Genomic DNA, 287638 nt, shown 5'->3' on the forward strand with positions numbered 1-287638 from the left:
TGGACATCATCCTTGATTCACGTAGAGCCAGGAGCTGCTATCAGCTTTAAATCCCAGCCACATACAGGTGTATTTTCACACGTGGTCAATTCTCCTCTCTCATAACTTTCTGCTTCACACCATATACTACAGGAAGTGTTTGAAAGGCTAATTGTTTTCCTGACTCTATATAGATATATATCTATATAATGCCAGATTTTCTACAAAATATGAAAAAGCAGGATAAAAATCTGATGTATTTAAGTAGATATGTCATTTAAAAAAAAAATATATCCAGAAATGTTTTGAGATTGCATGTGTGTTCTAGTTCACTCTAGTAAATAAGTATTTGCCTTTCAAAAAATGCAGGTGGTTACAGTGTGCTTTAAATATTTCTTTCATTCTTTGTGAGTTTAGGTACCAACTACGACTATGTCAGGGAATTCAAGCGCAGCACCGGGACGTGGCAGCGCACGAAGCCGCTGCTGCAGTCGGACCTGCGCCGCACGGGCTGCGCCGCGCTGCGCATCGCTAACTGCAAGCTCTTCCGACTGCAGCTCCAGCAGGGATTGTTCCGCATTCGTGTACATTCTCCATGATCCCGGGGCTGGAAGTGGAGGAGACTGGAAGAACTCTACGCAGTCCACCATAATATAGCTCTATATAAAGGAAAAGCTGAGAAATTGCAACTGAAACTTACTGTATGCTGTGCTTTGGTATGGTAACTGTTTTTGTTTTAAATGCTTAAAAAGCTTGAGTCTCAGTTCATGTTTCGGAGACAAATAGCTCTACGTATACATTAAAAGAAGAGATATACAAACGAGATAAGGAAACACCTTCAGTCCTAACTGTTTGGAGTTTAAACTGTGTTACCGAAGGAGTTTCTTTGTGTCTGAAACTGGTGGAATTTGGTAATCCTTTCACAAAGTTCATTGAGAGCAAAAACGTTTTAAGGTGCATTTCCCCTGCGGGGAATTGATAAGAATAAATGTGCTATCTTGGACTAGATAGCTCTAATGCACAGAAGCTATATGAAAACCAACCTCTCTGGTATACTGCAAAGACTTTCGTTTGACTGTAATGCCATAGGAGATGTTGGTTGTTGCTGCACCATTTATTTCTAGTCCTTTCTCAAAAGCTAAGGTCTGTGCCTAAAAATGGTGGAGGTGTACATATATTTTTCATTCATTTGCAATGTTTTCATTCCTAAGAATATTTTTAATATATTTAAAATGAACTAATGTAAAACAGATACACTACAGATAGGTAAGCGTTTTTTCTACGCTGTCATTTGAATAGCCTGGCGCACTGGTGTACAGATGGGTGGCATGCACTTCTGTGGGGATTTTGGAGGCCATTTCCTTGAAGGAAAGGGGGGAAAAATAGTTGGAGAGGTTTGTGACAATTGCTGTTCTCCATAAAAGATAACAGAACTTGACAAATATAAGAAAATAGGCTGTGTACCTTTTTACTTCAGCTGATCCGATAACCAAGAGTAGGGTTTTCAAGATTGAGGACTGTAGGAAGGTACATTTATCTCCATTAGAACAAAGGTGGCATGTGACAAGTATTTGTTTTGCAGAAAACATGATTTTTTGGACCATCGGTTAAGGAAAATTGTTCAGCAACTTTAAATTGGGATCAAAAGCTTGTTTACTAATGGTTTCTGTGCTGAGGTACAAAGTCTTGTTTACTACTACTGTTTGAAAGCTGGGTTTTATGGTGTGGTTATAGTGAAGAATTTAGTATCTTGCATTTTATTTCTTGTTAAGTCTTGTTCACATCAGTAGTGATATCTGAGTTATTCGTAGTAAAGATCAGCTGGTAGAACATTTTACCTCACTTTCTGATTTTGTTGTTGTTTGTGTTAGGCGGGATATAACATATTTATTTAAAAAGAAAAGAGATGGAAATAGAAATGAAATTTCATGCCCAAAAGAAAAAGACTTTATATTACCAGTATTATAACTAGATATGGTTCTTTCCATTTTGCAACTTTGTGGACCTCAGAAGCCAATCTTTGCCCTCAGTTAGTGTAAACGGATGTCATTGTCATTGACTCATTGTAGATCTGCTGAGATACCATCCCAAGTTAGTGCAAAATAAGTATCTTTATTCCTCAAACAGACATTCTAAAACTTACTCCTGCTCCTAATCCTTCCATAATGCTGATTCCTGGTTGGAATTATTCTGGTTCTGAGTGGGGTGAGGTGGGAAGGGCATAGCAGCTACCCCATTGACCACTATTTATTTATTTTTTATTTTTTTTGTAATGCTGAAGTGCTGCGAGACTTGAATTATATACATCAGTTTTCTGGCCTATATTAGTTGGTATATTATATATATTTATGCATTGCAGTAAACTTGGTGTGTGTGTATATATATATCTTAAGATTTTTAAATTTATATACAATGCTTCACTACAGAAATGTGAACCACGAATTCTATCTTCAGCTGTCTTGTGAAATAAATCTAAGTGCTGTTAGCTTATCTGTAAAACATTCCTTTTTGAAATTTTTGATTGATAGTTTTTTTTCTCCCCTGAGTAAGTGTAGAAATTCCATATTCCAAAAGTGATTGGATTAAATGTTTCCAAGGATCTGTCTCACTTTTGAGCTTAGTTTTCTAAGTGACTTTAGAAATCTTCTGAAAATACTACTTAAAATATTGCAGGCTGCTATCTCAGAGCCCTTGTAGCTCCCCAGTACACTTCAGGGCATTCAGAATCCAGAAAAAAATAATAAATGCACATAGTAACAGATTATGTATACGTTAGCAGTGTTTTGCAGTTAAAGTTAGTGAACTAAATGTTTACACTTTGAGTAGGATTAACAGTAGTGTGGTTTTTTTTTTGTTTGTTTGTTTTTCTCTTTTTAAGGCATAAAGTCAACAAAAATCTGCTGGTAACCGGAGTGCGTTGCTAATACACTCAATTAGACTTGATCAAGAAGCTGAAACTTGGTCACTTCGAATAATTGCAAACTCAGTTTCATAACAATAACAGGCATGTACTCCTATGGTTTGCTTCAAGTTTGGTGACTGGGAGCCAAGTCTCTCTAGAGACACTTGTCAGCTTAAGGTTAAGGCATGTAAATTAAAGATTTGGCACTCAATCATCTTCCTTGCTCCATCTTCAAGCAAGGAATTGAACAGATTTCCAGTATGGATTAATCAGTGATTCTAAAATCCAGGTTGCCTGACTACCTGTCTGACTCTCCTTGGGCTTAGTTACACATCTGGGGACTTGATGTAGTGTGTTTTTCTGTTTTGCTTTTCTATTTTCTTTTTTTTTTCTTCATCTGACCAAGCGAGCTGGATCAGCTCGCAGAGGACTGGAGCAAGGATGGGGACGTGGGGCTCAAGGCAGAACATGAAGCAGCAGAGCAGGACGGGGCTGGAGCTGCCCCTGTGGGTGGCAGCCGCGGATCAGCCCGCGCTGTGGCCGAGGAGCCAGGAGGAAGCTCTGTGTCTCTGTGCTGTGGGGTTGCCCCAACACCTTTCTGTGGTGCTGCCTAGGGTAGGGGATGAGGATGGTCCTCGGGCTGCTCTTTCTATGGGGCTGATCCGTAGATGGTCCAGCCTGGCTTGTGTTGTGTGTAGGAGAGTGTGTTGGGGTCTAGCAAGCGCGTGCCCCTCTGCCTACCCTGCTCATAATCCATGAACCCAGTCATGAGCAAGTTAGGGGGGAAAGCATGAAATAATCTAGTGTCTCCTCCCAGCCTGGAGCAGGACTTGGAAACCAAGGTTCTCCTTTCCTTAGGAAGTGCTTGGTGTTTTGGGAGGTTGTGTACAGCCATATGGGTAGTTACCTCTGTGATCTCCTTTGGGAAGGAGATGACCCACCTCAGCAGTGGAGGAAGGGTTTCATAGGGGTCCTGGGTGTAGGGGGGCAGCTGGGGTGTCTCCAGTGAACAGATCCAGGCGGAATTGGCTCTGTCTCCAGCCTGGCTATCCGGGCTCTTCTTGACAACTGCCTAGCCCTTAGGAAGGCTGAGCCATGTGTGAAGGACCTCATGCGTTTTCCCAATTTGCAATTCAGGTTGAGGTGTTTGGACACCTAAAAGAACTTGTTTAGAAACTTGAGGTGTCCTTGCTATGCACAGGAGTCTTGACAGCCATCCCACCTTAATTCGTTGCTGTTCATGGATCACCACTCTCAAATCCAGCCAGGTTCCTCAGAGACTTTTTTTTAATTTATTTTTTAAACAATTTTCCTAGTGAACTCTGGTGGTTTCTGAGGATCAGGTTTTCAAGCTCCTCATCTTCCCTGCTGGTATCCTGACCTCGATGCCTGGTTGGACTGTGGGTTTGCTGTCACACTGAAAGAAATTCTTGAGGCCAATGTGTGTGAGCGCTGCTCGCCTCACACATGTGGGGCCTATGGAGGATAGCAGTAGGGGAGCCTTGCTTCCGCTCACTCCTGCTCTTACCATAACTCTCCCCAAATGTTATTTTTTTCTTCCTTCCTACATGTGCCACAGATTTATTCCTGGAAAGGCAAAATGGGGATTTAATGATAAATAGAAAAAGTTTGACTTTACAAATATGGAGGAAAAGTCATACATACACAAGTGTTCTGTTTTTCACATGTGTCCTCTGTGGCTCCTTTGCTCTTGTTGCTCCTTGTTCCCCTCAAAATGGGAGTACAGGAATAATGCATAAAAGCGCTCACAAAACAAAACTCCTAGTTTTCGTTCCAGGAGTCTTACCAGAAGTGGAAGAGGCACCAGCAGCCTACGTGTCCCTGCCCTGACCAACCTGCTTTGTGAGACCCTCGTGCTCCTGACAGCCGAGTGCTGGTCTGGACTTCAGACTCACATCCACTTTGTTTCCCTAGCCTGGAGGAAGGGACATCCTGCAGCACGTGCTGTCTCTTTGACCACAGTGAGGTGTCTCTGCCTGTTGGCTGTTCCATCAGCCATTTCTCAAGTTTTAGTTATTGTAGAAACTTGGCTGTTCCTCATCAATGACTTGCAATATCTGTGAAGGTACCTTGCCTTTGAACTGAACCCAAGTTAATATGAGATTACATGAGATGAAAGTAGTGAATCTGAAAAATAAGGTAAATTTACAAAATCAGCTTGCTGGTCACTGCGGGCAAACTGAATCCCTTTTGCACGAAAATCAGCATTTTGCCTGCTGATTCAAAATTCTTGCTGAAAATAGGTGTTCACGTTGAAGCCACTGAAATGCCTGTTTTTCTCCATAGATTCCCCTTCCAGAAAAGCCAGGTGGTTTAATTTCCTTTTTGTAATATTTTCTGGTGCCTGCATGACTTGGTAAATGCACAAGTGAGGGGCTTAGGTGCCTTTTTTTTGTTTTGTTTTGGTGCCCATTTTGACTGCAGCTTCTTTAGTCAGCTACATAAATACTGTCTTTGTACAGTCTGAGGTTTTTTTTTTGAATACACATTTGCCATGCAAAGTGCAGGGTGTAATAACAAACAAATTTTGTTGAAAGTGCCAAACTTCTGTTTTCCTTTATATGTAACAATTTAAGTCTTCTGTTAAAATAGAGGTGCTTAAAATTCACTGTGTTTCAAAAAGAGTAGTAGTGGTTCTTCAAATGAATGCTGCTTAAATCACTGTAAGTTCTTCCATATCAGTTTTGATTTTGTTTTGTCTTTGATTTTCGTTTTAATACTCTTCTGTGGGTTTATATTAGTTTTTAGAGCTGCCTTGAAACATCACTACCTGTGATGCATATGGACATTAGTGCCATGCAAGAATATAATAAATGGCAGCTGATAATAGGTTTTCATATTAAAATTTATAAATGTTTATCTGAAGTGCAATTCATTGGAATTAATCATATCTGCACAAGGAAGGCTGTGTCCCAGGAAATGTGAATAGGACCAGGGACATGGGCGTAGTTAAGACAGTAACTTTGATATATTTTTGTGCCCCTCAAGGGATGCTTTCCAGGAGTTGTGTTTAATCTAGGGTATGGATCCTTTCTGCCTCTGATGTAAGCACCAGGGCTTTGTTTCTCATAACTCTTTGGAGTGTTTAAACAACTCTTTCTAGGCTGTTCATTAGGTAGGGGTTTGTTTTGCAGTTAAAAGCTACCGATTCTAGGTTAGTTTAGATTTTTTCTTTTAATGTGGAGGAGATGGAGTGGGTTACAGCCCGTATGTCACTCATGGCCACTGCAGCCTTTTGACGTTTGCCATTTTCTGTTATTCTTCAGGATTTGCTGCTGCAGTTACCAGCTGCCCCAGTGGGATGTGTGTTTTGTGGCATGCTGCTGCCTTTGGAAGGAGATGGGAGCTCTCTGATCCCGTCAGAGGTGGAAGCTGAGCCAGTAAAAGTCAGTGCTGCTGCCGAGCCAGGAGGATTTGGGGGAAGCCCCACTCTTTCTGCAGAGGTCACTCAGGTGCCTGGAGGGTATGGACAGGGCGAGCGGAGCGTGTTGAGCGCCCGTCCCGGTGCGCTCTGCGCTCGGGAGAGCTTGGTGGGAATGTCCTTCCATGAGGGGTTGCAGCCAGGCATGAAGTGGCAGCGCCGTGTCCTGCAGGACTCCCCAGTTCAGCTGCTGTTGTACTTCAGGAATCAATTCCTTTAAGTTTTTCATTACAGATAAGCTAAAAGAACAGATAAAACGGTTCTAAGTGCCTAACTAAATAAACATCTGCTAAAATAGATTAAATGGAGGAATTAAATTTTAAGCTGCTACTAACAGATGATATATTATAAATTTGCTGGCAATACAAAACTATAAAGAGTTTTCAGAATATCTTAAAATAGCTCATTTTAGGTGGCTGCTTGTTACAAAAAGAAAACATAAGTCCAGGATCAAGTTTATTTAGGAATAATATTTAAAGGTTATGTGAAATAATTTATTGAACTGTCTAAAAAAGTGAGCTTGAAGATTGGAACCTTTCACTGTAATAGGTTGTCTTATTGCCAAGTATTTTTGCAGGGTTTCATGTGAATGACATGTGCCTGCCAGAGCGCTTCAGTAACTGAACATGCTCCATGCAATGGGCCACTAGACTTTCATTGTGAAATTGGAATATACTGAGCCCTTGTAAAAGCTGATGGATTTTATTGCGATAACGAGGTAGGAAGAAGCATCCCAGGTGTAAGTAACGTCTATTATTTTATTGATAAAACATGAAAAGGGCCTTTTTTAAAAATCAAAAACAAGAACAGTTGCTTCTGAATCACCTCCTTTAATTTCTTTTCCTTGCCTTTCCTCAGAGCTTGTTAGATATTGTTCCAGCAGGCTCTGCAGTGGGCTATTTTTGCAAGTATAACTTTGTGAATTCTGTTAGCATACTAGCGCCTGCACCTAAATTCAAGATAGGGAAAAAACAATTTTAGAAGAATATTGCACCTGACACAGGTGCAATAGGCTACATTGGAAAGGCTACGTTTCTGTACATGATAGGCAGCATGTTACAAAAAATCATTGTCAGTTCTTGGATTTGTCTCTTAATGTTCTTGTGTGTTAAAGCTTCGGCTAACATGCGTCTGCTTTATTAATCTACTCGTATTCAAGGCAAAGCGTGTTAGTTTGCTGCTTGTTTCACTCCTTAGTTCTTCAGAAAGCAGTGTGTGTTCAATTACTAGAACACGAACGTGCAAAGCTGTGCAGGAGGGAGTCTGGCCAGGTGGTCATGTTGGAGAGAGCTGCCTTTCTTAAAGCTCTTGTTAACGTTTTGTTCTGAAGGGGAGCCCAGGAGGGCCCTCTTGAGAAATACCTTCCCAGACCGTTCTAGATTTGGTCTTAAATTTTTGTTGGTGGCTTTTAAGACTCTTGGGTTGCTTATGGAAACTGGGGATTGGTTCTAGCTTTTGCCTGCTTGTGGGAGGAGAGGGAATGCTTAAGTCAATTTTGAGCTAAGATTCTAGCTTTTGCTTTTTATTCTTTGCTTTTTTTCTCCTCTCCATAAATTCCTAAACCTCAAGACTGATCTTGTAGGTGAAACATAAAGCATCTCCATCAATATTTTGCAGTATATTATGTGATACCCTAGTTCAGTTTAAGCAGATTCTGTGTTCTGGTGGACTTGTAAAAGGCTGTGTTAATATTGTCTTGGTAACAGAGGAGGACAATTATCTGTAAAAGGACAAGATTCTCCTTGTGCTGTGCACAGCCTCGCTGTGTGATCTGACAGGGCAGGAGGCCGTTCACCTGGGCACGGGGCTGCTGGAAATTCCTGCTGCTCTCGCTGTTTGGAAAAGTGCTGGGGACGCAGCCCAGACATCCTGCTGCCTCCGGGCCTCCCTTGTTTTGTCTCCTGTTTTTATTACTGTCCCCAAGTCACACACTGGTTGTGGTTGGCGGGGACATCTGGAGACCATCTGGTTGGATAAGCCAACCATCATTCCGTGCATGGAGACTCCACTACCTCTCTGGGCAACCTGTTCCAGCGTTCAAAACAGCACAGTTTAAAAAACAAAAAAACTTATTTTCAGATAAGATTTCTTGTATTTTGGTGTTAGCCTTTTGCCCCTCATTCCGTCTCTGGGCGCTGCTGAGAAGAATCTGGCCCCGTCCTCCTTAGTGCCCCATCCCTATGCACTGACAAGACCCCCCTGAGGCTTCTCTTCTCTGAGCTGAACAACCCCAGCTCCTCCAGCCTCTATTACTTTCTAGCAGTTCTGTTAACACAACTCCTGTCCCAGATTTATTTCTTAATCCATAGCTTTCTACATGTGATGGGATCCATGGAAGAACTTCTGTGGCTCTAAGGAAACATGCCTCAAACATGAGCTCCCTGTGCGCTGGCTCCTGCATGGCTTTGCATCCTTCGCTGCACTCCACGTGTGTGAGGAGAGTGCTCAATCGATGATGAAATGACTTTTCATCAAGCTAAAAACGGTGAGGTGGCAGGTCAGAGCTCACCAGAGCAGCTGTAGGCAGTCCTGTAGCTACAACACACGTGGCACCCCTTGCTGCGTGCGTTTCATTTGTGCCTGGAAGTCTTTGCCTTTTTGTCTATAGAGGAAAGCCTTTTTTTTTCCCCCTCAACCATTCTTTTCCTCCTCATTTTAACTGCATTTTGTCCTTCAGTAAAACACCAAAACCAGACAAGAAGCAAGGCAGAGTGACGCCATTCTCCAAGGACGCTTTTCTTCAATTTCATTTTAAATGCATGTTTCAGGAGGAAAAGACCAAGGCTGACCTGCAGCTGCTGTAGAAAAAATAAAATAAAATAAAATTATATGTTGCTCGAAAGTGACTACTAGGCTTGTAAATGAGAAAATCAATTGAAAGACTGTCCTGATGGTTTTTGAATTGGAAAACACGTCTTAAAGAAAGTAGGGGGAGGGAAAAGGAATTCCCTTTGCTTGGATTATTCCTCTGCTCTGCGCTGCTGTTTCCTGGGGAGCTGCTGCATGATCCCGATAGAGCCTGGCTGATCCTTGCGTGCTGCCTAATCGGGACTCCTCTGCATGGAGCTCCCTGTTTACACATCCACGCAGCAGAACTATCCCAATACTCACTTCCATACCAGCAGTCAGACCTCAGTCACTTTCTTTGGGACCTTCAAGCCTGCAGGTTTTGCACAGCTTGAAGAATAATAAAGCAAACTGCTTGTTTTTTTATTTCCCCTGCTCCTAAAGGTGCTATTCTGAGATATTCGAGTTCCTTGATTGCTGTGCTTGAATTCTTACAGTGTCAGTGCAAGCTGATAATCAGCTTTTTTTTTTTTTTTTTTTTTTTTTTTTTTTTTTTTAAGTCTTCAGTGCTTTAGGAATAAAAAATTGTATTTTTAAAACAGCTTCCAAACTGTAAAAGGCCTTAATGATCCAGAATGAAATGGGAAACTCTTTCCTATTTCAATTTGTAAAGGCAAAACAAGAAATACTGCATGGGGAAATGTTTGTCTAAAGCTGTTAAGTAGCAGCTCACATTAAGTATAGCAAGTGCTATACCAACCATGCACAAATATTAGGCATAAGACAGGGGGCCAAACCATCTAGCTGATTGCAGAGCTTTCACCTGGCATCATGGCAGTTATTTAGTATATAGTAATTTCCTTTGAAATTTCGCAATTTTAGGGAAAAAAAAAAAGTATTTTTTTAATGTTGGATGCTCTGCCTTAAGCGTTTTCCCTCTAAACCATGTTTCTCGAGCGCCAGCATCTCCTCGGCTTGGCTGCAGAGCTGAGGAACCTTCCGGCAGCGTCTCCCAAAACCCGTCGGCACCTTTTCTGCGGGAATCGGGCGGCGCGGCGGGCGGGAAGGCCGGGCCCATGGGGACACGGATCTGTGCTGGAATGAGGCTGCTCCCTGTAAGCGTGACTCAGAGTGTCTGTGTGCCGCTTGGACAGCGGGTTTGGGAGTCGTTCTGGGAACGCTCTGCCCGGCCTGCGCGTGCAGTTACTGCTGCTGAAACCGGGGGGAAAAGGGGAAGTAAGTGCCGGTCGGCCTCGCTCAAACTATGCAATAAAGACCACCAGAGAGCTGCATTTTTACGATACCGAAGATGTGCGACTCGTGTCCTTCCAAGGCCAGGCCTTGCTCCAAGGTTGGGAGAACGCGGGCAAAGTTGCTGCCCGAGACTCTCGCATCCCAACGAGTCTTGTCCGCAGGCCACCCTCCCTTCCCCTCGCGGGGCCGTTTGGACTCGCTCTCCGAACATCCTGCTCTTGGGTCCGTGTGGTGCAGAGGGCACCCAGCAACTTGGTTTTCGTGGGGCGCCTCCAGGCAGCTGCAGGGCTCGTGTGTCCGTCGACTGTGCCCGGTGCCGGCGCGAAGGAGGATCCTCGGTGTCCGCGCGGCCGCACACACGCGTGCGCTGCCGTCCCGGGTCGTGGTGAAACCCCCGTGCGGTCAGGACTGCTGTCAAAGGCTCTTGGTTTCCCCGTTGGTTGGTTGGTGGTGAAGCCTGTTGTGTCTTTGCGTTCGTGGTCTCTCCCCTGCTCGTTGGAGCCCGTGCGTCGTGTTCCCTCGCTCCGCGTCCCGCTCTTCTCTACCCGTCCGCCACGACTTGCCGCCTTCGTCCCCATCCCTTCGAGTGGTTTCCTTATACTGCCCTTCACACCCCTGCTTTTGTACCTTCCGCTGTTTCTCCATCCTCAATCCGTTTACTCTTTTGCCTTTCTTAATTCAGGTTAACGTTGACTTGAAAAGGGATTTCAGTGCGTAACACAGGAAAAACTGCAGATCTCCCTGGGTCTCCTTGTGGATCCCTGCCTCGCTCACGCAGCGCAGGGTCAGACACCCCCTTCCTCGGGCAGAACAAAGTCTGAAGGTGTCTTTCGTTTCCTTTGGTTTATTAAGAATACTTGGAAATTTCCTTCTTTGGAAGCACCTAACCCAGCTGAGTCGTTGGCACGTGGGAAGTTTGTTCTGCTTCCATGTTCAGTATTTTTAATTGAGAAACAGATTATTTATTTTGGAAAAAGATGTAAATTTTTTTGTATCTGTATGTCAAAGTGGCCTTTATAGAAAAAGCACATAAAATATTTAGATTAAAATTGCTTAGTTCTGTAATTTTAGTGGGGATTTTTGTATTGACAGGGTTTCTATGCATTTTGCAAAATATACTTGTTGCTTTGTGTTACAAATTATCGGTGGTAATTTTAAAATGTATAGTACCCCATTTTCCATGGTTGATCTGTCATTCCTCTTGCATAGTACAAAGATTTTAATTAACCCTGTAAATTAATTTTTCCCCACAAATGTATGCATAAAGGCAATATAGGGAGTTTTAGCCTGGGTATGTAGCTTTAAGGGACTAATCTCAGTAGTGTAGCTTAATTATGGACAGATTTTTTAATTTTATTTTGTTTTTTGAGAAGGGCGGTATGCAGTTAAGTATTGCACTTAAAGGACTAAATTAGCAAACTAAGTTTTTGCTGTACCTCACTAGGGTGTTTTTAAATTTATTTTTTCCATCCTACATTGTTTACACTCGAGCATCACTTAAGTATGTGCTATTTGTGCAGTATGCAATTTCTCCTTCAGTTTATCAGGATAGTGCTAATGTTAGTAGATAAGAAGAAAATCCAGATTAGGTTTGGGATTGTAATGGGTACAACACGAGCTTGGGGGAGGGAGGGGAGAGAAGCTGGAGCTATTAGTGTGTTTTTTCATTTAATAACGTGCTCATTTTCACGCTAGCGCAAACTGAAGTAGTTGGACGGGCAGTTGAGCTGTAAGAAGGGCTGATGTTTTGGGAAGAGCTTCCCGGGAACGTTTCCTGCTCCGAGCGGGTTTGGGTTGTCCGCGGGCTCTGCCCTCGCCCAGGGAACACGTGCGACTGGGCCGGCCCTTTGGGGCCTGCTGCTGAGCACTGGGGTTTGCAGGGGAACAAGCTCTGACAACTAAAAACACTCCGTGACTCCACGAGATGCCTTGAGCGTAAAGAGAAGGGAGATGTTCAGATTGTACCCACAGGGGGGAAAAAGAGAGAGCTTTGTGATCTATACTCGTAGGAAAACACATGTTTCTTTAGTCAACTTGAGTTGCCATAAATCGCCCAGTGCAGAGTCTGGTCCACCTCCATCCATTTGTTTTCATGGAGTAATCCACCACAAAATGGTAACAGCGACGCAGCAAAGGGATGGTTACCGCTTGGTAACTCGCCTTGCAGAGTCGTTTTGTGGCTCACACCTGGTACAAGAAGGGACATGAGACTTCTCCTGGATCAAGTAGCACTTGCTGTGTTTACATGCTCAGTATAGCGTCGGGTGAGTAAAGGGAGGTTCCCTTTTTCAAGTATTCGAATTGTGCTTTGGGGACTTAGTTGCCACTGTGCAAATTGTGCTGTAATATTGTACCAAGGATCAGTGAAAGTGTTTTACCTTTTTTAATGTCGTTTGTATTTGACCGGGTTTTATAAGTGTAAGAAAACAGAGTGTTGTATTTTGATCTGAAATTTGCGTATGGTAAAGTAACTTTGCTTTCTGTATTGGAGGTTTGTTGAGAACTTGAATTATTTTATAGAAGGGTACAGACCAAAATTAATTGTCCTAAAGGTGTTTAATAAACTAACCAAATAAAACACTGATGGTTTAAAAACTTGTTAACTGCTTCTTATGACTTTATGTTTAAAAAAAAAAAAAAAAAAGAAAAAAAGGGAGGAACGTAGCTCAAGACTTTTTTTCTCAAGGTCTTATTACGAACGAAAAAAGGTAGTAGCTTGTGTAAATACCATATCCCACGTGTTTTCTGTTTTATTATTAAACATCTCTCCATGCCAAAGGGGTGCACAGGAGGAAGGAAGGGCTGGAGGCTGCCCCGTGTGCTCGGTCTGCAGGAAAGTGCCGCGTTTCCCGAGACCTCTCTGCTTTCTCCTCGATGCAAAGGCGTTGAGGCAGGGCCGAGCGCGACGCAGGAGCCGAGGAAAGCAGAGGGTCGAGCTGATTTTGGTGAGGAGGGCGAGAAGGCAGCTTCAAAAACGGGGTGTATAAACTCAGCGGGCAGATTCCGATCCCTCCTTGGCAGCAGGAGGGGACGGGGTGTTTGCTCAGTAAAACCCTGGGACTCAGCAGGGCAGCCCAGGCCGTGGCTGCCGCCCGCTCCGTGCAGGGAGCCCATGGGCTGATCCACCCTGGCTCCGCTGAGCGCGGGGACCAACGAGGTGGCACTCGGCTTCGCCTTGGCTCCACAGCCTGGAGCTGTTACAGGGGAAAGGCTGCTTTGTGGTTTCATCTACTTTTTGTGTGCAGAGGAGGTAGAACTTGAAATTTTCTTCCCCCCTTTCTCCTTAAAATTTCTTCTCTAAAATGCCACAGAAACATCCAGGAGCAGTTCCTGAAGCCAGCAGCACTTTCAGGTGGTGCGTGCGGGCCTGGTACGGAGCAGCCGGGTGTCCTGCTCGGCAGCGCTGCTGTCGGGGCCTCCCCTGCGCTCAGGACAGGCTGGTTTTTTCCAGGTGAAGAAGGGGAGGAAAGAAGGTCATGTGGAAAAGCGGAGAATCCAGGCAGCAGGTAAATGGTCCTGAGCCCCAAATCCAGCCATGAGCCCTTCTTTCCACTCCACTGCAAATTCTGCCCTTGGGCAGAGCGATGACTGGAAATGAGGGGGGTGGCTGGAGCGATGTTGCTGGGCAGAATTCAGTACAATCCTCTATTTTTCCTTTGGAGGCTGCTGTAAAGCTGGAGTGAGAATGCAGAGTCTGGGGGTGCTGGGGAGGGAGCAAAGGGACTCGAGACGGGCAGTGATGCTGCCCTGAGCAGATCTCGGCTGCTCTTCCAGGTGGAGCCCATGGATCAGTGGATCAGCAGGATCAGTGCTGGGTTTTTTTGCTTTTCCTCCAGTGTATTTGGACTCGGGCAGGCCAAGCTCTGAGGAATCGCGAACCCCAACGCCGTGGGCTGGGCTGGAGGAGCTGCTTAATGAAGAGTTTACGGTAAGAGCAAATGTATTTTTAACCGCCAGGATATGCTTATCGCCAGGAAAGGGCAGCACTGCTCCTATCTCTCCAGGGAAGGGGAAGTGTTGAGCGTGACTTTTAGTTTTCTCCAACTTCGCAAACTCTGAAAGAGTTTTTCTTGCTGAGACATGTTGTTGGATTAACAGGGAGTTGAACAGGCATCAGTCCTGGGTCACAGGTGAAAAATACTAAATGCCAGAAGTACAGTGTTTTTCCACTGCATATGGTGCGTGTTTGTCCCTTTTGTGTTCAGGAAAGACCTTTGGAAAGAGCACTTTGAAACTGATCCATGTTTTGCTTTTTATTAATACATTAAAACTCTGTCCAGAAGCTCCTACTATTTCAGGGCAACTCTGATGTCTCCCGTCCTGAAGAGGAAAGCGGATTCCCTTGCAGTCCTGCTCCCCACCCTGCCACCCCTGGAAGAGGCAGCACCTCCCTCAGGTGGCTGCAACTATTTGGCAGTATTTGCAATATTCCTCGGTTGCTTTGATGGGACAGGGGCTGGATATAAAGCGCCGGCTCCGGAGGGGAGGCCCGTGGAGCTGCTGCGATGGGGCCGAGGGCTCTGCCCGAGCTCGGCAGCCCCGTCGTGCTCCCACCTTCCTCAGTCCTGCCCCGGAGCGCAGAGCTGGATCCAGACCTGACACACCGCGTGGTTTACTTGCAAAATGTGAGTAAATTCTCCCTCCCGGGGCAGGAGGGTTTCTGCTGATTCTCTAAATACCCGCTTGCCTATTTTAGTAAGCTGTAGGAGTCACAAAGCAAAGAAAATACTTTGACATGCTAAAAGCTGCCTGACCCAAGCGCCGCGCTCGGGGTGCCGCTCGGGTCATACTGATCCCATCACCTGCCCTTGTCTCAGCTACATCTGCGCTGCTCCTTCTGCTGTCACAGAGTGAAATATTTAGGGAGAAATGTAAAATTCCCTCCTCTGACAGTCCCAGACCACATCTTAGAGCTTGCCAAGAGGCACGGGAGTGTTTCTGGCCCTACCTGCTTTGAAGAGCCCACAGAAGAGCTGCGAGCGCAATGCTGTCTGGTCCTGGCAAATGCTTTGGAGACGGGCCTGTTTTCATGGAAATTAGGTTGTTACTCTCTTTGTTTATTTTTGCTGGGACCTCAGCAATTCCAAAATGATTTTTCCATTTTCATGAAGCAATTTGTGAATCACACACATGTAAAACCAAGGAGTTAGCAAATGCTGCCTGCCCTTTGATGTATGGTAATCTAGCCCTCTCATTCTTATAACTGCTCCCTGGAATTTTCCATCAGCACTATCTTATTTCAATGAAACTTTAAGAGAAAAAAAAAAAAAAAAAACACACACACACACACACCAGAAATACCCTACCTAGTGTTCTTTAAAAGAGAACAGGAAGATTGTGCAAGCTTTAAAAAAAAAAAAAAAAAAAAAAAGGAAAACTGGTTTATGGCTGCATAGTTGTGTAATGCACATGCTAAGAAATGAGACCAGGAAGGGGCTGAGGAAGAACATTCTGACCCGAACCCTTTGGGTCCGGCGTGCACCACCCCACTCGGAGCAATGGGCCGTGCTCGCCGCGGTGCCGCTACGACACTACGTGCTGATAAGACTTTGTGTGAGTCATTAACTTGTCTCCGCTCAGAGATGCGGAGTCAGCTTTGGAACCAAGTGTCCCGCTGCTCCGGGCAACATTTAGAGCCTTTCCCTACTTCTCGTCCCATGCCGCATCTCACTTACATCCTGCACACACTAGCTGGTGATGGACACGAGCAGCGCTCTGTTAATATCCTGTTGCAGATGCTTTTTGTTTTTGCTCTTTGCATCACTGTATCGTTATAAAGTCATTGCCCCAAAGATGGACTTTCTTGCCTAATTAGATTCTAAGAGTAAGCTGAGGTAGCAGAGCTATTGCCTACTTTATCCTGGGGTTTTAAAAGGAAGGAATTATAAAATTATTCCACTCTGTGGTCCGTAGAAGAGAGTTTGAACTGGAAGTTTTTGTCGTTTCCACTGTTTAAGCACCATGGCAAGTGTGGTGGAGGGGCAGCTCTGTGGCTGTGCTTCAGGTTGGGGAAAATGCCCCCTCCTTCTTTGTGCTTGTGTTTAACCACGGGGAAAACGCCGTTCTCCGAATCGGAGGGCAGTAGGATAAACTAACTTGGTGTGGGGACAGCCATCGTATTGCCCAGCTATATCCTGTGCTACTTTCCAGAGAAAACTTTCCAGGTTTCTTTGGTGTTCTGCATGTGGAAGCAGCACTGAGGATGCAGATGAAGGCCCCGGTTAAGCACATTTAGGGCTGTGCTTGCTCTGTGCAAAATCCCTGCTCTGCCTTTGCCCGTCGGACCCGGCGCGACGCGGAGCGGGGCAGGAGACCTGGCAGGTTCGGGAGCGCAGCCCCGGCAGGGCTTCTCCTGGATCTTCCCACCACATCCCCAAGGGACCAGCTTATTAAAGACCTGGAAAAAAAAAAAAAAAGAAAAAAAAAAAAAAAAAAAGAGAAAAAACTAGTTCCTGCCAGGCGGGGTGACTCCTATCACAGCTATGACGGGTTTGTTCCATTTGCAAGTCAAAGCAAGTTTCTCTTCTCCTTTGGAGGTACCTAATTATCAAGATCGTCCTTATTGCTACACCCGCTACCCTCGCCTATAATCTTTCGGTATTTGCACTTTCCTGGCATGGTCCTGATTGGCAAAACAAAGCTTGCGTGTGTGATAAGTGTAGTGCAAAGGGCTCTTCTCATAGCACTGGAGGCCGTGAATCATAGAATTATTAAGTGATTTGCCCAAAGCGCTGAGAAGATTTAGTGTTTCTGCCCTGCAGTCCCAGTGAATCATGAGTGCCACCAAAATCACAAATATTACCTAAAAAATAAATCAGATATAGTTATAAATAGCAGGGGTTTACAGCTAACGGTAATGGCTTGAGCTCTACCATGTTTAGTTTTTTTCTTACTTCTGAAAACTTGGTGATGGTTAAAAGGGAGCAGAAATCATCACGTAATGAGAGTCTACGCAGAAATCTGTAAAACGCCTGGACTCTGACAACAAGGCAAGTCGTCAGCGCATGGTCTGTCTTTCTCTCCTTCCTTTCTACCATGCTCATCGCTAACCAGTGACTCAGTTTCAGTACCCAGTGTGGTTGCTGGGGAAGGAGGAAGCGTGAAGAAGATGAGACTGCTCCAGCGCTTGAGCCTTCCTTCCTTTCTGTCATTGCTCTTTGCTCATTGTAATCCTCTTTGCAGAGACTTTGTGCAGTTTTCTGCATGGATCCGAGCTCTGGGGACGCACCCCTGTGCTCCTGCTCCCTTGGTGGAGGCTGCGTCGCTGCTTGGACAAAGTCAAGTGGTGGGATCCCACATCTCGGTTTGCGTTCCCAGGGCTTGTTCCTAGCAAATGCCACCCTGCTGCCCCCGGAGGCTCCTCACCCAACCGTTGTGCAAACTGCTGCTCACCCTGGGACAAGAGCCGTGCCCGGTGCTGCTGGGGTGGCTCGGAGAGCCCTGTTGTGCAGTGACCCCACGACGGGCGACAGTTCTGGAGCGGCCCCAAAGAGCAGAGGCTTCAGGGGCACTGGTGGCTCCGGGGACTTTGCGCATGCACCGTGCTGGGGACAGTGCGAGAGCCCGGACTCGGCCCCAGGAGCCCACACGGCGCAGCCCGGCCCGCGCCGGCCCCTGCCGCGCTCGCAGCGCGGTGCCGCGGTGCCGCGGCCGCACCGTCCCCGTGCCGCGGCGCTCGCAGCCCCGCGGTTTGCGCTGATCCTTCCGTGCAGCTGCCCGCGCCGCGCGCTCTGCCGGCAGATTCGCTGCGGGTTTCGTGCCCCTTTCTGGCAGGGGCAGCCTCACCCGCTGCTCGGAGCAGCGGCTGTTTGCACCGTCCGTGTGGGCAGCTGCAGCCCTCGCGTGTCCTGCGTTCTCCTCCTGCAGCCGCCGGGCCCTGGCCCTCGCGTGTGGGGATGTGGTTTCCCAGCTGGGGCAGCGCTCGGCAGCCGAGCGTGGCCCGGTTATCCCGGCCCTGCCAAGGCCGATCTCTATCTGCGGCGTCTGCGAGGAGAGCTGCGGAATGCAAGTTATTCCGGTGCGTTTGCAGGTCTGTGCTGAGGAGGAGATCCCGGGAGCTTGATACTTCTGCTTCCCAGTGACTCATGATGATTCTGTAGGCTGTGTTGCCCCATCACTTTGAGATATGAAGTGCTGGGGTTTTGCAGGTTGTGTTTCTTTTGTAAAAGAACACAGGGCAGCCACAATGCTTGTGTGTTTGTGTGTATGTGTGTTTGTGTGTGTAGTAGCAATGTGGTGTTCCAGCGGTGATCACACCCTGCTTGTAATACAATTTTTCTTCCCAAAATCTCACCCCGGGTCTGTCCCTAGGCAAACGGGGCGTCCCCTCCGGTGTGTCACGCTGCTCATGGGCTTGCACAAGGAACTCGTGACTGCAGACAGCCCTCTTAGCACAGCGAGCTAATGGATCTCGAGCTGCTTTCTGCGTGCGTTTATCTCAGGTGTTCAGCGTAATCCTCAGCTTTCACTCAATAACCCAACAGCCAAGGAAAGGCGGGGGAATCGCTGGATAATTATACGTTCCTTTGATGGAGTACACATAAGTGACTGCAAATGCTTGCAAATTGTAATAACTCTTGAAGTTGCGTTCCCGTCGTTCTGGTTAGATGTCCTTTCTGCTCTGCTGCTGAACAAAGGAGGCAGTTCCATCAGTCACCTAAGTGCAAGGGATTCGGTGGCTTCCTTGAGCAAAAGCTGTAAAAAACTGGCTGAAAAATCTCCCTGTCGCTTCCTCCTTTTCCAAGCCAGCTCCGTGCTGGCTGTGGGCAGGGTGGGGGCCTGGGGATGGCCCTCGATTTGCCCTGGAACAGGGGTGACCCCGGAGGCTGGGAAGGGCCCAGGGAGAGCTCGGTGCCAGGAGGCTCTTCTGCCTCAGGAGTGAATTAAAACGTGTTTGACTATGGCTGGATCCCGGGCGTCGCAGCAGAGCTCAGCCCTGCGCCTTGTCTCACACGTAAAGGGTGTCTGCGTTTGGACATCTCTGCCTGCCTCCTCCTGGCTTGCACTGCAGAAACCTTTGCTCACAGAACTAGCTTTAGAAAACACGGTGCTTCCTTTAGCCAGTCATCTCAGACTCTTTCATTTTCTGCATTTTTGTACTCAGTTTGACCATGGTGTCTGACTGATTTCCAGTTAGGCAGCAGCCAACCTGACTAATATTTCTAATATTTGTCACCTCCTGTGAGCTAAATATAGCTTGACTTTTGTTTACCCCATAGTATTTCTTTTCCTCTCTGATGTGACTTCTTCCAGGAGGAGGAGGAGAGGGGGGAGTCCCTTTGTCCTAGGCAGAATAAATAAGATGTGTGTTCTTGCCATGTTTGGGTCTATATATATCTCTGGTACACAGAGGAGTTATCAGCTTGGGACTTGGCATGCTGAGGGTAAATAAATGAATTTACAGTAAAGCCTGGTTATTGTTTTTGAAGACCTATTGAAAGGAGCAGCCTGTTGTTAATTTTCTCTCGTAATCTCATTTCAAGCTGTGTAGCTCGGAAAGGGCTGCCGGGGCGAGGGCTCGAGTTCTACCTTCCCTCTCCATGCTGAAAGGGGGAGGACGGGCAGGTCCTTGGCCCTGGGCCACGGCAGGAGGAGACGCTCTAGAACAGGGGCCGGCGGCCGCGTTCGCTCCGTGCCCCGGCCCTGCTCCTCGCAGCCATCGGGAGCATCGAGGCGGCCGCAGCGGCTTCCTCCTGAGCACAATAGCCCAGCACGGGGGCTGCAGGGACCGCGGTTGGGGGCCACAGCTCTGGGAGCTGTCCTGGGAAGGAGGAGCCTGGCATGACCATCGAGGGGTAACATGGGTTTCTACGGGGAGCTGGTTTGGGAATCTCCAGCTGTCCCCGGGTTTGGGTCATGCTCTGTCCACTCGTACCCAGCGGGTATTATTTTGTTGCAGTGAGTGCAGCATCTAGGACCTCAGCTCTTGGGTTTCTCTTCCCTCACCTAGGACATGCGGGTGAGGGCCGTGGCTGGCGTTACCGGTGTGTAACGGGGCGGGCGGCAGGAGCCCTGTCTGGTTACGCAGCGCCGGGGCGAGCGGCAGGGCTGTCCTTTGGAGACCCGGCTGCCAGTGACACACGCTGCTTTCTGGTCTAGACACGTCCATTGAATGGCACCTATTTGGATTTTAACGTCTTTTCGTTCTGTTTTCTGGCTAAGAATAACACCTACTCCCTGCAAACTGGTGCTACAGCTGGAAGAATATTCCTACCTCATTGATACAGGTTAGGAATATTTGTCTTTAGCTCCACTTAAGGTTTCTAAGGGAATCTCAGGCATACCTTGGGAAGGTTCTCCCTCCCCGCTTTCATCCTTCAGGATCAGATTCCATCTGGCTCCATTGCTTTGTCAGCCTTTAGATAATTTACTGTTTCCATCTCTTCCAGCATGATCTATATGATCCTCTCCAGGGATGTTTTAATGTGCGGAATAAACTCCCTCATCTCCCACAGTGAGGCAGATCGTTAACTGTAGCCAAGTCTACCCCTTTTTCTCAGTAAATTATCCCTTTCTGTCTCCTCCTTCCTTTCCTTGGTTTTAACTAACAACCTCATGAAATGCCTGACTCCTTGCTTTTTCTAGGGAAAATTTTTAAACAAAACCACATTGAGAGACCCAGAGAGGCACAGACTCACCCCCCCGGCACGCTCGCTCCCAGGCACAGCAGCAAGCTCGCAGAGACAGGCTTAGGGAGAGCACAATGACGTAAATCAACACCCAGCAGCATTTATTAAATTACCCAGATATATACAGAGAGACAGGCAGATGGGCTAAGGCTGCAGTTTTGCTGGTGGATGAACGAAAACAACACTCGGGTGCCCACGGGAGAGGGTTTGGGAAAAGCAGTGGCAGAAGCAGTGCCAGATGTTAAAGGTGATGCCTCTATCTTTTTTTTATTATTATTATTAAACTAACTGGCCTAACCTAAGAAATGGCAAATGCTGCTGCAACCCAAATGTTAACTCATCTGCTCCCATAATTAAAATTGGTGCAAAAACAGTGCAGCAGCCCTTCCTGAAATCATTCTCTGTTCCCCAGCGATGAGTGATTCCAGGGATTGCATTCCTAAACTCCTGCTTTTGATTGCCCTGGGTAGCCCCTGCCTTCCCTTTTGCTTTCTGAACAATATGAGAACAGTCTAATGAGCCTGCCGTGATTGCCCTGCCTCTGCTTTGGAGAGCCCCGTTTACAGGTGCTCAGATCTGCGAGCGCAGCGCCGCTTCCTTCCCCGAGCCTGGATCCTGTGCGGCGTAGGAAATGGATCGTTGCCTTTCTTGTGCGCATCCATGTGAGGATTTGTTCCCAGAACTGCGGGCGTGCAGCTCCTGCTGTACTGAGCACGCTTCTCCCTGAGGCCCACGGTCCTCGGGGTGGGGGCATTGGGAATGCTGCAGGTCCGTCAGGACTGGTCCTTGGTTCCCCCTCACCGCCTGTAATCTGCATAGATGATGCTCAACAGTGGGGTTCACCTAGATCTTCAGCATGCTTATACCAAGTTGTTATTTGTGTGATATGATGCCCTGATTAACCAATTCTGTCACCTGCACTTGCCCTTTCCTACGTGGTACAGCAGGGTAACTTCACCCAACAGCTCCTTCATTTCTCATCCTGCAGTTAAAATTCGGATATTCTTGGGAACTGCTCCAATCTTCGGTCCTGACTGCAGAGCAGCTGAGAGGCCCCATCCCTGCTGTGCCCTCTGGCAAGACCTGGCACGACCTGGCACAGGCAGCAGCTCCCTGCTGCCCCACGGACCAGGACAACCCAGACGGACCCACAGGCCTTGTGGTGACCAGCACCCGGGTGGTCCCTTCAGCCCCGTCACCCACGTGGCCGTGGTGACAAGTGTCAGCCGATACCTGCGCCCGAGCGATCTGCTACCGGAGCCAACGACTCCCTGCTTGCTTTCCTCCGGCAGCCGCACCGTCCTGGGGACTGGGAAGGTCTTCCTGAAGGCCTCGAGAGCTTGTGCTGGATGGGTCATGCCTTCTCTATGATCCTGCATCCTCCTGTGCTGTATCTTCATGATTTCCACAGCTTCAGTGCAGAGCTCGATCAGGACATGCTCCTCTGGGCCTACTGCTTTCATGTTATGTAAAATAGCCATATATACTGGAAGGCAAATGGATACACCATAAAAAATGTCTCTATTTTGCAATCTTGTGGTAGCCCAGAAACTCTGATTTTTGTGGTCAGCCACAGCCTTGGGCACTACCAAAACTATCTGTATTTGTATTTCTTTGTCTGCCTTTTTTTTTTTCCTGGTTATGATGTTTGAGGCATTTATTCTAGGTACAGAGACCCACCTGTCTGTGTGGGTGAAAGCCACTGTCACTGACCATCTGCTCTCTTCACAGAATTTGCCAACGTCATCTTCATGCTCTGGGGACTGTCACCTGGGGCCTGTCCTAAGCAAATCACTGTGCTTCCCTTATTTGCTGTTTCCTCTTGGTCTGCAGAGCCTTCAAGGGCGTTGTTTCCAATAAATCAGCTGTGCTTAGCTGAGGGACAGGTGGAAATTGTTAGTATAATAAGGAGTGTAATTACCCAAGCACACCCCAAGAGCCATTTTTTAAATTGCTATCTGAGAGATAGCATGAGAGATAACAGCGTACTAAACTGATGCAAACTATGCTAACTCCTCACCAGCAAATTTGCGGATATTAAACCTGCCAATAGTCCTGATGCTCTTTCCCATTCTGTATTTTTTCCTGATCTTTTAAATAATAATCTAAGTCCTTCAGCATTTCTTCTATTTCTACTTTCACTTCCCTGCTGCGTTGTTTCAGTGAGCGAAAATACACTTCCCTGATTTCAAACTACCTTTTTCTTTCTTAGTGTTAAGCCCTAATTGTGCACTCTGAATGGAAGAAAACTCACTGCCTAGGTTGTTACCCACTCATGAAACAGCAACTACTAGCTGGGGATGGGAGGATGAGGTAGCAGTAATGTACAGTTTAACAGAAATGATGCCTTTTCACCAAGTGACAGCTTTTTACATACATCTTGTTGGAAGGAAGTGCTAAAGGATGGGAGCCTGACAGGGTTTTTTGGCAGCTCTTTATTTTTCCAGGAGGAGAGGAGAGGGAGATGGAGATGCTTCCCTCCTCGCTTCGTTTCTTCTGCTTGCTTCCTTCCTATCCACTTGCTGTTTATTTTAGATGCCTCTGTGTCTCTGTGTGTCCAGATTAGACTTCAGATCATAAACTTCAGATTTCCTCTTGCCGCTCACTGGAATTCCTTCACCCCAGCAAGTCTGTTAACACTCCTTACATTGAGACGTGCTTCACGTCCTTCGTGCAGCGCTCCGTCCTCACAAAACGCGCTCGTGTCGGCGGAGGGAGAAGCCGGCCTGGAGTGCTGTGCACATCAGCAGATGGCAGGCTCCTTCTAGCAATGGATCCAGCAGCCCCGTCCTGCATACGGCCCCCTGCACCGGAACGTGAAGGCAGGTGGGGGAAGATGTGTAATTTCTGCATCCGTACAAGGGTGCGTTATGCTGGCAAGGAATCCCAATGCCTTTGTCACCCGTTTGCCTGGAGTGCAGTTAGCCCCTTAATGTAACGTGTATCAGATGGGAAACGGGACATGGTGACCGTGTGCTGCTGATAACAGGAGAAACGGGAATGTCAGAGATGAGATTTATGAGTTCCCATCCAAGCCTGATTTCCATCTTACTGTCCCACTGGTGAAGATTTTCTCCAAAATGAGATAGATTAGGCTCAGGCAGGGAGGTGATGAGAAATTTGGGGAAAAGGACGTGATGCTGGTAAATGCAGTCTTAGTTTCATGTGAATATCTATGGTCAAATGGTGCCCTAAAGAAGCGCTTCCTTCCCATAAAATGTCTATGAAACTGCTCCTTATATGGTGGGAGTTTCTTTGGTTTGCTTTTCCTGCTTTTGCTTTTGGTTTTTAGAGCCTTTATCTAGCTAGGCTTTCAATGCCCATCACTCCTTTTGGGAAACAATCCTGTTTCCCAAGGTTTTACATATCCTCCTGACAATGGCAACGAACAATCTGGGCCCTCTGAGCACTATTGATGCAGCATCTCTTTTATGTTTCATATGTTTGCTCGAATTTGCTGTATTCCCCAGTTTCCCCACAGAATAGTTTTAAAGTATTTTTAACAATGCTGCATTGTTATGAAAATGAGCTGACTAGTGAGTCTGATAGCAGGAATTTGCTCTGAGTCAACAGTGGCAATTTGCAAGCATTGACTAATGAATCCCATAATGCGCCCGGCACCTCGGTGAGTAAGGGAAGAAAGCTCCATTAGCTCCAATATGCAGCAAGGGTTCAAACATCAGAGGCACAAATACTGTATATGAATCCAAATGGCCAATAGCAACTTTTTTTTTCTTTTTAATTTTCTTTTTTATTTTTTGATCTCTCCCTCCTGTAGTTGAGGTATCTCAATTATTCATAGCTGGTCCTTGTCACAGCTGCTTCTGATCCCTTGTCATTTAGAGTGTCATATAATGCATGGATTTATTCTCATGCAAGGTGCCTTTAACACTTCTCTCCTGTGCAGGTTCTGGCATCTCAAATGCTTTCCCAGAGGCTTTTCAAGCCCCCTCTCCTATACAAGCCATGTTATGGGCATTAAAAAGCACCCATTAATTAATTTTCCTTCATAATATTATTTTGGTTTTGTTTTAACACACGGTTATTGACAGGTGATAGCAGGTTTAAGTGCCAGTGCTTCTGCTTCGGCACTCAGGAGGGACCTCCTGCAGAACAGGCGATGGCCTTGAGTGTGGACAGGCAAGAGACCATGCACTGGAAAGGCAGGAAAAGCAGGAATTTTGAGATGAGATTCCCAGCTGGAATTTGCACATGGCTGTGTTTATGGGCCTTCCTCATTTTCAGGCTTATAATAGAGCAGATGAATTTCCTTGATTCTCCAGAAGCCCCTGAGAATCACTTTGAAATATAGCCAAGCATGTCTGCCTGCAGTGGCCACGACACTGCATGGAGCCAGAAGGGGACGTTTGGAAGAGCACAAAGGCAGACAGGCTTTGGTGTAATTCCTTGGGATATGAGAAGGGGTACAAGTGCCAATGTGGTCAGCCTTGGGTCACATTTCCTGCAAACACCGTGTTTCAATTTCACTTGCCTGGATAGGGTTTTTGGTTGCCCCAGTCTGGCCGGCAGTGTGAAGTTTCCTACCTTGATTATGTGCTGAGTTGACTTCGGGGAACACTTGCAGCCTTCGGAGAGTAAATTCAGTGAGAGCTGCAAACACACAGCCCCTCTGAGGACTGGGACTGCTCCCCTTGGCAAGGGTTGCAGGTGACAGCGCTGCCTGGTGCAGAATCTCCCTGGATTTCAACACTTCCACACTGTGGGTGTCCATAGGAGGTATGGATCCTCTCAGGTAAGACGTGTGGGTTGATGGTTGTGTTCCATACACCGCTTTGGTTTTTGTTACCTTCTTTTGTTACCTTCAGCACAAGGTGCATTGAAAACATCTGTACTAAATTGCAGGGAAATTCACGTGAAATCACTTTTTACATTAATCCTCCCATTAGCAACCAGCTGCCCAGAATGACAATTGCAGTGGATATAAAGTAATGCTTTGAAAGGTGGCCAGTTTGTATAGATTTTCACCCAAATAATGACATGGGTAGCAATTCACAGCACATCACACTTCTGAACTGTTGGTACAGGTCCCTTGTGTGTGAATACTCCTGCTGCTGTCACTATTATTTGTACCAGAGTGGTGCCTCGGGCCAAACAAGAACAGGTCTCCCTTGTACCAGGCATCCCAGGGACTTGCTGAAACAGCCAGTTCCTGCAGAAAAAAAGCTTACATCAAAGCAAAGATGTCCTTTTAAATTTTAGTTTAGACATCAGATTGTTTTTCATTGCAGGTCCACATTTATTTACAGGTATGAGTAGATCTGATTTTATTTCAGTGTAACGTGAGTTTCTGTCATTCATCCCCAGCAGTAATATGGGATACGAAGCTTAGTGGGAACTGCCTCTAAGGTTTAATGCATAATGACCAGACAGTTTTTTTTTAAGATCAGAGGGTAAGTCATTACCAGTGTTACGAGAGAGTGACATTTTATACAAAGGAATTTTGTCTTACTGTTGGCTGTATCACTCGTGTCATTAAATGAGTATATTCTAACCTTAGCCAAACTGCGTAATTCTGTGCATCATGCGATAAACTGACACTTGTGAGTACTCCCTGGGTCTTTATGGGTAATTCTGATGCTAACGTTCAACGAAGGTATCCATAGAGCTTGAAAAGCACTTGATGTGTTACTAACATCTGCCTTCCTGACAGTGTCTAAATAGCAATTCCCGTGCCAGCTGCACGCCTGTTTCAGCACCCCAGCTGTGTAAGGCGTCAGGCAGCGCGATCCGTCCCGTCGTGTATCCTCCTTGCACACTCAGCACTAAAGGTTTTGTGGCAAAGACTCCCCAGCCCTGGCAGTGACAGCTCGCCGCTCCAACAGGCAATTCGTGTGACTCCAAGCACGCCCGTGGCCGTCAGGTGAAAGCGTTTCTGTTGGGCAGGCTCACGACTCTGAGCTGCTGGCACCGCAATCTCCCCCTCAAGAACTATTGCACTGAGTGGAGCTGCCAGGGCTCAGTTGCAAGAATACTCTGGGAATAAAAATCTACTTGTCACAGGCACCACCTCTAAATTAGAGATGGGATTAACTTTGAAGTACGATGTTCTGTGCTTTCTCCAAATGTGCTATCATCAGGTAAAACCACCATGTAAATGTCTTGACCTTAGCAATAGCCAGTGAAATGAGTTCCACGGTTTAGCGACATGTTATGTGTTTTATTAATTTGGTCCTTCTTGTTCAAATCAAGAAATCAGAACTGAGATCTGAGTTCCACCACTACCGTTGTCTGCTGAGGTGAAAAGAGAACAACCACCACGGGTCAGCAGTATCGTTTCTCTCCGTATGGCATCCATATTGCGCGGGGCCGGCCGGAGCTGCTGCGCGGCTCGAAGGTCTCACGGGGAGCTCCCTTTTCCGCGGCTTCTGGGCGGTACCGAGCGCCGGTCGCTCCCGCTTCCCGGGGCCGCGCGCTCCCGCAGGGCGCTGAGGTAACCGGGAGGGGGAGGGCGCCGCCTGCGCGGGCGCGCAGGTGCGCGCGCCTCCGCCCTCCCCGGGGCCGCCTCGCCTGCAGCCTCCCTGCCGCCCTGCGTCCTGCGCGGGCACGGGGGGACAAAGGGAGATAAGGGGGGATAAGGAGGACCGGGCCCCGCAACGGCCGCAGCGCTTCCCGCGCGCCTCGCGCCGCGGCCCCTACGGCGGCTCCGCGGCCATTGACGTCAGGGAGGGCGGCACGTGACCGAGCGCGAACCAATGGGCTGAGGCCGGAGCGAGAGGCCGCGCTCGCTCCGCGCCTCCTCCCCCTCCTCCTCCCGCGGCGGCGGCGGCGGCGCGCGCGGGCGGGCGCGCTCGCGCGCACTCACACTCACGCACGCACTCACACTCACACGCCCCACGCGCGCGCAGCCCCACGCAGGCACCCGCCGGCGCGCACACGCACCCACCTACATGCCCACGCGCGCGCCCGCCGCTCGCACTCGCGCACACGCCCCGGGGGGAAGGAAGGAGCCGCGGCCGGACGCCCCGCAGCCCCCGCCGCCGCCTTTTGTCTGCTGCCCCCGCCGCCCGCCCGCCCTCGGCTCCGCTCCGCTCCGCGCGCAGCCGCCCGGCTCCATGGATGCGGCGCGCTGAGAGCCGCCGCGGCGCGGGGCGCCCGCCCGAGGACACATCTGAAGTTTGAATAAGGATTTTTTAAATCGCTTCCCCTTCCCTCCTCCCTTATTTTTTTTTTCATTTTTTTTCTTCTCTGTGGCTGAATCCCTTCCCCCCTCTTCATTTCTTTTTTTTTTTTTTGCCTGCAGCGTTTTTTAATCTGCTGTGTGGGGTTGGATTATATTTTTTTATGTATATATCTATCTATACCTAGCTAGCTAGCTCTCCCACCTATAGGAACCTTCCTCCGCGAGGCGGCTCGCGCCGAGCACGATACAGCCCCGCAGGCTGCTATGGATTTTAACGGCAGCTCCGGCGGGGGCAGCGATCACAGACAGCTCGAGGAGAGCAAGCCGCTGCTGGGGGAAATGTCTGCGACGGAGGGGAATAAAATGGGTGCTGCTCCGTGCCGGCGGGCGCTGCTGCACTGCAACGGCATGAGGTACAAGCTGCTGCAGGAGGGGGACATCCAGGTGTGCGTCATCCGGCACCCCCGGACATTTCTCAGCAAAATCCTCACCTCCAAGTTCCTGCGGCGGTGGGAGCCGCACCACTTGACCCTGGCGGACAACAGCGTCGCCTCGGCCACGGTAAGAGGCGCCGCGGGCCCGCCGGCCGCCGCCGCGGGGGCTGAGGGGCCGCCGCGGCCGTTGGTTGTGTCGCCCGCGGCCGTTGGCGCGGAGGGGGCGCGCGGCGGCCGCGCTGACCGCAGTGTCTTTGCGAACATACGTGTAGATGTGTCCGTGTATTCCTGTGTGTGGGGGGGGGTGTAATAACTTGGGGGAAATGCGGGCACTTTGTGTCAATTTCTGCCGCGCTCCCCAAGCGCCTCCCTCGCCCTGAGGTGTGTGGGGATGTGCGGTGGGGGGGCTGCCGTTGGGTGAATCCTGAACCGCCCTGTGGCGTTTCGCCGTCTTTATGATCCTGCCGATGCTGAATCTTGAAATTACAGCGTTTTTATTTTTTATTTTGACCAAATCCATTTATTTTTACTCCCTCCCCCCCACACTAACACTGACATGAATCCAGGCTCGAGCGGTTCCTTCCCGAAACCGAAGCCTGCGGATGCCCACTGACATCTTGGCAAAGTTGGAGGTGGGGAAGGTGGAGGATGCTTTCAATTTGAAAGCAAATGCTTGGGTTTGCACGGCAGCTGCCCCGCTGTGTTTCAGGCCTTGTTTTGGGTTCGGATTTGGCGGTTGTGTATCCTGCCCAGACACTGACGATGTGGTCTTAAAACATGGAGATTCCTTCAGGGTTTTCCTCCTAGTGGAAAATAACGCAAGAGGAGAATGTACGGCCGTAATATCAACAGCAGTTGGAATGTGCAGAGGCGAATGCAGTCTTTAAAAATGTGATTTATATTTACGGGTATAACTTAAAATTTCACTGGGCAGTATTGTTGGAACATTTATACTATGTGATGTGGCTACGTCCAGGTTTTGTCTGGTAGCAATTAACAGCTCACAAAACATGTTTTACACCGATTTATAACCATACCGAACTTCAGTTACGCTCTTTCTTTTTTTGATTTATATGCAAATATCTGATTTTTTTTCTGAATGGTTTTGTCCCGGCCTTCCTATAGGACGCTGCTGACATGAGAGTGTGAATTGGCTTTTATGTAGGTTTCTATTAATGGTGGATTTAAATGGGTCTCAGCCAGCCTGTGATGTGCTCCGAGTCTTCTTTTTTTTTTTTTCTTAAGCGCTTTGATATGGAGACACGTAGTGAGTGTCTCTTCTGCATCACGCTCTGCTACAGACTATTCAAAGCAGGTTTCAATGGGAGCTGCTTTAACCTTCAGGTAGGCCGGCTGCCTGAGTTCCTCTTTTGGAGCTGCCACAGTGAGATCTTCACCTATTGTTTCCACCAGACTGTTGAAAATGTTTCGAAGGGAATATCCTCCTCCTTTGAAGGAACAGCTGTAAAAAGAGAGGAGGATGAGTCAGTGAAGCATTGCTGGAGAATACATGAAAAGACACGGGCACGAGTAGCATTGCAGTTCGTGGTTCTGGTAGGACACCATCTGTGCACAGGGGAAGTTGAGTGTTGGTGGAGATGAGGCATTTTCCTGACTGTAGCCATAACTGATTATTGCGAAAAAGAGGGGGAAAAAAATGATACTGTTGGAGAGAAGCGGCATTCTGCTACGGACATTAATCTCTGTAATGTAGCAATGCTAGACATGAAGCTGTATTTGTACAGGAGACGTCAAAGTCTGCGCCTGGCAAAGTGTCACCAAAGAAACAGTCACCGAAAAGATGTCAAGAGTCCTGTATGGTAGTGCTTTAATCAAAATGTGTTTTCGTTCCTCATTATTTTGAGTATGTAAGTGGTGAGAAGATACCAAAGCACTGTGTGTACCACTGTAGGCTCCATTTTTCGACCAGTGCTCTTCGTGCTTGGTCTTGCGCCTTATCATTTTTTTCCAGCAGTAACTCACCAAGTAAATACAGTGTTCACAGAAATATCTGTTCTCTATCATTTCAAGTACTGTCTTTGATTTCTAGGGAGTAACCAGGGGACAAGGATAAGATCCATGTTCACTTGTTGCCGGAATGTGCGGATATGTTAAACTGTTGTCTTTCCGACGTCATACCGAGCTTTTGCTCTCTCATAGCTGAAAAAGTGTGATTTAAGCAGAACATATAGAATATAGAATATTTATAATTAAAAAAAGTTAAAGTGGAAGATGGACACAATGCCAAAAATGCCTGGAAACCTCCCATAGATATTTAAATATAACTAGCTTGGTTTTCAAGAGCTGTAGAAAAATATCCATACCTTCCAAGTCTGAGCATTGGGAATATTCAGCAGCTCTGATAACAAGGTCATTTTTATACCGAGTGCTTTCCACAATCAGGGTGCTTTATGAACAGCCACTAATTAATCTTCACATCATCCCTTTGCAAATCCTCCGGCATGACGAGTTTTACTGCATTCTGTAGAACATGAATAAAATTGAACAGGAAAATAACATCGCTTTGTTTTGCATTTGAAAGCAAAAGTTGTAATGACAGCTAAATCCAGATCTGGAGAATTATGCCCATGAATACTGTGGATAAATTATTTGTTGATTCTAGATACTTGCCATTCTTTCTATGACACTTGATACATACTTGAATTAGAGTCTTTCCACGCAAGCTCTTTCTTATCATACCTGGGCTGCAAAATAGCAATTAGCATTAGTTAGTATGTTGATTATTCATAGGTATTTCTTTCCACTGATAGATATTGTGTATGCCCGCATATAAATAACATTAATGAGCCTATACCTGCAGTTTCTTTTGCAAGAGGTAACAACTTCCGTTGCTTAATTAGGCCGTTATATTTTGTGTCTGGTAAGGTGGTGATTCTTAGCAGGAACACTGCACCGGAGTGTAGAGGGAGAAGTGTTTAGGCCATCTTGTTCCTAAAGAAATGTAAGGAGGAAAAATAATTTTCCCTGCAATAGGCTTTCCTAAAAAAAGGATACGGTTTCCTAACCGTATCAGAAATGACTCTAAATTAAAATAACCCCACATGAATCAAAAAGATTAATAACTAATAATGGAAATGTATTAGCTCTTAGAGAACCCCTTAATTTAGGTGTTTGGACTTGATTTACATGTTATTTTCATTGTTCGCTTCACTTTCCTCATCTCTCAAAGACTGAGTCACTTGGGCATCGTACGATTTCACCACTACGGTTTCACCAGTGCTCATACATCTTGTATAGCTTTTGTTCTGGTGCTGGTAAAGATTTTTTTTTTTAATTAAATGTCAAAGTCCCAGTAGGAAGTTTTGATATTTACAAACTCTGTTTGCCAGACAACAGCTTGCTTGGGGAGGAACCTGACTTTCTTCCCCATGGGAAGAATAATGTTTGTTTTTATAAACACTTACCAAATCCAAATATAGTGCCCTTGCTATGTTTTTTTTTTTTTTTTTTTTTTTTAAGTAGGATCTATCCTGGCACAGTTTGAAGGGCGGTGATAGTAAAAACAAAGACAGAAATAAAATCCCATTAAATACTGCTTTTTTTCTGAGTTTTTGTGTGGAGAAGCTGTCTCTGTCTTCAGCAAAAATGCTAAAATTCAGTTGTAAATACCAGAAAGGTGGCAGCCATAGCTAAACTTCTGTGCTTTTAATATCTTTTTGCCTCATCCCTTTCATGTCTCTGCTCTTTTCTGTTTCATTCTGTTCATTGCAGCAGTTGGGAGTACGTGCTTGGGACGGTGGTTTTTAAACTACTGACTTACAAGGAAGACTTGTGCTATGGATGTGCAGCAGGAAAAGAATAAATAATTTTTGCTAGCTCAGGATAACCTCTCTAATTCCCATCTGGGAAGACAGGACATAATTGAGACCATGAAGTTACTCATTAATATCCCTGAAGGAGGTGGAAACTTTGGCTTTTTATGTCTGTTTCGCATTTCTTGGCTTCGTATTTATGGGTAAGGTTAATATAATGTAACATTATAGTCAAAGCTGATGACAGCCTTGAAAAGCTTGGGGTATCTTTTGAATCTTGTTCTGTGCAAAAATGCTGTGTGAAGAAAATATTTTATTGACAAAATAGCTTATGAGAAATATTTGAAAAATAAGAATGTATGTAAATAATGCAGGGACCTGCATTTGTGTTTTTCTAGGAAAAAAATCATGCAGAATATTAAATGAAACAGGGAAAAATCTGTTTTAAATAAGAGAAGTATAATAGGAAATTGTCTGAGAATTGCTTTTTCAAAATTTCAGTAAATCTGCTAGTGCTTTATTTCGGCACGCTATTACATGTTCTTTTCCTTCCTTCTTGTGGTACAGACGGAGCAAAAATTCCTATCAAATAAGACCTTTGTTTACTTTAGCGCAGGTTCCTATTAGTTAGAAAAACACTCTTTTAAAAATTAAATTTCCCTTGGAAAACAATTAGCTCAAGGGGGAAACATTATGCAGAACTAAGAGGTTTCAAAACAATTTATAAAGAGATTTTTTTAAAGCCTCTCTGAAAAAGGAATGCCATACCATTACGCGGATTCTAAATAACATGGTAATGTTTTTACCTCCGGTAGTAGTGGTAGTAATAGTAAAATAAACAGTCTGTTCAACAAACCAAATGCTGGCTCTTTGGTCCCGTGCTATTGATTGAACTCTACGATTATGAATTAAAACTGTCTTAATTGGCCCCCTTCATTGCACCTAACAAATAAATATGAACATATAAATAACCCACCAGTTTAAGATAATTTCTTTTCAATCCACTGTAAAAATGGAGTGCTAAATTACAATAATATTTGTTTTCTTTTTTTGTAGTTAAACCGATTGTTCTTATTTGATAAGAAGTAGCACATGTAGATTTTGGTTGTACATCTTTTTGTCTGTTCTGAATATCATGTAACCCTGTTGCTGTCTGAGATATTTTCTTCAAGCACATCAGAAAAAGCATTTAATTTTTTTTTTAATTTGTGTATTTAATATTTCTACGCGACCCCTGATATTTTAGATGTCTCTGCAAATTGAGGCGAAATTTACTCCCTGTAATTTATGTTCTTGAAATTTACATTGTCATTTCAACATTAAAGGATGGCATACATCCATACTAACAAAACCCATATTTTCCTGATAACTCATGAATTTAATGGGTTATTCTGTTATGACAAACTATTGCTGTATTAATTCATAGATAGATGTTAGAAAAAAAAGAAAAGCTAAAATGATATTTCTTGAAAGCTTTTTTAATGCCTGAGTGTTTAGTTGCTAAAGTGGTCAAAAAACACAGCTTATTTATAAGTCAGCAGTGTTAAGGTATGTGTTTATATGTCACAGAGGTTATATAAAATATGAAAACAGAAGCTATATTCATTGATAGAGTGTGAGCTCTTAAGGCCATTAGTGTTAACACCCAGCCAGTAAATTTCACATGTTTAGGACCCTAAATAAAAAGGATTCTCAGAAATACTTGTGCTTCATTATTCTTGTTGGCCACAGAGCAGCCAATTTTGTGGTAGCCACTGTGTGGTGGTCATAGTCCCCCTGAGACTTGTAATTGCCTTTGGCACTCGATGGGCACCTGATTCTGTGTCAGAGCAGGCACTGAGGAGCTCAGCATCCTCCCAGGATTTGCTCTTTGGGGACCTCTGAGACCAGCTTTACTTATTTTTATATATATATATATTTACACTGAAAGAGCTAGCTGGCGATGGAAAGAGTTTGCTACGTCATCTAGGATGGGGTATGGGCCTGTTTGGGCCTTTTAGGAAAGGTTGTATCCAACATGAAAAGAATGTTTAGTTTTTCCAGAGGTAAAAATCTAAGGTGATAGTCCCAAATGTGTTGATGCTTGGATTTACAGACTTAAGTTTGAATTATTAGGAAATGTGGAAAAAACAGAGGTTGAAGCCTTGGTCCCACCAAAGTCACTGGCAGAATTGTGTGTGTTGGGGAAGGTTTCGGAGGAAAGAGATGATAGGTTAGTATGTTGGGGAGGAATGATTTTTTTGAAGTGTTTAGTTTGTTGTGTGTAATTCGATAATATTTTTGAAGGTTGTAAATAGTACGTGAGGTTTAACACAGTGCAACAAAATGGCTTCTCATTTCCTTGTATCTTCTGCATTAGTGAGCAGAACCGACCTACCTAGGTGTTTGCTTATCTACCCACATAGGATTTATGAAAGACGAGATCTACCTCAAGCAGTTCAAGCATTCTGGAGTGTTTAGAAGTAATTACATTGTGGGTACCATGGGTAGACTGTGACATGTTTATTAGTGTTTTGAGCATTGCTAGTTGCATTAGTTCTGTTCTGTGTCTGTAGATGATTATAGAAACATAGTGTTTAATTCCGTATGTAAGCGTATGGTGGATGATTAATATATTGCCGTGGGTAATCCATAGAGAGCACTTGTGCACATACATGCACCGAGTGAAAACGTGTTTGCGCTGTCTGATGGTGCAGCGTTGTTGGCAGCAAGGCTGTCTTAGGTAGTGCTGCCCCGTGCCCTTCTTCTCTGCATCTGTGCTCACACTGCATTGCCCTCTTTTGTACTACAGCAACTTTACGGGGCGGAATCCTTGTCAGCTGCTTTGGGCCACACTGTCTCTGTTTGAGCCTTTTCATATTTTGTCTTAAATGGATCGAGAAGCTGATCAGTCCCATTGCACAGTCCACTCAACTGTGGAGGAAGAAGAGGGAGGGCAACACAGTATTGCTGCCCAAACCAATGTATTTTTAAATCATTACCTAAAATTGTCCTGTTTTGCACAATATTTTATAATGCCAGGGCAATGCCAGGAAAGGGAAAAGGCACTTGAAAAGCATGTGTTATAATTGAACATGGCAAAGCTGAGTGAAGTTTTTGCTTTGATTGTTTCAGAAAAAACATGAAAAAGTCAGAATCAGATGCCAAATTAAAAGGTTGTCACTTTATAGGCTTAAAAATTATTAGAATTTAAAATTATTCTTTTGCGGATATTGCAGCTAGTACTTGCAGTAGTTGCACTTTGAACATTTGCAGTGATTTCCTTGACTTTCTGTCTTGGGCCATCACGTGACTGACGGGATAGGGGCAATAAGGTGAGAAATACAAAAGCAAATAAACCGCAGCAAAGCATAACGTACAAAGCAAAAAATAAAAAAGCACAGGCTGTGTAGTCCAGAGTTCGAGTATGTGGTGAAAACTACCTTTTTTTTTTTTTTTTTTGAATTTTCTATATAATTTTAAACAACTTTGTACCTTTCTCCTTTTTTTGAGGACCTTGGTAGACAGGGTTCTGTTGTTCTGGATATATCTAGTAGGATAGATGTGTGCCTGTTACTAAATGGGCTTAAGAAACTCGTCAGGTTGCGGTGACGAAAATACGGTGTAGAACACGTGGCCGTGGCTCGCGGGAAGCAGCCTAGTACCCTGAGCAGGGGGGTTGCCGTTCACTGTTCGCAGTGAATGGCACAATATACTGCTCAGGGAGCCAAAAAGGTTCCCTTAAAAGTTAACTGGGCAGATTTCAGATTGGTCACTGCTTGGTAGAGGTGACAGCCTCTACCATTGCTCTTGTACAGCTCTATGCAAAATGCAGTCCTATTTTAATTTGGTTGGCAGATCTCTAGCTGTAGAGTAACCTTTACTAGCATGAATTGTCTTTTTTAGGGGAGAGAGGCTTGATGGAAGTCTCCCTGCTAGACAGCAGAACCTATATACTAATTCTGGTGCACCCATTTTATGCTAACATTTAACCATCATTAAAAGTTAAATTTTGGTGTGGTTTCTATGTAGAAAATTAGCAGCAAAAAAATTTGTGAATGAAGGTGATAGCCCTGGCAAGGAGAGCATTTAAAATCTTCAAGGTGTGGGAGATCCTTGGAGCCTGCACCTCTCCTGGAATTCATATTGAGTGAAGCTGGAAAAAACGTAGGCATGGTTTGTTGCAGTGCATTAACATTTAATTATTGAGAAAGATTGTGGTAGGTCAGCAAATTGAATTACTGATAGAGGAAGGTTTTTTTTTTTTTAAATTTATGACCCCACACAGCTAAAAAGTCAAGGTACCATGGGGCAAAAGGGAGGCAAACTGAGAACGGCAGCTTGTGCGGATGGATGTCAGGGATTTGGTGCAAGGCGATCCGCCTTCCGGAGCGGCCCTGGGTCAGGCTGCACCAGGGTGCGCACCCGGCTCATTGAGAATTCCCGGAAAGGTCCTGCCAGCTGCTGCTGCTCTGCCGGCGCTGCTACCGCCTTCTCCTCCCCACACAATAGAGGTTTATTCAGGGAAAAACGCTCCTTGCTGCCGTCCCAGTTTGATAGAAACATCTGCCCTGCCTCTGCACTTACTGCTTTATAGAGGGAAGGTGATTTTGATGCTGAAATTAGCTGGAACTCCGCTGCGATGCGTTGTTCTGGCCGAGCCGTGCGCGGGAATCCGCCGGAATCCTCCCAGTCCTCTTCACAAGACCCGAGAAGCACAGGAAGATGCTGCTGCTTTTGCTTTCTGTCTTGATTCTCCCTTATGTAGGCATTTCCAGTTGGGAGGCAGCTGCAAAGTGGGAGGTCGGAGGCCATGCAAGCCGTGTATGGACCCTTTTTGTGTCTTTTTCCCTTTTCTGCACAGAAATGTCAATTATTTCAGAGACTAAAGCTTTTGCCCTTTTCAGAGTATCTTATGGTTTTTTTGAAGCTCTAGTTCCTGTAGCTGAGCGATTGCATGATTTTATTATTTGAGTGAAAAATATAAAAGGAAAATTGCTTTGCTCTTGTTAAGAAGAATAAGCCAATGCTTCAAAAAAGAGAAAAAAAAAGTCTGCTATATCAAACTCCTGACCTCTAAGCTATCTTAATGATTTTAAGATGGGCATTTGGAATGCTTGTAACTATCAGAACAGGACTTTTGCTTCTCAGATTTCTGATGTTTAAAGAAATGTTGAATATATATATTCTCCTTTAAAAATATAAAATTCAAATGTTGGATCACACAGGAATGGATATAGGTTTTGTAAAATTCATTTACAAAGATATCACACATGGTGCAATACATGTTTTATCGAGAAAGCTGGGACCAAGTTGAATTAGAGACTGTAAATTTTTAAGAATACATAATTTCGTATATTTTTCTTAGGCCTAAAGAGAAACTGAGTTTGCAAGGGGAATTCAGAAATAATGTTTGTTTTTTTTTTTCTTTATAAATCCATGATATGCTGGGAACATGCCATATTTTTAGCTATGTAGAACAGAGTTGTCTCGGTGGTCAAGTTGTGATATTACGGTGTTTTATGTTGCAATGTTCCTTTCTCCTGGTCTCTGTCTGTTTTGCGTATTTTGTTTATAAGCTTTTGGGATCAGCAGATGTCTCGTAACGTGGTTGGTTCCCGTTATAACGGGGCCCTATTGTACCACAGGGTTTTCTTTGCTGTTGTAATGCAGTTAGTGCACGTTGTGGGCAGGCTATATCTTGGCTATATCTATGCGAGCATCTAAAATAAGACTAGAATGACCATTTTCATGGAAGCTGTGTTCAGGGAAGGATATTATTAATAGTAAAGTAGAAACTGCTTTTAAAACAAACATTTCTGAAACATGCCAAGTGGAATCAACCTGTTGCATCAAAATAAAAAGGGTTTTTTATATACATATTTTATTTTCAAAAAATATAAATGTTTATTTAACTGTCTCTGAAGAAAACACAGGCAGTTTTTGCTTTTGTCTTTTAAAGCAACCAGAAAACATGATTGTTGGATGACAGGTTAATTATTTAACAAATTTTGGGCATTCAACTTGACTATGGTTCAACAGTCTCAAAGTGCCTTATGGTCACTGTTTTATTGGGGAAAAATGAGAGACTAAGAAGTGGAGATCAGACTTTTCAGCTGTGTCTGCTGCTGTTGGAAGGCTTCACTTCCAGGTCTGTTTTGGAAGTAGTGCTCATCTGTAGTTCCCAAGGGTGTCTTGGGGAACCCCAAAATCAGTTGAATCTCTTGATTGTGTTAACTCAGGTGCCTTGCCATCTCATAGTAAGATTCATAGTAAGTCAGTAGTAAGGTTGATGCAGAAACAGTTTCGTTGCTCTGAGCAGCTTCCAGGCCACATTGTCCTTTTAAGGGTTTATTTGAAATTAGGGAAATGATGACTGATAGCAGAGTGCGGCCTGTGGTGCCATTCTCTTCTTACTACCTTCCAGTCTTCTTTCAATGTTTTGCAGATGGCCCCTTAAATTTAGGAAAAATGTAATTACAGGGGTATCTCAAAATATCACACTGCCGTTTATAGTGATACATACTGTAGAAAAGATAGAAACCTGAAAGCAGAAGGTCATGTGGACACCTAACTAGCTCATCTGTGAGCCGGTCTCATATAGCACAAACAGATGCAGCCTTTTTTCCTAGAGTTACGCGGTTATTCTAGTTGGGTATCCGCGAGCAGAGCTGCTCTTGGCAGTTGAAAGCACTGTTGTGCAAAGGCAGGTTTCTTTGCGCTGGTTGTTCCAGTGCCAGGCTGGGCATTTGATGTCAGGGACTGCGAGCTGTGGCTGGACAGTTTCCTGGGATGCTCTGGCTTCAGGATGTTCTCGGGGGAGGTATGTGAGCTATGTGCTCAGTGAAAGAGCCGTGTCCTTTAGCTCAGAGTGACATATGGGAATTATTTATGTGTATGGATAAACAGAGGAAACTATCATATGATGAATGAGGAAAATCTATACAATTATTGTCAATTGCTACCATTACTAAACAGGTTATGGTAGCATGATTACATGATTGGAAAAGGAGCTTCAGCTTATTCAGTTCAGGAAGAATGCTTCCTCGCATGTTCTTAAAAAGAAAATACTGATAGTGTAGTAACAGCCTAAAGTAATGTTGTTCCTTGTCCTTTTTATTATGAAAATATAGTTCAGCCATTTTTCCCCCCAGTATATGGAAGTAAGGAGCATTGATGAAAGCTATTAGGAAAGCACCAATTATCAATCATCATATTGTTTGTTTTTTCTTTCAACTCTTTGTGGTTCTGTTGCATCTGGTTTATTTGGGTCTAGTTTATTTGTTGGTGTTTTTGTGGTGGCTTTGGAGGAAAATTTTTGCGTATTTAACCGAAGAGGAGCCTGGTAGCTCCTCTTCAGATAGCTAGTTCTTTAGAGCTACCTCTTCTAGACTGTTCTAGAAACACTGACCAGCCTCTTCCTCTTCTCCTAAAAGAGTAAATAGCTTGAGCAAAGTCCTGGCGCTAAAAATTGCATCTACCTTGCAACAAAGTAATGTGGACACTGAGGAAAACGGTGAATGAAACAGGAAATAAAGCTGGAAAATTTGAAATTAAATGTGCAGGACCAGACATGCACTTTTGTACTGCATATTAACATAGCCTTTCTAAGTAACCACTTTGCTTTTGGAGTTGAGCATTTCCCTAAAGACTCTAATGTCTTCTCCCTCGATGTTATGGCAGAAGAAATTATTGACATTGAGAAATGCTACTTAAGCTTTTTTTTTTTTTTTTTTTTGGTGCTATGTCACTGTCTCACTTGAAATTAATCTTTTCTGATCTCTTGTAAGTTGCATCAAATGCCCCCAGTGACTGGGGTTGCCTAATGTACTTTAAATCTGGTGAAATCAAATCTGTCGTGGGAGCTGACCATGTATAAAACTGTTCCCTCGTGGAGATAGATGACACGGGAAAGTACTGAACTCTCCTTCGTGCTTGCCAAATATAGGACAGATTCTCTGTTGGCTTTAACCTGCAGTGAGCTTGGTTGATTTTAAACCCGTGGGGAGTCTGGATTGAGGCAACACTGACTGTTACTCATTTTGTACATGTTGTGCTTGCTCTATGTATTCACTGGAGTGCAGTAGGGCCTGGGTGGGCTTGCAGGGGGTGGAAAGGGAAGAAAGGAAGCCATGGTTTGAAACGCAAACAAAACAGTTTAAATGAGGGAACACATCCGCGTGCTTCAGCTGAGAGGGGAAGTGCTCGAGTTAGTGGCTGCAGCCTGCTTATAACCAGGGCCTTTTGGCCCTTCTTGTAGGGATATAGTCTACAGTGTAACTTCTTAATACTGTGCAAACGTGTGCTGTCCTTTGGGAGCAACCCACAGTGTTTTTGAAGCTTAGATCATGTAGATTAAGAAAACTCTTAAATTTGATGTGTTACCTGTCTCCTAATGCCTTTTAGTTTCTCCAACCCATTTTAACTGGAATAAAAATGTGATGTTTTGCTCTGTTGCCTAGATTGAATGTCTGGGGTTTTGAATGTTGTGTCTCGTTGCTTTTGAGTTTTCTGATCAGAAATAGGAGAAATGAACTAAATTGTGTATTTTTCTGCCTGTACAGCGTGTACCTGTAGATCTTTCGAGAGCTGTCTTGAGACTCTTGTGAATGATCTAAGACTCCTGCTGTGCTCAGATTTCAGGTTACCAGATTTTTTTTTTCTGCATTTATAAGAAAATCCTGTACAAACAATGCTCTGCTGTTTCCAAACACTGCAAACTTTTCCCCTTTGCTTCCTGTTTTTGTAGCATGTGTTTGTGAAAAGACCTTGTCGTCTTAGTGCTGGAGTTAGCAGTAATGTGAGTGCATTCAGTAACAGCCACTGCGTATTCCAGAACACAGGGAGCCAAGCTGGTCTTTAGCAGGTATCATTACTCTCTATTTGGGATAAGACTAAAAAAGACTTGTGCACGTAAAAGCGAAAGCACACGCAGTGTTAAATTATGCAGTTACGAGCTTGTTATTTCCCCTGCCCCCAAGTAGGCGAGCCAGTTAGTAACCTAGTGATCTATACATGAGGCTTTAATTGGATATATGCCCAGAGTGCAGATTAATATGGAAAAGCTATAAAGGCATGGGTTCACAACCCTTGTTTGACCCCATGAGCACCGTCTGCATGATCCCTTGTGAAGTTTGAGGGATCCTTAAAACAAAGCAGTATCTTCATAGACTTGCTCAGATCCACTTACAAACCAGCGTATACTGAGGTTGGTGTCTCTGTCCTAATGTGAGTACATTTTGATTAAATAGTACTTAATCAGTGTAATATTCATTTCATATTTCTTAGTGCCTTAAATAGGGCAGAGGTGCATCTGTAGCCTCTTTTTAATTTACCTGGCTTAGGTTTTATTTTGAAATTGTTTAAGTTTTCTTTTTATGATTGTGTATAATTTGAGCCTTCTGGGGATAGGAGCTTGGGAGAGTCTCTCATAGCAAGGTGAAAACAAGCAGATGTCTTGACTGCAGCTGGCCAGAGATGAATCATTTCATATAAACTTGCCTGAAGAACATGATCTCTCACTATAAACCCATACTCCAGAGGGAAGGGAGAATCCCCATTACTCAATGACAGCTTCCTGGCCTCAAATTCCAGTGTTTCTAGTTTGGAAACCTTATAAAGCATATACAGACGCCCAGCTGTGTACAGCAGAGGCTTTCTCAAGTTTGAGTACAGTTGTAGAACAGCTTTTGTGCCTCTTCTTGCATTCTTTTTTTAATGAAAATTATACCTAAATGAATAAATAACAGTAATACCTCTAGCCACCCCAAACCAGTTAAATAATCATGAGGTCCCTTCTAAAGTGGGATAATATTGTACTAAAGAGTTTGGCAGCTTAGCTGAGCCCTGGTGCTGACCCTTCTCAACCTTTGTGTGATGGAGAGCAGCAAGATGTGTATCGCACAACTCTCTTCCTCTCCCTTCCACTTCCCCATGACTTTCTGGAAAGGACTTACATGTTAGAAATGGCAGTGGTTCCGCACGGCCTCCCTGTGGGACAGCACAGAGCTTGGTCTTGTGTCTGGGTCCCACAATGACCTATTGATGCTGGTTGCTTCAGCTTTTTCTAGCCCGTTTCTCCCACAGCTGAGGGTTTGTACTCGTGCTGCTTCTGGGCCAGTCAAACTTTGCTGTTGTTTGTAGCTCCAGCATTGGAAATGTGCAGGTCTCCTGCAGTTCAGGACCTGTGGGCTGCTCTGTTGCTGTTTTATTTTCTTTGCCATCTTCCAAGTTGGGTATGGCACATTCTGTAGTTGTTCTCTGATGGTGGAATGGAGATGGTATCTCCTGTGGCATGAAGTCTAATCATTAAGAGGGGAAAGCTGAAGGTGCTTAGATACTTGCAGAAAATAAGATAACCCTGCTTAAACTTTTGTGCAAGTAATTTCAATGTATGGTTCTAACAAGAGCCTGACTCACAATTGCTTGGAATAGCCCTTAACTCTTTCCCTGCATTTAGAATATGGGGGTTGAAATGAGTCATTCTTGGGAACGTGGCAGTGGGGAAAAAGGGACTGTTGTTGCAGATAATTCCCTGGAAGTCACCTTTATTCATGATACGATAAATGAAGGGATACAGGAGCTGCACAGTGTCACATCACTGCATTTCCTCATCAGGAAACTGGAAGTCTTACTCTCCAGAAAAGAACAGGAGCTTTTGGGTTTTAAGTAAATCTTGTCTTCATAAGAAGAGGATGTAAATTACCCAACATATTGTCCTGTTTGAACTTGTTTGCCATGTAGTTTGAATTCATTATTTGCAGTTCTGGCAGCTGTAGGAGCAGGAGCAGCTGTGTATGAAGACATACTACGTTTTTGAGTGCACAGAAGTGAGCAGTGGTGATGAGGAGGGAGCTGTTTGTGGCCTGTTTCTTCTGTGAAGTGCAGCAGAAGGATGGATGCTTCCTGTTTATAACGGATTACCATCTGCGCCGATTACAATGGTCTCAGAAGAAGTGGCACATCTTTATATTCATGGGAGAGTACAAGGCATAGGATACCCCCACAGAGAGCTGGAAATGCAACATGATACTGTGTGGTCCTTGTCTGTTCCGGAGGGGATGGCAGCATATGTATCTCTGGGAAACATGCTCCTGTAGCTGGTGATGTATTCTTAGCAGGCAGATCTGATGTATTCTGTGGGCAGCAGAAAATAAACAGTGTAGCCCACTATTTGCAGATTTAAATTGGAGAAAGGATGTGCTACACTTAGAGAAATCAGCCTTACCTTGTGTCATATCTCACCTCTTGGTATATGTAGTACCTTCATTTTGTTTATCCCTAGATGCCTGTATTTCTCACTTTGCCCATTGCAGATTGAGGTGAGAGCTGAGAGCCAGTAAGTAACGAGTCCCTTGGCATTTGCCACAGTTTATCAGGTGGCATCTTAAGACGCTGCTTCAGCCTGAGCTTTTATCTGTGTGGCATTTTTATGCCATGAGAAACATTGCACAGAGAAATATAGTTTAACACTTCTTTATCTGCTTGTTAGATGAGGTGCACTCATAGTCTGGCTAGAAAATTAGCTCTACATCTTGATGTATTTCTAAGCATGAAGCCTTGGTGAAGCGACTTGTGATCTGCCCCTTGTCCACAGAGCGAGCCAAAGGGAAGAGATGCCCTTTGCTGTGGCTCTGCGTGCGCTGCCAGCCCACGTTCCTGCAGGATCAGGAGAGGCAGTGGAATCTTCGGCCTGTGCTCCGCTACCTTTGAGCTCTCTAGCAGCTCATTCCACAAGGAGGTCTCAGTGGTTTCAATTGCATGACTCAAGATCACGTTTGCTGTGAACAGCCATCATGCACTAGCTACCTTCGTCTGTGGCAAGCTGGTTAACTAACAAGTAGTATCTTTTTAGAGTCACTAATAACTGAGTTTTTCTTTGTCTCTGCCTTTGGGAACACTTCAGTACTTTGCCTGGCAGCATCACTACTCTGAATCGTGTGTGGAAAAACGTCTGAAGCAAATTAAACAAAGTGACTTGTGAGTAAAAGATCAAGTCAAAACACTGTCAGGATGAAAATCATTGAGTTGATGGGTGCAGACTGTGTGTGAATGGGGAACCTTTGGTGATACCAGTTGAAAAAAAAATGACCATAGATAAAGTTGCCCTTGAGGTTTCCATGACTTAAAAAGTCTTTAGTCCTATCAGTTACTATTTTTGTGATCATATAGCACCAGCTATTGCGAACAGGAAGAATGTTAGAGGAAGATCCTTGCATGGTGCCAATTTCAGCAAAGTCTGGGTTAAGACTTAGATCCAGAAAAATAGAGGTAGGGAGATTGGGAGTGGAAAAAAGATTATTCTCCTGGCATTGCTTGTGGCTTGGCACGTGTAGATCCTGGGAGTTCATTCCATTGCTTTTACTCATAGCATCTTTTTTCTTTTGTTGGGAATCACCAAGAGTGATTTGGCATCTGTACCCTACTAGTAAAAACAATTTTAACTACTAATAATGAGTAAATTGTGTAGGCTGGCAGTCCCTGATTCCAGAGGATGGAGTAATAGACATGAGTACAATGTGAATTCTGCATTGACTGACAGGATGGGTCAGAGAAAGCACTGCCCTATTTATCTGGTGCTGAATTACCTTAGCATGTGGACTATTAAGAAGCAGCGCTTTAAGAGAGTGTATCAGAGATCCAGCAAGTGAAAGAATGGTACTTTGTGAAAAAGGCACCTTTGTTTCCAAAGGTCTTTCAATTGTTGTTGTTCTTAATGGAGGGGAAGCAGTGCCTTCACTCTTCCTTATCAAGGGTGAATCTGCAGTAAAGTTACTTAAAAGCAAACAACAAAAAGCTATTTGGATTTGTTTGGAAGGGAGAATTTTTTTGGAGCACTGTTTTGTTCAGCCCCTTGTGGTTTGATTATTATCTTCCTTCGAGTTGTCTCTTGAGGGTATGTATGTGTTTAATTCAATCTAATGCTAGACAGAATGTGCTCCTCTTGCTTGATTTTATTTATATGGAGAATGTTATAGCTCACATGAAAATCCTCCAAAATGCCTCTGTTCCCCTATGGAAAGAGGTCATTTCATGGTGACAGTGCATCTGAGATCTGTAGATACCAGAGGAAGAGCAAGCAGCCTCGGAAACAATGGAGAAGCTTTAAAAAGCTGTTTAATTGGTGCCAAGCTTCTTCTCCCCCCCTTTATTTTCTCTCTCCTCGTTGTCATAGAAATGTGCCAGGCCGTGTCTCTCAGATGAGCTCACTAAATGAATGGCTGTGCAGGATGGGTCTGGTTTCAATGAAGATGTTTATACTTGAGGAACACAGATGGACTTAAACCACAGCCCGGAATCTAAACACTCCTGAGCTCCTGGGGGAGGGGAGCGATAGGAAATGAAATAGGAATTTTATAGCTCAGGCCTTCATCTGTCCTACTTGCTTTGAATTTCTGAGTTGTTATTGGAAAATAGAAAAGGAGGATTATCTGGAGTAAAGAGGGTTATTTGTTGTTGGATTGGAGGTTTGGGGCATGATTATACGTTGACCAACGCCATTGGTTTGGAAGAGCTTTCCTGCCTGGATTTGTTTGCAGGACTGTGTCACAGCTGGAGGTTAATTGGTTGACTTTTCTGGTTCAAATGGCCACACATGACAGAAGCAGCATCAGACCTATGAAATACCAAAGAATTTGTGGACTGTACAACTCACTAGGAGTCTTCAATAAGGTTTTGTCATTCAGCTTTCAGCTGATGTAGTGCAGTCAACAAAAGTAACGCGCTATGGGTGCAGGATGACTTAGTGCAGGCAAAATGCCCTTTCCAGCATTCAGGCTCTGGGCTGTTTGCTTATGAGCATCATTCTGTGAATTATTTTTACTTCCAAGAAGCTCGTCGATTATTTTCCTCTCCCTTTGACATTGTCATTTTACACCTAACCTCCTTTGACACCTTCTGAAATAAGAACTGCGACATCTCTGGGGTTTGCAGGTATCCCAGGATGTGTCGATCTGGCTGTGCTGCTCTCCTGGCTCTTCTATTATTGGAGCTGAGCTCCAGGAAATGATGGCGTGTTGCTGAAGGCAAAACAGTCCTTGCTATTCTGAGGTGTGTTCTTGGAAAAATGAGATACTCTATCCTGTTGATGGGTAAAATTTCTGAAGAACACGGAACACACACTGCCCAAACTAAAATATTCCCAACAAGTGGAAGCTTTTCCAATGAAATCAACCTTACCAGAAGTTTTCACTGTTGAAAAACACTTCTAAGGACTTCCCACTCAGACCCGTTTGGATCTATCTAAGCCTTGACTTGGGGCACAGTGTTAAATACAGCTGTGCAGGCTCTTTGAATATTTTATTTTTCCTTGTTATTCCCTCTTAAGCATTCTGCTTAACTCATGTTGGAAGAGAGGTTTGGGGTAGAATCATGTAGCTTTTTAATGAAAACCTTTATTAGGGTAAGTCTGAGGAGGCAGGAGCTCCCGCGTGCCCAGCTCTGCCACGGACTCGAGTCTGCCAAGTGCACGACAGCACCGCGTGATTTCCTATCGACGCGCGCGGTTACGGGACTTGGTTACTGCATGTCGTTATTTTAAGGGTTAATTAATTACTCACCATCAACTGGAATTTCTTGAGGCCAATCTATTTGTAAGACTGCTTCATTTTCTGGTGGAGTTTGTCCCGTCTTCTAGTTTTGTACTAAATCCTGAAAATGTACAATAATGTACAATGTATGATACCTTTTCCCAAATCTCTCGCTCACTTTTGTAAGAGCCTTTTCAGAAAGGGGCATCATGGCTGGTGATGCTGTATTTGAGGAGCTACCAAAGTGTTCTGCTGCCAAATGCACGGAGTTACAATGGAAGCAATTAAATGGCAGCTTTTGAATAAAAAAATTCAGTTATATTGCAGAACTGAGACTAGAACATTTCCTACAGAAAGATGCTTGTGCTGCTGTTTTCACTTTGCTCTGGTTTGAACCCTGGGTCAGAGCTTAGTTCTAGCATCGCCTGCATTGTGTTCCCTCGGTTCTGATGGCCCAATCCAACATTCACGTCCACTTTACTGGATTTGGGATAAGATCATAGGAGGACAACTCATAATCTATAACTTTAGTATATACTATTATGTGTAGCAATTAAGAAGAATGGTGGATGACTGGAGAGGCAATATTTTTATAGGACACATTTGCTGTTTTTCTTGCCTGATAGCTCTGCAGTGATATGATGTTAATGAAAATTATCACTTTCATAGTAGGAATATTGTAGTGCTGTTGGAAATTACTGCTTCCACTCAAGGAGTGTTCCTTTTTCATCTGAGGTCACGAATATTAACTCATTTTTAATTTTACTTTTGTAATTGGCTTAGGTTGCCCTTCTTGGTGTGGAACGAGGGGGTTTTGGGGGTGTTGGTTCTATTTTTTACTTTTAATCCGAAACACAGTCTCAACATTTGGATGGTTTGAAACAAAAATAAGAGAAGTCCCAACATGAACAGAGAATATTTTTGAGGGACTTTATGGCTCTAGGTTCCTAACACAGTCCAGATGTCTCCTATCTCTGCTCTTTCTGTAGCATTTTCTGGCGCAGCGGAGTTGGATTTTGAACTCAGTCCAATCTGTGTGCCAAGTCCTGAAATAAAGTAAATCAGTGAGTTGTTCTTGGACGTTTCTCCTTAATCCAAACCAACCCAAATCAAACTTTAGCTCTGACCTCAGGACTGCACATTCAAATATTTTCCTTTGCCTCCTCAGTTTCAAAGTAGCAAAAGCAGGAGATTACCACTTTGCAATATTTAAACAGACGGCTTGCGCGACATCCGTGCAGCTGAGGCAGCAGCAACGCTTGGGACCTGGTGCCTGCTAAAACCCCGGTGGTGGCTGCCAGCCCTGGGATCCTGCACTGTGATTCCCGCTGGAGAAGGATGGATTTGGAGGTGCGTATCGTGTCGACAAGCATATAACAACCAACGGAAATAATTCTGCAGTCCTCCTCTTTTGCAAATGGTACTGCCTAGATGTCATAGAAATTATCACTAGGAATAAAAACAGTAACCCCCACCCCAAGATATCAATAGCAAGTGCTAGGATAAACTGACCCTTGTTTATCTTTCCTTATGCAAGCACTTGTTTCCATTGTGTTTAAGCGCTCCATTGAAGTCAGCCTCTCGTGCAAATAAATTGTGACTGAATGGACCACCTCTTGGTGTTTACCATTCTAGCGACAGCATAGCAGCTTACCTGGAAAAAGTAGTATTGAGAAAGTATTTACTTTTCACAGCAGTTTATTTGCTGGAAATAGGAGAACTCCGAGTATGTGTGACACATTCTTTGCAGGATGTAGCAGGTTTGAGATCTGCTCGTTTATTTCTTAGCTTTTAACTTCTGGTTGGTTTTGTTCAGAAATGTTGAATTAAACCCTACCTGTCTTTCGACCCTTTGTTAACACCCAGCCTCCACTTAAATGAATGCAAAGCTTTTCTTTAACTTAGCAGGCTTTGCCCTGGGTTCTCACGTGTGTGATCTGCCAGGGTTTTGGTATATCCTGGTCGCAAATGGACAGGATGCTGAAATCTGGAGGTTTTTCAGACCCGCTGCCTCGCAGTGGGGAGTGAGTTTCCAGCGTGCGCTGGGTTGGCCTAAGTCGTTTCCCAGTCTCTAGTGAGAAGAGAGTCTGTCCTGCGCAAGCTGCTTTAGGAATTCTTGCCATTCTCACACAGATTAACAACCAAAACATGTTTGAATGGCCACAAATACCTTAATTACTCTTACCAAAGTAAACTTGTATGGATCACAGCTTTTGACAAAGGCATAGAATTCGTGTTCTTGGTATTCCCAGAGCAATTGTGTATGGATGTATGACTACTCAGGGAATACTAGTACAGAACTTTTCCACAGAATAAAACAAAGCCCTTTTTAATAAGGGAGTAGTAATCACTCCGTTGTGCAGATTTATGGATAGGAAGGTTGACTTGCTTATAGGACAATATTGCATATTATCTGAGCCATTATTATGACTCCCTGTATTTTTATTAATCATTGTTTTTCCTTCTGGTCTTGAAGCCAGCATGTGTCTTTTTAGCTGGATTCTGTATAAACATGAAATGTGTGACTAACAGATGCTGCGTTGGGGCCAGTGAGCACAAAATCTACCTTTCCAGAAGTAGCAAAAACAGCCAAGTACATAAAAAAAATAAGCCGTATTTTTCATGATGAATTCTCTAAGCTGAGTTAAATACTTACAGGCAGTCTGACTTGCTATGTTGTAGCACTCTGAGATGCAATTGCAAAGTTGTTATGCAACAGTAATACTGGGGAGGGTGGCAAATGAGATTTTTTTTACAGAGAAATACCACAAAACGAATGATTTCAGATCTTGTGTGTCTTGTATTTCTTTCATCCCGTAGCTTTTGTCTACATGCGGCTCTGTGTCCTGTGAAATGCCATGTTTGATGCTGAGCTTGGGAATAGTCAGGACTGTTTTGCTTGTGTTTTCTGAAACCTCAGGCATGGACTGACTAGTCATCCTAAATTTCTTTTCTTTGTGCCTTGTGCAAAGATTTGTCCCATATCTAACCATGGCCTCGTTTCAAATCCACGTTAGAGCTTCTCTTCCCATAGCCCCCTCTGACACTGAACTGCTTATAGACGCTGTATAAGAAACTGCCAGCCTATGTGGAATGGTTGTGCTGTCACCCCAGGAAGGACATAAGGGTGAAGGTGGCCTTTGCTCTGTCCTGGGGGAGCCTCTCTGCCAAAGCGGGGTATGTGCAGGGTTTAGGTTTGTCTGTCACGGAGAAGTTTTTCTCCTTAGGTCCCGCTTTGAACTTCTCCCTGCTGGAAGCAGCTTAACAGAGATGCTGGGAGAAAGGCTGCAGTGGGCACAGCCTCCTCCATACGTGTGTTTGCAAACAGATAAAAACTGCTTAGGAGATCTTATGGGCTTCAGCAAAAGGGGTGGCTGGAGATAAAACTCAGTCAGGGAGCAATGATAAAGGAACTGAGACTGAAAATGAAAGAGCTGCTGGGTGATAAGAGGAAGCTCCTGCTCTCGAGACCAGGACTTCAGCTAGATAAAAATCTTAAGAGCCCTCTGCAGATTGGCAGCATAATGGTCCTGCCTCGGCTTCACGTAATTGTGTTTCTCCTGCCACCCAGGCTGCAGGAAGCAGTTTTCATGCTTCCCTGGCAGCGAGATTTTTTGAATGTGGGAAACCTGATAGTGTGTCTGCTTAACTACCAGACGTTGGCCTGCTGCCCTTCCTGGTTGCCTTACGGAGCGAGTGCAGTGATGGGAGGAATGCGCTTCTTACACGCGCAGTCATCCCGGCGAGAGCGGAGTGTGACGGCGATCCCCTGCCCGGCCTGCAGAGCCATCCTGCACCACGGGGTCACTGTCAGGGGAGCAAGAAAGCTGCTTGGGAGTCCAAATGGAGGAGAGAAACAAAAAGTTATTTAATACTTTTTTTTTTTTTTTTTCCACCTGTCCCATCTTGGAGAAACTGTAAATGGTTGTCTTAACCCGTCAACCTAAGTGCATGTTAATCTAGTTTATTGAGTCTTGCAGTAACTCTTAGTTTGCTTGATTTAGTTCAGTATAAACAAGCTGAGGATCCTGCTTGTTGTGAAGATGCAAACGCAGAAAGCCTGCGCTATATCCTGGCAGCAGTTTTCACAGATCAGTCTTATTTTAACCATGCTTAACACGACCAGTTCAGTTGTGACACTGAAGTGTAAGGAGAGTGTGTCTGAGCATTTAGAAAGCAGTGCTCCAGTCATATGAATGACTTGCAGTAAACCAGTAGGCAAAAAGCCAGGAATTTTGAAGGGAATTTTGAAGGCTTTCCTTAGCAATTTTACACTTGTAAAATTGTTTTAGTATGGTTTTTGCATGATGCTCAGGTCAAATGGAGAGGAATTGAAGCAATAGAAATAGCAAGAGCAACCCGCTAGGAAGCCCCAGTTTGCGTCTTCGTCTGATGGCTTAGTGAGTTTGTACAGCTTGCCAAATAAAAGCAAAATGTTTTGAATTATAGAAATATAAACTGAAAATATGAAGGCGATGAGTTGATAGTGGAGACAAAAGGGCCTTTGGAAATGATGAGAAAATTGTTTTGTTTTATTGGAATGTTAATGGGTGTATTTTGTTTGTTTGTGTTTGGGGTATGTGTTTAGTAAATCAACTTGCTGTAGATGTGTGCTAATTTCAGGCTTGGCTTTCCAGCATTCCCAAGGGGAAACAAACCTTTAGGTGTCAAGTACTTTAAAAATGAATTTAAGATCTTGAAGAATCAACAGCTCAGACACGTAGGGCTTGATATTGCAAAGTTTTGTGTTCTCTCATGTTCCATTGGAAGCTGCTTGTGCTCTGCAGCGCGTGGCACTGGAGCCAAGAGCCATCAAGCAAGGTAGCCGTGTGCTGGGAAGGGATCTGGCAAAGCCTCATTCCATCCTGATGGAGGCTTTTGTGCTGGCAGCCCTGAGCTGCAACTGGGCATAACTGCAGTGCATGGATCTGGTGCAAAACCTGATTAAACTGGGGGGAAGTCTGAACTTGTTCCACTGGCTCTGAGGTTAAATCTTGAGATTTTACTTCTGAGGAAAACCTTTATTTAATATACACGTAAAGTATACTTTTAAAAGTGTCGTTTCTAAGAAGTGTAACTATTGGAGAGTGCACGTTGTATTTCTGTTGGAAAGTATTATTTACAAGGAAGAATATTTCTTTTTTTTTGTGTACAGTACAGGACAAGTGACAAATTGCTCAGTGTTGTGGTGTTACACAAAGAGGTGGTTGTCAGTAGTCATTAAGATTGTCCAACGTAATTCTGCAGCTTCTTAAGAAAGGGACTGTTATCCCAATGAATCCCATAAATCACAACATGGTTAATTACTTCTTAAGACCTGAATAGCCTTCATTAGTGTGGTACGTGGTGGCTCCTAACTTGAAGTACTGAGACCAGACGGCCAGTCCCTTAAGTCTGCAGCACCTTTCCTGGGTGAAGAGGTCAGAAATCCTCTGAAAGGGCCCTTTTCTTTTCATAATCTGCCTCAAATAAGATAGGACAGGTCTGTGACGTAGTTCTGCTCATGATACGCTCCTATGGTTGGGCAAAATTATTTGCATGTCTTTTGAGGAAGTCAAGCCATATACTTCTATCTAAAAAGAAATTCAAAGTCTATGTCAGAGCAAGAAATGAAAGGAACGTTAAACAACTTAGCTAAATGAAGGCTCATCTGTGATAAAAAAGATATTTAGAGTTTAAAGAACAGCAAAAGAAAAGTTTTATTATATGGCTATGCAGGCAGGTTGTCCTGTAAGACTGCAGTCCTGACCGTGGCAGGCCAATCGTCCTCACTGCAGACGCACCTTTGGTGATGAAGATATTTTCAAGTGAAGTTGTGTTCAACTTGTACAAAGATAAAAAGTTGATGATTTGTTCCTGAAAGACCATTTCCTCTTGGAAAAGCCTAAGGAATTTTCCTGAATTGTTCAACCCAGCCTCCCCCATCAAAGCTTTTTTTTTTTGAGAAATAATAATTCTGATACTTGATGACAGATTTATATCTTCAAATCCTTGTACAAGCATGAAGTCACCAAAGTATTTAACTACATAGTAGTGGAAAATAAGGCCCAGTGTTTAACTGAGTGTCTCATTCAGGGTTTTTATTTCTAATCTCATGGACCCAAAGTTTTCTAATACAGGAATGTATTTCCTAGTCATGGGTGACTTTCGTTCTATGGTGGTAGAGTTATTGTGGTCAGCTGTTTCTATCTTACGTGGCAGTACAAAGCTGCTTTTGCAGCCATGTGTATGAATGTACCATAAAGGGCAGGGAAATAGGTCAGCATCTCTCTCTGCAGTAATGAAGACGGTTAAAACACCTCCCTGTCTGTTCCTAATTTATGTAAGTTGTTGCTAGTTTTTCATTTGTTTCTTCATCTCTGGAGGTCAGAGATGCATTTTAGAAAGAAAGTTTTCAGCTTGTCTGATTAATACGTTATTAGTTCTACTGTTAAGTCTGCATTTCTGCTCCTCAGGGAATAAACTGAAAATCCCTTGTAATAGCTGAAGAAGAATTAGTAACAAACCTTGTCACTGCTGAAGCACAATACCAAAGCAAGTGTAGCATATTTACCTGAAATTATATACTTAGGAATAGCAACCAAAAGGAGTGAAAGTGATAGACGGATTCTTTTTTCCAGTTGGAAAAGTTGCTTTAACTCGCAGAATAAACATAACGTCAGTCGTGATGTTTCTTCCATCTCAGTGAGTCAGATTTTTCTTCTGTTTGTCTGGGTCTTTCAAACAGCAGCAGAGGAATGATAAACATCGGGACTGGAACCTTCTGAAAATGAAGCCATTTTTCCTCAGGAGGAATTTTACTACACGTGGGAAACTCGCTGTAGCCAGAACTGCAGACACTGAGTGGTGCTGCGTTATTTAAAGAACTGAGGGTATTCATTCCGTTTCCCTCCAAAATGGGTTTTGCTGCACTTGTGCTCATCCCGAGTAAATCCTTGTTTGTGTTTCTTTACTGTGTTAGGCTGGGAGCATTGAGTAACTTCATGGCTAACTTCATGTGGCTGCTAGATGCACTGACCTTTAGTGTTGGTTTGCACAAGGCCTGCATGGTGTGAGTACCACTGAAATAGCAAGACTGATTTAAGCAAGCTGCTGTGCCGCAATCAAAATATGACACTTCTATTACCGAAAAGATGCTGCATCAGCTCTAGGTCTAGCATTTCCCGGAATTATTTCTGTCTTTTACATCTTCTGATATTTTTCTGTGGTGCAGTTTCTCTTTGGGTCTCAGTTTCTGCACCTGAAAAATCGAAATAAAAATTCTGTGTCCTCAGCAATAAGCAGGTTAATATTTGCTGAGTGTTTTGAAGCTGTATGGTCCCATGATATGCTGTACAGGGTCAACGTGACTATTGCTAAATCACACTCTAGTCAGAATTACAGTCATTAATAGCTCAGAGTCTGGGGAAAGAGTCACTGCAAATACTGTAACAGCTACTTTAACTGTTTCCTTTTAAGCAAACAAAACCTCTTGACATTTCTGCTGAGCGAGTTATAATGGCTTAACTTATTAAAATGCTGCAGTGTATGTTATCCCTTAGTGGCACAGTAGCCTTTTCTCTTTTCATTGAATCAACTGATTAGTGAGATTCCACCAAAAATGGTGGCAGTTCTTTGGCTCAGTGGATCTGGAGAATCAAAATCTTGCTCAAGCAGAGGTCCTGAAGCCGTGCAAGCTTCAGTAATTCAGCAACAGGAGAAAAGAGGAACCTAGAGTCAGTGACGCACGCTCGGTAATTCTACTTCCCATTCCTAGTGTCTTGGCTTTGGGTTTTCAGCACATTAATCAGCTTTACGGAGGGGAATGTCCTGTTCTAGCAAAGCTTAACTCTGTGGTTCCCGGTGGGTTGCTCCTCCTGGACCTTTGGAGAGCTGGGGAGCCGCTGCCAGCTGAGCTGCTGCTCGCGGGGCGCGTAGAGAGGTGCCCTGGGGCCGTTGGCCATGCCGGGCCTTGTGGAAGACGGGTTTGGGCTGAGGCCTCCGTGCGCGGATGCGAGGGAAGTGAGACCGCGCGTGCCCGAGCGGTCGGAATGGGAAGCGGCGGGAAGGGAGCGAGGCAGCCCGGAGGCCGCAAAACCCAACTTCTTTTCGACTACGGATTACTTAACATTAGCTCTCTCAGTATCTTGGTTCTCTCATCTGTAAAATGGAGGCAATTTCCACAATTTCCTCATTTCCTCCCTCCCTCCCCCAAGCTAATAAGGGAAAAGAGAAACAACCAAACAAATAGCAGAGGAAACCGAGACTGAAGAAGCTATCAGGCTTTTTTAGCTACGAACTGGCTAGAGTTTCCTCAGTCAGTCTTTTCCAGCGCTTTTGCAAAACAAAATGTTCCCATAGGGAAAGTGAATAAAATCACTGCAAGTAGAAAACCAGCACTAGAAAGCTGAAATATTTAAATTTAATTAAAATCATGTAAAATGTGGTACTATGTTCTCTTCCTCAGCTAAGAAAACAAGGCCGGTTCTTGAACGCGCAGGAGGCGTGAGCAGGGAGGAAGCGGCTCGTCCTGCTGGTTCTCCTTTTGTAGATCTCAGCCTTCTGCTTTGTGAACTATTGTGCGAGATACGTGAGGTGAAAGGTTTGTTAGTCACAGGAGGCAGGAAGTAGATTCAAATTGAAAGATTAATTCTAGTCTTATTCACAGCCATCTCTTTCCCAGTGTCTAAAAAAAAGAAGAGATCATTAGACTTCATTAGAATGAAGTGTGGTCGGAAGCTCCATTTTGTTTTGCCTCTCCTGTCAGCTGGAGCCCTGATGTAGATCAGGCCTTTAATTAGGAGACCTCCTCTGGGCTGATCGTGGTAGGACCACCAGGAGGGGGTCATCCTGGGCAAAATTTTATCTTGGGTATTCATTGATCAGAACCAGGCCCAAACACATTGTTTTTAGGATTCATGTCACCTTCCCGTTTTATCCTTTTTCATCCTATGTTGGCCCATTGTGGTCATTTTTTTGACACCATAGATAAAAATAATGAAACAAAACATCAAAAGGAGAGTTAATGGTGCTGAGCTGAGCCTCTTGCAGGAAAGGATCTTGTCAGTCCTGCTTTACTCTCAAGCATTGTTTGGGCTCCAAGACTTGACTTCCTAGGGATGCAACTTTATGGGTTAGTCTTAATTCATTTTGGCACCAACAGGGCTTCTCCCCAAAGCTGCTATGTGTTCCCATCCCTCCTGGTCACCCTGCACACCTAGGTGGCTTGTGCAGCTGCTCAGATTTCTTCATAGGCTTTTAGTCTGCATGGGGAGCAGCAGTAAGGGTGTGATCTGTCTGAAGAGTTGTTATTTATCTTTTTTTTTTTTTTTTTTTTTTTTAGAGAGAGATAGAGAGAGAGGTTAGTTCTTAGCCAGATCTGTTCTTAGTCTAAATGTGAAATTTAAGTCTCTCAGATTCCCCCATGGATCAGTAGGAGTTGAGGGTACATGGGCCTTGCAGGGACCCCTCAGTGATTTGCAGAATTAGACCACAAAGTGCTGTGGTGATTTGCCCCATACACAAATATAGATCAGAGTGAGATAATTTAGGTAGATTATATGGGGAAAAAATGGGCGAGTTCCTGCTTTTCTGGTAGAGAAGAAAAAATCTCATAACTTGAGGGTGTGAGGGTTTCGTTTCAGCAGTTTGCATGTGGTGGGTGTAGCCTTGGAGGAAAGAAACAGTGTTTGTCTAAGATGCATGGCCACGAATGGCAGGACAAAGGTTAGGTGTGCGTTGAAAAGGCTGGACGTTGATTTCCCAAAGATGGTTTTGAAAGCTGTGGCCGTCTGGTAGCATGGGAGCTTGTGTACAGAGTTATGCATATTTCGATCAAAAGCCACTGAAAAAAAGGTTTGTTAGTCTCATTCTTAATATCTTGTGCAGAGATGGTAATACTGGCAGTTTTCAGATGCTTTACTGAAATGAGGTGTTGTATGAAAGTCTGGCTCAGTGGTTTTGCATGGACTTCACCCTATGTTAAAGATAATTACTGCAATACATTTCTTCCTGAAACTAGATTGATTTCTGAATGGCATAACTATTTCTTCTGCTTATCAAACTGGTCTCTCCAGGTGGTTTGTTTAAAGATCAGATCCTCTGCACTAACAGGGGGGCCATGGGGAGGTTTGCTGAGGTTGGTAAATAATTAAAAAATCCAAGATCAGAAAATATGAGGCTACATGAAATAGAGCCCGATAGATTTATTTTCCTGACTGTCAGGATTAATTAAGCTTCAAATTCCCTCTCTTTTTAAGAGTATTGCATTGTTGCATGGTAATCTAAGAGTATTTAGCGTATCTTTAGCAGTTCTGTCCTCAGCACCTGTATGAACTAGTTCACTGTACACTGTAGCAAAAACCCCCAGTGCTTTAGTTCCTGCAAAAAAAGCCAGAATCTCTTTGCTCCGTCTGTGCATGTTTCGTTTCAGACTTACTGACTTGCCTTTGGAAAAAAAAAAACACACACACACAACAACACAAAAGCAAGGGAGAAGCAAGAAGTGGATCTGTTGACAGCTATGACAGAGCTCAAATTCCAAGCCAGGCCATGGGATTCCTGAGAGGGGGCTACTTAAACAGAACTCTCCTTTGATTAATTGGAGATAGGGTGACACCTTGGACGTCAGAACTGTATTCGAGCTGGAATCAGATGCAGAGGGTCAAAGAGCTGAGATGCTTAAGGGCTGAAATGTGATCGGTGCCGCTTCCCTCCCTCCCGCTCCCCTCTTGGCTGCTGTACAGACCTGCAGGTCCTGCTCATGTGGCTTCGTTTTACGTTGAACGAACGCGAGCTCTGCTGATCATGGGTTCAGAGCCTGCAGCAGAATTTCTTGCTTTTCTGTATTACCCAATGTTTTCTAGCACTGCCTCTCTCGAAACCACTCTGTTCTTCACAGCTTTGCAACCCCCTTGGTTCAGGCTTTGGAACCTTCTGCCCATTGCCCAACTATCTGCTGAAGACTTAATTATTTTGCCCTAAGCCTACTTCTTATAAAGGGCAATGTTTTTAAGAGCTTAATGACTTTTGCTTATCTCTCCTGATGGCAACTCTTCTGCATGTTTCTTTTCCAAGTAGAGATTACCAGTATATATATATTAAAAAAAAAAAGCCTGTGGAAATCAAGGTGTACTGCCTTTCATGCCATGTTAATGTATGCTATGAGACAATGTAGGGAATTGCCTGCAGTGCCTACAGTGTAAATCTGAATTTATTTTAAAAATTAAAAATGTGCAAGTGTTTTCTTGATATCTCTGGTGGAAGAATATTTGGTCTTTCATTCTCCCCTTCGTTCTCTCCTCAGGCTGTGGACTCATTTGCTTTAGCCAGATCTTTCCTCTAAGATGAAAGACTTAGGGTGGAATTCAGCTTACTTGACGTTAACAATTTAAAGCTAGTCATCTAATTAAACTAGTCTGCTACAATCCTTTTATTGTCAGCTGACTTCAGTCTCTGCTGAGAGCAATTTATCCTCCTTAGATTTAATCCTTTAGTGCCCAAAGGGCAGTCATTTAATAGGGATTCAAATCAGGCCTTTATGGAGCACTGTTTCTCAAGGAACACTTGTTGCAGGAGGCTACCTTTCCGTGGTGCTTTTGTGGGTTCTCCGGAATAGTCCTGATAAGTGTTTGCAACCTATGGATTTGGATACTGCAGGACTTTTGCACCTGCACATGGCATTCGTTTTGCCCCTAATGTATGCAGGGGTCTAGGAGGTTTCAGGTTGGAAAACACCAAATGCCTACAAGTGCTTGGGGGTGTCAACATGTGCAGCCTGTTTGCTCAGTAGCTGCTTGTGCTCGGTGCCTCTCCAGCCAGACAAGCTGCCAGCACTGATGCTTTATACAGTCCAGAAGGCGGTTCACTGTAAGGCAAGTGTGCATTAAAACTCTGTAAAGAGGCAGTTTGAAACAGTAGGAAAACCTCAAGAGATTGGGAAAATACTAATTAACAAAGCTTTGAAACTATAACCCACTTTGAGCCTGGCCTACCTTGGTAGAGACTTTTGACATTTTCAGCTGTTATGTTTTATATGGGAGCTTTTTTCCAGTTTCCAATATTTGGATTATAGAGATGCCACACAAAGGGAAGACAGCAGTGCTTTGGCTGGTGTTTCACTTCTTAGCTGTCTTTGACTCATTTTTGAGTATTGTTTTTCTGAATTCAAATGAATAAAATCTTAAACACCCTATACAAGCTCTCCTGAAACATCCCTCAAGGAAAGCTATTAGGGGAGAGTAACTTGGTATGTGGCTGAGGCATATTTTGGGCTGATGTCTTAAGATTCCTGGCTATATTTTTGTTATTGGAAGAATTGTAAATCCAGTTCTACACTATACTTAACCTTAGCCAAAAAGCAGAGATGCGATTCAATACAGTGAGGGGTTCTGCTCATTTAACTCGGTGTCATGAAATGATGAAGTGGTCCCAGTGAAGTCACAGGACCTTGCCTTCAAGCACCTTAATGGAGGTGAGTCTGGTGGGTGTTGAAAACTGTGTAATTTGAAACAACTCAGAGGAAAAAGGCAAGGAGCATTTAAATTATGGCCAGAAGGCTTGACTGGGTCACATACTCTCTACAGAAGAAACAATTATGCAAAAATACATGCCAAGAACAACATGGGTTAGGAATTTGATTCATTACCTGAGTATAACGACCAAAGTCTTAATCCAACATGCAACCAAGGGGCCATTTAAAACAATTATGTGTTTTAATGGAAAGACATAAATGGCAGCAAAAATGTAACTTGTCTTGAAGTTTACCCTGGGCAAAGGCCTTTTCACCTTTCTGCAAGTCATAAATGAAGAATCCAGGATGTTACACTAGGCTCAACCAATTTTAACCATTCTGAAGCCTGCTCAAAACCTCCGACTTGAGCAGGCGGTTTAGTGGCTTTGTGAAAGTAGGACTTGAATCCTTGCAGGGAAAGCGAAAGGACGAAGCAGGGAGTGCTCCATGGTGCAGCTCTGCTGCTGCCCTCTCCCACCTGCGGCCACCACTGCGGACCCGCAGCAGCAGCAGCCTCTGTTGGGACACGGGGACGGCGGGGAGGGAAGGAGGAATCGGCTCCATAGCTCTTTGTTGCTTCGTTTGGAAGGAGCCCGTCGCAGGTTTCACTGATAATGTTGGACATTGGACAGTTGTCTGGCTCCGTGTTTTTCTTTTTTTCCTCCTTCATGACATTTGGGCCTGGCCTTAAAAATAAGTCTCAAGTGGCTGCCCTTTTTGTGGCTGGATCATTATTTGTAAAAATGAGCAGGACTGCAGAGTTACCATGGTAGCCATGCAGATGGGATTTCTAGAGCACTGGTTACAACGACAGAGAGACTGTTTTGTTCCTCTTTTTTTTTTTTTTCTTAAAAACATCTCTTTTGTAAATGACACAGATATTTTTGTTTACATAAATGAGCTACATATGTAATGTATTTATGTACATGCTGTACCTTGCGTGATCTCTTCTGACAGGCAGTTAGAAGTCTGCTAACCTGTCTGTGAAATGGCTTTTGGGTTGTTGGGAGGATCTCAGAATTGAAATTGTTTCATAATCCCTCAGCCTCCCACAAGCTGATTTTGCTAAGAGTTTGGCTTTCTCTGATGTATATTTTTCAAATTTGGCAATGCACTTGTGATTTTGTTGTTCAACTACTGCAACAACAAATTAATATGAGGCAGACCTGCATGCTAGAAATAACTTCCCTAGTTGTGTCTGAAGCCCTCAAATTTTCCCTATGCTTTTGAGACAGGATTACTTGTCTTTGGAGCAGTACTGTAAATGAGAATGCTTCATCATTTTGTATTTTTATTACCTATATTATGGTGTGTCTTGGGCCCCAATCCGGGAAAAATTCTCTTGTGCAGATAGCTGTAGAAATGCAGAGCACGAGGAGAGCCCTTGTAAGCAGAGAACAAGTGGGAGCTTGCTCCGTTGAGGCAGGGCGTCTTAGGGTTTTTTCCTAATCCTCTGTAACAGCAATCGGTAAGATATAATAGCATCTTTCACTATTATTTTAATCCTCATTCTCCTCCATGTTACACTTTGTGGCTACTTTGAATATAGCTTTTTTTTTTTCTCAGCTGCTCAGATTTGTTTCTGGGCTTTTAGTCTGATTGCTTGCTATTTGTTTCAGGTGTTATGGTAAGATATGAAAAAAAAATAAAAGAAAAAGATGATGATGGGTGATGATAGCAGTGTTGGAAAAATTACGCCTGCTATTTTCTTCCCTTCGTCTTGGAACAGCAATAGGCCTTGGGTGGGTGTCTTCCCGTTTTTAGGTGAGGTATTGTGGTAATTACAGTGTTTAGGTATATCCTAGATAAAAATAATGCATTACATAACACAGAATAGTTTAAGAAACAATATGTTGCTGACACTGCATTTTTCCGCTTCTGTTTTGAGGGTGATTGTTTTCTTCCTGAAGAATAAGTGTGCTTGGATGAGGAAGTGCCACATAAATAATGCAGGATTCAAACTTTGCAGCTAGGTCCCTGATCAAAACGCAAGATAGTCCTGATTATTCCTCTTTTACTGGAAAAGACGCACCATTTTCTACCACTCAAAGGTACAGTGCTTGCTAGCAAACCAGCCTGTAGAATGAAAACAGAACAATTTGGGGGGAAGGAGGAGTGAACTGGAGACTGCTACGTCATTTCCAGGTGTGCCGTGTTCCTGTGCCCTGGGGGTTAGCAGGCAGGTTTTACGTGACGTCCCAGACGTGATTCATAGACATGGAGCAGCGCGGTGGCTTGACAGGTGGTTAAAAAACAATCCTCCCCCTCCGCCCCCCAGCCTCCTGCCTTGGTGCTCGCAGTGAACTCTAGGTGCAGCAAGGACACATGTTCACTGTTTCCTGTTGGATTTAATTTTAGATGAACCAGCAATGGGATATGATTTCAGTGAAAAACAATGCAAGAAAGCTAAAGAAAGAACTGTGGAGATCTGTGAAGAAAACGGTTTTGTTCAAAATCCTCAGTGTGTAAGAAGAATTAATCATGGTTCCTCATAGTGACCCTTTTCACCTAATAAATCAATTACTAACTCTCTTTGACTGTGAAGCTTGTGGATGGGCCTGCAATTGCTCTTTGCTAATACAAAATGCTGTGTGCTAAGCATATTGGCATAATAGAGAAACCTCTGCTCTGTAGACATAGCTAAAGCTTAGATATTATAAAAGTTTCTGTTTATCCGAGTGATAGATTAGGGATTTTTGGTTTGCAGCTGACCCCGAGAACAGTCCTGGATAGGGTATTTTCCCGCTTCAGTTTCTTCCTGTATAAAACAACATTAATCTTGACCTCTTTGCACAACGGGGCTATGGCAGCTGATCAGTGGATGTTCTTGCAGGGCCTTTTTGGGCTTGACATCCGTGCAGTAGTGGCTGAAACGCAAACGTCGCTGCGGTGCTCGAAGGGAGTCCGCGAGCGCCGCGGCAGGAAGCGGTGCAGGAGCCGCCGGCCTAACTGAGCTCAGCCGAAACCCCCGAGACGGCGGGGACTCACGGGGGGGATGAAAGTCTCTGCAGTAAAATTTTAGCATTATTTCTGTTTACTTCACAGAACTTTGCTTGCTCTTCCATTTAAAAACGGAGTCCCAAAATGCAATATTGTAGTCAGCTGTTCCTAGGTTAATTTCAAGGAGGAAAGAGCAATTAATTTTTTTTTAAGTAGCAATTAATAATAGTTTCTATTATGAACAGGTTCTCTCAGTCAAAATGGGTATTTTCATTTGAAACCTACTGCTGCAAATGAACAGCTCCATGCTTGGAATAGAAAGATGAAAGAAAAATGATCATTTTTCATTTCCTGTCTAAGTGCTTTCAATAGCTGTGGCCACTTCCTTTGGCTGTGTGCTATACAGCTTCCCACTTGTGCTGGCTTTTGTAAAGCTGGCTTCGAAGATGATTTTCCTGCTGAAAGACGAATAAAGACCTTACAACTGAAATATGATCAAAATCTGGTCAGCTCTGCAAAGTTGCTTTTTGACCTTGATTTTTATTGTCTACTTGTGATTCTTTGAATTGTTTGCTGACTCTTCGTAGTGGGACGGGCCTACCTAGTTCTTCTTTCTCTCTAGAAATGGCACAGCTTGCTGGAGGCAAGAAAATCATTGTGGGTAATGCCCACAATGTGGGTTGCCTCCTTCTCACATTGCTCGCTTCAGATCCGCTGCTGGGTGGTGCTGCAGACGGGGCCCTGCCGCGGACATCGGTGCCCATCAGTGGGACTCTCGCGTTTCTTCTCAGGTGGTGACATAAAGGGGACAAATGGCAGCCAGGGGTACTGGGCAAGAAGTCATCTAAAAGAGTGCAGCTTGCACAGGGGCTCACTCCTCGACTAAGAGACTGTTTTGGAGCCTCTGTTAGGAGGACGTTGTGTGAAAAACGTGCTGCAGAATAAGCTGAGGTGCGCAGGTGCAATTAATCAGCTCCCTCCTGCATTATCTCATCTGGTCGCTAATGAGGCGGTTATAAAAAGCAGGAAATTGGACAGAGCGTGGCTTGAACTTGCATATCCCAGTTTTTCACCTGGATACTAAGTTACAGAGCTGCCCAGGGCTCACCTTATTTATATATTTTATTTATTTATTTTTTCTCTCTTTCCTTTTTCCCCATCTGAGAAAACGAAACCTAAATTCTGTATTTGCTGAATTAAAATTTCTCATGTGAAATTCTTGCGGGAGATGGGAAGAAGAAATGAAAAGAATATCCTTCACTGAGTGCTGTAGTTGTAGAGGAAGGAGAAAGGAGAATTAAAGCGAGTTCTGGCTCATAACTCAGAATTCAGTTTTAACTTGGAGAATCTTCTTTTAGTAAAGCACTAGCCAAACCTGGGATCCAGATGGAGGCCTAGCAGTAATTACTTACACGGATGGTACATTCATTGCTGCTTCTCACACAGCTATTCTGGAAGGGAGTAGGACGGTTTTGTGTTAGATATCCATGACTGCTGCCTGTTCCCTAGGCCCAGCTTAGCTTTGTGGGAGAACGGAGCTCTGCCGGCGTCGATGCTGCCCGTCCCTGTGAGGGTCTGTCCCCAAGGGCCATCTGAAACCCCAGGCGCATCGTCAGGCAGCGCTGGTTCCGCAGCGACTGCCCGTGTTCTTGTTGGCGGACTTGGAGCGAAGGCCCAGGGGGCCGGGAGGGTGCCAGGAGCACCGCGCTGTCCCCGGACGGGCCGGGGATGTCACCGGGACGGCCGTCCCTTTGCTGGAGTTCACTTGGAGACCACGGCGCCGCGCTGAGGCCCGCTGGGACAACCGCAGCCGCAGCTCTGCTAACGGCTCCGTCTTCCTTCAGCGGGAGGCAAAGCTGCAGCGTGACAAGGTGCACGAGCAGCTCGGTCGCTTAGGAGGCCGGAGACGGTTTAGGCGCCCGCCCATCCTAGTGTTATCAGTGGAGCTTGTGCCGTGGAGAAGGCACCAGTACAGAAAAACAGAATCGCCCATGGAGAGATTTAAAAACAAAAACAAAACTAGTTGTGTTGTTAGGTGTTCAGCTGCTGCCAGAACCCGGCAGCCTGTGCCTGTGCCTGCAGTGCAGCTGGATGGCAGAAGCCTCCTCGAAGTTTCCCTGGCCATCCTGGCGCGTTCACATGCAACATGTGTGTGCACGTGGCTACCAAACAGCTGCACGTTGCCCTGTCCCCATGTTCTGCTTGTTCTCTCCCTCAGGGTACTTCCCTTGCCTGGGGACTCCAAGTTCCCTTGCCACTTTGAACCTGAGACATTATATTCCAGCTCATTTTGCAGCTGGGGCCAAAATGCAGAAAATTCTGCAGCCCGTTGCCAGTTCATCTTAAATCATCATAAGCAGTAAAATGTGTTTGCCCTCCGACAGACCTGTGGTACTTATTACCAAAGCTTATACATGCGAGAGCTGCTCCTGAAGTCAGTCAGTGTAGAACCATCTGCAGGCCTTTAGGTAGGTGGGTGGCCCGTGTGTTTGGGTTGATTTGCTTGGGTTTGGGTAATGATCCGGTGTTGTCGTGTGCTTGTTCTTAACATGGTCACTGGAAAGTTTTGCTCTTTGGTTTCTTTACATTGTAGGTTTGTAAATCATTTCAGTTTTCTAATAGTTGTGTCACATTATGGAGAAACAATTTTCTTCTCATGCTATGTGTTTAATTTTTCATTGTTGGATAGAAAAGTGCAAAAATGATAATTGCAGTAGCAGTTGATCTTATCATTCAGATTTAAAATAACTTTTCCTCTTTGTAACCCATCTTTCTACTGGAAAGATGCCTCAGAGGAAAACATCAGAATCTGATTTATGCCGTGGACAGGATGCTTGTGTTAAATCTGAACACTAATAAAAGAATTCATAGAGTTATGTGCCAGCAGAAACTGAAGCCCTGGTTTGCTGCTGCCTGGTATTTGTAACGAGTTGAATTGTGGACCCTAAGAGAGGAATAGCTTAGCTTGACTTCTTGGCACATATACCTTTTTATCGTAATTAGTAATTTGGAAGGCTTGCTTGCAAACTGTGGTTCAGTGGGTGTGTTCACAACATTGTGTGGGTAATAATGTCAAAAAAAACAAACAAAAAACCAGATTGGATTGCTCCCAAATCTTAAGTCTCCTACCTCAGATACCTCAGAAAGGGAAGGAGAATGGGAACACAAGGAGAATGAGAACCAAAGAGATCTAGGGACCTTGTGAGAATGCCAGTTAGTAGAAACCAAAGGAGATGCTGTTTTTTTTTTTTTTTTTCCTAGCAGAAGGCTAATGGTAGAAAATGGAGTGATTGGGTGTATTTTTAATAGTTCTCTGATTCTTGACCAGTACATTATATCCAATGAAAGGTACATCTGAAATGATTTGGCTTGTCATTAAGTTCTATAAATTTGAGTAAGTGCACTAGTGGTTAGCTGGCACAAATTAGATAGATAATGCAGGGGTATTGGATGATAAAAGCATTGCCAAGAGGAAAAATGGAAGAAAAAGGAAAATTTTGAAGTAAATGTCTTTAAAGGTAGTGGGAGCTATTTTCTTCTAACCTCTGTTCCTTTTCCCCACTATTTGAAAGTATCTTGCCTCAAAGGTAATTTGTTTTGTGCTCATCTAACATTAATGGTATTCATTTTTAATTAATTTAACAGTAGCATTGTCCATCTGTCAGTGCAAACTTAATCTGTTAAACAGATAAAATCAACATGTCTGCAGGTTCACTGCAGGTCAGCAGGCAGCCGTTGTTCATATGCATTCCCGGGTCTCTATTAATAATGCAAAGACTTCTATATGAATACAGAAGTGAAGAGTCTTTGGAACCTCAGTCCCCTGATAGGGAATGACTGCTGAGGTGACCCAGCTAGTGGTTTGAATTTCCCTGCAGCTGGTTAATCTCGCTCACCAAATGTGAAGCTAGTTGCTTTTTGCAGGTGATAATGAAGAATGCTGCGCGATGTTCAGTATTCGGCTCTTCCACAGCTTCCCTAAGGCCAGCAAGAAAAAAAGACAGAAATTTTGTATTGGGAAAAACATTATGAATGGAAACAATTGCTGGATGTGCTTTTCATTTGCACTTCTTTTCAAGGTGGCTGAAAAGAATAGAGGAGCAGAGACGTGCGTCTGTGGGAACACAACCTTTTATGAAAATAAAATTTGTGCTACTAAAGATTGAGAGCCCCTATCTGTTAGCATAGTTTGAAGAAAGATAAGTGCTTTTAAACTATTCTAGTTTCCTGCTTGGATGCTAAACTGTACTAACACTGTTTGTATTTTTGGTTTGGACAGAGATAAGTATCAGCAGCATAAGAAGAACCGTTTCCTTTGCTACACTTTGAAACAATGTCTAAATGATCTGTATGAATTACCAGATAATACATCTGTTTTGTACACAGGTAACAGTGGAAGCCAGAGCAGAACTGTCTTTAAAAAGTGGGCAGGTGATGAGCTCAGATTTCCCTGGAATTTTTATTCACAATAACTGACCCTAAGAGCAGTTGAAATGGGCACTTGTGTCTTTGCGTCATCCTTTTTGAGGTCTGAACTGTGCTGGCTGACCAGGAGATACTTGCTCAGAGAGTTTGCTTGTCTTCATTGCTGGCGTCGCACAGCCCTTGTGCTCCCAGCTGCTGCTGGGCTTGGGAAGGATAAATCACAGAAATAGGTCGTGACGTTTAAGATGCTTTCACAGCCAGGCCTGACCATAGCAGAAACCAATTGCTTTTGTGCTTGGACTCCACAGGCTCCTCGCAGCGTTGGGTTGTGCATGGGCTCTGGGTTCAGCTTTGGTTTGCTTTCCATCATTTCCATTGTTTTTCCATCATTTTTTTATTAAAGCTCTTCAGAATAAAATGAGAAGTGACGTGTTGCTCGTGCTGAATGGTACCGAGTGCTCTGTTAACTGTCCTTCTGCACAGAGCTGAGCTCGGTGCCTTTGCCTTTCTTTTAGAAAGGCACAGTTGAGGGGAAAAGGAATTCAGGTAGAATTGGGGAGTTATTAGGTATTTTGGATAGCAGGACTGTGAAGCTGAAACTATTAATTGACCTCATTGCATCTGAATGTTCGACTGGGATAAGTGGTCAAAAATGTAGTTAACCTTCAGCCAGCTTTCAGTGGAGGCCGTGCAATATGAGGCTGCGTGCAATAAATGTTGTCCAAAGTGCTTGGTTTAATTTATGTCCTTCCAGAGTTGCTAAGCACTTGCGGGAAACCAGTGCACGCTGTGGTAGGTGGCTCTGCTTCCAGAGTGTCTGTGACGCTGTCACTACCGTTGTTGCCGTTGAAGTTGGTGACTGCTCAGCAATTTTCAATATCGGGTTCTCTATCTATAGAGAAATCCAGGATATGTGTGTATTGGGCTGTTTATGCTTTTCTGAATCTGCGTGGGAGGGAAAGTAATCGTGGTCATTCTTGAAACCCTGCAAGGATGGATGTTGCAGGTCCCAGCTCCTGAACGCCTTGGCTGACCAGTCTTGTATGTCTTCCAAAGCCAAATCAAATGCTTGAAAATGAAGTGCTTTGCAAAGCAATATTAGATTATAAATAGATATCTTCTCTGTGTTCATGCAAAGAAATAAAACAGAGCTTCAACTTTTTGGAAGAGCAGTGTGTGAAGGTGGGGATCCCCGTGCCTCGAGGAGGGCCCTGCGGGACGCGCGCGGCAGCGGGAGGGTTGCAGCTCCCTGGTGGGAGGCAGCCGGGGAGCTCTCCGCGTGCGGCGGCGCTCGGGGCCGCGCGGCCGGTCGCTGCCGCCCCCGCGCTCTGCCCTGCCTGGGTGGTCCAGCTGTTTGCAGGCAGGGTGAGCAGGACCAAGAAACTCCTCAGAGCTGAGGGAAAAAAGGGAAGGGAGATTATTTTTAGCCTGGATAAATTCCCGAATCCTATTTTACCTTCCAGGCTCACAAATGGTTGAAGTAACCCAGGGAAGGGGGCAATGACGAAGCAGGAATGGATGCAGAAGGAGGGAATAGTTAGACTACCACTCTGCCTGGAAGAAGTAGTTTATTTCCACTGATAGTGGATTAAAATTACTTCAAGGTTGGATTCTCAGACAGAGGTTTATTTTATGCAATGCTGGCTTGTGTAACCTAGAGAAATGGCTCTACCACCTTCATTTTCCAAGCACCAAATTCCCTTTAAAAACCACTAAAGCCCTGCAGCCTTGCAGCGGGACAGGGCTCTGCTTACCTAGTGTTCGTGCAGCTATGACAGATTCAACCCCATGAACTTCAATATAGCTGTATGTTCTTGCCACACTGTTCTTGTAAAGATTATAGATTAACTAGAGTACTTTGATAACTACAGTTTTATTATCGGGAATTTTTCAAGCTAAAATTTTGCTCGAGACCACCCTCAAATGAAGGAAGAGCAAAGGCTGACGGGGGATGGCTGAGGCCCGCCGGGGCGCAGGGGCTCCGCTTCATCCATCGCTGCCGGACCCCGCATGGGCTGCAGCGCCCGGGCCCGCGTCGCTGGGAAGCGCCTGCTGCCACCGCTGCATGGACGGCGGCGAGCACGAGGGGTTTTCCTTCCTCACGTCGTGCACTGACGTCGAAGCAACACTGCAATTGCAGAGGATTGATTCGTTAGGGCAGGTCAGCTTTCAAGGGTGCCGTTTTGTCAGGTCTTAGGTTGTTACGAAGGTAAAATGGAAAGGTAGGTCTGTGACCTTGCATCCCAGGGGAAGTCTCCTTATTACTCCAGCTTAGCTCACATCAGACTAAGGGTTTCTCTCAGGGCTGCAGCAAAGTCAGATGCTACCCACCCCTCTAGTTACAAATCAAAGCGCCAGCTGTGAATTCATCCTAAAATACCCTGCGTGATGCTTGAGACCATTTTCCATGATGTGCCAGCTTTTAGATGAAAAATTCAAAACTTCGTATTAAAATCTCCATTTCCATTACCAAGTAGGTGCCCGACACTGCTAACTAACTCTGTTTATTTACCCAATGGAGAACATACTTTGAGTTTCTGGAGAGACAGTACTCAGTACAGAGCTAGGGCACATAACCTTGTCAGGATTAATTGGTTTTTACCACTCGTTGTTTGGAAATGAATTACTCATTGTTGCAAACTGCTGTGAGTACCTACACTGAGACCAGCAAAGTTTCACTAATGCGTAAATCTAATACAAATAAGATTGTGTTTGAGCTCATTGGCTCGATAAAGAAGATACCATATGACATTTCTAAGCCCAGGGCCATGTACCACACAAGGGTTTCAAAGTTTACATCATAAATAGGTAAATGATTGGCCAGTAAGTGCAAGTTGAGAAAGATGATTTCCTTCTGGTTGCCTTTCCCCAAATCCTTGTTCTGAGTGAGGTAAGTGGGATCTACCCCAGGTCAGGATCATGCTTGGCAAATAATTGCAGAGTTTGGGTCCAATCTGACCTCTTCTCTTCATCAACCAGTATCAGTTTCTATAGTCACATGCAAGGGACTATGCGCTGGATCTCTCCCTCGTCAAAGGTCTGTGATGAGGCAACGATGTAAAGTTTGGTCCACAGAGATGCAGTTTTGTTTGTTTTTCTAAAAGAACTTTGCCAAGGTGGAATGGTTTACCTGATGTCAAGAAAACTGGGCTGAGGAGAGACCTCACACTGGAATATTCAGAGCAAGACAGCTTAATTTATCTGGCTTTAATCACACCGTCTTTCACTGAGCTGAGAAATTGGCATCTGTATTCTTGCTTTCAGTGCCAGCACCAGCTGCCAGGAACTGCTGCCTCGCTGGGTAGGGCTCTGTGACGAGTGAAAAGCCCAAGGAACGCAGAAGAGCTGTTAATTACTGCAGATAGTCAAAGCGGCCTCCGCAGGACCACCCGCGGCCGCTGGGCAGGGACGGCCTCGCTCTGCCTTTGGTCCTGTCCAGGCAGCTGAACAAACTTCTCAGCCATTTGAACATCACGCTACATATGTTTGATTCCTCTCTTGGGAACTCTGGGGAAATCTTTCCCTTGAAATAAGAGCAGAAAATTGATTTCCCATATTCCAGTATCTGCTGGACCGTAGAAATATCCACGGTCTGTCCAGCACCAGATGAGTTTTCAATTTTCATGAACGAGGGAGGCAAAGAGAAATGGCTTGATGTGAATGCTGCAATGTGGTGCGGCACTCCGGCGTTCTCGTAATACGGCTTTTGATAAACCCCAGGCTGACGAAGGTCAGAACCTGCGTAATTGATCTCCCAGCAAAGTCGTGGCCTGGAACTACTGAACATGTTCATGAGCTACATTGGTAACACCACCCCGCACCATCTCCAGGCCGGTGGTTCTCTCCGTGCTTACTTCATGTCACCTCCTAGCAGCCAGTTCAGGACCCGCAGGAGCTGGATACACGGGGAAAGGTTCTCTCATTTGCTCATAGGTTGCATGCAGACAGCAAATGATACCTTTTCAGGAAGAGTATTCCTGTCTTAGCATCTTTTCTTTTACTCCAACCAATAGTAATGTTTTACTCCAACTAATACTCCTGTGACCTATGTTGTTTGTCAATGAGAAGGAAGAATGGCAAAGGGAGGATGTTCCTGGTGCGTAACTGAGGGCATCTGCGAGCGCCTAAGGCTTCTGGTTGCTCTACATGCTCTAAATGCAACTGTTCTGATTATCTGGCTGACACCTTCTTCCCACAGCAGTTTCTGTTCCAGAACAAAATCTCTTTAATGATGACTTTGCATGGGGTTCACCTTTTGAAAGGAAAAAAACATCGTAGAGAATTTAGAGGGAGAACCAGAGTTCCCTGCCTTTGTACTCGCTACTTAACCACTGGATATGGTGACCGCTATACAGAATGCCCTGGGAATATTGCAGGCTCCTGTCTTGTTTCCCTTGGTCATCACTGTATTTCTCCCGTAGTTACTACAGGAGAATTACACCCTATAGTATAGGGGTACTAGGTTACTAGGTCTGCCAGCTTCTTGACATGTGGGCTCTGTTCAAAGGAGACCATTTAACAAGAGTGACCATGTGGCATGAAGGTCTCTGGGGTTGAGAAGGAAGAGCGTTTGCCAGGACTGCGGAACCCTTTGGAACAGTTTGCCATCTTGTGCAGACTGGAATTTACAGCCTGGCAACCTGTGAAGGTAGCAAGGAAGAGTAGAGAACATGGAAGAGAGGGCGCAGATAATGCGAGTTGCTCAAGACAACATTTACTTCAGTTTTTCATCATTTTCAGCACTTGCTCAATTTGCTCACTGTAATTTTTGTCAGTCATTAAGAGAAAATGTTTTATGAGTAGGCATGTTTTCCAGCAAATACGAGAGAATAGATTTGCCGAGGGGGAAAGAGGTGCTTTTATGATGGTCAGGAACATAGTGAATTCAGTCCTTTGAAGTACAACAAATTGTCATGAGATTTTTTTTAACCATAGTAGATCTACCTAATATTTTCTTTTCTTGTACATTTCCAGCTGTGATTTTTGTAAGCTATACTTTATAAAATGCACAAAAAATGACATGTTTATGCCATTTTTCCTGGCTTTTATCAGGGCCAGAACATTCATTTGGGACTAATGCATTAGAATGTGCAGTTTTTCTTGCACTCCCAGGGTTTGTGTCCTTTATTATGATATGCATATATGACGTGCATAGGAATTGCGTGGAGACTATCATCATTTTACTGTTTGCCGAATAAATAGTAATTACAAGTGGAACTTGACCATCTAGTCATTCCTAATAATATTTGACTAAGAGTGATGTGTACTTTTATGGTTGTAAGGATGAAAATGATGCTGAAGATCCTCTCCTTCGGAAATATTTGCACGTACATATATATATTTATATAAATGCTTAGCCTATATAAATAAACGAGAAAAATCACAGAATGCTTAAGGTTGGAAGGGACCTCTAGAGATCATCTAGTCCAACCCCCTGCTCCAGCAGGGACACCCAGAGCACGTGGCACAGGGTGGCATCCAGGCGGGTTTGAAGATCTCCAGAGAAGGAGACTCCACAGCCTCTCTGGGCAGCCTGTGCCAGGGCTCTGGCACCCTCACAGGAAAGAAGTTCTTCCTCACATGGAGGTGGAACTGCCTGGGTTTCAACTTACACCCATTACCCCTCGTCCTGTCACCAGCCACCACGGAGAAGAGCCTGGCCCCATCCTCCCTACAATCACCCCTCAGATACTTGAACATATTGATCAAATCTCCTCTCAGCCTTCTTTTCTCCAGACTAAGCAGGTCCAGCTCTCTTAGTCTTTCTTCGTATGACAAATGCTCCAGTCCCTTAATCATCTTGGTGGCTCTCCGCGGGACCCTCTCTAGAAGCTCAAAACCCTCTCTAGAATCTCAGGACCCTCTCTAGAAGCTCAAAATTGCTTGCTGAGATCTAATCTTATGTTCTTGGTGTCAATATTCTTGTACTCTAGTTTCCTTCATTGTTTTGCTAACATCTGCCATCGTCTAAAAAGGAAGCACTGGAGCATGACGGCAGATAGCACAAAGGGAGGTCTTGCATTCTCTGTGCAAAATGTACCAAAACTGTTTATGTTCGTTTTTTAGGTTGGTTGTGAATGCAAATCTTGTAACTCTTCACATCTGTTTTGTGCATTTTCATCCAAAGATGTGACAAAACTTTAATGAATAGCTCCTTTTACAGTTAAGTTTTAATAGCCTAGTTTAATTGAGGGGAAACTGATCTGCTGAAGATAAGCTCGGAAAGCGACTGCGTGTTTGGTTGCCTCCAGTTCTCAGTGACTGTGTTAAGAAACCTGGGAGCTGTTTTTAAGGGAGCTGGGTATCTGTCACTAAAACTGACTTTGATGGGAACTTGAGGAGTCCAAAGCTGTGTGTTCTGTAGGCTGAAACGAGCACATCTGTCCACTCACCCAGCATTAGCGGGAAATGTTCGGTAATGAGAAACTCAGTCATATCTCAAGTATTGATAGATCAGAGAGCAGAACACAACTCTTGTGTTAAATACAGATAGTTTTTTCTGCTTTCTACTTGGGTTTTTAATCTATGTTTTAGAAGACCGAATGACTTACTAGTGATGCTAATCAATTTAACTAGTGGTTTGCTGTGGTCTATTTTCAATATTCTTTGCAAGTACGTGCATTTCTTTCTTTCCTTTCTTTCCTTTCTTTCCTTTCTTTCCTTTCTTTCCTTTCTTTCCTTTCTTTCCTTTCTTTCCTTTCTTTCCTTTCTTTCCTTTCTTTCCTTTCTTTCCTTTCTTTCCTTTCTTTCCTTTCTTTCCTTTCTTTCCTTTCTTTCCTTTCTTTCCTTTCTTTCCTTTCTTTCCTTTCCAGCCTCAGTCATTTTTTGGAACAAAGTTAGTCCTAGGAGTTGAGATGAGGCTCTGGGTTAGCTGTGGGTCTGGAAACGAGATGTCCTTATACTTCTGTATCTTTTATCTTTCTGTCACACTGGTTGTTCATTTGATTGTTCTTGGTCCATATCTTGGAAGTTTCTGCTGGGGATTTTTAACATATGGAATTTGAACCTGTTTATCTTTAGCCCAGAAAACTTGGTTAACATTTTGCTAAAGGTTGTCAGCAAGGACCACGACAACGATGACAACAACAACAACAACACCTCTCCTATCAACCGCTTTTACAACACACCAAGCAGGAAGCAACACCCATGCTGCGCATTTACCGAGCGGCCCTCAGAGCAGACGCAGGGCCGTTTCCCATCACGAGGCGATCGATGTGTGTCGGAGGCAGCAGCTGCAAGCGGGAGCCCTGCTGCATGTGGTCTGCTCCTGCGGTGGGTCGCTCTGGCTCCGTTCCCTTACGGTTAGCAGTGACCATCAGATCATTTTTCTCCTCTTGATGTTGAGCTCTAAGCATTTTACAGCTTCACAGCATCCCAAAACTCTAAGGCTAGGCATAAGGTGTGTTGCCAGCATTTCAGCCTTGAATCTTTTGCAGGAAGCAGATTGTTTCTTAGGATGGTCAATGGGATTTGATGGCTGTCTTGCAGCAGGAACTTGAGCGCTGCTCATGCCACACTCTCTGTTTTCATAGGTAAAGCAGATTCATTCTTCGTGACTCCTTTAGGTTCAATATATTTATTTATTTGATCTATCTTTGCTGCAGTGCTCTTGCCTGTGGGTACTTTGTACTTTTAAAAACTGAGGTAAACACAGTTAACTCCACTAGATAAAGAAGCTGTGTAAATACCCAGGGACTACACTTTAGAGGCCCTTTATTGGAACAGCCATGTTTATGAATGATTCTTGTGTTCCTCAGCAACCAACCCCGGTCGTGAGGGCTACCTTGTAATTCTTCTCACAAACCGAGCTGTACTTTTGCGCTTGGGTTTCCTGGGAGGGAGGAGAGGAGCCCAGGATCTGCCCTTGTTCCGCTCTTCTCTGTGTTGAGCCTGGGTTAGTCTGTTGTGGGTGATCCTTGTGGGCTTCAGTTTGATGGCAGAGAAGTGCCTTGTCCTGATGGTAGAGTATGTGCTGCTCAATGATGTACTCTTGGTATGCACAATCCACTGATGTGGACTTACTTGTAGATGGTCATTGTTGATCCTTCTCCATAGCCCTAGGCTCATGGGCTGGTCCTAGTTTTGCTTTTTAGTCCTCCTTGTCCCTTAGGCAAAGAAGGAAAACTCAGTGGAAATGCAAGTCCTGAGCGTAGGCTCTCCCGTGAGGATTTGCATGAGCGCAGCCCCTTTTTGTGTTCTTTTTCCTGAACTGAAATCAACGTTTATGGCATTGAGTAACTTTCTTAAGTAACTGAGGGTGTGACTGGAGTGTTCCGGGGAACTTGCGTGGTTCAGCGTACGGGCGCGACTGCTCCCTCCCGGCCCCGCGCTCGCTGGCGTAACCCGCAGCGGCTCCGCGTGTCCCTGCGCCCGCCCTGACTCACAGGGAGGTACCGCGGAGCTCCCTAGGCTTGGGCCAAGTGTCACCTTCACCGAGACGAGCAGCTGGGCCCAGGCTGCTGTGCGGGGAGACCCCGCCGAGCCCCCGCGGGACGGCGGCCGCCGGTCCCGGTGCTGCCCGCGCCGCGCGCGGCCTTGCGCCTTCCCCCCGCTCCAGCAGGAATGCAGAAATGCACCACAGCCGCACGCAGGGTAATGTGTTGGTTGCCTGAGTTTGCAAGAGCTGCAAATTTTTTGTTGTTGTTTCTTATATAAATACTAACAGATGTAACCAGTGGGCTCCATGAAAGAGCAACATGAGAAAGGCAGTATTTGTGTTTAAGACCCATCTAAATATATCAACACAAATAAACATTTTAACAAGAGGCAGGCCAGAACCAGTGTTGGGACGTGGCTCTGTCCTTCAGAGCAAGCTTTGTGTTTTTTCGTTCCTATTCTGTCCTCTGACAGATGCCAAATGTACAAGAAGAGAATTTCAATGGCTGTTTCTGCATGTGGCTGCATCTCTCAGGTTATTTTCCATTTCCCCAGTGCCAGACCTTTGCTCTGTCGTCTTCGTTGTAGTTTAATGTCCTAATGGGGGTCAGTTAAGGAGGAGAAGAGGCAAATGCAGTCTTGAACAGTGATAAAACTTTTTATGGAACAGTAATTATAAAGACAGTGATTCACTTACGTGTACATAAGAGCATAATGCCATTTATATCCTTTAAGATATCTAGGATATGCAGGAGAGGCTGGCACATGTGGCAGCGCACGGCAGAGCGGTGCCTTTCTGCAGAGGTCACCGGGGCCTGTGTGTCTCAAGTGGCACCAGCCGCCTGGGCCTGCAGGAGCCCTGGGGAAAGTTGGGTGGTCGGAGGTGCAGGATGGGCCTGCAGGCCGGGCCCCTTCCTCCCGGTGCTTCTTTTTTACAGGCGTCTGTATCTGCTTCCCAAGTGCTCCACAGGTTCTGCCCATGTAACTGCAGGAGAGAGGCCTGGCTGAGTGGTGCTTCGCGGGTGGCTCTCTGTGCATCCAGCTCACCGACGTGATTAGCTCTGGGGAGAATTCACTGACATTCACTTATTTTCTTCATTGTTATTTTAATTTTTATATAGAAACGCACCTCATACCATGCTGTCAGTGCTAAAATAATAAGAGGGAAAAAAAAAGGTGGCAACGTGGCTCCATTTTATTGTGGCTCCCCTGGCCCCATCCAGCCTGGAGATTTGCAAATAGAGGAGCCGAGGGCCGAGATGAATCAAATGTCAGACCTCTCCGGTCATGGATTTCTTCCCTCGCTCCCTTCCCCTCTTCCAGGAATCAAGGTTGCCTCTGTTTAACTCCACTGAACTTACACACGCTGAGCGAGCCCTGCGCTTCGGTTTCCACTTCAAAGGCAGTGCTGGCTGCTGCGTTAGCGACCGAGCCCGGTAATTTTGGTTGCGAGCGGCGGGTCCGTTCCTAAGGCTGGAATTAGGGCCGGCGAGGGGACGGAGCAGGCGGCCTTGCGGGGTGATGTCAGCCGTGCGGAGCGCGGGGAGGGAATCGAGGCGGCTCCGCGGGGTCCGGCCCTTGCGGCAAGACCACCCCGAAGGGCGGCCGGGCCGGGCCGGGCCCCGCTGCTCGCACTGCGAGCGTGAAAAGGCACCAGCGAGAGCCGAGTGTCTGCCACCAGCTGCATTCAGGAGAAGCTGGAGGATTTAATCCCATGCAAAGAGGAAAAAAGAAATACAGATGTTGCGCTGCACTCCGCTATAAAACCAGGGAGCCAAGCTGCATCTTGCAAGAGGAGCCCTCCGGAGCAGCGCGGCCGGTACGTGCAGCGGTATTTTTAGCTCCGCAGTGAGGTGCTACACTGACAATTTGGGATTTGGGTTTGGGGGTGGCTGCAGTGGCTTGTGCAATAGCGCAGCTAGTTAGAGGATCTCTGTACGCGGAGCTGGGCTTGCTCATTCAGTGGTCAGAGCACAGGAAGTTTGTGTCGTGTTTAAAAAAAAAAAAAAGAAAAAAACAACAAGGGGGAGTTTGGTAAAGTAATAGGTAGGTCATAGGAAATGACGCAAGTGCTAGCTAATCCCCAGATTTGTCCTCTGCCTTCCTTTAAATTGCAGCATTTCCTTAAAAAGGTTGTTGTTTGATTGCTCGAATCAAAGTGTGAATACGTCTCTCTTTTTTGGAATAAAAACCACTCTGTCTTATTTTGAACAGAACCTGTGAGAAAAGTGGTCTCGATTTTTAATTACACTTGCCAGCCATGTAAATTGTTAAGGTAATTGTATATGTTACCAGTGTCTGACCTAGTTCTACTGTCGTGCCTTTCATCTGTAGATCATGAAGTGCTTTGTAAAGAAAATTCCTTCATATTTGAAGATGGGGACCTGGAGCCTAGAGAAATGAGGTGCTGGAAGCACATGTGCGAGCAGGTTCTCCCGAGGCCCTGTGGCCCGAGAGGCATTTGCTGTTTGTCCAAGGGTGCCCAGGACCCCTAGTATGTAGAGCGTAACTGCACGCCCCTCTTTTTCCAGAAAAAAAACTTGAATGAATGAATGTTGTACATTCTTTATCTAAATCTTTATTTAAAGTAATTTGTGCTTCTGCAGATTACTGTTAAATGTAAATTAGTTGTATATTTTGTGATGACTTTTATTTCTCCCTTGATGCCTAGTTTCTGTAGGGTGGGCAGTAGGGTAGTAGGGGAGCAAAGACAGGCAGGTTGCATTTAATTTTCTGCAGCAGTAGCTTATTTGTAAGGCCTTTTATTTTTTTCAGAAAGTGGCTGGTAAAGTAGTGGCTTTGCTGACCTACAGACATGTGACATAGGTAAATAACCCCACGCCTGGTTAGGCAAGGCTCTGCTTGTCTAAGTGGGGAGCAGTTTTTAGCTGCAGCGCTTTTGCAGGGTGTAAGCTGACCTCGTTTTTCAAATTGATTTTTTTTTTGATAGGGATCTGTGCAATTTGCTCATTGGTGTAAAACGTATTTATTTTAGATGCGATGAGGGATGTTTGTTTATCTTCCTGCAGAATCCAGTCTCTCCGTTTACTCATGCCCCTGCTGCCTGTGCCGTGCCCGGCTCGCTGGGCCAGCACGCAGGTCAGCGGTGCCTTAACGCTCCGGAGTGGGGTTTCCCTTTGCTCTTCCTTCTGACTTTGCCACGGGCGATCCACACCGAGCACAGCTGTGCTCCGGAGCACCCGCTGCCAGCCTCTCTCCTCCAAAGGAGAATGCCCAGGGACTTTGTGTTTGCCGTGCGGAGCTTTTAAACACAGGGCGCTTCAGACAGAGCCAGTGGCGTCCCCCATCCTTGGGGATTTATTTCTCCCTGTATTTCCCCTTTCTCCCCCAGCACTGCTGTATGTGGCCTCGTGCTCCCGCAGCGCGGAACCGCAGCGTGTTGTGCTCTTACCACATTCATCTTCTATGTTCCAAGGGCGTAGTATCCTGTACTTAATCAAAAGCTGACACCAGTACAATTTATGGCCTGATTGCAGTTGAATTAGATGAACTGTTAACATTGTTTGAACACATTTGCACTTAGTCCTCTCGCGGCTCGGTCAAAACAAGGGGCTGCCTTCGTTGGCAGGAGGCAGGAAGAGGCCTAGGGAAGCATTGGCAGGACGGCGAGGGAGATCCCATTCGTTCTGCTCATTGCTGCTCTCTGCTCTTTGCCACCCAGACCGCGCTCCAGCAGCATGTGCCCCTGCTGGCACGGGGCTGATCCCTGCAGCCCTCAGTTTTTAAGGAAACGTTTGCTGTGCTGCTCAGCACTTGGACAGTTTTGCTCCGGGGAACACACGGGTTAGGGGATTGCCTTCTAAAAATGCCGTGTAGTTACAGCCGGGTGCGTTTTCGCAGGGCAGTGGTGCTGCCCTGGCTTGGGCAAAGTCACTTCAGCAGAACAGGCTGGCCCCAGCTGTCCCGTGCTGCCCTGTGACAAAGCATCTCCTACCTGAAATGGTCTTATTTTGACACGAGGTTTTTCAAGGTTGGGGCTGTGCCTTTGTCACTATTTTGACTAAAACAAAGCTAAAGCAACTATCTCTGTGTGACAGCAAATGGGTTTGGGTCTTTTTTTTTTTTTTTCCCTCTCCCCTATTGACATATGTGGTTTCCTTTGGCAGAGGATGAGAGAGTTCTGAAGTAAAGACAGACTCCATATCAGAAATGTTTTACAGTGAACCTAAGTAAGAAGTCTGCGGTAGCCAGTGGTGTAGACTATGACCTAAAGGAAAGCTTATGAATCCCAGACACCACCAAGAGCCTGAAAGGTCAAGGCAGCCTGTTCAAATCAGAAGGATGGATTGCTGGAAGCTTGGGAAAAGGTGCCAGAAATGCAGTATCACGCCAGTTCAGATGTAGCAGTTGATCAGCTCCTTCTCCATTGCCATACGTTGAAAAAATGTCTGATTTTACAGGTTTGGTTATTTAAAAAACTGCCTCTTCCATGGGACTGTTTTAGTTGCACATGTTTGTGAGGTTACGGTAGCACTCTCAGTACATCCCCTGACATTGCACTTGCTGAAGTAACCCATGCTGAACCATGCTCAGGAAGCACAGCTTGCTGCCTGCAAGGTCAGTCTTTATCGTATCTGCACAGCCAGCCCAAGCTTGGGCAGCTTTTAACGCAAAACCCGAAAGCAGGGGCTTGCTTTCTGCAAATATCCTCTATTTTCTCGAGGAATGAGGAGCAGAAAGCCCAGTTGCTGCCGTGTGGTCATTTCAGCCCGAGCAGTTAGGCAGGACAAGCTGCAGAGCTGCGAGCTGCAGGGCCGTGCGAGGGAGGCCGCGCTCAGCGCGCCGTGGTTTCCTAATCTCTGGTGGGAAGGAGGCCACGTCACTGCAGAAAGGGCTTCAGCAGCCGCACATCCCAACGCTGATACGGAGCAGTAAATACATTGTCTCCCTCCACACCTGAGTGCTTCAGTGGTGCAAGCAGCCGATATTGCTGGAATGTGAACAGTCGGTGGGTGTGGAAAGCTTGCACGAAAAACTTGCCCGATTTGTCTCCGCGCAGGAACCTGCCTCTCGAGTCAAGCGCTGTACGGAGTTACCTGTGTGTCACCGAGATCTTCTGTTCGATGGCCCTGTTTCTGGGCAGGGTTACCTGGCGGGTGCCATGGGCTTGCTGAGGAAGCAGAGAGCTCGCCGGGCGAGGGGCAGGAGCACTCGTGAGTGCAAACGCCAGCTGGCTTCTGTGTGCCAAGCCAAACAAGAGGGACCTGCTGGGCAGAACAGGAGCGTTGGCCGTGTGGACTCGAGCAAGTGAATGAAAAAAATCTGTGGTGCCTTCAGAGGGCGGTGGACTTTGGCCATAGATAGAAATCATCTGCTTTTGTTTCATTCCTATATGTAAAAATATTGGAAAAAAGGTGTCTCTGTGTATTCATATGTTCTTTATTTCAGCACTTCTCTCTGCAGTTTGGAATCTCCAAAATAACGTACGTCAGGCATCACGACTATCTGAAAGTCAAGTTATGCTCTCTGGTCTTGTATTTGTTGAACACGGCACAAACTACTGAGGATAGCACAAATGGGAGCTGGGGAAGCAAAATGATAAAGGCAGAAATCTGTTGCTAGGTATTACTTTTTTAAAAAAAAACATGCTATTAGAAAAGAGAAGATGATAGAATTCAGGAAAAAATGCCTTTATGTAGCAAAAATAAAGCTACTGTTTAAATGTTAGTTTTAAATGGGAAGCAAAGCATGAAACCACAGGACATTTCTGTGTGCAGTGTTGCAAAAGACACAAGAGAGACTGCCAAGCACAGCAAACCCAGGCTTTAGAAGTGACCATTCAGAAAGACTGTCCAAAAAACTACAGAGAAATGTAAAAAGTTTGCTGTGCTTTTTTTTTTTTTTTGGTCATGTAGAGAGTGGATATTGAACTCCTGTCTGTGTATTCAAGGTCAGTATCTCAAACTCACACCCTTGTGTACAGGCACATACGGCTTGGAAGTGGAATCATTTACTGGAATCTCTTCAGAGAGCTCAGGTCCTGCCTGGGTGTTGCTGAATTTGTGCCTTGCTGATTTGAAGTAGCTGTTCCTCTGCACAGAAGAAGTTACTTGTCTTTGACATTGTAGACATGAAGCTTCAGAGGTTTGTTCTACTGCCAGATGAAGTATTGGCATCCTTTCCTTTCCAATAGTACCCTCAATGAGTGCTGAAGGGTCTGAGCTAGGAGGAGTAAGTTTTGAACAAGTTGAAATACAGCTGAGATACCAAATCTCATTTGCTCTTTGAAAATAAATTGTCTCATATTTGAAAGGGGACTCTGATTGTGCAGACACATAGTTCATGATTTTGCATGATGCAAACATACTGTTTTAAGAGAGGATCAAAACATTTAGCAGGGGCTATTTTCTCCACCTTGTCTGATGATTTTACTCTGATCTGCAGATAGCAGAAAGACTGTTGTCTGGTTTTTGATGAATTCCTGCTAACATCAGTGAGGGTGCAATTTCTGATCTGTCCCGCACGATTTGCAAATGCACCCTTGCACTTGCTTGTGATACGTGTAGCTAGAAAAAATCAACACCAGAGGGAATTTCTGATTTGATTGCCCTTTATTAATAAACACTGACTTCACCATGGTGCTGAACTTCTCTCTAAATATTGTTCCAGATAAATGTAGTCACAGAAGAGATTGGTAAAAAATGCCAGGTTCAATCAATACGTTTTTGGATTTTGAGAACTGCTGAATCCTGATGAGAGCAGCAGAGTGATCTGTAATCACAGACCCCAGCTGTGATTACCATTAGCTTTGGGTCTCCAGTGCATTGCACAGCACTAATTAATATTTCAAAAAAAAAAATCTAAGAAAAAGTTGTAGCATTTCATAGGGTGTTTTGCAGAATTTTGTAACTCACCGGATTCCACAGCATGGAAATAAATTCTAAGGCTTTTGAGTGACTCCCCTTAGGCAAGGGGTAGGACTCCTGTTAACACTGCGTTACTTGCATTGCTCTATCACTTGCCAATTCTGTAAACCTCAGTTTGAATTGCACTAGAAGCACCTTGATCTCAAAACTCCTGCATTTTGTGAGATTTTTCATTTAGGATCAAAATATGTGCATATAGGAATCTAAATATGGGTAACATTAAGGGATGTGCACAAACCTGGCCAACTTGGTAAGTCAGATCAGAAGTGCAGCTTTTGCCCGGTGAATGTCTGTATTTTCTGAGGATTGATGCGGTCAGACTTTCTTCCTGGCTGGCAGGGGAGATGCAGGGATTTTCCTGCATGGTACCATACCCTGTGCAGTGCAGACACCCAGGTACTTGTTTTCTGGGTCTGAGTGAGAGGAAAATCTTTCAGCCCCTTGAATTCTGTTATCTGAATTCACATCCTTGATGCTTTGCCCTGGCGGGAGGGCATTAGTCTTGGTATGTGCTCCAGGCAAAAGTGTCAGCCTCTGATAGTCCCATCTGGCACCACCCATCCTCTCCCTGATTCAATCTGGACTTTCTCAAAGATGTGTTGATAGTTGAGCTGCAGGCACATGCTAATTGCTCTGTCCCCAAATAATGACAGTGCCTGCTAATGAATGTCACTGATTGATAGAAATGGTTCATGAGAAGACTTGAAAGTCTCGAGTTGTTCCAGCCTCAAGTAAAATAGCTCAGAAAACACCTTATCTTCAGTGCGTGACTTGGGTTGCAGCTGGAGTCATCTCCGCATGACCCTGGTCTGCTGGCTTGCAGCAAAGGTTCTTGCAGAACTGCCATTTCAAAGGCCTTTTGATTAGGTGTTTTAGGGAGCATTTGAATGATGTAGATTTTTAGGGAAAAAATCCTTAACTTTAATTTTATTGTTGTTGTTTGTTTCTTTGGTTTTTTTTCTTTTCTCTCTCTCTCTCTCTTCTCCAGAAACTGGGTCAGAATATTCAGAACAGAACTGAAGGCTGTAAGAACCCCCATCCCTCTGAGGTGACTGTTCATGCCGTTGTGTCTCATGCGGCTGACAGGCAGTTCTCCTAAGGTGTCCGAGAAGAGAAACTGTGATTATCTCGTGTGACTTCTTCAGGACCTCATCTAGGGAGGACCTCATTGACTTGTGATTTATAGTTTGCCAGCTTTTCATTCAGCTCAAGGAAATGTGATGGAAGGGATCATCAATTTAAGGCTAATTTTTTTCTTGTTTGATGTAGGTTGTTGCAACCACTGGTTGCTCATGTCAAAAGGCATTTGCAGGATCTGGACTTGGAAGTGCCACAGGCATTAAAGTGCATCAGCAGTTTCCTAGTGACCCACTCGAGCCAGTTGCTGAAGGGCAGATGTATGTCGCACTTTGCTCACATGAGTAAATCCTAGTGTGGGAAAAAAAAATGTTTTTCACAATGTCATCTTCATTCTGGGAAGTGCCAGGGTTGTTATTCATCGTGTAGACCATACTGCATATGCAGCACTGTTTTATATGGTGTGCATATACAGCGAGAAGGTAGAGAGGTGCCTAATACTTCTTGACAGCCCCAAGGTGCTCAGTTTAGTGCCGGTTGCTCCGCGTGTGCATGTGCAGACAGGACTTCAAGGAGCGCCGTTGGAATTGGGTGACCTGTGCGGTGCCCGCGGTGCCACGGCGGCGATCCCGCTGCGGCGCTGCCTCCCCGGAGCTCACGGCGGCAGCCGGAACGGGGTGTTCCCAGCACCCTAAGAACCTCCTCCGTGAAGGATGTGCTGGAAAGGAGCTCGCGAGATGAAAATATTAATGAAACTAAAACAGCAGAGGAGCGGATGGCTGGTGGCATCTTCCTTGTAACCGGGCATGTAGAGACTGCAAACTTGAGATGCAATAAAATGGGAGACGAGACAAGAATTTCAGAGGTGTGGTTAGTCTGGCACTGACTTTTGAGCTCTGCTCATGATGCTCTGATAGGCACCAGATGAGTTTATAGGCAGCTGCACCTTTGAAAATACAGCGTTCTTCATGCCTAAGCCTTGCATCACACGAGTGACTTGCAGAGTGCCCTTTGATCTGTGCTTGGAGAAGGGGCTGGGCAGAAGGTTATTAGAAGTAGCTCCTGGGGTGTTGGGGTACAGATCAAACTAAATCCTGCAATAGGGATCTGAATCCATCTTTTTATTATTTCATTTTGCAAAGGAGAAAAATTAAGGCTAATGAGTGGAACTTCAGAAAAGTATATTTCTAAATTCTCTGTTTTTATGAGTTGGGCTTAGTAATTTTTCAAATTGTTGGACTATTCGGAAATAATCTGCTACAGTGTTTATACTGCAGATGTTGGACTTGGTTGTGGTTTCTCTTTTATCTTTTTGCACTAAGAGTTGGTTATTTTTTGCAAGAAAACAACAAAAAAAGAGTCCGATCTGCAATTCAAAGAGATTTTTAAAAGATTGTATATATTTCCAAACAGCAAGCAAAGGGGCCTTTCTCAGCAGGGTGAAGGCTAAAGGAAAAAGAGGGTACTTTTGTTACGCAAGCTTTACTTCCTTTCCAATAATAATACTTTCCTAAAATGTCTTAATAACTTTACTAGAAGCCTGCCAGTAATTTGGGCCTTTTTCAAAGGATAACCTGGATGCTGGGCCTTATTTTCAGATGCTTTATATTTCACTGGCTTCCTTATCTCTGAGGAAACAATTAGTAAACACTCCATTAAACATTCTGATGAAATTGTATTCAGGAAGGTGGAGGTAAGAAACCAAAAGGCACTCACCGTGCTCCGCTCTTCCCCCTGATTCTGCCCTGATGGATTTTCCGATAAGGCAGCGTTTTCTCCAGAGCTGCAAACACAGCAGGGCTATGGGATTGCAGCAACCTGGGAGTAGCCAAAGCAGCGAGAAGGAAGGAAGCAAGCTGGTGCTGATAGTAAATTCATGTATAGCTTTTGCTTGGCCATGGTTAATCAGGACTGAATTCATCAAATCAGATGTTGCACTTGGGTGGAGAGGCTCTGATTTCTGCAGTGTTGGGATTTTTCCTCTGTTGTGACTGCGATTCCGTTTTGCTCAGTGGCGGCATCACGCAGTGACACGTGGTTCTTGTGGCTCTGAGTTATGGAGAGGACAGGAACAGTTACCCCCTTCCCATCCCTGCCTTGAGGGAAGCCGGTACAAGCAGAAACGGTTAAAAACCACCCGTGTGCTCAGGTGCAGAGCTCAGCTGGACCCCAGATCTGGAAGCCCTTGGATGCTGTTGGAGCACGAGCGCCGCAGAGAGGAAGCGAGCCAGGTTCTCATGGATATGTGGAGTCCACTTTGTAGCGCTCCGAAGTCCATTGTGGTTTGGATTCAGATCTGCTGTTAAATGTTAATGTTCTCCAGAAGTGCTGGCTCTCTGATAGCTTTCTGCTGGAAAATCTGAGGCCAGTTTAACTTCAGGCAAACAATTTGGGCAAACAGTTCACTGAAGGCCATTCAGATTTCCTTGGTAGAAATTTCTTGGACTAATAGTAGTAGCTGTTTGGTCATTGAGGTCAAAGTGTTGAAATGCTACAATTCTCTCACCCTTTCCTCCCTGTGTGGAAAACTGAGTCCCCAAAACTGCGGTTGCAATATTAACTTTTTATAGAAATGAGCTATTTCCTTTAGAGGCAGTAAATAAATGAATAAAATAATCTTGATAGAGGGTAGAGGCGTTGCTTTAGAAATTCATACAGGAAAGCTAACTCGGCATTGGTTTTGCATTTGAAAACCCCAAAAGTAAATGCCAGTGGTGAGAGTCAAGGTTGTCCAAAAGGCTGGGCCTTTTTAAAAGCAAATTTTGATCTGAAATGGGAAGGATGGGGGGAACAGAGGCAAAACCAAAACACAACCTCGAACGGGCAGCACGGACTAGTGTGCAGGGCTGCTTTGCTGGGATCAGCTTCTCCCAAACAAGGGTTCTCCAGAAACCCCGGCGTCATCCTGCTCCCGGGGTAACTCTGCTCTTCCCTGGAATTTTCTTCCACCTTTGAAGAGCCTCCCGGTTGAGAGGGCTGGGCAGCTTCAGAGGACCTGATTGTAGGGTTGTTCTTTTCTTTTTTAAAGTGTGTCTGTTGAGACGATGGTAATGACACCTTTCACAGCGCTCTGCTTGAAGGAGCTCTTATTAAATTATCTTGAAAAATAACTTGCTAGGCTAATATGAATATTGTATGGAAACAAAAAAGTTTGCTGGTTCTGTATGTCACTTCTGTAGCAGTTCATCCTCCACGGGCCTGATGCTTTTATGATTTTAGCTAAGTATTTAATTCTTTATTTTCCTTTTAACCAAAGAGAAAGTGGCACTTTAAATACCCCTGTGTATCCCTTTGCCTAGCAAAGGAGTTTACAGATGTAATTTAGGCTCTCGCTGGTGCTTCACTTCCTCTCCATTACGCGTCTACCAGTCAACTGACACTTTCCTCAAATATTTGCTCTGATATTTTGCTGCAGTCGCCCTCTCCTTTTCCATTCCCTCGCCATCCCTCCTCCGTGGAGGTATGGCACATACTTCAGTTGCCCTCTATTTAAATAGCAGCACTCCCTTGCAGTACAAACAGCCGGGCAGTCGTTAAACAATGAGGAAGACCAAGGGTGCAGCAGATTTTGGGTGGGACCAGGAGCGGGTGAGCAGAAGGCTTCCTGCTTCAAGGAGGAAAGGACGCGCTCCGTGGGTGTCCCGGCATCGGCCCTTAATGCTGGGAGAGCTGCGAGGTCCAGGGGGAATCACTGCTGCAGGCACAGGCCACGTGGAGGTGACCAAAGTACCAAGTTTTAGCCATGTCATCTTTCAGAAGGTGATTCCGAGTGACTATGACTCATTTCTGGGAGGTCCCTGCCTTCCTCCCCTGACAATGGAGTGAGTTTAGTGAGATTACCCTTGAGTATCTATAGCTTTTATAAAGAGTCCGCTGTGGTGTCATTTCTCTTATCTATCCTCTGGCTGCCAAGCTAGCAGAGGGATGTATTGATAATCCGCTGGGAATGCTAGGCCTACCCATCCCTCTGAAAAGGGAACATTGGGGTGTTCTCTGCTGCAAATTGGGAGGCTTAGTTGAGGTCACTGCTGTCCCTCTCCTCTATGTCATCAAACAGTGTTTTGGCTCTGCAGCTGAAATTCACAGAGGCGATAGTGTTGGAAAATGCTTGTTTAAGTGGAGAACATACACTTAATATATATCACATTTATGCAAAGTTTAGTTTTATAGTGATTTATTTTCTAGATATTATAAATAAAATGTCGTAAGAAATGGGCTAGGATGTGCAGTGAAGGCAGTGAGATCTATCAGGATTGCTGAGGTCTGTGAGTCAATTCCTGAATTTGTTATAGGATGTGGGGGATAGGATGTCTTGGCTCCTTCATCATTTTACTGTTTTGTATTTGGGTCACTTTGAGGTTAAAATCACAGAATCACAGGTCATAGAAATGAGTGTGTTGCTTCCTTTGGAGCTGTCTTCAGCTTTTTTCTGGTTTGTGGAACCCTAGATTTTTCCCCAAGAGATGCGGATTCTCACACAGTGAACGTGACCCTATTGATGACAGACTTGGTTTCTTACTTTGCCTTTGGTGCACCAAAGAGAGGTAACGAACCACATCCCTTGGGGGGTCTGTAACCAAATCACTGTTTCTGCAAGGACATCCCACAGTAGAAACATGTTACTGCCATCACCTAAAGCGGCGATTTCTGAAAAACACAACAGAAGCTTTTGTAGTAAAGCTATGCTTAAAAGCATTTAGCAGCCTGATTCTTTTGCAGATGCTAATGTTGTGTTTGAAATCACCTCGTGGTCTTTCGTTATTGGCTCTCAGCGTTGTCCCTGGTCAAAGTTGGCGTTGGCTGGGCAAGGAGGAGGCATTGCAGAGAGGAGCCTGGCTTGGGAGAGTCCCTCCCTACACGAGCCCTGTCTCCCCTCTTTGGTTTGCCAGCGTTTGCTGTGTTCCGTGGCACGTGGCAAGGCTGATTCACCGGCAGGGACTCGCACACGGAGAGCGGCCTCCACTCGAGGACGGGTTGTGGATGCCGTTTTGTTTTCCGTCGCATCCCAGTTGCTATGGTGACCTGGCGATGGTCTCTCCAGCAGTCGTAGGATGCTGCGTGTTCTGGGCAAAAGTGAGGGATGTTCCAATATTCCTGGGAGCTGAGCGGTTCCACAGAAGCCTGTGTGTTTGTGTGTGACCTTCTGCACCTCTTGTTGCTTATTCCTGTTCTGTGCAGAGCTGTGAACCTGCTGTATTGTGGCTGGAAGTGTCCCTCGGCCAAGTAATTTTAGAAGATGAACAAACAACACACCCTTCTGGCCAAGATTATTGAGTATTTCTTCCCCAGAAAGAATAAACAAGCATCGCAGGGCACAACGGCACGCGGAAAGGAATGAGAGACACGAACTCTTCTATGGAATGGTCTTTCTTATGAATCAGTTATGTAATTGTGGAGTGGGAGGATGGGTTTGGAGCCAATTCCCATGCTTAGGCTCAGGAAATCTGAGTTCTTTTCCAGCGTTCGTCAGCCTTCTTGTGTCACTTAAGGCATGATCAAGAGCATGATGCATTTACAACCTTAATTGAGTTTTTCTTCTCCCTTGTTGTTAAGTAGGGGGAAAATGATTAAATGTTCACAAAGTGAAATGAAATGCTCATGTACATGAAATGTTAAAGCCTCCTAAGTTTGTAGGGAGGGTAATATTTGGATGATCAGAGTTTTGCTCTCCTTTGATGGTGGATACTGTGTTATTAAGATGTATTTTAGAATAAGGTCTTGGCAGCCTGCATGGTATAGGCAGACATTCCTAGGTGATGAGCAGTCCCCTTTTGTCACTGTGCCCTTGCAGAGGCTGCTCTGAGCTGCCAAGTGCTCTGCCCTCCCTCTGACCAAGGGAGCATGGAAAACTAGGGATGGGAATTCTGGTGTGCCTTTGTCACGCCAAATGTGCCACGGGGAGATGCCATGGGTTTCTTTGGGACTATTTAGACAGGGTCGTCTTCATGATGGGCATCTGCAGAAGGTGCTCAACTCACCCATCTTACTGCCCAAAATTCAAATGTGGGTGAAATGAGCTGAGTACTCAGAAGTGCTTCTTCAGCTGGGTCTAACAGTGGAAGAGAAGAATCGATTTGTAAAAATATTCTATTGCATTTCAGGTGACATAATTTACAGATTTCTGTCTCACTTACTTGACTCTTCATTTCCCAGTGCATGGACCAAATGTGACTATTTCTTTCTCTCCTAAGGAGAAAGAAAAACATCTTAAACTTACTTCACATCTGACTTAGTTTGAAGTTCTTCCTGATGGTGGTGTCTGCTGCACCGATTTCTCAGATTTTGTAGTTCTTACGGTTGAGACCAGTTTTCTTGTCAGCTCTTGGATGAAGGTTTGTCCTGTGCGTTTTCTGCAGCTCTGCAGAGTTGTTGCTTCCGCCTCACTGTGGACTGGAAAACTTGCTGCTTTGCAGCCTGCGAGAATCTGCTTCTGCCTGGCAGATCCAACATTTTTTATCAGTTTTCTGAGGTTAATCCACAGCCTCCCCTCCTCGTTGTCTTAAAAATTTAGAAGGAAGGAAGAGATTTATGCAACTTTAGCTGCAAAGCTAGATTTGGTTGGATCTCAGATTCCCAGCTGGCGTAAATCAGTGCAGTTCCACTGAACTTTGGATGCTGATCAGCTCAGCCGAGGATGTGGCCTCTCAGTTAACTGGTGTCACGTGCTGAGATTGAGTCTTTTACAACCAACGTACAACAATCTCTATTATGTTTCTGTATACTGCAAAGTAAATAGGATATATTTTTAGCACCTTTTATCTCTGTGTTGCTCTAAAGAGAGGCAGGTGTGTTTGTGTGTGTGTATGTACATATGCAGTCATCCACACACAAATAAATGTGGTAAGAAAAACCCTCCACCTCTTTCCCATGCTTTATTTTGCCTTCACATGCCCTCACCTTCACCAGTGAGCAGAGGCAGGCTAAATATTTGGACTTCTGTGTTCAAATTTGTTTCTTTGTGTCAGAAAACTCCACCAATCACTTGGGAAGAACTTGAAAGCACTGAGAAGAAAATGGCTCTGAGCAGAAATAGTTCAGATTTACCCTGATGAGAGGTCCTTAACATGGTTCCCTAACTAGCCTTGCTTTCCATCTGTTTTTATTTTTCCCTGTCCTGTGATGCACAGTACAAGTGACTTGCTGTGTCCAGCCCATGGAGGTGGTGGAGATGCTGGCCCAGAGAGGGATCCAGAAAATAGATGAGATAGTAGGTTAGATGCAGAGGTTGTTGCAAGGAAGTGTAGGACTCTGCTGGGACAGCGATGCGTGTCTTGCTGCTGTTATTCTGTTTGTTTTCTTATCACGTTAATCTCCATGGGGTTAACACGGGCTACAAGCTCCTAGAAGTCTCTGTGACGAGTGTGCATGGCATCAATTCTTCCACATCGAGAGCGAGACAAATTGTGCTGCGCCGCATATTATGGTGTAGTACTACTAATTGCTTAACTTGATAAATGTCTTCTGGTAGGGTATATAGTTAACGAACAAAGATGTTAATTATCTGAAATAGCTGCATTTGCAGGGGCGTTCTCTGGAGCCATGGATGTCTTCTAAGAGAGATTTATTTCAAATCATCCTTTGTTTCCAGCAGTCTCGGAGCCCATTACCTCTCAGTGCACTGCCTGAACGCTCTCCTCCTCCAGCAGAGCTTTAAGAGCAAGCGGCTCTTCCTACATGTTCTTCAGCAAGAGGGACTCGTACGTGGGCATTGCTGAACTGGCCGTGGCACCGCGTGCTCGTGCCGGGGCTGCGCTGCGTCCTCTGCCCCGCGGAGCCGCCCAGGGAGCCGCGAGCGGCTGGAATAGCCTTCCCCACCCCCAGCCAGGAGATTTAATTGGGAAAATCATTCCTTATTGTTATGACACTGCTGGGAGTTACGGCAGTCTGTCTAAATACATTATAATGCAGATTGCCCTTTATATTTGTAAAATTCATCTTTTCTAGATGCTTTCTTTGGAAAACACGTAGCTGAAAATTTAGTACATTATTGTATGAGTAAGTGCATACAAGCCTCACATTAACAAGGGACTTCATGTTTATTCTTCCCTTTAGAATTTCCCATGGAAACAAGTGGGCAGATTTTTTGCATTATTGAGCAGGCTGCTGCTGCTGACTTTTCCCAGAAATGTGAAGAGAAAACCAGTCTTATGCGTGAGCATAAATGTTCTTCTAGTTTTAGAGGCATTCTATCCCTCTAAAGTTAGATTTAGAGTAGCTTTGGTATGTGCCTATTCTGGAGAAAATAAAGTTGTGTCAAAGCTGTATGATTAATAGATCTTAATGGAGCTGAAAAAAAAGTTAAATTAAAATGAATTAAAACATGCCTGATTCTACAATGGAAAAGTTGTATGTTTAGTTAGGAGGTTAAAGGCTAAGGTGAAGAGAAGTTTCCTTAAGACTCTCTGTTTGTTGCAATAAATTTCATTTTAAAATCTCTTCCAGTTTCTGAAAAGATATTCAGCAGCAAATAGTCAGAAGTTACAACTGGAGCTGTAAAGTTGCAACGTGACACACAGTTTCTTTGCCCAAATTTCCTTAGTTATGATTAATTTTGAAGAGTGAATAAGAGCAGTGCGTTATGCTGCTTCATTTGATAGATTTCAGACCTAGTCAAGTAATATAAATCTCCCTTCAAAAACAATAGCCATAATTATTATTATTATTATTATTTTATTAAATAAAGCAATTTGCAGCTGATGTATTACTGCTCAAAGATGCTGTGGTTTTTGATTATGAAATATCTTGTACTAACATTAGATTGAAGTTTTCTGGTCCTCACTGCTCATTCCCTTCCCTGGGATATGCTGCCCCCTAAATCTTTCTGCAACCATGTTACAAATCAAACTAAAAAATAAGTTGACAAAGGCAAAAAAAAAAATCTTTTTAGGGCTGCATCTGTTCCGGCCCTGCCTGATGCAGGCGTTGGCATCTGAATGCCAGGGTTAGGGGAAGGACAATTTTACGAGGACGAATCTGAATATCCTCAGTGTTGTTGTCTGTGTGGAGCCTCTTTGGTGGCATCTCACCGGCTTAAGCGGTGGCGGCTCGGAAGGAATGAAGACTTTGCTGTTCCTGAAGTGGATGCAGTAGCAGAGCCCCCGTGAGGTCTGGGAAGTCTCACGGCTCCATTGCAGGATTCCTTTAAAGCGTTTTTGCACAACCCTAATGTGGGAATGTGGTCTTTGGTGCTTAACAGCATCTAAAAGCACCATTTTGGGGAGCTTTACACAGTAATAAATCACTCAGAGTTAGCCTCTTTTGGCTGCAGAGTGGAGTGAAACTGTCTGTAATGTGTGTTTCAGACTCAAAAGCACCTGCTCTGAAAATACTTGGTTTTCTAGAACGTGATGTTTTAAATGAAAGCAGAAGTAATACACATTGCTTGGGTTTTAGGGATTAAAATAGATTTGGTCTATTCTCTTTTGGGTAAGATTGAAGAGAATTGTGGTAAAGTTTTGTGCGAGGTGTGGCTGGATAGCTGCTATGGAGCTGGGATCGTCGGCGTGCTCTGTAAGTTGCCTTGTTGAAATACTGCTTTAATTTGGAGAAATTAACCAGCTGCATAGTTTAATGCTGCAATTTAGGTAGTCATCTCAGCTGCTCACAGGAAGGTGGCAGAACTCTGGTACCCTGTTCCCTCTAAAGAAAAAGACTGTTGTGTGAGGACCAGTTTATGTGGAATTTAGTGCCTTTGAATAGGACTACAGAGCTGTGACTGAACTGCTTCGCTTATCTTTAAGGCTGTTTAAATGGGCAGTTTAAGGTATGGAGGAGGCTTCCCTTGGGAACGGAATTGGTGAGAATTCTCCAAATGCTCTTTGAAGTTAATGGCGGGTGTTAAGGGCAGTCAGCATCTTGTTAAGAGAGAAATTTAAATTGCTTTGATTCATTTCATTTTATGCTCGCACCTGCGGGTCCTGGATTTCTCCCTTCTCCAGTCTCTCCGGAGCTTGTTTTTGATAAGTTTGCCCCCTGAGCATACTAGATTTCAGCCTGTCTGTTTTCATATTTTTTCCCCGCGTGTTGTAATGCTGATTACCAAGGGATCTTGGGCCTTTGGCTTCCTGTGAGAACAAGATAATTACTCTCCAGTAGGCAAAGCATGACGTACAGTATCAGCATTAAGCCACTGGGATTCCAGTCACTAGTGGAGAACAATATTGTGGGTAAATGAATAAGCAGAAGTTTATCAGACTTCCTGCCTAACGAGGGTTTTGTTAAAGAGACAGTGAAAATTTTCAGCGGGGCTGCTATAAATGAACACCCCCACAGCAAGCATTGCTTAAAAATATGTTAAGATTCCCCAGCTTCTTGCTGGAAAGACAACTGACTCTTCTGTGCAGCAAATTTGTGTTATAGGACCACAATAACGTTTTGGCAATGGCTGCTTATGGCCTCATGCACACAGAGAGTGTATTATTATTGAAGTGTCTGCTTTGCAGATGCAACACCTACTTAACTGAGGAGAGGCAGAGACGCTGCACACGCCGTCTGCTTGGTTCACACTCGCCCCCGGGAATCCTGTGTTGTGATTCTGGGAGCTGCCCCTGTTTGCCCCGAGGCAGAAGCAGTTTCTCCCTCGTCTTCCTCCTTGCGAGGCTGTCGGTTAAAAATAACTTCTGTACTGGGGACAGTGGGAGTAAGTCTGTGAAGTTTTAGATGCAAACCGTAATAGAAAATAATTCATAAATATACCGAGCGCTCTCCTCCTGCAAGAAATGGCCAGCGTGAGGGCTTATCCATGTAGGATTAATCAGCGTTTTTGAAGAAAAAGAGTTACTCTGCTATGAGGATGCTGATCGCTTTGCTTGTGTTATAACAAAGAGAAATAAATAATAAAGTCTTTGAGGAACCCTGCTAAGTATGGGGATTACGTAAACAGGGTGAAGTATGTGTGTGCCACAAACTGCAGATGCTTTCTCAGTAAATGCACAGCTGTATGGCTGTGTGTATTTGCTGGTGTCTAGAACATGATTTTATGTGTGCTTGCACGTAGGCGTGTGTATTTCAGGGATAACTGTACACAAACCTTTGCAATGCTTTGGGGATACTAGGAAGGAGTTTCACGTTTTCTTGCTACCATCAGTTTACGTGGTGCATGTCACCGCAATGGGCAGTTATTTATGTTTTAACTGTGGCTTTTACTGGAAACTGAGCATCAGCAGCTTCTGCAGGGAGCTGGTGCTTAAGTAGGAGCTGAGCTGAGCAGGTTGGTTGCTCTGTTTTGATTTTGAGTCTGAAAGATGAAGGCTGAATTTTGGAGTCCCAAAACCCATGGTCAAATGTAGCAGTCTAGATCTGATGATGTGCTTGATCCACTTTGGAGGCAGGGAGAACAACAAGAAAGCATGGAATAAAACTGCCTTAATATACTACACGGGTCTTCCATTTGTGTGATGGAGAGGCTGCTTCCCACATGTGATGTGTGCACGGGCAGACACCTTCCTCTCTCACTTCAATTTGGGTTAAGATTCTACTGTGTTTTGGTCCAAAGCAACAGCAAAATCAGCCTGTGACATTTCAGTATTCCAGGCACTGGCATCTCGTTTAATCTTGCTTGCAGATGAGTGATTTTACACTTGAGAAAGTTGGAGGGAAGTGAGTGGATCAATCTGTTGACCATCCTATATAGAAATTTTACATTTTACAATTAGGGATTATGCAACTATTTTCAACACCAAGAATAATTTTGATATTATTGCTTTTCTTTGAAATTGTGAAGCTTCTGATGACCAAGTAAACACCTTTTTCCTCTCCTCTGTTTTCTTGCAGCCAACGGGGTACATGGAAAACTCCATTTCCTACAGTGCTATCGAAGATGTTCAACTGCTCTCCTGGGAGAACGCCCCTAAGTACTGTTTACAGCTCACAATCCCGGGGGGTACTGTCTTACTACAGGTACAGTAAACACAGAAGTACAGTCCTCTTTCTGTCTCCTGAATGAACATCTTGGAATTTGTGTTTGTGGTTCATCAAGTTTCAGTCCTAATTAATTGGACCTAGAAAAGGCAGATAATTTATTGGTGTCAAGTTGCCTCTCTGCCAGCAAATTTGCTCAGGGTGTTACTTTTGAAACTTTTTGTATTGTTTGATAGACAGAATGGGAATTTTGCACCACAGCAATTTCATCTTCGCGCTGATGATGTGATTCTGAATAGTGTTCTGTGAAACAGAGCATTGATTCAGGCCTAGAACAACTGAATTAATATAGTCCGATTCCCACATGAAGCAAGTCAAGAATCTTATGCTCTAACTCTTCCAGACAATCCGTAACTTGCAAGGGAATGGATGTGTATGTATATTTTTTTGAAGATACTTGGTCTTCATTTCATTTGAGGCTGGATATGCATACAGATAGATAGGTAGACCTCTGCGTTCACTTCTGTAGCAATTGTTTTTGAATAGAAGGCATCAGATCTACATTAATCCAGATTTTCTGTGCACCTCTGAGACTATGCAGGTCTGAGATAATTCCAAGTTTAGTGACAGAGGAGTGCTTTGACCACTGAACCTGCTTTATAGTAAGAAAAGGAGCTCAAAATCCATCTGTTTGGCTGTCCCCTAAAAGAATTTTGAATACTCATGACTTGGAAACGTGTGATTTCCTGGGCTCTTCTGGGGCAGAGGGTTTGGGTGCACTTTCAGCTGTCTCTGGAGCCACAAAGAGTTACTGGTTTGAGGCGTTTCCAGGGCTGTTGGGAGTCTGAATTTCAACCAGGCTGCTGCAAGGGCACCTGAGTCCCGGCTCCGTGGTGTGAAAATCCTCCCTGGTGTGTGGACTTGGGGGAAGCAGGAGGGAACTCGGGTTTTCCAACAGCCTGAATAGGGTCCGCAGTATTGTGAAAATCTTCCTTGTCTCATCTGTTGATTGAATTAATACAAGAGAAACTCATTTGTTGAGTTGGACAACTTTGATTTTTTTTCTTGAGATGGTTTTGACCCTGTTTATTTCCTTACTTTTACTTAGTGGTACTAGCATTTACGTTTTTTTTTTTTTTTTTTTTTTTTTTTCCTCCCTTTCAACAGCCAGATAGTTGCATTTGCATTTCTAAATTAGGTGTCTGAGTCTTTTCCATAGTTTATGGGTAGCCACCTTTACCCAACCTGCTTAGCAATAAACAAAGTCTGAACCCATGGCTCCTTGCTGAGTTTAAAGGGAATTTGTTAGGACATACAGATTTTTAAATGGACCTATCTAAATGGACCCAGGCTGCCATTTGCTTTTTTTTTTTTTCCTAAAAAAAAAAAAAAAAGGAAAAAAAAGATTACATTTGCAAGGAATTGACATCTTAACATGGATGCTTTAGATTTTTTCTTTGAAAAATTGCCATTTTTGTGCAACCTCATGAAAACGATAAAGAAATGGAGTGAGCTAGGCTGCTGTTAAGTTTATGTTTGACTGTAATTCAATGTAACTGAAAATATAAACTTTGAAAATGTTTTTAGTATGAGTTGTTAATTGGTAGTATCTGGGTTCATTAAACCTGGCCATGTCAAAGGATGTGTAAAAATAGATTTCCAAAATATACTTTTAATGTGTGTTAATAAAACCAAAATGTTATTGAAAATTATGTAGGGATACACAAGAAATCAAGATACAAAAACTAGGTTTAGCTACTGTTTGAGTTCAGAAGAAATTCTTTGGTATATGTGACAAAGAATTAAGTATGCAAAAGTTACATTCACTGAGGCTCAGAGAAACAGATGCTGAGAAGTTCTGCCTTACATGCTTAAGCATTTTCGTATTTCCAGGAGTCTTCAACACATTTATGGGAAATTGGGGCATCAAATCTTTTACAAAATCCTTCAGACCTGATAGTCATAGCAGCAACATACTGCCCAGTAAAGCAACATAGTGCCTTTGAAACAGGAAGCCTGTGATAGTGGAACAAGTGAGAAGAGTCCAAAACACATTCTCAGTAGTACTGCTTCCAAAGAGCGGTTTTGATGATGATGATTGTCTATAGGAAAATGTTTAACCAAACTGTTTCACTTCTTTTTCTGATTTTGGATTTCTGATTAATTTAAATTTTATATCTGTGATATGTTTTTGCACAAACTTTATCATAAAACCTCTAGCACCGTGTGATATTACTGACACGGTTTGGCATAAACTGAAGCATTTTGGTAGTTCTGAACCACAGCCTTTTCAGAATTCTCAATTTGCAGAAAAGTTTAAAATTTCAGTTGCTTCTGTTTCTCTAATTTGAAACAGAAACGAATTTCAGACTAATGGAACCTCCCTTAGAATGGAAATTCATTTCCAAGCAGTTCTTGTAACAGGATGTCAGCATGTGGTATTGGGATATCTTTCATGTATTTGTCTGGGTTAGGCATGATAAATGCCACAAGTCCCTGTTTGAGTTTCATCCCCTTGCCTGCTGTCACCAAGGTCTATTTCTGGGTTATTACTGCACAGTAATGAGTCAGAGAAGGAAGAGTGCCATTACCTTTCCGCAAATCATCCTCATGTCCTCCCATAGCAATACTGACCCGTCCCAACCTATTTTAACACATGCAATTTGACAGATAGCGCCGGAGGTGATGCAGCATCTCGTAGGAAACCAGATCTGTGATCACAGGATGCATCTCCCGGCATGAGAGGCGGATTTGGTGCTTAGAGAACTTAATCTGGACAGAGATCACATTGAAAAGTCATCTTTGTGGGCGCTTCCCACTTGGTGTTTGTTGTACAAACCCAATGGCCTGAGCAGAGCTGGGTTTCAGAGCACACAGTTTGTTTCAGCAGTTGGAAATCCTCATCATCCCTTGGGGAATCATGGAAAGTCGGTTTTCTAGACGTGCTGGTGCAGTGCAGGGCTTGTGTTTTCCCATTGCCAAATGATTAGATTCCAGGTTGTTCCAGTGAGGAGTGAACTCTATTTCCCCCCGCCTCCCCTTTCACACAACTAGGATAGCAGGTGTCAGCAAGGGTGTTGCTGGAAAAAAGTTCACGGGACACAAGCTCTTTAGGCCAGGAAATAGGAGCTAAATTTAGCTTATGAAAAAGTGCAAGCTCTTTAGCATTGGCAATAACTGGGCTTTTGTGGTGCACTTTGGTGTTGCTGCTTTCTGTTGACAAGCACTGGGCACATTTCTGGATGAGGAGGATGCTGCAGTTGATAACGTTGTTGATAATTTAGTTGATAACTAAGCGTGAATGACAAAATGGAAGAGGAGAATGAAATTTTGCAAACTGCTCAGCATGAAATGTGGAAAGAGTCCCAGGAAGAAGGCTTCAGTATCGCACTCAGGACAAACCTGCTGCATTCCCATGAGGTTTTCTTTCTTTTGGATGGGACCTAAGTGCCTTAAAGCCACCTCTCCCAACCCCAACACTAACATTGTTTTATTCATTTCTTGACATTCGGGTGTAGCCAGAAGGAAATACAAACAAAACAGAAAGCCTGGACAAACACGACGCTCACATTTTCAGCTCCAGGCTTGAGCACGCTGTTTTGCCAGGGAGTCCCAACGGTAAATGTTTCCCTTGGATTTTTGTGGTAAATTTTTATTTTAGCCTACGGTGCAGGTAGCTTTCTCTTTGCAGAACCCAACTTTCATTTGCAAGTCCAGCTACTGCCTAGCACAAGAGTTCTTTGCTCTGTAGACAAGCCCATTCTTGCATTGCTCTTGAGTAGTGTGTACTTTTTAAAAGTATTCCTACTCGTTGGCTAAGAAGTGAAGTAATAGGTTGCAGAGGAAGATACTGCCCTTTTTTGAGCAGCAGATTAAATTTATTCGTATTGACCAAAGCTATGCAGACATTTACTCTCTTGCACATTTTTCCTGCTGTGAGCAGTTTGCTTGAAACTATTGGACCTAATCCCATGAATAAAGTTGGTGCCACATCAAGTCCCAAGTGGCCTTTTTAATGATAATATCACTATTATTAGAAAGTAAATGTAAAATTTGACAGTAAAAACTCAGGATCAGAAAAGAAAGACCATTTAAAGTAGGCACACTGTGGTATTCCTACTTGTTGGAACAATAAATAAATAAAAACGCTACAAGTATATTTGAGTCTTTTAGGATTTCCAAGGGATTTCTTGCCACATTTTCCTGTTCTCTAAAGTACTTTTTTACTATGTGTTATGGTTGTGCAAAACCATTGGGAGGTTTAGGTAGTGCAAAACGCTCCAAGCAGACCTTGGCATCGCCCTCGCTCCAGCTAAAGCCATTTTGATTGAATTTGTCAAAACGCTACCTACAAATGGACCCAAACTATATTTTATTTAGATACAAAATCTCTAATGTACTTCATTCATGTCTTAATGACTGCTTGGAACAGCAGGCAAAACGTTTGCAGACTAAGTCCTGGAAGAACTGCAGGAGTAGAGCAGGACCTGCTCTGCAGACAAGACAGAGTAAAAAAAGGAAACCTTTTCCAGTGCAGCCAAGATCCTTAATCACTGTCTGCTAAAAGTCTTGTGTGTCTCATTCTCTCCTTTTATTGCACGCTGGAGCTGAATAAGTAAGGTGATACCCTCAGCTGAAGTGAAGAGATGTAGGCAGTGCACTGGAAGGGGCAGCTTTAGTGCAGATGTGCTCACCTTAGGTGAGTCTTAAGCCCACAGAACTCTGTATATGTGTGAAATTGGAACAAAATCAACCAGGAGTAAACCCTGAAATACAGGATTTTGCTTTAAGGATCAGGAGAAGGAAACACCTAATGATGGGTGATCTGTTGCATGTTTCAAGGCTTTTTCTCAGCAGTTCAGCAGGGGTCATTTCACAGATCAAGGCTTCCATTTTGTGCATGCCCGTGAGGAGAAATACGTTGCTGTTCCTAGTTACAGAGGAGGAAGTGAAACACAACATAGGCAACACCACGGCATACAGTGCCTGCAAAATTGAAACAGCGAATAGTATTAGTCTATAAGATGTTGTTCTAATTCGGAATGAAGCTTTCAAAGATGAATTCGGGTTCCCTGTGTTGGTACTCTATGCTTTAAACCTCAGAATTTGTACATACATGTAGGTCTGCATGTGCAGAAGGGGCAGGTAGCTGGTCAGCTCTCCGTGTGGGCACCTAAGAGCCATGATGACATTTCTGTCACCCTGTGAAACTCTCTGTTCCTTTGGTAGGATAGAAACCCCCCGATAGTCCCCTTCTCATCGCAAGGCTGGAAAGGAGGAGGGAGTGAAGACGGGGTGTTGTGCGAGGGTGAGGTGTTCGGTGCCCTCTGCGGAAGATCCAGCGTTTCCTGCGCGTTGCTGTGGTTTGCGGCGCGCGGATCCGGCGGCGGAAGGGTGCGCGGGGAGGATTAGCTTCCCGGGAAAGGGGGGAGCGCGGGCCGGGCAGCCCCTCGGAGGGAGCAGCGGTTCGGCTGGGCGCCGCGGCCGTCACAGCCCTCCTGGCGCCGTGGAAAGGGCGCTGCTGAGTGACCGTCGCCTTTCTGGTTCCTGACCGTGGGTAGGACTGCCGGGATTCCCTAAAGGTTGGGTTTTCTCTTCTGTGTTCGCTTGAAACTGCCGTCATCTTCATTTTCCTCGGAACTGGTCTGACAGGTCCTAGTTTTTGAGTGGTTCAGACTCCAACCCTGGATGCCGGGACAGGTGTTTTGGATCTCTCTCCATTCTATACAGCAGCTAACACTGGTACCACACTGAAGCCTGGTCACTTTGCTAGTTTTGTGTGGTAAATGGTATTTGTGTGTCACTGTCTTCAAGTTGCACGAGCCTTTCCTTTGCTGCCTTGGTTTTCACCATTTATCTAAGTCTTCATTTTCTCCTCCAGTCCTTGCAGTCCGCTCACACCTCCACCACAGCCTGATGCTGTTGTCCTTATTATTTTTTCTCTCATCCACCTATATGCAAGTTCCTAATTCTTCCTCTATAGAGACACTAGGAGCGAAGTTAGTCAAAAAATCTATCTGAATAGAGCATTTTTTAGGTATTTATTGTGGTCTTGCAATCTGCAGTTACCTATCACCTGAATAAGGAGAATAATGAAGAGTTCTCAGCAGTTTCCATTTAGTGCTTCAGTGTTTGCTCTCACTTTAGACTGGGGTGGCTTTTGGTTCAAGTCATGTCGTGGTCAGACCAGGGACATAAGGCAGGTATTTGCCTTGGTGGGAGAAGTACTTCATCTCACTGGTTTTAGCTAGAATATGGAATATTCTGCATTTTCTCGGTTTAAAAACAGTATCTTGGGGATCTTAGTTAATAAGTTAGTATAGCTGCTGTATGCTTAATCAGAATTGGATTGCTTTTAAGGAAGCGGTGTATGTACGATGTGTAACTTGGCTGTTGCCATTTCATAATATGATGCTGTGTCCTTGAGAAGCTTTCACAGTTTTACTTGTTTTTTTAGGGCTTTGATAGGACCCTTTGAAAGGAAGAATTCAAATCATTGTGATATGCGTATATTGGGAATCAGGGAATTGCACCAGGATGTGGAACCTCAACTAGAGTCACCTCGAGCGCTCGATGCCGCAGGGCCTTTTGTCCAAAAACCCACGCCAATATTTGTGGCCCCCCCAATGAAGGGCTTTCTGCTCAAAAAGACAGTTTGATTTAAAATTCAGTCTTTCATCAGAAAGTGTGTTTGATTTTCTTTTAAATGCATAAAATATTGTGTAAATAACAGAAAATGTTTAAGTAGTGGCAAGCAGAAATGTCCTGAAGTTCACAATTTCTCATTGCAGGCCAAAAAAATTTTACCGTTGGAATATTCATACTTATTTAATAGGTAAAAAAACTATTAAATATAATCATTTACTTTATTTTTATTTAGTTTCTACATATTCTGATATGCTGGTGTGCTTCATGAAATTTAAAGTCTGTTTTTGATAAACTCTGGTCAGTCCAGATTGATTTTTATGATTTTTTTTGTCTATAGATCTACTGGATAAGTAATTGATTCTCTCATATATATATATATATATAATATGTTGCACATATAACTTTTATAAAACATTCATACAGTATATATTAACATGTTTTGCAATATACAAATATGTGCAGAGTATATTTATATACAATATAAGTATTTTTATATAGATGTAGTATTTTATATACATATATATACATAAATGTATGTATACAGAGGGAGGGAGAGAAGTACCATATTTAATTTACAGAAATCAGTACAAATCATGTCATTGTGAGATCAGGATCTAACCAGGAAGTTAAACAGAATTCTGTAACCCGGTGACATTTTTACTTTTAATATTCTTGCTATTCATGATTTTTGCAAGAAATAACCTTCATTCTGCAATGTGAATTTCGAATCCATAGCTAAAATGTTGTGAGGAAAAAAGCACGAAGGATGTTTTAATTTGCAAGAAGTCTGTCATTTTTAGTCTAATGAAGAACCTCACCATTTGTTTGAACGTGAATGAGGGCTGTCCTTCAGTTTTCACTGGTCACATCAAACATTTTGAATTGTAAGTAAAAATTGCCTGCTGGCCAAGACTAAATGAAATAGAGTTGGAAAAGCCAAAGGGCATGTCTACCCACTCAAATATTTCAAACTGATGTCACCTTGTCAAGGCATGCATATTTACGTCACTGTAGATGCTTTTATATTTTTTGATTCTGAGCCTTTTGACCTTTGGGAGGCTTGAACTATTCCTGCGTTGGCCCTGACCTTGCTTCACACGTTGGGTTTCTGGCAGCCGGGCTTTGCACGGACAAAACCTGGTGATCCCTGGGAACGCCTCTTGCACCGTTCGTGCAGCTACTGCAAACAGTCTCTGCGAGCGTGTGCACGTCCCAGCGCTCGCTGCTCACTCCTTCTTAGTATCGCCAAAAGAGCTGGTGTTTGAACTGCTTTTTGTGGCCAGCTGAGGAATAGGACAAGACAGGAAGCTAATGTATGGGAAAAAAGGCAACCTGCTAGCAAAATGTCAAGCCGTTGTCTTGCTCTGCTCATGGTGATTAATAGAGAAGGCCAATGTCCTGCAGATGTTAAAGGTGTGCTCAAAACCTCACGGAAATCGATGAGGATTTTTCACAGTGTTGGGTTGGACACCACTGTGGAGGAGATGGATGTTTTGGAGAGTTTTGGTTCACAATTTTACACGTGCAGCAAGGTCTTTGCGTCATTGCTTTCTGAGAAAATTAATTTGTTGTAGTGTGGCTTTGAGCAAAGAGCTTCCCTCACGCTGATGAGACGGGTTGAAGTTAGACAGGGACAGGAAGTTCAGATGAACACGAGTGCAGCTTTGCTGGATCTAAAGAACACATGGACAATTTGCTTGGTTTTGGCTCAGTGATAGAAAGTAATGATTCTATTTGTGCCTTTTTTTTTATTGCAGGCTGCAAACAGTTACCTGAGGGATCAGTGGTTCCATTCTTTGCAGTGGAAGGTAAGTCCTGCACTTTTCAGTTTTCCTTGTATTATCATGAGAATACTTTTAACATTCACCATTGCTGCTTTGCAAGGACCCTGAATGAAGTCTTTTCCTTCTAGAAACCCTGATTTAGAATATGTGTGTAATTCCAGCCTGTTTGTGTGGCGAATGAAGGGGACAAATTCACTTGTTTAATAGCCCTGTATTATCAACATGTGGTTGTTTTTGATGAATAAATAGCAACTGCATTGCTAGACAGTGAAGACTGGATTGGTTTGGTTTTGTACTTGTGAAGTGTAATAAATTAGAGAACGACTGCAGCTTAATTATGTGTTCTGAACTCTTGGAGTACCTTCTTATTTTTTATTTTTTTCTGATAAATTAGGAGAAAAAGTGTCCTTTAAAATGACTTATTTGAAGTAGCATCACTGTGTTACGCAGCAGCCTGTTTTTATTCTTTAGAATGATTTGGATTTAAAGGCTGTTTCCATCTGAGAGGTCTCGAGCCGTTTCTCATTTTCAGTGGGAACAATGCGCTGATTGCTCTGAGTAGGGGAAGTGGATCACAGTGACAACATTGTGTCTCAAAAGCAGAACATTCCTCACCAAAAAATGTAGCTCTTGACCTTTGGATGGAATCCGTATGGATCCGAGATGAAGCTGGAAATATGTTTTGGCCAGATCCTGAATATGGTTGTCCTCTCTGTCATGTGGTGCTGAAGCAAAAACAGCAACTTTCCAGCTCCGGACTTTTCTTTGGAAGTGTTTCAGTGAAGTCGGCCAGGTTGGCTCTGTAGTTTATCAAGATTTCGGCCTGCGGACAACCACCACATGTGGAAAATATAAGGAAGTCTCTCCCACTGCACTGGTTTTGCTGTAGGTGTTTTTGATAGTACTACTGTTGCAAAATAATTGTGTGGCAAAACTACAATATTTGTGTGCTTTGTGTAGCTGTCAGCTTTTGGCAGAGTCATGTTTTGAATGGATCCAGGTTCTTATCAGGAAGAGCCAAGTGTTAAGAACTCTGTTTTCCAGCCTGCTGGCGTCTTCTCCGTTATCCTACTCGTCTAAATGACCACGGGAGGGTAGCAGCAGTGGCACAGGGCTGCGGTGTGACACCTCACCTGCCCTCTGATGGCACCAGCAAGGCAGTGCCTGCCTGGTCTTGCTTCCTTGGCAGCTCCTAAGGACACCAAAGAAGTGCTGAGACTTAAAGCTTGCAAAGACAGGGCAGCCCCGACACGGGGCTCCGATTTTCCCTCCCGCCCGTCAAGCAAGGCCAGTGGGAGAGCACACGGACAAGGAATGGATCCAGCTCCTTGCAGTGCAGTGCACTGCTGTGCTGTGGCACGGGCCTCCCTTCCCTGCAGGAGGAGGGAAGAGCAGAGCAGAGCAGAGAGAGCTCTGAAAAGGTGGAACGGAGAGAGACAACCTGCACGTGCCTTCCGCTTAAACTGAGGAACGGCCCGACTTGCTCACATGTCTTTCAGTCATGGTGGGGAACTTGGCTCTGTGGGAGTTGTTTTTAAAGGAGCATTTCTTAAGTTTTCCAGTTCTTCTGACTAAGCCTCTCATTTTAGGAAACTCTGAGTAATTGAGCTTGTTGCAAAGTAGAATTTATTTTTGCTTCTTTGCTTTCCCCCTTCTTCCCTTAAGCTCATTTTTTCAAAACCAAAAGTGAAACATTATCTTCATAAGAAACCTTCCTTCTACCAAAATAGCAAACAGCCTTTTCCCATAAGAGCAATGGCAAAGTTTGTTATCACTCAGGTATTTTGCACCAACAAGTTCTTCTTTGCTCATACAGAAGTAGTTTTGATGGTTTTGTTTTGCTTAGTAGTCCAGAAGAAGAACACCACATAACTTTCAGCTCTTTATTTTGAGAATATTTGTCAGGTTTAAATCAGAGCACAACAGAACTAAGAGTGGCAAGATCAGTGCATCTGATTTATCTTAGTGAAGTTTATCTTTACCAGCACAAAAAGAGGACGGCTTTTCAGAGCCAGGCGCCAAGGTTCACCTCACACTGAGATTTATATGAGGAGCAGGTTTTCTGTGGGAATTCACCAAAAAAAAAAAGAAATGTGCCTGTTCTTCTGGAACGGATCTTTGCAGAGCTCTCTGCGCTGCTGCTTTATTTGGGTGGTTGTGCTGATAAATGATGTATTTGTCCAGTGGGTCTCATATAGGTCAAAACAGTTGTGCGGGGATGCAGAGCGCAGATGAAGAGTGGTGCAGGTAGCCAAGGTGGTTGCTCGAGGGGAATGGATCCTCAGCAGAGAGGAGCTGCCTGTGGTTTGTATTTGTGTGGTGGGAGGCTGGGCCTGGTGAACCCACTGGGGAATTTGGGATTTGGGACTGGGGAAGCTCTTTAAGATCAGGCCCTGACTGGGCATCCTTCGCTCTCATCCGAGGGTGCAACAGGCTGTGAGAGAGCTTTTATGTGGCACAGTTGTAGGGATTAACACACTGTGGGAATTCAGTTTGCCAGCTGGCACCCTGGAAATATTCTTTGCTTCAATATCTATCTGTAGAACAAAAATCAAGAATATTTTTTCTGCAGCTCAGAGAATATTAAAAGAGATGCTACGGATGGACAGAAATAAAAGAAAAGGGAATGTGTAACTGCCCATATTTCAGATGCAGCTCCGAGAGATCTTGTGTGTCAGCCCGCCACGTAGCTGTCAGTTGCTTACATGGCTTTTTGGATGTGACTCTCTCCTTGAATACTGTGTTCGCTGAAGGGAGTCTGGAGGTAGCGGGGCAGACTGTTCCTTATGTACTCATTTCCCTTTGGCTTTTCCATTAGATTCAAGTGTTCCCACTAAGGCTTATTCATAATTCCTCATTTAATCAGAGTATCAGTGTGTATCAGTGTGTAACTCCTAAAGGATTATTGGCTACCTCAGCCTATTTTTAGAAATCCTGATTTCCTTTGGGTTATAGCTAAGCCAGACTGTCTTTGTGCAGAGAATAAGCAGAACAGGCTAACAACTGTCCAGATACTTAAACATAACACAACTCCTTAATACCTGGTGTAGGCAACATTCCTTTCAACCAGGGAGGCTGGATTGCAACCTTGATCTGTAGTCTTTGTATTCTGGTAGCTTCCAGTCATGACAGTTTATCAATAAACATATCAGCACCTTTAATTAATACATGAAAGTGAGTGACATGCAGCTTATTCCTGGTTCCGGATCGAGACTGGATACAGTGAGGGTGGATGCACCGCAGCCTGGCTCGGAGGGATCCATCCGAGCCTGTGTCTGTGTGTTCCTAACGTCTTGCACAACTTAGGAGGATGTCGTACCCCTCTGCTTGGAGCGTTCACAGTATTGGTAATGAAAAGACCCACCTGACTAATTGAATTTGACACTTGACTAATGTTGCACTGAGCTTGAAAAGACACCGGTGGGGTCGGCTCTTCTCCTGTGACACACAGTGTGGACACAGATGCACGTTGGTGGGGGAAGATGTCTGAAGGCTGCACAGTTTAAGTTGCGTTTTTTAACATGCCTGATAATAAACGGTGAGCGCCATGCTCATTATGGGATGTAGCTGCATGGGTTGCTTAGTGAGGTGAGTGATGCAGTGGTGTAAGGTGAAGGGCTTCGGAGGAAATGTCCTCAGTTGGCACCATGAAGGAAGAGCAGACCTAGGTCTTGTGCAGAAAGTGTGGAGCGGGAGCACAGCTGAGCGTTGTCGTGCGCCTCTCGCCTTCTTCCAGAAACGTTTGCCTCTCTCTAGTCCTCCCAGCTGATGCCATCAACCAGCCTTCAACTTTCTTCTTACGAGCAATGCTTTTTGGATTGGGTTTTTACCTCTCTGCTGCCATGCACAGTGAAAACTTGCCAGCTGTAGAATCGTAGAGCCCCTTTGCCTTTTCTTCCTCAGCCTCTGCCCTAGCTGGTGTTACCCTAACGTGGTCTCTCTGCGACTACACGCTGTGCCGGGAAGCCATGGATGGTCTCCCGGTGCCGAACGGGGGGACCGTCACCTCCGTGGAGCCGCGAGCGCGCGGCTGCCCCGGCTCTGCCAGCAAACTGCCTTGGTTTAAAACTTCCTTTTCCAGGCAGACTCCATGTTTTGATTCCCATGAATTGGAAACTGGAACGACGTTGTCATTTGGGATTCGCAAGCCTTCTGCAATGAATTCTAAAATGAGAAATGTTGGCCTTTATTCAACAGCTTTAATTTTGGATTAATATTTCTCTGGCTCCCGGAGGGGTTGTTGTATCTCTGTCTTCAGGAAATAGATTCTTTAATGCCCAGGGAACCTTATTATTGGCAAAGGGATTTCTTGCAAACTTGACCCGAATAGTGATGCTCTCTCTAGCCTTTACTTTATTCAGTTTAGGAATTCACTACCTGCAGATAGAAAATACTTTTCATATAAGTGATTGATGAGCTATGTGAGTGTCTGTACCCACATCTAACAGTGAGAGTTTGGAGGGGTTTATTTTTCTGTACTTTAAAGGTGCAAAAGATTAAGTTGAGAGAAAGTGTTTTTGAAGATGTGGTAAAGCTTCCTTTGATAAAGCACATTTACAGTTTTGTCACCATGGTAATGATTAAAAATAGTGCTGATACAGGAGTGGGGTTTATATAGAATTTAAATGATAACATTAAAGAAATTTATGGCCCTAACCCTCGGTAACTCATGTCTTAAAACCATGAGATCAGGAAGAAATCACATCAGTTATGGTTAAAAAGCTCTGTGTCTGTCATTTGTATTTAATCACCTGATTTATGACCTGCAAGAGGAAAGCTTTGATACCCAAGTGACAATTCAATGAAGAAAAGCCCTGTGCTGCACTTCACAGCAAAAATATTATTTAAAAAGCTCAGCAGCTCTTTGGAATGGCAGTTCCTGGATGTTAGCCCTGCTTTCTGGTGGTTACACAGCACACATGCAACTGTCACAGTCCCAGCCATTTCTTTGCTTTTTTTTTTTTTTTTTACCTGAAACCTGAAGTGTGTTTGTGGAGCACAGAACTTCACTTCTGTGTTTTTCTTTTCCCACTATTATAAAAAGCAGTAAATAATTTCCATACAATGCAGCTGATGATGCTTCCCTCACCCCCCTTTAGTGTCTGAGTCAATGCTGTACTGATGGGCAGCTAAGCTGAGGCCTTAAGTTTTACCTTGTAAAACCTCAGGGTTTTGAAAGCGCTGTGGGCTTTGGCACTTAGGTTTTTGAAGGAGCGAGGTTCTTGCTTTGACAGAATAAATGGTTTTGGCTCCAGGTTTGGCTGGTGGCTTTATTCTCGCAGCAGGACGCAGGGCTCTCCACGCTGGGGCACCAGCAGGTTTTAAAGATTGCTGCAGTGTCTCCTGACCAAGGATGCTTGAACATCCTGACCGAGCTAAAGGCTGGACTTTATATTTTGCAGGAAACAGCTACGGGGAGTAAATGGTGTGTTCACATATGTGACTTGCTAAGAAGAGAAGCTTGAACCACTTAGAACTTTTTAATGAGCATAACGGAACTAAGAGCAGTCAGTGTTTTTCAATTCCTGATGCTCCCTCTCACAGTTAGGCAGCATTTGTTGTCAGGATTTAGCATTTGTTGTTCTTTTCATTGAGGAGGTAATGCGAAATGCAGCCTCCCTCACTCTTCTCGCGGTGGTTAATGAGACAGCCCAGTCCATAGTCTAAGCAATTCCCAAGCAAATCCAGGAGTTACCTCATTGAAAATCTTCTCCTACTTGCAGAGCCTTTTACTTATGATTATTTTTTGTAGTTAAATACTCTCCTCTTTTTTTTTTCTTTTATTGCTTAGGACAGTTTCATGAGCACAGGAGTGTTGTTATTTTTTTTTCTTTTCTTTTCTATATCCATTGGCTGCTTCCTCTTCCCGCACAGGTTTGATCAGTCGGAGGGCAGCTGTTATCAGAAGCCACTTCAAGAGCCTTGGCCCCATCTTCTCTTTCTGAGGTCTTAGTTTGTTAGAAGTAACAGGGCCGTCAGCTGCAGGAAGACATTCATCTCATTTGGGAGGTGGAAGTGAATAGATGAAAAACAGACAAGATGTTGACAGAATTGGATCTAGACAGAAAGTCTTTTCTCGTTTTTATGAATCATTGGTGATGTTTTCAGTGGAACAAGTAGAAGAGTTAATTTTTAACATGGTTTTGAACAAAACCCCTACAGCTGCCTTGGCATCAGGAACGTGCCTTGCTGTGGGTGACCCTAGACCAGGTTGTGCCCATAGGGAGCCGTGGGTCTGTGCTGGGTGCGGGTCAGGGCTGCTCTGGGAGCTGCACGTCTGGGCCAGCCCAGCACTTCTGCCAACCAAAAGAACCTCTGGGCAACGTGCTGAGATACCAGCCTGGAGCGGAGCTGCTGCCTCCTCGTCCTGCCACGTCCACACATGGTTTGGGTACCCTTAGCTGCCTCCTGCATGGCCAGGCCAGGCCCAGAACTCAAGCCAGTTGATAGCTTAGTGGTGAAATCTGACCACAAACTGCCACGAAGTTTCTAGCTAAGTCAGGACCAGCTCTAAATTTCCCCCCTAGACCCATGAAACTGTCCTATTTAGAAAAATATTAGAGGGGTGTCAAAAACAGCTGAAAAACGGGCCAGCTTGTTACTGTGTGCTTAGGTCTCTGCTCTGAAGAGGAGTAAATGCAATTGCTGGAATATGTTGCTTCTTAGGAATGCTGAAGTGCTGGCCAAGAGGGATCCTCGGTTTTTGTGCCGGTGAATTGCTCTTAGGCATTATTCCAAGGCTGACCTGATGACTAACTCCTAACAATTCAAGACTTGGAGGTCATGGTGACCACTAGTTTCACCAAATTACAACTTCTCCTCTATAAATGTCATAACGTAAAATGCACCAAAGCTGCCCTCTCGTTCAGGGGCCCAGCTGCAGAAGAAAGCTAAAAATCTGGGTTTTCTTAGGAGGCCTCTTGCAGGAACAGCCATGGGTGTCTTCGCCAGGAGAATAATTAATCCTTCTCACATGATGCACTGGGTGTGAACGCTGAACTCCAGGAGTTGGTAGGTGCTAAGTGCCTTGTTAAGTCACTGCGTTGGGGACCAGTTCAGCATTATTGACATTATGAGGACACTTGCAAATTACGTTATTGGTGGCAGAGACCTACATGAGATCTAAAGGATCCAAGCAGCAACAGGATCTAGATGCTGCTTTAGACTTCCCTTTCCTGCCTTGCATGTTTCTGTCCTCAGTGTACATTTAATTCTTCCAGTAAAATCTGTTTGTCCAGTGCCTAATATACATAATGTATTATAAAATTATAGAATAACTGGTAATAACCACAAAAAAAAAAAACCCTGAAACAAAATGTTCTAAATGTTGAAGTTTTTATCATCTGTTCTGACTCTTGCGATAAATCACGTTCAGCTTGTCTATCTGTCACACTTTTGTTTCTTTCCCAGAGTAATATTTCTATCAAAAATTGAAAAAATAACAGAAAATAATGCTAGTAAGTGTAATTTATGCCCTTCATTCCACTGCCTTCACAGAGATGCCATTGCACCACAGTTATTTGCCACAGCCCGTTCCCTGGTGCTTTTTACTATCATATTTCAGATGAGAAGACTAAACTGTGTGACCAGAGACCAGATGAATCAAGGACAACAGGGTTGTTACGTGCCATTTGTTTGCATCAGTTTGTCTGTGAAAGTGAGGCCGGCAGCGATTTTAGTAGCACCCCAAAATTCTCAGATGCTCCCAAGGAAGTTTGCCTTGGGGTCAGAAACCCAAGCGTGGTTTGGTCTTGTACACAGAGTAGCATTTATACAAACGAGAAAGCAAACAGGCCAGAGATTTGCAGACATTTTAGTAGCGTAACCATTGCAGCAGGTTTAGGTTTCATGCTGATTTGGTGTGGTAAGACGGCATGTCAAATTGTGGATGTGTTGGGGTTGTTTCTGATGCAAATGCTGCTGTGAAATCTAATGTCTCCCTGTGAAAGAATGGGAAATCCAGAGCTTCAAATCCCAGTGATCTGGCGATGGAAGCGCTTTGCTGAAGTCCCTTGTGAGATGCTTGCAGGCATCGCGTCGGTGCCCGGTGCCTGCGCTCTCCCTAGGGCTCCGCAGCAGCTTTCCGACACAAACGCGTTCCTCGAGCCATGCACATCTCTCTTGCTGACGACATTGATGATGCAGGTGCACATGAGAGAGAAGACAATTTCAAAGCCATTTATGGTGCTGAAGTGCTAGAAACTCATAATACATTTGCTAAAGAGGAGAAAGTGAAACAGGTGGGTAAGTTACTGTCCGTTTTGGAGGTTTTGCTGACTGGAGCATGGGGAGGAGGACAGGAAAGACTTGAGGGGGGGCGCTGCTAGCAGGGCAGAGAGAAAAGGAAAAGGGATGACGTGGCTTTTTAATCTGGTTTGCATATCTGGGAAGAAATAATTGCTTTGTGTGCTACTTAGTGCTATTGGAGCTACTAGGATTTCCCAGAAAACAGAATTGGAATGGATTCCCTTTTGGAGATCAGCGTTTGTTAACGGTTACCGAAACACATAGCCTTAGTAACCGCTTATTCCTAATTTGAGGTCATTTCTCAAGTAGCAGCTTCTTCCCCTCACAGATCCGCACGCCCGAAATGCCCGTGAGCTCCGTGGCCGGGAGGGCGGCCTGCGCCCCCGGCGCCATCAGCCCTCTTGGCAGCGGGGCCCGGGGCGCAGGGGCCGCGCGGGCCGTTGTCCCCGCGGCGGCTCCACGGAGGCCTCGTGCGCTGCCTTTCCTTGGGCAGACCCGCTCCAAGGGCAACGAGGGCAAGGTCGTGCGTGTGTGTTGGGTGTTTTTTTTTCCCCCTACACGCTATCTCTTCCCTGCAGTGGCAAAGTCAGTCACTGCCACTGCACCTGGGGAGCTGGGGGCTGTCAAGGACTGGGCTCCGCAGACACAGCCATCAGGTGTGGAATATAAAGTGCACGAACATGAAGGTGTTGGAAACCTGCATCCGTTTGGGTGCATAAGGTGGTCAGTAATGTTAGTGCTCCACACAGAGAAGCGCATGGCAAGGACCAGACCTGTGTCCCTGTTCATGTCACAGTGCTCTGTGTCCTCTGCTTTCTGTTTCATGTGTGCTAAACTCCCCAGTCAAACAGTGCGTGTTATACCTTACCATTTAGTACTATTTATTTTTTACCCCTGAAGTGCAATGCACTTAGTCTGTTGAGGGTTTTGAAAGAGTGGAGTGCGCATGGTGCACATATCCCTGCTTTTCACCTATTAGTCTGCTTTTTAAAGTTTTTTTTTTTTTTTTTTTTTTTAATACGATGGTTTTGCTGACTTAATCTCATGCTGCATAATCTCAAATATAGGAGCAGCTCAGGCTCACACCCATTCGGAAACCATAGGTTGTGCCAGAGCATTGAGATCATATGTCCAGACAGTGTCTGTGCTGGAAAAAAAGGGCCAAAATCCGGCAGCTGGCAGGTCCTGCAAGAGGAGGAGACAGTTGTGCCTAAACGTGTTTGAAACTCTTTGATGATGAGTAAGAAGCCACTAAAGCGGTTTAGATTAAGCAGGAAGTCTGGCTCCTGCCCTGATTGTTTGAGTGGAGTTTTCTTACTCATTTTGAATGAGCATTTAAAGTGTGTGAGGACCACGAGTCTGCAGTGAGGACTTACCTTCTCTGTGCAATGCAAGGCAACTGCCTGAGATCAGGAGTGCAAGGCATTGGGTGAACTCTGTTTAAAACAACTGCAAAAGATAGTGAACATGGTTTAAAAACACGTTTTCAAGTGTTTCTTGTTCTGAGGAGAGGTGACATGGATTTGCCACCCAAGCCCACAGCTGTGTCTCTGCGAATGTTTCCTTGCAAGCAGGGAGTGGTGGCGCTTCTCCTAGAAGCGTCTCTGCAGTCGTAGTGAAATTCCGCATAGCCAGAGCAACATTAAAAACAAACCCTAGCTTGGCTCCGTTACGAAAAATACGGGACAGCAGTTGCTGTGCGCAGGATGAAAGCTGAGGTTTTGCCAACCTGAAGTGTAAAGCTGGTGCTGGAACTGGGGCCTGAAGAATGGGAGCGTTTGCCAAAAGGAAATGGAAGCAGGGATGGAGGGTTTCGGGGAATGCATCAAAGCCAGCCCTGCCAGAAAAGCCTCTCCCCTGTGGACAGGTCTGATTACGATAGTAACCACATTAGCCCGTGCAAAGAGCAGCTGGAGCCACAGTTGGCCTTTGCATTTTCTAGCTGTTGAGCAGCATCTCGAATGCACAGCTAGGGAGATCTGCTTTTGGAGCTGCCAGCTGCGTTCCTGCGGCCGCATGACCCATGGGCTGTGTGCAGGCATTTGAGGGAAAGAATGGAGATCAGCAAAAACAAAGCCCTGTTTCTTTGCTAACTGTGGGGAAGGTCTAGCAAAGATAACCCATTCCTGCTTCCCTTGGGGGGCTAGAAGGAAGTCACAAGTTTTGAGTTGTCATCAGTTTGTGGAGGCAGACATGCTGTCTTGCATGCAGGTTTCCTCCAGTGCAGCCAATAAATCATAGACCTGTTTGCCCACTGTTAGTTTTTTTCCCTTAGATGTAATATTCCTCCCTTCCCATCCTCGCATCCTATTTTGTTCCTGAAAGATATCTTAGCAGTGAAATGCTGGTGTATACCTGAGGGAACAAGCCCAGGGCAATGGTCAGACTGGTGACAGCGTTAAGCAAAGAAGGTAGTGTGTATATAACCATGCGTGTATATATATATATATATATACATGCATATGCTATATATATATATATATGTGTATATATATGCATGCTTTGGAAGTAAGTTCTTCCGTGCGTTAATCTTGCAGCTGCCCTGTATTACACAGGTGGGTGATTGAGGTGCTGGAGCTGCCCTATGGGACCTCAGTTCACGCTTCCCCTTTGCACCTCTGTCGGTCCAACAGAAATCCGTCCTTTGAAATTCCTGATTATTTCAGCATTCTTGGATCTTCGTGGCAGTGTGGTCCCCCTGGTATCCGAGCAAAGGACAAACTCCGAGCCTGTGGCAAGTGTCTGGTGTGTCATTCCAGCTTGGGTATTAGTGACAGCTGAACTCACAGCACCGCGTGCTGAACCCGCTGAACTCCGGAGGCTTGGAAACGGCTCCAACTCTAATGTTTGGGAATTCCTGAGAGCTGGAGCGAGACGGTAGACACCGGTGTGGGGGGAAAGCAGGTAAATCCATGGGTGGAGAGAGGTGTTCTGAAGGGGAGGCCCTGCAGCAGGATGCCAGCGTTCAGCTTGCTCCCTGCAGCCCAGCTCGCGTTGGCTGGGCTTTCATTCCGAGACACCGAGGCCCGGCGGCTGGCATGGACGTGCCAGAGTCAAGGCCTCGTGGTGGCTTCCCATGCAACCTCAGTCACCTCCTTTCCTTACTCAGTTGCTCTTCTCTGCCTGTGGTCATCACGACCATGAGCTGATGAGGGCAGAGATTGTCACTTGATATATTTATTCAGGCCTTCAATTCATGGGTGCTAATCATAGAGCAATAAAAAATGGTGATTTCTTCAGAGGTTTTTAAGTGAATCAGTGAAAAAGAACAGAAAAAGTGTTTTGTAGATCTTGGCTGCATGAAGATCAAGGAGTCTCTTATCATTTGCCTCCAGTTCTTTGAACTGTGGCAGGAGCCTGCAGGCAAGTCAGCCCAGAGCAAAGTGATTGCATTCTAAGAAACAGTTGAAGCAGAGAAGTTGATGCACTTCAGCATTTAGCACCAGGTAAAATTAAAATGTGGAAACTCCCTGGGCCTGAAAAGGTTGTAAGGCATAAACTTAAGGCAGCATGAGCAGCCTTAAGGCCCTGATTTGGTGAAGTTTGTGTGATCTGCTGCTGGCCTCAGCCTGAAATGGGGCTATTTGGAGGCTTGGTCTGTACCGGCAAGTTGCTTTTTTCTCTGGTACTGGTGAGTGTTACAGATCAGAATGTAGGTTCAAAGGCTTTCAGGGGATGCACCTGGTGATTTAGTCCCCCCTCTGACTATAGTGGAAACTTCTGTTGGCAGCAAGTTTTAATTATGCATTTCCCAGAACACTTTCAAGCTCCCTGGTGGTATAAACAGAATATGGATCTAGATGAGTTGTGGGGATGCTGTCTTGGTGTTAGTGGAGGTAATTCTCTGCACTTAGCCGTTTGCATCTAGCGAGTGACACCTCCGTTGCGCGCAGCCTGCCTCCCCCTCAGAACTGAAGTGTAACACTAGGCTCAGCCATCCCCGCAATGAGCGGGGAAGGACCTCGGTGCGGGAGCCTGACCTTTTCCCTCCAGCTCGAGCTGCCCTCGTTGCTCAGCAAGAAATAAACAATTGCTGGCAAGGGCTGCTGCGGCGGCGGCCGCGGGGCCGAAGAGCACAGGGCTAGGGTTTAACAGGCCCTGCTGCAGTAGGCTTGGCAATTAATTGGCACTTTGGTGACAGGAAAACTGGTTCTCAGGGAAGTGGGGTGTTCACTGGGCAGCGACGAAGTAGGGGGGAAATTTTGGGCATCAAGAAAGTTGATTTTCTCTTGTGCTTTTTGCATCGAGTGCGCCAGCTGCTCTGAGATGTTATTGATTTGGGAGGTCTTGCTAAGGTTGAAGGAGGTGTTGATGCTGTGCCTTATATTTTTGTGCACTAAAGTCCATTCTTTGAAAATCTTGATTGCATAACTATTATGGTTATTGCCCCAGTTTTTGTTTGTGGAAGTGGTGTATGAATAAAGGCTGCAGGATGAGGCCATTATGGGCTATAATAACAGATAAAGATGTCTTTTAGAAAAAAACTTGAAGGCTCTTGTGCCATGGGCTCTATTGAATGTGTTCACAGCAGTGTCCAAAGGCTTTTGAGCCCTGATGGCAAAAGCCAGGGCTTGCAGACTTTTGTCGCACGCTTGCTCAGTAACACCACAGAAGTCACTTTTCTCCTGTGGGTTTCAATTCCTGTTCCTCTAAAGGAAGATTGAAATTCAAGTCTTTGGATTTTCGGCAAGACTCAGTTATAGTGGATTGAGAATGAAGGATGCCTTGTGAGTGTCTTTTATTCCCCATGCTGCTGCTGGGTACTTTTTATATTCAGTGGTTTTGTTTTTAAGATCAGCATAGCTGGATTTGAGAGTGACGTCAGCTGTGGGACTCTGCCTGGTCAGTAACGAGAAGGGTCGAATCCGGAGTTGCTCGTGTTACAGAAACTGCTGCTTTTGGTGAAATCCGGAGGGATGGCGTTCCCGCTCTAGTGCATTTCTTGCACGTGCCATTAGAGGTGAATATAGTGAGGGCGTTTTGCTCGACCAAAGCCCGCTCTGCCCCGGTGCGCAGAGCACAACCCCCTGCACCAGCTGCCGGGCCTGGCTCCTGACCCGGCTCTTCCCGGGGCAGCTTCCCGTCGGCTCCCGACGAGCGGCTCAGCCGGAGGCCCCCAGGTAGAGGGGAGCAGATGGGATGGCTCAGCCTTGGCCAAGGGCTGCTGACACAGAGCAAACCGCTCCTGCGACCGACCGATGGCTCTCGGGCTTTGATGGGGGCTCTCAGCACGGCGCTCAGCAGTGAGCAGCATTCTGCTGAGAAAAACCGCAGCGTAACCACGGGCAAAGGGTCAGGACGGCAGAGTTCAACCCTCTTGGGGATGGCTTCTGGAGTCAGTTATTTTCTCCTTCTTTCCCACCATCATTCAAAAGTCCTGCAGTGCTGCTCGAAGATGGAGCCCGGTGCACGGTGCTCCCTGGAGCTGCCGTGGGCCCGGTGCGGGCGCAGGGCTCTCTGCTGCAGCAGGGAGTGTGGCTCCTTCTGTCTCGTGTGTGTCAGCATCGACAGAACTTTAATTTTTAATAGACATGTCTAAAAGACAAAGGAAACCTCCCCTGCTCCTCCCTGCCTCGAGCACGAGTGGATTCGAGAAGCCACTCACCCGGGTCGGGCCAGCCCAGCTTGGCATCTGTACCATGACCCAATGCTCTAGCGGGTCCTTCCTCCCGTCCCCTCTCCTTCATCTGAAATGCTCTCATTTCTGCTTTGAATTTCATTTGTTCGTAGTACGGGACCAAGGAATATATTTCAGCATGGAAACCTGTCTGCCAAGCTGGCTATGTTTAGTGTCCTCAATTAGTCAGAAAGGGGTTGCGTCAAGTTACAGAGCTGGCTGATGGGCTTTGAAGTTGAGTTATTTAGTGCCGGAGTGGCTCTAACAGAAAAGACTCTAAAAAAAGCCCTGCATGGAAGGAAAGAAAGAAGAAGAAGAAGAAAAAAAACCCTAATTTCTCCATGATTCAAGTTTTCTAGAGAGTCCAAAAATCTGCAATGGTAATAGAAGTGGTATCAGTAGCTTAAAACTCCAGTGGACCCTCATTACTCCAAGGAGCTCAGAGATACAAAGATTTTTGCTCCTTCTGAAATCCAAAATACCTTTGATAGTGTCTGCAGCCTGTGTTTTATGTTCCTTTAGCCTTTCTGTGGCTTAAAATGCTCATGAAGTGTGAACTACCAAAAGCAAGTGCTTTTGTCCTCGTAAGAATTTATTTGAAAAGATAATTGGATTGCTTTATCTGGCTTTGCACGTCAGCCCAGAGCCACTCTCTTTTCCTCATGGCCCCACATAGTATAAAAAAGAACAGAGCACTTGAAATCTGTGTTTTTTTGTATTTTTTTTTCATGTCTTGGTTAGGATAGGCAGGAAACTCTGTTTGCTATTGGGCTTGAGCCCTGTTGCCACCACCATGGGAAGGAAGCGATGGGTAAGCAGGTGCTTCCAGAAGGGTTGCCCCAGATGAGTGAAAGGGAGAAAAGCTGTGTAGCCATGAGGGTTTTAAACAAAACAACACCAAATAGAGCAGCCTGTTGCAAAGTCCTCTGGCCTTCCCGTGCTGTTGGTGTTGATGCAGGTGAATGTGCAGGCTGGCAGAAAGCAGCAGTGCTGCAGGTCGCTCTGGCAAGGCTGCTGTGCAGGGAAGGTCTGGGTTTAGTGCAGAGCGCTCAGGGCTTCATGCAAAGCCACGAGCTGCCCAGCCCGCGTCGTTTAATAAACCCGAACGTGTGGCCAAGACGTCCCCTCCTCGTGAGGGTGCTCATCCCTTTGATCAGGGCGTGAGAGATGAGGGAAAGGGATTGCAAACTAACCAGGAATGTGTGTTCCGATGACTGCGTGGCCGTAGCCAGCAGAGCTGCTCCCCTGCCAACGCGCCCGGGTGGCGACTCGCGGCCTGTCTGTTTTGGCAGGTTGTGGTGTGTCCTTGCTGTTGTCATCGGGAGCGGCATTTAACTCTCGTCATCATTTCCTTGAACTTCTAGAGTTTCATCAAGCTACCTCTGGGAATTTGGGAGGATGGGTTTTTTCTAAAGAATACTATATATAATACAAAGCAGTCTCTATTCGAGTCATTTGTAGCAACATGGCTGCTGAGGAGGTAAGAACTGTCTCTGCTTATCCAGCCAGTCTGCTTACCAGGTAATTAAAAAAGTAGTTTAGACACCACCAGAAATAATGCAGGAAAATACGGAAGAGTAGGTCATTTGTGTTTGGGCAGAAATGCTTTTTGGAGAACAAAAATTCTGTTGCATGGAAGACTTGGAGGTTTTAAATTTGTTTTTCTGACAACATTTCAGGATTCTCCAAGAAATAAAGGGAAAAAAAAGAATCTCTGGATGAACTGAAATATTTCAATTCAATATTTATTTTTATCCTGAATTTGAACTCATTAATTAGCAATGTGGAATAAAATATTTGTAAAATGTGGTTTTAATTGTCTCTGTCTGTCTTTCTCCATGAGCACCTCCCTTTAAAAGGACTTCTAGCAGTTACCTATTGTTAGACTGAGGAATAAGGTGTTTGCCTGAGGAGATGAAGAAAGATGCTATGAAATTTAAAAACTTATGTTAAAAAAAAAAGCACTGCAGGTTTTCAGCGCTTCTACCAACCAAGTTGGTTTAGCTACATGAAGCTTCCTTTTCCATGTAAATGTTTTAAGCAGAGCTTTTTAACAAGTAGAAAAGACAAAACTCAACATGTAAAGGAGCCCACTTGACAGCCGCATGTAGAAGCCCCTGTCCCAGCAGTTTCTCTAGGGGCTTACAGTGCTGTCTTCCATTTTCCTGCAGAAAAAGATTTACAAGTACAAGAAGGTGCTCAGCAACCCCAGCCGCTGGGAGGTGGTGCTGAAGGAGATCCGGACGCTGGTGGACATGGCGCTGACATCTCCGCTCCAGGACGATTCCATTCACCAGGCGCCGCTGGAGATCGTCTCCAAGCTGCTCTCGGAGGTAGGAGCCAGCGGCACCTTGAGATGGGGAACAAACAGTTAAAAAGCCGGGCGATGGGTTTTCTTTTAACTTGGGTTTTGAGAATTCTTCTTCAAGCGTGCTCGTGACGTGAGTGGAATTTGTACTTGCTGAGGAAAAAGGGAATTTGACCCGTTATGTAGACTTCTAGAAACAAACAAACCACTTTTTTTCTTGAGACTTTTTTTGTGTGTGTGTGTATTTATAGGGGTCTGATTCATGTCTTCTTTGAAATCTATTGTAAAGCCTCCCTTAACTTTCACTGGCATTTGATCATCCTTGTACCAGGCCAGTAATATGTGTATACCAACAAATGCATTATGCAACTGTTTTATTATAAACAATGCTGTCAAATAATTTTCCGTCTTCAGAAATGTCTATCCTTATTTTGTGTCCGTTTAAAATAGTTAACCTTCTGTGGGCAGGGAATACAATGCCACGCAGGTTTTTCATTTCCAGTTCTAGTATACAGAGATTTTTGATGAGCAGAAAAGTTGCTAGCTATTTTTTTTTCAGTGAGCTAAGATCTTAGTGGTTTAAAAAGTTATAACCTCGAAATGGATCATGTTGCTGAAAACAGAAAACAGACTCTTCACTTTTGAAAACTGAGGTAGCAGAGGGGACTTCCAGTAAGTTTCTTGACTTTACTGGAAGGCAAAATGCAGCAATTCGTTTGCTACCCACCAGTAACTTACTACCCACCAGTACCCACCACTGCAATCCTCTTTTTAGATCTCTTGGATACCAACTGGGCTAAGAAATATATTTAAGAAACATAGCATTACTTTAATTTTCCAGTTGATTGAGATCTGCTCTGGCATCTTGATGTTTGTGTTCTCAGCTTTCATGACTGAGGTGGCTTGAATCTGGTGGTACTGAGGAGAAAATAAAAGCTTGTGCAATCCTTCATAGCAGCAGCTGTATCCCCTACTTTAAGAGAATGGTTTTAATTTGATTAATTTTATTCTAAAACCAAGCAATTGCAGTACTGAGCCCTTCTGCTTGTGTCTGGTGGTAGCTAGGAATATGCTAATGTATCAACTGTGGAGGCCGATTGTGCATTGATTTCTTCTGTTCAACCTTTTCAGAACAACAATTTAACCACTCAAGACCATGAGAGCATTATTGTGGTGAGTATCCTTCTGTCAAAAACCTGGGGACAAATCTGTTTTGCTTGACAATACATCTATTAATGCTTTTCTCTGCATTTCCATCAACGTTGGTGAATTTGGGCGAGATCGAACACATGCGGCCTGTTACTTTTGGTGTGTTTTGCTGTTGCTATTTTCTTGTTTCATATATGAATGACAGTAAAGCTTCCTCATCAGTATATATGGAACAGCACAGCATGTTTAGGATTAATCTTCTCCCAAAATGGCCTCCTACCTGGGGTACTCAATGCAATGCTCATACCTGCACGCACACTTTAAATAGTTAAAACACATCATTTCCAGAGGTACCGTATAAACCTCTTAGGGTTAGCAGTTTCCTGAAGGCTGGTGCTACCATATACAGAAGGTCTCCATTGCTGATGGTATATGAACACGTGACTGTTTTTTAAGCATGGGTATTTGTTTGTGTTTAACCCCATGTTTGTAGGTTTTATAAAAACATCCACCTTACCTATTGTCTTTATTCTGTAGGCTGCATTTTTTTAGACATAGGAATCAGAGAATCAAATGGCAGCTCTCTTCGTTATGCAACAAAATATAAAATCTCAGCAATATATTGAAGAGTGGAAATTGCTTCCCCATCATTGTAATTTAATTGCAGTCGCTGGCAATTTCCAGGAGACTTTCCCAGTAATCTAATCTAGAACTTCACCACCACCTGATCATATCACATCTCCGCAAATCTTTCTGCAAAAGAACAAGGCAGAATGTAGCTGCCAGTAGGTGTGAATTGCATTTAACTGCTGTTTTAAGATACCATTTTAGCAGGAATCCGCCACTGAGATAAGTTTCTAAAGTGGCATTTACTTTTCTTTGAGATTTGCTGTAGGTTTGCTTTTTGTTTTTCTAGCTCTGGTGCCAAGATTGATTAGGTCTTCTTTTTAAAACTGGTTGTTGTAGGGGAAGGATGTTTTAATAAAAGATATGAAGTAGCCCTGCTTTGACAGGGATGTTGGACCAGGTGACCTCCAAAGGTCCTTCCAACCTGACTTATTCTCTAAGTCAAAGTGGCTGCTGCATTGGTTCAAATCCTGCCCTTGTTTTTTCCAGGTTCTGTGGGTTGTGCCCTGAGCATTAAGGGACAGCAGCTTCTGGACATTGAGAACTTACTGCCCTTACAGAACTAACCCATGCTATTCCTAGGGAGCATTGCTATCACTGTGTATTTATGTAGTATCAGTACACAGTGATTCGCTGTCCACATGGAACCATGTTTCCTTCTCCAGATCCTGCTGGAACAGACCAATATTACATCTCATCCCTTCCTGTTCAGGACAGGGAAGCACGCATCGCAGTAACGGGGCAACACAAGACAAGTTTCTCTCTTTAGGCATAATGCAAATAGGGAAAATAAAGACTTCTTTTAGTTAGTCTGTCTCCCACTGGAGCCACGGTCTGCTTGACAGTGGCTCTAGTGGTTATTTCCTGCGTTCTGCAGTGACCGGGCTGAAAGAATCAAGCCTGGTTTTTGTAAGCTGATGATCAGCCAATTTTTTCTCTGATCCACTGTCACTACTGGGCAGATGTAAACTCAAAGTGATTTTTGCAGTACATGAGGTTTGGCAGGTGCTATAGAAAAAGATGAGTTCAAGGAAGATCTTCAGCTTAGTTTCGAAAAGGTAGAAAGGATATTCTAGTTTCATTGCAATTGTGTTGCATTGTAAAAAGCATGCACCATTGCTGGACCATCAGCAGAAAAAGAGTGAGTAGCTGGAGACTGATGGCGTTAAAAAAAATGCAGAATGGAAATTTCTCAAATGTTGTGTATAACCCAACAGATCTTTGCAGATGTTAAAATTCACATTAATCTCAACCTGCTTGTATGTGAAACTGGCTATTTTGAAGCTCATTTTGAGCAGACTCATTTGGGCTGAAATCCTTCAGGAGAAAAAAAAGGAAAGCAAAGAAACCAAACCAGGCTGCCTCATGAAACTCCACTTGCCATCCAGATAAAATATCTGTTGTTCTGTTGCTTAATACAAAATGTCCTAGCTGCTGTGTTTAAAGTCTTACTTTAAAATGGGTACTGGGAATCCCTGTAGCACAAGACTGGAAAACCCGAAGGCATTATCACGTAGAGAGAATACATTGTTCTGCTCCCAGGTTCTAATTTTCAAAGGAAGCAGCAACAACATTAAGTTCATTAGACTCTCAGTGGCACGTATGACCTTTAATATATTTACTGAGCATAACCACATTGGTTTGCATAGCAACAAAGAAGGAACAGTTGATATCAACTTTCTCAAGGTTAGATGCTTGATTCTGTTGAATAGTGTTCTTAAAGGCAATAACAGTGTTATGTCATTTTGGTGAGTTACTTCCTCTAAAAGTGCCTCTTTGCTATTGGCTGTATGTGAGCATGAGCTCGTTATAAAACACTTGTTTATTTGGTGTATTTCTGTTTTTGAGGTAGACAGATGTAATTACTGAAGCAGCAAGCAGGATTCTCATCCCTGCTATGTTTCATCTTAAAACAACGGGTCTGATATTGATGTTTTATGAAAATTGTATTCCTTCACTCTCTTTGAGGAATTTACACTGATGCAGTTAAAAGCAGAATTTCCTGGAGGGTTCCTAGCAGGATGTGTTTGAGCCAAATAAAATAACCACACAATCTACAATCTGATTGCTATATTGACACTTTTGTTCTTTTTTTAAAATGTAAAATGAGCTTTACCTCCCATATCTCCAGTCTTAATTTATATTTTTCCTCTTTTTCTTTATTTTTTAAGGCAATTGCACCTTTATTGGAAAACAACCATCCTCCTCCTGACCTCTGTGAATTCTTCTGCAAGGTATCACAACAGAATACCTCTATTTGTGAAATCTCTCTTTATATTTTTTTTTCTCTCCTTTGATTTCTATCAGAGATGGGTACCTAATTGTCGTTAAAGGTAAAGGTCATTAAAGGCTGCGTTTAGTTGCAGCAAGGGAAATTGTGATTCCGTGTTGTGGAATCTGCCTTCTGAGAAGTACTCCCTGGACAAGGCCTTTAGTCAGCAAATGTAACTTCAAAATTGGCCTTGCTTTGAGATGGAGGGTTTGAGGACATGGCCTCTAAAGCTCCTTTCCAACCTGGGCTGCTCTGATCAATACTTAAAAGTCTGTGTTGATGGGAGAGAGGTTTGTTGGTACCCTGCAAGGTCGACCAAGTTTTTATCTTGAATCTCATTGAAAGGCAGTTTAGGAAAGCTTACCAGGTTGCATTAATCTTGAAGTAATCCGGGCACTGGCTGTGAAGCCAGGGTCCAACTTCACAATTTCTGCAGCTCACAAGATGACTTGTTGCTCATTACAGCACTGCCGAGAGCGTCCTCGGTCGATGGTTGTCATCGAAGTGTTCACCCCGGTGGTACAGAGGATTCTCAAACACAACATGGTGAGGAACTGTGTTACGGGAACCGGGGCAGTTTGGAGATGTTTTTTTAATTGTGATACCTTGTGTAATTAGCAGCCGCTCTTTTGCCCACAATGCACAAAACTGTGATTTATTTAAACTCCCCAAGTGTGAATGCTGCATGTAGCCACGTGTTGCTTTGTGGATGCAGAACTGTAAGCTTTCAGTGGGGTTTTCAAAAGAGTCTCAGCAAAACCATGATTTAATGAGCATTTCTTTAGGCCACAGTGCCAGCTTATGCAGCTCCAGCTCTCTCCTGCCTGGCCCTTTGCTCCTGTGTATGTCCCTTGTGCATCCTTGGAGTTAATAACATGAATCTGGTTAAAAAACAATTTCCGTTCAACAAAAACAGAGACTTCCTTGATTTTTGAGCTTAAGCCCCTCAACACTTTATTTAAGATACCACCAGCTATCCTGAATGCCATTTTTCTTTAGACTCATGTTGAGTTCTTACTGAAATTTCCTGACTTCATGATTTTCTGCTATTATCCTTCGTTGTTCTTTCTAGGAATCATAAACTCTGTCATTTTATGGTTATTTTATGGTCATTTTTATCCAAGCTGCCTTCCTTCTTTCCCAGTCAATTCCTTTCTAGTGATTGGAATAAATGCTAGAAGAGTGCCCCGCCAACTTGCTTCTTTCACCCTGTGTACCAGATATGCTCCTCCTGATTATGAAGAAATGCTTAGATGATATGCATTTCTTTCCTAAAGAGGCCTGGGTGTTTATGAGCTGTTTACAAACTCTGAGGCATCCAAAGTTTCCAGCTGCAGTTTGTAATTTGTGCAAAGAGATTTTGCTTCACAAAGCTGTAGCAAGCAGTAACGAATAAATATTATATTTAAGGCAATTCACTTCTCAGAGATCTCAGGGATGGTTTTCATACTTCTGTAAATACACAAATTATTTTCACTAACTGGTGCAATTTTAGAGACCATCCACTGTAGCCCTGTGTACAGCATGAATCCAGTAGAAAACAGTTCATATTTCTTACTTTTACTACAGTATTATTATTTAACTCATGCAGTTTGCAGAGCTAGCTAGAGAGCCTAAGATTGCTGAAAGGTCGTATTCCTGGCACTGTGCCTGTGCTCTCCAGACATGTAAACATTTTGGAATATTCTGTAGTGTTCAGTGAAATATTCTGTAAATGTTATTCTTGGATTCCAGACTGATTTTTTTTTTTTTAAGAATCCAGAGCTCTTGAGGGGTCTCAAATAAAATCTAAATGCATAGTGTAATGCTTGTGTTTGGTTACCTTCGGAGAATTGGGTATATTTACCATACTTAACATTTGTAGATTGAAAATCAACATGTCTGTACCGCAGTGTGTAGTCAGAGAATTTACGGTGTCGTATATAAATTGGAGTGGATTTGGGCACTTTAGGGCTCTCCAGGGAGTTCTGTACTGAATAATCCTTTAGAGAGAGAGAAGGGGTAGGTGTATGCGTGTGTGCATACGTGTAGATAAAGCTAATTATCTTTTAGGACAATTAGCAATGTTGCCAGTAAACTGTATAACCTTAGGAAGCCACATGCAGTGTGCTCACGGCAGGAAACTGAACTTTGTGATCATACCTGTACCATTAATTTGTTCTGTCTTTTGATAAGTTCATGACAGGTTCTGTTCCACAGTTTCCCACCTAAGAAATAGGAGTCCTCATTTAGCTATCACTTTGAAATGTCATTTTTTTTTATATTACTGATTCTGTGGGTTCCCTGCAGGACTGGAGATGTGTTGTTCCAGGAGTGCTCAGCATCCTCTCAAGTACTTGGGTTTAAAGAGAAACTCAGCTGTTTGTAGGCTGAGCCAAATACTTGAATATAGGCACCATTGCTGTACTTGTAGGAGCAGACAATATAGGTTGCATGTATTATTTTGTAACTGGTCTGGTAACAGGGCGTCACACTATTTTTTTAGAGACTTTTTTTTTAATTTCAGAGCAACCTGGTCAATAATAACATCCTCTTTATGATTTTGTGGGCTTTTGTTGCCCTTTCAGGTAGGATGCTTAGCAAAAAAAAATCATGAAAAAAACTGTGACCACATAAGCTATCTTGAAAGGACTTTGTATACGAAGTTATATGGCACCAGATGCTATAGGAAGCACATGTAGTCTCATGCTGTTGAACCAATGGTCTAAAACCAAATTAAGTAACCGAAGGTTTCAGTGCTTTGCAAATGGATCTTCCTTTCCATGTTCCCCCAGTTGGTTACCATTTCCAGCATTTCTTTCAAGATTTCAACTGCCATTTATTTATTCAGGATGACTCTTCTTAAGTCAGCTGCTTGAGGGATGACTGGGAAGGCTCATTTCTGCTCAGTGGGCCTTGCTCACCACTCACTAATTTAATTTTTTAGTTCTTTAATGCCTGCATAATAAGGTTACACCTGTGTACATTTGAATAAATGTGCTGCAGAATAACACTCACCAGCAGATAGAAAATTTTACTGTTTTCACGTCTCAAAATAGCAGCTGATCTGAGGAGATGCAGGCTTATAGCTCGTAAGTGTTTCTCCTGTTTCATGATAGGAAGGAAATCACTGTTGAGCTCACCTGTCAAATCCATGGTGTACTTCGAGTATAAATCACTAGAGAAGAAACTGAGCGTGTTTTTGTATTTTATCACTTACTGATAGCATGTCAAAAAAAAAGATGGACTTTTCTCTAAAAGCAGAGTAGATATGATCCAAAAAGTTAAAATTCACACTTGTGTTATCCTTTAAAAACTGCAGTTACAAATGCAAGAAAAAAAAATGAAAAACAACAACAAAATGTAATTCAAAAAGAAGAGCATGGAAGAAATATTGTAAGTGTAGATGGGAATTTACACACTGTTATTGCATTAAGCAATTTTTACTTTGAACATGGGTCTAGGTGGCGACGGAGGAGAATTGGAAAATATACCAATATTTGTAGTAGCTCATTTCTTTAGTATACAATGATGCTGTTCTCCAGAAGCTGTCAGAGTAATTATGAAGTGAATTCAGTTGTGTTTGGGTTGATTTCTGTTGAAAACACACCATATATTGCAGGCATGTTTCACCATCTTCACTGAGTCTCTCCTTTTTGGACAGGATTTTGGGAAATGCCCTCGGTTGCGTCTGTTTACTCAGGAGTATATTCTGGCTTTGAATGAGCTGAATGCTGGAATGGAGGTGGTGAAGAAGTTTATTCATAGGTTAGTTATATTTAATGCTACGGAGTATCTATAATCCTATATATATATGCTTCCCTGTGATACTTCTCTCAGTCCTGCTCATCTCTTTAGTAGCTGTTGTAGTAGCTGGTGGGTTTTGGTGCTGGTAAACAGCAAATTGCTGAACAGAGCCCATGAGGCAATGTTCCTGAAGTCTTTTTTTAGCTCATTCTCAAATATGGCTGGCACGTTCTGCCTATTTACATCCTGGAGGTGAATGGACCTTGCTGTCTGTACATTCCTTTTATGCATTTAGAATCTGAGTCGCTACAGAGAGATTCCTGTTAACTTTAGGCCATGTAGTGCTCAGTCATGTGTGAGGTTTCATGGGAACTGTTGAGATGCAGCATTAAATAAACTAAGGACACGTCTTAAACAGGGCGGTGTGGTGGGGATTTACAGAGTTAAATCAACCCTCTGTTTGGTGCTCCTTGAAGATTCCCCAAGGCTGTCTATCCTGTTCTGGCACCCCATTCTGTCTGACTGTTTTTGCCCACAGAAATTTTCATCACAGTGATGTCATCTTGGTTTTTGTTTTTCAGCATGCATGGTCCAACTGGACAGTGCCCCCATCCCAGGGTCCTGCCAAATCTTGTAGCTGTCTGCTTAGCAGCCATTTATTCGTGTTACGAGGAATTTATCAACAGGTCAGTATGAATTCTCAGCTGACCACATGTTACTCACTCCCGAGCCCGTGGTGTCAGAGCCTTCATTCAGGCTGTAAACAGGATCTCTGTGCACATGGGTATGGGTATGTGAGCACGTATTCCTTCTTGCTCTGCTCATTGCTGGCATTACATTTTGGTGTTCTGTTCAGTTATGCAATTATGTGTGTGCTTCGTAGACAAGTGACTATATTTGTTAAGCTTTTGTGTTTGTAAACCTGGAGGACCAGAGGACATTGAATCTCTTTGATCACTTCTACTCACTGTGGCGTGTTTTGAGGGATTGACTATGGTATATTATCACTACACATTGCTGGTGATCTGAGGAGCTGAGGAGCTCAGCAGTTCCCACCTCTTCAGTACTACAAGCTGTAGTAACTTCTAGGATTAGTATCACCACCCAGCTGCCTGCTGATCTTGGCCCCTATTCCTTTGAGACACACTGCACCATAACTAGCCTTTTTAGAGCAGAAAAAAAATGAGAAAGCTCCACAAGAACTCTGTCTCTGAGAGTTAAGCACTAGCTATTCAGAACAGTGTCAGTTTTAATCCCTTTCTGGCACATGAAATGTGTGTATATCTAAACCAAGGGGAAAGGTGAAATTTTGGAGAAGCAATTGTGTTTAAAACCCAGTGTATCCATAGCTCTGAAGCGGAGCTGCTTTCATGATGCCGTCTCAGTTATTGTGGAAAATTTGATTCCTGACTTGCCACAAAATAGATGCTGCAGTTCTTAACACGTGAGCCAATTTCCAATAGACACTGAGGCTTCCCCTCCACTTTGTTTCCTGTTTGTTTAAGCCTATCTGACTTTCTCGTGGTGGGGCACAGACAGTGGCTGCTTAGTGTCCAAAAAAATTCCAGACGTGAGGACTGCAGACAAATGTCTGGGCATGTACTGTAGCCAGATACATACTTGGGCATGGATCCTATTACAGCTTTGCACAACTTGGATGGGAAAGTTCACCTTTATACTAGACTGGCGTGTCAATTAGACTGATGAAAAGCTCAAATCTTTGCAGAAAAGGGCCTACAGAACAGTCCTCCCAGAGACTTTTAATATTTTTAATTGATTTCAATAATTAGATTACATGAGAGAAAGCAGTTCAGTGGGCTGGGGTGAAATACGGTGGGAAATTGCAAAATATTTTGGCTTCTCAGCATTGCACGCCCTCTCTCTGCTATTATGTCTGACTACTGAAATTATTTGTTTGTTTTTTAAATTCAGTCGAGACAATTCACCAAGCTTGAAGGAAATTCGGAACGGCTGCCAGCAGCAATGCGACCGAAAGCCGAATCTTCCCCTCCGCCTTCTTCACACGAGTCCTGACCTGGTCTCCCAAGAGGCCACCTTAAGTGAATCCCGGCTCAAGCCAGTCATCGTCACCTCCAATGAGATCCACGTGGAAGTAGAGCGCAACAACACCACGAATCAGAAGATGACAGCCAATGTGGGCAATGACAGCGAGCCCAACCTGATTGACTGCTTGATGGTCAGTCCTACCTGCAGCACCATGAGCATTGAGCTCAGTACCCAAGCAGACAGGATCCTTGGCTGTTATGTTGAAATACTCAAGATGCTGTGAGTAACTATTTAACAGCTTTTTGAACAGTGTCATCTCGACAGTGGGGGCTTTTCCCATAGACCTCTCTTCTCCCACATCTGTGACTAGCAAGATGTGCAAACACACGGTTATAAATCTAACTCGATCACTAGAGTCCAGCCTCTGAAAGAGACATCTGGCACTGCCAATATATTCTAAAAATAGTGTTAGGAAGATGAAAACAGAAGGCTTATTTGTACGGTGACCCTCAGGCATATTACAGAAGATGGAATATTGTTGCCAATGGTTTCTGTTTTGTTGTTAGCCACCATGGGAAATCCATTTGTCCCTTCTTGAGCTGTTGGGATTGCCCAAGACAAAGCTCCAAAAAGCCATGTCTCTTGTAGCTTTTGCAGTGATAAGCAGTTCTGCTCTCCTGACTTTCAGCAGGGATTGGATGAGATCAGTGTCTCTTACCTAGATATTCTCCCTTCACATGTTTGATTCTGGAAGGTTTATGACTTGTTCAGAAGCATAGTGGGTCCTCCAGTTTTATGCCCAGTCCATTTAGCACAGTGCAGCCCCTTGGGTACAGTGAAACCTGTATTGGGAAGTGAATGTTCAGACAGCCTTTACAAAATAATAATGGTATTGTATATTATAAGAATCTTGGACTCTGTTATAAATTGTGAGGCTACAGTGAGGTAAATGCAAATCTAGATGTTTGCTCTCTAGGGGCTACATGAAGTGCAGTGACCATTACGGAGGAATTTGTGAAAGTTTTGCCCCACATTTTCAGTGTTTTCTAAGTACATAGTACCAATTTCAACATATCTTTTCACTCACTGCTGAGATGGCTTGGAAATACATACATAAGCACACACTCAAAATTGGAGGTAAGGCCTGGCATTCAATCTAAAATACTGGTGTCATTAGATCCTTGGGCAAAAGTTACTGAAGGATCATTTCTTCCTCCCAGTCTAGCCTTCTCTCCCTTTAAAAATGTTTGTATTAGAACAGCACAGCACCTGATTTTGCTTTATCCAATGGCTTCTAGGTCTTTTTGCATCCAGGTACTGCGTTAAGCACATTGTGTATTTATTCCTATCCCCTTGATTCTTGATGCCTTCCATAGACCTCATGAACTCTTGCAGTCTTGATGCTGCATTGGATGCTGACTCATTAAGTATTCACAGTTTTGATTTCATCATACAGCTGACACAAACAGATTCACGAATGGACATGTTCTTCCTCCTAGTCTCTCCAAATTTTAAGAGATCTGCATGCCAGGGTTTAATTCCCAAATAATTTCATGCACAAAGAGCTCTAATTTCACTTGTGATTGCTTTCTTTTTCTAATCAAGGTTTTCAATAGCAAGAGTGAAACTGGGAATCTGTATAGCACAGGTTATAGGTGTGGAGCAGCTCTGAGTCCTTTCACAGCTTGTACAGTGGTAATTCTGCAGAATGAGCCCATGACACATGCAGAGACCATGACCAAAGGTATTACAAAATCGGTGCAATTCTTCTCAGATTGCCTTGTCTACACCCTGCTTGAGAAATCACCTCCCCGAAGAAATGAGAACACAGGACAGTTTCTGAGGCAGAGCCATGGCTGGTGTAAATTGTCCTAGCTCCACTGATTTGAATCCCTTCCGTTCCCATTCATCCCTTCTATTCTTGCTGAACCTAAAGCATCAATGTAGAAATGGATTTTCTGAACAAAGACTTTCTGATGCTTTAAAAATTATAACCATACTTTGAAAAAAAAAAAGAAGAGCATGTAAATAGGAAAAAAAACATTCAGCTATCTAGGAGCAGAGCTCAACAGGCAACCCCTAAAATAATGTTATTATTAATACCAGTTGTAAGCAAAACATAAATGAGTTGGTTAGCATTGAACTTAATTGTTCTTTTAGGTGTTTGACATCAGCAAAACAAGAGAATCACCTACAGTTATATCTTTTTTACATAATTAACTTAGGGCAGCAGGGAGTAATTTTTTCTAGACATTTTTATTATTCAAGTCTAGCAAATAAGAATTCTTAACAGTGTTTTCAGCAGAGGACATTTATTGTTCAACTAACTCCTACACCATACATACTCTTAAATAAAAACACTCTAATATTGATTAAAATGTATTTGCAATTATTTAGTAATTGCTCTAATATCTCACATTCTATGCAGAAAGCTACATGTGCAGATTTAAATAATCAGACCTGAGGTTCTGCTCTGTGGCTGATACTGTACAATTCAGAATATCTTTGACCCTTTTTCTAATGTAGTTGAGTAACAAAGCACAATTATTGCATTCTAAAGGAAAACATAAATTTGTGGTTTTAAAGAAGTTGGCAGATGACCAACAGTCTGGATACATTTTGAAGGAGACACAGACTCTAGTGGAACATGGTATTTTTTCCTGCACTCAGAGATGGATCCAACTTTTGTGTCAATATTTCGGATGCATTCTTCTGGACTCTGGTAATGTTATTGATGCCAGTTGGTGCCTCTTGAATGCTGCAAGACTTAAGTTGGTACTTGGAAAATATACAAAATTAATGGAGAACTTTCTGTTGAGCATATTAAATTAAAGTATCTGGGAGATCCTTAGCACTGTTCAGCTCCTGCCTGCATGTTAATGTTTCCCTGCATTGGAGAATGCCTTGTGCAGTCAAACTTGTACTTGCCCAGCAGAGCTGTGGTTGGAGAATCTCCTGCTGGGCGAGGAGGGCCCTGCAGCCCTGCTCTCCTGGGCTGCCAGGCCAGGAGCTTTCCGTGCCATTTCCACAGTGCTGATTTGCTTCTTTTTAGAACAAGCAAGCTCAGCTCAAAACAAGGCTGAACATGACACCCAGCTCTCTTACAGATAGCAGATTTGTACTTCAGCTGAGAGAGGGCCTGAGAAGGCCATTTCTCACAGCACCTTTCGCTGAAGCCCTGAGCTCAACACAGTGCAGTGTAATTCAGAGGAGCTCGATCTAGAGAGAGGGAAAGGAAGGGGAAGGAATAAGTGAATATGTTTGGGAGAATTGGCTATATTTTTATTATCTGACAGCAAATGACTTATGTAAGATTAGTTTTTTGACCTTGTCTAGCCTTTCAGTCTAGGGAAACAAGTTATTGTCAAGTAGTTACTTCCAATCTCTATCTTATTCTCTAAAACCAAGGAGGACTTGGTGCTTGCAATGACAAGACCAGCAGCTTTCCAAACACAAATGCCTACCGGAGCTTCCCTGCCTCCTCTGCATTCCCCAATAGGTCAGTGGCATACTCTGAATATCCCAAGTGGATTCTCCTATGTCGTGTTTATCCGGGTTGCCCTGGGCTGCTAATATGTTTTGGATTGTTTGTGCCACACATGACATATGGGCAGGTTTTCATTTTGGTGAAAGGTGATCCCTAGGAAGGAAAATGTATTATGTCAACAGGCCAGTAGCAACGGCCCGAAGGCAAATTCGATGTAGTCGGGGATTATTTAATTATTATGGTTGGCTAATATACCGGCCAATGTCCCTAGAAACGTTTCTGGGTGAGCAGAGTGGTGTGAGCAGCAGGTGACCCGCTGGTGGCCTCCGCACGGGCAGCCCCTGACACTCCATCTAACCGGTCCTCGCTTCAGATTTCGAATCACGCCGAAGTCGCGCACAGCGCATACCCTGGGGAATATCCTCTGCTTTTATAAGGCCAACCCTGGCATTCAGGTTTTGTGCCTAGCATGGGTGTTCAGTTCAGCACTCTCTGAAGCTCCAAAGGGAATTTTGTCACAGGCCCTTTCCAGAACTCCTCTCGTACCTCCGTGCACCTTCCTTCCTTCTCCTGGCCCGGCCTCTTTGTCCGCCCGGCTGCAGGGTTGTTAACTGTAGCCAGAACTAACCCAGCTCCTATTCTATCCCTGCTTCAAACACTTCTATCTTGTGGTAGAGCTTTGAATGGACTGAAAAAAAAAAAGGCTGTGTGTTTGAAATGAAAGAAGAGTGCAGAGAACTAAGATGAGCACAGAGAGAGAAGAATACGCTTTTGAAGAGGGAATGGGTGGGAGGAGAAGAAACACCGTAGGCTTTTAATAAGTAGTTTAGTTTTATTCTTGTGCTATGTTTGTTTCACGTTTGCTAGCTCAGATTGAAGGGATTAGAGGTTGTGTAGATTTTACGTTCAGGTCCCACTCGTGTATCCAAATTCTATGTATTTCATACAAAAGTATATTATTCCTTTTTTCTTCTTCTAGGAAAATAGAATATGGTTTATTTTCACTGCCCTCTCGCAGAGTTTACTTTGCAAACGGATACAGTATCTAACCCTCAGTTTTAAAAAGCTAAGGGAGAGAGTGATCCTGTCCAATTCTGTCTGCAGTGTTGCTCTATTAAAAAGCAGCTTTTTTCTTCCTCTCACAATTTCCTTTGAAAGCCAGCCATGAAAAATTGATTGGTTCACATTATTAGTAATCACAACTTTCCACATTGCTTGAGGAGGAACTTTCGTGCTGTAAAACTTAACCTGAGATGTGAAGAGGAACGAAGCCTCGAAATGGCTCTTGGCATTTGTGAGGAAGGATTAGTAGGTGCTTTATGCCATGTGGTCTGAAACACCTTTGAATTTTTAACCAAATCTTTTGATATCGGGCTCTCTTCTGTTCAAAATACAGCTCCTGAACTTGTTTGCATTGCATCTAACAACAAAATGTATTGCATTTTGAGTAAAATCAGCTGCTTAGTAGAATTCCAAAGTATAATGTGTGTAGAAAAAGATGTTAGATTGTCCTTTCTCTGAGGACCCCAGGGTGGAGGTCCATGCAGGGCCTCTCCAGGATCCCTATCCAGCTGCACACAGCTGTCACTTGCTGGAAGAAGCTGGGCTGTGATGGGAAGAGTAACTCGAGGCTTGGGCAGAGCATCAATCCAGGCACAACATGACTGTAGAGCAGCCTGTTTTTGGGGTGCAAATGGTAACGAATGGAGCAAACAACATCCTGAGTACAGAGTTTGAGTGCAATATGATGCCACCTCCGAGTCAGAGTTCTTGTGGTCTGGGCTATGTTCTCACACCTACCAAACACACTGAAACCCAGATTGTCTGGGTCAGAGACCTCTGGCACTTCTCATGGCTGCGGCTGTTGCTCCGTCTGCCTCGCACAGAGACAGGGTAGGTAAGCAGGAGGCCTCCTAATGAATCTCTCTCTTCTGTTCCTTGTCACTGACCCGTTCGGTTCATCTGTAGGCCAGAAACAACAAATAGCCACACAGTGAGGCTTAGTTAAAAGGTCTATTAAAGAACTCAGAGAGCTCATCTTAGAGGTGTTTTGTCAGAGTTGTCCTTGACTTAATTCAGTGTATAGGGCAAGCCCCATCTCCACGTGTTTCACAGCATCCACTTCTACGTAGAGACAAGGGAAAAACAAACCCTCCTAAGAAAGCCCTGCCTCGTGCCTTGCTTTTCAGAGGCTTTCAGTGGAGCTGCTCATCCTCTCATCTCTCTTTGTTTAGTCTCTCGCAGCAGGCAAGGTTTGTTTTGCTGCTGGAAGGAACCTTGTGAATGGGAGATCACAAAGCTCTGGACCTCGAACACACGTCAGGGCTGCTCCTAATTTAGACCAGATTTTTGATAGAGCAGAGAATTAGTCTCAGTGCCTTGCAGAGTGACTGGCATAGGTGGGAGGGTTTCTTTTTTAGATTGCTGTAGCTTGACATGTGATATGCTTTGTGCCTCAAATGCTAAAGATAACGAGAGGAAAATAAACAAGTTGTATTTATCAGGGGCCGTAGCCAAGATTCCCCAATGTTGTTTTTTTGCAATTTTGAAGAGAACCAGCACCAAGATTTTTGCCTGGATTGTGCCATCTTGGTTGCCCGCTTGCCTGCCTTTAAGTTCCTGCCTCGGATCCAAGCTCTTTTATCCTTGTATAACAACTGCAGGTGATGGAAAAGGGAATTTCCCTGAACTCAACACTATTTTGTGCTTCTTGACCTGTTGGCCAGGAGGTTTCAGGAGGTGACTGGAAAGTATGTACTAGGATTAACTGGGAATGTGCTTGTTAAAAGGACAAGACTATTTGCCTGAAGTTACCTACCAAAATTATAGGTCTTTCGTTTTGTCCTTTCTTTTCATTATGCCATACATATGGCAAGGGAAAGAAAATTCTGCATGTTGAACATGGGACTTTTGCATGGAAGTGTGGAAGAACTACTAAGCTGTCCCACAGTTCTTCTGTGTTGCTTTTGTCTGTGCTTTTGTTGTTGCTTTTTAATATATCAGGTGACTCTCGGGTAGTAGAAAGTTCTTGCTGATTGGTTACTTGCATGGGGTGTTATATGTACCTTAGAGTCCCACCACTCTTGGGCAAGTGATAATTCTCTCTCCTGTTGATCTTAAAATCAAGATTTTTTACCTCCTTTTTAAATCTATATGTTTCTTTTTAAAAATATTTATGGACATACTTCGGTATATAAATTTTCTCTGTGTGTCCATGAAGTTGCCTTGGTGAACTGTTCAACATGGTGCATATTAACCTGTCTGTCTTAGTTTATGGAAACTTTTATTTTATCTGGTCCTCGTTCAAAAAGTGGATGAGGTTTTTGGAATTGCAGCCATCTTCAATTTCTCTCTGCTCGAACCTTCTCTTTGCAAAAAAAATACATTATTTTGGAAGGCTTCCTGTGCATATGTTGTCTGTGTCTAATGCTATCAGGAGACACTGTTCATTTTAGAACATTATGCTTTGTTCCTTCCTAAAGAAACATCACGCTCCTGTGCCAAGTTTGCAGTGAAGCTGCAGCCAGTAATGTAGCTTTTAAAACTCCAGTCCAAAGGATAAGAGCAGTAAGAGGGGGCCATGGACTCTTCCATGGTATCTTTTCCAGATATCCCAAAGTGTTTGACCCCATGTGAGGTTTGCTGTGTTTAATCCTGTCCATGCTCATTACTCTTCATCAGGGTGAAGGTGGCCTGGCAGGTAGTGCTGGTGTCTGGGCGTTGACTGGTGGGTTCTGTTCACAGTTTTGGTGCTGACTTGCCAAATTCCTCCCTTCCTCCCAGGCACACTGAAGGGCTCCTCATTTCATTCATCTTCTGGTGTTTGTATCCTTTGTGCAGTCTGTTATAACTGCACTTAATTGGTGGTAATTAATACATGAAATATTTGAGATCCTCTGAAAGAGGAGGGGTCACAGTGTGCTGAGAATCCTGCGTGAGAATAATGCGCTTTGGTGTGTGCAGGACTCGAGTGGCTGTGTCTTAGAAACGGGAGGAGGAAAAGGCTCATGAGTTGTGAGTGTGCACAGTAACGTGTAGGAAAGTTCTGCATAAAGTTCACCAAGAACACCCTCAGATGAATATGTAATTGCTTTATAAATCAAACTGAAGGAATGGATAAGGTCTTTGTGGGTCAAAATAGGGGAGGGAGTCTGTTTTTACAAGTGGGCTCACCTCTTATAGGAAAAAAATCCAATTAAATTCAGAGCAGAGCTGTAAATAGTGATGGTCTGGTAATTGCTGTACCAACTTAGATGAAAGTATTACCTAGTTATTAAATGTCAACAGGTTTCATAAACAGCAAATGTCTTTAAGGTGTCATAAAGAAGGCCTCTCTGGAGGTCAAGTGTTTCATTGTAAATACTGGATTTATTGTGCCTCAGTGGAGAATGTGCTGCAAATGGAAAGGGAAAATGTCACCATAGATCTTCAGAATGTCTCAATAAAACAGAGGAGCTGTTGCTGCCTGCAGTAAAAAGCTTTGACTCCTTGAACTAACTGTTGACAAACCCAATTCAGTACATGCTGTGCTGTTAACAAAATGTTCATCTTTCAGGTCAGACTACGATGACTGGAGACCAGCCCTTGCCAGCTTGCTTCAACCTATCCCGTTCCCCAAAGAGTAAGCTTGCACCATCTTAGTATTTACTGGTTGTTCTTGTTACTGTTGGTTTATGGTGAAATACCACGTCAGGTAAAGACTGATGGTTGCAGGAGCTTCGTGTTCCTCCTGTTGCTTAAGAATCTAAATTGGTTTTGGCCAATAGAGAGAAACTTGGGATTTTCTTCATCTTTCTCTTCATTTTGCGTTTTCCTGAGATGATCCTGAAGGGAAAAATGGTTGGCTAGAGACCAACAAGCGGGAAAGAGAGCAGAGTGAGAGATTTAGTGGAGGAGGAGTATGCTTTGCTGGCGTCACAGAGACTCAAATCATTTGTATTTTGCATTAAATGAAGAAGCTACCCTACGGATCAGGCAGACTCCCTCAGAAACCTATTAATGAACAGTAGTGTTTATAAAATGCAGACCTCCATGGACAAACATTACCACCTGTAATTGTACAATTTGTGAGCTTATCACATCCCCTAATGACCTGGCGTCTTGAATCAGAAAGGTCTAATCCTCTGTGCCAGGTTACCTGGACTACAACAAGAGCTTGGAAAAAGGCAACAGGGGCATCATTTACCTCAGTCAAACTTAGGTCCTGGGAGAGGTACAAACCATACCATGATGCAATGCACTTCACAGAATGACCATTAATTGCTTTACTGATGTATGATGTTAATTAGTTGTGACCGTACCTTAATTGCATTGCAATTAAAGAATTCCATTGGCTCTTGGAGGTAGCCAAAATTCTGCTTGTAATCATGTAGCCGTATTGTAAGTCTTTTATTTAACTTTCTTCTGAGCCAAAGCTCACACTGAGGTTAGTCAGTCTTGTCTAAGACAGGACTAAGGAAGAGCAACAAGATGAATTCCTTGGTTAATGGGAGATAATTTTTCCTGTTCATTTTTGGCAAGATTATGCTTTCTATGTCTTGTGAGTTGCACTTAGTTAGGAAATCCTTCTACTGTTTCAAAAGAATTGGGAAAAAGTTTGTTTATTTCCTCTCCCCTCCCCAGATTCTCATACTCTTCTTCTTCTTTAACTTTCAGGGCGCTTGCACATGAGAAATTCACAAAGTAAGTTTGTGGTACTCCTTGTTTTATTGAAGAGGGTGATTACTTAAAGTACTTGTACTAATCAGTAATAGCAATTATGCATTATTCAGTTTGTTTCTCAAATGTTCTATTTGTGAGAGGCTGTGAACATGTTCTGTTAGCAATAAAAATATGTACTTTGGTTTGTAATTTACTGTGGCAATAGGAACCCATAGACTAAAAGGAATGGGCACTGCTGGAATATCGAAACCAGGCTCTTACCACACATCTCTGAAAGCTTTCCTCCTTTAAGTAGGCAGTGTCCTTGATAATGACCTTTAGACCTCCTGCTTCCTTCCTATAGAAGCAGCCCAGTTTGTTTTGCTCTGAAGTGCATACATATATATATATACACTATTTAAAGTATAATCCAGAAGAAGTGACACTTGTTGAATTCTGCAAGCAGTAACTGCTTATTCTCTCTCTCTTTTTTTTTTTTTTTTTCTCTCAGGGAGCTGAAATATGTGATTCAGAGATTTGCAGAAGACCCTAGACAAGAAGTGAGTTTGTTTCCAGTTTTTGTAACACGTTAATTGCAGAAATTACACATACATCTGTTCAAAAGATAATTCTTTAAGTAGGTTTCAAAACATGGTGTGGTTTTGTCATTTTTTTTTATTCTTTTAGGGAATAATATCCATTCAGGACAAATTGTCTTAGTAGAAATAGTTTCTTCCCTTACTTACAAATGTGTCTTGTCTGAGATTGCTTTACTGCTTGTTTTGCAGTAAACTGCAACCAACAAGATTTTCCCATTCTGTTCATTCTCTCCTAACTTTTCGATTTTCTTATGAAAAAGAGAAGCAAAATCTGTGGATCTTACAAAATAGCAGGTTTTATTTAGCTGTGTTTCAGTTATATTGTGTGCAAATGAACGCTAATTCTCATGAATTCATGGAAAATTGATTTTGGGGGTGTCTCACTGGAATGAGTGCATGGCTGTTGTCTCCTGGTGGCTGATGGCTTCATGTATGTAAGTTATTCAATATAATCAGTGCTGACTGAGTCAGAAGGGACTTCACATCCACATTAAGTTCAGTGTCAGCATAAAGGAAAGCAGGTTACCCTGAACGGTGGGTAAGGACACTCACTGCCTTGTCGTCATTGCCCACAATTCCTGATTTTCGTTGTTACGTCTCTGTGAGCCATTCACCCTTGTCAGCTGAACTAAGAGTTCCTGTCTTAGAATAAAACTAGGATTTGATGTATCATGTGTCGCATACCCAAATGCAAGAGCATAAACATTACGTCTCATACGCGTAAAAAAATGAAACAGAACATCCGTGAATCTTAAAAAAAAAAAAAAAAAAAAAAAAAGACATCGCTTTTGTAGTATGCAACTAGATATAGAAATCCCTACAGTGAGCAAAATTTAGACTAATGATGGTACACATAATTGTGTGCACAAATTCTTTTGTGCCACTTCTACCTCGTCTGTCCCTGTTGAATTTTCCTTATTGGTTTCCTTAACCCTGGTGCTTGTCAACTTTTATTAGAGCAGGAATAAGAATAACTTGGCCTGATTAGAATGAGTGAGCCATCATATGCTACATTAGTATTCAGATCACATCAAAAGTACAGACACATATGCTGGGATGACGAGGGAAAGTGGAGGAAGCTCAGGAATTTCAGTCTTTTTTTATGTTGTTATAATTTTCAAGGGAAGTGAGCTCTTCTAGATTAGAGCCACTCTGTTTGATTTACGTAAAAGGAATGAAAAAGCATATAGCAATGGTATATCCTTGCCTACAGTAAAAAACTGATTGTGTGAGCGATGACATACCTACAGCTCCGGAAGCTGCAACATTAAACCTCAGTTTTGAGGAGTTCTGCTGTTGGGTCTCTGTGTGGGACATGCTAGTGGCTGTTGGCAGGAGCCTTCAGTCTGTTCACGTTGCTTTTTCTCAGGTCCACTCGTGTTTGCTGAGCGTGAGGGCTGGCAAAGACGGCTGGTTCCAGCTCTACAGCCCCGGAGGAGTGGCGTGCGATGACGATGGGGAGCTCTTTGCCAGTATGGTACGTGTCTGCAAGAATGTGAGTTTAGGAACTTCTTTGCAGTAAGTCCTAATCTATGGCTAGTGATACTTGCTTTTCACAAAAAATGAAACAAAAAAGCAGGAGTTTACCAGAAAATCCAAACTGTTATCTAATCAAATCCATTGAACTTGCTTGCAGTGACAGTTTGATTAACCTGTTAACTCTCTCTTCTCAAACCTTGGCTTGTTGTTTTTATCAGTAATGTAATGCAGCAAACTGGGTGCATGTGTTTCTTATGTAAACATAAAACACCCTTATAGAATAATAAATGCACCATATTCTTCATGTCTATCCCCACAGATTTCATTTATAGGCTACCATGGAAATTGAAAACAATAACAGAGCTGTTACTGTTGACAATGGGGTTTACTCTGAAGTGACTTTCATTGGGATCTCACTTCATGCATTTTCATTATTTGATGTTTATAGAGCTTGTATAACTGTCTATACTCTTAGTTTTGCATTGATAAGATATCAGTGAACTAGGTCAGGTACAAAGACAGTTTGATGCAAGGTTGGTTTGTTTTTGCTGATTCAAGCAGAATGTATTTTTAGAAAAATTCTCTAGAACTAAAACATTTCTCTTGACAGCTTTTGTGGTCCAAGATATTTATAGGCATCGGGAGATGCTGTGCATGAGAAAGCACATTGCTAACATACATTAATATGCAGTACTCCGTGCCATTTGCAAGGATGTCAATAAATACTTAAAGAGCTGCTAATGACTAACCATAAAGTTTGAAAAACATCCTGTTCTAAGATGGGCCTTACATTAGTCTTAGTATTTTCCATTGCTCAAGAAAATTTCCAAAGAAGCTGGATGATAACAAATGTATGAAGTGAAATCCTTTTTAGCTTGAAGCTCACTTTATTTTATTTTATTTTATTTTATTTTATTTTATTTTATTTTATTTTATTTTATTTTATTTTATTTTATTTTATTTTTATTTTATTTATTTTTCATAAGGCCATCTGATAGAACTTAAGAAACAAAGATTTTGTGTTCCTATAAAGGCCTTGCTGGTGATGAAGCAAGAGCACATGAAGTGCACAGAACTCACTTCACCAGGGAATAGTTTTGATATTTTTAGCTATTTTGAACATAGTCCAGGCAATACTTTAGACCAAGCAGACCAGTGAGTGCGTTTACAGTTTTCTTGTAGAATAGCAGTGATGTGGTTTTCACATAATGGAGCCTGGCTCATGGAAAACTAAAAATTCTCACATGTGGCTCTGCTAGCAAGGTAGTCAATCAGTGGCCTGAAATAAAACTTTGAGCTAGGAACCAGAAATCTAGTTAATCTCTAGTGCTTGTAATTCGGAAAGGCCATTGACATCCTTTTTATTCGTGAGAAGAAACTGTGTTATATTTAACTCGTATGAGCAGCTTTGCATTTCTGCCGCAGATACTGCAGAGTGATATCACTGCGTGCGTTCTGGAGACATGAGAGTGTCTGCAGAGCATTGCTGTGAACTCAAAGGAGTCCTGCTAAAGAGATGTTCTGAGCATGCCTTTGCTTTTGGTGAAAGCTGAGCAAAACAGAGAGCGAGATAATGCCCCAAGAGCACCAGAGCACATGAAGTCATCCCTGACATGGGGCTCAGGACACCTTTGCCTGGATCGATGGATTTTCTTAAATTTCTGGTCGAATTATTGCTGTTCAGTTTGAGCAGGTGATTTTGTCCCTGCCTTAACCAAGGCCGTTGTTCAGTTAGCAAAATGCCAGCACTGCCGATTTTTACGCAGACATGCAACACATGCAAGCAAGTTTTGCAGCTGGCATTTCCCGGTGAAACCCAATTACAGATGTGAAAGCGGCCTCTCCTGTGGTTCTCCTGGAACAGGGTTCATCCTGTCACCAGGAGTTGGGACCATTGCATGGCTACTCAGGGGATTCCTTGGGAGGCTCCATGAAGCCTCCGTGCTGTCAGCTGAACTCCTTTGTGGAGGAAAACAACCTGATCCCTCAGGCCACCCTAGGCACGACCTGTCTCAGAAAGTCACCTCCAGACAACAGGAAAACTATTGATGGCAGCCATAAAAGTGATGGAGGTTTCCTTTTCTTTAGTTTTCACAGAGCCACAGAATGGTTGAGGTTGGAAAGGACCTCTAGAGATCATCTAGTCCAAACAAGAAACGTAAAACAGCAGTACTTTGGAGTGGGCCTACATGCTTTGTTTCCTTTCTGAGATAAACTGATTGAATTCCATAAATTGATGGAATGAGAGAGTTGAATCAAGAAAAATACACTGAAAAGCAGTGGGAGGAGAACAAGAGGGAATAAACAGGGAGGTGAAGGCACAACGGTGGGGCCCTGCTCGCTGGGAAAACCATGTTTGGACAGACCCTGAGGACAGACATCTGCATGGTATTGACAGAAATGGCCTGGCTACAAAGTAGGGACAGCAACAGCTCTCAAATACTGCAGATGCCCGAAGAAAGGACCATGTTTTTCTTCTGATTGCATAACTCAAAATAATTCTACCTCCTTTCAATAGTATTTCACAAAATTACTGAAGAAGTTTTGGAGAAATGTGAAACAAATTAAGGGCATTTCTTTGTAACCTCTAAGACTTCAATAATCTATGAGATTCTGATAGTTTTATCACTCCTAACATGCGTTTTTAACCTCCCTTTACCCTCGGTCCTACTTCTCCTTTTTACCCTCAGGCCTACTTCCACTCTTTCTCTGTAGATATTAAGGGGAATATATGGGAAGATGACTTTACAGTTTGACTTTATGTGCTTTCTACATTATCACTGTCAAGCCACAAAAACAGAAGTAGCAACTTCATTAGCCTAAAACAGAACTTACCATTCTTTAAAGGCAAATTGGACAGAGAGGTTGACATTTCCACTTATATGTGGAAAGCCATGGAATTCATTTGCCTTAATTCAGCTTCCATCATATGTTGGAAATAATTCCTCCTAAAATGCCAGCTCCTAGGATTAATAGACCCACTTTCATATTTTGTAGATCCTCCTTGTATAGGCATGTATACAACTGACTTTAACAATTCATTAAATGTATTTTCCTAGAGTTTTGACATCGTTATAGACTCACCAACAGATGCACCATCTATTTCAATAGCCAATACCTGAATAATTACAGAAGTGCATTAACCCACCACAGCGGACACCTACAGGGACATTTCTTCCCAAATAAAGATAGATTAGGCAAACCTCTCTGGAGACAAGAGGGTTTAAACTTATTAAAGTAGTTGTTAAAAACTTCTAAGTGAAGGGATCATTCATCAATTACTCCCTGTGTTCACATGACACAGCCCAGTGATCATACAAACCTCCCACTTTTTTGTTGCAAAGTGCCTCTATTTGCCTCTAACACTGTCCCTTCCAAACACGTGTATTTCCTAAGCTTATATCTTTTAATCTTCTCTCTCTCTTTCTCAAATAGGTTCATATTTTAATGGGATCCTGCTATAAAACGAAGAAGTTCCTGCTTTCACTGGCTGAAAATAAGCTAGGACCCTGCATGCTGCTGGCTCTGAGGGGTAACCAGACCATGGTAGAGGTAAGGTGTAAGCACGAGCAATCATGTAGATTTATGGGCCATACTAAAAGCTTTTTACTGCCCTTCTTGCAATTAAGTGTAATAGAACTAGGAAGTTCAGCTTGGTGTCAGATCAAGCAATTGAAGATGGAGGTTATTTTCCTCTTGATTAAGTGGACTGGAATATTTTTGCTCTAGAGATAAGAGTTTTAAAACATAAGAAAGGTGAGTGCAGGTCTTTTTGGAGACAGACATTTTTTGCTATGGGTCAGTTGGAGACACTATGATGTTAAGTAACTGTTCACTGAGAAAGCAAAGAACTGCAAAATCAGCAGTACATAAGAAGTGCATTTATTTTAAAGAGGGTTTATTTAATCAATATGCATTTTTAGAGCTTGGGGATAGGTTATCTTTCTTGGATTATCAGTTTATGCATATTATTCTGGGTGCCTAAGAAGTAGGAAGAGTTGCAACATTTCATTAATTTATTTCTCTGCATGATGGTTTAATCTAGTAAATAAAACAGGGTGTGCTACAGAATGTAATGTGGCTTGATTTTTTTTTTCATTTAAAAGCAATAAAAATTAAGGAGAGAATAAAGTTGTAATCATGTCATCCCACCCTACCTCATCACATGGATATCCTTAGCGTGCATTCCGCATGCACAGAAAATCCAGGAACCACTTGGCTCCAATGCTCATGTGCAGGATCCGGAATGTGCCAATCTGCCTGGCGTGCCGGGAAACGCCGGGGCGATTGTGTCCCCTCTGAAGAGGGCTCTGATGTGAAACCATCAGCCGGGGCTGGTACAGAGTGATTGAACCTCTCAGTCAAGAGGAATGAGCACTAATGGAAGACAGGACAGGCAGGCTGGCTTTCCAAGAGCAGAGTTTGTTCTTTACCAATAAAAAATGAGTTTCTTGTGCTGGAGGTTCAATCAAAGTTGCTAAAATCCTCTCATCCAGCCTGCATAATGCATGCTCTAAAATGTTAATTAATATACAATAGAATGCCCAGGGTGACTAAATTTTAGGAAGAAACTGAGCACAAGCACTGTAATGACTGCTGTTCCTTATCATTCTGCTGCTAGATATTATGTTTGATGCTGGAATACAACATCATTGATAATAACGACACCCAGCTCCAGATCATCTCTACCCTGGAGAGCACGGACGTGGGGAAGCGAATGTACGAGCAGCTGTGCGACAGGCAGAGGGAGTTAAAAGAGCTGGTAGGTTGCTCTGCACTGCCCACAAACAGGGGTACAAAGGCAGGCAGGCAGGGTGTGAAATTCCCACTTAGCAGCAGCAGGAGAGCACTATTTAGGGGATCTTCCTATGCATATATCTGCCGTGTGCTGTCGATGGAGGTGTCTGATCCCATAAGTGTTCCTGAATGATATTCCATAGCCTGTTTAGAATCTGTGTAGAAGAATAAAGGTGTAATCTTACTGTCTTAAGGTCTTAAAAGTTGGCTTGCCAGATCCTGCCACCTTTCGACATAGGAGCAGCAAACGGTTCTAGCACTGGCCAGCATTTCCTAGTACTCTGATTTCCACAGCATGTCACTGAGAGGCTCTTTAGGTCAGAGCAAAGGTCTATGAGAAATTGAATTTTCCTCATTTTTAAAGGCAGGATCTACAGTTACAAAATCTGCTGTGTTAGTATCATTCTTTTACATAGGCAAATATACCCATGGTCTTTCTCTTCCTTCTATCACTACTTCCCTCCCCCACAAAAAGAATGTGCTTTTTTGAAGTCAAACAAATGATTTTGAACTGCACAGTCCAGCATTTTATGGCCATTTCTTTAATGTGAAAGGAACCAAATCCTGGCAGCCTGAAGCAGGCAAAATGCTGACCCGTGGCACCAAGACCACTAACTACTCTTAGCAGAGGTCCCCTGGGTAACAGCAGGCCTTTATTTAGCACACGCAGAAAAGCCTCTCCGTGCAGAAAAAGTAGGGAAGAGGTGGAAGGTCTGGGAGGGAGCTGTGTAACCAGGGCAGGGTTTGCTCTGGTGAGGAGCTTGCCCTACATCAGTTGGTCAGAAAGAGAGCACAGCGACCTGTGTAACCAAAATGTGTTCTCTCTTACAGCAACGAAAAGGTGGTCCCACAAGGCTAACACTGCCATCCAAGTCAACAGTAAGTTAATTATGTAAATAGAAAAAAAGCTTTGTCTTTTCAGGTTCAAACACTGGATTTCTGATAGCGTGTAGCAGAGTAGTTGGGGTCAGTCAAGAGGGGAGCTGTTCATTTGCTCTGTCACCAAGCCTGGAGTTTACACGTGTGATGGGGCATTTCTGCTCGTAGGTCTGTGCAGCAGTTTCCATTGCCAGTACAAGCATCAGGCTGTCAGATTTATACTGGTGTTTGGATTTGGAATTGGTGGTAGAATTCAGTGGTAGATTTGGAAACTGGATTTTCCTTTTTAAAAAGAGCAGGTTCCAGAATGTCCAGTTCTGTATTCTACACACTGAAATCTGAAAGGCTCTATTGTCAGTACAGTTAAGATCAGCATAAACCCAGACTGACTTCCCTGCAGAAAGAGCTGGGCCGGAGCACAGTTGGATCTAGAATTTGTAGTGAAAGGCACATTACATTAAAAGGCCCCTCTCCCCCGTGTGTTCTGACAGCGGATCCTCACAGGGATACACCCGCAAAGAGAATTTTTGTGCTGCTGTCCGGGTACGTTTTTCCAGGGTGTGTGGAGCGATGCTGCCACAGGAGCCCTGCTGCTTGCCAGGCAAACAGGAACTTCTCCGTGCGGTTCCCCATCCCTGTAAACAAGCGGGGTGGTTGTGCAAGCCCTGCTGGTAGCAGCATCAGGAACGCGCCGGCGGTGACTGCAGGCTGAGCTGGCGGGTATCTCGCTCATCCATCTGCTCTTTGCTTTCAGGACGCAGACCTGGCCCGCTTGCTCAGCTCCGGATCCTTTGGAAATTTGGAAAATCTCAGCCTGGCCTTTACCAATGTAACCAGTGCTTGTGCTGAGCACCTCATTAAACTGCCTTCGCTCAAGCAGCTGAACCTGTGGTCAACTCAGGTAAGGGCTGTGCAGACTGAAACTCAGAGCAGGAGCAAACGCTGACTAATTCTGAGATTTTGCATTGCGTCAGCGCAAGAAGAGTGTGTGAAGAGACTTGCTTAGAATGAGTTTGTCTCCCTACTATTTTTACATGGTCTTTCTGTGCTCCAGCTGACCTTGGAGACTGATCTTCCCCCCCAGCTTCACCCTGTTTTGTAAAAGGTTGCTGTTGTCCGGGGTCGAATGTTCCAGTTACGCGTTGTTGGTGCTGTGCATTTTGCAGTGCTGTGCAGTGGTCATCTGAGAGGTGCTTGTGCTCATTTAGGACAAAAAATAATGCCATGCAGCTTATCTAGGCAAGCAGAACACGTGCAGTCGTTGCAATCTGTATAGTGAATTGCCCTGAATGCTGATTAATTAGAACATATGTTTAAAAAAAAGCCAAATAATGAATAAATACAAGGCAACTACAGTAACAATGTAGTTATTTTGTAAGCAAAAAGGGGGCAACTTACCTGAACAAATTATTCAGCAGTTAATTGAAAAAGCTTTGGAGGTTTTTCTTCTCCTATGGTTTCCCTGTTTGTTTTGGTCTCCATGACTCTCCACTGAGTAGGTTTTCCCCATGTACTGTTAGCACTTATTTGTAGCACTCCCTGAAAATATGGTTGTTCCTAGCACAGCCACAAAAAGCAACACCTTTTTCACTGAAATGTCATGTAAATATTTTGCCATGTTATTACGTCACGTTATATTTTCATAACTACTTTTAAATCATGGAAATTTCTCCCTTTTGTGTGAGGAGTGTGAAACAATATGATTGCCTGCTTGTTTTAATCCCGTCTTGCATACCCTCTAGATTTGTCCCGACAATGTAACTTTTTTGTGCTTGAAAACACTGATGCCTCTTGCTCCAAGTGAGTTGGATACCACTGGACAAGCAGCCTGCTCTTGGGGTTAATTTTTTAAAGAAATTTGTGATTCCATTTTATTTTCTGATATCCTAGTTTCCATTAATAAAGAATTTAGAAACAACAGAAATGCAGCGGGTCAATGGAACAATTACCAATCAATAGTATATTGTTCTGGCTAATTAATACCACTTGCAATGAAGGTTTTTTTGTGATGTGGTTGGGAACTGGCTGAGACTTCCATAACCATGTTGTATAGGCTGGGTAGGAGCTCTCTCACACTAAATCCACACTTCAAAGGCACCACGTGTGATTAAACGATGCCCCGTGGTTATGGCACTGGGTTGCAAATCAGGAGACCTGTTTTCAGACCCAGGATCTGCCACACAGTTATTTAGACCCCTGCACAAGTTGCTAAATCTTCCTGTCCCCCAGGGATAACACAAGTTGCTTTCTCCCCTGTCGTTTGATATCGTAATAAATGCTGTGAGTGGCTCCGAAGGCTCCTCCGCAGGCCTCGCTGTGAGTGTCCCCTGTTTGCACTGTCCGTGCACCGCGTGCGCTGGGTGAAACCGGCTCTTCTCGCTCCCACAGTTCGGAGACGCGGGGTTGCGGCTCCTGTCCGAGCACCTCACGATGCTGCAAGTGCTCAACTTGTGCGAGACTCCCGTCACCGACGCCGGGCTGCTGGCACTGAGCTGTAAGTGACCAAAATACCCTGCAGAGGAAATTCATGTGGGTCCAGAGGAATTCATGTGGGTTCAAACGGAAGATTGATTTCTTGGCTGCCACAGAACTGCTTCCGCAGTGATCTAGGGCAGGCCACGGCCGTGCTCGGGTTGATCTTCCCTCCTCTCTGCCCGCTCAAGTGGCCGTTCAGCTGCAGCACTGTGCTCTGAACCTACCTCCTTCGTGCAGGGCTTGCGGCCCCAGGCCTTGCTGTGGCCCTTGCCTCTCGCTTCCCCGATGTCATTTGTCTTGGTCTCACATCGATGTCATTTGTCTCGGTCTCACATCGTGCCCTGTTGCCCGGGGACTTCCCAGCTCCTTTCAGACTCAGCCCTGTGGGCGACTTCCCTGCAGAGGGGCCTGTTCTTGTGGTGGAGGAGGGGAAGATTGCAGAGCCGTGCGGTAATTTATTAGTGAGTTTTGCAACCGCGCGCAGCAGGTTTCATATTCTCCCTGGTGTAGTGTGGAGGTGGAGCTTTGTTTTTATTTGGGTTAATACAGGGTCAAATAGGGCAAGGCAAGCGGGGCCGGCGTGGGCCGTGTAGGAGCGCTGCGGATTCCCTGGCGTGCCGGAACGAGCCCCTGTCCTGCGTCCCGCGGCGCGGCGCGAACGTCACACGCTGCTTCAGAGGGTTCCTTTAATAGGCTTGAGCTTACGCAGACGTGCCAGACAGGCCAGGACTTACGGCTCGTGTTAGGAAACTGTCCTGCTTACAGGAGCCCAAAATGGAAGTGGGGGTTAGGGAGAGGGGGCTGCTGGACCCGCACGGCCCCTGCTGCAGCAAACGGCCCCGGGGCTGCCCGGCTCGCTGGGATGTGCCGGGAACCCGGGACGAGGAGCCCGAGCTCCTTTGAAGTCAGTGGACTTCAGCATATGCTTCATGGCCCTTCCCAAATAGGGACTTTTTTTCCTGGATGAGGGCCCAAGCAGCTGTTTATCCATTTGTAGTTCTGCATTTTACACTATGCAGCTTTTTCCTGACCGCGCTGCATATGGTCATGTCTTGTTTATGCTTTGGCCTACTGCGAGCCTGATATTTTAAGTAAATATTGCCTGATCATAAATACGTATCTCTGTGTTTTCTTTTAGCCATGAAGAGCCTGTGTAGTTTGAATATGAACAGCACTAAACTTTCAGCGGACACCTACGAAGATCTCAAGGTATTTCTGGTTCTAAGTCAAGTCTACTAAGGAAGGGAAGTAGCTGGTCCAGGATCTGCAGGGGTTTCCACTGCGCCTAGAGTTGGCTTGGACCTCTCTAGGTTCCTTCTGTGGCCCTCACTGGAAGGGTCAGATTTAGTTGCTTGGAAGAGCCTTTAATTGAGCAGCAGGGCAGCAATGGCTGGTTTGGGAATTCCAAGTAAAGATCATGCATTCATGAGGGTCTCACAGAACATCTATAATAAAAGGAAATAGGTTCAAATGTAGGGAAGGAGCGAGGTTACCTTAATGAGTGGGATTCACTGGGAAATGAAAACACCATTTTTAGATGGCTAGCTCTGACAGACTCATGAAGTGTTTAAGCAAATTAATGAAAATGAATGAGATGGGAACATTAACTTAAGTTCTTTTTGACCACTACTATCATCAGTGAGGGTTTCATAGATTAAAGTGTGTCAGTTGTTTCTGTTTATGATACACAAACGAGGTAGTGCCTAGTTCACACTTCTGGAGACATGTCCTGAGGCATTAATGGCACTAAAGGTAAAGTGAATGCAGACTATTACTGCATTTTGGATCAGAAAATTAAAGGCACTGAGGTCGGTGTACATTTGCCTTGATGCCTTTTGGAGCAGAACTCCACTTTGAACAGAAACACCTGCACAAAGGCCTGATTCTCTCTTACATGTGAGATATCTGGTGTTACTGTTTGTGCTGTGAATTTACAACCGCTTCAGTATGAGGGTGTAGCTGTGGCAGGGAACGGTCCCGGGTGGTTTCAGACAAAGTCCCTCTCAGCTGCACGGGCTCTCGTGGCTTCATGCAGACTTCTCCTTCGCTCTGGGGTTGCCTGAGTCACGTGTCTCACATCTCTTACCTTGTAAAAGCAAGTGCTCAAAGTGAAACTCCGCGTTATGTCGTCTTCTGTGTTGAAACCTTAGATTGCGCCAGGTTTACTCAAAAAGGTCACAACCTTGGGTTGTGTTTCAAGCTTGAGGCAAGTCCTGAAACTGCTCTTTCAAAACCCACTGCGAATGTATATCTTCAGTTTTTGCTCTGGAGCCAGGGCTCCCCAGGGAGTGCCTTGCAATGTTGCTAAGCAGGGATTTTTCAGAATCAGCTTCTCAAAACTTGTGTCACAATTGTACATGGGCAGAAAAAGTCCTTGGAATTAACAGCTGCCTTGCAGCTGGGTTTCATACAGTGGAGCTCGTCTCAGGCCCCAGGCGCTTGCAGACGGTCCAGGTCAGCTCTGACATCCCCTCGGCCGGGTCGGATGGGATCCTCCGCTCCCGCTCCTGCTTCCGAGCCCCTTGGCCACCAGCTTCAGTCTGAGGCTCGTGTTTTCCTACCTGGTTCCCTGTGCTCTCCTATTGCACTAAGAGCCGTTACCACCCGCACAAGGAAGTGCCTTGCCAGGGCGAACAGCGAAACTTGCGAGCAGCGAAGTCCTGACGATTGCCCTGAATTGGAGCCGGGAAGGCCGTTGTGTGTCGCGTCTGCTCCTCACGCCCCTTTCAACCAGGTTAATCTTGGCGGCCGTTGCAGCAGAGCTGTGTGTGTGCAGGGAGGTGCGTTCAAAGGGAGGGCGAGAGGTTTTTTCCCCTGGTGCAGGTGGTTGTGGGTCTGCCGAGAGCAGCTCCGTCCTGGCGGGCGGTTCTGCTGCGGGTTTTGGCTCCTTCCCCCTCGGTGTGCGAGCGCGGGGGGCCGAGGCGGCGGGGACGCTTCCCGCGCGCTGCAGCCCCACCGAACACGCTTGCACACAGACACCCACGTGTGTACCCGGCAGGCTGAACCAGACAATAAACAAACACCCACTTCTGAAGTCATTATTGCCTAACTGAAGAATTATTTGCTGGCAATGTCTGTAGGATTATGACTAGCTCTTATCAAAATATGCGTGCACATAAATCAAGCAGTGAGGTAATAGTGGCTCCTAGAAACTTCCAGCTCCTCAGTTGCGCCCAGCCCAATGGAACGCGTGCGTTTGGTTTGGGAGGTTCGCTCGGACCGTCGCCGTCTGAGGGTGACGAGCAGCAGCGCAGGGAGCCCTGGCCGCTCCGGCCTCGCGGGAAGGTTCAGGAGCAGAACGTGCCATGGGGACGAAACCACCCGGAGATCTAAAGTTACCAACACGCTCTGCAGTGTCTTAGTGAACGGGGGGAAGAATGAAGCAATGACACAGTGCGGAGGCTGGAAACAGCTTTGTGTGGCTGACACTGAATCCGAGTCCGCTGCTTTACAGCTGGAGGCTGACAAACAAGCTCTGCTACATGTCTGTGTAAAATCGAAAGTTTGGTACAGATTTGGTGGGAACTTTGTTCTGAGTTGTGAAAACGTGTGACTAATCCTGACCTTTTCCTTCTGCACAGGCTAAACTCCCCAACCTGAAAGAAGTGGATGTTCGCTACACTGAAGCATGGTGAACTCTCCCTGTCTCTGTTTCTCTCTTTTGCTTCTGGACAAGAAGAAAAAGATTTTTAAAACAAACCAGAAAAAAAAATCCCCTTTGCTAATACGTGTAGAGCCGTGAGTCCAGGGCCGTGGTGATAGGAGCCGTGGTGTGAGGTAGAGGAGTTGTGTGTGTGTCGGGGTGGGGGGACCGAGCGGGCCTGGACCTTGCCCGATTCTTTCAGCTTTGTAATTTCAGAATGAACATAATTTAAATTGGGAAAAAAAAGGACTTTGTAGCAGCAAGAGGATTATAAAGAGGAAAACAACCACCATTTGTGGATTTTATTTGCCTTTGTGTTTTATGCCGTGCGGAGAAAAAAATTCTATTCATTCATCATTATTTACCTGGGTTTCCATGGCTGGGGACCCATCCAGTAAGAAGTCCTCTTTGACCAGCTTTGCTCCAGTAAAGCAAACTTAGAAATATCAAGAGAAAAAAAAAAACAAGATTTTTCACCTCCCCGCCATGTCCTTGCAGTTGTTATACAAAGTAATTTTGTTGTACATAAGATTTACATAATGCACCTATTTAAGAAAATGGTTCACAAATAACAGGTCTGGGACCTGTCTTTTATTTATGAATTGTTAATTCTTTTACCCTTTTTTGCGTATAGTACTGTATAAACTAGTTTGCTGTCCTGTTGTTATTATTATTTTTTTTAAAGGAAATGTCCTTGAAGAATTGCCTTTTAGTAATGCATACTGTATTATAACCCCTCTCTGTCACAACGCTCATTGCATTGTCTTTTTAATTTCAAAATGCCTCAAACATTATCAAATAGGAAGGAAAATGTCTCCCAAGGGTATGGATACTGGGGGAGGGGTGCAGGAATTAATATAAGTCGAATTTCCTTCCAAAGTCTGAAAACTTTCTATAGTCTTTTAAACCATGTTAGCTTTAAACATGGGGATAGGGAAAATGCATTGTTTTATTTTGCCAATGGGATATTCACAAAACTTCAGATTTTGCAAGTCACTTCTCTGTTTACGTCCAATATTTCAAAACGAGGAAACAAGCCCTCCCCCATTTTGTGCATGAGCTTTTTCTCTTCTTTCTCCCCTCTTCCTGCCCTCCCTTTCCCCTGCCTGTCCCTGTGCTCCCTGTTCCGCCTGTTCCTCTGGGACAGCCGCGTCGTGGCCGACCCCATCGCTCTGACCTGTTTGTAAATGTGACTGCCACATTCTCCAGATTTTCTTCCACAACTGCTTAGATGATGATTTTTTTTAAATTGTGGTTTCTTTTATAACTATGCTGTTGACTTTTTTTTTCATAATGAGCCTTCATTGTACAGAGCTGCTTATTTAAAAAAAACAAAAGGCAAAAGATTTTTTTCTGTTTAACACCTTTATTTTATTCTTCAGCACCTCAAGGTTTCACATACAGCCAATGTAATTTTTTATATATAAATATATATATATTTAATCTTACTCAATGGGAGCCAAGCTTTTTTTTTTTTTTTTTTTTAAACTGTTGCTGTGTAGAAAACCCCTACCCGAATCGTGGGTATTTTTTGTTTTTTCTTTTGTAAGGAAATTAAACAAAACTGAGTCTTAACTCACATAATGTGCCAGGTTCTTTTTCCCATTGGAATCCCAAACTGCAGGAGGATGCAGTATGGGAACACTGAAAAAAATGGAAAAAAAAAAAAAGAGTAAAATTATGCCAACATTTTCCTTAGCACTGTTGCTTTTACCAATGGTTTACTACTACTGTTCTGTAGCTGTGTACAAAGAGATGTGAAATAATTTCAGGCAAAAATAAACTGTAAGTGACTATCTTTTAGCTGCGTGCGTGGTGCTTCCTTGGAAGGAGACGCTGGGGGTCCTGGTGCCGCAGGGACCTCGCGGGAGGCCCCAGCCCCACGGGCACCGGGAGCCAGCGGGATGATGATGATGATGAAGAGGAGGAGGAGGAGAGCCGAGTCCCGCCTGGTTTGATTCCGGGGACGTTGTGGGGGACCTGCTGGTTCCTCAGTGCTCCTCACGTGTCCGCACTGCACGGGAGCCGGAGCAGGTAAGCAGTGGGAATTGGCTTGGAACGGTCCTTGATGCAGCATCAGGAGGGAGCAGGGCAGCCCCTTGGCCCTGGCTGGGGCAGGGCAGAGCCGCCAGGAGGGAGCACGTGGCCGTGTCACCCGCGGCTGCCCCAGCTGGCCCCAGGCCACGCAGGTGCCAGGGGGTTTCACAAGGTCCCTCCGCTGCCCTGGCGCCCTCGGGCTGCCCCGGGAGCAGGAGGCTGCCGTGCCGGGGAGGCCGGAGGCTGAGGCCGTCCTGGCAGGGCAGCCGGGTGCTCCCTGGCCGATGGGTGCACAGCACGTGTGGGAGCAGGGCCTGGATCCTGGCTAGAAACCTCTTGCAATGAGTATATTAAATAATCATGACGCTCATGAAGGGGCCTAGCGTGTGTGCAAACTCTGCCATGAGTCAGTGTGCTGAGTGATACAGCGAGAGCTGCAGCTGCTTCCTTCCTTCTCTGGCATTTTCCATCCTCTGGTGGCTGGGATCACGGGCTCTGTACTGACCTCATGCCTCAATTACCAGGATTTCTAACCCAGAAAAAAGCTCCTTGAAACTTTCCTTACATCCAGAAGTAATAAGACCATAGTACTGTAATCATCTGCATGTTAAAGGCAATTCTGACCTCTCTGAGCATTTGTAAAACCAACCAGGTGTACTCATTAGAACCTATCAGTCAACTATATTGCTGTCTTGAAGTTTTAATGATTTTTGCCAACTAAACATAGTACATGCCTCAAAATACTTGTTTTAAGTGGACGTTAACATCCATTTTTTCTATTCTCTTTTCTGTTGATTGGTGAATATTTTAAGTCAATATTTGAGATGAGCTACTTTTATTGGTAATAGATCTCAGAATATCCTTTTACCTGGCAATACTAAATATACAGGATTTTTTCCTGCTAATGTGATAGCTGACTTTTTTTTTTTTGAGGTGATTTCACTTTTATGTTTTGAACCTACTAGATGGAACAAATCCTGTAATGTATTTGTACTTTTAAAATAGGCATTATCAGATTATAAACATATGTACACAAATCTCAGAGTGACCCACTGATCATGAAAGAACCCTGTCAACATAGCAGTGCCAATGTAAATATAAGTCCTTTCTCTACGAATATCTACAAAGATTAAAACAAAGTCAGAATATAACCAGAATAAACCAAATATAATTTATAGCTCATTTTCAGCTCATCATTGGTTGGTGGAGCAGGCTAAATAACTAGTTTGCTGCACAGATCGAGCAGCTGATCCAGGAGCTGTTTTTTCATCGAACCCTGTTCCAGCTAAAGTATAGTATCAGAGCAATATTCCTAATTTTAACGGGGTAAGTTTTGAAGCTGAAATGTTCACAGCATTAAACGAGATACTTGATCTCGCCCCAGGAAAGGGATGTCTTGGCTGGGGTTTGTGGTTCTGCTCGTGCTCCGAGCAGGGGCTCTGCAGAGCTGCAGCACGCGGAGCGGAGCGCGAAGGCAGGGCCTGCGGGGCAGCTCCGGAGCAGATGTCCCAGCCCCTGGTGCTGCCAACGCTCTGAGAGGGCACGAGCAGCACTGGGGCCGGGGAAGCCCCGTGTCTTGTAGATGTTGTGTTCTGAGTGTGCAGAATTGCTGATTTTTATAAGGTGCTTTGGTATCTGCTGGCTGTAGAGGGACCAGAAAGCAGGTCTGTCTTCTCTATCGATGCCTGCAAAGGCCAGGGAAAGCTGGTAGCTCTGAGGCTATATATATGTGTGTATATATATATATATATATATATGTATATATATATGTTAGAATCTAGGCAATGAGATGTATGCAAGAGTGTTCATGCAAGCATCTTTTTCTTAAAGCAGAAGCACAGCTCACTTACTCGACAGGGTCCGGGTACGCACACATGTTCCTCCCCTCTCCACATGATGCACCATCCTCCTTCCAAGGGATGTGCCTTCCTCAAGGTCCCTTTTCCTGAAAGGAAAAGGGAAGCAGCTGTGTATGAACAGTGAGCAGGGCAGAGCTAGGATAAGTGCTGCTGTAACAGAAAAAAGAAAAAGCAAAAATTTATAAAAAAATCCCCCCCAAAAGTAAATATAAAGATCCCAGTCAAAGGTAAGGCTGAAGTGGAACTCACAGTGGCTCGGATACAGAAGCTGAGTGTAAGGGGGCTAAGCAGGACACTGGAGCTCAGCTGCAACACTACTGCTGTGTTTTTAGCTCTATGAAATGCTTGTTTAACATCATAGTGAAGGAGATAACATTTACTATATTCTCCTGTGGAGCAGCATGACCCAGACTTTGCAAGCAGCCCTGTCCGTGCTAAACGCCTCTCCATGGGGAAGTAAAAGGGGCTCCGGGTTATCCCACCCGGAGCAGGGGCCGGCCAAGCACCAGGCCTGGGCACAGGGACACCCTTGCAGGGGTGGGTGGGGGGGATCCCTGGGCCGGGTCCCGCGGGCGGCGTCGAGGCCGGGACAGCAGCAGGGGAGGCGTGAGGAGGGTTCGGAGGCGCCGGGGTCCCCGTGCCGTGTGGCCCCGAGCGCGCGCCCCGCACTGCGGTTCGGCGCTGCTGCCCGAGCGTCCCCGCCTCTGACCGCGTTCTGTCAAGAAAGAAAAAAAGAAAAGAAAAAAAGTCGCACTTGAGGCTAACGCTGCTCTCCACAGCGAAGCTGATGACATCAATGTTGCTATGGTGACAAAATCTTCACTTAGGTATCCTGAGTGCCGTTAGCCGTCCGGCTACCAAGGAAACCCGCCTGAGTGACACCGGGAGCCTCGCTGCAGCCCCGGCCTCGGGCCCTGGGGACCTTCCTCCTTCCCCTCCTCCTGCACGGCTCTGCACGGGCTCCTGCAGGCACCTTGTGTCCCCCGTGGGAGTGACCCAGCAAAAGGTGCCGTTCTGTTCTTCACGGGTGCTCTTGTGCCAGCAGCTCCCTCCCTTTGCAAGGACAAGAAGGGATAACTGTGCTCAGCTCCAGCGGCTGGTCCCGCCTCGGCACTGCGGCAGCGGTGCCCGTCATTCGTGTCCCCTCCGTGTTGGTTTTCATGAGCCAGGAAGCCTTCGCAGAGGCTCAGGCAACGCCGCCTATCAATGAAGTCACCGGCAGTTCTGGCACGGGGTTGCCCGGCTCCAGGGTGGGCAGGTGGGTGACGGGGACGTTCCTGCATCCCAATCGGCCTTGATCTGCCGAACCGACCCCCTGGTGCAGCCCCTGGGACGCAGAGGGGGCTCTGGGTGCACTTACACCTCTGTCTGTTCCTGTGTCTGGTTCTTGGAGTGTAGTTTAAGGCAGGCCAAAGTGCTCATTAGAGAGACTGGGGCTTTTTTCTTTTTCTATTTTTTTTTTTTTTAGGATATTGGCTCTAGGTTTAGCCGCTGCAGAGATTTACCTTGACAAACACTGCTGCTGCATCAGTTCAAGTGTGGCAGGAGACAGCCCTGTGTGACCCCAGCGGAGAGCCTCTCTTTGCCTGTCTGGACAGCAGGCTGTCGCCTTGCTTTTATTTTAGAAGACGGAGTGTTGGATCTTGATCAAGCTGTTGTTGTTTCAGGGGAAAAAAAAAAAAAAAAAAAAAAGACCTGATGTGTCTAAAAGAGAACCATCTGCTGAGGCGAGAAGCTGCTGGCTTGCAGGATTCAGGGGCTGTAATTAATCAGTCATATCGCAGATGAGAACACAAATGAGCTGGACCTGTTGTTCAGAAGGAAAGTAAAAAGGAGGGAGAAGCAGGATACGCCAGGGCAGCCATGGCCACCACGTGGAGCCAGGAGGCCTCCGGGAAGGTAAATCGGATCAAGGACTTGCTGCTTAGTTTTCAGGACAATGAGCACTGAAGAATGAGCATCACTTCAAACCACTTTTGCTTTGGGATTAGGGAAAAGCCGCAGTTTACTCCAAGGCAGAACTAGAGTTTCAGAGTCACCAGAATCCTAAAACATATTTAAAAACATCCAGGTAGCTACATAACAGTTTTTGTGAAATGATTTGGTGTTATAGAGCTGTGGCACAAACAAAGGGGACTAATTAGTGGCAAATATCTGAGGAAACTGAAGGGATTTTTGGCCTGAATTTTCTAAACTAATTATCAATTTATTGTACCTTTTCAAAATAGTTAGGAATTTTTCACAGTATAAATTCTGTATAAATTCGCCACTGTATAAATTCTGGTCACAAGAGATGAGTGTAGTGAAGGGGAAGTGACTCATGGCAGTCTGTTGTTGAAATTAATGAGATATTTATCTGGAAATGTTCCTGTTGGTGTCTTTTCTTTGTAGTCCGACTCAGGACAATAGTATGGAAATCATCTCTGAGCAGACTGGTGACCTCATTGTGATAGCTGCAGAAAGTGGAGAATCAGCAGGGATAAGCACAGGAATAGCTGAGTTATGGATTTTAAGGCCAGAAAACACCGATCTGAATATTCAGGCTGACTTGCTGCAGAACACAGCCCAGGTTTGCCCACTAATTCCTGTGTTAATTCCATAAGGACTATTTACCAGGGAGGAGAAGAGGCTTGCAAGTAAAAAAGGAAAGGCAAACTACAACAGCACTGAAACCGTTTGGGTTTGTTTTATCACCCTGGAAGTTGGAGATGGAACGTTTCTTTGCACACTGCCATATTCATTGCAGATATTGAAGTGCTAGCTGCAGGCTTCCCTGGCAAACCGTACTGTTTCAAAGGCAAAATTGCCACAGCAATCCCTTTTACATCATGTCTTCTCCTTTCTGTAAGGAAGGGGTTTCACATAAATATGTGTGTGACAAAGCTCACTCCCCTGTCTGTCTGGAGTTACCCCGCCTGTCATCTTCCCAGAGAGAAATAGCAGTGAATATACGAGAAGAAATTTTGTTCCCCGCAAAGCTTCAAAGCATTGGCCTGCCAGCCAGAGTATTGATCAAGAGGAAACGTTGGTGTTCCAGCAGCTTCCCAAAAAGGCTCAGAGGCTGCTCCTCTCCCGTGCGTCACCAGAGCTGTTTTTATCCGCAGATTTTCCAGCGTGTTTAACATAAAGCCGGGTCGTCCAGGAGGGACCCTGGCAGAATCTCCCTTCTGCGTGACTCATGCTCACACATCATGGGAATATGGGATCGCTTCAGCATATTGCACTTTTCAACTCTGATTCATGCCACCCCGGAGAGTAAATAAGGCAACTGCTCACACATCCCGGCCGTGACGAGTTACCTTCCCACTGAAGAGGTGTCAGGGCAAGCGACACTGTCAGTTAATAGTGTCACCTATAGCTTAGCCAACCTTCTCCTAACTAGGGCAAAATGCTGCTCTGCATCTATGCCGGGAATTTTAGTGCTGCCCAGGATAGCTGCAGCCCTGCATGACGTTGCAGGAGGTCTGAGCTAAACCAAAAGAGGCGGGGCTGATTTGGGGGGAAAAACCTGGGGAAATTTATTCGGTAGGGGATTCTCACTTTTCAGGCTATCTTGGCAGATTGCTTTGGAAGGGTGACTCAAAAAGCAAAGAGCCTGGCTTGTCTGGATGCTTCTCGAAAGCAGAGTAACCTAGATCACTGCTGCAGGAAGTGTTATATATGTACCAATATGCTTAGCATCATACATGGGAGATTTTTCACAGCATCTAAACCAATTTTGCATCTAAATTCAATGGCTGGGGGAGAATTTTCAAGTGTTATTACTTTCATCTGGAAAGGGCTTATCCATCTAATTGTTTCCCAGTATCTGGAAAAGGGATAGCTGGATAGACGGATGAATACCTTGTTGCCTGTTAAACCAGTGAAGCAATTCATCTAAAAAGCTTCCTGTATAGGTGAGACATTTCTGTGCTGCAACTTACTCTGCTCCAGGCTCCGAGAGGACACGAAGGGCTCCTCACATCTCCGCTCTCTCCAGCAGGTTCCTGTTGCAGCTCCCACTGGCACCTGACATTGCTCCAAGTGACTCAGCAGGACTGTCACTGCAGAAATCACTCAAAGGAGGAAGTCTTAAGTATTTCCTGACACCAGGTTGTGAATCCAGTGCCTTTTATTTATGCAGATCTGCAAAAGAAGACCATGTAGACACTCCTCAGCTCTTGAGTAACATGAGTATTACAGGTAGCTTTCCTGACACAGGCTCTGAACGTGACAGAACCAAATATGTTCTTACTCAGACTGGCCAAAATGTGGGGCCCAGTTATTGAACAAAGATTAAATGAAATGGAGAGCTTAATTCCCAAAGAACATTGGTTCCCTCTGCTCCCTTGGGCTTCAGGAAAAGTCTTGTTCTTATTCTCAAGCCAATAAGAGGGAAATACCCAGGGTGGCGCGTTATATTGGTGTGATGTTGTCTTTCTTCCAAAATTAATGAAGAATTCCTCCCCCTGCAGTTTGATTACATGGTCTGTTCTTTCCTTCGAGCTTGTTGAAGTGAAGCACAGAGATTGCCTAATCCATTCTTGCTATTTAATTAGGTACCTACGGTGCGCTGCTCTGGCTTCTGTCCACAGCCCATCGCAGCCGGCACCGTGTTCCTTCCCTGCATCCAAGTGCTTCAAGCTGGCGGGCACAGGGAGCAAGTCCTCAGGTCTCTGATGGTGCCATGAGTGATTCACAAACCCTGGGGGCAGGCAAAGGACTTGCAATCCAGCAGCTCAGCAGCCAGAGCCCTGCGTCCTGCACCCGAGCTCTGCAGCTCCAGAGGGAGCCAAGGTCAGTCCTGGAGGGCTGGTCTGTGGGTGCACAAGGCAGGATCTGTGCTCCAGGTCCTTGTTCCGTAGCCTCCCGGCCCCGGGAAGTGCTGCAGGACGTGGTGCTGCCCGCTGCGGGGAGCGAAGCTGCAGCTCCGCCGGCCAGCCAACGTCTGCTGCCCTCAGGGGATGTTTGCAGGGTGTGTGGGTGTCTTAAACCGACCACTTTAAACAAAATCCTTCTTCTGCTAAAATGCTGTTGGAAGAACAGCCAATCAGCACAACGAGAAGGGCCAAGCAAGCAAGCAAGCTGCACGGCTCGGTGACATAGATGAGAATTTAGTTCAGTGACATTACATCACGGGGGAATTTATCCTCTCGGCCTTAGTCAAACTGTCTGCATTCCTTGTCTCTAAATCACTAAGTTGTCTTGTTACTCTGTCTCCCTCACAGGCGTGTTAAAGCCCTAGGTATGCGTTTGAGGAAAGAGAATAGTCTCACCAGGACTATTGTGTCCATGTCCTCTTGCGTGGAGAGCTTCTTCATGCACAGCCACCAGTGGAGTACTTTGGGATGCCTGGAAAGGAATGAAGAAAATATGAATGAAGCTGTGGGACATGGCTTCCTGCTTGTCTCCAGAAATCCGGATGGGATTTTTTCTGGTTTGCTTATGCTTTGAGACACCAAGTACTTTCTCCGCTCTGCTGCTCACGAGGAAATGGGTCACTCCCAAGAGGGCTAAGAGCTTACAAACAAGGCCTTGCACAAGCTGGTGTAATTCTTGGAGATGGTCATTAGCAGGTGAATGGAGGTGTGACCACAGGCTGAGAAATATAAAGACAGCAGCTCTAAACAAGCACTTTCTGACCCTACAATTTTCACCCTTAGGAAAACACCTGCAGAGACACAAGAGTGGTGTAATTGCTGTCAGCTGGAGTCACATTTGCCAGTATGTAAGTAAGTTTGTCCTGTGGGTAAAGTGGGCTTTGTGGAGCTCCTGCTAAAGGGCTGGCCTTGTTCATGTCAAGGGCAGAACACTGATAAGTGAGAGCTTCAAAACCAAACGATGAACCCAGAAGCAGAGAAGTAAGTATGCACCTGGGAGATTTGCCTGATGTTCCCAAATTGTATGGTTTTCCATAAATGCATGCACTGTTGCTTAAAAGAGTGTTATAACCAGCAATGAGCAGCTCATGTACAGAAATCCTTACACTGCAAAGGAGTCAGGCCTCATACGTATCTTAAGGATCTGTTGGTGTGGGGCTCTGTCACGGTGCTGTCCCCGCTCCCTGCGTGGAGCTCCTTGGCAAGGTTTCGGGGCCCTCCCGTGTCGCACGCTCCTCGCACAGTCTGCCTAATGTGTCCTAGTTGCGTTTCTCAGAACCCCTCAGTGTTTGCAGCTGATTTGCTTTGACATCACCAGCCTGCAAAAACTTCTCTGTGTCGAGGTGTGTGGGAGTGCTATATGACACCTTAATCATACTAAACAGGAACACACATTCAGATTTCCTCAGTATTTCAAAGAAATGTGATTTCCTTTGTGCTGCAAGAGAAAGAGTTGACTTGATTGCGACTCTCTGTGGAGAACGGGTCTATCGTGTGTGAATTAGGATCTCACTCTGGAGCAAGAAAGGAGAAAAAATATTGTGGGTTTCCTAGCTGTAGCCCTCAAGGCCAATTCTCTTCCTGGTAACCTGGGGTAGTTAGGATGATATTTGTTTAATTAATTAGTGTATGTAACCAGAAACCACATTTTTGCTCTTAAAAAATAAAAATAAATCTTTTATAAAGGCAAAGTAGAAGCAAATATCACACTAAATCCCAACTTCTGAAAGTTATTAGTCATTTGGTGCAGGCATTAGAAAGTAATTAAGATACCAAAAGAACGATTAACTTGTTAATTCAGTCCTCTTTCCTATATGACGGAGATCTAAGGTCTCAGGATAAACTCAAATTCAGGTTCAGTTTTCATTTGCTTCACTGTCCTCTCAGTCACGCAAAACGAAATAATAGCAGAAAAGATTCCTGAGACCTCTGCTAGCAAAAGGCCAGACCAACAGCAATACATGTCGTAGGGTGGTATTTTGTAGCTTAGAATTTGTGATATGCAGTAAGGCTTTTAGAAAAGCTGGTTTGTTGGTGGGCTCATCCTGCTCATAGTCTCAGTTCTTCTTTCTCCGTGTTGCTGTTAGAGGCACATGACTGTTCGGATCTTCAGTATGAAAGTGCCTTTCATATTTTGTGACCTATGAGATAATATCACAATCTATATATTTGGTAATTTGCTGTGCTTAGTATTAACAAAAACTTATGTTTGATCTGATAAACTGATTTGAATGATTATGCTTTATTTAGAAAATGGCTGTGTTGCTCCTAGATATGTACCCAAAACATAGGCCTGAAACAGGGTATTGTCCGGTAATCGCTATCATGGGGCAGCAATGTTTTCCCTTGGGCTCATGAGACATGTGATAATTGTTGCTTCAGTCCTTGCCTGACAGTTTTAGTGTACAGCACTAAATTAACTGTTGCCTAACCCTGTGCATACCGAGTGTGTGAAAAGTAGGTCACTCGAGAGAGCAGGTGTTGCAAATCTTGGGAATGTACCTCTGCATTGTGGCAGTTCAGCAGTTCCTCTGGAGGAAGAATCACCTCCCCTTCCACCAGAATCCTACTAGAATGACCTCTTAAAAATAGCAACAACACAGTTCTTTTCCCTCATGCAACACAACAGAGGTTTTTCTAAATGGTCCACTCGGAGATGGGGAACTTACCTTTTCATTTTCAGTGGCAATTAACTTTCTGCTTTAATTGAGAGTTAATCATAAGTTGTGCTTGCTTTCTGCTTTGGAGTCTGCACTTTCATTCTCAGAGAGTGAAGTGATGTCTCTACTACAAGGGCAAAATTAACAGAGAATGAATTTCTTCTCCTGTTCCTCAGTCTACTCTCCCTCTTTTGAGTTGGCACAAGCCACACGGTGCCCAGGAGGTGGACCCAGCCTGGTGTGGCCCTGGGGCACAGATGCAGTGATCCCAGGGTAGCCCAGCTGGGATGAACTGACAAGGAATTGGCTGTGAACCTTGCTGGTAGAGCAGCACTGCTCTGGAAAGCAGGACGATAAGGAATGAAATGTCCTTCCTTGGCATGGGCATGCTGGGCTTGTCCTGCCACGATCATGTTTGGAAATGAGTTCAGCCTTAGAGGGACAACATGGGAGGTTTATCCACAACCAGCTGCTCCTTGCTTTGCTGCCTAGGCCTGTTCTGTGGCCTCTTTTGGGGAGATTATGGCAGTTCCTGTTCTCAGCCAGGTCTTGGTACTCACTTGAGCAGCCCTGATGCTTCGTGGGATGAATCCAGCCTGCTGGGCTGGAGTTCCTCGCCACGCTCTCAAGGAGCAGCCCTCCTGCAGCTGGCTGCCAGCCGCGCTGCCGTGCGACCTCGGGCGCAAACGGCCTTCCTGTCACCTACAGCCGGTGCTCTGTCTCAGCTGGCAAAGCTGTGTGCCCCGCTGCCCGCCTCTATGGCAGTAGGTAGAAGCGTGCTGGCATGTTTCCTGGGCAATTGCTAACTGCAAAGTGTTTCTAGTCCATCAGATAAAACACATCGACTTGCATCTCTGTATGGATTAAAGAGCAGTGCTGGTATCAGGCCAAGTTCCATTATTGCTCTTTTTCTCTGGGTAGAGCTAGGTGCTCTCACAGTGCACATTTGTCAGTTTGGGGATTTATGTCATTTTAGAGCTGTGGTTAAGCATTCGCACAAAATCACCTGTGTAAAAATACAGTGCAGGGAAATGTTAGCTAAGCTTAGCTTAGATCACTGCAGATGTGTTATTTTGGGAGTGTATTCATACTGTGAAGTCCTTATTCAGACAAAACTGCAATTGACGTAATTTTTTCCATAATGTTGTTTTATTTGAAATCATATCTATACATCTTGTACAAATCAAACTAATAATATGCATTTCCATGACAGATTCTACTTATGGATTAATTTTGGAATTTAGCTTATAGACATGATTTGACTTCAGTGGGATTTATGCCCATAAAAGGACTGTGGCAACAGGGGACAAATGCTAGAAGGAGGATTTTTGTCTATAATTCAGCATGTCTGTGGAACCCTTAACAATGTTCCAACCTTCCATCTGAAAACTGCCTTGTCATCTTCTGATTTACAGCACTTTCCATTGCCTTTACACTATTCTTCTTACTTTGTATTTCTTACAAGGCAGGTATTGTCAAATCTCTTTCTTCAAACATATAATAACCACCTTTTGTATCGAACAGGCGTTTAAATTGCTCAGCGTATGTGACAGAAGAGAAAATAGAGTTGAGTATCTGGCAGAGATGCCGAAGAGTGATGTTATTATAACCTTAACCGTGAAAGATTTGCCAACAGAAAGTTACAGTGAGGTAACCAATGACAATATTTGCAGGAGGAGGCTTTACTACACTAAATATTAGGAAACATTATGGTATGATATATTTACAGACAAATAACACCTCTCTTATCAGGATGTTCAATAGTCATCCGTGTGCATAACAGATGGGATTTATAGCTTCGATAGACTACAGCCATTGAAGGACACATAATCACAGGTTTGCTTGTCGGTATTATAGCCTTATTGCTCAGAGCTTCTCGGGACTTTCCCCAAGATGTGTGTATTTCCAAAGAAAACGTTGTCCCTGGAAAATTAGAATTTTCTAGTTTTTCTTTAAGAAATTTATAACAGAAAAAGCAAATCCATTCCAAAGTCCAACAGTGCAATGGAACAAAAGTGTGTTCAATAGTGCTTGATTTTGATCAGCTTAAAATCAACCCATCTTTGCTTGTGCTGCTGTCATAGTCAGGGGACTTCTGATCTCATGCTTTGCCCTATCTCTTTCTCCAACGGGTTTGGCTTTCTAGTGTACTCGTTTTCTTCCTGTGGGTGAAGCAAAGTAATAGCCACCCAGCAGCCAGCCCAACACGGGGTACCTTGGCAATGTAGTTTGGCAGGGAAGCTTGGGCACAGAGCTAAAAAGAAAGCCTGCTGAAAGCATCTGGGAAAAACTGAAGACTTCATTGTGTAGGGGAAACTATGGTCACAAGAGTGAGTGGCAGCTTAGGGAAAAGTACCTGTAGCCAGCTCTTCGTGTTGCAGTTATCTGCCCAGACTTGTACAGTCAAACGGAGCCTTCTTTAAGCCGCAGAATAAACTCGTCTTTCCAAGGACCACCAGGACAAAACAACATGGCCTCTGAAACGGAAAACCAAAACATTATCTCGCTGGATCTGTTCTTGCTGGTTGACTGCGTCTTGAAGCAACCCCGTTACCTAGTGACTAGTGGAAACAGATAACCTTTTCCTGAATCTCACTGTAGTACAATCAATAACGTGCAGTATTGCAGTCAGCCCTTTCTGCTTGATTTGTCATTGCTTTTCAGCGATCAGCTGACCTTGGATTGATGCTTAGGATCAAATTGGCTGAAGTGGAGGAAAGCTAAAAAGCTCCTGGTAGTCATTTAACAGAGGTTGGCAGTTGGTCCAGTGCTCCACCTCATGGCAGCAGCGCAAATGTGCAAGGAAAGAATTACAGCTGTGGTTTCAGGGGCTTGATGGGATGATGAATGACACAGTTTCCTTCTTAGTAAAATAACCACTGAGTGTCACCAAATTAAACAGTCTCTTAACTGATTCATTTCTCCCTTTACACAATAGGAACTGAGACAGAAAATCAGTGTTGAGCTGCAGCTGAAACCTGAGTACTGCCCTTGCTCTGTGCATGGCCTGGAAACCTCACGCAGCCTTTGGATGCACTGAATCATTTCTCCTGTGTTCCCTATAGGTGGGATGGATAGAGTTTCCCATGGTAAAGAGTACCCAATGCTTCCCAGTATCATTTTCTATTTTCATATATTCTTAAGAAATATTTATTATTATTATGCTTTATTTATTACATTATTTTATGCTTTATTTATAAATAGGCCACAGATTTTCAGGCCCAGTATCTGCTTAAGAGCATCTTACCAATAGAATACAATAGTATTTCAAGAGTATACTTCAGGAAGCAAGAGGAGCGCAAAGTAAATGTATATCTGTGCTAAAATAGGCTTTTCAAACATTATTTTCATTTTCAGCTGTTTTAGTACTAGCACATTTTGGATCAGGAACTTGAAATTTGTTGGCCTGAGGAAGTGCCTGACGGCATGTTTGCTTTTTTGCAGTTTCCATCGAAACTTAACCCAAAACTTAAAACATTGTGGCCTCAGAACACACTTAGGTAGCCAGCGCCTTCCCTGGGCGCGGGCTGTGGTTCCTCACCGAGCAGCAGAGCCCCACGGGGGCAGCTCCACGTTGCGGCAGCCCCGGCGCGGGGTTTTCCGGAGCGGCGGGCGCCGAGGCCGGTGTCGCGGGGCTGCGCCACTCGCAAGCTCTGCTGCCCTCGCGTGGCACAACTGGTAAAACTGGCCTTTTCGGGGACAAAGTCAAAGGCATGTTCTGAATACGATGTCTTGAATTGGTGACTTTTAATACAGGTTTATGGACAGATCCCTCCTAAGGAAGCTTTGCACGGTAATAATACTGAAAACTGCTCATTGCTGAACTTTTGGGCGTTCAAAGCTACGTGCAGTAAAAACATCTGACCTCGCTACAAACTCTGTGGGAAAGATTATAAAATTATACTTGATAAAGCAACTTAACAAGCTGTGCCTGCCCATGCACTGGGCCTGTTCTGATCTTTGGTAAGCGTTTCTTCTTCTTCTTCTTTTTTTTTTTTTTTTCTTTTACACCATTTTGGTCTTCAGCAATGTTCTCCCTCTAAGGTTATTGAAATGCTAATCTGCTGATCAGTTAGGCCTCCCCAGAGCCCGTTACTTGGGAAAATACTACTCATCCTGCAAGTAAAACTGCCTCCTGCTCTACTGTGGATGGATATAAAGAGCATTCAAGCCTAGCAGTGAAAACTTGTTTTGCATTAGGTTCTTCTTCCTGCTGCTACTTGTAAACATTGTGTTTTATAAAAGTATCAAATTATGGACCAGAATTGTGGACCAGAATTCAGCCTGCTCCTCAATTGTGAGAAACTCTGTTTCTCTGAACGTTTAAAAATCTCTCGGAGTTTTGAGTTGTAACTCAGTAATCTTTGGATTTTATTGCTTTAGTTTAGTTTTAGTACAAGACTTTCTTTGCCCATTGCTAAATCCCGTGATAAGATTTGTAATGTGATGCACAAGTGTGGGCATGCTGTAGCAATTATAGACACCAGAAAAAGCTTTTTTGTAAAATGGCTAGTAACGCAATGGTTAGTATGCAAAGCACTAAAACCACCACATCACGGGATATCTGCCGTATTCAAATAGAGGTCACATGCACAAAAGCAGATTTGAAAAGACGAACTGCTAAACTGGCCCATCTCTGGGAGATACGCATGCTAAGGTCAGCTGAGCTGACTCCTAAGGCTGCTTTGAGTAACTGGCTTTCCCAAGGTCCTGAAGACCTCCTTTGAAACCGAGCTAGTAGGTGCATTAAGATGCAAGCAGGCCTGTGATCCTAAACTAACTCTGGAAGATGGGTAGGCTTTCACATGGAAAGATGTGCACTTAATAGAAATATACTGCCCTGGACACTTCTGTTAAGTCCTCCTAAGGAGAAACCTTTTCAGCTGTGGAGAGCTTTATTCAGCATACCAGGCTGTTTCTAGTTGCTACCCAAAAGAGATTCAGGTGGAGTTCAACCCTCAGGAAGAGCAGATGTAATTAGAAAAGACCTTGAGAAGTCTCTGTTTGACCACGTTGTGCAATTTCATCTACATGGGTGAGTGAAGGGCTGTGACACAGAAAGAAAGAAATCTTTTGTTTTGGTGTTGTAAGGTTTCCCAGCTGTCACAGCTGGGGAAAATATTGCACTGGAGACTGTCAGGGTGCCTATACTGCATGCCAGGAGGTGACTTTGCTGATGCACTTATTTTTTAGCTGCTAAATTCCATTTCCCTTTTCAAAGAGAGCAGTCAAAAAGATGAAGTGGGTGTGCAGTATGAAGAAAGGCTCTTAGGAGTCAAGCCAGAAACTCATCTGATTCTGCTGAGGTGGCAATGCTTCCACTGAATGAATTCTGAGTAGAAAGTCTGCTAATACTGGGTGAAGGCAGTGAGCGGCATCATGGTATCACAGAAACAGCAGCAGCAGAAAAATGAGGTGATTATGCATGGCAAAGACTAGGTGCAGAGAAGTTATTCTCAGGAGGGGAATCCTGCCCCTATATCGGTCTCCTCTTTCCAGTGTCCCTGCACAATCACGATAATCAGTATTTGCTGCAGATTATGGAAATCAAGTCATTTGTCACTGGAGTTTGTGTTGCTTTCTCTCTGTCCTGCAATCCCCAGTAGCAAGAGGAAAGGCAGTTTGGTCTCCCTAACTTATTAGTTTATGATTAAAAGGGAGACTGACACAGAGGGCCCTTAAAGAAAGGGGATCCTGATATGCACAACAAAACAAGCGAGTGTTTGCAAATAGCATGGATGCCACTTTCTCCATGGGGAGAACCATGTAGATGGATAATACGCATGTTCACTGGTGTTCCTGGGTCACTGGATGAAATTGAATTGAATTGGAAGGAGCTCATTCAAAGCTGCTGATTTATCTTTTGGAAGAGATATTTGCTCCAGCCCAGATCCCATAAGGTGCTGAGCACATACTGGAGCTGCAGGAAGCAGTTACCGTTGTCACGTCTCAAGTGGGGCTGCCCCACGTGGTTGAGACTGTGCCAGCCCACTGCATCTCCTCGCCTTGCTACAACATCACCTCAGCAGGTACTTCTGCAGGAGCTAAAGGCTGTGCATTGATGTTGGTGAAGGTGGCACGGGGTGAACAAATCCGCACTGCCAACGCAGATAAACAGAGAACTTTGTCCCCTGACGTATGGGGATCTCATCAGGCTGATATTTATCCGTGCGTTCACACTCAGCAAATGCTTGCAAAATATTTGCTCAGTGCCCTGACATTTTTCAGTGATTTGCTTATGTTCTTCTCTTCCACTCTAAAATCCAAACTCACGTCATTTTAACAAGGCAAACCAGCAGAAAGTAGAGGTCTTCCAGGGATGTGGTTAAAGGAGGTAGTGGTAGGAATCATAACTGAAGGCTATAGTCAGGAGGAGTGGTCCTGAAGCTCAAGTAAATTTCCGTGAAGCCAGTGAGGCTTACAGGACACAAAACACAGCTTTCCAGCTTAAGGAAAGGCAACAGAAGGAACATGTAAATGCAATGCAAGATACGTGAGTAGGAATCTTCCTTTGGCAGGCTCCTGTGCTACATTCTCACTGGCAGCACCTACAAATCATCTGCTCTGTTATGTTTTATTATCTGTAAGTAGATAAGACCAGTGTTGCTTCAAAATTCAATCTATCACACTAATTTCAAACCCCAGTGCTATAATATTGACTTTCTTTTTATTACATAGTCCTTTGCCTTCAGGAAAACAGTATAGATGGTGTTAAAGCTGCCATAAACAACTGATGTTTTTAAATATATTTCTTCTTTTGCCAACATGATTCTGTCATATGGTGTAGAAGAAATCAGAAATATAGGTAAGTATAGCTGGTATATTGGCCTATGAAGTACAAATTGTATTTTTAATGCTGGGATTTCACAGATTTATTTTTTCAAAGACATCAGGGTAATTTTTGTTACTGTAGATGTTATTCCAGTAGTAAAATGATGGTGTAAATTGGAGTGATAATGTTAATAATAGTCCTGATTTCTTGACGATATTTGCTGTAGGCACAAATAGTGCCTTTCCTCTGTCTTGAAGCAAGAAGATCTTAGGAAACAAAAATCTTTATCCCCATTTTACAGATGGGGAAACTGAGGCACGGAGTGGTACTGCGACTTGCCCAAAGGCTTGGAGGAGCAGAGCAGTTGCACAGTGCGTGGTGCCCCAGAGGAAGTACAGCCTGACGCACAACGCGGAGCTCCAGACAGCCGCCCTGCGTGCGAACAACTGCTCACACCGGAGCGGGGCTGTGGCAGGGGCCAGGAAGGCCACGTTGCAGTGCAGTGTTTTGAGTGCCTTAAAAAAGGTTCACGATCTTTTTGGATGCGAGCTGTTCTCTCTGGATCCATAGGCAACCACTGTTCCTTGCACAGAGAAAGCTGCCTCTGTCCTTGTTGCCGCAGCCTTATCAACGTCCGTTGCATTTGCCTTCCAAAAGACTGAGGTCAAAGGAGAAAAGAAAATTAACAGTCATCTGATTTCCCTAGCATTCACTGCTTTCTCGTGGATGCTTTGCAAAAGTTTTGCTTAAACATACTAACTTCTGGCCTTAGCTAGGGAGCAGAATGAACAAGGAAACCAGCCACGCCAGTCTCCTACGCATCTAATGGCCCAGCAGCTGTCAGGTAACAGCAGCACTTCAGGTGGTGGTCAAAATTTGACCTGATGCTACAAAACTGCAGCACAGCCTTAGTTATGTCCTTTGCGTAACTGTACTCGTGGTTCTCGAGGGCCTATAGGATAATCTACAGAAATAAGAGTGGCTGATTGGAGTTTTACAATATTTTTGAACATGTGTTTTGCAAGTCAGATACTAAAAATGCACCTATACTATATATATACTATATATGGTGTGTGTGTGTATATTTTTAGCAAAAAAATTCTTGTAAAATCAACCAGAACTTCACCCCTGCTGGACCTTTTTCTCCTGTTGCGGCAACCCAGGACTTTTGTACAAGAATGGTTATTTTTCCTTTGTCTTTTCTCACCTAAAACATGTGCAGAAAAACTGTTTGTCTTCTCCACTCCAGGGGAAGCCTAATTAGAAAACATGTTCATTAGGTCCTGGTGATACCAGTGAATGCCCAAAACATTTATCTTTTAAACAGTAAAAATGTAAAGAAAGTAATGTTAAACCAGCATGACACATGAACTCGCACACAATGAAGAACAATTACAATTTCTTTCATCTTCAGTTGATCCATTTTTTTTCTGAAAAGCCTGATTTTTGATAGGACACTTGAACAGAGTTTTGGACTGTCCTGGGGAGCAGTGATTTTGTTCTCACCACATATGAATAAACACTGTATGTCTAAATGACTAAAAGTATTTTAAACGGTACACGTCAACAAAAAATATCATTTTGAATGCTACTCTACTTTCTGTCTGAATATTTCAACAGAAGTTGTTAGAGTTGATTTTTTTTTAATCATGATGGAAGTTTTCACAGAAGTTGATGATTCTTTTTTGCTTTTGCCAAACTGCCCCATTTTTGAGGATGGTAGCAGAGGCATGTGATTTATTCCATTTTCACTTCTTTTGCAAATCAACTGTAGTGTCTTCAGTTTAATTTATTTTTTAGGTATTTTTAGATGTTTTGACAAAATGGATTTTTGTTTTTCTGCTTGTCATAGGATTCAATCATTAACTGGCTGAGATAGACTTTTCATAGTCAAATTTCAAATCACATATTGCTTTGCTTAATTACAAAGCCATGTAGCACTTTTCCAGCTCCTTCATTCCAAGACAGATATAGCCATGAGTGTAATATGCAGATGAAATTCCAGATATTTCAGCCAACTGTTCTGTTTGGAGATTATTGTGGGTTTTTGAGTGTTTTGGTTATATTCATTTTTTCATGAACATTCATAGCAGCAAAGATTTTCAGCAGGTATACTATTTAGTAGGTAATGATCGTGAAAGGACACATTAGAAGCTATTTTGTAATTTAAAGATGTATTTATGACAGGCATTCTCTTTTTTCCACTATTAGAAAGATATATAATGTTAGTTTTGAATTAGTGTTTTCAATACTCTGCACATCTTGTCTTTACAAGGGCGAACCCTGAATTACTTCCTTTTCCTTCTCTTATTTTTGTTTTGCCAGATCAAGATGGGTTTGTTCTCTGATGATGCTTATGGAGTGTGGCTTGTGTCAGGCTGCGGTAGGGATGGAAAGGATCAGACAAAGACAGCAGAAGGAGGAGCATTTTTCATTATAAATGCTGCATGAAGATGTACATGGGGCTTCAGCTCTTCATCTGTGTAAGCAGAGTTAATATGTTTTCCTGTCCTCTCTTCTTATGTTATCTGCATTGAGATGCAAAGATGTTTTAGCTAAAGACTTCTGTGCATTTCTATAATAATTGCTGCTGCAACTGCAAATCATTTTACCTACAGGCTGTACTTGTCCATGTGAAACATAAAATCCATTGATAACTTAGTTATCTCTAAGTGAACTATAAATTTGGATTTTTTAAAGATTTTTTTCTTGTGTGTTCTCTTGTTCTCTTAGAAAGACTATTTGAACTTTTCTACTACATGAAACAAAATATGTCTTTTAAAAACCCAGCCGCGGACTTCCTGACTGACCTAATAGAGTCACTGCTGCTCTACACACATTATTTCCTTTCTCAAAAAAACCTCAGCACAAACCATCAGCCACAATCTGGCAACATGTCGCTCTCTCTTTGACCTTCTCCCTTATCTTCTGGGGGCAGCAAGCTGCAACCTGAAGTAGAGCAGTTAGTGACAGGGGCATATCCTTGATGCATGGTATCAATGATTTAAGACATCTCCTTCTCCAGCCTGGTCTCTTCTGATTTCTTTGACTGCTCTCCTCCCTGGCATCAAAGCCTCCCTATGATGCTCACCTTAGAAGATGGTTAGGAAATCTTTTGTTTTGCTCTGTCCATATGAGCCACAATTTTATTTTGCTGCATCTTTACACTGACCATTTTATTGAGCAATATATCCTTTCTGCAACAATTCTGTTATTGTGACAATGAGTGTTTCAAGTGTGCTACTGTTAGAACACAGACATTTTCGATGAACATCTTTAGCTCTTGACTTTCTTTTCCTTTGTAACCAAGTACCCGCCTTTCACAGGAATAGCCAGGATCTCCTCTTTCTTCTGATGATTTCCATCATCAAACTGGCATCTCTGTTTTCATCTGTGCCGCTAGACTAGTGGAAGCTGTTGGTGCCTGTCCCCTACTGGGCTCTGTTTTTTAAAATTTTCCTTAGAGATCTTACAAGGAATGCATTCTCCAGATATATTCCTGAATTATTTTTTTATAATTTTATGTATTTTACTTAAAATGTTGTCATGTTTTATTTTGCATACACAGAATACCCCCCAAAATGTATCTGTCCTTCCATATCTGAATACTAGTTTTAAGTATTTAGATTTTATTTTAATCTGTCTAAAATGTATATCTATTCATAAATATATTTATATATATACTCTATTTATAAATCTGTGAATGTTATGAATACGTTTGAATATAAATCAATAGAAACCTGAAGTTACTCAGCTATAACATCTTCATTATTTTTAACAGGGCAAAAATGTTATTTAAAATTATCAATTACACTGACAAATGTGCCCCTTCCTTTAATCTACTTTCCTCTGGGGTAGTAAATCAGGAGCTGTCTTCTGGTCTCACATTAAAATGTTAGGCTCCACACATAAGTTGTTTGTGTGCACACAGCATGTGGGTGAATGTGATGTGTTTATATATATTTTATAACATAAAAAATAATGAATGTTTTCTGTTATTATTTTCCCTAAGGCTTAAATATATTGGGTACTTGCCTTGAAGCTCAAGCCACTGGAATTAGCAGAGTCCATGAGACCCTTAGTGTGTATTAAATAAATTGCAAACTCTCTTGGTTGAAGAGAAAGCTTACAAAAAAAATGGCATCCCACAAGTTTAGAAACCAGAAAGTAAAGCATTCAAAATCTGTCTAAGGCAAGCCAGAAACTGTAATAATTGTTGTGTTTATCTCAGGTGAGGCATTATTAATGCATTATTAAAGCAGGAGGCCAGTGACACAGCATGAAGAGGACAGATTATTGCTCACTGAAAATGACACACTTCAGTGTTAGTGTTACGCTTTCTTTCTTACAACTTCCTTTTTTTCCTCTCCTGTTAGTAAGAGTCGTAACAAAATGCCTCCCTGGTAAAGGAGAAGCTTCATCACTGAAGGTGGCAGGTTTTTTGTTTGTTTTGTTTTTCCAAATATTAAAGACCCAGAGTGATTGGCTAAATCTTCATTTGAGCTTTTGCACACTTAGAGAGTCTTAACAGTATGCTTTTACCCAGGTGGAATCGGAGAACAAAGAGGAAGAAACCTCTGTCTGACACTGCCTATCTAATCCCGGAATATATGATTAATTATTCTGCACAGGATTGAAGGTAAGATTTTTTTTGGTGCCTTTGAAACTCATCAGGGCAGATATTCTTTATAGAAAGGGATTTAAAGTCTGTGATATGTGGTAAAAAGGTTCTAGGGACTAGACAGTTCAAATTACCTGGAAAAGCCATCTGTGTTCTACATTTTGTCTTCTCTCCTGTAAGACAGAAAAAAAAATCTGTAGCTTAGATCTAGAATAAAAGCATTTTTCAAAGCATAGGAGATATAAAGGACATTTTTTCTTTAAAGAGAACCTGGTCCAGGTTCAGGGAAAAAAAATCAAGAAAATATTTTTGTGTGTATTGAGCATGTGTGTAAAGAATTTTTTATGTCATTATAAACACACACAAATACACTCAGCTGAAGATAAATGAGCTATTTAAATTCATACGAACTTGGAGATTGGCTTAAATAGGCATTTGCAATTTCATATTCTTAGGTTCTTTGTTCATTCTACATATTGGCTTGTGCTAAATGAGAGACATGTTGGAAATCTTGAAGAAGGCTTGTTTTTCATGTTTTTCTCTCCGTTGGAAAAGTTTAGATTTTTATGTTTCTTTTTAGAACAGTTTATACAAGGTATACATTCAAATTTTCAGTCAAATGTTATTGACTGGGAGGTGTTGGTAGCTGGAACTTAAAAATGTGTTGTGAAATTTCTCTATTTTGTAGCACAAACATAACCTGTCAGGGTATGCAAAAGGTTGCTTATCTACAGCTTATAGGGAAAGTGGGGGGAAGCGTATACGGTAAGTGAAATAATATGAATTTATCTACAGATGATATGTATTTACACGTATTTGAGCAGCAGCACGTATTATATGTTGGTCGATATATATTTAAATTTCTAAAAAAATGGATCCTTTGTAAACAGAGGTATTTTTGAAGCTGCAAAGTCTTATTTATTCAATGTGGTAGTTAAGAGTTCAGACTATAGAACATGGGTCTCAGTGAATTTTCAGGCTGTGGTGTCACATCTTCCCTGCCTGCATGCACAGAGTACTCAGCAGACTCTAATACGGCTCCTCTGATTTGTCCTGCAAACTAGACGGCAGTTTGCAGCCTCCCCTGGTTATCTATTTTATTCAAGTTTTTAGTCTTTAGTAGATACGCTATCTGCATTTTGTCCTCCTTGATCAATTCTCTCTTTATATTAATAAGACTGGCCCTCAGTGCTGGGGGCTGTTGTACCTCACTCAATAGCAGCTCCTACCTTCACCTGTTGATGCACAAGATTTCCAACAGCGCATGTTAAAAAGATGCTTATCATAAAAAGTAGAACAGAAGGTTTTGACCCTTTTATGTGACTCACTGAGTTGTGACTACAGCGCATAAAGATAACAGCAGTTGCAGCAATGATTTGCTCTCTTTATGAATATGTTGATTTTTAGAGATACACCAGATGGACTTTCTTCCAAGATGCACACATCTGAAACGCACATTCCGGAAGAATAACTATAATTCTGTCCCTATTTGGAAAAAAAACTGCTCACGTGTATTGTTAGGTTTTTTTTTTTTTTTTTTTTTTTTTTTTTCAATTTGTCAGTGTTAATTTTTCACTCACATCTTGCTGTCAATGAGGTTTCAATGTGTTTTTGCATGGTTACACACTTATCTCTGTTAGGACCAGGGTGCTCTATCTTCAGTTAATTCCAGGGCTTCGATTAGCTAGAGAGATTGTCTCAACTTTTCTGATGCAGCATGTGACAGATTAAAGCTGATGTCTGCATGACTGAACATAGATGCAAGAAACTTCTCCTCCCTTCCTGCGTGCCTTGGAGGAAGGCCTTAGACAATAATAAATCCCTACGCTCAGCCATGTACAGAGTCGAAAAAGTCAGAGCTTTCTGTGTGATGGTCCCAGAAGTGCTGCGGTCCCAGAAGTGCTTCCACTCATAGCAGCAAAGCCAAACAAACCTCAGCAGAACCACAGAAAAATAAGAAATGGTCAGCTACAGAATTTTGTACTTGCTGCATGTTGGTCTTGTTAGTGCAGTGCACTGTAAGCTGCCACCATGGTTCCTTGTGACTTCAGTTCAGAGCAGTGGCTACAGGCTCTAGTCTAGCCTTGGTCAGCATCGTGCCCAGCCTGCCTTTAGTTATTCTTCCTTATGCTGCTAAGAGCTTATAGCGATAATGAGAGCAGGAGGCTAAAGCAGATGCTAACAATCCTTAACTTGCTTGTGGTCCTGCTCTGTAAAGGGAAAGAAATGAGAGACTGAAAGATAACTAGAAGGAAGATCTAGACTTTTTTCTTGCTGAGCCACAATGCACTTAAAAAACTACTCTTTTGTTTTGCTTGTTTTCAGCACTGCCCACCTGCCATCACATTTGCTATTATGGAAGACAGTTGCATTATTGGGTTAAAAAGTATAGGAGAAATGTGCACCTGGTTGCCTACAGAGCCTGCTACAGGTTTCTTGTTCTGCTACCGAGCCCTTGTTAAGAGAATTTCTCACTGTTGATGGTACTGAGTGGAAGCCCCAGAGCTGCCAAGGCAGCAAGTGCTGCTGGCAATTCACCACTGTGGCTCTGGTACTTCACGTTTAATCTGAAGGTGTGATTGCAGTTGTAACGTATATACTGGTGGTTGGTGCAGTCAGCAAAGACTGTCCCAGACCCTGTGCAAATAATCAGGTAGTTAGTATGTTAGAAAAACAAAAGCTGCCTCTTGCACTGTACAGTTCAAATTTTCTCATGTTTACTTTGGATTTTTATTTGGATTATTATTTAAAAGCACAACTTCTCTTCATTCATGTTAACTTTTCCACTAACTACTTGAGTAGTTTGCTTTAAATCAATGCTTAAATACAATTATTAAGCCACAATAATTTACCAGAATTAAAATTAAACTCTGATAAGCAGAGGCAAGTAAACACTCTTTAGAAGAATTCCACTTTGCAAGGAGCCCAGACTTCTTTCTTTTAAGAAGATGTGCTGAGAACACTGTAACTATAATACAATAGAAACGTGTTTGTACATGGCTCCTCTGTAAAGTCCATTATATGAGTTCTGTTGCTGCAGCTAGACTATATTCTTAAAGTTTGGATTCGTACTGTGAAAGCATTTTGGAACACAGAAGGTGATAAGTTCTGCAGCAAAGTCTCTGAATATCACACACAACAACCGTATGAGCAGCAGTATGAGCTGCTGAACTTGACCTCAATTCCTTATCAGTGTATCCAGATTTAACCCTGGAACTGGCAGTTGGTAATGACAGAGCAGTGTTACCTTCTCTTTGCAAAAAGCTCTGGGATTACCTGCATCCTTTAGCTCTCTATGGTATACAGCCTTGTGGCTTTGGCCATACAAATGTTTTGGTATTCAGTATTTGCAGATGGGGAAGTTGGCCACTTTACCTTCCATCATTATTCATGTAACTTCAATGGCAACTTCAGTATGAAACTTACTTCAGAAAGACCAAAAACTAAACTAGGGGAGGGTAAGCTTTGATGTGACTGATGCTAAATTCAGTTTATATCCTGCTGTGTTCATCCTTTTAGTCTTCTGTCTCCAGTAAAAGGTTGTTCTGATAATTTTTAACTGCATCACATGCTATAAAGATGAAAAATTTGTCCTGGTTTGGTGTATGGAAAACTGTAAAAGGCCTTTAGCATGATGGTTCATGAAGTGTCAAACAATGATGAAATTGTAATCATTTGACTTTGCATTTAAAATAATTCACACCCTTCACAGGTATTGTTTTTTAAACTGTTTCCTTCTGTGCTATCACATTGTAAATGCAGGCTCTGTTCCCGATAAGCCAAGCTCATTTGAAATCCTCGGATGCCTTTTGCTGTGACAAAAGTTTGCTAGCTTGGCTTTGGGAAGAGCTTCCCAAACTGCTCCCACAGCTTTTGCTGTGTTTGGTGGATGTTCCCCTCTCTTTCTGAACAAAACATGCAGGTGGCATGGGCAGAACTGTTTGTGGCAGAACTTGCTGTTGTTACCCCATTCCAACTATTACTCTGTTTCAGAAGTTTCTGCGTTCACAGGGTGAAACTATCAATCAAAAACAGCGATTAATTACTTTAACATTTTATTTGGTGATTCTTGTGCGTGCTGTGCTTTGCAAACACTGCACCATGTCTAGCTATGGCTTCTGGCATTAATTTTTTTCAGGCCATGATAGGTCTGGCTCTGCGGACAGCTTTGAGAGCGTTTTTAGGAATCCTAACTAAAACCATGTGCAGGATGGACTACCTGCTATGCACGTGCCGCATCTGATGGCGTTAAAAGATCCAAGTCTGTTTGTTTGCTCAGTCAGACAGGCCGTCCTCTCCATTGGAGAGACCTCAGGACCTTATGGAATTCCGTGCACTTTGGCTTCCCCCAAGCACCTCAACGCGATGCCGCACGTCCACTAAAGAGTCTCAAGACAAATGAAGGAACCCACTCCCACTAATCCCGTTACCAGCTAGATCACACAGATCAGGATCACGACAGACACCTCAAACAACATTTTTCAGGTTTTCAGCACGCCAGGCTCTATCCATTTTCCCCTGAAACCTCTGGGAAAGATCTGGAAATGCTAGAATCCTCTGGGAATACTTGCAGTGCCCCAGGTGTGGGCTGAGGTGTGCAGAGCCAGGTGCCTCGCAATGGCCCGAGCCAACTTTAAAGGGGGAAGGCTCGATCCACGGTAAGGGCGTGTGTGTTCTTTTTTTTTTTTTTTTCTCTCTCCTTTCCCTCTTCCCCCTCACCTTTAGCCTGAACTTAACGAAACTCACTTTTCTCCCTGGGGCCGCCGCGGCTCCCTCCATCGCGGCCGCCGCGGGGGAGCCGTTAGGACCGTTAACGGCCGCTCCGGTCCGGTCCGGTCCGGGCGGGCGGCGCGCGGGGCTCCTCGCGCCTCGGCGCCAGTAGGTGGCCGCGACGCGCGTCACGTGACGGGCCCTCCCCGGCCGCGACCGAAGCAGAAGCGGGAGGCGGCGCGGGGCAACGCGGAGCGGAGCGGCCGCCACGGGGCCCCCGGGACGCAGAGGCGGCAGCAGCAGCGCCCGCCGCCGCCAGGTGAGGCACGGGCCGCCTCGGGGGGGGGCGGCCCCGCGGCCGCCGCGGCCGGCGAGGGGCTCCTGAGGGCAGGGCTGGGCAGCGGCCGCTCCGCGCCCGAGCAGGCGGCCGCGCCTCGACGCCGCCGCCCTTGGCTGGGCCCCGCTCTACTCCACGTTTGTCAGGTGTTGCCGTAGGAAAAGGCAGCAGTCGCTCTGTGCGGGGACGGACGGCGCCCGGCCCGCGTTGGCCTCCCGCAGGCGTTAGGAGCCGTTTTTGCGTTAGCCGCCCGCTTGCCCAGCCGGCTGCGCGATGCCGACCTCTCCGCGCTGGGCCCCGGTGCCTGGCGAAGCAGTGCCGTTATTCGGCACACGGCTGTCGTAGCCCGCCGGTTTGGAGGCAGCCGGTACCGCGGCCGTGAGGGTCACGGCAGGGTAGAAAAGCTCTTGGCTCGGGGCGCTGCGCAGTGGCGGGGGTCAGGCCACCGTTACAAAGGTGACATCTCCTATCGAGGCCTTCCAGTAGATCAAGTATGTTTCTGCATTGGGAAACTTGCTGCAACCCCCATTCGCAGTTATCCTTGGATATTATCCCGTGAGGATCAATACAGGAATGGTTTATTAGGTGGGTCAAATAATACGTATTTTTTTCCCTATTTAATCTCATTTTATTTTTTACCGATGAGGTAGATATCCTCGGCTGCAGCATTGTTTCACAAACCCGGCTTTTGCCATAGGATTTATGCTAGACTAAAAACAGTGTTCGCTCTGTTTTTGAAAGAAAGAGCTACTTTGAAAGGGGAAGTCCAGTGTATTATATTCAGCGGAAGCTGTTTACGAAGCCACCTCTGAGAGGCAGTTCCTTTGTACTAAGAGACTGCATCTATCAAAAAAAAAAATTTTGTTGCCCTTCATTAAATGGCTCTATTTAGAAATTCCTTTTCATGCTGATCCAAGTCATGTTGCACTTTGCAGCTACACCTTGTACTGTAAGAGGCAGATCGGATGTATATTTTGTTACGTTCTTCTAGAGAAAAAAGAAGCTTGTACTCATTTACAAGTTGAGTTTTATTAGTGCATTTAAAGTATTAAATGGTTGAAGCTTTGTTCTGTATTACGGTATGTTCATTTGAGTACAACTCTTCATAAAGGAAGGAAAATGAGAATACTAAGTGTGCAGTATTTTATTTTTTTTTGAAGACCAAATGCTGTTTAAATTTTTATTATTTTGAAGAACCATCCATACTTGTTCTTCTGTTATTATAAAACATTGATGCAAGAGGAGGAGATTCTATCTTTTTAGATGCAAATCCATGATCATTTAAACAATTACCTCTTTAGTTGCATGGAGTCCGATCCGTTAAATTTGAGCTAAAATCTACCATTGCTTATTACCCCTAAAAATATTTCACAGGTCTCAGGCATAAGGTTGGCATATATAATTATTTTTCAGTCTTAACAGAGAAGTGGAGTACCCTCTCTTTATACAGTAATGAACTAATAGATATTGAACACTACGTAAAATAGATGTTTTGCAAAACATGGAGTAAGCCATGATTCCTGCTGTGGAGCAATTGAAGTTCACTGTAGGTAGTGCCGAAAGGCCACCCCACAGGTAAGAAGACACGGTTGTTTGTGTGCCCAAAAAGTCCCAAGTGCTCTCATGACATGGTGGAGTTTAAGAAGGGACAGGAAAACTTGTCCTGGGCAGCTTCAAAGTCTGACAGATCAGGCTGTGGAAGCGGAGAGTGACAGGGTGAGTTTTGGAGCGAGCCGAAGGGAGAGCTCTTCAGCTAAGAGCAGGTCAGGAGCCCGTGACAGGGGGTGAGGGGAGGGTTGGAAGAAGTCACGAAGGGGAAGCGAGAAGTGGCACGGTCGAACTGGTTATCAACACGGAAACCGAAACCGCTCGTGATGGAGAGCAGTGGACTGAGGAGAGAGGAAGAGCTGCTGAGGCTGGTGGCTGAATGTGCCCAGAGACTCTTTAAACCTGTCTGGCGCAAGGAAGGGGGTAAGGAGCACGGTTGGGAGCCACCACTCCACTCCCAACCTTCGTCTGCTTGTGTGGGAATGGTAGCGCTTCCTTCTTTGTGCACGGACGCAGGAGAAACTTCCCAGCCATACTTTGTGTGTCCTCTTGCTGAGGAGCAGTTAAGGTTGCAATTAGCTGTTTGGTGTGATCATGTGTGGGAGATGAACTACAGAAAGGTGTTAATATTTTTAAGAGCTGCTGCAAATGCACCTTCCTGCAGACTGTTTTTCTGCCAAGGTGCAAACCAAGTTTATATGCATGAATGTCTGGCTCCTGACACGTGAGTGAGGAAAAGTAGCCCGTAGAGGAGTAGCTACTGCATAGCCATAAAGTTTTAAAAGTGCATGAACAGACAGTTTTAGAAGCAGCAAACATTTTTCTCAGTATTTGTGTTTGCTCAGGTTTTTTCCCTCATTTTCTTTAAAGTTGTCAGGAAGATGGTCAGATGGCTTAAGTTTTCTTATGGGCCAGTGTATTCTAGTGCCCAAATTGTTTACACAAGCTACTGTCATTAGTTCTTGCATTTTCTTGTCATTGAATTGCCTGGTTTCAGGTAAATCCTCTCAGCTCCTCCTGATGTAATGGAAGAAAATGGCAGCAAAGGCTCCAGAGCCTTTGAGCCTTCCCAGATTTCAGAAGTCTCTGCAGGTAGCAAGTTTCAAGAACTGAAGTTTTTTCCAGCTTAACGTAGAATTTGCAAGGTTTTTTTTTTTATGGAACATAAATCTCTAAATATCCTAAAACAATACACAAAGTCTTATAGGAACAATCATTTTTAATAAAAAACACTTCTCCCTCTATGTTTATTAGAGAAAATCTCCTAAACGAAGATTTAATGGTAGGTAAATGCGCAGATGCTTGTAGGAGACTTGGGAGGGTTGAAGTGATCCTGGTGAGCTGTATTTGTACTGATGGATGAGCTGGCCTTAGCTCACTGTACGCAGTCTGTGGAAGCAGTTAGTTGTATGTGGCTGCTAAAATAGAGGTGTTAGTTTTGTTGGGAGCTTTAATCAATTCTTTGCATGGTGGCTGCTCCGCCCAGCTCTTCGTTTTTGGCCAATTTGGTAACAAAGTGTCAGCGATCGGTGGCACTGGCCTCCCTGGAGCCTATTCCTACTACATTGCAGGATGAAATGGCAGGATACTGTTAATCTTCACCATGTATCTGGCTTGTATTTGAGTGTGAAGCAACCACTGTTAGGTAGATTTAACTTCTTTAAAAACTCGTTTATACAAATAAGTAGTATTGTTTTCAATACTCATTTTTCTCTCTTTTCTTACTTTTTTTTTTTTTTTCTTTCAGCACGCTGGAAACAGTAAACTTTTGATTAAAAAAAAAAGATGCCTAGAAAAAATATAGACTATGGAGGGCTGCCGGAGTATGAGAAAAGCCAGATCAAAAGGACCCTGGAGCTGGGAACTGTCATGACAGTGTTCAGCCTTAAGAAGAGTAATCCAGAGAGAAGGACTATTCAAGTCATAATGGAAACCAGGCAGGTAGCATGGAGCAAGACAGCTGACAAGATTGAAGGATTCTGTGAGTATTTGCAAAGTGTATCTGATCTTGGAGTTACTGATAAATTGATGTAGTTGTCAAGCATTGATTTAAGGATGCTTTATGCTAACATAATGATGTTTTGGCTGAAAAGGATTTGATAACTTCCTAGGAATGTTCTGAACTGTTGCAGAAAGTGAAAATTTTTCCATGACTCACTAGGTAGTTACAGTGTTACTAAGCAGAGCTCTTCTGCATCATCACGCATCAAGTTGTTTTGTGGATTAAAACTATTTTATTCCTATCTTCAAAAAGACAAAGCCCCAAATACAAGATAATTGAGTTACAATTTCTATTTTCTTAAGGAATTTGCCCTTTTAGGGTAGCAGTTAGTACTGAGGACTTGCTGGAAAGTGTCAGTGACTTCACAGGATGAAGTTGTGAGATATGAGAGATGTTTTTAATCGTTGATATTTTAACAGGAAAACTGTTATTTGTAACATTGTAACATTATGGGTGACTAGAAGAGGACCAGAAAGTTGCATGAGTCAGTTAAAGCTACAGAGAAGAATAAAGTGAAACTAATTACCAGTTTTTACCAAACGTGGTTGATGTCAAGCAAGCTCAGCTTGCAGTTCAGGAGATGGGCAGTGTTGTAATTATAAAATTGTATTTACTATGCTTGAATATGACTGTGTAAACTATTATTTTCCAGACATGATCTTAGCGTGCCATTGCTAAATGGCTTTTGTATTTAATAAAGGAATTTAATTGCTTGTCTGAGTTGCCACAATCATTTAGTGGTTAGCCACAGCTAAAATAAAAAGTTTGGTGCTGAAGAACTGGGGTTGTTTGGATCAAGAAATTGTGATAAGGAACTGGAGGAGGAGGTGTTTGGAGGTGGAGAACTGGGAAGGCTGGGCAGGTGTTTTGAGCTGAGAGAGTAAAAATCATGAAAATTTTCATGATACTCTGTAGGTATCATGAAAAACCTAAAGAGATAAGACTAGAATTTATTGTGCAGAAACTGATTTCTGTGAGAAGCAAGTTGAGAAAAGAGGATTACAACATGAGAAAACTGAGACTAATTAAAGTGAAAAAGATTACAAGTCGTAAATCTCCAGTTGCGAGTGTTTCCACTGGATCCTGTTGCATTCATTGCACAACGGGACTAGAACAGGACATGTCATGGGATGAAGGACTGGGTTATCTATAGGATAAAGATTTGGTGATGAGCAGTGTTCTGAGGAAAAGCAAACAGGGCTGGGCATCCTGATTAACAGGGCACTCTGGATTATAATCTTGCTGTGCCCCAGTTTCCTGTGTTTATATCGTGGGTAATTATCCCTTCCTATGGTGAAGTGTGTGAATGTAAGGCCGGTACTGGTTCTGCTGTGCTCAGATCCCAGAGAAGTTTGCCAAAGAAAAGTTCTGTAAGGAAATGGATAATTTAGTCATGAGAGCATGGTCTGAAAGAGCTAGGCAAATAAAGCCTGGGGTGACACCCTGAGCAGTTGGCTTAAAACAAAATGGAAAATGGCTGCCATTAAGTGAATGGGGCATTAGAGTCCTTTGACCAAAAAAAAAAAAAAAATTATGTATTTAAAGACTATGTCACAATGATTTGCGCAAAGGGACCAGTTTTTAAGACGTACAGGCTCTGCATTTCAGATTTCAGGTTAAACTTTTGTTAAAGCTTCCTGGATTTCTGTGTGTTGGGGGAGGGAACAATAATAAGAGCTGCCAATTAAAGTTTGCTTTATCCATAGATTTTAAAACTTATACATAAAAAAAAAAAATCAAGTTTTACACCTGGGTAGTTCACCAGGGTAATGACTTTCCTCTGCTTGCACAAGCAGTCATTACCAAACCAGGGAATATTACTTTATGCTTGTGATTTGGGCAAAGCACTGTTTGCCTCTTTTCCCATAAATTCTACTTCCGTAGTAGTTATTCTAATTCAGCAAACTTCAAGTGACCTTTATAACAGTGCAGGCTTCAGATCTGAGAATATCTCTTACTCTAAAGGATGAATATGCAAAATACTGTTTTGTTTTAAAAAGCAAAGAAGCCTTCCAAAAACCAAGGACATATTTTGCAGGCAGTGTTTTAGAATATGTTTTGAACACTTGTTACAGTTCATGTTAAATCATGTGTGATCTACTTGAAATGAAAGTCAGTGCAGCTTTAACTTGCTGACAGTGTTTTTGCCGAAGAGGAAGGAAATTTTATTTAAAAAAAAAATTTTGCCATTCTTTTGACTGAGCCTCAGATTTCCATTTTGCTTGAAGAGTGAAAAAATGTGGGTCTGAACCTTTCCTGTTTAATAATTAAATGGATGAGCTAGAAGACAAGTTGCTTGTACTTTGTGCTAGAGCAAAAGCTGTATTTGTTTGTATGTATGTGTATGTGTGTATATACGTATATATAAGTATATATATATATGTATAAACAAGTGTCTTGAATTGTTCACTTGTAGGATGTACTGACTTTGGCAAATAAACCCCTCAGATTTGAAATAGATGTTTTAGTGGCTAAGTACATACAATTAAAATGTCTTATAATATATATTTTTTGATATGCAGTGTTTTAATACTGAGGAGAGTCGTGTCAGAACTAGTTAGTTATGTGATCTTAATGATTGCTATTTCCCCATGCTGAGTCCAGTGAGAATTAATATTGAATATGAGTGGGAGAGTAAAACTGCTTCCTGTTGTGCATACAGTTTGAACCTCAGTTTGGCAACTGCCCTTTTAGAGTAGGCAGAAAACTGAGTGTTTGCACCTTCTAGGGGGTTTGTGGTTCTAAATCAGACAGTGAGAAGACAGCTCTTAAGTTTTGGGATGCAAAAAATGCCTGCTAATAGAAAGGATGGAGACTGGCTTTTATAATTTGCTGTAATTGTCTGGCAAGGAGAACTGCTAGACATCCTCTGCCTTGTTCCTCCTGATCTAGCCCAGGGTACCCTTGGCCTCTCTTGCTGGAAGAGCATGTTCATCACCAGGAGCCAGGTTCTTCTCTGCAAAGCTGCTTCCCAGCCAGTTGTCCTGGCACGTACTGGTGCACAGAGCTGTTCTTTCCCAGGTGCAGAACTTTGCTTTTCCCTTTGCTGAACTTTGAGGTTCGTCTCTGCCCATTTCTCCACCCTGTTGAGGTCTCTGTGTGTGTGAGGGACCAGCAACACAACTATTTGGTGTCCAGCCCGTCTTCCACGTTTCGCAGCATTTGTAATAGTGATAAGGGAATAAGGTAACTAAATTCTATCCTGGTCTTTGGGAGGTGCATAGGCTCAGAATGCAAGTATTTACTGGTGTAAACCATGGTAAGGTTATTAACAAGCCATTTTCAAATTGTGTTAAAATTGTTTTGGATGTGGTTTAAATTGTCATGTGATCATAAACATACTTGTATGCTGGTATAAATGTATCAATGCAAAGGAGATATATGAATAAAAATATCAATTAAAAAAGTTTAGATCCCCCAGGATCAGCACTATGGCAAGACTGTGTATTTTAAACTCCTTGACTCTTGGAAGGGTCTCTTTTGTTTAAAAACCTAACAGCTTTTCTGTTTTGAATAGGGCAACAGAGTTGCTAAAATTGTGGCCACTTTCTGCTCAGGGCAGGTGCGTTTCTCCAGATGAGTAGGTTAAAATGGAGATATCTTTCTTTAGAAAACTTTCTAGACCCCCTATGGTAACAAGTGAAGATATACAAAACTAGGAAATCTCTAGTTTAAACAGTCTCTGTCTTCATCGTGCAGCTCAGACACTTGGTTTAAGTTTCAGAGATTTTGTATTGGCCTTCTGAAAGATCTGTTGATGTGTACAGTGGGGATTTTCTAACAAAAAATGAGCTGGGAAGAAGCACCTGTGTATGTTCCTCCGAGTGAAAGGATGTAGCATATTTTTGTCTTTGGAGGGTGCTATTTCTCTGAAAGGGGGTCAAATTTTCAGCTGACTGGAATAATAGGAATTACTTCAGTGCTTAGGAGGGTGCTGTATCTTTTCTTAATTCTGCACATAAGGCTCCATGTTTCACCTGGTTCTGTGCTGGCTTTACAAGCTGGACTGCAGGAATGCGCCGCACTGTCACCTTGTTCTTTAATCCTGGCAGGGGAGGGAGCGTTTTGTACTGACTTTTATTAGTGCCTCCCTGCCCACCTGCATGAAGAGGGAAGGAGCAGCCCTTTGGCTATCCCACCCTTCCTCCAAGTCATCCTAGCAGCGTGGCTAACCTGTGCATGATCAGTCTTGTTTTCCTGTCCAGCCAAAGCTTCAAGTGACTTCTTGGATAATGTCTCAATTTTCCCCAAGTCGAGAGAGCCGTTTGTCCAAAGTAATCAGCCCCACTGAATGTTGGATCTTATTGTGTGTAGGAAACTCTGATCCTGCTGTGCGATCTGCATTTCTTGGATTTACTTTAATTCTACTGTTGCAAAAGGTAATGGTTTCCAGGCTCAAACATAGGTTAAATGCCTGTGAGGTGTGACTTTCCTTTTAGGTGTAATTTAGGAGAGGCACCTTCTAAAAACTAAAGATCTCCTGCAGAAGGCTATGCTGGATGCCAGCCTGCTGCCCACCTCCTTTCTGCCTGCCAAAGCACAGCCTGCCCTAGCCCTGCTGCAGCTTCAGGGAGTGTGTGGTGTCTGGGGAGGTGTTTCTGATCTGGGGATAACCTGGTGCAGAACTGGCCGTGCATCATTTACCCATGGGTTTTTACTGACCACTGAGTTACTAGATTTGCAGTTTAAGAACTACCGATGCTCATGGCTATGGCAGAGCTAAACTGACCTTTGCTTTATCAACACATCACACAAGGAAGCTTCAGTTTCCTGATAGAATTGATTTGCTTGTGTAATTTGTAATAGGTTCTTTCTTTTGCAGAAGCTAATTTACTCATGCTAGATATTTATGTGTAAAGCTGTAACTTACACACATGTGAATCTAAGTTTGCAATGTATTGCTTGTCATGCCACTTTCTTGCTGTTCTGCTGTGTATTTTTCATTCCCTTCATTTTCTCTCCAACTGTGTGTGGTGGCCCTCAGGTGATGCTCTGTGGTGTTTCTCCACCCCTCTGAATTGTCACCAACTACACAAAACCTGTGTGTTCCACATTCCTGTGATAACTGGGGTGTCATTTCTGCCTCTGTGCCAGCTACTTGATTGGGATACCAAATAGCTCAAACAATTGTAATGTTGTAAGAACGTTATCTGTGTAGGATCTACAGGAGAGGGAACAGGAAAAGCAAGGGGTGGCCCGGAGAAGAACCTGCTTCAGAAAGACCTACTTCACTCTAAGTGACAGTCTGTGGAACCAGAATTGGGATTTGCTGACTTACATTGCATTTCAATTCTACAAAATAAAGCCCCCCAGAAAAGAAAAGGCCACCCAAATTTCCTTGTGTTATGATACACATGCTCCTGTGCATTTAAGTAAAGCAAGGGCCCAAGAAGTTACACTCTCCTTGTAGAGCAGGTAGCTAACAAGATGTAAGTCTTCAGGAGGCTGATCTGTAACAGGCAATTCATTCTGCATCAGAAGGGAAGTGCTTTAAGGAGAGTTGTAAGGGAAAGTATTGTGGCAAATAAGAGCCTGATTAGTCAGTGGAAACCTTGCAAATTTCTGCATTGCTTCCATGCATCCCTGTAGTTTTACTTATAATCTGATGATTCACGACCTTGAGAATCTGTTCTCTAAGAAGCCGGTGGTGCCTTCACTGAATGTGCATTTGTTTGTTTCTCTGTAATAAATCTGTACAAATTTCAAGGAAGGTTCTGCTGAGGACTCGAGATTAATGCTCCATTTCTGATTGCCTAGGAATTTTTGCATTTAAGGTGATGCTCACCTTTTGCAGAAATGAGTTGAACTGTATTTTAATCCCTTGTCCTTTAAGCAAAGAAAGGTGACCAAGATTTTTGATGTCCTTTATTTATTGCAAAATACTGGATGGAAAAATCTACTCACTTTTTAGTTGTGTGAACACACAACAAGAAGTAGGTTTAAGAATTGGAGAGCACTGTTTAGAAAAATTAGTCATAATGCACCAGCTGTTGTTTCTGTTTATAGACTGAGGGGTTAGGATACAGGCAAGGTTGAAAAAGAAAAGTGGGTAGCTGCGTTGATATTAGATTATTCTGAAATTTTTCTTTCTCTCAGAGGGTAAAATACCTATGTTTGGGAATGATGGAGTTTCGGACTTTAACTAATCTAAAGACAAGACTATTAAATATAGGAATAAAGGCTATTTCAATTGTTTTTTTTTAATGCTAATGATATGCCTGAGTATAATATGCAGTTGCAGCTTTTTCTTTTGCAGTCCAGACCTACATTATGGCAGTAGGTCTATCTTATGCTTTCTATTTTTACTTTTATTAGACAGACACGAGAACTGCACAATATTGTATTTTGGGATCAACAGGACCTGTTAATTTCAATTTTTTCTCTCTTTCTGATTTTTGTTTTCTGTTAATTTGTTTTCAGGTGTTTGTAGAACAAAATGACTGCCCATTTTTTTTTAATACACTTGGCAGCTCAAATTTGCTTAGTATTACTAATAGTTCCTTTGGCCTATGAAAATAGAAGGAATTGTCCAAGACTGTGCAAATCACTTGAGATTTTCATCCTACTTAAAAGAGAATATTTTACTGAATTTGTCTTCTCGAATATGCTAAAAAACGCTCCACAAGGGGAATTTTCATGCTTCATGCATGCGTTAAGAAAGGGACTGAATTGAAATGAAGAACTAAGCAAGTTCATGATACAGAAACTATGGGGGCTGCTTTGTTGTTTCCCGATCTGCAAGGCTGCATGGTGCTCATGTTTTCGTATTGGGATTTGCTGCCATGTACGAATCACATTCCTGCAAAATGTTGCACCTGGATATTTTAAAATCAGACTGGGAGCTGCCGTGTGTCTGTTATGTAACATCTGGGCAACAGGAGCAGATTGGGCCACGTGGTGACAGTTAGTGCAATGGCAGCTAATGCCTCCTGCCATAGGGGAAGCTGTTCTACATATCAAGCAAGGTATTTGTTTAATGATGAGTGTTTTGTTTTGTGAATTTTGTATGGCGTTATGTTTTTCCCAAAATTTAATTTTGCAAATTTCATTTTTAAAATCCGTGCTAAAACAGTCTGAGAAAGAGACAGAAAACTTAGTTTACGTTACCCAAAGTGTCTGAAATGCAAAAAGATGCACAGAACCAAACACCCAAGCAGCTGTTTATGGACATGTTTCACATAACTAAACATAGCTGAGGGATTCTCTTTTCTTCAAAAGACTAACTAGCTAATTAAGTTAATTAGTCTTTTTTAATAATGGCAATATGAATTAGCTGTTTATTTTTATTATTTTGTATCAGTTTGGAGAAACCAAAGTAAACACTTTTCGCATCTGTACCTTGCTAGGGGTAGTAGTGGATGTTTGCATATTCTCCTGCAGAGAAGTGTCAAACACGTGCTGCTTGCAGTGTGAATGGCAGCCTTGACACTGCTGGTTTCTAAATGTAACAGCTTTTTTCTTTTCCTGTTATCACTTTTTTTGCCTGAATTTCCTTACTCTATCAGACATGAACCAGTAAATAAAAGAAATAGTTAACTCATGCTGAACACTCTAAGCTCACATTTTATCATTTTCTTTCCCTTTTGTGTTCTGAAATGCAGTAGAAATAACGCGTCTTGGCAAAAGTGAATTCACTTTTTGCTCTTTGTAGAGTATCTCTTCAAAGAGACCTTTTTCACCCTTCTTCTGTTTTGAAACTGATACAGCTCAGTTCTTACTCAGGGGATCTTTGTTCTTTGTGTGCAAGTCTTCAGCTGAGTATTTAGAGCTTGGTTTCTGTGGTCAAATGAAGAAATGAACATGTGTAGCCCTTAGCTGTTTTCAAATGACTTCTTCTCCCGAGCAGCTCGGGTCTGCAGTGAGCAGGGCGAACCTCGGAAGACCAAACTTCCTTTCCTGGCCAGGCAGAGAACTGGGGAAAAAGCCCTTTTTGTTTCACAGGGCAGATTTTAAAATTTTAGGGGTGTATATATATATGCAAAATTTACTTTATCCTTATTTTGAGCATTTAATTTCATTTTTTTAATATGATACCAATAACTCTGAGATTTATGGCCTCCCGTCAGGCTGGGAAGGGCTATAATATGTCGTTGCTCTGCTGAAAAGTGTTGAATTTTTGTTAAATTGTTGAATTTAAAATGTAATTATAGCTGCTAAGATGGTAATTTGTTACTGCTGTACGTGAGAGTTTCTGTGACCTGATGACCAGGTCAAAGCCACCCTGTGGTTGTCAATGTCCTGCTTTTCCAAAGCTCTTGCGAGTCCCGCAGCTCATTCTTGGTGGGCCCTTGGCAACGCAGTCGTGGTGCTCTCTCAATGTGCACCCCTTCGCACGTTGCAGCCTCGTAACTCTGCATTTTCAGATATTTTTGTAGCTTACCTGTAATGACTTGCTTGCACCTTGAATGTCTCAGTAAATTTCAGTTTGCCTGAGTTGAATCATTTTTCCATGTCCCGTCTGTACCCTTGTGCTAGGGGAGATTTTTGCCTTCACGTGACCAAACCCTCCTCTGAGAGGAGCCTCACCTGCTTCCTTTGCAGTTGCCCGAGCTCTGTGTTTCATTGCTGCTTTGAATAAAGCAGGCTGATAAGGCCCACCTTGCAGTTAGCTGTTGGATAGCGAATCCCCAGCTTTGCAGAAGTGAGAATGGAGCCCTTGTCCTCACTAGCTGCCCGCAGTGCATCTGCAAAAGGAAACTGCAGGCTCCCTTCACTTAAGGGGAACTCATTTGCACATAGCTCAAGTGTCACAGTTTAGTTTCTGCCTTTCCAAAATGAAAGCGCTGGAACATTTTGTAATGCAAGTTGTTGGGGGGTTAAAAAAGAAAAAAACAAGGATTCTGAAAGGGACCTCTTGTGCAAAATGTTACTGTGCAGATACGAATGATGATGTGAACGTATGCACGTAGAGAATTCCCCCCTGTGTCCCAGTCTGCACCACTTAGGTGATGAGAGCCCTTTATTTTTCTCTCTGAAATATTGCCAGCGGTTTCCCTTTAGCTTTCCTGAGACCGTTGTTGAAAATATCGGATGAAGGGCATAGCGCTCCTGGCCTGATTTCTGACTCTGTAAGGCCCCTTGAATCTCTCTGCCCGTTTTTGCTTCTCCTCCTCCATTAAATACATAATCTAAGCTTTGATATAGGCCTGACTTAGGGCCACAGGCACTGATAAACTCCTGTGGATTTCAAGTTGGTGCCTTCTCTTACAGCACACTGTAAAATAGTCTGTAACATTACTCTCAGTTCTCTGTTGTGTTGTTTATGAGGACTCTTCTGCCAAGGATAACCTGCTAGGTTTGTAGCTTGTAAAGCATTCTGACTTCATTGCATTTATTTACAGTCTACATGACTCTCCAGCTTTGAATTACCTACCTGGAACGAAGTTGTCTATGCAAAACTGTACCCTACAGTGAACTTCCATGTGCACTTTGAGACAGCATAATTGGTTCTCTTGTTGGTGCTGGTTAGTGCTAAGCAGGGTCAGCTTCCTAACACCGGGTCTGTGGTTGCTGAATGACTTTGCTGCTGTTGGGATGGGCATTGCCCGACTGCAGGCACGGGGCAGAGGCAGAACTTGCTCTTGGAGGAGCCGTGCGGGTTTTTTCCAGTTAAGTGTTTTGTGCAATGAGCAGCATGGTGTTGTTACGTGCAACAAAACAGTGTTTGCAGTTCTCCTGCTTGCGTCACTCGCTGCCTATGCTCACCTTATGCCACGTCTGCTGCTTAGCTTGAAAAGCACCTTTTGTAATGGAAGCCAGGTTGTTTTACCATCTGCCTCTGAGTGCAAGGAAGGTACTAGTAATTCATACTCAAAGCAGTGTGACTAAATGTGATTTCTGTTGTTATTTGAATGGAATTCAACAGAGATATGGAGGATGAAAAGTTTATTGCAAAATTTGAGGCAGTAAAGTGCTCTGGAAGGCAGTAAGCAATTAATCCGGGCAGTCTCTGGCAAGCAGCTGAGTAGTAGTGTAATGATCCATTGAATTAGCTGACTTACCCTACAGCAAAAGCTGACGTTGAGCAACTTCCCTCTCTGAGCAGCCTCTGGGAGCTGCTAACACTGCACATCCAACCGTGAGCCCGGAACAGCATGGGAATCGCACGTGTCTTGAGTCCCGTCCCTTGAGGGAGACGTCAGAACCAGGAGATGTCTGATGAGGTGGCCAAGAAGATCCCTTTAACCCACAGAAATAACCACGAAAAAGAACGGATGAAGTGTAAACCAGCAGCCCCAGGCTTTTAGAACTGCGCTGGGTTTCTTAGGTATTTGGGTGGGTGCTGAGTGTGTTGGGATCCCCCTCCTTGTCTTGTTGCATCTACATCAATTTTGCTGCAGGATTTACTTTGATTTCTGTTTCCTCTGGAAAAGTGTTAATCTGCCATTGTTTTATGGAGCTTGCAAACATATGGGGCTTGATGTTACACTTGGCAAACTGCCTATGTGCAGGTCTGTACCTCTCCAGCTGTATCGGGCCCCGTGGACGTGTGTCTGGGAAGCCAGGGCAGAATGTGGCTCTGCAATTCAAACGTATGATGGGGAAGAGAGATTTCAGTACCTCGTATAGAAAGCTCATAGTACTTGCTCCACAGCTAAGCTGATAGGCTTGATTTATTAATCTGAATCTGAAACACGCAGGAGATTTTGCTGAACCTCCTTGAGGAGAAAACAGAACTTGGTGCCAGAGCAGTTTTATGCTTCTCGGGTTGTGTGTCTCTCTCTCCCTCTTCCAGTTTTCAGTCTTGGCTTTCCTTTCAACAATACAGAAAAATACATACTAAAGATAAAATGTCTATATACATTTAGTTAATATTGTTGATGTTGTTTCTATTCATTTTGTGAAACTAAAACATGGTAAGATATCTTTCCAACCTTAACAATCTGAATAATATTTTCATACAGTGTTTTATATATCTGTTTCATAAATTATTTTATCAAGTGTAATGGTATTTTGCCAGAATGTTGCTGGACAGCTCCATATAGAATGATGCATAAGAAGTATAGGAATGTAGAATTCCAAATTCCAAGTCTTAAGAATATTCTCTCATGTGGCTGGGGGTTTAACTTGTTTGTTCTCTTATCCGGCCACTCCTCTGCCTCTACTATGGCATAACAATCTCTTTGGATTGGAGAAAAAATAATCTCTTTGCCTTATGATATGCTTTGAAATTGCACTTGTTCTGAATTGCATGTGTTCAGAGATCATGTAATAGCAATAGGGTTTCTATAAGGCCTTTTTTCTGTGCCCAAATTTTACCAGTTCAATATAACTGTACAGAAGATAAATACAGTTTTATTTCAGTTGGTTACTAGCTTGTGGAAGGTAAATAAGTTCCACTTATTTTACAATTTTGTTATTTTCACCAGCATCGTCCCTCGTGATCCAGTACTTAGTAGTGTGAATAAAACAAGCAGATGAGAACAGCCACATCAGTGTGAAACATCTGCATGCAGGAGCCCTTGTGCATGTATGTGTGCGTGCACGCACCCAAACGCAAGAATGGGATGGCAGGTTGGAAAGGCTGTAATGCAGGGGAAAAAGGATAGTGAGTGTGTACGGAACGGGGGAAGGCATTAAGCAAGTCTGCGTGCTAGTTACAGAGGTCGGTGTGAGGTAAGAGCCGCTGGAGGTGACAACGGCCATGAGGTTGTGAAATCACTTGTCGCTGCTGAGTTTATGCTTTGAGAAGGTCTTTCTGGCATGGTGTTTCACACATACATGGTTATGGGAGGCAGAAATGAAAGGCATTCTTCCAAAAATTCCACAATTTGTTTTTCCCAGCTGGTATTTGTTGAGTGAAAGGAAGGGAGAGAAGGTGACTGAGGTTGTTCTTGCCCATCTCTAGAATTAACCAGTGAGGGTCTCAATCCCATGTAATTCATTGTGGCCATGCCATCTCCTCCTCTCTCCGTATATTTACTTTCTAGCTCTGCATCCTGCTTTGTCTCTGGTGATACTCATGTGAAATAGTTGAGGTAAGGTGGGGTTAAACATCTTTTTTAGTTGCAGGCATTTTGGGGTAGATACTTAGACACGCAGCTACAGAGACTGATTGTTAGAGGATTCAGGCCATCATTGGGAGCTTTTGATTGTGGACTGTTTGTGGAAAATCATGCCATATATATAATTCAGGAGCTTGCATCTAAATTTAGGGACCCAACTTTAGCCATCCAGATATGCAGATTGTAGAAGATGTTCTTCTGATGGATGGGGACACTGAGGTTGAGACACTAGGTGCTTTACCTTGAAGGAAATTATACCAGGAAAGCTTAATTAAGTAAGCTTAATTAACATGTTTGTCTGCTACAATCTTTTTTTTTTTTTTTTCTTCTGTTTCTACAGTGCAGTAAAGTTCAGGTTGACCACTAATGTCCAACTTTCCTATGGGAGGTTGGGTTAATGGCTGGGTTAAAAAGTGCCCAATGGAAAGTTTGGCCTAGAATACTTTGCAAGGAATAAGAAATTCCTAGAGAATTACTGTTTCATTATCTAGATCTTTGTTGATGAGACTCGTTGCCTTTCCCTCTCTACCTTTCAAATTTACCATAGAAATACAACAAACCACAGAGCTCAGTTTTAAGTAGCACTCTTCTCCTCCTCCCTTAGGAGTCTTGCTGGTTTTGCATTATGCATTAAGTGTTCTGTTAGCAATGATGTGCTCATTTAAACCATGTTTTTTTTTTATGTTGCAGAGATGTTAAATACATGAAGAAAAACCCTCAGCCTCTTTGTGTCTTGTTAGCCTGATAAACACATTTTGTGAGCAGGCATGAAATGTTTTTCTTTGCTCTTCCTCCTGTTGCTCATAATTCAAGATTGTCCAGAAGTGGGAAGAACTGTGTATTTGTCTGGTCCACAGGCAGAACAAAACCACTTCCTCAGTTTTCTAATAAGTATCTTATCTTGAGAATGCACATATTTCTATTTCAGTGCTGCCTTACTGATATTATGCAGGCCATATAGCAAGGGTTTGATAAAAAAGGAACTGACTTAAGAAAATATGTGCTAGCACAATGTTCCCATTCTGCTATGCAAAAGATAAAGATCTGTTTGGAGTTGACCAGGAGAAGGCTGAAAATTGTTTTAAGTGTGAAGCTGGATTCTCTCTTTGGAATCTGAAAGGTGCTTAAGATACTTAAATATTCTTTTTACATATACCGATGGCAGTACTGGGAGGCTAGCTGGCTAGCTAAAATAGAATATCTAACTTTATGCACCTAAAAATTATGTGTTGCATCTTTTTTGTCTCTAAACAGTGGGCACATCAGTTGGAAATTTCTTGCTTGAGTAAATGTCATCTGTTAAACCACGTAACCTCCCAAGATTATATATATAACCTTTGTTGGTGGATAGTCAATGATAATGAGATGACAAAAATATGACGAGATACTTTTTTCTTCTCTTGGTCCTTCTCTGTTGTTGTCTTTCAGTTAGTAGTACATTTAGAGCTTTGTCAGAGAACACTTGGATTGCAGACCAATGGAATTCACATTTCCTGTCCAAAACCCATCTATAAGTTATTTTTATATGTTCCGAGATGTTCTTGTTGTTTCAGGCTGAGCTGGAATGTAACTGTACTTGTATTAACTGAACTAATGTTGTTTTCTTTCAGTGGATCTGATGGAAATAAAGGAAATTCGCCCAGGAAAGAACTCAAAAGACTTTGAGCGTTGCAAAGCAAAGCAAAAAGAACAACACTGCTTTACTATTTTTTATGGTACCCAGTTTGTCCTCAACACCTTAAGTTTAGCAGGTACTTTTTTTCTTTATTTCTTCTTTAAACTTAACTACTGAACTCTGGAATCGAATACATTAATGGAAAAGTAGTGCAAAGTGCACTAGTGTGTTAACATCTGCAGTTCAACAGCACACCAGATAGTTAAAAGCTGAGAGACACCTTTTACTAAGCCAGTCATGAGTATGTATGTAATGCTGCATTCTGAATGTTCTGCTTTTAAATACAGCTTTATAAGAGTTTTCCAGTCTTGTTCCAAACAGAACAGCTGTGTAACCTAAACGTGCAGTAAGTGGTTTGGTTGTTGCAGTCACTTACACTCTGCAGAGCAGCACTGCTGCGTGTCTAAGAGGGTAGATGCATGGCACACACTAGAAGAGAGCTGCTATTTAAATGGCAATAAGGAGTCTCTTAGTATACATTTCTCTCAATACATTGCTTCCGGTGACCTATTTAACAGAGGAGTGCTTTATAGGCTTTCTAACACTAGTAATAGACACTTTTTTTTCTTTCTTTTCAAGTAGAAGTGATGTACTTATAGCAAAGGTTTCATCAGTGTGTGAGAATTAATTGCTTATAGATTGCAGGACTGGAAGCCTATTTTTACAGCCTGATGCACTGGAAGTTAAAGACTGTTTGTGACAAATAATCCTATAGAGGAGATTTTTAGCTTCAGATCAGGTTTACCCTTGTTGGATGAAGTCTGTGAAAATTTTGAATAAGCAGCTGTGCTTTAAATGTAGCTATGCCAGGTACCTTAGGTTGGTTTCCTCTGCCCTCTCCCATTACCCCAGGCAATTCTGAAAAACAGGTCCCTGCCAGTGCTTTGAAAACATTTGGTACCAGGAGGTACGTTGCCATAATGCTGAACTGCATAACAGCATGACTGATAGAGTTTTCAATTAAAGGGGAAATCCTTTTCCTTGTTTAAAGCACTTTGTCATGGTTTCTTAAAACAATATAAAGTAATTGTTACTTCGAAGGGAATGCTAGTTTTCATAAGAGGCTGAATTGGCCTGGGAAAAAACTGGTTTGGCACTGGGGGTGGGTGTTCTTTCCGAGCGCGTAACTAATTGAAAAACTTTTCCATGGGGATTTGAGGCTAGCCACTAGCTTCATCCTTGGGGCAATATGGCATTGTTTTAAAGTGTATTTCAATAAAATGTAATCTTCATCTTTACAGAGACTATTTGTCTTTGAAGTCAGTTAAAGGACTCGCCCAGCTTAGAGCTCCTGTGTGAAAATAATTTTTCAGAACTGGTTTAGTTGATGAGTTTCAGAACCGGCATGCTAAAGATATGGATTCATGAAAGGGTGGAAAACCCTGGTTTTGGCTTTAACCCGTATTCCCCAGAGAGGGCTGTTGCCAGGGTGCAGTGCATCTTCTTGCTTCTGAGCTGAAGCGTTACCAAATTCGATCATGGTAAATTATGCAGAAGGTGCTTCTGATTTGGGAAAGGTAAGGACAAACTAAATTTAAAACAAACCAGAACAGTCATAAACCAGTTTAGTTTTCAGGTACACCTTCCTTCCAACCCTACAGTGTCACAGCTGGGTAGGAATGTTTTAGACCTTTCTAAACTTACCTTCTATTAGAATGTGCTGTAAATCAACTATATTAATTTCGTATCTTGCCTTCCTCTGTTCTTCTTGCCTAAATCTTGTCTGGAACGGTCTGTGTTTGGAGGTATGATTGTGACAGGCAGGAGCTTGTAAATGTCCATCAAGAGCTTTAAAATTTTATTGTAGGTTTCTTGGAATATTATGGTCTGATGTTAGAATACAACATACTTAGTTCTCCTGTCTGCATTCTTCTAGTTGCTATAGGTCTAGGTCTCTGGGCATTGGCCATTTTGGAGACAAAAGATAAGGGGGAAGAAAAAGTTTAAATGGGTTATTACGTGAGCTTAGTAGTAGTTTCATACTGAAATTCAGCTACTCTGATAAGCAGAAATTTAAAAGGAGGTATTTTTTGACATAGCTTTTAGGTTTAACTCTCACAACCCCAAATTTACAACATTTACGTTAGTTCTAGATAGGCAGCGTGAAGCCTGTGCAAAGATATTTATCAGAAAGAAAGGTTAACCTGCAGCTCTCTATGCTTGGGTTTATCTACACACAGCAAATTATGTCTTATTTTTGCATTGATGTTTTTTACAACACTTTTATTATTTTTTTCCCCAGCTGATTCTAAAGATGATGCTGATAAATGGCTTTGTGGCTTGAATATCTTGTATCAAGAGGTCATGTGTGCTTCCACACCGGCAATCACGGAGAGGTATGTGGACATTCTTTCACTTTGTGACATCCGATTTTTTTTGGAATTGGATGTGGAAAACCTAAAGCAATTTTTAAGATGGAAGAAGGAGTGCTTGCCAATTACAATAAAAACAGCTGCTCTTCAGTTAGTGTATGATACAGAAAGCTTGCCATTTTGCTCTGTAACCATTGTGGAATTGCTGTTACACCACTGGGCTTAACAGCACTGTTCTTTGCACCCTTTTAAAAAGTCTGTCTCTTAATGAGATCACAAGAGTATTTGATCTATGTGTATGTTGACTTACTGGAAAATTCATATGCCTAATGCTGTCACAATAGACAGCTGGGAGAAGTCCATAATGGAGCTCTTGCTTCTCTGTAATTCCCAGGTGCACTTCTGCAATTCTCCTTTTTATTGGCACCGTTGTATCACATGGCAGTGTGGTCCATTGACTGCAGGAGCTAGGCTGAAAATAAGCATTTTGAAGCTTAATTTTCAGCAGCGGTGTATGATGGTGAAGCAGCAACCTTAGTGCTTCAGAGGATGTTGCTTTCAAAACCACTCACACGCAAAACTGCTCATGCTCTGAATTCCAATTTTGCAAAAAGCTTTTAATGCAGTCTCTATACTCAATTATCGATTAGCACTGTTGACATTTTTTCTTGTAGGAAGTCACTGCTGTAACCTGCTGTGAGGAAATACCCTGTCATTTCTTGCTAACTGTCCAAATTGTAGCTTTGATATTGATGCTGTCTTTACCTGTCTGCAGTTCTGGTCAGGGAGGAAAAAGTACTACTTCTGCCTTCTTCACTTCCTGCCTTTATGTGTTATATAATATTGCAGCATGAAGTGCTGTATTCCAAAGGTACCTACATTTGTGCAGTGGACAAAGCGCTCCCTTAGAATATGAACTTGCTAATGGCATGTTTTGATCATCATTTAGACCAAAATTGTGTGCGTTTAGATATTTATTTTAAATATTGCTAAGGTGATTTTGCTGTGCACCTGAAGCTGACAGTAATTCTAATTAGGATTTTTATTAAGGACTCTCTGTTCTTCTAAAAATTCCCTCTTCCTCTCCAACCCCCAGACTTCCCCCAGATTTTTACTTTTATGCATCTAAGAGACCTTTGAGCCAACAGCCTAAGCTGACATAAATCATTGACTTGATGGAGTTATTCTGGTTTACATTAGCCAAAGTTTTGGCCCATTCTATCCACTTTAGATTTTTGTAGATTTTAGGTGTTCATTCTTTTGTGTCCTTTCCTCTTCCTGTGTTACATGGCTTGAAAATGCAGTAGTACACAGCAGAAAAATATTTATTCATAAGTAGTGTTAAAAAAGGCCGAATGCTTTGATGTTGTAAGTGTTTTTGCTTTATTAAAAAGCATATATTTTCTAGCTTTTAAATATTTTTGTTGAATTTTGTCTCTGGATTTTGATATTCCTTTGTTTCTGTCTAATTCTCAGATTATTTTTTCCCTTTTTTTTTCCCAAGCTGGCTGAGAAAGCAGATCTATTCTGTTGATCAAACTAGAAGAAATAGGTAAGAAGCTCTCCCTCTTCAAATACAGTTTATTTTTAGTGAACTTCTCCTTGCAGAATGTAACAGAGAATGAAAGAAAAAGAGTACTTTGACCAAGAAGAAAAAGATGAGAACCCTCTGAAAATTGTATTTGCTACTGCTTTGACAAATTATTTGTCACCTTTTGACCAACACACTAGGTGCATAATGCTTACTCATGTTCATATGTGATATAGTGAGGTAGGAAATGATGAAAAATAAACCATTATACTTTCTAGCCTAAAATCACCCTGCCTGCGTATGGAAAAGCGATTGCCTTACGGTGCTGTCACCCCAATGCTTCAGCTCAGCCGTGGGGCTCTGGAGGTTGCAGTCTGCCAGGTTTACAGATGTCTTTGCCCTTTTATAAATGAGAGCCCAGCAGTGGAGTGTTATGTGCAGTTGGTTTTCCTGTGCAGCTATGCCATGACGTCTTCCTGAGGCACGTTCATGCTGGAGCAGCTGCAGTCTAGGTGAGATAAGTCCAAGCCAGCTTTTCAAAGCTTGTTCACACACAATCAGGTATCAGATTGGGTGGCTTTCTCTGCTCGCAGCCTGGTGGGGCTAGCCTGATGTTACTAATCGATGTGGCATCTAGATTGAAACTGGTTGCACTACCTACTCCAGACATACCCAGTTACAGGGTTAGATACCTGAGGATATTACTGGAGAGAAAGAGGACTATTGGTGTGATGGGTTAGCACAGTGTGAGAGAGTTGTTTTAACAGTGGGAAGCAGAAGGCATCTCCTGAGGACAGAAAGAGGAGGAAGCCACATTAATGGTTTGGAATAAGGACAAAACCATTTTCTGAGGTTCTGCTTGGATATGTGTAATTTTGTGCAGTTGGCCTCGCTGTATGGGTCGTCCCTTGGACACGTACTCTGAGAGACCGAAGCCAGGGAGTCGCCTATGCCTTGCTGCTCCCCGTGTGAAAAAGTCCCATTATGTTGCAGCTCTCCTTGTGCTTCCTGTGTGTGAAGTCCTTTTGTAGCATTTGAACAGCACAAGAGACATTTTAATGAATTCAGTGGCACACTTCTCATTAGAGTTGCCAGAAGTTGTGGGACACTGTGAAGAATGTTAACTCCTCCTCTGCCATACAGATATATAAAACCTTACTATGGCTTTGACCTTTTTCTGTAGCATTCTGTTTTTCTAAGGTGTACTTAAGCGGGTAGAAGAACTTGCATTTCTTCTTATTTAAGCCTTTTCCTAAATGCAAAATAAAGTGTGGTGTTTCATTGTGTGAGACCCTGTTAGGCAGGAAATAACACCATTCCGCCAGAAAGCTCTGGTGTCGTGCAGCTGCCTTAGTACCAACTGAGACAACTTCAGGAACAGCCAGAATGGGAAAGGACAAAACACCCCCTGCCTTTAACACCTCCTGAGGGTTTAGAAAAGGCTAATCCTGCAATGGGTGCAGGGCATCATGAAGCAGAAAAGAAATATTAGGGTAGAGGAGCAGCATCTGACAGTATATGTCTGCTGGGGAGGTTTTATTTAATGCCTCAGGTTGTTCCATCACTACAAGGTTGTCTGCTCATCATCAAGGAGACTTGCACGGTGGAGAAGGCAGTTTTTCATTTTCTTGCTAGATGATTTACACCCTTAGGAAATTTCAGGCAAGGAGTTTGAACCAAGTTTCATTGTGTTTAGTGTTGCAGTTTCTAGGAAGGTTAATTGTAAAGGTTAGGCTTCCAGGCTGGTGTTTCAGTGGTTGAGCTTTTGCCAGTGATAATGATGTCCCAGCTCTTTGTTTTAGCTTGTGCTTGTCTGGCTAGAGGAAATTGCTTGTACTCAATGCTTAGTGCACAAATGAGGGTTCGTTTTTGCTCCCAAAATAAGTGTTTTTCCAGAGGTCTGGCGACAGGGAGGAAAGCCAGGAATTTCCTGAGTTCTAATCTGGCTCTGGCATGGATTTTGGCTAAGGTACTTCTTGCTTTGCCTCTTTCTCCCTCTACACAATGGGGGTGAGAATATCTCACAGGGCAGCTACTTGCATGGACAGTTTGTAAAATAAAAGCATGACTTTGGTTTAGGCGCTGATTACTACTCTTTTTTTCCCTCTTAAGTGACTTCTTCTGGCCCTATGTTTGCACAGAGTTAATGGCTTATTGATTCACTGTAGGTCAAGGCAGATCCTGGTTTTCTTGGGTACTTTGGTATTGTTTAGATGATTTGTGGGCATTGACAGAAGCAGCTGATAATGCCATGCTTCTGTTCCCTTATCTTTTTTGTGTTTCTCTTTTCTGCCACATATTTTTATTCTCTTTATTTTTTTAATGTCCCACCTCCAAGCTGTGTTTTTCTCAATGAGAGCTCACAGCAGCAGATACCCAGAGTCCAAGAATCTGTGTCCAGAACATAAGGCCTTGCTTCCATTCTTTCCTATGCCAATGACCACTAGTACAGCAGGCCACTGAAGTGGAGCTATTGCAGATGGCTCAGTTGCTGCACCAGCAGCTGAGTGGTCATGGTCTAGCTCTTTCCTTTCTCATCTGCTATTTTTACTTTCTTGTAACCAGGAATTCTTGCCACTTCCCTTATTCTATCTCTAATGTTGATCTGGATGCAATTTGGGCTGATTCAGTTCATAAAGTCAGTAGAAAATTCCTATTCCTTTTTTTTTCCCAGATAGTTTTCTGCCAGATTAGCAGGTTGAATCAGTAAAGGGTCCGATGAGCATCGGAGCTGGCATATGGAAACTGGTGGGGAGGACAAGGGCGGCAGGGCAGAGGACATGGAGTATGGAGAGTGGTGTTGCTTTTAGCTATTAGATTGGCTCAGCTGTAGTGTTATGATCAAAGCAATGACTTATTTGAAGTATCTGGGCACCCAGCTCCTTTAGAAATAAACCCTCTCTCTATCCAAAGAGAGTTATGATAGCCCTCTTCTACCACATGTTCATATTTCGAGCATTAGTGCACTAAGAACTGTGACTAAGAATTGAACTCTGAAGTTGCACTAAAGAAGGCTATAAAAGTAGCATCTAGGAGACTGGAAATAAAATCTGAGGTTGATGAGAGAACAGGAAGATGTGAAGGAAATTGCATTTTGCAAAATGAGCCATATTCACAATTATGAAATGAACTCTCTTTGTTTCTATTATAAGCCCTTGCACCAGCAAAAGAAGTGGGCATACACAAGTAGGCTTTGTACAGTGTGGCCAGGTGTTGCAATAATTAAAACATTTAGCTTTGTGTCTAAGAATTGCCTAAAAACTTGCTGTATATAAGCAATGTGTGGCTTCAAGTTTGAAATATATGTCTTATTTGAAAGGTTCTGCTGTCATTTGAAAAAATTGTTTTTTTTGGAAATCAGTGTTGTTCTGCTGATCCTTTTATACCAATGGATATTCAGAAACTATGAAAAGGTTCATAAGCAGGTAAACAGGTCTTGAAGGTAGTTCTCACTGGGGAGTCTTGGTGGTGTCAGGAAGATGGGGTCATGTTCAGCTATTGCAGAATTCTCTTGCTGCTAACCATCAGCTTCAGCATCCAGGTGAGTAACAGCTGGAGGTAAAGGTTATAAAGGTGGAGAAAACTTGAACTTTTAATTTTCTGTTTCATCTCATCTTTTTTGAATACTGTTTGTAAAATGTTTTCTCTGTCTAGATTACTTTTGCAGTGGGATTGAAGCAGTGGATGAAAGGCTGCAATTCATCTCACCACATTTAAACATTGTATTTGAGTTGATTATCTGGATCTGATCAATAGTTAATGTAGAAATGTGAGATGAATAGTACCCAAAATGTTTCAATAGTCGCTTTTTCATGTTGATAAAAAATATACTAGTGGTGCACTGGGTGCAACTGTTGGGTTTTTTTGCTCTTGTTTTTCAGTATCAGTCTTAGAGAGCTGAAAACTGTCCTTCCCCAAGTAAATTTCAAAGTGAGCAGCATGAAGTTCTTGAAGGATAAATTTGCGGTAATTACATGTTAGCTCTTTGGTATTATCTCATAGGTGTTGTTACTTCTGCTCAGCATACTGCCTGAATTTTTGTTTCAGTACAGCTAAATGTATATAAACTACATGATTTTAACTTACAAATTTGGTTTTGTGTGTAACTATGACCTTAAGAAAATAGAGAATTAAACGTTCTTACTTCTCATTATAATGTTCCCTAAAACCAAAATTGGGTTTGGATCTGTGCTGTTACTAACTGTGCAGATGCATAGGAAATCATTCAAGATAAGCATTATCAAATAAGAATAAGAATTATTTTGCAACATGAACAAACTAATAACTTTCCCCTCTCACTTATGGTAATATTCCAAAGGTCTTTTTCATTCCTACAGGAATTATAAAGATCCCCACCTTTTCCTACTTTCCTGCTTCCAGCCCTCCACCCTTAAAGCACACGCTCTTGCTTTTGTTGCTCCAGCTAACAATCACTGAGATACCGTTTTACTTTCAGTAACTTAGTGGAAATAGACACAAAATGTAAAATATAGGACCAGAGATGTGGTCTAGGAATGATATGTTACAAACTAAGAATCTGCTCATGTGTTCATATTCTTAAAAAATAAAGTAGAACAGAATGTGCGAGAGGGTTGCACTTGGAACTTGTTTGCTATACAAACACAATGCAGGGAATTCTAATCACTGGATGTTACTTTCTTTCACAGGAAATAGGTGCTCACAAGGAAGAACTTAGTTTTGAACAACTTCATTTGTTCTACAAGAAAATCATGTTTGAACAACAGAAATCGGTAAGCTTTTTCAAAAAGAGTCCTACTTTCTAACCGCTTGGTGAAAGTGAAGAGTAAATACTGATTTTTTTTTTCGTTGTGTTTCTTTTTTTCCTATTGCAACGTAAAAAGAGCTTTTCTCATGTTACTGTACTTGATATATAGGTAACGGTGACCCATCAGTAACTGATTTAGGACGTTGCTTCTCGTGTTGGTAGTAGAAAGATGCACAAGTGAGATGGAGTTTCTAGGAAGAGCTTTTCTTGTGAGTTTGTTCAGTATATGGTGTCTTTGCATTAGATCTGGTTATCATTTACTGCTAGAAGCCGTATTTTTCCGTGCTTGCATTAGTCTCGTGCCACATATTCTGCAAATGGTGCTAGAACGCATCTTGACCATCAGATAATAGCTCCTGCTGTCGTCGTGTCCTGTGCTTAGAGATAAGCAGTGATGAGTCCACAGCATGACAAGCTTTAGGGAGTCCTGCATAAATGCAGTAGAATTACATTTCACTGATTTATATGGGTAACTGCCTGGCTGCTGTTCGCTGTGTGTTCCATGATTCATGAAGTTGGTAGCACCTGCATATATTTAGTGATCCTGAAAATCTCGCAGCCTTTAGAACAGTATGAAAACACCTAACTTGGATTTACTTGCATAAATGTCTTAATTGATGACGTTTGTACATTGTTGATTGGACTTGGAGTGGTTAAAATAAAGCCTCTTTTGACAATAGTGCTTTTTTTTTTTTTATGCTGGCTAAAAGAGATCATTGACTGCATTTTATTTTTGCTCATGAAAATCTAGTTACTTAGCCAGAGCAAAAAGTTTCCTAACAGTAGAAAACAGAATAGGGAGGCTAACTGACTTCCTTTAGCTCTTATCGCTCCTGGTGGATCCTTTCAAGGAAACTCCCCAGTTTGCTCAACAACTGCTTATGGGCTGGTCGATGAGTTTCTGCCATCTATAACTATGCTGATCCAAACAGAAGCAATTCAAGCTTTATATTCAAATGAATAAATATGATAGAAGAGAAATACTTCCATTTTTTTTGGGCTATCAAGCAACAAATTTGATTGATTGTGCATATAAGGTGTTTCCTCCTGAGAATTGTGGGTTTTTGCATTGAAAGGTCTGAAGTGCAATTGCCAGCCTTTACAGTATGTTTCTTCTTATCCATTTAACTCAAAATGTGTGCTGCCAACTTTCATACAGCTTCTATTAAGTAGAAATTTATATTTGATTTCCTTCCCAAAGCAATAGTGGTTATTAGATGGAGAATTGCATGTTGCTTTATTATTTATCCACTCTCCTTTTTGTTGTTTTTCTTCTTTTTAAGATTCTTGATGAATTCAAAAAGGATTCCTCTGTGTTCATTCTTGGGTGAGACTCTTCATTTGTATTAATTTTTTCACATGTATTTACGGTTGCAGTGCTCCATAATTTTTGTCTGCTTACATATCCCTATTTTTTTTTCTAATTACATCATTGTTTTTTGTATTGAAGCTTTAATAAGTGGGGGAAAAAAAAGGATACATCTTAGTGCATTCAGAAAAGTGAATTTAGTATAGAAACAAGTCTTGGATATAATTTGATAAATGCTGTTTTTACTTCCTAATAATATGAATGCTGTGGGTACCAACAAGCAAATTTGCCTGCCTTTTGATTTAACTAAGAGCTGCACAGAAGTATTAGTGGAGAGAATTTGATGGAGAAATTTATCTTCCATCTGGAGAGTGATGTGGTGCAGTGGCTTTGGCTGGATACAAGCACAGTGCTGACCTAAACAGTTTCTGATGTTTTTACCTGGTGGGCTTGAGGATTAAGTAAGATGTATACAGCATGAAAGAGGAGGTCATTGATCACATATTGACTATGACTTAAGCTTTAATATTATGCCAACAGATTTAGGGAGTTGCTTAGAAATTTGCTTTGAGTGCACAATGTTATTTCTTTAGTCTTTGATCATTTCACGTGAATATTAACTTGATCAGCTTAAACCCATAGATTTACCCAAGGTGGGTGATTTATAAATATCTTATTAGTACCAGATGATGCAGCATTTGTGTCCTACAAATGAGAACGCAGATGTGCTCCTTTCTATCACCTTGACTGCATCTGATCTCCTTTTTCAGGTTTTGATTTGTCGCTGTAGATCATCTGAATAAAACATGGAAGGAATTACTTGTGGAAGGGTGGCTCTGCCATAATTTAACATAACAATATATCCCTATGTCTTAGCTAAAGTAAACAACACCCTTGTAAACTGAATGTTGCTCTTTTTCACAAAGCAGGAAACACAGTTGGTAGTTTTCCCAATGAATCACTATCAAAAATGGATCAGGGATCCAGGAGACCTTATCTAAAGGTCTCAGAATACAGTGATTACATAATTCAATATTACAACTTTAATCTAAATTCCACTGAAGTTATAAAAGGTTTTAGCGGCAGCAGCAGGATTATACTATAAATCCAAAATACAAACCCTGTCACTTCCTCCTATAACATTTGATGACATATGCTCTGTTATTTTTCTAGCTTTGTTTTCTTTCTTTTTTTTTTCCCATTTTCTTCTTTATTTTTTTAAAGAAACACTGACCGTCCAGATGCTTCCGCAGTTCATCTCCACGACTTTCAGAGATTCCTGCTCCATGAGCAGCAGGTGAGAAGGTTATAGGAATTTTGGACTCTTGAGGTTGTCTCTCAGAATTATCTACTTAAAGGAAATGTGGTGTGTCATAGAGAATGACTGATGTCAACTGCAGCAGCAGGTCTTGGAAAGATTTTTTTCATAGTCATTGACAATGAGGGTCCCAGGAGTTATTTTTCATTCATTTAAAGACTCTGAAGTTGCATTAGAAAGAGAGGAGGACACTGTAAATAAGGTTTTAACAGGTCTCTATCTAGTCATCTAGATAAATAAACAAATTGAAAATAAACACTGCATACTTGCCAAAGATAATATCTTGGCCTAGTTACAGCTGTCACCGCAGATGCATCTGGGTTTGTATCTTGGCCATGGCACTGTTTTAGCAGCTCTTATATATGTTTAAAAAAAAAAAAGGGCTGACTGCTACTATTTGAGTCAAGGGGATTTTTTTTTTTCTTGATTGGGGACAGTCCAGTGCCTCATACCAGCAAACAGATAAGGACTGGACTAGGGATTGCAGCTGTCTTCAATGTTGCATATAATCCTATTTAGCACAGACATGAAAAAAAGAAAATCAGAATTTGATATATAGGCCAACCTCTATGGACAGACATTCACAATAGTATATAATGAATATTCACAATAGAATATAGTGGAATGGTTCTGAGATTGCTCATTGACTTTTTTTTTTTTTTTTTATTGTCTGCGTTCCAATTCTTTACTTTTTAGGTTTGTGATATTGGCTAGGTGCTGCTAAAATCCAAGGTTGCAAATAACTGTCAGAAACTCAGATCAACATTTCCTGTATGAACTTGATACTTTCTTTTTCTCCCTATTCTACCAGGCTAAAGTGACTTTCAGGTTGCACTCGGAAGAGAGAAGACTCTATAGTCAAGCCATATCCCTCAGAGGGCATCTTTTACTGTGTGCATGCATATATTTACTGATCTAGTGTGTATTTTGTGGGCCTGCAGTCTGTACAGACGCATTTCTGTGAAGAACTTCTTTTCCTTCTCTTAAATGTCACATAGGAAACTAAAATGTGTAGGTGCTGTAAAACATACTGGCAGTTAAATAGCCAGATGAGAGAGTTTTAATGAACCACATCTGTAGGTCTCTCTTCTCCATTTAATTTTATATAGCATGTCACAACATCTAAAGCTTTTTACTTCCTTATTATTTTTAGGAGTCTTGGGCACAAGACGTCAGTAAAGTCCGAGAGCGTATGACAAAGTTTATTGATGACACTATGAGAGAAACTGCTGAACCCTTCCTCTTTGTCGATGAGGTGAGATAATAATACATTCCAGTAGTTCCTCATGGGCATTTTTCCTTAATTACTAGTTCCTACTTTGTTAATTGTGTGGCAGATTCTTTAGGCTGCTGTTTACTATGTTGTTGGATTTCTTTTGGCCTTGTCTGCTCAGAGGCATTTAGAATTGGTCTCTCTTTGTATTTTAGTTTCTCACCTACCTTTTTGCAAAAGAGAACAGTATTTGGGATGAGAAATATGAATCAATAGATGCGCAGGATATGAATAATCCCTTGTCCCACTACTGGATCTCTTCCTCTCATAACACGTAAGTTAGCGAAAGCCTCATTATCTGTCTGTGTTCAAAGGCATGATTTCCCTTCAGTATGGTGAACCTTAGGTGTGTTTCAGAGCTTGTAATAAACCCTCCAGAAATCTGTTAGCTCAGCCTTTTCAGTTCTACAAACTGGTCAGTCCTGAAATATGGTAATATCTGATCAGCAAAAAAATTTCCAATTTGTTCCATAGCAAGTTCAATTAAAAAACAAACAAACAAACCCCAATGCTTCCTAATAGGAGGACAAATGAGCCCTGCTGAGCAGGTGGGAAATTGTTTAAATTGACTGCTTGTCTGCTCTTACAACATTACAATGTCCTTTTCCCCTTAGATACCTGACAGGAGATCAGCTTCGAAGTGAATCCTCCACAGAAGCTTATATCAGGTGCCTGAGAATGGGATGTCGATGTATTGAGTGTGAGTAATGAGCTCATGGAATGGTTTGTAACATTCTCCCCAGATAGGCAGTTTCCCCTGTTTAAGATTTAGAAGAAAAGGAAAAACAAACAAACAAAAAACCCTGTTTCCTTGGAATTTCCAGATCTTTCTAAAACTGGTGTTCTTCATATACCAGTAATTCAATCACTGGTTTACTATATGAGAATATAACATTCAAACTTGTATTACATGTGCGGTAGCTATAGAAAGAAGTGTAAGGCATAGCTTATTACCTTCATTCTTGATACAGACAAGGCAAAGTTTTTGAGTTTCTTGAAATTTTATGCTATTTGTCATTCCATTTAACTCATTTGTAAATCAGTTCCTGGCTTTGTCCCTTTGTTCTCTACTATTTGTGGAAGCTTCTTCATCACTGTGCTTGTGTATCTTATTTCAGGGTTCCAAGGTTTGACTCGATTTTCATGTTAATTCACCAGTTACTTTGTTAAACTGCTTGCTACAGGCTGATCATCTTTTGTCATAATTAACAAGGATCTTGTTCAGTTTGGTTAATGCAAAATGTGCCTTAAATTAGAGTTTTAGCATAATAACCAACAAAATGGATAAACTGCCAACAATATCACTTGTGGGAGTTTATTTACCATTTGGGCCGTTATTGTAAACTAATGAACTGACAGTTTAGCTGCCTGAGTTCCTAACATCAAGATTCCCTAATGAAAATGCTTTGGGGAAACTTTATATTGTATTTTATTTGTATTGCTCTTACTTAAGTGAATTTAATCTCCTCTGTGAGAGATATAAAGCCACCTAATAGAATATTTCAGCAGAACATAAAAGTCTATGACTCACAGTATGAAATACTTTGAAGAATTAGGTGCATGTTGTATTCTTTCTGCTGGTTTAAGTAGCTGCTTGGTTTTTATCTTTTTTCTTCTGCTTGTCTTTCTTAGTGGATTGCTGGGATGGTCCAGATGGGAAACCAATCATATATCATGGATGGACACGGACAACAAAGATCAAATTTGATGATGTAGTGCAGGCAATCAAAGACCATGCTTTTGTTGCATCTGAGTAGGTTTTGATATTTTCTTAAGCCTGATTTTGAATGGTTAGATCATTCCTCATCAATTCAGGAGAGAAAAAAAAAATTGGGGTGGGGAGAATGATATCCTAGCCTTTTTCAGTAATGTCCTGATATGGCTTTTTAATAGATTCAATTTTGAGAAAGAGTCCCATTACATAACAATTTGCTACTGAGATAGATGGTGAGTACCCTAAAGGCATTCCTATTTCCATTCCTGGATTCCTCCATTAAGCTGAAACATGCAACTTCATATTCTGAATAGTATGTCTTTAAAAAAAAAAAACCCAAACTCTATAGATGACAAGTAAAATATCTATGAGATAGTGTTCACATTGTAGGGAGGCCTTAGCTGAGAAAGAGGTAGAATTCATAGCGTGCTGCCTGAGCTGGTTATATGGATTTAAATCTGTCTCTGCTCTTCTAGACCCTGTGCTGAGAGCTCCTTAACATGAAAGGTGTTACCCATCAGTTGGGAAAGAGATGGGGCTGTCAGACTCCTCTTCCCCGTGCCCCCTACTTCTCCTGTTTTCAGATGGACACAGGGGAGAAGTGTTCTTTTCTCATGTGGGAACAGTTTCTGACTGTAGGGTGAACATACTGCGATGCTTTCCCTATGTGCAGCAGGGGTAGGCTGCCCAGGAGGGATGTAGAAATATTTTCTGGATGTCAGAAACTGAATGTTTGCTTTTACCTGTGTTTACTTCATCCAAGGTACCCCGTCATTCTGTCAATTGAAGAGCACTGCAGTGTGGAACAGCAGCGACACATGGCCAAAGTGTTCAAGGAGGTATTTGGGGATCAGCTTTTAACAAAACCCGTCGAAGCCAGTGCAGATCAGTTGCCATCACCAACCCAGCTGAAAGAAAAAATCATCATCAAGGTAGGTTTTCAAGCTTGTATTGTGACCTTGTAGATAAAATAGAAAAGCAAGAGCAGAAGCCAAGAGTGCTTCTTCTGGCTTCACAACATAGCTGCTGCTTTCTGCTGCGGGTAAGAATCCATATGCTCAAAGCCTGTATTACTGAAATTTGCCAACATATTATGGAATTCTGTTAAAATGCATATTGAGTTGCTCGTTGTTGGTCTTATTTGCAAGTAACGTTGCTAGTTCAAGTACCAGATGAAATGTCAGCCCTTTTCTAAAGACCTTCCAGCTTCTGAAATGTTACTGCTAAATTTGACCAAGGTTTTGCTGGCGCAGATGCTCATCATAGACCTCTTGTACAGAGAAAAGTATGCTCTCGGATAGAAAGTTAGATTAATGGTATTAACAGGTCTTTCAAAGAATGCTTCTCACTATAGCGAAATCTAAAGCACTATGCAGGCTGCAGACTTAAGTTGTCAGAATTGTTTACTTTGAAAATTGCAAAAATAGATGAGTATTTTGTAACTCATACACAAAAACTGTGCTTTTTTTATATGTGTAATTTATACAGATGTGTCTGAAAACTGAGGTCTCATTGATAGAAAGCAGCCTCTGTACGGGTTTCTTACAGGTGCTGTGCTCTGTGCTGTTGCATATGTAGCAACTATGTCCTGTTCTTCTGAGTGGTTCCTTTTTAGCCTTATTTTTATGTTAGGCAAACATTGCTTCATGTTTTCTGTCCTCAGAGGAATGGGGAGCTCTTATCAAAACTGTTGTTTGCTCATTGCTTGAATGACACCTCTGCAAAGTTTTCAACCTTGAGTACGAGATTTAAATTTCTAGCCAAAATATTTGACCCTTACTATATAAAGCATGTGGAAATGCTGTTTTTTATATTAAAATCTTTCTTACAGGAGAAAGCTGGGCAATGGAGGTAAATTACAGCCTATACTGAGCTATACTGAGTTAGAATGACCAATCTTATATACATTTTTTTTAAAGCATAAAAAATTGGGTCCAAAAGGAGACATTGATGTGAACCTGGAAGATAAGAAAGAAGAAAAGAAACAACAAGGAGAACTTTACATGTGGGACACAATAGAACAGGTAGAATTTATATGACACAACAGTTTGTTACTAGAATGTGCAATGTAGGAGGTATACACAAATGTCATCAATATTTTTGTAAGTAATATTCTCACTCGAACTGATGTGAGGGAGGGCAAGAAGGCACTTTGTTTATTGTTAGACCTTCTTGGAAGTTGTGATTGGTGGCTTGGCTGTTTGTCCTGGTAATGGTTTTAATATTTGCTTTAACTTTTAGAAATGGACTCGGCACTACTGTGCTATTGCAGATGAAAAGCTTTCATTCAGTGATGACATTGAACAGAATGTTGATGAAGATTCTTCAAAGGTGATGGCTCTGTGTTGTTGTGTAAATGTATTCCTTCCCCCAGTTAGAGTTGGTTACGCTTGGATTTCTTTGCAGTTGTTAGGCTGAAGAAACTAAAACTAGACTAGACTAAAGTCACTAGTTTTGAGAGCTTAATAATGAGTTTTCCTCCTGCCTGAAGCCAGACAAGATTTATTCTATTACGGATTTCTGAACAGAAGTTTTTTTTTCTGCTTCCATGAAAAAAGTTTGAAGAAAATGAAACACCTTTACTCAGTCTATAGTCTGGTCCTCTTTTTGTTAATTATATTTCCTGTTTGCATGCAACTGAAGTATTCAAATTGATCTAATAGTTTCATGCTTCCTCATCTGCCGCTTGGCGTGTGGATGGGAATGAGATGCCTGCATCACGAGAATAGTTACCTATTTCTCTTTAATGTGAAATGAAGAAGGTGAGCTTTTAAACAAGCTTTTTAATGAACAAATTTGTCCTTTCAGATTCTCTCATTGTTTACAGGTGCTGAAATTATTGAAATCTTAGGAATCTGTGTCAGATAATAAGAGTTAAGGGCCTTTACCAATCCATTCTGATGAACTTCTTTTTAATTAAATGTCTCTGTTCGTTGACTAACTTAAGCCTTATAAAGAGAAGTATAAGGGCAATGGAATACTAGCATTTAACTACTGGAATTAAGCTGCTGTGTGCACTGACAAAGTCTTTATTATGAGTTACATGCCTTTGACTAATTGTTATTGCTATTCTCTAGCTACACAATATGATGAAATTAGGTTTGATATATAATAATATAGCATGACAATGCATACTGTTCATTTCATGTTATCAAAGGGCTTGTTACAGGTGAATGTGTATTGTCTTCCTCGTGCTCATGTCAAAGCCACCAGCACGAGGCTCAGTAAGGGCTGCAATAGTAGTGATATTCAGCACAGTTTCTTCTTGAGAGCCTGAGTGCTTTCTCATTGCCAACATCTATGTGTATGGTTCAGAGATTTGCTGTCTACATGGGCAGAAACACATACTCCTTCTCATAAGGGTTAATGTTAGTGGAACAATTAATGTGTAACAATGTGTAAGCAATTTCAGGTGGTTCTTGGGGAAGTGGCAGTGGGAGCTTTCAGCAAAATATGAGCTGAAATCCCAATATGGGAGATAATTGTATCAATAAGCTTTTGTATCAAAATCATAACATTAGAAGTGGACTATAGACATTCTTCTCTTCTGGTCTAGGAGGTAAAACGCACTGAACTGCACTTGAAAGAGAAGTGGTTCCATGGGAAAATGAAAGAGGGGAGAACAACTGCTGAAAGGCTGCTCCAGGAATATTGTGCTGAAACGGGTGGCCAGGATGGAACATTCCTGGTTAGAGAAAGTGAAGCTTTTCCTAATGATTGCACCTTGTCCTTCTGGTATGGTGATTGTCCTAAAAATTCTACGTGGGCATTGTTTATTTTATTTCATTGTGCAAAAGTAGCTCATTTTTTTAAATCATGCTTTTACAGCTAAGTGGAAATAGTAATAAGAAGTTGTTATCTTTACTAGAATGTTATTGGTGGGATTGTGAAAGACCACTTTCTAGATTAAACTTCAGCATAGCATAGCGCTAAATTGACTAAAATTTGGTCTTTCATTTTGAGATAAATCACTGGTATCCATACTGAACAGGTAGTCTCAGGAGTTCATTTTTATTGTCGGAGATTGATCTTTTCAGTGAAAAGAATACCTCTGGAAGGAAAAGAGTAAAGACTTTTTGGTGACTTTTTTACTTGTTGGAACCTTAAGAGATACGATCTTACAGAGGAAAAATTCTTATGTTACCCTTCTTTTCCTTATTCCTTTTTCATTTTTTAGGAGGTCAGGGAGAGTCCAGCATTGCCGTATTCGTTCTTCAGGCGATGGAGACAATGTGAAGTACTACCTGACAGACAACCTCACTTTTGATAGTATCTATGATCTCATTCAACACTACAAGGAGGCCCACCTCCGATGTGCCGAGTTTGAACTGCGCCTGACCGATGCTGTGCCAAACCCCAGCCCTCATGAGACTAAAGAGTACGTAGTGCAGAAGGCAAGCAGCAGGGTGGTTAAGTCAGAATTCCTTTGTGTTGTTTTAGATGGTCTTGTGCCTTTGCCTGTAAAATTCCTCTGGGTTCTGGAGCACGCCTGAGGTTTTATTTGCTCACAGCCATTGTAGAAATAAGCTTCCTTCAAGGAAGCTGAGCAAGAGCCTTGACTTTGTAAAAACCTGAGAAATCAGGGAGCAGTCCCTAGGAAAGCAATATATTGTCAGCAATTGGGAAGGTCAGTGAGAACTGTAATGCTTTGAAAGTGTGCTAATTCCTTTCTTCCCTGCTTAGTGGTTTATGGTGCCCTGCAGGTTGGATTTAGTAGATGGCTGTGGTCTGGCAACTAAGTGATCATGGTCTGTGCTATCTGGAAATTCTACTACTGGGGAAATAAGTCCAAGCTGAGTTGTGTTTCCATGGATCCAGTGACTTTCGTTTTAGGAGAAATGCTGATTTATGTTTTATTCTTTTAAAGAAACAAGGTGTTATGATATCTTCTGGATGGTTTCATCTCAAATAAGTTACCATGTTAGTGTTTTGTAATAACTGCTGTCACAGGTGGCAGGCAGATATGATGCATAATTTTTCTTGTAATGTTTGAGTCTCTAACACTAGGAACCCTGCTTCTTCTTACTGAATGTCATTTGACCAGCTTTGTAATCCTTTGTCCATTTTGATTTTAACTTTTGTAGCTGGTATTATAGTAACCTGAGTCGGGGAGAGGCAGAAGACATGTTGATGCGAATTCCTCGAGACGGTGCTTTTCTGATTAGAAAAAGGGACGAACCAGATTCGTTTGCCATGACTTTCAGGTAGGAGAAGATGGATATGACTGTATTACCTACAAGGTTCACAGTGTTTTGTTTTTCTCATTTAAAAAGTATGGAAGTGACAGGAAACTTCTGTATAGTGAAGGGAAAAGTAGGAAAGTTCTGTGTAGGCAAACACGTGGAAAAGAATGAATGCTTGTGAATTTAATTAAGTTTGGGGAAAAGAAGAATTATGTTGCATATTAAAAATGCAGAAAGTTATGGCCTGATCTGCAGCAGTGGAGGTTTTCCCTAGCATGAATAGCAGCATTTTTACCGTCCCTGAACCTGCTTTGCAGAGCTGAGGGGAAAGTGAAGCACTTCCGAATTCAGCAAGAAGGCCGCCACTTTGTGCTTGGAACCTCAGCCTATTTTGAAAGTTTGGTGGAGCTGGTGACGTACTATGAGAAGCATCCGCTCTACAGGAAGATGAAACTGCGCTACCCGGTGACGGAGGAGCTACTGGAGCGCTACAGCACGGTCAGTGATGGTCTTTGCACAAGAGGCAGTTGTTGTAGAGGACAAAGTCCCACATTTAGACTTGGGATGCTTGGGTTCGGTTCTGGTGGTAATAAATGACCTTTTGGGCTGCTTAGGTGGATCACTTCAGTCTGTGCATGAGTTTTCTTATCTATAAGATAGGAGTGTTGATTGAATTGAAGCATAGACAGATTAAATGATATGTCAAAACATACGTGTCTGGCTTCCCTTCTTCTCTGTTTGCCCAAGTATAGTTAAAAAGGTGGTTTCTACATAGTTTTCTTGATATGTTAGCAATGAGTATTTTTGTGATTTTCAACTCACATAACTTTTATCTTGCTTTTTTAGGAAAAAGATATTAATTCTCTCTATGATGTCAAGATGTACGTGGAACCCAGTGAAATCACCCCTACAGTGGTATGCTTAAGGAAAGATATTCTTCATGCTTTCTCTTATACTTTGGAAAAGATAATAATTGTTTGTCAATTTCCTATCAGCAGTAATGGAAAGGATAATTGAAAGTGTTAGTCTGCTTGATTTATGGAGGGATGGGGAGCATAAAGAGTGTGACTTTTTTCCCAGTTTCTCTTTGCAATTTGCACACACACATTTTCTTTGTGCAAATCCTGTCTCAATTCCCCCGATACTGGGGAATCAGGCATTGTGCTATTGGGTCTGTGGAGGTGATTTGCTTATGTAGATGTGCCCAGAAATTAATTAGCCAAAGAGAAGATTCAATCTGAGGAGGCCAAATCTTTATGTAAGTAGAACAAAACACACAAAACCTGAGTGTGTTTCTTAAATGAGCACTGCTATTTGTGCACAAAATTTTCAGAATTCTACTAGCAAAAGCAGTTTGTTTGCATAAGGATGTCCAGATTTTCATTGTGTTTTCTATATATAAGTGGTGTCTTTAGTTAATATATAATGTTTTAAAAAGGAGTGGCATGGCAAACATCTACATATCTCTATTTTTTGTTAGGGCCCGTGTGATCTAATTTCTCACAAAAGCTCGCTGCTTGCAAATTTTGTGGCTGTAATTCTTCTTAATTAGTCTTTTTTTGACTAATAAATTTGTGTCGCTATTGAATAATTTAACTAGCAGTAAATGCAAGATAAAGACATTTCTGAAATTTCTTTTCTTGTTAAAACTGGAGTTTTTCCCAAAGGAAAGTATACCATTTGGATAGGTTATGCAGTTTTGAGGCAGTCTCTTAAACTGCATCAAAGCCTGCAAGCTCCCACTGTGTTTGAATACAGGTAACAAAGATAGAGGATTGATTGCTCACTGCTTTTGTTTTACTGTAATATTGCAGCACTCATAAAGGAAATTATTTTTTCTTAGCTGATACTTAAAAAAAAAATAGCTGTTAAGTAGCATCACTTTTGTTCTGCCAATAGATGTCACTCTGGAACTTTATTCTTAAGGTTTTTAAATTTCATAAGAAAAAAGGGCTCTAATCCCACCCCCTGCCTCTCTTTTAAAGATTGTATTATTGATCATGTTCTGATCTGTCTGCCTATCCTGACCCTTTTTCTTTGTTTCTCTTAAAGCCCCAGAGAACAGTGAAAGCCTTATACGACTACAGAGCCAAAAGAAGTGATGAACTGAGCTTCTGCCGAGGGGCTCTAATTCATAATGTCACCAAGGAAACTGGAGGCTGGTAAGGACAAGGATTCCTCATAGGAGAACTTCTAGTGACTTACTAGGTAGAAAAAAAGTCACTTTGGGTAGTAGTTTGTAAATTCTGCCCATTGTCTGATTGCTACTTGCGAGCTGTGGACTTACAAATCACAATGCCAACATGCCAAAACAAAACGCAAAAAAAACCCCACCTCAAATCTCCTTTCATGTCTTCTCCATTGTCTACAGCAATAACCTCAGCCTGGTAGAGCCTTCATATCCCAGTGTGTCCAGCATTTGTCCTTTACTCCACTTGTCCTTACTGAACACTTGTGTCTTCTGGGTAGTCAGGCACCTATTATAATTGTCATCATTACTGTGTTTCCTTCCTTGCTCTGCATAATACTTTTGAGGGTGTAAACCAGATCATTTTTTTTTTCAGCTGGTTTGGTTTGGTTATCTGTATAGTCTGTTTTTGTGTTGGTCATAGCTGGCTTGCAAGTTGCTCAAAAAGTTTGGGAATTCAATGTTTCGTTATAGTTTCTGCAGGACTATCAACCATGTGATAGTATTTTTAGTACTGGAGGGGATAAAAGCCTTTTATATCATTAATTCCACTTCACAGTAGCTGTAATCCCTCTGAAATCACCTGTTAATGATCATTCAGTGCTTTTACCTACTTCATCACTTTAAGATTGGTGGTAGCCAAATAGGGCCAGCTAGCATTGGTTATTAACCAATTAGTTGAGGATTATTTCTTCATTAATGACCTACTGAGGTTTTTTGTTTCTTCTGTCTTTGTCCTTATTTGTTTTAAATTCAGGTGGAAGGGCGATTATGGAGAAAAAGTACAACATTATTTTCCATCAAATTATGTTGAAGACATGGCATCTGCTAATTCTGCTGAGCTTGAAAGCCAGGTAAGATGCAAGCTTTGCCTGCTGTTTCCCTAGGAGATGCTGCTTGCTGAAAGTAGAAGTCTGGTTAATGGAATAGTGCTATGTACTATTAGCTATACCTGCTATGTTTTAGAGAACACAGGACAGAAAAAATAAGGCATTCTTAGCTGTTCTGTATGCTGCAGGTATGCCCTTTGGTAGGACTTCCCCCACAGATAGGGCTTTTAGGAGATTATGACTGTTTCCTGCTGATGAAAATAATGTCAGGTGAGAGTTTTCAATTAACTTAGGGAAATAATAATATGCCTGAAAGTTATAACTAACTTGCCTTCATAATCACCGCTTTGATATTTGCAAATGGGAAAACTGGATGGACAAACACATGCTTGGAGTCTTTGGAGGAAAATGCATGTATTAAATATGTATTAAATATTTTTATTCTTTCTGATGATTGTAGCTTTAGAACAGGTTTGAAAATGAGCAGTTATTTCAGGATAGAAACTGCACTCCAGGATTTGACTCTCACTTTTGAGATTATGGTCTTTTTCTCAAAATTAGAAATCCTTAAATTTGAAACAGGCTTTTGAACATCACAATGGGCATATCTTCAGTGAAACCGTGGTTGCATTTAATGGTGTGTATTTATTATTTGTTAATTGTCCTGTGCATATTCACTCAAGAGCAAAAGACTGAGGGTCAAATTTAAACCATTATTTTTTTCACAGATTATTGAGGACAATCCATTAGGCTCTCTGTGTCGTGGAATACTGGTGCTCAATATGTACAATGTTGGTATGTATTTTCTGGTGCTTATACATAGACAGCAGAGCCTTTTCTGTTGAATAGTGCTCTTTTCTATTTAGCAGGAAACCTCATGGAACTGATTTATATTAATATATAAATATACATGGAATATGTGAAACAATAATACTAAGTATTATTACAATAACGAGAGCTTTAACGTTAGTTGTTGTGATAGATTAGCAGCCCTGACAACATACTGCAAAATGAAGAACTGCTGTATTTAGTATAAACCTCTTGCTACTGTGTTGCCTAACAGTAAAAATGCCACAAGGGAAACACCAAAAGCCTTTTGTCTTCATTCTGGAACCCAAGAATCCAGAAGATCCAGCTGTTGAGTTTGCAACTGATAAAGTAGAAGAACTATTTGAGTGGTACCAAGGTATTCGTGAGATTACATGGAAAACTGCGGAAGAGGTATCGATAAAAATGTATCTCATGCCTGTTTTTCATAATGTAGTGCTATAAATTTAGAATAGAATCATCATTAGCTGATATACCTTTGAATCTTGCTAAAGCCTGATCCTAGACCCTCTTGCGTGGCTGCTAATCTGTTCATTTTATTGATACAGTGAATCTCGTTCCCTGCGTTTTTGGGGAATGCTATGTAAGTTAGCAGAGCACTAGTCACCAGAAAGTTCTGGTTTTATGTTAACAGGAGTTTGTCAGCAGACAGCACAGCTGTCTGTGTTGCATTCTGCACCTCTGAGGAGAAGTGTATGTAGTAGTACAAAGTAGATACCATTACACCTGATTTCACTGGTACAATCCTAGTATTAAGCAGAAGAAACTCAGATCTCAGGACTGTCCTGCCCAGAGTTGTGAATACACTAGTGAGTATATGTGAAATCTGAGCTGCCTTTGACCTGCTACTCTTGCTCTGAAGTATTAATTTATCTTTCAGTTGTATTTTCTAGTATTTAAAGTCACTATCAGAAAGACTTCATGATAACTATACTTAAGTATACTCTTTCTTTTGTACTTTTATTAACCAGGTCATGTGAATGATGCAGAATGTGTTTTAGTATCGTCTTGACTCATACTGTTCATCCTTCATCTGGAGTGATAATGCTTTGAACGATTCATCAGAATCATATTTTTAGCAAACAAGTTGGTGTCATGAGCAGAGAACTATTAATTCAGCAAGGGTAGAAGCAACAGGAGCTGTTGACATTGTTAGGGAAGGACAGAGCTGGTTCTAATGCCAGGTTTCCATTTATAAATAAAAATGAGAAAAAGAGAAACATGACCTAGAAGAATTGTCTCTAAATGGAATGTTTCTCATGACATATCAATGGCTCTTCAGGAGCTTGGCAGCTTTTTCTCTCTCTGTGCTAACTAGAAGAGCATTAAACAGTCTGCGTTCAAAGATGCTCTAAACTCATTTCTGTCAGTCAGCAGGGCTTTCTCTCAGTGTGGTGTCTTGAAAGTTCATACCCTAGACTGCTGCATGGGGAAGGGAAGAAGAAAAGGAAAAGCCTTTTTTTGACAGTACAGTTAACAGTCTGTGTTTTGGGGAGGCAAAAAGCATACACAATGCTACAAAATCAACACAATGCTACCATGTGATAAAGGCGTTTTATCGGTTTACTTTTGTGTGTGTCCATTGTACACTAAAAATAAAACTATCTATGGGGCTTGGCGTCTCTTTTTAATGCTAACGCTTGCCATGCTCCCAGGGACAGTATTCATTGCTGACTTTCTGTGACTATCACTAGACTTATGTCTAAAGATGGGCTCACAGCATCTGGAAATGTCTTTGTGAGGGAGAGCACTGCTTCCTGTTGAGCAATGTGTGGGAAACGGTGGTGGAGCGCTAAGTATGATGGAGTTCATGCTTGCAATTTTTTTTCCAAGGCTATTTCAAGTCTTAATGCTGCATTCCTCTTTGCTTTCCTTATACTTCAATGTGTATCTCTTTCAGTGACTGCTTCTGGAAACGTATGGCTCCCCAGGCTCTGCTTTTTTCTTCTCTTCAATTCATCCTGTTGAGCGAATTCTTTTGGAAGGCTTCTTAATTACTACTGTTTTATAAGCTGTTGTACCAAAGCTGTATGTGACTCTTCTGACATGTTCTATTCTGCAATCGCTTCTTGCATCTGAAAAGCCTCCTGCCAAAAATATCTTCACTCGATACAAGTGTCACTTTTGCTCAGCTTCCATTGCAGGTACTTGTAAATATGGAGATAGATGGTGGCTTATTACTGATGACGACTATATGATTTCACATACTGATTACACATACTGCCACACTAATATTGCTGGTTTGCTGTGCAAATATGGAACTACTGGAACACAAAAAATCATAGCATTTGAATTTAGTCTTTTGGGAGTTACTAGGAAGACTGATCAAGTCCTGATCAAAACTGTAAATAAACAAACTCCCGCTGCCCCAAGCCTTAACAGTGTAGAGTCAAGAACTTAACTAAAATAGGATAGAGTTACTTCCCCCAGAATAACTTTATTGCCAGGTTCCTGGGTAGAACAGGTTCCAGGAAGCGCTCAAATAGTTGCTTATCAAACAAATAAAACCCTTGGATGGTCTATTCTCTGAATTGGATTTTGAAATGTATCACATATTTGCAAGTGTTTAAAGTTTCAAATGTATTAGTCATTTCCTTAGAGTAGACACTGATGTTATGGTACCGTTATACTTACTGTATCTGCAATGTTAAACTTTGTTAAATTTTACAGGAGAACAGGAGGAAGTACTGGGAAAAGAATCAATTAATCGCTATTGAACTATCTGATTTGGTAATCTACTGCAAGCCAACAAGCAAAACCAAGGACAATTTAGGTGATCTTCTTTAACATTACATCTAAATTCTACCTTCTTATCTCTATAGATGTTAGTTCATTTGTTGAGTTGTCAGTTAGCTCATTTTTAATGAGCTGTCAGTGTGGTTGAGCCAGTGCAATTAGAGCAATTTTTAGAGGCATTGGCTAACCCTGACTCACCTTTTTTTCTCCCCTTTTACACCCAGAAGAAGATGTCTCATTTAAATGTGTTGTAGTGGTCAGAAGAGCTTTTAGCAATGATGAGATGAAAACATGACTACAGACTTGATCTGCCTTCCTGCCATGAGTGGGGGAAGGACCAGACAGGCAGACGATTTTAACTTTCAGATTTGATATTCAACCAATTTGCTACGTCTACTTTAAACATTGTTTAACTTTTTGCTTTGATATAAAAATTGAGAAAGTATTAGTGGAAATATAGTATACACTGTGACTTCTTTTTTGCTTAATAACCACCTTTTTTTTTTTTCTCCTTACCCTGTGTAGAAAATCCTGATTTCAAAGAAATCCGTTCTTTTGTGGAAACCAAGGCAGAAAGCATTGTTAAGCAAAAACCTGTTGAGTTGTTGAAATACAACCAAAAGGGATTGACACGTGTCTACCCTAAAGGACAGAGAGTTGACTCATCTAACTATGACCCGTTTCGCCTCTGGCTTTGTGGCTCCCAGATGGTGGCTCTGAACTTCCAAACTCCAGGTAATATTCCCTCAAAGAGGAATTTAGTCCCCGCTTCATTTTACTGCTAATGAGCCCCTTTCTGGCCCCTCTGCCATTCCAGTCACTGTGGCTTCTATTTGTTCCTCCCAGCAAGAGGAAAGGTGAAAGAATTAAAGTTTATTTGTGAATGTGTGTGGCTCATCTAATAGAGCAGGTTCCCAGAAAACACTTTCTGAAAGCTGTATCTGCCATCGATGCCAGGGATGTGAGTGGTAGCTGTGTTGTTAATGCAGCTGGCAGATGAAGAAGTCATCAAACATAAGCTGCAGTTTAAAAGTGCATCTGTGCTGTCTTCAGCAAAGACATTGAATAATGAAAGCTGAGGATCAGGGCCAGCACACTGTGCTCTACAAACTCACGCATTTTATGCTAAATCTCAGTTTCCCAGACCACCTCAGTGGCAACTGAAAATGCATTTCCTTGGGCAGTTTATAACCTGTCTGGTGTGACAAAATTTCCCCTTAGCTCTCTGCTGGGGTCTCACCAGTTCAGTGCTCCCCGTATGACCTGTAGAGCTTCTCAGTGACAAGCTAGAGAGCTGTGGTGTCTGGAGTCAAGCAAATAATTCCTGGGCAGAGAAGAACAAACCATTTTCATCAGCTCTGCCTCCAGTTGCCTCTCTTTTTCTGGAGCAGTTATTGCAGGTTGTCCTTAACTTCCTTCAGCAGAACTGAAAAGAAAATTCAGAGAAAAATAAACAAAGCAGTTTCTGCTCCACTTTTAACTTCCCTAATTCAAGTTTTGTTCTCCTTTTGTTCTTTAGCTCTTTACGGAAGCAGCTTACAAGCTTTTCCCCTTAGTCTGCTTCATATTTTCTGTGCAGGGCTTAAAGCTATATTTGTGCATTCCTCCCATAGTTGCCCTCTATTTAAGTTTTCTATAGTTTTTTTTTTTTTTTTCTAAACAGTTCTCCTTCTTTAAAATTTCTTCTTTTCTAGCTTGTCTGTGAGACAGACAAACCTTTTAGAGGTAACGAATGGGCAAGTTTCACCTTTATCTCTTTGTGAGAAACAGGCAAAGATATTCACAGTAAGGTTCCAGATATATGAGCAGTTCAACTGCAGAGAAAACTCTACACAGTTTTCTTAGGAGCAAAGAACTCTGTGTTTAGGAAACCAGTTATGAATGGAGATACATTTATCAGGATTAAAACTGGTGAGAAAAGGCCTGTCGTGATGAGCTATTGAGGGGAACTGAATCTTGTCCAGCTCTGAGAAAATGGTGACCAGAAGGAATGATGTGGAGGAGCCATTAGTCTTTAGATACTTTCTTTAGATTTATTTAAATGGTCTGTCTGTTCTGACTGCTTTACTCTCTCCCTAGATAAATACATGCAATTGAACCATGCCTTGTTTTCGCTTAATGGACGAACTGGCTATGTTCTGCAGCCAGAGAGCATGAGAAATGAAGAATACGACCCAATGCCAAATGAATCGAGGAGGAAATTGCAGATGATTATGACAGTGAGGGTAAATCTCTTTTGTAAATTATGTTTTTTTGCAAGTTATAAATATCTATAAATCTAAAAATAAAGCTATTATTTTTCAGAGCAAAATCTGACAGATTGTCAAAACATTGGTTTTAAATGTCAGAGTATTTGAGAATAAGACTAGTTCCTGAAAGGAAACATATATCTTTATCATACTAATAAAACACATGGTATAGGACTGAAAACATGGTACTGGGATGATTTTATATAATGAATAATAAAAATTCCAGTTCAACTACTTGCATTCCTGCTCCACCGACTTCTCATTAGAAAGGTGCTATTGGAGATTGGTTAGTGAATGATACTGGTTCAGAGATATGCAATATGATAGATGTTTGTAATGGAAGATGGAAGCTAAGCAGAAAACAATAATAACAATATGAATGGAAGAAAAAGCTTATTTAGTACACTGTGATTTACCAGAATGTCAATCTCATTTTTCATAGGGAGGTGGGACTCATCATCATCATTTGAATCATTTGAAAATTATGCCATATTGTCTTCTAGTGCCAAATGCAAATTGAACTTGCTTCTATTCTCAGTTGCTATTCAGTAAGAGCTGTTTTTTAAAAATACGTTTTCTGAGAAGTGCTGTCAAGAAACAAACCCATTAACTGCTTTTTCACTACAGTTTAGAAAAGAGAAACAGGCTGTAAAAGAAAAGCAGGAGCTCATACAAAAAGTGTGTAGTAAGGGCTGAGGAAGGATTTCAGAACCTATGTTATGAGCCTGCTGTGAAATTGTGCATTGTGTATTAGCATTTGTGAATGAAAGTCAGCAACTGGATCTTAGTACGTGGAGCACGCTTAAACAGTGGGGATATTTTTATTGGTGGCATAGATGGTATGTTTAATACATGCAAAAACTTCTTCACAAGAGGAAATATGTGGGTATTTGTGTGTGTTCTTCTTTAGTTAAAATATTGTTTTTCTAGTGAAATTGCCTCTCAGTTCTTTGAGCTACTTTCTGTGCAGGAATAAGGGTAATGAGCTTCCTTCAGACACAGTTATAATTACTGCTGCTCTTGCAGGTTTTAGGGGCTCGTCATCTTCCTAAGCCTGGCAGAAGTATTGCTTGTCCCTTTGTAGAGGTAGAAATTTATGGGGCTGAATACGATAATAACAAATTCAAGACAACAGTTGTGAGTGAGTATCTGCAGTTTTCTGTGTTGTGGGGATATGGTTATATGGTTGAGTATGAATTTATGTTGTCTGTAACTGGACAACAAACTATACAGGGAGAAACATGGTGACTGCTGTACTTGACTGTCTGTCATACAGTATTATTATGTTGCTTGTCTTAGGGCTGGCTAATTTGAGAAGCTTCAATGTATATCAAGTTCAGAGAAAAACAGTTATGGTTCAAAAAAGCTGCAATTCTGTAACAATTTTGGCTATATGTGAGTTTGTGTAATTTGCATATTCTTAAAAATGCTCTTTTGAAAACATCTTCAACACTGCGGGTTGTTTCTCAAGACTCTGCTTCAAATGGATTAAAATGCCATGAGATTCAGACTGTGCTGTTTAAGTGGTCTGGGATATGATCCTATGATTCTGTATACTCTGGTGAAGACAGAGTGAGAACAAAATGCTCGTTGTAGCTATTGAGAACTTCAGAGAAGAGAACTATCATTTCAGATATTTTGTGGGGAGACACAGACTTCCTGATTGTATTACACACACCAAAATACTCAGTGCTTCATAAATAAATACGAAAATTCAGCTACCGTGCATTTATCTTTCCAATATATTTCATGCTTATACACCGATATGAAGTGTGTCATGAATGAGTAATGAATTAGCTTTTTACAATTACATATCCAAGAAGGCTTTGTATATTTAAATATAAATAGTAGCTTTTCTTCATGGATTTCCATCTCTGCCATCTCGTTCCATCCACTGCCCCGCAACAAATAAACACAAATCTCTTGAAGCAAGATTTCAACATCAGAAAGAGAAATAGGATTTGAGGACCTTTATATCCCCAGAAAATTTCCTGAGATATATACCCATATATGAATTAAATTGAAATATTGCTTCATATTGAAAATGTTTCCTTTTCATTACAGATGACAATGGCCTTAATCCCGTCTGGGTACCCTGTCCAGAACAGGTGAAATTTGAAATTTATGATCCAAATCTGGCGTTTCTGCGCTTTGTTGTTTATGAGGAAGATATGTTCAGTGATCCCAATTTCCTAGCACATGCCACTTTTCCCATCAAAGGAATCAAATCAGGTAAAGATCGGTAGATAAAATAACAGGTCAAATCAGAAAGATGCCTTTTAGCATTATTGTATTGCAGTTTCGCTCTCAGTAGTAGCTGTAGTGTGCAAGAATACAAACATGCTCCTTTGACCTGAGCGCCTTTAATCCGTTGTTTGTTACGATACTGGCTGTGTTGTGTGTAAGCATTTAAAATCCCTCTCCAAGCCTGTCCTGAAATTTCTTCATTGACTTCATTGATCTGAAGGTGGAAGGTTCCAGTAAGGGACAGCTGTCCTTTCTTTTACCACTTTGTGATCTACTTCAGACAAAACCAAGATCAGTATTTTGATATCATTGTTATCTCCTTACTTTGACTGCCATATCTTTAACTCTTTTAACCATGGATTTCATTTGAGCAAAGGGGCTCTGTAAATCTGAGTAAAATCTGGGAAGACTCTTTTTTATAATTTGATGTTTTATTAATTGCCTTAGATGTGGACTCCGAATAGTTCTCCGAATTTTCTCTGTACCTATCTTTAGTTTTCAAGCACATATGAAATGATGTGTTTCTCAGTGTTGCATTTCTACTTCCCTGCAGTCACTAGGGTGTAGTCAGCTCTCAGCAGCACCACAACTGAGCAGTGAAGAATCTTGCAGCGTTTCTGTGCCTGCAGATAATCCTCTGTCTTTACTCTGATTGTCCTTTTTACATGATTTCTTCAGGTTTTAGATCTGTCCCTCTCAAGAATGGCTATAGTGAAGATATAGAGCTGGCCTCACTTCTGGTACACTGTGAAATGCAACAAGTTCTGGTGAGAACCACTAGTTTGTTTTGCTTAGAACATGGTATTTGTTTATGTGGATATCGGAATATGAGAATTTAGTTTTCTGTGTCTGATATATTGACATCTGACAATGTGTTCTTAGGTACCATGGAAAATCAAATTCAGTTTAAATTCAGTTGCTTTCTCTATGAGTGGACAGGTCACTCACTTGTGTGTATTTTTTTTTTTTTTAACAAACACTTCATTCCTTTCACTATTTTCCTGTAACAGCATGATCAGTGATTTATCCTGCAGTGTTAAAGCCCACTGGTGCCAGGCAAAGCTAAGTGAATCCATGCTTTCGCTTATTCACTTCTGAGAATAATCTTTTTTTTTTTTTCTTACTTGCTTTTTTTTTTTCCCTTGTGAGGTCTTATGTAAAAAGAATTCCCCTCAGGAAGAAAAAAATAAACTCATTGTTCCCATTTTCATTAAAAAACAGCAACAAACCAACACAAGAAAGACGCAGAAGTTCTAATCTGCTTCTTTTAAGCCTCTGTAAAACATATCAATGAGGAACTAGTATTTTTAAACATAAAAGGAAAAACTAACAATGCTTCCTTTCTCATAAAGCTAGGCATTTAAGTGGCTGATCTGTGAAGAGCGTTTGTTGATATGTCACTTTAAAGCAGGCTCATTCTCAAAATCTCAATAATATTTTATTTAATCTAACCACTCTGGCATTGAGGCTATAGGATGCGAGTTCAAAGATGCCTCTGGGAAGTCGGAATGATGTGAAATGCCCGTGTGTAATCACAGTGTCTTAGCAGCCATGGGAGCTTCCCTCTGTTGCCTGGAAAGGAGTCACAAAGGCTGGAGGTCCATGTCCTTCAAAAATAACATTTAAATCATTCAGATTCCATAGAGATGAGCCTGATACAGGAAACTAGATAAACATATATATATATATATTTTTTTTTTGGTGTGTGTGTGTTGCTACCTATGAGAAAACTGATAATTCACCATTGCCTGACATGATGAGCATGGGTATCACTTGCAGGTACATTGCAGATCCCTCCTGCCTCCGTTTTGCTTCAGAAATTCAGCTCGTTATTTGCCTGGGGCAGGAGTGCCTCTCAGAGCGTTCGTAGCAGCAGTGAATCTCCCAGTCTGCCAGCAGCAAGTCCTCCTCACAGTAGCACATCTCACACTCTCCAAGTCCCTTCTGCTTATTAAAGCAGATGAAGATGCAGCACAGCTCTGTTTTTACAATGTCTGACATTCTGGGTGGTAAAGCAGTAGCAAGAGAACTTCAAAGTTTTTTGCTTTTGTTTGGCAGTCTGCAGCAAACCAAGTCTAGCCACAGTAAATCAACTTTTAAAACCTTTGCCAGATCCTTTGAGAAGCATCAGAAAAGATCAAGGCTTTATCCATCTGTTCTTCCACCCTGTTTTAAATTATGATCCTCCTTAAAATGGTATAATTTAATAAGAGGCCTGTTTATATAGAAAGTCTTCTGCATACTTTTGAAGATAAAATAGAAAATTATAAAGAGGATTACAGATAGCTGTGGAATTTCTGAAAAGCAAGAATATTATAAATGTAAGCATCAATGTGTGTGAATTATCATGTCAGGCCTTTAACAGTCCCTGTTCAAATTAACCACAGCCTTTCTGTAGTACAGAATGTAGAAATTGGAGCTCACTGAAGTTGTTGAGACATTTAGAAGCATGTTTTATTTGCTTGAAAATGGATTTTCTTGCTTTGGGAAGCATGTGTATCTTTATTTAGCATTTTCTGATTACAGTCAGCTTTGAAAGTAGGTCTGTTTTTAACCTAAAGATTGAAGTGGGCATTCTTAAGTGGAGTGTTAGCCAAGCTTTGTGGATACATTTATCTACAAGAAAAAATAATAATATTTAGGCATATTGATTGTGTGTACAACTTGGTAGTTGGCAATCTGTTTATTCCCTTTGTGATTTAGGAAAGCAAAGCTTTAAAAATATATATATTTATCCTAATCTAGCATAGAACTGAAGCTGTATTTGCAACTCCTCCAACCCACATCAGGGACTTGTAGGAAAATCTTTTGTGAGCAACAAGAAGAGTGGGGGAAGGATCTTCATTCCCAAACTGAAGCTTTTGGGCATGTTGCTAGGCCTGCCTGTTTTCCTAGGTCTGGACTGAATGCTGAAAGAGGAATGCTTATTGGTATGCCATCTCTGAAAGTGTTTAGGTTTATTATATATATTGATCGCGTGTCATTTCTTGTAGGATGAGTATCTTGTTTTGCTACTGATGTGAAAATTAAGACTGCAGTCCTGCCAATTTTCTTAGCCATTAGTAACTCTATAGAGGAAACTGCTTGAGTATCCAAAGCTTTGAAGCATTAAAAAAAATATAAATCATAAAAGGAATCTTAGTGATTATTTTATGTTTGTGGATAATTTAGAGAGATTTTTTCTACAATGGGCAGTATACAAGAACAGAAATTGAGTGCTGCAAATTAATCTTCAAATAAGTCAATTCTTCTGCAAGTATTAAATAGCCATAGCTCTGCTGAAGTAAAGGATCTGCCCTTCCTTACTGATCAGCTGAGCACTTGCTGGTGTTAGAGGGCCCATTTGCTTGTCCATATTCTCACCTTTAATCAAGATTTCAAAAGGAAAGCACTGGAATTGGCAGTATGTGACCTAATGCGGAAATATGATGGAACAGTCAAAAATTACTTTTTTAAATATATATTTTTAAACTGTCACAATATGATGGCCCAGCATGATACATTATTTGCTGTCCTTTCCTCAACATGCAGATATACTTTACTAGGCAAAATAAAGACTCATCCAGTGTATGTCTCTAGACATACACTCTGCTCATGATTCATGCTATAATGTACCTCCCATCCCTGCTAGATGCTGTGGCTGGTAATATGGTAGGACTGAGTTTTATTTTTTTCAGTTATTTCTTAGTTGGTTACTTTGTTTACAGAAACATTTTATAATACAACGTAATGTGTTCAGGAAGGAAAAAATCTTCAAAATGAAACAGAATCAGCACAATTTTGGGAAATGTGTTTTACAAGTTATGTTGATTTCCAATATTCTTTTTGAAGGAAAGTGAAGAAGAGCTTTATTCCTCATGTCGGCAACTTCGAAAGCGCCAAGAGGAACTTAATAACCAGCTGTTCCTTTATGACACCCATCTGAATTTAAGGAATCCAAACAGAGATGCTATATTAAAAGAATTCAATGTAAATGATCACAAATTACAGATATACCAAGAGACGTGCAACCGAAGGTAGGTTGATACCTGCCACCTTATGACCAGGTGTGCAGGAGACAGGAGCTTTTCCTGAACCAGGAAGAGGTCTCGAACAGTTCTTTAATCCTTCTGTAGCCTTTGGATTATGCTGGGAGGAAAACTTTTCTTTAAATGCTTTTTTTTTTTTTTTAATATGCTGATTGGCTGCATGAGTTGTCACTGGCTAATTCACAATTCTTGGGGAAAGATGACACGATGCAGATGCATTATTTGCTGTTATATCTAAAGGAACTGAGCTTGGTATACTGTTTCTCTCCTAGAAATGCCTTGTAGATTTGACTTTTTTCTTTTCTTTTCTCTTAAGATTAAAGGAGAAGAAAGTCAGCAATAGCAAATTCTACTCTTAGAGCAATCGCTTTTTGAGCATGTTTTATGGAGCAATTCGGGAAGAGACACTGATTTGTCCTGGATACCCTACTCAGTGAAGGTCTCAGCAGGATGAATGAATAGAAGAGGAGGAAGATGGGTTTCCTTAATAATTTCTTGTTATGAGAAAAACTGTTTTTACTTCTCATTCCTAATAATTTATATTCTGTACAAAGCACCCTCTGTCCAGGCCAGATTTTCTGTGTATTTGCATCCACCATTGCAACTTTAGAGTCATGAGGAAAATAACAGCAAGATGTTTAAAAGCTGAGGATGTGTGTTTGGCTGTATGTATCTGCATAAACCTCTTATCCATACCTGAAGTACAAGTATAAATCATCTACTGTATTTTTGTACACAGTTTTAAGATATTCACAACAATTTGTATGCGTGGAATCACATCACTTTAACAACCTGGCTCCTTAGGATTAACTGGTAGCGAGTTTTTAATTTATTAAATGCTATAATAGCACTTTTACACCAGCATTGTCATGTATGTTACAGTAGCCAAGGCAGCAGATTGTACCTCTGACACTGTACATAACATTTTGGGCAGCTAAAAGCTCATACTGTATTATTTCTTGTTAAAAGTTTTCTTCTGCGTTTTTGAAAAACCAATGAATGTGTTAATTTTGTTAAACCAAATATCCTCTGAGAGTGTAGTTGTGTTTTTCCTGTTGAATGGTTTAAGATATGCGAACTCGCATTGTATTACATGAAACTTCAGGGCAGTGGAAGAAAAAGGTTTTAATATGTGTGCTAGGAGCCCTCTATTTGCTGAAAAGAGTATTTCAAACTCTGAAAAGATTTATTTTGGTATAGCATCATCTCACAAATACTTTCAGCTCCCAATGTGCTTAGAAGTGGATTTTTAACGAACTGTCCCTTTTTAATCTTGCAATCCTGTGTAGATGATAGTATCAAATGTCAGAGTTTTCCCAAAAGGTATCTAATTCAAGAATGATTCTGTGCACAAATCTGGAGGTACATCACTTCTATGGCTTTAGTCAAAAAAAGGCATTGATGGCAAACGGAAAACCTGCTGGATTAGCAAGTTTGCTTTCCTGCAAGAGCAAAACTGAAGTCTTTGGATGACACGTCTGGAGTCTGATGTCCTGCTATGTGTACGCATTGGTTCCTCATGCTAGCAGTACGTCCTCAATATGAAACTCCTAGTTGCCTTTTTTCTACACGGGAGGAGTTTTGCTGCCTGCGTGTTTGACTTTGCCTTTTGAAAGGCTGCAGACAAGGTGAGTTCTTAAGCCGAAGTGACAGCCTGAGGCAAAAAATGTTGCGTCCGTCCGTACGCTGCAGGGTCTGTGATCACAGGGGGACTTGTTCCCTGGTGAAGCCACCTCAGCATTTTCAGTTTCTCTGGCTCTCCACACACTTGCCCGTTTCCAGGTGCACTTAATTGATGCCGTTGTGCATTAGCAGAGGATGGTTCAGGAAACCCCCCTGAGGTTTTAGTTATTCTGAAAAGACAAGTTTTGTCTTGCTTATCTGGAGAGGAAAGTGCTGTGTTAGCGTGGCTCAAAATGGGGAGGTTTCTGTAATGTTATATTTGGAAGCAAAAAAAAACTGCACTGGCTGTTTTGTTGACTTGCAGGTGATGGGCAAGGCCACGTAGTAACATTCTGCTTTTCTTACATTCTGTTTTAACTCCTGTTACTGGAAAAACCACTTCTGACTTCTTTATTGGGGCAGACGTCGTAACTTTTTTTCATAGCACTTGAGACTGCTTTAATATGAAAATAGATTTGAATGTGTCCACTAATTTTATAATCTATGAAAAAAATTCCTTTTGTTTTTGAAGTTAACTAAATTATGTTCTTGGAAACAGTTTTAAATTTGTAAAATATTTTTAATATGTAATTTTTGCTAGCAGTGATGTGAACCATGTCATATGCTTCCTTGTTTAAGCATTGCTCACTGAATCTTACAATTTAAAATCACCAGTGATTTCAGCTACTATGAGTGAGTTCTTAACTGATGAGTGGTCTGGAACTGTTCTCCTAGAGGAGAAGGTGTTACATGTTTTAAAGATGAACTGACTTAATTATTGTTTTCATAGAAATCATTATTATTACACTTCATCTGGGTAAAAAACAGGCATGGAGGAAGGAAAAAGCCTGAAGATCACATATAACCCGCAACTCCTGATGTACCTTGTTCAGTAACAAGTGGCTATTAACTTCTGCTCTAGTGAGTATCAGATTTGTATCAACTTAATAAAGCCTGAACAGGGCAAAGATGAAGTTTTTAACAGTTTGGAAGAATAATAGTCTTGATGTTCACCATAAATTATACTGGTGTGTTTTCTGCCTGTGAGGTTGCCTTAATTGCATGGACAATAGTGCTGCGGACTGAATCCACACTATGCTCATGCAGTGAATTTTAACGTTTGAAATCTTGTGAACATTTTTTTCACCAATGCAACTGTAATTCTCTCTGTTGTGGGCATTTTTGTTTAAAAAAAAGTTTTACGGTTTTAAACTAACCTTCCTGATTGCAAGATAACTAATGCTGGCTCACTATCTTTGAAATCTCCAAGCCAGCTGTGAACGAATGCAGTGTTCTGAAGTACAGTTCTTTTGCTGTCTTTCAGTGCCAGCGTTTCCACGTGCTGTCTAACTAGCTGACTTTGTTCCTGACTGAAAGTCCATTTGCTTCATTAGAAACAGAGTTTAAATATAATGAAAATCATCCTTCTGAATCAGTCAAGAGCCAAGATATTCGTTTCTTCCGTAACGGCATTTATAAACAAGCACAGTTAGTGCTTGTTAGCACTAGTTTTAGAAGAATTTAAAGCCCAGTTCTATTCATTGCTAATCTAAATTCTTACATACTGGTCCAACAAAATGGAGAATCGTGAACTGACCTAAAGAAAGCAGAAGTAGCTTGCTTAACACTTGTGCATTCCTGTATTGTAATTTAGCCCCTAAATCTTGTACAGTATTTATAAACTAGAAGGGCCTAAGACCATTCTCTGTGAAGATCACAGGACAGTTCTGACTGGGTCACTTAGAAAATGACTTAGTGACTTGGACTGTAGAAAACCAGTCTACTTTATGGGTGATTGATACTTAAACCATAAAAATAAACACAACCATATATACATTTAAAGTATTAGCTGTACATATCTGGCAAATGTTATGTTTACATTGATAAGCAGCTGTCAGAATCCTTATGCTGTTCACTTTAAACATCAGTATCACTCACAGAGAGATATATCAATTGTTGAATAATTTGAAGTAGTAAAAATTGAAGCTGAGCTGTATTTACAATTCTGCTTTTTCATTTTTTAGATGAATATCGAGTAATTTCTCTTTCAGGAAAACAAGTAATATGTTAAACTTTAGGAACAGACATAACACTTGAATTAATTGCCTTAATTTACACAGCAGCTCAAGCAATAACGTTAACAAATAAAAAAGGAGGAGAAAGAATTCATATTGTAAAAGGCCTAAAAGGGAGCCGTGGCTATCTGTGTACGTTTTCAAGCCATTTAAAAATATCTTAAGCCACACATTTCCTGTTTTCATTTTCATTACATCTCCTGTAGGCAGGACTCTGCTTTTTTTTAACTAGATGGAGCTGAATGGCAAATTATTACTGAATATACCCTTGATTTGGTCTGCGAGAGCCAGCGGCAAACTGCTGCTTATTTGTATCTCCAAATTAGCCCAAATTTAGTACTCTGTGCATGAGCAAAAGTCATGAGTGCTTAGTACAAACAATGGCTGCGGTTTTCACTGTTCTGTCCTTGACTGGACGGCTTGAAAAGCTTCGTGTGTTGTGGTCAGCTTCTGCGGAAGGATGAACTGGTTTTTGTTGGGGGAAGGAAGGTGAGAAAAATGCATTTCTTTTCATGTTGTGCACGTGGGCAAGAGGGCAGTTTCTGTTGCTATGTTGGTCTCTATCCCAGCTGCAGCACGGCAGCAACACCCGTGCACAGGACAGTGCTACTGGCACGGCCTTTTGAGCGAAGCAGGAATGGCCAGAGCTGTTGGCTTGTGTGTTTGTTTCCCTTTTGTCCCTCCCCAGAGCTGTGTGCATCCCGCCGAGCTTTGCAGACTGGGCAGCACAACAGAAAGCATCCTCGTTTCTTTGGGTTTGCATAACGCTAAAGAACTTTCTCATCCAACATCTTGATAGAAAGTTCTCGGTGTCTCTTCTTACATTAAACTGAAAGAGACGGTACTTAATCGAGATGGGAGCAATCTGTACTTCAGAAAATCTGGTGTTCTTAAAACTGTCACTCCACAAAATTCTGAGTTCAATCACCCTACTAAAAAGATGAAGTTTGGTTCAAATCATATCAGGTGTTGAAGAAATACTCATAAAGGCTAAAAATATTTTATACGTAGTCGAACACAAACATAAGCACTTAACAAATGTCCTTGATAGATTGTTTGTTTAACCATTCAGTTATGTGGCTGTTTTTTATGAAGGCACTTTAGCTAACTCATTCATTTTAAACAGGTGTATTTTACAGTTAGAAAAATCTACAAATCTGTGCCGCTTCAAGCACTTTGCTATATCTCAGATTAACTGTAGTGCATTTTCCAGAAATGTCATCAGTTTCCTCAAAAAAAACACCATACCAGAACATATTTACTTAAAAAGTAATGCATTTATTTATTGTTGAACAGTTAATCTAGCACCTCAGCGAAGTTGTTCTTATTTAGGCATATATGCACCCAAGATCAGAAGTAGAATTGGCTTTTAGAATGTGACCATGAAACAAGTTTATTCTCCTCCAGGTACAAATTTAACAGAAATCAAAACTCTAATGTCACCAGTGAGGAAGGGGGGTCACGTGTTCCCTACACTGCAGCTGAAGGTAAAAGGCCATTTTCAGTTGCTGAACCTTCCTGTTTGTGGTGGTCTGATCAGTTTTACTTTGAAGAAATACGTATTAAAAAACCACCTTTTTTACTCAGCACTTGTTCTTTAAGGAAAGAAGCAGTAAAGAGTTTCCTGAATGTCTCCCCCCACCATTTCTTACTTATTTGTCAAAGTCAAAAAAACCTCAACAGAACAAAGTTCTGTCCTTCTGAAGTACCGAAGTGTTTCACCTTTCAGAGTGAAAATGTAACTGCAGCTGGAAACCATGAGACCAAAAGAGTTATCAAGAGCAAGACCAACGCTCCATCCCTGAGAAGGCAGTTCATGGTGTATGGCCTTGGCTTTGCTCCACATCCCTGAGATCGAAACCACTCAACTACTTCATTTAGGTTAAACTGCTGAGGCTTGTACCCCAGCTCCTTCCTGGCCTTCTCCATGCTAAAATAGTGCGTGACACCAGTTTTGTAAACTTCTGTACGAGTAAGGAGAGGTTGAAAATTATAAACATGACCTATAAGAAAATGAGCTGCTTCAGTGAGGAATGCAAAAAAATAGACAAGGGAGAGAGGAAGACGAAGAGTCGGGAACTTGTAACCCAAGCCTTCCACTAAAGGCCGGAAAAATTCAAAGTTATTTACTGGCCTGCCATCTGAAATAAAATAGGCTTGGCCTGCAGCTATATGTCCTTTGTTGGCTTTGAGGGCTTCCGATGCAAGGATATGAGCCTGAACCAGATTATCTACATGTACGAATTCTACTAAACTGAGAGGATCTCCATATACAAATTTAAACAGACCCCTTTCGATGTAACTAACTATTCTTGGAAGGTGTCTTTGCTCTCCAGGCCCATAGATGCCCGCTGGTCGGAGAGCACAAGTCCTTAACACACCTTTCCCATTTCTGAGCTCAGCACCATTTGCCTCCAGCACCTTCATTTCAGCTAAAGCTTTGGTCCGGGAGTAGTGATCTGGATGAAGATGGAGAGGGAGGTAAGGCAGAGACTCGTTCCCATTTTCTATAATCTGGCCCCCAAATATCACATTGTATGTACTTGTATAAACCAGACTTGACACTCCCGAGGTCTTGCAGGCCTGGATGACATTTTCCGTGCCTTTCACATTAACATCTTCTATGAGTTTTCGGTTCAGCTGCTCCCTGCCAGACATCCCATAGGAAGCGATATGGAAGACGCAGATTACATCTCTGAGAGCCTCTTCCACTTCAGAGAGACGACGGACATCGCCCTGCACGAACCTGACTCCCTCCGGCACCGCCTGAGTCGGCTTCACGACATCAAACAGAATCACATCAACTCCCTTCTCGTACATGGCACAACCTAAACTAAAGCGTGATAGAAACCATGTGTTAGTATACATAGTATAACAGTGCATTAAACATTTCATGTGGAGGTAAGAAAAGCCTATTAACTATTTTAGTACCAATGCTTTTTATGATTTTTTTTTAAATATTTAAATATCTACTTATTGGGGAGGTTCAACTGTGAAACCTCAGGCACTGAACTAAATCCTTCAGGCTCCAACTATGTGTGCAGGGGGCAATTCGGAGGAAAAACAAAGTATTTTCGGCTGTCTTTTGCCCATCTACCCCTCTGTTTCCTACAAATCAGCGCTAGCAAACTGTTTAGGTTCAAGTCCATTGCCTTATATATATTCATATTTTACTGCTTTTTGTGCCATTCCAAATCTGATTGCACATTAGGTTGGTCTTCACTGCCCTGCCTGAACTTTTTGTAGAGGATTAAGGGAGCTGTTCCTAAGTCCACTGGAATGACTATATTGTCATATGCCCCAATTCTACTCTTAAGTCAACAATATGAACGCAGGTATTTACGCAACAGATAGACCTGATGATCCACCCCTTCTCTCCTAGAACTGCTGCATTCCATAGGGCTTGAAGGGCGTCGGCAGGGAAATTAACCTAGTGGTAATCAGCCAGATTTCTTTCTTTTTTTTTTTTTTTTCTGCTTCTGGTGATGACTCTTGGTGCCCTAAGACAGAAAACAGCAAACTAGATCAAGGCGCCTCTTGCTACATATATTATTGCGTGCACGCACTAACCGGAAGCCAAAGTAACCGCCTCCTCCCGTGATCAGAACCGTCCCCGTGGCCATCCTTGCTGCTCCGTCCTCTTCCCTCTGGCCCCGCCTGGGGAAACGCGGTGAAAACGCACGACAGAAGCGGCCGTTTTCGCTAACGCGGCCGCGTTGCGGCGCGGGGACCGCCCTGCTGCCGCCACCGCCCCTCGGCGGCCTCGCCTCCCCCCTCGGCCTCACGGGAAATGGAGTCCGTCCCTTCCCGCCCCCGCCGCAAAATGGCGGCGTTTGGGCGGGAAGCGGGCTGGGGCGGCGAGTGCTCCATGGCTGTGAGCTGTGATCACGGCTGCTCTTCCGCCGCTCCTGCTGTCTCGTTAGTCTGCGCCCAGGGTTGCGTGTGCGCCCCAGTTTTGTAGAAAGCCGCTTGGCTGCTTCTCCAGGCGATGCTCTGGAGCTGGTTTTGGGGCTTTTGGATGTGTCAGGCAAGAGGAGCCTCTCCCGGCTCACGCACTGTGCGAGACAGACTCATGCTGCTTATTTCCAGGGATTGTAACTAAATACAGAGCCTTATGCCCAGTAGTGAGCAAGTTTAGGATGATTCTGCTAGAGAGCCAAAATTTGATACATAAATCTCGGTTTTGTTTTATCCTGATTATTGTTAAATTATCATTAAATTGTTGCATAGCTGGAAGAGCTTTATTACATTTAGAGTCATGCATGAGACAGAGCAAACTGACACCACACGAGTGACTTAAATTATAACAGCACAACCCACGCCTGTGTGATGGCTGAACGATCTCTAATACGTGCAGTTACTCTGGTGCCCATTTCTTTGTAACGCCTCTTCATATAACGTGCTGAGGGAAGAGCTCTTTACTTCTTACGTAGAGGCTAACACGTCATTGACAGCATGGCGGTAACTGATTTTGGGAGAATTACTCCCAAGTTAAGGGTTGTCCGATCCTGTGGGAGGTGCCCAAGAGAGGGAGAAGTAGCAGGGAAGGAATGTGGGATGACGCTGTCAGGGTCTGATTTGCCGTATTTTTACTTTTTCGTTTTAGAGATGTGTGAGTCATGCCAGGGAGCTTAGAACTCAAGAAATCAATCTGATGTCAAAACTACGTAAATCACAGAAGCTTCAGTTCTGCAAAATCTCGAGAGAAGTAGGCAAAGTCGATTTTTTTTTTTTTATTTTGATTGGAAGCTGGCAAGACTTACCATGAGGCAGATTCTAAAAAGAGTACTGTGAACATTGAACATCTCCATCAATTATTTATTGCTGTCGGACCTCTGTGGCTCTTAAGTAGAAATCTCAAGCGTGGAACATGGGCTGTGTATGAGCGGCACACACTGCCTTCAAGTTTTGTGCATGAGGCTCTTGAGACCACCACGTGAACAGCTGGACTGTGCAAAGCTGCTCCACGTATGACCTGTCTGCTTTCGAGGGTCTGCTTCAGTCGTAGCTGACACATCATTTCACCGTCTGCTGTCTGCATGGTTGGAAGAGACAGTCCTGAGGCAGCCTTCCATCATTAAAATGCTCTGCAGACATATGTTATCAATAGTGTGCTCATACAGCTGTGAGAATTCTATCTCAGAAGCAGAAAATCACTTACAAAACCCTAAAATACCAAATACGAGAATTCTGTAGCTCTGTGTGCTCATTCCTCAGTCTACTTTCTGAAGATTTTTATAGGATTTTCTCATGTATGTGATAATGTGTAAAGTACAGAAAAGTCCTGAATTTTCACCGAGATCTGCTGCCATAAAGTGTTTTATCTTTGGGGGATCTAAAAGTAGATTATGATGTGATTAATGTCTATCTTCTGAACAGACAGACTGTGTTTCAGTGGAGTATCACAGTACCACAGAATAGTTGAGGTTGGAAGGGACCCTGAAAGTGTCCAGTCCAACACCTCTGCTAAAAGCTGTCATGTAGAACAGGTTGCTCAGGGTTGTGTCCAGTTGGGTTTTGAATGTCTCCAAGAACGAGACTCCACAGCAGGTTCAGCCACTCTCCTCTAACAGCTCATGGAGATTTGTGCAGCCTGAACTGGGTCACAGACCTTGCACTCTGTGTTGTCTGCGTAAATATTTGTATTTGAACAGGTCACAGTTAACTTCTGTAGGACATTTTTTCCCTCTTGCCTTTGCTCTTTGTCTGTGCAGCAGTTTGCGGGATTGAGAACTCTCTTCCTCTTCATTCTCTGCCTGATATGTCACCTATATGGAAAGAAGTTGTGTCAGATTATTTTAAAATTAGCATAAGTGGATGTAAGGAAGCCGTGTGAATATGAGAAAACTGTAGCTTAGATAGTGTAAAACTTCTACTCTTAAAAAAAGTTTAATTCTCATTATCATAAAGAAAAGCGCTTTTTGTCTTCAAAGTGTAGTAGCAAGCATTTATTCCTTCAAAATGGTGACATCTGTGTGAAAGCTGTGGGTAAATATTGTCCTCATTTTCCAATGAGATAACCGACTTTAAACGTGGTGCTTTCAGATCCCATCATGTTGCACAATCCATTTGTTCATGCTGTCTCTTTCAGTATAAAACCCTGGCCTTCCTAAGACTTTATGGACACTTCTGAATGTGCCATAAGTTGTGTGTTATCATCAAATAAATGGACTTCAAGTTTTACTTCATATATAATGAGTACTTGTCCTTGGATTTTTTTTTTAATCTGCTTTATGAATAATCCTGGTCTCCACTAGCAATTTTCAGTTAAGGAAGTTGGCGTTTCAGAGCCTCTGCCATGCTGTGGCATGCTTTGCATATATACCAACATGCAGAGAACCAAAGTGCTAAAGTCACTTTAAGTAATTGAATTGATAGCTGGAATTGCAGGCTAGGGCAAAAAGTGTTGAGATAGATAGAAATATTTGCAGTATGAATGGTGCATTATCTGTCACAGCCTGAGCTGAAATGAGTCTGAGATTGTCTGCAAAGAAATCCTTAAATTAGCAAATAAATGGAGCTAAATAAGCATCTGTAGTGAGCAATACAAGTTAGAAAGAATGAGCAATAAAATCATTAATTCTCCTTTCATAGCATGTTACTTCATCGGGCTCCCTTTGTGATTCGAAATACTTAACTAGTAAAGTTATTTTTGCCTCAAAATATAGGATGTACTGCCAGTATTGTCTCGAGAAGCGAGGCAATATTTCAGTTGGGGAAATAAACCTTACCCTAATGTTTTGGTAGGATTTGATTTATTTTTGGTGTTATTTAATTGTGTGTTTTTTTTTTTAATTGAACAAATGGGTTGGGAGAAGAGAACAAGACATAGCTGGACACAGAAGGTTGCAGCTGGCTGTTTAGGAGGTACAAAATGCTCAAAACGTCTTTGTCCCTCTTACCAGGAAAGGTCAGATAGGACTGAAATATCTAGTACTTGCCAGCTCAACCAGTAGCTTAGAAGATCTGTGATTCCTTGTGCAGTTATGTATTTTTTAGAATGTCCTGAGAGAGGGTGCTGTTGTATCATAGAGCTGATGCAACACAGCTCATCTCTCCTAGCACCATTAGTGTGTGTTATATTTGATGTCAGGGTGTCACAGGTTGGAACAAGTTAAGGTGGGTGGCTTCCCCCATCTGCCTCAAATTTTATGGCATGGTTTCAGTATGATCTTTAGTGCTTTATTTCTGAAAAAGTCGTTCTTAGAAAGGCTCTGAAATGGCTTTGAATTATTTTTGCAAGGTTTCTTAAAACACAAACTTCTGAGTTTTCTATTAAGAAATTAGAAGTGTTGCATGTGTTTTGTAAAGTTGCCAGAAATTAACTTCTTTTCACTTCTGTAGTGCCTAAAAAGTGACTTTCAGTATATTCACTACTTTCAGTAGTGATATTTACTTATTTGCCCAAGAAGGAAGTCAAGAAAGAAAGTTTACATATTTTAAGACAAGTTATGGAAGACTGGAGAGAGAATAACCTGTGTTTTGTCTTTTTACTTTGCTAACAAAGTAACTGTTCATGTGCTGTGTGTCTCTTTGGGTACCCTATAGCACACAAAGATAACCCAGTTTTCAGAATGAACAGATGTTATTAATGTTCTTAACCTCTGTGGAGATAAGTGAAGACTCAAGGGATTCTTAACAGCTACTTAAAAGCATTTCAGTATAAGTATTTGAAGTAAGTAGTTGCTTTAAACATACTGACCTTAAGCTCCAAAATTATATATATTGAGGGGCTTTGTAATTTAGAAGCCAAATTTTACCCAGTCCTGTAGCTTTACTTCACGAGTGAGTCCGGTGCTAAACTATTGAGCCCTTTGCACCTGAAGGGATTATATGCCTTAAAGGTCAGTATGTCCAGCTACCCAAGGAAAGTCTAGCAACATAATTTTGAAAAGATTTTCACAGATGTTTTTCTCATAATGAGGGAGGACAGGTTTTGGAATGCAATTCTGGATGCTTTTGATTCCGTCACTTAGAGCTAGTCTCCTCATTAGTTAAATAGTTAAATAGACAACTGTGTATCTAGCTGTTCTCATTTAGCAAACTAATAATGAGGAATGGCTTCTGTGTTGTAGTTATTCAGAACTGAGTTCAGCTATCCATTGTTTTGCAGATATCTTATTCTCTTAGCCAGTGAAAACAAGACGAGGTCGGTCTACTCTGAACTGCTGACTCTCATAACTGATCATCTCATTGATGGTGGGAGATCTACTACTTCGATCATTTGGAAGGATCTTTCAGCTTCACAAGCATTTGTTGAATAAACCTGAGGCAAAAAAAAAAAAAAGATTCTTTAATCAGTATTTTGTTCTGTGTTAATTTTCTGTCTGCGAATAAGAAACCTGCAGGTGCTGGTGCTGAGGATGAGAAGAGATGCGTCAGCAAGAACACTAAAGCCTGGATTTGCTGTAGCATTTCTATGGGATTCAAAGTGATGAAATCTGCACTTGCTGAGATGGCAGGGAAATGTACAAATTTTGTCTGTCTTCAAACTTCTGCTCTTTCCATATCCTTGATCTGGTGTTCACCTTCTAGGCAGTGGTCGTCCATTTTCAGGCATTTGGGCCAGCAAGAAAACCGAACACATTTGGGCTAAAAAATAGTCCTGCACGTTTTATTTCTGTCATTACCTTGAAAACATAGCAAAAATTACAGTTTTGTGGAGGGAAGACTAGTTGAGCAATAGAAGATAAAAGTAGAAGAAAACAGCTTCAAGAAAAAGATGCAAGACCTTTCTTTGGCTGTTTTTGAATTAGGTGACCTCTGAAGACATACCCAATGGTATCTTGGTATTTTCTTGTTTATCTTTGATATTGTTTATCTGCTCCGTGAACTTAAATGTTTGACGTTAGAATCAGAATTCGTAAATATTTCATTGTGACCTGATCTTAATTTTGAGCCAGTTCAGCTCAAGTAGTTCTGGCACAAAACCGAGTTTTCCTTTGAAATGGATTTGCTCAGAACCCAAAATTGAAGGTTTAAGGCTCTTTGTCAAAACAAAATAAATCCCTTAACTCTACAGTCTTTCAGAGTTACTAAAGTTACAAAGAAGAGATGATTCTAAACAGACATTTTTCTTCTCTCAGAAGTCTTATTTGGACATGGAATGGCGACATGAAGGAGATGTTCAAAGTGAAAACTAATCAACTGAGAGTGTGCAAGTGCAATTCATTTATTGCAGACTTTTCTGGCTCTTAATTTTCATTCAACTAGCCCTAACTAAAATGTTGCAGGTTAAAACTAATTTTGTATTTTTGCCACTTTTGAGGGAGAAGTAATATCTGAATGATGGTGAGAGTCAAATATATGACTTTGTTTGTTTGCTTCTAGCCGTAAAAGAATTCTGATTGAGCTTTGCATTTAAGTACTTCTTTATCTTTTTGAGAATATCCAGCCCATCGAAACAGGATTTGTGCTAGTTAAGAATGCTGGATTCATTCCAGGACATACATCAGTTTAATTCTTCCTTCATCCTAGGAATGTGGAAGAATTGAACATCAAATGCATTATGGACAAGGTATATAAATTGAAATGTTTTTCTAAATGATTTAGAAGAACGGCATGTTCTAGTAACTGGGTTTCTTGCGTAATGACAGTCTCTCAATTCTAATACATAGTCTTCAGGTTATAAAAAAAAATAATTGTGTACCTAAGGAATTCTTTATGCACTAGCTGAATAAAGCAATATAAGGGAAAATTACTTGCTTAATCAATTTACATATTCAGCTTTAACAACTCAGAATCATTACTATTTACTGCAAGAATGTCTGTTTTAGCAGTTGTCATTGTAGCATTTTCCCAAAAAAGGCCCAGTTTAGTCTAATGCTTTCTGCAGCTCTGTCGCTGATGCTGCCCAAACTCCTCTGCCGTTTTAAAACACAGGGAGAGCAGTGTCTGGCCAATAAGAATCCCACGAGAGTGTCAAGTTAGAAAAAAAACGAACAGACTTCACTTTTTTTTTGCATTTCTGTGATAGTTTTGATCCCTTTTCCTTTCCCTAACCTCACAAAATAAAAGGTAATCTGTGCTAGGAACAGGCATCGACTAAAGCAGACAGTTAACCACACTTAATAAGCATGCATGTTATGAATATGCCAGACATAATCATCCTCCGTTCCGTGTTGTTTTATCTGATTATGAAAAAATGACTTTCATAATTAAACAACAAAAAAACACAATGACTCAGAGTTTGTAGCTCTAAATGCGAGTATATTATACAGCCAAAAGCTGTGTGTCCTATTTCCAAATCATACTGCTTATACCTTTTCAGTGCAGTTTTTGTCAGTGAGGGACTTCTAGTTGTGTTTCTAGTTGTGCTCATTAATTTGGGAAAGAAATTCCAAGTTGGAATGGGCATTTGGGAATATGCTACTCCTTCTGTTTAGGCAACAAACCTGTTCACCATATTATCTCTGGTAAGATCAAACAAGAAATGAGGTTTTACAACCAGGACTGAATACAGAAGTGGACCTTCTTTTTTCATAGGTTATCAGAAGATAAGATCAGAAGGGATCTTAATGAACATCTCTCTCCAATGCTTTGAGCTTTTATGGGTAATTTTGGTGCAATAGCACATTTTTTTTGTTCTATAATTTAGAATTCTTAAAATGAGAATTATTAAAATTATTAAATTTATTTTAAAAATTGACCAATGGATGCTTCTGGCCATAGCAACTGCAGTTAATATCACGATCAGATATCCTGGTGTAAAGATGCTGCTGAGCATGACCTTGAACTTGCGTGAGAGCACTGGTCAGTGGATATCCAAGGCCTGTAGAGCAGTTGCCACCTGGCATTCTGAGACAAGCAAGAAAAAAGAAAAGAAAAACAAATTAAAAGAGAAGACAGGGTTCAGGAATGAGTGCCATGAGTCTGAGGTTTTCATCTATGACCTCTCTTTTGCCTCATTTCACGCATCTGTACTGAGAGAACAGGGATTCTGTTGTGTCTCTTAGAGTATTTATGATAGCTAAGTGCTTAGATGTCCCTAAGGGAAAGGTACCATTTAAAGGGTATGTCAGTAAAGGATTATGTCAGTAGTTTCTTTTCACAATGCCTCTTTCATGTCTATTTTCTACTGTTGTGTCTGATTTCTAGAGGTACTACAGATACTTAATACTTACCCACTTTTCCAAGTAGATTTGGTTGCCTGATTTTCATTTGTGATTTTAATAAACATCTATGGGGAAAACTGAGAGATGAGGCAGTTATTAGCAATTAAACATAGGGAGAGAAAATTATACCCTAAGTATGCAAACAGATTCCATAGGCAGAATTTGGCTCAGTGTTTTGCCAGTATCTGCTAATTTCAATCAGTACTTAATGAGGTCCAGTTTTCATGGCTAATTTGAAAGCACACTGCCATTCTCTTTTATGGAGTCAATGAATGACATTTTTCTGGGACTTTTCCTTCTTATTTTGCCTGAGTCTTTTTCAGATCGCAAGATTGATTCAGATTTCAGATTGTTTTTTAATCAAAAGTAATACCAATTCACTCTTCCTTGTAGCCATATATAATGATGAGAATTTTAAAGCTTTCATATGGCATTGAAATTCTAATTTAATCGCACAAGGATGTATTTGACCTGAGCTTTTCCTTTATTTAAAAATAAAACTAAAAAAACTGTTTAAGGGAAACTAAAATTGCTCTGAGGCTGGTGCTTTTAAATCCTAGTTTCAGTCCATAAATTTGACTGTAAAGTTAAATTGAAAAAACAGAATATTTAACAAGTAACATAAAAACCTTAAGAACTGCAGATACTGTCTGCTTTAAAGTGTTATAATTTAGACAAAATAAAATTGAAAATACATGTGAACGCATTATTAATAGTAATCAAGATTTAAAATCAGTCTTGGATATTCATGCTTATCCTCTTAAAATGAACAGAAAACATACTCATATATCTAAGAACTTTCCTAAAACCATATACCTGGAATAATTGTTGGGCATTGAGTGCTTCATTTTATTCCAGCTTCTTGGAATGTAGCTCTTGTACTTGGGACACCTTTAGGTTGATTCAAAACTCTGCGTTTACAGGTATTTTTGCCCTCCCGTCACTAATATAAAAGTGGTTTAGCATTTGGTAAAAGTAGGTGCCTTCTGTCCATTTGCATCGTGATTTCAGTTCAGTTCCTAGAGGCACTTGTTCACTGTGGAAGTGACAGCCCCAGTTGTGGTATTAACAGAAATGTTACTATAGAAAATGGGTTCTCTAGCAGTGCGGTTACTGCAGTAGGGTTAAGAGCGTGGGCTATGCCAAACTCCTAATTTTACTAATTGAATCCAGAATGTGCCCTTCGTTCTGCAGAGAATGTGAGTAGTGAGGTCACGTAAAACATTGTCCTTCAGAAATAAAGTGAAAAGTGTGATTCCTTACTCATTTTGCAAATGAGAACCAGCTTGCAATGACTGGAGTGTCCCCAAAATCCGTTAGCAAACCAGGCTATAGCCTGTAGCCATACTCTGACTTTGCTTTCATGAGTTAATTCAGCCACTAAATTCAATTTATATATACAGATATAAATCCCAGGGACAAGACACAGAACCTGTATGCCATCTGACATTTTTGACAAGCTCTCCAGAGTTAATCTGTCTACGAACTACTATGCTCAGTTTAATTATGGAAAGGCTGCATCTGTTTTCAAAGCTGTTGAGAGAGAAGGAAGAAAGTAAAAATGTCCACTAGGTTTGATTAACTGCTCTCGGCATGATGAATAAAGACAGATGGTTACTAGTTATTTTTCCTTAATGGATTCTGGAGCTGCGTTTGGTGGGTGAATTAAAGTTACAGGTCCCAAATCTGCCTTTGAAGCCAGACATGCATAGTCCCCAGTGATTCCAGCAAAGTTTGCACGTGAACGTGCAAGACAGAGACTTGCCTAAGGCTGTTGTATGTTGTGTGGTTAGAAAAACTGTTAAAACAGTTGTGAAATGAAAAGTAAAAGTCAAGTGAGAGTTTAGCATTAGTAAAATAATAAACTGCAGGGTGTAGTAAAGAATCCCTTACAAGGGGAGTTTTTTTGAAGTGCGTGTGCATACGTGTACCCATAAAAACTCATCTGGATGTGCCACTGACCTGGTGCTTGGTATTATTTTAGTAATGGCTGTAAAATCTGGAGAATTTCATAAAAGTTGCACTTAAAAATGTGTCCTAGACAGCTAAGTAAACAGTTTAATGATATGGAGACATTTGGATGAGTCTATTATAGAGGCAGTCTTTAAGATAAGGTCTAATTCTAATATGCTTATGTTTAAACACGTGTATGAACATTTTCATCATTTAGTTGTATATTTGTATGTTTTAAGATTTTTAAGAATGTACCTAAGTGTCTGTGGGATTGCGCTCTTGGGGCATATTTTGACCTAATGCGTATTTGAGCCCTCAAGTATCAAAGTATTAAAGCATCTGTCTAGTTTTAGGTGTGTGCACAGTCATGATTCTTTAACAAGAAAAGAACACAGCCTCACGTTTGCATAGCGAGTGACTTGTCCTTCAAGTCACAGAAAGCAGAAAGCATTTAAGGCAGGTGACACTTTGTCAAGGTTGATCTCTTAATACTTTTTGAATCATCTTTCATTTTTCATCTTATTTCTTTTCAGCTTTCATTTCAAAGGCTTTAGCTGGTGTAACTGTGAGGGAAATCTGAAAATAAGTGAGTTCTGCTTATGAGGTGCAGAAATGTTGGTATGGGTTTTCAGATGCAGGGGGAGGCATGTCACAGATGTGCATATTTAATCACTCAAATGGTGAGAGGGAGATGCTACCACTCATTTTCTTTCATCCCATTGCAGAACTCATGCTCAGAGCTCAGAGACATGGCCTGGGGCTCAAAGTTGTGTGTGTCACTGTGTGCAGTGAATGATCAATGTTGGTGATGTGGTAGATCCCCCTATCCCCTTTGAAGGGGATTCTTTTTGGCAGGGAACAGAGTAAAGTGCACAGAGACTTGGAGCTGAGCTCTTAGGTGCATGTCTAGCTTGCTTGTGAAGGTCTCTCTTCTTTGGAGACATGCAGAGGAAAAGCTACAGGAATAAGATGCAGAAGAGTGTTCTTTACCTATGTAGATGCAGTCTGTACAAGATATGGTTAAAAAAAAATCTGAAAATAAAGCAAGGAAAATGACTGTTGCATTTCAGAAAGCATCTGCAAAGAAGCAGGTAGACTGGGAGCTAGGAAAACGTGGAAATCGTTTGTAACCTGGACAGCTAAATGCTGTTGTCAACTTCAGAAGTCAAATCTTCAGGAAAGGGAAAGGAATAGAATTCTTCTAATAAAAATCCAGTTGTAAAAAAACAAATTGTCCACCCTGGAGTACAGGTGAATCTATATTTCTCGTATATGAGGGCACCAGTACATTATGAGCAGTTTTAGGCTGGAATTTTACCAGGACTGAACATACCAAAGGAAATATTAGCATAGAGGGGCTATCAGAGAAGTGGACTAAGATAAACTGATGCCTTTTCTTCTTTCTCTAACACTGATGGTTCTGTGCAAGCCGTTTCATGTTATCAGATGACAGAAGAAAGGCAGGCAAGTGTAATTTCTCATGAGGATAACGTGCAGATGATTCCTGGCCAGCTTTCTAAAGAGTAACTAATTGCCTTTAGATTTTTGATTTTATTCTCTTGTTGGAGAATAGTGACAATTGGGTTGATAAAAATGACTTATGTTGGAAAGAGTGCAATCCACTTTTAACTGTTCTTGAAAGCTCAGGGAGGTGTAGACATCTGTGGAGTTACAGGGGGAAACATTCCTTGCAGATGGAGCGGAGTGCTTATAATCTTAATGATTCCTTTGATTTAAGATGTTTTGTCTATCGCAGAACATTTACAAAGGGTGATTAGGGTTCATCTAAATAGCAATGCATAAATTATGGCCCATGGCTTTATTTCATATGGCATGTAAACATATGAGGCTTACTGCTTCAGAAATATAGCTGTTGCAGTCATTGCATTCAGGTAAAAAAGTAGAAGTTGCAATGGTTTTTAAGGTCGTATGGGGTACCTACCAAAAGGATTTATATGTCCAGCTTGACCATCAGTACTGAAATTCCTCATTCTGAGGTTCTGTCACTTGAAAAAGTAACAGTTTTAGCTGAAGAAGTAATTGTTATTATTAGTTTTAGGATTAGAATCAAAAACTGACGTAAGGTTAGCAATAGCTGATTCTTCACTGTCAGGATTTATTGCCTATCTCTGAATTTACCATCTGCTACTATATTTCTAAAGGCAAAATCTCCAATAAATGAGAGGTAAAACATTTTTCTTTTTCTTAGTAGATATATTCTTGATTCTACAGGAATTATTTTCCCTGTGTGTGTATTAATGAAATAGTATAGAAGTATAGAATAGTACAGAAGAAAAGGAGAGGTTACCCAGCCTTTTTTTCAGTTGCACATAACCTTTTCTTTGCCTTTATTCAGTACATGTCTGTACTGTGCCCAAAGATCTTAATTCACAAAGGTGCTTGGCTGCATTCCTAACTTTAGGCAGATGAATGGTTTTGTTGCATTTACTGGGACAATTCATGTGCTTCAGGTTAAGTATGTGAATAGATAACTCTCTGAAGGCAGAGGATTATCTCAACCCTTGCATGAAAGTTCAATAGTATTTGTAAGTGCAAAGTCTGTTTGCCCAAATGGGTTTTGTGTATGCAAGTTCAATAACTTCTGCATTCAGGACTTATAGCCTGCGGACTGTTTGTGTTGCCCGTAAGCCTGCAAAAATCCAAATGCACGAAGTCGTGTATGCACTCTCAGAAGTCAATCCAAGTAAATAATTTAATATTTTTTCTGCTTATACATATATATTTTTTTCCTCAGAATCTTTTTCCTAACTTGGTTAATCATCTATTTGCTGAAATAAATTCTGACCTATTTTCTGCTGATTTTATTTCCCAAGAAAAGCCTCCTAGCCAAGAACCTCCCTGCAGAACCTAAAATGCCTATCCCCTACCCAAACTACAAAGGCACCTGAAGCAGAGGTGCTCAGGAGCAAGAGCTGCTGCATCCCACAGCAGCTTCACAGAAGCAGAAGTCTGAATCATTAAACAAAATAGAGCAAAACTGAACACTACAGAGTTCTGTGAGAAACTCCGGTTTCAGCTGAAAAACAAATCTGTGACTGTCAGAGACAGAGGAAACTGAGATAGAGATTGGACACGAAGAAAGGTGGCTAGTGCCTGCAGACAATGTAATTCATGTTACAGCAGGGACAGAAGAATATCGACATAAAACGAATATTGGGTAAGTATTGGATGTCACACGCAGATGAAGAGGAGATGCAGAAAGAAAAAATATCAATTGGTGAATTTTACTGGAAAAAGACAAAAAGCACAAGAGAAGTTTGGCCAAAGAAATGCAAAATGATGCAAGGAAAGATAACAGACAAGCTGATGGTCTAGTGGCCATCAGCTGGGTGCTGCTGCTATGTTAGAAATCCTCAGAAGCATTCACTGAATGAATAAAACCCATCAGGAAAGGTTTGGAACTGGAAATGGAGGCATAAGAAGCAAGACGGATGAACACTCATTACCAGGAAAAAGACGTTGGCATTACATTTTAAAAAGTTGTGATTCAGACTCCAGACATCATGTAGAGACTGGATATTCATGCTGCAGAGTACCGTGGAAGGCCCACTCTTCATAAAAGGCACATTATTTCATTATGGCGTTAATTGACTTCCAAAAGATAGCTTGTAGCATGAAGAGACTTGGACTGTGGAGCACACTTGAGCTCTGCAAAGTCCCAGTCAAAGCCCACAAAACTCTCAAATCGGTGCACGGAGATCAGAGTGCCTTGTGAGGGTAAGTAATGAGACAACAGAACAGCTTAGCCAGGAGACTGGGCCGAGTCTTTTCTCATCTGCTTTTATCGTTGTCATAGCCTGACTATGGAAGCAGTGCTCAGCCTTCTGTATAGAATATGTAGATGTCTAGAGCATAAAGGGACAGTGCACTGAGTTATTGCATCAGGTTTCTAAAAAGACGAATATCCTAGCAAAATAGAAGATTGAGCTTAGCTCAAAATTGATTAACCCAAACCAGTCCTTCTTGCAGGTCAGATGTCATGTTGAAGCAACATCCTTTTATAAGGCAGAAAACATCTGGAAAGAATGATAATTCGGAGGAGCCCCGTCTTTGCCAGCAGACTGATCAAGATGGGAGTGAGATAAGGATGTATATTCATAACATGAACAGACACGTAGAGAAGCAGGAAATAATGCAGACTCAATTGCAATCTTGTGTTAATGTACAGCAGTGAGACCTGGAGATGTACCAAATTGGTAGATATAAAAAGTGTATGCTTTCTTAAGGTGGATGGTAGAAATTAAACAACTAAAAGTCATCTCACTGCAAAATTGTACTGAAAAATCCTCATCCAGCATCCTGTTTCTGTTGGAGTCTGAGAGGTACAGGCTGGGATGAGGGTACAGCAGGTGGGCACTGAAATTAATGCTCCTCAGCCAGGTTAGATCACACGCTCCTTTTCAATGGTAACATCTCTCCTCGTATGTGCCAGGTATGGATTTATATATAATTTTATTCATGTGCTGCAGGGTGAACACATGGTTCAGCTCCTCACCAGAAATCTCCCATGCCTTCCGTGCGTATCCTCTGTATGTGTGTGCAGGGAGATGGAAGCGAGGACATGGGGTGGAGGGAGCAGCAGAGGCTCCCACGGGGGCTGCTGTGTGGGGACCCCACGCGCCGTCCTCACAATTTGGCCACCACCCACCTTCCCCTGGTGGGTGGCAGGGTGGATGTGGCTCATCCTGCTGGTTTTCCCCCCCTGCCAAAGCTCCTGCGTGCAGAATCCTCCAGTGGGAGCAGCGACACTTTAAATGCCAGCACATCGCTGAGCACCGAAACCAGACAGCAATGACCCTTAGCTAGGGAAAACAGAAGGCTCCAAGGGGAGTCTTTAAGAAGAAGAACCTTTAACCAAGGACACAGAGTAATTGACCTCAAGTATAATTCCCCTCATAAGGCTAATAAAAGCAGAAACAGCAAATGACAAAGAGAAATGAAAATAATTAGTCCACACTCTATGCACTCTGCCATGCAAGAGGAATGATTGAGAGTTGCTCATAGTAATCATGAATGGAGAACAGACTTTTAGGAAAATTTTCCTTTAAAAAAGTGGCCTCATCTGTAATGTAAACTACATACAGAGGTAGGTAAACATTTTTACAGGCTATAAAAATTTATAGTTAACAGATTTACCATCCCATAAAACCCCAAGGAATAATGGGATGGAGATGTACTTATATCTCATGTTAGGTTTACGCCCTGCAGTTCAATCTTTCAGTCTCTATCTAGATTAAAATAGGTCAACAGTACATCTTCTTTCTGAAAAGAAGCTGAATCACGTTAGCTGCTTATGTGATAACTTGGACTCATCTCTCAAACCGATTAGCAGGGATTTTTAAACAAGAGGTAAAAGTGTCTAAATTGTATATCAATCCTTTTAGCTAGATTGGTTTAAAAGCGTTATTTTCTTATTGTTAAAATAATTTTGAGACAACACCAGTAATTGTTTGGATGTTTTTTTTCAGCTTGCTCTGGGTTTTGAACCAATGATTCCTGTCAAAACTAAGGTTAATGTCATCAGTGAAGGTCAACTGAAGATTCACCTCAGGTGTTGATCTCTTGACAAAATGCCCTTGCAAAGGAGCTACTCCTACCAAAAGCCTGTTTTCATCCTTGCCCTCAGCCTCTCCCTATCATCGAAACCCCTTTGTATTTCAGTTAGCTGTAAGAATAGTATTGCTGTGAATATGGGATAGGTAAATACCCCGAGACAGGCACTAAAGCAGGGAAGGGAATTCTTGGCCTTTTGTTGAAACTCCTGTGGCTGAGAAATCCACACAGATTAACCCACAAAGCTCACCAGAATCTGTGCTGTTGCCAACAAATACAGTGCCTCACTTTTGTCCCCGCCAAAATTAAAGACACTGTAGTTACACTCACTTTTTTATTCAGGAAATTCCAAATATTTCCCTTAAAGGAAATACTTCTTGTTTTACTATCTAGGGAAACACACTTCAAACATAAAACATCGAGCAGCTAAATTTGTCCTGAGGCCGGAGCTTGCTGCATCCTATCTATTCCCACTGCTGTCAATCATTATCCAGGCAGCACATTGTTCGGAAGGTGGAGCTGTCAGGCAGAAGAAATAAAAGGTAAGAAGAGAGAGTCATCTTGTCCTCCTCGCTGCCGGTGTCAAGGTTAAGCGGGACTCTGCTTTATGGCCCTTGGCTTTGCAACTCGTGTCAAACCTTTAAAGCGAGTCCCACCCCTCACCCTGCCCCTATATAACTCGGGCTGCTTGTAGCAACACCTGTGTTGGTGCTGCGGGGCTCGCACGTGGCTGCTTCCCACATGGATGCTCTCGGCGGCCTCCTGGGGTGGCTCTCGGCGGGCGGCCTCCTCGCGGTGGTGGCCGTGGGGCTCGTGGCGGTGGCCCTGGGGCTCGCCGTGCGCCCGCTGCCCGCGGCCGGCCGCGCCGTGCTCGTCACAGGTGAGGGACCCAGCGCGGGCACCGTCTCGCCGGTGTGCGGGAAACCTCCCACCGGCACCTCGAGCGCCTCCCCGGGGCCCGTCTCTGGGCTCTCCTTTTACCCTTCTTGCTCATCTTATCTTTCCGGAGTTGTTTTGTTTTCCAGGTAAAGAAATGTCCTGAAACTCTGTAGAAAAGGATGTTAATAGATGCTATTTTTAATACCCGAACTCGTGAAGCTAACTAGTGAAAAAAGCATATGAGCATTTACAATGGTCTAATCTGTTATGAGAAACTTTAATTTTCGGAGGTCTTCGGAATATGCCATTAATACCTTACTCTTGTTTGCCATAATTTATTAAGCTGGTTCCTGGTGTATGTTTCTCTTTCAATGTGCTTGTTTGTGTGGTGCATGCTATGAATATCACGCATACTTTTCAAAAAACGCTTTTGGTGTCTCTTTTTTGTAACAATGTGTGAAATCATTCACAAGTCAGTAGTTTCCTTCAGTAGCAGTGAAAGTTTGTAAATGATAAATTCAATCCCCACATTAATACATTTCTCTATTCAGAACTCACTTTTGGTTTGCAGAGATGTCATTTCTGTAGTTTTAAGTTATTCTTTTTTTTTCCCCCCTGCTTCTAAATATTGTGACTATAACTGTTTGCCTGTGTTAATCACACATTTGGATTGGAGTGACTGCCTGCTGTTTCTCACACCAGTAACTTGCTTTTTGTTTTATTGTCTAGTTTAGCTTTTGGAAAGTTGAATTAAGTTCCTTTGGATGATAGAACTCTTTAGTTCAGAGTTTAATTTCGTTGGATAGGCAGCTCTGGAAAAATAATGCCTTTTTTTTTTTTTCTTGCTAATGAATTAATGCAGGAGATAACTTGCTGCTCATCTTGTCCTCTCTTTCAATTTTAGTACTTATCACCTTCCTGTGCAGCAGCTCTGTGCTGGGTAGCTTGATTGGTGCAGTGAATGCAGATGGTCTCAGGAGCTGGGGATAGGGAGCTCTCCTGCAGCCTGCTCTGCCCAGGGGGTGGGTTGTGCTTGCACTCAGGTGTGTTTCTTCCTTTGCTAAGATTGCAATTTAGTGCTTCATCAGTGTTTAAAAAAAAATAAATAAAAGTTCTCTCAGGACTTACCTGCTGTAGAGAATTTGAATTGGAGCGATGCAGATGCGTGAGGAACGCTTGCCTGTGTTCCAGCTGCTGAGCCTGTTTTCTGTGTAACTGTCCTGAAGAAATGCAAGTTTCTCACAGCTGATGCCTCTGAGGAGACTCTTCTGTGCTGTTTTTTGGATCCAGGCGGGCATGCAGTCAATCAAACCTCAATCAACTGAAACAACAGTTTTATTTGAGGCTTTTTCTGGGTTAAATTGCTCTGACTGTAGTACTCTTCCCCTTACTAAGTGTAGGATTTGCGTGCAAGTGCGTGCGCAATAGAGAGGTGCCTTTCCATCAGTTTTAGTGTCACATTCTCTAATTTACACAAGATGTGAGGCAGGTACTTCATGGAATATGATGTCACCACAGCCCCCAAAAGCTCTCCAGTGTTGAGGAGCGTTGCTGTGCTCCTCTAAAGAGCATCTATCACTTCTGAGATAACTCAAAGGTTAATCCATTCTCCTTTAAAAAGCAGCTTTCTCGGATGCTCTTCTGGTCCTCTCTGCATGACCATTGCACTGATGCTGTTGCTGCATGTTACTAACTTAAGCCACCAATACAGTAGAGCATGACAGTAAGGGAAAACTGCCCGTGAGCACCAGCTTTCTCACGTGAATAACTGCAGGTGTTTGAGCAGTGTTGAGTCGTTCAAGTTTCTATGGATCCTCTCTGTCTCTGTGAGTGAGTACTTCAGGTGTCCTTAAATAGAAACTCCTGGGTAAAGGGAACACATTGACAGTGCTATGGGAAATCTTTTCCATGGTTTGATAGACTCAGTGTGCTGGGTCTCCAGGAATTACATTGTCATGAAGATCCAAAGTGGCAGGAGGTGTAAAACTCTCATTTTATCTATTTTATGTTCAGTGGGATTAACTTTTTCAGGCAATTTCATCTTTTCAGTCTTACTGTTTGTCTTGGTGTTTCTGATGCCCAGTATGAGTTCCTGATAGCAACGAAATCTCCTTAAAGCTTTGGCTACACTCAATACCATCTGCCTTTCTGAAAAGAAATCTCCTGCTTGTTCGTGTATTTTTGATAGAGGAGTAGGGCAGGGAAATTCTCTAGCTGTTCTATATACAAAACCTAACTAAGGCTCAAAGAGGCTTCCACTGCTTAAACATGGTCTTGAGAGGTAGAGTTTCTCTGGGTGTCAACAGGGAAACTCGGATCTTTTTGTGCGTTTAAAGTATCGGATAAGCCCTGCAGCAGGCACAGATAAATACTGCTTCTGTTTCCTTCTTAGGATTGCCACAACTGCCTCTGGTTCTTATGCAAATTTTCCCTTTCCAAGTTAAAGCTGTGCTGTAAAATTCTATGTTAAGTAATGTGTAACTCTATGCGTATGTACTTGCTGGGAAGAATTTGACCCAGAAATAAGATTTTTGTTAAAAGGGGATTGGAGAAGAAAAGAAACCCTACCTGAAAGCTACAAATCTGTTATGCCTTCAGAATAGTTGCAGCGCTTTTCCTTGTTCTCCAGGGAGTCCTAAGAATGGATGTTTTTTCTTTCCCCTGGTTTCTGATAGGGGGAAGAGGTTAGGCATGATATGTGGTGGTCTAGTGCACCTTCAACATGCTGCGTGCTTCAGAAATACCATTTTTGGGAGTATTAAATACAGAATGGACTGATTGATCATTTAGTACACGTTTCTTTCAAGGCATCTGGAACTTTTGTCTTCACCTTTCAGGAATAAAACTCCAGCTGGAAGACAGAAATTAAAATATAGCATTAATTAAGATGAACCTCTCTAGCAATCAAATCCTATTGACTAAAGATTTAGAGGGCAGGAACATGCCCTTGATAACAATTACATTATCCTCCTCTGTGTGCTGAAGTCATGGATTAACTCTTAAAAATTCCTGGTAAGGTTAAATAAGGAGCATTGCAGCCCTTTCACAAAGAAAGAAATGGCAAAAAGCTGGCAGGAGTTCCTGCCCTTTGTACCCGCTCAGGTTTCCAGCCATGCTGCAAAATGGGTGCGAATGGTTATTACGCAAATGCGTAATAAATTGGTTTTACAGGAGGCAGCCAAGTCTGGGATAGCTCCATGGATTTTGGTGCACGATGCCATACAAGAACTTTTCTGCAGCAGTTAAAATCCTTCTGCAGGCAGGCAGGACAGGTAGAGGAGCTGAGAAAGATACCAGGAGAGAGAATACATAAAAGTATCTTAAGATAGTGACAGTAAAATGTAGTGTTGAATTGCAAATCAATTGACTTTACTTGTTAAATACTTGTTCTTAACCAGTGGAGGAAATTGCACAATTATAACCATGAAGCTTGTTGCTATGTGCCTGCTTTAATGGTGTTTGCTCTATTTGATAGTTCATTACATTACATGTACAAAGATTGGGAATAATTCTGATGGTGGAGAAGATAAGAGAAAAATCTAATGCAGGTCTGCGTAAGTTAAATAACTGGTATTATTTGGCATAGTCTTAAAATGCCCTTCTGATACACTCTTAGAGCTTGAAAGCAACGAGCCCTTTTGCAGTTAAAGAAACACTGCTTAGCTCTGGCTTCATAGCAGCCTGTGGACAAATAATTACATAATAAAACAATTCAGATGATAGAGTTTTCAGTAAAATAGTGCTTCCTTGGATAAAGAAATATCATCTAGTGATTTCTTGAAATTCCATTGCCTGTAATTGTTCTGTCCACCTAACATTTCAAATTAAAATATTTTTTTTTTCTCTTGCTTTTTTTCCTAACTACTTTTGTTAGCAAGTTTTGGTCTGAATACTTGCATAAAGCCATTCCAGGATTTTATTTTCTTTGTATGTATGAAGTAAATCCTGGAATACCCCAGTGGGAGAGCATGGACAGATGCCTTCGGCCTTCTCCGTAAGGCAAAGAGGAGATGCTCTACAGCGAAGCTTTGCTGGCTGTGCAAAGTTTGGGTTCCTCAGGCTCTTAAATCTGTACCTTTCTTGTACTATTGTAACTGTATTTCTGAGTGCCTTCTTTTCATCCTCTCTTTGATTATATTTTCAAAGGCTTCTGTTGAGTGCCTCTCTTTTACCAGAAGGTAATGGTTCAGGACAGACTCACTTTTAACTCTATTTATTTATTTTTACTTTTCAGGAAGTGACACTGGGATTGGACATGCACTGGCTAAATACTTGGATAGCCTGGGTTTTGTTGTGTTTGCTGGAGTTTTGAATAAGGATGGACCTGGGGCTGAAGAACTGAGAAGGACCTGTTCCCAGAGACTTTCCCTCCTTCAGCTGGATATAACCAATCCTACCCAAGTCAAGGAGGCCTATCTCAAAGTTGCAGAGAAAGTGCAAAATACAGGTAGAGCTTTTGTGCCATTATAATGGGGATACTTATGTACCTGCTTGCTAGATGCATCTCTTCTTGGTTGCACCATGGTTTTGGGGTGTAGGTCTACCCCATCTCCAGTCTGCGGGCAGTCAATATAATTGTATCGATGTCCGCTGTCTGCTGGGACCCAGAAAATGGTCATGATGTCTCTCTTTCTCAGGTCTCTGGGGAGTTGTGAACAATGCTGGCATCCTGGGGTTCCCTGCAGATGGTGAGCTGCTCCCCATGAGCATGTACAGGCAGTGCATGGATGTGAATTTCTTTGGGGCCGTGGAGGTGTCCAAAACCTTCTTGCCGTTACTGCGGAAATCCCGGGGAAGGCTTGTTAACATGTCCAGTATGGCAGGTAAGCTGGGACAAGTCCCTGATTAGTTTCTGGTGCAACACAGGTAATGGCTAACTTCCTTGGCATAAATGCAGATGAAGGTGTTGGGCAATCTTACTTGTCAATAGGCTTGCAAAATTAATATCTCGATAAATACACTTTTTTCTTTTCATAATACTTTTATCATCATATTAGAAGAATGCTTTATCCTAACTTACTAGCAAAGTAGTAAGTTTCTTGGATAAAATCACTTATCTTTTTTTAAGAATTAACGGAGTGTAATGTGCTTTTCAGGTTTAATCCTGTGTTTATAGCAACTTCCCCCTCCCAAAATACAAACAAGCTACAACAACAAAAAAACCAGTCCCCTTAGGACATAACTTCCTATTCTGGGAGGACATATGAGATGCTAAGATGCAGAAACAGAAGCAATAATAATCACTGTAATAGCAGCCAGCAGCTGAGGAGGAAGAAAGCTCAATTTCAAATGAGACCTGCTAGATGCAAAGTGTAATGATGCTGGAAGATATTTAGGCTTTTTGAAGATTTCTGTAAGGATTTAGCATACTGGCTGCTTATAAAATTTGTCTAGCTTGTCTGCTTCGACCATCCTTTTGTTGTGCTTGTTCCCACCTGAACCCTGTTGTGCTGCCTAGGAGACTTGTGCAGACGTTGCCTTCATGGCTTACCTTGAGGATATGGCATCAGTCTCGCTTTGATGTTATCTTTTTTTTCTCTTTCTTCCTCCTTTGTTATAAGTATGTTTTGCATCTGCAGCCTATGTTTATGGTTCAGTGCCAACACTTGAAGGAAATCTGTTGGGTGTTCAGGTGCATTTGGGCAGATGTTTGCATTCTTGGTGTGAGTAGCCAAGCTGGGATAAATGGCGAGGTTCCCTAACTGGAGTATTGGTTCCAGTAATGCCAAATTAATGACCCTGCTTAAACTATAACTCTTCACATGGATGTTCTTATACACAGGCCAGTTCTGGTAAATATCTTCCTCTTACCACAGGGTCTGAGGGTCCTTTGGTAAAACATTAGCAGAAAAGTTAGTGAGGCTTCATTATGCCGAGTCTGTTTCTGTCTGTGTAGAGCAAATTTAACTGCATTTGAGGTTAGCCTGACCTCAGAGGGAAGGAATATGTGATTCAATTGGTTCAAAGCAGTCAAAATTCAAACTCATTCATATGCATACAGCAGAAAAGCTAACATGCAATTGGCCTGACTCTGTACGAAGCTCCTGAGACACGTTGGTTGTTGCAGCACAAACCCAAATAAATGGCACCAGTGGCTTACCTGAACGTTTGCCATTATCAAAGTGGTTTCTTTTTTAAAAGATTAAAATGTATTGACACAAATGTCTGATTTATCCATTGGAAATGGCTGTACGGGGGGATGCACCAGGCCAACGTCAGAGCAGGCAGGAGGGGGAATGCGGTACCCTGGAGAGAGGAAGGTTTATGTGGTCCGATCCCTCCTTCCCGCAGCACGAGCGTGGCCTGGGACATCTGCCACCTCCTGGGTTGGCCAGCGGTCAGCTGAGCAGTGGCAAAGCAGGCTGAGTTTCTACAGGGAGACTGAAAGCACTGAAAGCTGCTCAACCTAAAACTTCTTTTAATTTTTCTGCGACTGAAGCAGTGATAAGGTTGTTTTTTTTTTTTTAAGGACAAACTTCTTTTGAATCTTTTGTTTCTTAAACATATGGGTTTAATTTAAATTTGCCTAAAATACTTGGTTTTATCTCTTTTCCCTTTGCACAAATGCTGCTGAGATCAAGGAAGAAGGGTGGTGAGGAGGATGGTGCTGGTCTCTTTTCAGTGGTGGCCACTGACAGAACTAGAGGTAATGGCCACAAACTGAAGCACCAAAAGTTCCACAGGAACTTAAGGAGAAATTCCTTGACAGTGAGGGTGCCAGAGCACTGGAACAGGCTGCCCAGAGAGGTTGTGGAGTCTCCTTCTCTGGAGATCTTCAAAACTTGTTTGGACGCAGTCCTGTGCCACGTGCTCTAGGTGACCCTGCGTGTGCAGGGGGGTTGGACTGGATGACCTCTAGAGGTCCCTTCCAACCTTAAGCATTCTATGATTCTATGATATAACCATCCATAGTGGTTCTGCTTCCAAATTAGATCTCTGGGATTCCTAGCATACCAGTGGCATGATTCCAAGCTAGATGAACTTAGTTTGTCCACTGAGGTCTTCCTCACTCTTGTCCTGTTACCTCTGGTCTTTCTGACTTTAGCTGGAAAATCTGGGACATCAGTTGCCTTTGCAAAGCTGCATCTGAGATTATGTAACCTGATTATATAGGAGCTTGAAATCTGTTAGAGTGACAACAAAATCTGTGATATTAAACTGTTACTTCACTATTTATATGAATTAAAACATTATCTGTATTTTTTTTTATTTCTTTAAATACTTTTTTTGTTTTTTTTTTTTCTTCTTTCCTGAAAGAAGTGATTCCCTCCCTGACTTGTCTTTAAACTCAGCGCTTAATTTTGATTTCACTCTAATTGTCCTTCTAAATCACTGAAATAAAAGCTGGAAAGAGCTGGAGTTGAGCTTTATCATGTTTATATTACTCCTGCAGGAGGCATTCCACTACCTAAGTATGCTGCATACGGTGCATCAAAAGCAGCTCTGTCCCTGTTTTCTGGAGTAATAAGGCAAGAGCTTTCCAAATGGGGAGTTAAAGTTGCTTTAGTTCATCCATCAGGCTTCAGAACAGGTTGGTATTTGACATTTTAGATGATTCTCTTTGTTCCTCAGATGTTTCCTGTAATCAAGCATCCTCAAAGTCAGGAATAATTGTCAGAGTCATACTTTTCTCCCATCTTTCACTTTGATTGCTCAAATTAATACCTGTTTTTCTTTAAGAGAACTACCTCCTTCAGTACTCTATACTGCTGGCCTCTACTTTTCTACTATATCCCTTTTTTCTGGGCAGAGCAAAGAGATTCTTTTGCTCTAGACAGAGCAAAACTTAGGGAAAGGTGCTCGATGAGGAATACAATGAAAAACACATTATACCTTTTGTGCAGTGGGTCACAGTTTGTCTTCAAAATCAATTGCTGAGCTGTTCCTAGTAATAGAATTAGTATCTTCCTTCTGCTTAGTCGTGTCACGGTTGATAAGCAGGCAGTGCTTTGTCTTGGGCTTTATGGCTTGCTTTTCCTGCATGAGAACTTCAGGACTTGCTTTTAGTCTGTAAAGTCTTTCTGTTCTCAGTATCAGAGTTCTGCTTATTGAGTTGTATCCTTTATCAAAATATTTGCAGCAATACCTTTCATCATGCTGGCTAGCTGTTGATGTTACTATAGATAACTTCTAAGATTTCATCTCTGCTTCCTCTCCCATGTGCTTCTGCTGCCTTCTGTTCCAAATTCTCCTCTCCCATCTCTGTAAACACATTTCTCTGGAGCCCATTTTGGTTACAAGTTGATCTCCTGCTGTACCTTTCAGTCATACTTCCCTTAATGAGTGCTAATTAGAAATAGCAGCAAAAAGAATAAGGACAGAATGGCAAGGAAAAAAGACATTGGCTTAACTGTGAGAAGGCTTTTTTTTAACATGTAAGTGGCAAAAGAATTGTGCATAAACTATGTGCTTTTCATATAGTCTATGTTTCAAGATTCTCCTTTTCTTCCCCCTTTCCTCCCTCCAAACCAATAAGGACAGTTGTAACTGCTCATATATATTTTTGCTTCTGCATTGACTCATTTGGGACAACTATGCAAACTGGGGTTTTGAGAGATGAGGAAAGACGCTTTTCACTCTTTGTTATAGAGGAATATTCTAGCTCAGCCCAAACCCATTTGCTTTCTCGCGGTTGTTACTGCAGGTATACAAGGTACCTCCGAACTGTGGGATAAGCAGGAAAAGGACCTCCTGGAGAATCTCCCAGCCGCTGTGAGGAGCGATTACGGAGACGACTACTTCCCGGAGCTGAGGCGCTACCTCCTGCGCATGCCGGCGTACTGCGAGGCCAACCTGTCCCCCGTGCTGAACGACGTCCTGCACGCTTTGCTGGCCCCGAGGCCGCACAGCTTCTATACGCCTGGGAAAGGGGCCTACCTGCACCACTGCGTCTTTTACTACTTTCCTGTCTGGTTCTACGACTTTTTCATTAGTAAGTTACTTGGTACTAAGCCTGTCCCAAGGGCCCTGAGAACAGCAGAAGCGAAAGACAAGAGCCTCTAAGGTGCCCATCGGTTTTTGTCTTGGGTGGGGAGATAGCTGAGAAAAACACTATTTTAAGACACCACTATGTATTGTACTTTGTTAAATTGTACCATGCCTGGTAAACTGAGGCAAGTCTCTGCTAAGTGTGACGTCCAGGAAAAGTGGTAGATAAACAACAACCAAAAACAAAATTCTTCCAAATATGCCCTGTCTTGGGATTAACAAAGTCTTTTGTGTAAGGCATCTTGCAAAGTTATCCAGTTCCTGTCTGCTTCAAGAGGCACCAGCATGCTGACATGATAGCTGTTTAACCTGTGTGTGTGTCTTTTTTTAATAAATAAAATAATGAGACTACATGAACACTGTAAATGTTGGAACTTGCCTATTCTTACCATTGCAAAAATTTTCTGAATGTGTAATGTGAATCCTGCAATTTCAGACTAATACTCTCTTTTCCTTTTCATGTCCCTGGCGGACATGAAAAATGATTGGCCCTTTCCTTGCACCTCTCCCCCTCAGATTCTGTGAGTATATCTCTAATGTGTATGACATGTTCTCTTTGCTAGACTAAGCAATATGAATTGTTTTTCTTCTGTCTTTGCTCAATTCTTTTCCAAGGAAGAAACAATCTCTCTCTTTTTTTTTTTTTTTTTTTTTAAATAGTAAGCATGTCCAAGGCTACTTTGCTATCTTGGCCATTTTCTGTTTTATCTGTGTATACTTGTGCTTCTTTATTTATAATTGTTAGTAAACTCTGGTGTCATTTCTACTTTTTGTACAATTTCTTTAGTTTTGTCTGTGAAGAATTCATGAATTAGTTAGTTTCTCCTAATACTGTTCCTGTTTTCGTCTCTGCGTTGCGTGTGTTTGTGCCTCCTTCTTTAATACCAGTAAATTTTCATGTCTGCTGTCTGTCTTCTGAGCTACCATTTCTTCTTGTCTCTTGCATTGTGCACCTTCATGATGTCAGTTGTTTCTTCTCCAGTGAATTTATTGTAGCATTGAGTGCATTTCTGTCACTTGCTTTCCTGCTGCTTCTGTTAAAAATACTCACAAAGTCCTGTCCTTTTTTGCATTGCTCCTACTGTGCTGTTTTGACCTCATTGGTTTGACCATTCATACTAGGGCTTGCTATGACAAAATGACTTTCAGGTTTGGCATCCCAAAGGAGATGCATTACATGCTGGGCTTTGAATGGAGTGCGGTGCCTCTTCATGGCCTCTCTGGACAAATTCTAATCTTTTGTAGTAGAGTCATGTCACTTAGCCAGCCAGCTCATCAAAATTACAATTTAATGTGCCTATATAATATTCCTTCTATCTTCTTCTATGTATCTTTTTATATCAGTAGACGATTCCTGATGAGCATCCTATATGGATTGATAGATTTGGCCCACTATTTTGATTCTTGTATGGATGTGGAAACCTCCTCTCGTGTACATTTTGGTTATGACCTTTGCTAGTGTGGCTTAACCCCTGCTGGGTTTATAGTCTTCCTATGAGACTTTAAGTCTTCCAGTGACACGTTTTTGCTTTCCTTTGAGTAAATGTGATTAAAAAATGTTTTTCCCTTATGCAATTCGGGGCTGTGTCTGTCTCCCTGCTCATTTCTTCCTTTTGCTGAAACTTTTTTTAGTTGCTGGTAAAAATGCACAATGAATTGTGTTTACTAGAAGTTAGATCAGACAAAAATTGGAATGATCCACTCTTCTAAGCTTTTGGGGAAGTGGTACTACCCCCAGCTAGGGGTTTTCCCCCCAATTCTGAGGCTTCCCCTCCTTCCATAGGAGGAAGGCAAGCACTCCCATGGGGATGCTGCGCAGATGCCTGCGGCACCCAGGGGCCCTCTCTGAGCGTTCAATGCTTTCAGGGTTAGGGAATTAGGAATAGCAGGCAATCTTCATCTCCACCTGGCATGGAGGTGGTTGTTTTTCACTTACCACCCAGATGAGGTAGAACTTAGGTGGTCTGGAATTTTGCCCTTGGGCACTAATAAACATGCAGCCCAAATGCCTTCTCAGGAGCCCGTTGCCTGTTTTATGTAATTATCTTCATGACAAACTTTAATCTTTGCTATTCTATTTAGCTGTAGTTATAGAATGTTTTTTTTTTTTTTTCCTTCAGTTGCTTAACAGGAATATTAAGCTAGGTGTCTATATGGAAGGCATGTTTCCTCAGTTTGTGTTTATTATTCTGACTGGCATCTGTTCTTATTTAATAATTGACCTTAGGATATGTAACTTTTGTGAGTCTAAGGTGAGTTATAGTCATTTGGTTTTTTGTTTGGTTTATTTTGCCGTCATTACTGGAGCCCCTGATGACAACTGTATTGAGCACACGCTCCTCACTTTGCATGGCAAAAGGAAAAAAGAACATGGCAGCATGAAAAGGCTGGAGAAGAGCTGCAAAATATTGGGCATTTCTGTGGTTGTGTCACTTGACAGGCAGGGAGATGGAGCTTCTGCCAAAGGAGCATCACTGCGTTGCGAAAAGCTTTAATAAGCAGGACTGCTAATGCTGCAGGTAAGGAAGTTGGCTATGGATGTTTTAAAGGGTTTTGGTTTTCAAATGAGGACTCTGAAGATGAGATTTGAGTTGGGTAAGGCTGGTGTTTGAGAAGAGCGGTGAGCTCTGAGTCCCTGATGTGAAGAGTAGTTTTCTATTGATTGAAGTGAGGACAGGGGTTAATCCTAATGCTGCTTTCCAGCCCTGTAAAGCAAGACAGTGAGCAGACCCTCCAGCTGCTACGAATCAGCCAGGTTATACTCCGGTCACCTTGCACAGTCTGCGTTAGTAATGTTTTATGTACAACTTTGTTCTGTGCGCCAAAGTCATCCATATATTATAGCATATCCATACAATAAACCTAAAGCTGATTTTTTTTACATTAGTAGCAGCCAAAAAGAAGGGTGGGAGGCATCTGAATAATCACTTTTTCCACAGACCACGAACAAAAGCTTAGTTATTTCTAAACTGAAACATTTAAAATGGACTTATGTGACTAGAATACCTTCATACCAGAGGAAATACATAAATATTAGAGAATTCTCTTGAAGATCTTGTCAGTTTGACTCTATGCTGAGAAGAGAGGGAATAACTTCCATGTTTTTAGGCATGAGTACCCTGGCTTTTGTGGGGGGATTTTCTTTGTTTTGTTTATAGCTTCATAGGAAGAATTGCTGTAACGCCCACTCCCCGAGTGGGGCTGTATATTTTATGTATATCCTTTGTCTCACAGATGCTTCCAGGGAGTTTTCAGGTCTTGGTGATATCCAGACAGACTGAGTAGTTTCTGTATGTTCCTGGTTAGCTGTTCTGGGCACAGGCACAACTAAACTGGCCCGTGTTTCAGTCAGGGTCAATGTCTGACCATCAGCATCCAGGGGGGTGTCTATGTGTATGTGTGTATGTGTGTGAGCTCTTCAGACCTCCAGTCATATTTACAGCATACACGAGACAAAAATATGAGACTTTGGTAATTTTTCCAAAGGAGATTGGCACTGGGATCCTTTCTTGGGCAGAACTTTGCCTTGCTTATCCTATTCTGTGGCTGCATTTCAGCTTCTCCAACCAACTTCATCCTTGTAGAGTCATTGTATTTCTAGGAACAACCAGAGAAACTTCATTTGAAACAAAATTCATGAAAGCTTCAAAGGAAAAGTGTTCAAATAAAAGATTTTGACTCTTTGAAGGTGGCGTGAAGCAAGACAAAGATTAGCAGAGCTTTCCCCTCTCGTCATTTCTTAAAAAAACCCAGAACAGATGAATAGAAAGTAACACCCCTGACAGGAACCAACCAGCATGTTGGCATTGGCTCCTAAGTAGCTTGAAGTGTAATAGTTCCTGCTGAAACTTGTCAGCTGATGTAGTGCTCCCCGGTATGCAGACACCAGCGTGGGCTGTATTTCAATAGACATTGCGTTTGTCTGTCATGCTGAAGACTAGAGCTGTTGCTTTTCATTTATCGATGTCGTCTGGCAACCTTGAGGCAGTGGGCTTTGACCGTAAGGGAGGTAATTGCTTTTACTTTTACAGCATGTCCAAATCATAAATCAAGAATCGCTGACATCTTGCGAAACGAGACAAATTTTAAATCTCTTTAATAGGATAAATGGGTTTTAAACATGCGTATAGGTCATCGTAACCTAAGCTAATGATTCAGGCTTTAGCAGTCTGAATGAAAGTAATTACAGTGATATAAACAGTCTCAGCAGGTTTAATGCCTAGAGTATGTAGATTAAGCAATCCAAGTTTATAAGCCTGTTTGTCTTGTTGTCTTTAACTTTGGAAAGAGTACTGAGCAAGGTGGAAAAGAATCCTGTGTGCTAAGTGTTTTGGTCTTGCCAGATATCGTGAGTGAGGGACGTAAGGAGGGTTCAGTGGTCAAAGGAGGACACTCAAATTCTATGGGACCCAATTCAGCCTTTTCTACCAGCTAGGAAAAAAAATGGAACTCAGCGAGATTAAGGCTGTAGCTTTTCCTTTCAGAAGTTATCTGTTAATTCAGCTGTTTTGCTTCCAAGAGATTTATGTTCTGATAATGTTTCACAGTCCAGCTGTGATTGGGACTGTCCCTCATGGCATAGAAGCTCAAGTTTCAAACTTTAAAATGGGATATGAGAGATAAAGGCATGTTGAGAATGGAAGATCTAAAGAAAGCAAAATGACAGTAATTAGTATAAGTGAAGGAAGGAAACTTGAAGATGCTCAGGATATAGGTTTGAACACGCTCGGCTCTGTGGGCATGTGATGTTGTGGGTCATGTTAACCTGCCCCTCTTCATACCACACCTTCTCTATCATCTCCTTCAAAACCTGATCTTAACTGTGAACTGTTACAAAACCATTTACTTTGAACTTCTACCTCCCTTACTAGATTTTGTAGCATCCTATCCTGCAAAAAAAATTGTGGGGGTTTGAACTGCTGTGGTAATGGCTCATGTGCCAACAGGGAAACCTGGTCTGCCTTCCTGCTGCATTCCAGGCAGTGTGGAGGTGATATTGGAGGTGGGACCATGCACATCATTGCTCCCAAACTTGCCAACCTGGCAGTGCTTATTTCTCTGCTTGCTTTCTGTCTGGGGGAAAGAAAAGCCCGCTGGACTTCCTGTCATAATGCAAAGAAAAATATTTCCCTTTGGCCTCAGTAATTCCATCACAGAGATATGTGTGAACACGAGTTGTCAGCTGTCCCAGCTTTGCTGTGGGCAGACCCTGTCAGCAGCAAGTCGCTGACACCAACCCACAGCGTAGGTGGGAATCTCTGGTGTGTGCATGACATGGAGAACAAGGAGAACGGGGAGAGGAAGAAACGCATCTGACTGCAAATGGCCCGAGGGCGATTTACTGATTCCACAGCTGTGTGTCTTACCTCTTCTCTAAACTGTCTTCTGTGAACCTCAGATATGGGGGAAACAGAGCAAATATGATGTGACTATTGTGCACATTAGAACACACAGCAGTGTAATCATAATGCAAGATTGGCATAGATGAATTAAAGGAGTAAAAGGCTTAAAAACTTAGCATTTTCAGAAGTGCTCTTTCATGAAAAATATTGTTAAAAGTTTATATTGAGAGTTGACTGTTTTGTCTCTCTTTAATTGCATGGTCCTATGACAATCTAGTGCTTGTGTTCCTCACCCCAACTGCCATCACTTGATTGCAGATGTAGTGGTTTTGATATTGGAGTGGGAAGTGCTGTCCTTTTTTTTTTTTTAAGAGAGAGAAAAGAAGTAAAATAATTGGGACTTAAAAGCTTTGCTTTGGTCCCTGCTGTCCCTCCCTCTGCAGCTTTCAAGAATTCTCAGGGCTAGAAAAAGGCTAATAAAAAAAAAAAAAGGGGTGGATGTCTGGGAGGGGAGGGAGAAAAAAAAAAAAAAAAAGATAAATGGCTTTGCTCACGCTTGTGGTTTACTGTATGCTGTGGTAGAGGACATGGGACCTGGTGACAGGCATCCTAATGAATAGATGTGGGCAGCAAAGGTTGCCCAAGCATGACTGAGAGGGTATCTCAACCAACTTAACTATTGCTTAAAGCAAAAATTTTGCAGCCCAGATTTTGTCGGCATGTGAGGAAATTGGAATTCTTGAGGCCTCACTTCTAAGGCAAAAGTGAAGCTAGGGTTGCTGATGAATCATAGCAGTGCTCTGGAAAAGGTCCCTGAAGGACCTAATTAATCCTGGCCAACCATCCTGTCAACCCCAGAGCTGCTGTAGTTGTCAGCAGATGGGTGAGGAAGAGTATGGAACAGGGAAGGGAGAGGGAAATTTAACATCAGTATGAGATGTGTGGGCTGCAAGGCAGGGATCAAGAGATCCTGCTTGTTTTTGAAGCCTCTTGAGAAAATTGCTAAACATCAGAGCTTTCCTTTGTGAGGAAGGAAGGAAATGTGGCTCCTGTAACCTGTAATATATTTGGCTGCTATAGAAATACTCAGCACCAGCAGAAAATAGTCCAGCCATTCTGGGGGGACTGACTTAGAAGTGGCAGATGGATCTTGGAGGCAATCTGAGGGGAAAAAACTAATGGAGGATCCCCATATGCCCTGGAAATAGATTCGCTCAGGAGGATGCTCTGGGACACAGGTCCGATGAAGCTGTTTGCCTTTCCTTGCTCATGTGTTGAGGTCTGATGGTCTCCTATTCCCGGGATCAGAACACACCAGTGTAGAAGCTGGTGTCCCATAATCCCTGCTTTGTTTTGCTCTAGGCTGGTGTTGAAAAGTCCTTGCTCTGCTTTGTGATTTGACAACGCGGCAATAGTCGTAGTGGAAGCAGTGATGCTAACAAAAGGGACAACCACCAAAGGACAAGGTCCGACCCGAGCTATAGAGTTTGTCATATACCCACACAGCCTTCTTCTTTCCCAAATGGCATTAGTACTATTTTCTCCAACAGGACCAAATACTTGAACATCAGAGCTGTGTAATATCTGCCTTCATCTGAGTGTACTTATCTCGAGGACTGGTGCTCTGGAGAATGAGGAGAATTTTTACTTCTTTTAAGGGAGGCAGAGAGGTTATGTCTGGGAGTTGCATGCAGCTTGGCAGTAGTGCCACCAGAGTCCCTGGGCATGTGCATCAGGATGGCTGAGAAGAGCATCCAACCCATGCTGCAATTGCAAGTGCCATTAGAGATAAAGCAAACATTTAATGGAGAAAAAATAAGGCTCTTCTTCACACATGGTTTCTCTAACTCATTGAATTTTGATGTAACTTGTTGTGTTCCTGGTTCTCAATGCAAGTTTTTACATGTGATGAATTCCTGGTGCAGTAATTAACTTTTAATAACAAAGTGTTTAAGTGAAACTATCTTAATTTTTACATTAATTGACTTGGATTCCCTCTGGGTTGTCACAAATTGTTTCAGTATCACAGAACTCTCACTGTGCCAGAGATCACTGGTATCTTTAAGGAAACGGTGATGATGCCCACGTTTCTCCTGTGATGTCTCCGTGCTATCGACCTGTTTGCTCTCTCCCCTCATATGAAGGATTCCTTTGAACATCCAATTTCCTTTAGGCCAGGCGGGTGATTCCTATTTTTTCTGACAACCGACTTTTTGCCCACATCCAACCTAACCTAAATAGATCTTCTCTTTCTCCCTGATTTAATGTAGTCACGCTTGGGACCAGTGGGCACGAGCAGTCCCGTACGTGCCGTTCCTCAGTGCGAATAACGCTGGCGTCTCTGACTGATGCACATGGGGGTCTGGGGCAGGCAGGACCCTGCTAATTACCACCGTGTGTTGGTACAAATACTGATTCTGATGATTGCAAAATGTGCTCTTGCCCATTTGGTTCTCACAGCCTAGATAACTCTGTTACAGAGCAATCAGGACAAGCACATATTTACAAGAGAATTTACTGGGCAATTTACTGCAATTTACTAAATATTTACTGCTTATTTACGCCTGAACTTTAGCAGCAAATTATCTTGCATTCAGGGGAGCTTTGTGCTGGGGGAAAAGATGCCAAACACCAAAAAACTCCCCAGGATCTGTAAGTCACACAAGTTTTTTTCAATATAAACATCTCTTCTGCAGTTGAGCTTTGGTGTCTTTAACTCTGTAATTGTAAGATTTGACTGGGAGGCAAGTAGATGATTTAGCCATTTTTTACCATAGAGGCAGATGAAGAGGAAAATCAGGCTTTCTAATTGACAGAGCCATTATGTATGATCACGGAGAACTATAAAAATGATAGAGGAATGTTAAACATATTATTGTTCACGTGGTGGTTCAGACTGGTTAAAGCATCGGTAACTTTAGAATTTTTGTCACCATTCAAGGAGGCTGAAGTGGGTGAGATGCTATTTCAAGACAAGAGGTCTCTCATGTGAAGGCCATGCTTTTCCTTCTCGATGTGTTAGCCTTCCTGAGGTCATTCTAGGCTGTCCCATTGAGGAACACGCACTGAAGTAGCACAGCTAAGGGAGATGGTGCTGCTTTCCAGTGGAAATCAACATCAATGCAAGTATTTTGTCCTGAGTATGTGAACTGCAGTGAAAGATGAGGTTGTCACACCAGCAATGAAGTGACACAGTATCAGACACATAACATGATGCTAAATGTGGGGATTCTTGATTGTGCCTTCTAGGCAGCTGAAAGCTTCTTTGCACCTGAACCATTTTATCTAGGTTGTGGAATTTACCAATAGGGGAATGGGAGGAAAAACAGAGAATTTCTATGACTGAGGTGAGCTGCATCGAGGAAGACTGGTGTGCTGGGAGCCCCTTATCTTGATATACACTGCAGAGATGGACAGACAAGTTGGTTCCCGTTGCTGAATGATACAGCTGAAAACGATGACAAGTAAGTTAACGCAACCTGACATGTTGCAAGGTGCTGGCAGGGAGGACTAATGAAGCATCTAGAAACCCCGGAGCTGCAAATTCAGAGTTAGCTTCAAAACATCTGTCAAAAAAGCCCAATGCTCTCTTTCTGAGGTGCCAGGAGATGGTCATTCATATGGGCAGGTGGGTCATGGTAACACTGGACTGCACCTGGCCCCTAAACCAGGCTGTTTTTCACTGGTGCAACCACAAAAACTGTTTTGCACCTCTGGAAGATGGAGTAAAGTGTCCACTTCGACTTGGCATCTTCAGTGTTGTGAATTTTATAGAAAGACCAGTTTATTGTTCCTATAAAAGCCTCATCATGCCCATCGTATGTATTTTATGGGGCCAGACTTATGTCCTGTTGCTGGTACTGCAGAGTCCATTCTCCTGTAGTTAATTCTCACTATGTTCATAGGCCAATGGGAAAAGTTATTTGCAATAAGCAAGTCTGGACTTCTTTTTCTTTTAGCTAAAGCTTGCATTTATTCAATTAATTAATGAAAACCTAAGGATAAAAAGAGTAAGAGCCATTCTGAAGGGCTTATGCAGGTGGATTGCAATCAGGTGTATAGTACACACTGTCCCAACTTAAAACGTTAATTGGTTCAAGCAGAAATTAACTCTGAAAATTTCTCAGCTAAGGAAAGAGAATAGTGCCAACTATTCAACCTACTTTTCATCACCCATCCTTCCAGCCTTTAAGTAAATTTGCTGTGCTAAGGCAACTGACTTTCTCATACTGAATAAATGCTTACTGCCAAAAATACTTAGAATGGATACACAGGATGTCCTGATTAAAATCTGAATCCTTCTAAGCAACAAAGACTAAGATTAAAAAAAAAAAAAAAAAAAAGAACTTGAAGTTGAATTTGCAAATGAAAGCATATTTCATGCACAGTTCAAAAGAAAATATGAAATCTTCCCAGGAATGAGTGAATTAAGAACCGTTGCTATTTTGTGTACATGCAGCTGGTTTTCAGAGTCTAACCAGGGTTGTCATTTACTTCTGAAAAAAATCATTTCAAGGGGAAGAGGCCAAACGTCATCACCAGCTGCGTCTTACACATGGTCGTGTAATGTTCACCTGGAACGTAAGAGAGGCTGGAAGTCCTTCGGTCCCTCTGCAGAATTTGTCTCTGACCAGCCACGTTCTTTTTAAAAATCGGTTTCCTTTATAGAGAGATTTACCTCGTTGTTGGGCGAGGAATGCTGTATTACAGAATTCTTCCTTTGAGTCATACATAACAATGTAATTCCAGTCAAAAGCAAAAATATGAATTCATTCATAATGGCCACATAAATAACAATAACAATAATTTTAAAAAACTTGAAGAAAGGAGAGAAACTGTCTTAAGTCACTGACACTAGGGTTAAACTAGAGAGGGCTGCTTATCCCTTATCACCTAATCCTTTTCTGAAGACAAGCTCTCCTTCTCTGCTTGATCTCTTGCATCCATGAGACCACCTGCTTTTGGTGAATGTTTCTGCATTATTTTAGTAGGGAGTGTCTCTCACACAGGACCTCGGCGTGAATTTAATCTTTAAGAGCTACATTTGATATATTTATTTCCTGTAAGCATTTGCATATTCAGTCTATTATTGCCTCAGGTATGAAAGCAATTAGCCACTTGAGGGAGGCAACAAGTTTCTCCTAAGTTTATTGTGGTGTTGCTGTGTTCCATGGTTACTTATCACTTTAATTCTTTCCACAGGCCTTATCCAGAAATATAATTGCTATCAATTTTGTAGAGATTCAGAGAATATTGGAGTGATAGTCTCTTAGTATTCCATGATTTCACAGCAGCTGCCACAGAGGGATCGTATAATGACAGTGTTTGTGCAACCAGAAGGGCAAGTTGTTCAGCAGTTAAATGGGAGATGCTAGAGCTGTGTTGCCGTCTGCCTTCTGTCATGACGATACAGCTGAAAAGGCAGATAGGGTAGGATTTATATCTTGATCGCATCCTTGCAATGCACAGTGTGCTCTGCCTCCTGCAAAAATACTGCTTGGCTTTGACAGGGTAAAATTGTGGTTGACCAGAAATGATGGATGCCTGTGAAGATGCCCATATGGCGTGGTCGGCGATGGATGGGAGGCTGTCAGTATGATAATGAGCAAAACTGTCTCCTCCTGAAGTTACTTGTGTTCATATCACTCCCTGGCTGACAGCAAAAGAGGCTCAGCCTTTCTGTGCCTCGATGTAAACCATCTTGGACAGAGTATTGTGCAAAGGGGTAGGGTATAAATGGAAGGGGATCTGAAGATATAATGAAAATACGCTTATCAGTCATGATAATGCCTGCAAAACTAGCCTAGCTTTTATTCTGTAGAAGTAACCACTTTCTTGGAAAATTGCGAGAAAGTTTAAACCTAAACCTTAAGTTAAAAGTTGAAAGGAAACGGTGTGAAAGAGTAATAAATAAGAGGTAGGGTTTGCCTCTGAAAATGGTCACTGTTTTAATGGGACATATCAGACTTTTCCATGTAGAAATACATTCGCTGTTTTTTTCTTTTCCTTGCTTTCCTCATGCCTGTTGAAAGGAATGGCAACTTAGTAAGGCTAAGGAAGGGATAAGCAAACAAAGGTGTTCTCTTCTGAACGTGCATTTTTATCACCAAGCAATTAAACTTTTTATCCCAGGAAGAGATAAGAAGTTTGGTGAACTCCAGCAAATCATGACTCCAGGAGACAAGATAGCACCTTCTCAAAGGAAAAGACCCCGTCCTTCCATCCATATATGTTCAAAATACTGGGGGATGGCACTGGGGAATGGCTTGCCTGCTTTTTATTTAGGCTAACTGCAGCCGTCATATGGAGGCTGGCAGGGAAAATACTTGTTCCACACCTGGCCATGGCCCCGCCAGTAAATCTGTTCATGGGCTGTGTCTGGAAATTGTATGATGCACTTTAACTGCTCACTTAATCTGGAGATGAGTTAATGTTTTTGTTGAGCCATGCAAGCTGGTCAATGGCTTTAGAATTATTCATGTCCAGTCTGTTTCACACGCACTTGTAGCCTGTGATAATATTTTTTTTTCTTTTTCCTCTGCAGAAAAGATTATTTATTCCTTCCATAAAAGAAAAAGAAAAAACAAAACAACCCTCCCCCCACCCCGGATATCAAGTGTTCTAAAAGCTATGACCTGAAGTCTTTCATTTTATTGTGCAGTCAAGGGCAAAGTTTGTATTGAGAACTGTGGGGAAGTAGACGACAACATGGATCAACATTATAGATAGTTATTCAGCTGGAAGAAAAAAAATGAATTAAAATTGGGATCAACTATTTCATGGCAAATGCAGTGAAATGAGAGTAAAGCATGTTTCCAGCATGTTTTCAGGACAGGAAGTTTTATTTATTTATATTTATTTATTTGGCTACTCAGTCTAGAAATGTGCCTGGTCCTACAGACTAGGTTGGCCCCGTGATGAGTGCACAAGTAGGTCCTCAGAGTGAACGGGTGGAATAGAGCCAGGACACAGTTGTCCTGTCCCTCTAAAGCTCTCTCTATGTGCTGTGGTGTTTAAATTTTACTTTTCCAGCCATGAGCGGAAGCCTAATGTGGGAGCTTGCAGCAGTGCAGATGGGCTGAGCTATAGAAGTTATCAGAGCACTTCCTTAAATTTTCTCTCCGGTGCCTTAGCTTTTGAGGCTAATGAAGCTTTGAGAGATAATGTGAATCGCTGCAGAAATTGATATCCTTTGCTAATTGCATCAGCATTTTGCTTTGCTGAAAATCTAGTAAAGAGTGCCAAGAAATTTATAATATATGACATCAGTAACTACTTTAAAAACAAAAAAATCTTGACGACTGGCTGAACTCGTGATGATTCATGGAGCCGTGATCAGCTCACCAGGGTCTGTTTCTTAAGAGTTCCATGGAACGCTCTCTATTTCAACATGGTAAAGGATCATCCCTTAAGAAAAAAAAGTGTCACAGCATCATTCAGGTTGCTAATATGAAGGTCACCTTGTTCTGCTCATTGAGACAAGATTTGTCACCACCCACAAGTTACTTCAGTGATCGTTAGCTTTTCCTCCTCCTTGAGTGCAAGCCAGTCATCTTATCTGCATCCCACAACATCAGGTGGCCAGAAACCCAGGCAGCTATTCAAGATCTCCAGAGCCAAATCACTTGCAGATTGGTGCCTGCTGTGAAAGCTTCACAAGGGTTTTCGTGGCCAAATTGGATTGAGGCAGATTGTCTCTTTTTTAGCTTGGGGTTTGACAGAAGCAAATACTCTGGTTTTCCTTTACTACACTGCCTCTGGGTCAAATGGTCAGTAGTAAACAGTAACTAGCTGGAAGCTGTTTAGAAATCAAACTCATTCTTTCAAGTTTCTAAGGATGGAAAGAAGGTCCTGAAAAGTGATGCTAGTCCCAGAGGGCCTAGGGGCTTATTTGTCAGGGGTCCTGCACTCGCTTCTAGCTGCAACGGCCTTTCTTGCTGCTCATTGTCAGTTTGTGACACCCATTTTGGACCCTTTTGTCCTGACCTCAGGAAACAAAGGTTCTACTTCTGCATCGGGGACAAATGAATTTCATATCTACAGCTTTCACACTTCACTAATACCTCACTCAATCACTAGGTACATGAAGCAGAAAATGTTTGCAAGACAGTAGTTTCACTTAGTGATGCAATGGAGTTATTAAACCTGAGAGCGGGTTGCGCTTTCCCACCAGGGGAAATCCAAGCAAAGATTCAGTACCCGTATTTTCTGATGCATAATTCTTTATGAAAGCTGGTTATGACAATAGTCATGAAACAGTTGGTTCTTCATTAGCCCAAATGAGGGAGGCAGTATGGGAGTTCAGCCACTGCATCACACGAACGAAAACAAACGCCATGACAGATGCTGTAAATATGGATCTGTGTGTTAACCACTGCCAAAATTACTGCTGCCTCGTGTAAATATTTAAAGAAGCCAATGAAGCATGAGAAGGTTCTAACAAGAAGAGAACCTTAATGAGACCAAAGGTACGGGGCAGTAACACAGCATCTGAAGGGATGTGCGTGCAGTGACTTGCCTATTAGTTCCAAAGGTTAAAACAAAATACGTAATTGCTCTGGAAAAATATGGTAAATATGCATAAAAGCATTTCTGACATCTGGATGAAGGAAGCAAGAATGGATACCTACTGCTTTTCCTCACCCTTCAACTCTTGGATCTGCTGAAAATTCATCTATTCTACTTTTCTCACGTATGCCTTCTTTGTTCCTGATCAGTACCAATCATGCTACCTGAAACAATCAAAATCATTATTAAACAGTATACAAATACTTAAAGGGAAATAAACTGCTGAACGGTTGAGACAGATCTGTGATAACAAGCAATTTCAAGCCAATCTAATTCATTCCTTAGATGGAATTGTAGAATGTGTTGATCTGTCTTTATCTTAATAGGATTTTTGACTCTGTTCCTGTGACATTCTTGTAATAAGAAAAGGAAAGCTAAACAAGCTAAAGAAATTTGGCATAAGGTAGATGTATTAAAAGCTGAAAGGCTTTTTCAAAGAGCAGCTAGTAATATTTCCAGTATTGTAAGGATTCCCAGGTAGAGTTTTGTCCAGTTCTGTTGCACATCAAGAAAGATGTACTGGTGAGAAGAAAGGAAAACCAGCAAAGATAAGGCAAGCTTTCTAAAAATTGCTTATCAAAACCTGTGGCTAGACCAGGGTTTGTTAAGTTGAGGAGATATAACATGTGTTTGTGATGCCTAAGCTTACTGCAAGGTGAGTGGTGACCAGATACTCTCTGGGTCTGCTGAAGGGTTGACCACTGTTACAGCCTGTGGTACTGGCTTGTGTTGGGTACAACAAGGTGGGAAGAGCTTTTCCATCTCTAGTGGTGATCTCTCACTCACTGAGAGCTCGTGCTGGGATTCGTGTTGCAATGGGAAGGATTTCTTCAACTCCTTGTCGGGACAGTGTAAGCAGACTTTAGTGCAGGGGGTTAGACCACAGGATCTTTTGCTGTTCCTTCTAGTCTTGAGGTCCTGTGACTCATAATCTCTGAGCTGACCCCAGTATTTGAGATAAGACCTTGATTTCTTCTGTGATTTCTGCTGAGAGGCCCCGTTTTTAGAATAAACTGCGCCATTAGGGGTCCTAAATTGCACCTGAAATCAGAGACCTCCTCCTTGAAGCTAGTCATCCTTGGCCAACTTAGAGATGGTTGTGTCCATATAGTGCCTTCATATTGTACTGAAAGAAGTCAGTTCTATCTCGCATAATGTATAAGCTGATTAAACTAATTGGATTTGGAATTTCTGTGTTTCTGCACAGCAAAGCCTAAATCACTTCATGAACTGGCTTTAAGATCTGTCCACATGAAGAACTTGTCCTTGCTTACCCTGACTCCACTTTTCATATTAATTTAGTTAAATGAATACAAGTTGCAGTGTATTGAAAGTGCAGCACATTATTTTAATTAATCTTAAATTAGGTCCAAATCAAATCAAATAACTTGGAGCAACACTGATATAAGCACGGTTGTATAGGGATTTCCCTTAACTGATGGGTTTAAGTCATGCTGTTGTTTCAATTGATGCAACTTTTATGCGGGTGCAGCTTGGGTCATTTGCATACAACAAAACTACTCTTAAATCTCATAAAAACAATAACAGCAACAACATAGAGCAATATCATAGAATTCAGTAAAAGAGAGAGCATATGAGAAAGATTGAAGATGTAATTTTCATTATTTATTTGTTTTCATCCTTTGGTTTCTCTGTCCTGCTTAATTCTTTTTTTTTGTTTGTTTTAGTTTCCTCAATGAAAGATGCTTCAGCACTGTTTGTAGCAGAATAAGCACATGGAAGAGCTTCTGTAATTGCAAGTATTTGTCACGGCACTGGCCTGCAGAGTCCCAGGCTGGAGTGATGGGTCTGCATAAAGTGGCACAGGGAGGAGGAGGAGGAGGAGGAGGAAGATGGGCTCCTGGGAGGCTGTGATCCTGTGTCCGTGGGTAGCTTGTCCCCAACCTTGGGAGACACAAGGTCTCTGCCTTGGCACCTCTCACTGCCACGGGCCATGGGGTCTCCATGAGCTGAAATGCCCATGACGCGCCTCCCCCCTCCAAATTCATTATGCAACTCTAATTGATTTCATGGGATGCATTTTTTAAATCCTACTCAAAGATGATGTGAATGAATTGATGTTAACTGTGTCATTCGTAAGTGTTCAACACCTTCCCTTGTCTCCTAGTTTTCGCCTGGACACATGGTTTTGCCAATTATGCAGAGATCAATGTGTCAAAATGAGGTAGATTTATAGTGAAGACAAATCTGCTTCTGAGTTTGAAAAGAGTGAGATATTTTCCCTCAGTAAATCAAATGAATTCAAAGGGAGTTTAAATCTTTCAATTTACTTTGTCTCGTGGAGAAGATGAAAAGTGTTTGACCTCCAGGAAACCAACTAAATTCATATGGTAACTCTGTAGATAAATAAAATGTCCAACCAGACAGAATATTGATTACTTAGCTAGTATATGCTGAATCACAAATAGGATTATCAAAAGCAAAAGCAATAAGGTATCATAAACTCCATTAGGACATCCAGCTTGTTGGGCTTAGCTTATATAGACAAGTTAAATAAGTTGTATTAAACTAGTAACACTGGGAAACTGCAAGATGTCATTGCTCCATCATGTTATCCAAGGCACTGGTGGTTCATTTATGCCAGCTACCTCTGCAGTGGCTGTTAGCTCCTTTAGCACTTAGGATTTTATGACCAACATGTTAAGGGTTTGGGACTCTCATGGAAAGTCAGGTCAACACATGCTTTTATCCATCCGGCACTGAGACATGAGGGTTTTATCTGGGAGATTTGCTAAAGCGGGAAATTCCCATCCATGGCCATTCTGGTTTATTTTTTTTTCCAAGTATTGGTTGTCCATTAGATTTCATAATAGACTGTGGAGGTCGCCATCTCCCGGGGCTTCCAGCTATAGAAGAGACCATCAGGGTCTTTGCTTATGACAGAGCTTATTCCTGTGATCAGCAATGAGGGAACCATCTGTCACCTCTTGTGAAAGATAAGGCAAAAAAAATGTATTTTTTTCCCCACTTTTTAAGAAACCATAGCCCTGGAATGAAAAAGCACATATCTGCTTTGAGGCACAGACCATGACTGAAGAAGTTTTTGTGACAAAATGTGCCATGCAGGTAGGAGTGGGAAGGCAACCACCAGAAGTGCATCCTTTACTTGCCTATAAAGGATATAGGATCACCTGCCCTGCCTGTCAGATGAATGCTTAAAATATTGAGCAGTGGGGCACGGGAAGAAAGAAAATAGAAGAGAGAATTACAGGAAATGAGACATAAAAGACTTTGACCTAGATAGCACTGTACTTCTTTTTGTCTTTCTTATGGAAGAGGGATCTTGCCAGTTCCACAGGGAACTGTACAAGTTCTACTATTAGAGAGAGCTGAAGATATTTTGTCAAAAAGGTAATTTGAAATTTAAATGAGTTTCTTAATCCTAAAAGAAGGATGCTTTCTTCTAAGGAAAACTGTGAAATGAAAGATAATCTGCAACAACTCAGTAATGAGTGGCAGACTACAAAGTGGCAAAGGTATAGATATAATTGCATGAAAGAAATTAAAATAAGCAACCTTTGCTCTTTTTATATTTGTGCAAGAACTAGTGATAAAATACATAATCTGTTTTATCTTTTTCTATACAGAAAGTACATGCGCTACAATTAATTCTAAGTACAGCTCCACTGTTGGAATAAGTGATCGTAAACCAAGCCTAAGAATAATAATCTGGATAGTAATATTTCTAACTTGAGATAACTTTGGACTTGTCAGTTTTGGCTCAAGTTCTGAGCCAGGCATATTTTCTTTTGTATTAAATATATTATGTGTCATGAAAAAAAATGAACATAACCCTGAACTTAACTTAAAAGTTGTCTTCATACAGTGCCATAAAGCCTGTTTTGTTTGACTTTCCTTGGAAGACAGCAGGACTTTAGACTGAAAGAATATTGTGTTGTAAGAGACCTAAAAAGATCCATTAAGCAAACAAAGGAGTCTCTGGCAGTTTTTTCAAAGGAAAAAGGCCTTTTCAGTTGCTTTTATTTTTGGAAATCCTGCAGGAAGGCTCAGAAAGGGATTCTAGCCCCCATGTGCCACTGTGTGTCTGGCCTTGCTTATTTATGGTATTTTATTTCATTCAGGTCTCACCCAAGCCCAAGAAGCCTCACAGAGAGATGCTGAATTAGTATGCAGTTTAGCAAACAAGGAGGGAAGGGCTTCTATGTTCTTATTTTTGTGCCAGTGTGGGGAAAGATGGGATTACAACCACAGTTTCTAGTACTTATCTTTTGGATTACTGTTGATGGGATTACAGAGTAATAATTAGCCAGGGAGAGTTCATAAAAGTCCTGGTGCCAGCTGGGCACAGAGCTTTGGAGCCTGCTGTTTTCCTGTGGCATCTGGTGCCTTAGAGGCAACGGAATTCCCAAAAATTGTTTGGCTGATTTCCTGCCCGCTGGGATTCCCTAGTCCCACCTTATCCCTTTTACCACCCAGGTGATGCCCTGACCAACAGCTGCTCCTCAGGGGACAGCAGACAAGCCCAAAACACTGTGGTTTGAGCCCGATACTCAATATTAAATGAAAAAAATCACTATACGGAGTGATGGTCCCATGCTTCAAGCCTCAGAGATACACTTTCAGATTTAAAAATACAGCAGTCTGCTAAAAGCCACTTGCACGTTTAAGCAAGTGTGTGTTTTTTTTTTCTTTTCCAAATAAAACTTTCTAATTTTTCTTTCCAGTAAAAGCATCGAGCTGAGGAAATAATTCTAAAGGCAGCAGGATCAACGGAGAATCGAACGGGGCTCTGAAAACTGCATTGAAACAAGGGAGGTGTCACACTGATGCCTAAGAGGAGAAACTGGACTATCGAGGTTCAATGTAAAAGGTATTTCATTTTTTTCTTATTAATGGTAAATTATTTTTCCTGTGTTTTTAATGGCGTCAGCTGGGCAGAGTGGGAAGCATGTAAAATCGTGGTGACATCTAGTGGTTACTGGAAATCCCCGTGGGGTAAGGAGGGAGACTGCTTTGCTTCTGGGCTTGTAAGCATGCTGTGCACAAAAGCAGGGTGTTAAAATGGAGCAAAGAATGCATTGAAACTGCTCCGGGAGTGACGAGGTGACCAGTCCCATCATTTAATTCAAGGATGATGTTTGCAAACTCCTAAGAACACAAGAAGTGGTTGCAGTCGCTGGTGAAAACCTTTCAGGGACTTGTCATGAAATGCAGGGGAATTTGCCTGACCAGTTTGGTGCTTGCGGGAGAAATCAGGGCTTTAACGTGGCAAGTGCCCAGGATCCCCCTTGCTCACTCCTTGCTGGTGGCAGGTTTGAGGATGACATTGCCGTCACCAGAGCTGGCGTTTGGAGGACGTGTCCTGCCCTGTTGTCCCCTGTGGTTGGATTTTATCCTCCTGCAGGGAGGACACTGTCCTAATCTCTTCACCTTTCCTCTATCCCACAGCCATCACCGACACTTGTAAAACTGCTTCTTTTTCACTCGACAATGCACAAAATCAAAGCCGAAGGTTTTGTATCCCCACTTTGGGGATATTTATTCAATGAGGATGAATTGCACCCATCCAGGGTGCAGGGCTCCGGTCTGGGTGTTTCTGCCTTTGGTGCTATGGGTTGCTCTGACTTCTGCATCTCCAGCAGTTCTGGGACCATTTGTGCTGCCAGAGGAGCTGCCCAGCCTTTTCATTAGCAACTCAAACAGCAAGATGAGTTTGCAGTAGCTAGGCAGAGAAATTTGGGCCAATTGCAGGAATAGCTTGAAGAATCAGTTATGAAGAAAGTAATATGCCATTATGTGTTAATTGGAAAAAAATATACATATATTGTTCAGTTAGAAAATTTAGGGTGGGGTGCTGGAGCCCAGACTAATTATAACAGGTGCTTAGATGAGAAAAATTTACATTTAAATGAGTCGTTTGTGTATCCTGTAGCAAGCTGCTGCCACTGTATGTTAGAGGGGCTTAGCTAAGTGTGCATGAGGAAATGTGTGGGAAAAAAAAAGCTAGAAAAAAAGGAAGTAGCATTTGTTTACAGGGTGATTCTTTGTAGCTGTTTTCCCCTGGACTGGATGAAAAGGGTTAACCCTAATGCAGCCACAAAAACAGCTGGGAGGCCAGCTTGGTCTTTTATGCATTGATCTCCTGAATGAGGACAGGCACTGGGATTTTTTGGAGTGATAAGCCAGAGAACAAGCAAATTGTGCTTTGATTGTGCTCAGATAAATCAACGCTGATCTCAGGGTGATGGGTCGGAGGAGTGAGCAGCATAAACACATGGAGCCTTGTCCTCTCCTTACCTGGACACCACTCACCTCACCGGGATTACTTGGCCTTGCATGATGCCACTTGAAGGATAACATTGAAATATGGACTAATCACAAAAATGAGCTAACATCAATTAAATATACTGATACAAACAGCTGTCAGAGGTGCTTTCATAGCCAAAAAAACTTCCCCGCCGCATCATCTGCTCTGGCGTTTGCATGTCCCCCGTGCTCCCGTGGGAAGGACGGGATCTCTCGTGGGTGCTCTGGGGCTCTGAAGGAGCCCGCATTCCGGTGTCCCCGCTGGGGAGGTTGCCAGAGGAATCCAGATTCGGGAGCACAGACACTCCGTGCCAGGGCAGCCCAGCACGTGACGCGGATGGCCTGGGTCGTAGGAGCCATAAGGAAGTCCCAGCTCCATTTACGGTGTGTTTGCTGGTGTGACCCTAGTCGCTGGCGGGCTGTGGGTGTTCACAGGTTCATGCGAACTCCCTCACCTCCGCACGGCTGCTGTGCCCGTCCTCCAGCCCACAACACCCTGCCTTTCCAGCGGGAAAAAGGAACCCTGTCCTTTTCCGATGGATCGGGGAGAGCCACAGGCAGGGGCTGCGTGGGACTGGAAGGCGTTTGCAGATGGACAGGAGACCAGCAGGTCCCTGGGGTGAGGTGGCTCCCAAGTGCTGAGGCTTGTAGCGCATCCAAGGAAGAGCAGAGTCCCTTGATCATCCCTCTATGTGGGCAAAGTACTTTGATATTGGAGATGCTATTAATGAGGATTCATTATTTTTTAAAAAAAGAAGCATTCTTTTTTTTTTTTAAGCATCCATTTTTTTTTTCATTTAAGTCCAATTTTCAATTTTCAAAACAGTTAAGGGCAAGGAAACTACCAGTTCCCTGAAAGCTCTAATCTCAGGGCTTGTCTGCAGGAGGAGCTCTACTTCGGCTACAGGGGAACAGCTAATATAAAAGTAAGTGAATTAAAACAAACCAAATTATGGCTGCATTTGCTCTGACGGAGTGAATCCACACAGACTTGCCATCTGCTTTAACTCAGCTGCTCCCTGACTCACAGCACTGCAGTGCTCAAGATGGTCTTTTGGGGTATTGTTGAAGAAACAGAGATTAAATTTGCTTAGAAATATGACTTACACTAATGTCTAGATAGGGGTGTTCCACCTTAACCTTGGTCTGATTTTAAACAGTTCCAAGTAACTTTAATTTGCAGATACAATGCAGATACAGTTTGAACAGATACAATGAAATGGATATAAACATATAACCTGTAGTCTCTAATTTTGGGTGGATAGTGGTTTATACTGAGTAATGTATATAGGAACAGATCAGTGACATGGAAAGAGATCTCATGTATGAAGACACTCAGATTTAACTACGTGCACTTAAAATCATACATTTAACTGATCTGTTTCAAGACGTTTTATGTATGCACACTCAGGCTGCTAGGTCATTTATAATCAGTCAAAGCAAATAAGAAATTTCATGCAAATCCTTCAGAGGAGTCTGCTGTATGTATACAAAAAAAAAAGAAGCTCCAGGATGTGGTTTTAGTTATTTGGTCTTTGTTTTTTCTGTCTTGCGTTTTTTTTTTTCTTTTCTCCACTATTTTTGATGAAAGATGTTGCAGTGCTGTTCCTGGCAGAGGAACCACATGGAAGAGCTGCTGTAATTGTGAGCATCTGTCATGACATCGTCCTCCCACAGCCCAAACCCTGCTGTCCTTGAGGCTGTGGCCCCATCTACACTATCTCCAGTTAGGAAGCGGATCCTTGCATCTACCTGCCATTAATCTAGCACTGATGGAGTTGTGTTAACAACAAGGTTCCCAGTTATTCCCTTTTTAGGATTAGTACCATAGACCTAATAGTGTTTTTTTTTTATTTTTATTTTTCCTGAAGTCAGGGACAAGCCTTCTAAAACTTCTTCTTTTCACGCTGCTGCTATTCATTCAGCAAAGTGCAGTGCATCCAAATAGGAGAGTTTTAGAGTGGGGACATTTCTGCTTCAAAGTTTTTAAAGAAAGGGCTATGTTGCTTTAACAAATCAACAGAATTCAAAGGAAATTTAGAACTTTTTATTCTGCAACTGGCACAGAAGATGAAAGGAATTTGACCTCAAGGGAACCAACAGAGCTTCTCTGGTGGCTCCACAGAGAAATGAAATGCTTGTCCAGAGGCATTATTGCTCATTTAGGTTATTTTAATGAAAACCGAAAAGAAAAACTCTTCAAAATCGAAACAATGCCAACAATGCCAGCATGTAATACATTAGAGCATCCAAACGTTTGGTTTAATGTAGGCTGGCAGGCAGTATAATTCATGCAAAACCAACACAAATGGACCCCAGAAGATACCTTTTAGTTTGCTATGTGACTCCTGCCCAAGCAGTCCTGGTGCTTCCAGTAGGATTGTGGCAGAGGAGGCATCTCCGGAGCAGACTGCGCTCCAGCTCCCCAGAGGATCCAGCACCTGGAGCCTTGAAAAAGCTGCTGCCGCCAAGGTGGGTTCCTCCACAGTCCCGTTGCGGAGGAGTTTAAGGGGAAATACCTTGTAGCAGGCATTGCAATTATGTTCTGTCTAATATTCCTATATTCAGCATTTGGGAGCCACTTTTGGGTCCAATGAGCAGCCTTATTCTGAGGCTTTTCACAGTCTAGTTAACTAAAGGGATCAGGAAGGAGCCTTCCCTTGGGGCCCCAGATGCATTTTCAGAGTAAAGTCAGGTAACACTGACTTTTATTCTGCCAATTCCCCTTCTCCTCCAATCCTGCAAATCCAGAAAACTAGAGAAGTTGCCTGGATAGTCTCAACAAGCCATGATTTTCATTTCAAGGATGTAACAAAGGTTTAAAAGCAAATGACATTTTGCCTGAGGAGCTAAGGAGAAACCAAGCTGTAGAAAGACTATTTATGGTTGGCTTCTTTGGAGCTGGTGGGAGCTTCCCTTGCTCCATCACAGACAAGGAGATGCCCCTGAGTCGTTTCTTCTTGCTCACCAAAAGATGCCAGCAAAGAGCTTCAGTTTCTCAGGCTCAGCTCCGCAGTGCTGCTATCAGGAGCCTTCCCCTTTGCACAGCACAGCAGCTAACAATTTTCTTGAAAAAAACATGCTTTTGGCATATTTCTCAACTGAAGCTGGAATATGGTATGAATAAGGATGGAATACTTCTACTGATACAAATATCTTCCCATGGAGACAAATGATTTTTAAGGAGGTCCCCCCATAATTTCAGTGGTGATTTTTCCGATTAAAAAAAGAACACATGTTTGTGTCAGCAGAGGAATGTGGCCTGCAATATTTGAATTGTCACATGTCAAAGG

The 287638-nt window shown here is 42.6% G+C and overlaps 5 protein-coding genes across 5 annotated transcripts in view; 4 read left to right on the forward strand and 1 right to left on the reverse strand.

Moving 5' to 3' along the window:
• Nucleotides 1–1154, forward strand: part of GAN (gigaxonin) — a 24135-nt gene extending 22981 nt beyond the window's left edge. Inside the window, exon 11 of the mRNA XM_088529055.1 lies at nt 397–1154. Coding sequence (XP_088385181.1) covers nt 397–578 — 182 coding nt within the window. The 3' untranslated portion in view covers nt 579–1154. The remainder of the gene's footprint in view (nt 1–396) is intronic.
• A 27055-nt stretch (nt 1155–28209) lies between these two features.
• CMIP (c-Maf inducing protein) lies at nt 28210–152292 on the forward strand. The gene is made up of 21 exons (XM_088529057.1): nt 28210–28694; nt 94815–94940; nt 103307–103357; nt 119369–119530; nt 120637–120678; nt 123453–123515; nt 124019–124099; nt 127197–127300; nt 127861–127965; nt 129212–129565; nt 137329–137394; nt 138429–138455; nt 138925–138973; nt 140382–140489; nt 143927–144043; nt 145113–145253; nt 146120–146167; nt 146922–147068; nt 148556–148661; nt 149781–149851; nt 152224–152292. The coding sequence occupies exons 1-21, from the start codon at nt 28398–28400 to the stop codon at nt 152275–152277; spliced, it is 2319 nt and encodes a 772-aa protein (XP_088385183.1). The 5' UTR covers nt 28210–28397; the 3' UTR covers nt 152278–152292.
• A 31173-nt stretch (nt 152293–183465) lies between these two features.
• On the forward strand, nt 183466–232483 carry PLCG2 (phospholipase C gamma 2). Its single transcript, XM_088529069.1, has 32 exons — nt 183466–183669; nt 197306–197446; nt 199613–199706; nt 201187–201234; nt 205095–205179; nt 205881–205964; nt 207283–207326; nt 208533–208605; nt 209780–209881; nt 210055–210173; nt 210514–210599; nt 211532–211652; nt 212377–212545; nt 213533–213637; nt 213855–213944; nt 215170–215348; nt 215791–215991; nt 216698–216817; nt 217114–217294; nt 217643–217711; nt 218849–218958; nt 219742–219838; nt 220543–220609; nt 220878–221035; nt 223313–223415; nt 223904–224113; nt 225458–225603; nt 226654–226768; nt 227692–227859; nt 228553–228641; nt 231706–231890; nt 232219–232483. Exons 1-32 carry the CDS (start codon nt 183474–183476, stop codon nt 232259–232261), a joined length of 3798 nt encoding a protein of 1265 aa, XP_088385195.1. The 5' UTR covers nt 183466–183473; the 3' UTR covers nt 232262–232483.
• Nucleotides 232484–237345: 4862 nt separating this feature from the next.
• On the reverse strand, nt 237346–239279 carry SDR42E1 (short chain dehydrogenase/reductase family 42E, member 1). Its single transcript, XM_010214122.2, has 2 exons — nt 239210–239279; nt 237346–238472 (listed from the first exon to the last, which is right to left on the reverse strand). Exons 1-2 carry the CDS (start codon nt 239260–239262, stop codon nt 237365–237367), a joined length of 1161 nt encoding a protein of 386 aa, XP_010212424.2. The 5' UTR covers nt 239263–239279; the 3' UTR covers nt 237346–237364.
• Nucleotides 239280–255021: 15742 nt separating this feature from the next.
• Nucleotides 255022–264162, forward strand: HSD17B2 (hydroxysteroid 17-beta dehydrogenase 2). Its single transcript, XM_088529107.1, has 5 exons — nt 255022–255160; nt 259394–259606; nt 259797–259982; nt 262553–262690; nt 263804–264162. Exons 1-5 carry the CDS (start codon nt 255022–255024, stop codon nt 264160–264162), a joined length of 1035 nt encoding a protein of 344 aa, XP_088385233.1.
• Nucleotides 264163–287638: the final 23476 nt, after the last annotated feature.

The sequence above is a fragment of the Tinamus guttatus genome, unplaced genomic scaffold (assembly GCF_059628265.1).
Source record: "Tinamus guttatus ecotype Peru unplaced genomic scaffold, ASM5962826v1 Tinamus_guttatus_pri_ptg000323l, whole genome shotgun sequence".
NCBI lineage: Eukaryota > Metazoa > Chordata > Aves > Tinamiformes > Tinamidae > Tinamus > Tinamus guttatus.

What these genes read in the sequence shown, in the direction of transcription:
- CMIP (XM_088529057.1), top strand. Translation starts at nt 28,398, where the DNA reads ATGGATTTTAACGGCAGCTCCGGCGGGGGCAGCGATCACAGACAGCTC. An exon ending in TCCATTCTTTGCAGTGGAAG is followed by an intron (nt 103,358 to 119,368) that starts GTAAGTCCTGCA and finishes ATTTTCCTGCAG; the next exon opens with AAAAAGATTTACAAGTACAA. An exon ending in TGAACCTGTGGTCAACTCAG is followed by an intron (nt 147,069 to 148,555) that starts GTAAGGGCTGTG and finishes TCGCTCCCACAG; the next exon opens with TTCGGAGACGCGGGGTTGCG.
- PLCG2 (XM_088529069.1), top strand. Translation starts at nt 183,474, where the DNA reads ATGCCTAGAAAAAATATAGACTATGGAGGGCTGCCGGAGTATGAGAAA. An exon ending in GTGAAATCACCCCTACAGTG is followed by an intron (nt 217,712 to 218,848) that starts GTATGCTTAAGG and finishes TTTCTCTTAAAG; the next exon opens with CCCCAGAGAACAGTGAAAGC. An exon ending in CAAGAGACGTGCAACCGAAG is followed by an intron (nt 231,891 to 232,218) that starts GTAGGTTGATAC and finishes TTTTCTCTTAAG; the next exon opens with ATTAAAGGAGAAGAAAGTCA.
- SDR42E1 (XM_010214122.2), bottom strand. Translation starts at nt 239,262, where the DNA reads ATGGCCACGGGGACGGTTCTGATCACGGGAGGAGGCGGTTACTTTGGC. An exon ending in GGCGGTTACTTTGGCTTCCG is followed by an intron (nt 238,473 to 239,209) that starts GTTAGTGCGTGC and finishes ATCACGCTTTAG; the next exon opens with TTTAGGTTGTGCCATGTACG.
- HSD17B2 (XM_088529107.1), top strand. Translation starts at nt 255,022, where the DNA reads ATGGATGCTCTCGGCGGCCTCCTGGGGTGGCTCTCGGCGGGCGGCCTC. An exon ending in TAACATGTCCAGTATGGCAG is followed by an intron (nt 259,983 to 262,552) that starts GTAAGCTGGGAC and finishes TTACTCCTGCAG; the next exon opens with GAGGCATTCCACTACCTAAG. An exon ending in TCCATCAGGCTTCAGAACAG is followed by an intron (nt 262,691 to 263,803) that starts GTTGGTATTTGA and finishes TTGTTACTGCAG; the next exon opens with GTATACAAGGTACCTCCGAA.